Source organism: Plecotus auritus, assembly GCF_963455305.1.
Source record: "Plecotus auritus genome assembly, chromosome: 4".
NCBI lineage: Eukaryota > Metazoa > Chordata > Mammalia > Chiroptera > Vespertilionidae > Plecotus > Plecotus auritus.
The window spans coordinates 13,477,627-13,717,620 of NC_137775.1; the positions used below are offsets into that span (position 1 = coordinate 13,477,627).

At 40.9% G+C, this 239,994-nt stretch overlaps 1 protein-coding gene and 1 pseudogene across 2 annotated transcripts; one reads left to right on the top strand and one right to left on the bottom strand.

Annotated features, from left to right (window-relative positions):
* Positions 1 to 10,507: 10,507 nt before the first annotated feature.
* MAN1A1 (mannosidase alpha class 1A member 1) lies at positions 10,508 to 169,130 on the bottom strand. Its single transcript, XM_080664001.1, has 13 exons — positions 168,863 to 169,130; positions 167,785 to 168,642; positions 114,092 to 114,188; positions 113,160 to 113,275; positions 103,339 to 103,419; positions 67,359 to 67,453; positions 32,268 to 32,391; positions 30,983 to 31,076; positions 25,068 to 25,183; positions 21,638 to 21,857; positions 19,994 to 20,166; positions 13,608 to 13,723; positions 10,508 to 13,232 (listed from the first exon to the last, which is right to left on the bottom strand). The coding sequence occupies exons 2-13, from the start codon at positions 168,397 to 168,399 to the stop codon at positions 13,109 to 13,111; spliced, it is 1,971 nt and encodes a 656-aa protein (XP_080520127.1). The 5' UTR covers positions 168,400 to 168,642; positions 168,863 to 169,130; the 3' UTR covers positions 10,508 to 13,108.
* On the top strand, positions 140,917 to 141,471 carry LOC308245900 (ferritin light chain-like; annotated as a pseudogene). The gene has a single exon. The product of its transcript is annotated as a ferritin light chain-like (transcript).
* Positions 169,131 to 239,994: the final 70,864 nt, after the last annotated feature.

Here is a 239,994-nt window from a genome sequence, read left to right on the forward strand (position 1 = left end):
AAACTAATAGAGTCAGAATCTCAAAAAAAAAAAAAAAAAAAAAAAAAAAAGAAGAAGAAGCTTAAGTTCTATCCCTTGCATGATAATTTAGCTTTCATCATTTTTATGCTCCACTAAGCAGGATATAAAACTAGGCTGATGGATTTGGGTTGGCAGATAAAGGCTTAGAAAGTGCTAATATCAGTCATGTGAAAATTTGGAGTTAAAATCATTTGTGATCCAGAGCAGGTTGGCCAAGGTTTAATCATTGACATCTAAAGAGGATCGTTTTGATGGCCATGCCTTTGACAGGTTTTATGTGAGGCCTACCTGTCTTTCTATTCTCTGACAGCAAGCAAGTGCTTCATGGAACCACAAATTTCCTTCTCTCAAGCCCACTCTTTTACTGAAAGCACCTGTTAAACTTTTTTGAACTTCCATGGATGGGCAGATGTGGCTTCTCACTAGCGAGTTCAATACTGAGATATGAAGGCTCAACAATATGTCAAATATATTTGCTGTGTAGCTCAGGGGTGATGCATAGATCATTGCACTCGAGGCTCTCTGTCAGTTCTAGGATCTGGTAGTCTCGAGGATTGTTTTTTTCAATAAAGATGTCTCAAGCTAAGCAGAGGTCCTAAATGACGAGTCTAGCTATTGTCACTTTTGCCAGTAATTCACTTACTTTCTTTCATAAATGTTATTCCTCAGCTTCTACATCTCAGGGAACTACATTTCCCAGACTCCCTTGCCCTGCTTTCTGTAATCTTGACCAATGGGAGGTATTTATGGAAGATTGGAAAGTAGGAGACAGAGAAACCAGGGTATTTCTCCCATTGGTTGTGCTTTTAGTGGTGTTTCAAACAGCAGCTACATCACCTTCATGATTCTAGCTTCTGTTGAACTATTTCTCCCCTCCCGATCTCAGTTCCTGCTGGCCGGTCCTCCATTGTAGACTTAGTTCATGCTCTGGCCATTTCTGGTCTCTGGTAACATTACCTCCGCCTTGTGTCTTTCTAACTCAGGCCCCAAACGGTGGCATCCTGCAGCTGCTGATTTCTGACTTTCCATGAGAATTCACCATCCCTCTGGCTTCTCAGCTCTCCTATCACTTATGCAATTAAGTTCCTGTGTTAAATTTCTTCTTTTTGAGACAGAATGATACACCACTTGTAATAATCACAAAGACAATGACCACAAAAGAACACACACAACAACTTAGTTCACATTGTGGTGCCTGCTTCTGAGGCTTCTATCTAGGAATCTTGGCATCTTAACCATCAGGCTCACAGGGAAAGGAGGGTTTCCCTGTCTTCCCGTTGTGATGTGGGGCACACCAGCAGTTAATCAAAGGTCCCAGGGCAGTTCCTAATGTGTACTGGGGACCAGCCAAGTGACCTCTACCCAGCGGAGTCGTAGTTGGCACTTGGTCTTGGATTTCCATCTCAGGAGGAAAAATACAATCTCATTGCCAAATGGATTTCTTTTCCTGCTTCTAGCTCTTAATAGAAATATCATGGGCAAAAAAAATAATATAACATATTTGCAGGTTTGGGGAAGGAAATGCATGTCTCAGTTTTCCCTTTACAGTCTTTATTCTAAAATAGAATAAAACATTTACTTTAGAGAGTATTCATGAATCATTTTAAACAAAAACTCTTCTACAGTTAATCAATAGATAAAGACTCTTGAGAAGTCTTCGCTCCTGCCTGGACGTGCTGAAACTCCTAGTTAAAGAATGAGCTGTGTACACAAGCCAAGAATGCTTTCTGGCTTGGCAGTCTTTTCTGATCTTTGGGAGAGGTTAAAAGCCCCGATATGCAATGTGGAAATTTTGAAACGTCTCCTTAATGCAGTCCTCATTATGTGAAGGGGACCAGAAAGAAGAAAACAATCTATCCTCTACTTTTTCACAGCTGCAAAATAAATCTAAGCTCTTGTTAGAATTCATGATGTTTATTTACCTTTTAATCACGGTTTTGACATACTATATTGTTTTTATCTAGTGTTTAATGGAATCCTGCATATTGATTTATAATTGTGACAAATGTCACTTTTCGGATTTTTCAGGGACTGATTCATCGCCCTAGGAGCCTTTGTTTTTCTCCCTGTCTGCTGTGTGCTCATTTATATCAGCACCTCCCCTAGATGCCAGAGACAAGAAGATAAGGTGGAGGAGGGTGAACGTTCTAATCCGTCATTTTTGTCACCTGTAGGAATGCTTGAAGCAAAGTCCCCTGAGAAAAGGAAGCTGAACTTAAGAGAAAGAACACCACAATATAAATAATAATGGATTTGCTTTAACTCCAGAACCCTTTGTCCTGTGATTAGAGGGTTACAAAAGGGCCGCTGTCAACACAGAGGAGTTATTTTTTGCTGACATCACTGAGAGTGTCCCTTAAGTGTCTCATTGACCAGATGCCAGCCCTTGATGTGTGAGCGTGCCAGTGAGCAGTCTTCATCTATGATGGATAAAGCAAACAAACAAATAAACAAACAACTCATCACCCACAAACACAACCACCCAAACCCCAACGGCCCTGAGAGTATCTGACGTGTCTGTTGATCTTACCAACAGCGTGGAGTCCAGAAGCAATTACAATGGAGGGGTACAGCTCGGGCTCCTGGGGTTTTCCCTGAGACAGTTGATATATTATGAACATACTACAAGATGACAAGTGGCCTATTTTTGGTGAGTTTGCTTTTGCAAGTACAGTGATGAAAATTTTCTAATGACAGCTCATAATTAGGCATCTTGCAGTTAAGGTAAACACTAGATTATCCCCTAAATATAAGCTTTGCATTCCACTGTGCAGGTAGCTGCACCACTGAGTTAGCAGGGCTTGGAAGGAAAACTTAAGGTGAAAACTGTGTTTATATTTTTGGAAGGAAAGTTTGCCACTTTTTCTCCATTTCTTAACAATTTGTTCACTCTTTATCGAATGATTTCTGAGTGCCTCTTATATATAGGATAAAAGGATGCAGATGCCGTATTCCATCCTGTATTTATATGAATGAGTAAGTCATGGCACCCTCCTTTTTCTAGTCTTCAGCTCTATGAAAACAAGAAGAAAATCTTGCTCCCTGCTGAATCCCTAGGGTAGTGTCCAGAGCATTCTTGGTGCTTAATAAATATTGTGATAGAATGAATAAATGAATGGAAACACATAGTGACACCATAGTGTGCTGCATGTGAACAGAAATTTGCATAAAGTCCTTAGGAGTCCCAGAAGTGCAAGAATAAGTTGGGGGACCAGAGAGGCAGACAGGTAGGCATTTCCCAAGAAGAGGAGGAAAAGACAGGGAGGGGCATTTCAGGCAGAGTGCAGGTCAGCAGAGGGTGGCATGGCAGGGGAGAGGGGACCCTGAGCGCTTGGTTAGGCAGAACCAGGGGGCAGGACTGAAAGCCCCTCTTCAGAAGCCAAGTCTTACATTCCTGTGGAGGAGAGCAGAAGAAAAGAAAGTGTTCTTCTCACAGAATTCATTTCCCCAACGCTGTGGAAACTAAGGTTTTCTTGGGGTGGGTGGGTGGAGACAGGTTAAGTAGACTCTGAGTCAAAATCACTTCATGTATTTTTCTTTGGATGTGATTAGTTTTCAGTCACTAGAAGTGATTTTTAAACATACTAGAGGCCCGGTGCATGAAATTTGTGCACAGGGAGGGGGGTGTCCCTCAGCCCAGCCTGCACCCTCTCCAATCTGGGACCCCTCGAGGGAATGTCCGACTGCCCGTTTGGGCCCGATCCCAGTGGGATCGGGCCCAAACGGGCAGTCGAACATCCCTCTCACAATCCAGGACTGCTGGCTCCCAACTGCTCGCCTGCCTGCCTTCCTGATTGCCCCTAACTGCTTCTGCCTGCCAGCCTGATCACCCCCTAACCACTCCCCTGCCAGCCTGATTGATGCCTAACTGCTCTCCCTGCAGGCCTGGGTCCCTGCCAACTGCCCTCCCCTGCAGGCCTGGTCACCCCTAACTGCCCTCCCCTGCAGGCCTGGTCCCCCCCAACTGCTCTCCCCTGCAGGCCTGGGTCCTTCCCAACTGCCTTTTCCTGCAGGCCTTGTCGCCCCCAACTTCCCTCCTCTGCCGGCTTGGTCACTCCTAACTGCCCTCCCCTGCAGGCTTGATTGCCCCCAACTGCCCTCCCTTGCAGGCCTGGTCCCTCCCAACTGCCCTCCCCTGCTGGCCTGATCACCCACAACTGCCCTTCCTTGCAGGCCTGGTCCCTCCCAACTGCCCTCCCTTGCTGCTCATCTTGTGGTGGCCATCTTGTGTCCACATGGGGGCAGGATCTTTGACCACATAGGGGCAGCCATCTTGTGTGGAGTGATGGTCAATCTGCATATTACTCTTTATTAGATAGGATAGAGGCCTGGTGCATGGGTGGGGCCAGCTGGTTTGTCCTGAAGGGTGTCCTGGATCAGGGTGGGGGTTCCCTTGGGGTGTGAGGTGGCCTAGGCAAGGGGCCTGTGGTGGTTTGTAGGCTGGCCACGCCCCCTGGTGACCCAAGCGGAGGCCCTGGTATCTGGGATTTATTTATCTTCTACAATTGAAACTTTGTAGCCTGGAGCGGAGCCAAGCCTTCTGCTTGCTCCATGGCGGCAGTCATTTTTTGGGGGATTTATGTATCTTCTATAATTGAAACTTTGTAGCCTTAAGCAAAGGCCTGGGCTGGTCAGGGTGTGTGGAAAGCTTGGCTTCCTCCATCACCGGGGGCAACCCTAGCCTCCTGCTCTTTCCAGCTCCGTGGCTGCCGCCATTTCTGTTTGGATTTATGTATCTTCTATCATTGAAACTTTGTAGCCTTGAGTGGAGGCCTAGGCCGGCAAGGGCAGGCAGAAAGCTTGGCTTCCTCCATTGCTGGGGAAACCCAAGCCTCCCTCCTGCTCTCTGTGGCTGTAGCCATCGTGGTTGGGTTTATTTGCATATTCGCTCCTGATTGGCTGGTGGGCATGGCTGGTGGGCATGGCTTGTGGGTGAAGCGGAGTGATGGTTAATTTGCATATTACTCTTTTATTATATAGGATAAGCTGATTTTGGAAGCAATACTGGTGCTTTCAGAAATGATTCCTTCCCAATTCATAAAATTGATTTGTTGGTTTTCAAAGCTACTCTGGGATGGAAATAAAACTAAAATTTAAATGGAGCTCTTAACGTGCAGTCATTGTTTTATTTTCACTGGACTATTTTTTTTTTTATAGTTTATTGATATTTTTACAGAGAGGAAAGGAGAGGGATAGAGAGCTAGAAACATCGATGGGAGAGAAACATCAATCAGCTGCCTCCTGCACACCTCCCACTGGGGATGTGCCCACAACCAAGGTATGTGCCCTTGACCAGAATCGAACCCGGGACCCTTCAGTCTGCAAGCCGACACTCTATCCACTGAGCCAAACCGGTTAGGGCTCACTGGACTATTTCAATAGATCAATGACAAAATCGATAATAGTTTTCTTACCAGTGCAACAATCAGGCAGGTTGATCCTTATTTCTTCTACAAATGCGAAAGGAAAACCTGTTCTTCAGAAAAAGAAAAAAAAAAAAAGTGAAAACGTCTTCCATTAGTGTACAATACAGGTGTGAAGACAGACTATTTCTGTCTTCTCATGTCAGAAAGCGAGTGCTAAACTCTGACCTTGGAAGATGAGCCAGAGCATGTTTGCAGCAGTCTGCCTGAAGGACGGCATCCAAACCCCGGCGGCCGTTGGAACCAGCACGTGAAATAATCACACACGTGTTGTCATAGCAAAACATGCTGGCAGCTTGCCAACATGGAGCGGCGAGGCTTCTTTTCCAGGATGTAAGAGCTGCAATCAGGGCCTGGAATTCAGGGTTGAAGGCGCGATCCTGCCAGGTGGAAAGCTAAGAACGTTCAACTACATGAGCAATTTTAATCCTCCGGGAGTGGGTATTATTGGCCCCACTTCACAGATGAGGAAACTTAAGGTTTGAAGTCCTATAATTCAGGTGTGGTGGTCCCTAGTCCATGGATGGGAAACTGGTTTGGGTACTGCTGGTTCCTGCTCCAGGTTCCCACAACAGACATCGTTCAGGGCAGAGCCAGTGGCTGCCCCTGGACTAATCACTCCTCTCTATTTACAGATGAGGAAACTGAGATGTGAAGACTTGAGCGCTTGTTCCGAATCACACAGGACGTTCAAAACAGAGATAAGTTTGGAACTCAGTTGTCTTGATTCCTAGTGAAGTGTGCTTACCATCATATAAATCCAAATATATATAGATTCTTATCAAAGTATAGGTCCAAATGCATCTATACTTTCTACCCCTTCTATACTGCACCAAGTAGAGACTAGAGGGCCTTAATCCTATCTAATAAAGACAGAATATGCAAATTGACGCGACAAGGTGAGAGGCAGAAGGTGGCTCCCGGCCAGAGCGAAGGCGGTGCCGGCAGCCAGGGGAAGGAAGGCCTATTCTTGCACGAATCTTCGTGCATCGGGCCTCTAGTTTATTATAATGGCAGTATTTAAAATGTATATAATTTTGCAGCACCTGGCTGAGACTAAATCACAAAATTACCCATTTGGGAAATAGCAAGCCGAACGTGTGGCTGGCTGTGAACTGTACTCAGGGTTTATTTAATTGGTGAGGTGGAAGTGTTGTACTGAATGGCAGAATGGTGATGGCGTTTTCCACACAGAAGGGAGACCTAGCTCGTCCTGCTGGTATTGACTCAGTGGAGTCACAACAAGCAAGGGGCCATGTCTGTGACGTGGGACCCACAGCACTGTGCCTAGTTAGAGAAGCTGACATTGTGGCCTCCCATCCCAGTTCTAGGAGATGATTCTAAGCCTGTTTCTACTTTCCACCAAGTACTCCAAGACAGTCAGAAAGTCAAGAACAAACTTCCCAAGATTTTGCGAATTAGGGTCATTTACTTCTTTCCCCTAAGAAAATTAAAAGCAAAGCAAAACAAAATACTCTCAGGTGCCAGTCATTTTGAAAAAATATGATTTGAAAAGCTGTGCATGTTGAGGCCTTGTTTGTAAAATTATGAATTAATATGGGCTTGTAGCCTAAGGCCAAAACATCCCAGTCTGTGGAAAAGTTTTTAAAAACACTATATATCTATTACTGCTTTCTAAGCTTTCATGGTAATTTGCATGCACTGGGGAATTACATGAATCTGTGACACAAATTTACGTTAATTTATTCAGTAACTAAGGCATGTTTTAAGGAGATTCAAAGTGATCATAATAATGGCAAGCCAACAAATCTCTGACAATTGCATCACAATGAATGCAAAAACACAGGGGACAGGGGATGGAAATGAAGGTGCTTTTCAAAGGTCATTTCCAAGAATATCTTCGATATTTACACGACACATGGCCTACCTAGGAATTCTCATGTAGTCTGTGCAAGTGACAATCTCGTCAAAATTCAACAAGAACAGAAGAAGCAATTTGAGAATTGACTTTAAAAGCAGCTACTGGGAGAATAAAGCAAATGAAACAGTCACTGAATAAAAAGAGGGACGATTGAAGTTAATACTTTTGAGTTTGCTCAATAAGAAAGAATTATGTTTAAAAATCCAATGTGAATCTGTTTCTAAAAGATTTAGATGATATGGCTTATTGCTCAGAAACACTTTTGTAAAAGAATGAATCCACGTTTCCAACGTGATCCAAATTATGTTTCAAGTTGTCGTTGTGCTTAAACCTGGAAGTAGAAACAAAAATACAGAAAAAAAAGGTACATGGGCTTGTCATCACTCGCTAATTAATTCATTATTTCTTCTTCTATCCTGGGACTTCCACCCCCTATAACTTAAAATTGTGGTTCTCCACTTTAGTATTCCAGGGCCCCACCATAATTTTGATTTGCTAAATTTGGGGTATGCTCTGGAATGTGCATTTTAACAAGACTTACCAGAGCTTCTGATGTAGATAAACTGGAGCCCACACCTTGAGAAATATGGCCTTAGGTCAGTTTCCAAGGGTGAACTCTCAATTTACACCTTTATTTTAGAGTGGTTGGATAGAACATGCGCTCCCGTATGTTGTTTTTAACTTTTATCAGCATAAATCTTACCAAATCACTGTGCCTGGCAGGACAAAAAACAGTTCCTGACCTTGGGAAGATCCCATGTCCTTATGTTTAAAATAAGAGTTGGACTGAATGCCGTCTAGACTCCTATGCAGTTCTAATACTTTATATGCATATCTGATGCTTGGCAGATACTTCTTGAATATCATGACTCATGTGCTGGCCAGTGTGAATGGAATAAACCGGGAAAAACAGAAATCAGTCTCTGGGCCATTAAATCAAAATTAAATAAGATTCCTTTCCCCACCCTCACATTTCAGCCACAACCTAGTGAGTTGGACTGGCGATTTAGATATATGAATTTTACACTTAAATGAAAAAAGATTTCTCTTGTTTTCTTAAAAATTTAAGGAATTCTCTGCATGTAATTATCAGAATTGGATGTATTGATTGCCAGGCTGCCATTTCTGTGTGGATGGTTGATGATTAGTATAAATAAAAATTATGTTTAGAAACTTTTTAATAATTTGGTCACCAACAGAGTAAACATAACCAGTATCCTTTATGTTGCAAGTAATTGAATTCAGAAGGTTCTCATTTGACTAGCTCTATTTTAAATGAAAAACCAATTCTTTTGCTTGATGTTGTAGAAAGCATTTTTTTTTAAAATATATGACACAGGACTGTGAAATTAAGTCAGAAAACAATACAGTGTAGTAGGCTATTTTTGAATAGTAACACTGAAAACACTCTATATTGGAGAAATCACGACTTACATTTTTTTTGGTAGGTGTTTTACATAGGGCCATATGTGATAAAAAGTGATTTTTAAAAATCTGTTTTTTTGAGTTAATTTCAGTCACAACCACAATTTACTCTATATTTCCTTAAAACTACTATAAGTAGCAATGAAAGAAATTGCCCCTTCTTATAATTATCTATTTAAGACAGCATGTTATGCAATACTGGCATGTTATATTTTTTAACATGTTCAGATTAAAAGACATTTGCAAATAGCTGTAGCAAACCCCATTCATTCATTCATTCATTCATACATTCAACTGTTCACCAAACATTCCTTGTGGGCTGCCAAGCGCTAGATGCTGCTTCAGGCACTGGAGATGGAGATGGGAGAGGAAGGCACCAGAAAAGGTCACTCTGTTCTCATGAGGCTTACATTTCAAGGAGTTAGAAAGACAGTAAACATACAAGGAAATGTGTATGTAACCTAACAAATGCTAAGTAGAAAATACAGTAAGACCAAGGGACACAGGGTGATGGGAAATTTTATATTGATTTGTCAAAATAGCCACTCTGGTGAGGTGCCATTGAGCAGACACCCACATGAAGTGAGGGAAGAGTTTCAGGCAGCAAGAACAAAAACTAAAATGTCTAAAACATTCTAATAAGTGGAACATGAATTTGAAAAACCCAGGCTTTTTCAAAAATATTGGAGGCGCTCCTGTAGCTTAAGTTCTCTCTTTTCTACTAAGCTTCTTTGACTATCAACCCAGGTGCTTCGGGAAGGGGAGCCCCAGGCTGGACTCGCAGGGGTGGGCAAACTTTTTTTTTTTTTTTTTTTTAAATTTTATTGATATTTTACAGAGAGGAAGGGAGAGGGACAGAGAGCTAGAAACATCGATGAGAGAGAGACATCGATCAGCTGCCTCCTGCACACTCTCCACTGGGGATGTGCCCGCAACCAAGGTACATGCCCTTGACCGGAATCGAACCCGGGACCCTTCAGTCCACAGGCCGACGCTCTATCCACTGAGCCAAACCGGTCTCGGCTGGGCAAACTTTTTGACTCGAGGGCCACAATGGGTTCTTAAACTGGACCGGGGGGCCGGAACAAAAGCATGGATGGAGTGTTTGTGTGAACTAATATAAATTCAAAGTAAAGGAACGGAGGGGAGAGCAAGAGAACCGGATAGAACAGAACAGCCGGATCCGGCCCGTGGGCCGTAGTTTGCCCACAGCTGCATTAGGGGAAAGGCCTGGGAGGTAAGGGCGGGGCTTTGGAGTACCCTGCATCATCCTACAGCCTAGGGCTGGGCAAGCAGAGGAGTCCCTGAGCCAAGTTAACTGCACTTCATAGGGATGAATCTCCCTGTGAGCCCCTGCTGTCCCAGAACCCGGTCAAGCCCCCAAAGGAGGGGCACATCAAATCCTAGTGGTCTGCTCCCTGAACAGAAGAATTTCACTTGTCATTTCACACTAAATGCTGCTTTGTTTTGTTTCAGTGATATGGTGAGGATGTATCACACCAACTCCCGACCTCCACCCTACATGCCCTGTTATTGAACATGTTAGATTCTTAATAAAGGTATTTGATTAACCAAAGGCCATGCATGCAAAATTATTTGCAAGTTAAAGTTTTTAATGGGAAATGTTTCCTTGTCAGGATACTCTGGGTGTGGTATGGAATCACTATTTGGATCTAATATTTTCATTTGCAACTCTACACACTCATCCCTACATACATATAAACTTACTTAAAAGGAGAAAAACATAACAAAGGAGGAGATATATTAAAAGGCTTTATTCACAATAGAGAAATTTTACAAATATAGTTTTTAAAAATTATGTGTCAATCTATTATGTTTCCCATAACATTTAAGATTTATATAAAGTTGGAAATGACAGGATGGATTTATGCACAAATCAAAAAAAAATCATTGTAAAGGATGGATAACACATATGAAGGAATTATGTCAAACATTGAGTCCTGAAAATCGCCACACAATTTTTATGTGTAATATTAATTGCACAAAGTATACCAAAAACACATACAGAGAATTAAGTGCTATTTTAATTATTTGCCTTTTAGGTGAGATTGCTGAAAATGAATGAAAGACAGTATCTACCTAAAGACATCAGTTATTCAAAATAATTAACACGAAACATAACTTTAATTAAATTATATCACTATAATATTAATCTCTTGCTTACATTTTTGTTGTTTTGGGACTTATGTTAAAAAAAATCCAGGTTCTAGAATTGAAAAAAACGTTATTCTTGCCATTGGCAGAACAATGTCTAGTACAATCTTTTGGCCTACTTATACCAGGATACAGAAGGTACATTATAGTGCAGGGTGTACATAAACCTGATATTAAAATCCTATATGCTGTAGAAATACATACCAGCTCTGTGCTCTTTCAAATCAAATTTAAAAGCAAAGAAAAGAAGGTAACTTAAATTGTTAGCCCAAGGATGTTTATATGAAAATTATAATCTAAATAGATATGGCCTGGTTTTTGCAATAATCTTTTATATTTTGCCTTTATGTTCGGGGACAAAAGAACTCTATCCATTCATTTCATAAGGTGAGCTGACATATGAGTGGAAGATATTCTGGGTCTCAAAACACATTAACTTGGCAATAATGATTTATTAAAGGATGTTTTTAATTTACTAATTTTATTAATTTATTCTTTGTATACCAATGTACAATATGGAAAAAAAGAGCAGGTTACACAAAGTGGTCCTTTCAGACAAAAGAAATCTTTTGAAACACTTTTAAAAGCTGAAAGAGCTAAAACAATTATGTCTAAAGAGATCCAAGAAGATAACTGTCTTAAAAAATATTAGGTTGAGCCATATGAAATTGTTGATATTGGATAGTTTTTAAACTACAAATGCAGCAACTTCATATGCTTCAGCTTAATCCATGGGGTTGTACTGATCTATTTGACCACTGTAGGCGGAGAATGCAGGTGGTTAAAGTCTTTGTACCTCAGAATATACATCACCATATTAGCTCTTTGGGTCACATATATAATATGATCCAATATGATAAGAAAACACAAGGTATCACCAAATCTATTCTTGGGAAGAAAAGCACTCATATCTCAACACAAGGCTTTGAAGAACCATATAATTATTTTGATCTGCTATCCGATTGTGGGGGATTGGAAGCATCCATTCCTACATATTCTTTCTAAGCTGGGACATCTATATTGAATTTAACCAAGACTATATTCTTATTTGACCTAAGAGTTTATTAGATTTTCCTCAATTGACCACGAATAAATACATTGTTAAAGCTTCTTTCAGAGTTAATTCTGCTTTCATGAACAGAAATGAAATAATTTACTACATTTGAGAAAGGGCCCCTTGTCAAATCTGAAAAATCTGATCCAGATGTAATGTTTTCTTTACCTCAAGGAAAAAAAAAGTTAAAGATGAAATGCAAATGAAAAATCATTTGAAATATTCATCCTCTCTTTAGAGATACCCGATTCTTCGTATGTTCAGTAAAAAGCGAAAGCTAACACACTAAGAGTGATACTATTTCCCTTTAAAAAACATAATTGAGCAATAGCAGAGACCTGCCAAACTTGCAAACTCACTTCGCTGTGTGGTGGGGAATGGAAGAAATTAACCAGCACATGATCCAGAAATGACACAGGACATTTCAAGTAAAATTTGAGAACTAATTCACAAATTAGGAAACACTAACATAATTCACCCACAGAAATATACTGTGGTTCCAATGAAATGAGGTCAACACGAGATGATCTTTTTTGGAATGGCATTCTATTTTGAATTAAATTGTAGGTAAAGTATTTTACGAGACATTCTATCAAATAATGATAGACCCGCATAAGGAGGCTGTCACAGTTATAAGATCTGTCTCTGGTGGATAGACAAACCATATTCACATGAAATTAAAAAGGAAAAAGCTTTTTTAATATTTAATTTATTATTATGGCTTTTTGCAACATGGCAAAACATTACAGCTTAAAGCAGACACTATCTCCTCATAGAGGAGGAAAGAGTTTTGCAGTCAAATCAAAACTGTAATTAAGAGGTCACTGGTATACCATTTTATTCAGTCTAATAAAAATGATACTACACCTTCATGAACTCCAGAGATAACAGATTACGTAAAGTAAGAAAATCTGTGATCTACTGACTAAATACTAAAGGATATGATAAGGAATTTTCGTCCCATTTAAGCCTATGATAAAAAACATAAAAGACTGCAAAACAATTTCAGAACTTAAAATAATCACAGACCTACTAATAAAATTCATCATGGGCCTGGATACCAGAAGAGGGACTATTAAGGTATGCAGTGATGGGAATGAGCAGAGTAAAATGTAAAAAGTCTTGTCATTATCCATTGACTTCCACTTCTTTTTCATTAGTGCAGAGTTTAGGGAGAAGATGGGCCTCAGTATTGAAGATCCAATGTTCCAGTGGAAGTAGATCGTCATCAGAAAATATTAAGTACAAATATCTAGAGGGAGAAACACGAGTATATGAAGCAGTAAAACCACAGAGCACAGCCCAAACCACATCAGTGACTCCATTCATCGGAGGGAGAACCAGGGACAACAGTCAAGTATAGCAAAACGCTGAGGGAATATACACATTAATGCAGAGTGAAGAAGCTACTCTGGGCTTTGATCCTAGAGTACCAGAACAGTGACAGCAGACCCGAGTCAGCAAACTCACACGATGACCGAAAACAAACCTGCAATCATCACCATGCGTGCAGAATGGCATTCAGAGGCAGCCATGCGTGCTAGTGTCTGAATGTGCTCATGATAAAGACAGGGACGAGGTCTGCCCAGCCCCCTCGGCCACATACTTGTAGATGGTTTTTACTCACTTTAGTGTCTCCGCCAGGAAGAAGCTCTGCTGCACATCATCGTAACTGTCATGATTGAGGTAAACATCCCTGAGGCCCGAGTAGCCCCCGCTCACCCTGCAGTGATTCTCCAGAGCCTGAATGACCAAGAAGATGGAAAAGAAATGGATGCGAGTCAGTCAACCGACTGTCACTAATTTTTATTACTAGATTGTCAAATTAAATAAAATGAGCATTCAAATTGAATTGCTAGATTGGAACAGCTTTAGTTGAAAATTAAAAAAACCCCCACAAAAACCCTATCCAATGTAAATACAAATAAAGCATGAAAAGTTAAAGGGCATATGGACAATATATCTTCTCACCTAATTGGAAACTGAGTTTTGGAATAAATTTTCAGTCACATTTACCATTTCCTACTATAATCTAGAGCAGGGTCCATCAAACTACGGACTACAGGCTAAATCCCGTCGGCTGTCTGTTTTGGTAAATAAAGGGTTACGGAGCCACAGCTATACTCACATGTTGTCTGTGGCTATTTCTTCACTATAATGACAGTTGAGTAGTTGCGTATGGCCCCCAAACCTAATTCTCTCCAGCCCTTACAGAAAACATTTGCTGACCCCTGGTCTAGAAAGATTATTCATATCAAATGGGATTATAAACCACTGGTGAAAAAAGTGTGCGGACCAAAACAGCTGCTACTCTAAGCAGAACATCTTAGTGCTTAAAAATCCATTGTGGAGTACTAGTGAGTGATACTGGTGAAAAAGATAAAAGTGGAAAATGGAAAGCAGTGAGAAAAATGTGGTTGGTATCTATTTTCTAAAACACATTTTTTCTTTTCGTTGGTCTGGGATGGAAGAAGATGGGGTGAATCCACTGGTAACTATCTAGGGAGAAAGGACCCTACATTCCTGCAGCTGTCTGGCTATAATGAGTATTTGGATAAGAGAGGGGATGGGCAGGGTTGGAAAGAAAACTTAGGTAACAACCTAACATAACTTGCCTTCTACATTGTCTGCTGTCACTAAGTTGATTAGTCTTTGTATTTTGAAATTACATTGGCTGCTTTGTTAGTTATCAGGCCTAGTCAGCTCTAAAAAAGTGATTTCCTACTCACCACATCCTATTACTCTTATTAACTATACAGTCACATCCAAATTGCCATCTGAAATCTGGTTCTAATTCATAGGATGTGGACAAAAAAAATAAACTTTAAGACTACAAAACCTAATATTTAGAATGAAATAAAGGAAATATAGAACACATTAACAAGGTAAAGTTATTCTTAGATTCTCATGTCATTTTAAATTTATTTTCCAGTTTTCTCTTATGAAACATACCCCTGCCCCTCGTTTTTTACGTGTATAATTATACTCCATTTTTCTCCCATTCAGCCAAACTAGCAAAAAAGATGGAGAACACAGGCCTTGCCATATTAGTTGAGAAAGATCGTTACTGGCTAGAAAAAGATTTTGGAGGAGAACATGGCTCTAAGAATGCAGAGCCCAGAAAAGACGGGGGAGAGAAGGGGAATCCCGTGAGCAGGGATGCAGCACTGAGGGCTCAGCTCCCCTCTGCAGATGCTGGCAATGAAGAAATTGACTTGGCACACCAGGGCTGGAGGGCAGAAGGCACAGAGCCCAGGGTCACGAGCAGAAGCACTGAATTACCAGGCTAAAGCAAATCTAACTGGCAGGCTCCATGCATAAAGAAAATGTCTCATGATTTGGTGCTTTTTAAAAGTCCCCGGGAAAATAAGATCAACTTCAAAAATAAAATGCTTTGATTATATTCTTAGTCGCCCACAATGAACCAAGAGCGCGAAAGCCTACAGAAAGGGACTTTCAGGTCCAATTATTTTTTTCCTTCCTTCCTTTTTTGATCAAAGTTCTTTTTGATAAAAAGTTAAATACCAGATAGAATGGAGTTAAAAATTGTTTGTAAAAAGAAAAAATGGAGATTCAGAAGAAATGAGTAAGTTCATTATTATGGAACATAATGAAATCTTATTTCCCGACATTTCCTAAAAAGTAATTGAACCACAAGCTTTTTCTTGGTTTTTCTCTGGAAGTTCTTTGGCGATCAGCTAATGAGAGTGTCAGGTCGCTCTCCCTCCCGTAGAAATTTCTATAAGCTCCATCATTTTTTGCTTTGGGGCTGGCAATGTCCAAAGTATTTTCTCTTTTCAGTTCATCCCAGTTGTCCTTTCTCTCCCACAGTCCTAGTGTGGAGAGCCATAGTCGTTAAGAACACAACGTAGAGTTTTAGAGGAGGGAGTCGCGTCCCAGCTCTGGACTCGCTCACTGTGGCCTCAGAGGTTCCTGGACCCAGGCAGTGTTCCTGTGGTCCACATGGGGTTGTTGTGACAATAAAACAAGATGAAGACACAGTCAGCACAGTATAGGGCCCTGTTAGAGGTACAAAGAGGCCTAGCTTCTTTTATTTTTATTTTTTAGGCTTTTGGTAAATGAATTTAAAAAATGCTAAAGATGCATTTTATTTTATTTTTTTATATATTTTATTGATTTTTTACAGAGAGGGAGAAGGAGAAAGAATTAGAAACATCGATGAGAGAGAAACATCAATCAGCTGCCTCCTGCACCTCCCCGCCCCGCCCAATGGGGATGTGCCCGCAACCAAGATACATGCCCTTGACTGGAATCAAACCTGGGACCCTTGAGTCCGCAGGCTGACGCTCTATCCATTGAGCCAAACCGGTTAGGGCTAAAGATGCATTTAAATATAAAGAAAAACCTTCATATCAAGTCTAAATTTTAAGACTTTAAATATGTAAATCTAGGGACAAGCAGCTCTCCTGGGCCCCCATAACAGGCTCTGATTTTACAGAATCTCAACAGTGGAAGGATGTGTCTATACAGCAGAGTCTGATCAGAGCATCATTTTAGTACAGTCTGTTCTTTGGATCCAGTTTTGGCACAGGGGCCACCTCAGTTTTAGTAAATGCTGACATTACTTAGTGACCTTATGTGAATGGGACTTGCTAATAGCAAAGAAAAGGACAGGAGAATGTTTACACTAACTGGAGCTCTAAACAAAAGAAGGAACACAAACCTGACCCCAAGCGACTGAACCTTTTTAGGGGGGAGAAGGTAAAAGAATAGTGGGCAGCATGAGTTAAGTCCTAAGCCGGAAAGCATCACTGTAAGAACAGAGAAGCCTTGTCTTATCTACCAGGTTAGAGAAGCAGCTGTTCAACGGAGATGACTCCAAGAGTGGACCCCAGAGAGCAACGCTAATAATCAGGCTAACTCGTTGAGTTTGGTCTGAGAACCAGGCAAAACAGACGTATCAAAGAGTCTGAAAACAGGCATCAAGCCTGGGCAGGCAGAAGCAGAAACTGGGAAGACAAATCATTCTCTGAGAGCCAAAATGTCCATGTGTAAAAGGTTAGATTCAGGGAACAAGAGAGAAATGTTTGTGCAAATAAAGAAATGATCATTCCTACATAAGGCTTATCCACAACTCTAGCCCAGTGGAGACATGATATAATCTACACATACCTACATTTATAGACATTATATAATCCATATTTACCTACACATATATGAATGTATATGTATAACTTATCATAAAAGCTTTATCAGAATATTAATTATACATGTTTAATTAGGAGGAATGTAATGTAGTTCTTCATGACATTATTGAGAAAAAACAGGTAGATGGTTTTCCTGTTAGGTCAGTTCCCTAGTGCTTGAACACCTGTGACTAATGGATTGCTTGTAACCTGTGGAGGGAGTCTCCAGTGTTATACACGGACCTCTATACCTTCCTATCTTGCCTTCAGACATGAAGAGCAGGTTTAACAAGTGTCCCACTGAAAGAAGGCTGGGAAGGGAGTGCTTGTTAGAGATAGGATAGAAGTATGGGTGAAAACAAGCACATAACAAAAGAGCTGCCTCAACCGTCGTCAATGTACTTGTTAACATCATTCGGCCATAGTTTCCATGTAAGCCAGGGGTTTTCTAAATCTATTAAAGGGACAAGTTGGACCACAGGCTGTAGGAATTAGCCCTCAGGAGAGAGGTTCCCGAGTCACAGTGCTCAGCCCTGAAAGAACACAGCTGGAGAAGGTGGCGGAAAAGGGTGAATGAGGGAGGAACAGCTGGCAGAGGGTGGGGTCTTCAGATAACTGAGGAGCTGAATTGTACAAGAGAGAGATTGTTTTTTTCAGAAGCACAGAACTGTGAATTCTGGTTTTAAAAGGAGTAACTTCCTAATACTTCTGGCCATTAAAAAATGACCTGAACCACGTTATTAGTAGCATATTCCTTTTTGCTACAAAGTCCTTGAACTGATGAGGAATAGCCATCTGGCAAAGATCGGCACAGGAGTGGAATCTGGACTAGGTGATTTTTTAAGGGCCCCTATGTTTTAGTTTGGGTTCCCCTAAAAACAGAGCATGAGTCACGGGTTGGATGCAGGAAGTTTGGGGGGAGGTGATATCAGGAAGTGGGGAGAGTGAAACAGGGAAGTGAGAGGAGCCAGGGAAACATGCTGTGTGCAACCAGGGCTCCCTCCCGCCTACTCCTCTGAGGAACCACGCAGAACCCATCTCAGAAGTATTCTTCGAAGAAGGAAGACTGGGAAAGCCACCCACCCACTCCAGTATCTCACTGGTGGGACCAGGAACTCTCCCCCACTTCCCAGACCAGGGCCAGCTGCCTGCGGAGAAACTCTGAGTCGGACCAGTCACCACCCACCGCGGCTGCAACGCCAACACAGGGGGCCGAGGGCATGCGACAGTGAACTAAGTGTTGCCTACTCTCTGATTCCTGTGCTTTAGAAGAGGCAAGAGCCCCCAGCACTCCTCTCTCCCCACTGCATCTCAAGTCCCAGCAAAAGTTACTAGGGGCAAAAACAGGAGGATCTCTGCACTGGGACACGATTAAACAATTTCTCACCATATCCTACACTAAGAGGTGGCAACAGGCAAAATTCCTAACCCCTCACATCAACCTTCTTACTTCACCAACAAACGCCCCCGAAGAACAAGCAAATCAAAGCTTCTTTTTGAGCAAGTCTCTGTCATACATTTTCCACATTTTAACATCTCCAAAATTGTCATGACACAATTTAATTGGTAGGGCTGTACTTTCTTAGTGGTACATAAAAAATGGTGTTTTAGATTTGATGAAAAACATAATTCCTGCTATTTTTAATTTAAACTGATATTTCCAAGGTGAGCACTAGCCTTAATTCCTTTTGCTGGCTTATTGAAGACCAAAATAATTCCCTATCAACAAAGCTTAGATGAAATGTAATTTAAATACATTTTTCAGAGAAAATATTTCTAAAGAAATTGAAATTACCACTGACTAACTATAATTAGAAAACTGCAAAAAAATATTTAAAAAGGCCTAAAGAATCGCTATTATTTAAAATGAGTGATGACTAGTGATAAGACACACACTAAATGAACAGGGAAATAGGCGAGATTTATCAACGGCTTCCTAAGATATTAAATTTTAGACAAAGGCAATATTCATCTTAGATTTCCTGAGAGAAGTTACTCCTAATGGACTGTTTTTAAAGACAGCGAACTTTCTAAGAAAGAGTGTGGAGAATCAGAAAGTGTAATTAAAGCCTTTGCTTGTTCTCATCCCCTGAATTCCCTCCCACTCGTTTCAGAATAAGAGCTCTTAAAGTTAGACATCATTTGATGCACACTCTGTAGGGTGCCTCTGCTGGCATCCACACACAATAGTTTAGTTTTGGAAGATGATATGCCATATTCGGCAGGAAGCAGCCCAAGAGATGACAAAGAATTAAATCAACACACTGGACAGGTGGAAAGCTTATTGACATTCAGAGAAACCTGAACTTGCAGAAAGTAGTTCTTCTACAGGTTATTTCTAAAACTAAGTAGCTAATTTACTCTAAGTAAAGGTATGTACTGTATCATCATTTCAATGCCCAAAGACTACTAGAGAACACACACACACACACACAGTGTTTCTTGAAACAGACAACAGGCAAGACGTAACTATCACCAAGTTGCCTATAACGCTTTGTGGAGTTAAGTGGTCATCACTTCTAGTCGTTGGAACTTAATTTTATAATATGCCTTTCTAGATATCTCCTTCAATCTCTCTCTCTCTCTCTCTCTCTCTCTCTCTCTCTCTCTCTATATATATATATATATATATATATATATATATATATATATATATATATATATATATATATATTAAGCAAAGCCAAAAAGCTGAAGCCAAATATGCAGGATGACCTAAATGAAAACACTCAGTCTTGAATGGAAAAAGTCTGGTCAAAGCTTTAACAATTATAGAAAAGTTGATATGCTAGATTTATCTGTACATGCTACATTTTTTTTTCTGAGACATTTATCTATATGAAACACAAGCAAATTAAAATTTTACCTCTACAGCTTCCCAGGCCCATTTCCTGTACTTTGGATCATGAGTCAGTCGCCACATGTACATGTAAGTCTCAACAACCTCTGGCCGTAGGATGTAGTATTTTTCATTTTGCCTGGTAGCAATAGCCTCAACACCACCATCGAATCTGAAAGCTTCTGGTCCCAGTTTCACAACTAAAGAGTACGGAATGGGTAACAAAGGTTATTGTCCTGAATAATGCTTAGTGTCTACAACTTAACTGAAACTAGAAAGCACTTCACAGTAGCCAAGAACAATGACAAATCACTTTAAGAAATAGTTATAAACGTCATATCTATAATATATAAAAGGCCAAGCCACCGTCCGAACAGGAGCTATGATGCGCACTGAGCACCAGGGGGCAGATGCTCAAAGCAGGAGCTGCCGAGCTGCTGTGACTTGGCAGTGGCGGTTCTCAGGTGACGCACCGGAACCAGAGAGGAGGAGCCTGATTCCGGGGTGCGACACCCGAGAACCACCCTCTCGAAATCTGGGACCCCTCGGGGGATGTCAGAGAGCGGGTTTTGGCCCCATCTGCAGACCAGGCCAAGGGACCCCACCTGTTGGAGGGACCTTGCTCACTCCACAGTCGACCTTTGAGCTGCGGTGCCACCCCAGGTGTAGCTGGCCAGGGAGGGACCGCAGGAGGTTTGCTCCAGGGTGCGCCCAGCCCATTTGCCCCATCCCACCCCGCCGGCCACTTCTAATTAATTTCCTTTCTATGTGCACAAGGCACTAGTAGTAAATAATACTCAATATACATTGTTTTTGTTAATCTTCCCGAGGATATTTTTTCCATTGATTTTTAGAGAGAGTGGAAGGGAGGAAGGAAGAGGGGCAGGGAGAAGAGCAAGAGAAAGAGAAAGATTGATATGAGAGAGACACATCAATTGGTTGCCTCCCGCCCATGCCCCAACTGGGGTGGGGGATTGAACTTGCAACCCAGGTACGTGCCCTTGACTGGGAATAGAACTCGTGACCCTTTGATTTGAGGGCCGATAATCTAATCACTGATAATCTAACACTGGCCAGGGCTATTTAATATACTTTAAAATTCAGTCATCTAAGGTAATGATTCTATATTTTCTTTCATTTAACCAACAGTTATTGAGCACCCAGTGGGTAGGTGCAAGGTCCCAGGAAATACCTTATAAGCTAGCTAGAAAATCAGTGGTGTGAATTCTAAGTCATTATGTCATGACAGGTTATTTAATCTTTGTGCTTCAAACCCTATTTTCTAAGGAGGGAGTCAAAGTCAAAATCTAATTCATAGAGACACTGGAAAGATTAATGATAATTTACAAAAGTATATTACATTCTTTAGCAGTGAGACAGAAACTCTTATCCAATGTTTATTTACCTAAAGCAAGGCCAATAAATTAGACTGGCCTAAGGTTTTATGGCCTGGATTTCCATTTCTTGGCAAACCAAGAGTAAATATTTTTATGTAGCAGAGCAGTATCTTTTAAGCTGAAAGCACACATTCCTTTAATATATTAATCATGATTATCAGGTTTCATCAGGCACAGTGTATATTCCTCTGAGGGCAACAATGACCAAGTTCCTTAATGAATGAAATAAAAGCACGTGGCAATAGACTGTAGGTGAAGAATAACATGTACTCACATGTTCGATTGTAAGATTCATGGCAGGTACGGGCAATCTCAGCTCCGAGCTGAAGGTAGTGCTGGGTCAGGCCCTCCGGAGCATCGTCTGCCCCCAGCGCAAACATGCCTCCAGCAAAGCAGGTCAGGTGGCCCATCTTGTGCTCTAGGAGGCCGCCTTTCCACTCTGCGATGTACGTCAGCCCCCGGCTAGACTTGCGGATCAAGTGAGTCTCGATTGCCTGAAAATAACACTTATTTTTAGCATTTGTAATCTCTTCTCAAATTAATACTAAAACATGTACCCCCGTCCCCCACAATTACTTCATAGAGGGACTAGGGCTATGACAGTGTCTGTACCTTTTACACTATTATCAAAAAAGAAGGGTTTTTAGGAAGCATATTTGGGAATAGTAGACATGGATAAAACTTGTGATAGGGAAGAATAAATTAAAATGAATACACAGGCAGATAAAACTTTCCCTACCTTTATTATAAGTAAACAAATGAAATCAAGATGGTAATAAATAAATAAACATACTACTGTGCTCATTTACTGTGGTTAAGCTAATTTTATTGATGACCCAGTTATTACATTAATATTTCATTCTTATTTAATGCAGCTGCACATCTTAGCTATTTACACTTCTCAGAGCACAAATTGCAATAAAGTCCTTTAAGCAGATACCTACCTGTTCATTAGCCAAGAAATTATTCTTTCTACATAGCAAGAGCAATAGTTTTTGAGCAGGGATTAGAGAAACATTATTACCCTGTTATGGATCCTGCAAAAGCACTATATTATTTTTGGCATGATTCTGACCAAATTGCTACTTTTTAATATAAAGTAGACAACGAAGTTCTAAGGCCTCCAAAGCAATGTTTGTATGGCAATTGGAAAATGTAAGTTAATACAGAGGATGGGAAAGTAACTCTAAAAAAATGTTGTGTTGCCCTGACTGGTTTGCCTCAGTGGATAGAGCGTCGGCCTGTGGAATGAAAGGTCCCAGGTTCGATTCCAGTCAAGGGCATGTACCTTGGTTGCGAGCACATCCCCAGTAGGAGGTGTGCAGGAGGCAGCTGACTGATGTTTCTCTCTCATCGATGTTTCTAACTCTCTATCCCTCTTCCTTCCTCTCTAAAAAATCAATAAAATATATTTAAAAAAATGTTGTGTGAAGTGTACAGAGGATTAATTAGGAAAAAAGAGTATTGTATATTTTGTGATTTTTATCCTTCTATATTAGAAAAAAATGAGTTTGATGAAGCCTGTAGAATTCTAATTGTCTAATACAGCATCTGCCCAGGTACTATTTGCTCCAATGGTCCTGTGAAAGGGTAAGCATCTCTCACTGTGGATTTGTAGTATGGTCTCCAGATAGCCAATTAAAAGTTCAGGGTATTTTATTATTAAAACAACCAAAGAAACCCCCCAAACCATACCACTCTTGGATTAAACATGTTCTAAAACCCACTTGCAGCTAAAACTGATGAACTATATCTCTAGCAATTCAACTGTACAGAACAATGATGTAAGGTACCCTCTCTGTGATAATAATGATCTATCTCTGTAAGTACAACTAGACAAAGAAACTTTGCCATGTCAGACATGGCTACTTGTCATGAAGTTTAAGTGTTCTAGCTGTGCTTTCTAAGTTGAAAACACAATGGATTGAAAGTGTTTTTACTATTAAGAGAAACAAGAAACACTTTGACTTCAATTGTTCTTAATGGATTTTCCTGTCAATGGTTTGTCTAAATACAATATGTTAAAAGCTGTGTGGGTATAGTTCTAGAAACTGAGGGAAAATACTTCAAAGAGTATTTTAAAGTTGCTTTTCCTGGAACAGCAGGTTTTAGGGATGAGAATAATTAAAATGTCTGCTAGGATAGTAATTAAAAAATGACATAATGGAAACCACACTGTATGGAGAGGGACTCCCTCGGTTAAAACCTAAACCCCATAGGAATGAAGAAAAAGAAACCTGGAAGAGGCCGTGTGGACCTCGCCTAGTAGGTAGGCTTCTGATGTCCATCAGGTGCCTGAATAAAGGCTGTGCTAAATGCAGGCCTGGGTCCCAGCTAAGGTGTTTTAGTTCTCATATGTCAAACAGCAGAGTTGTAGCTGCTCTATTAGGGAAGCTCCCTATTGACCTTGAGTGGGGACCAATGTGGCATTTAATCTGGTCAATCAGAGCAAAACCAGTTGCATTTATATTCAAATAAATCAATCAGTCTATCAAAACCACTTAGACCTCTTCTGAGGGAGACCAATTTTAAAACAATGACTACATTTTTGGAATTCCAAATTTCCATTTTTTTTTCTCTCTTTCCTCTACTACTCTAAATTATATAAAAAAATTACTATTCTAAATTAAAAAAAAATTCTAAGCAGTCAATTTTTTGATGGTTTCACCATAATTTTACAACATTATTTGAGATGCCTTAATAATAATTAATATCAAACAATATATGTTAGCATATAAACTACTTTTAACAATCAGAAGCATACTTGATTCTGCTACAAAATTTGTTCCTGAAAAGCTGGATACAAGTTCAGGTATTTTATATAAAATAATTTTCTTTCTTTTACTTTATTTACTTTCAAATTTTATTTTCATTTTTGACTGAGGTTTAGTTTACTCTCACACTGGCCACCTCCTAAAGACTTTGCTAAGTAGTTTCTGACTTACCTCACTAACTGCCCATAAAGAAGTATATACATGAGTATAGAAATCCTATTCACAAATAAATCCATAGTGGTGAGGTGTTGACACAAACTTTAATCTGAGTTTTTATTTCACACTCAACCTGACATTCAGTTGTCTTGTCTGTAATACAACTGTAATGCAATCTGTAACACAAGGTGAATAACATCTAAACTGTGAGGAAATAAACTAGTACTTTAGAGTATCTACCTAACACTTCTTAGCACAGTCTGCAATTCAACAAGGGTTTGTTCCCTCTCATTCCTCCTCCATTTTAAAGGACTTCTGAAAACCGTTAATATTAGGGTGACTTCAGATTTTTATTTGAGAGTACTGTCCATATATCTCTGGAGATAAGTTTATTTCAAATGTATAGGCAGGCCATTTTAACTTAGTCAATTTTCAGAATATAAATACAGGATTTTTTCCTCTCCATAATTGTAATGGACTCTAAGCACAAAAATATATTTTTTTCAGATATACAAACCTTTTCCTCTCAGATATGTAAACCTTCACCGAGGTTTGGACTATGTAAAAAACTTAACTGCCCTCTGAGAATTGCATACATCAAGTATGTTGACTATTGTTATAGTTACGTTAGCAGATAGTTTACTCTTCCTAACTGGAAATAATTTGTAACTCACTTATGTAGTATTCCATTTTTTTTTTCATTAAAGCTTGATTGAATAGGTAAGTTACAAGTCAGAGCTGAGTGGCAAAGATGATTTAAATTATTGGGTTTACCTGAACAGCATCAAAATACATCTGCTTAGCTTCCAGATCTGTCTTGTCAGACATTAACCATGCCTTTAGCAAATACTCATAAAAGCTGTCTCCGAGTCCTCCAACCGATACATGATCTGCAAGGGAGGGAAATGGATTTTAGAGTGAGTCAGCCTTTAATTCAGATAATGCAGCAAAATTACATTAGCAACGAGGATGCAAAACCCTACGTCAACTGCGACTCGGGGTTACATTTAAATTCCAACAAATCTCTTGTTTTCAGAAAGACATTCTGAAATGAGATGTGCTGTTAACTAATGCGATATACTCTAAATAATTACCAGGGTAATTTTGTAAGCAGGAAGATAAAAAATATATATAATCCCCCCTAATTCCAAAAATCTGGTTCTCTAGTAAACATACCAAATGAAAATGTTTCACAGTATATATTCTAATAAATATTTAATGGGTTAGCTCAATAATATAAACCATGGCAAAGCTATGAGTATTAGCAAATCTTTTAAAAACGTGGCTTGCAATAAAACAAGGGTCAAAAACCTTGGCGGGGGGGTAAGAAAGGATAGTGACAGGCGCTTTTCCTCCTTCCACATCATTTCTGCAATCCTCCGCTGCCATTTATTATGCCAGATCCACTACATACAGGACCAACAATCTTGCAACTTGTAGGGTAGGTATCCTCCTTAAAAATGAGAAACCTGAGCGTCACAGACGCTAAATGAGATTACAACCTTCTGATTCGTGCCATCTGATTCGACTCATACAGAGGCTGGCATGTGGACCTGCTTGCTCTTCACCAAATAACACGACATGGGTTCCTTTGCCCTTTATACTTTTATTTTTCAAGCATGTTTAGCTACAAAGACAGATGTCATCTACAGAATTCATAGAGAACACGAGCATTAAAAAGATGCACTTATTTTGGAAAATGGCATTGAGCGGCTACTCAATGAACAATTGAACAGAGCAAAAATTCTAAGTCAATCTTAATAAGGACTACATCTATTCAGGCTAGAAGGGCTATATTTGTTAAGTGGTTAAATATGGATTTTATTAGAAAAGTCCAGAATAATAGTTTTAATTTTAATGTAAAAGAGTGTTTTTACAATTGTAAAGCTGGTTCTTAAAATAGCAGTGTTTGAAGTGACCTTTACAGTTTCCTAAGTAAATCACCACAGAAACCTCTGACATTTAAAAATTAAATAGACGAAGACCTATCTCATCAATAATGAGCCCTGTTGTTACAAACATGATTGCAGGAGACAAATGCAAGCGATGCATGGTCAGGCGGTCACTGTCCGGCTCCTGTCAGCATAACAAGGCCTGAAGGAGATAATAGGAAATGATGGCCATGATCCAGACAGGTCCTCCGAGTTAAAGCGATGAGACCTGAAACCCAACAGCCAGAAGCGGTGGCTTCATTTTCTGGGCTCCCCTCCCCCGCTACTCCTTGGGTTATGATTCTATAATAGATGCAAAAAGCAATTTTGGGCATTTGGTGATTTTAAAAAAAGGAAAAAAGGATTACATAGCATTACATGTATTTTAACTATTTTTTAGTAAATACTAGTTAATTTTTTACTTTAATTTCCTGCTTATAAAATTTTCATGTTAGGAAAGAATAAAAATAAAGGCACATAGAGGAGAAACAAGAGAGAAAGCCCTTTGAGATTTTAGCATCTCACTCACTAAGCTTCCTCTGGTTTTGGATGACTGTTTGTGTTGGCAACAGGGCCCTGTGTAAATATCTTCATGGGTGGAGGAGAGAACATGCTGGATTTGGCCAGCAGGAAGGGACCGCCTATTGCTAGAAAGAACATATGTCGTATTTTTATTCCCAAATGCTCTAAAGGTAATGTGTACTATTGTTACTCAATTATTATGTTCTTCTCTAAGGGGGTAATGTATCCTTTTCTTCCCAATAGAAATAGGTCCCATAAAAGGATTCCTAGTATTTAAAGAGAGAGAAAATAGCAAAAGAACAAGACAGAAAGAATACTCAATAGCCTAATTTTTTTAATTTTGTAAGACTTCATCTGAATCTGAACTCCTCAGAGCAATCCCCCAATGATGCTAGTGGCACTATATGTATATTAGAGTTGTTATATTAATCAAAGAAGGGTGATAATTATTGCTTATTGACATGGAGCCCCACATCTGGTCTCAATAGCCACCAGATCTCTTTCTATGACTAGTGACCAGGGCCAGATGCTGCTTCTTAGTCACAACTGAAGAGCATGGGAAACTGTTCCAAGAGAATGAATAGAACCACTATTAAGAGCAGAGGCAGAGAGATAGATTGCATACAGAGTGCATGAATGTCCACAAAATTCAAGCTAAGTGAACACCTACTAGGTGCAAGATACCGTGCGTTGGGTTAACAAATATGACTAAGACCAAGTCATAGCCCTCAAAAGTTTGGATCCCTAGGTTGATGGGTAAGTATATGAATCATTAGGAAAAGGACTGTAACTGGAAAGTACCCAAAGTGTTGGGACGAGGAAGAAGAAGGGGGTGAGTAGAGGAGGAATGGGTGCTGACAAATTCTAATAGGAGTCTTGAACACGAAGGTCTCCCAGAAGAAATGGCAATCGAGCTGGGCCTTGGTAGAATTAGAAAGAAACAGAACAGGCACAAATCTGGGCACGGCCAAGCAGGCTTGATTAAAGAATAAAAACATAAGTCTTCCTTGTGGTTGGAATCCAGCATAGGGTGGAGGAGGAGAGACAGGGGACTCTTCAACCCTGTTTGTTTTTCCACCAGGAAACTGACCCATAAGCAATCCAAATATAAAGGGTTCTTTGTACCAGGAAACATGGCCAAATAGATAGTATATTTGTGACCCAGAAGGTGAAGCCAGGATGTACCAGTACAACGGACTCTTTTGTCCCTTTCCATAGTGACTCCTAAACCCTAAGTCACAGGGAAAATAAAACAGTAAACCCTCAGACTTTTCTTCAACTTTTGAACTTCCATGAGGAGGAGAACTCCAAAAACCCTGTCCTTTTAGAGAACCACATCTGGCCATTTTGTCCTTGGAAAGCTACTCCAGTTCTGCTTTATCCCAAATACTCCAGTGGCCCTCAAACTTTTTATAGTCTTAGCACTCCTTTACACTTTTTAAAAAATCCTCACCTGAAGATATTTTCCCACTGCTTTCCGATAGAGTGGGGGGAGGGGGGAGGTGATAGAAGCATCGATGTGAGAGAGATACAAAAATTAACTGCCTCCCGCTCGCACCCCTACCGGGCCAGGATAGAGCCTGCAACCAAGGTATGTGTCCTTGACCTGGAATCGAACCCACCACCCTTTGGTGTGTGGGCCGAAGCTCCAACCACTGAGCCAAACCGGCCAGGGCACCCCCTACACTTTCAAAAATGAATACGCACTCCAAAGAACTTGTTTCTGTAATATTACCAATATTTACAATATTGGAAATTAAAACAGAATTGAATATATTTTCTTTAATATATTTAAAACAATAGTAATATACCCCTTATAACAATTTTTTTCATAAAAATGTTATATTTTTACAAAAAAAGTAATTAGTGAGAAGAGTGGCACTATTTCATAGTTTTGTAAATCTCTTTGATGTTTCCTGTTCTAGAACACAGGTGGATTTTCATATCTGCTCTACATTCCACCTACACTATATGTTGTCCTGGCTGAAACAGATGAAGAAAACCCATCTCACAGTTATACAGCTGCCAAGGGAAGAATATTTAAGTCTTTTCAGATTATTGTGGGTATTTTTCTTTGATACTATAACAAAACTTGGCAAGTGTTTTTTTTTTTTTAAAGGTTAGAGTGTTTTAAAAGTTGCAATGTAGAATTAGAAACCTTATCAATGCATTTTTGTGCTGTTGCATTAAAATCCATTGGTCTCCCTTGTGCTTTGAACGGATCTTTCACATGATTTTTGTAAAAGCATGCATCGGTCATTCGGAAAATATTGCTCACTTGAATTATGCAGATCTTCCAAATGCTGACACATTTCATTATACATTTGTTCATATCACCACCAATCTCATCAGAATAGTTTTCAAGTGTTGCTTGAAGGCAATGAGTTCATTCCTGGTGGCATATACAAGCTTCCCAAGATTCTAATTTTCATGCAGAGTTCAAATTTTATCATCGGGACAGATATTGCCAGTTTTCCTTGAAGTGGACAGGCTCATTTTCAAGCACACATCTACTAATTGCCCAACTCGGAAAAACCAGTCTGTCTTCAGTTGTTCTTTCAAGTAGAACTGGTGATGGTGAAACAGTAAGTTCAGCTCAGGTCTCAGGATCACACAAGCGCTTTTCTGTGAGGCAACCACTGTTCTTTATTAAGCAGCAGAAGTGCTTTAAGTGTACTTTGGATGTAATCGCACAGAATATTACAAAGATGGGTATTCAATGGCTGAGATTTACTAGAATCAATCATTTATTTTTGCTTCATGATGAACATTCATAAGTGAAACTGGCTTTTTCTCCCTTCTTCTTTTTTTCCAAACCCGCTGTGAAGATTTAACATGTGACGACTATTTGGAGCCTCGGCTATGGTTCTCACTTTAGTAGTTTCACTCATCAGTACTTTTGCAACCTAAGTGCAAATGTCAGCACTGTGGCAGAAAGTCTTAGTGTTATTATAAAAACACCTTTGACCTTGTGGACTCTCTGAAAGGTCTCAGGGATGCCCAGTGATTGGTGGACCACGCTGAGGTTACGTGGCAACCTTGATTATGGTTTTATGATCTCAAAAGCCAGGCCTTTCCAAGCCATTACTAACACACATAGATTTTAGCATTTTTTTCCTACTAAGTTATTCTTTAAGCAGAGTACTTCTAAAGCAGCAGTGAGGCACAGCCGTCTAAGAATATATGACATTTAAATATAATGAAACAACTCAAATTAGAGTAAATTGTAAGGCATTCGAACACACTCGGCACAGCGAGGCGTCTCACTTAGTATTCTTCACTGGCTCTCAGTTGCTGCTTCATCTACCACTGTTTTTCCAAAGCAGCTTGAGGACATTTCTCTCAACGACTCTGAATCATTACACCGCTGGTCAAAGTCTGCCAGGATCTCAAGTGAGGACTTCTGGCACAATACTTTCTCCTACCCTAAAGAGAACTCTACTGGCAAGAAACCTTTACCTGCTGGCTTAAAATTAAGCAGAAAAAATACGCCGTTTGCTCTTTCAATTTCCCAACCCTTAAAGACTCAGGCTCCTCTCTCATCTTGTAGTCAGGCAGAAAGGAACTGTTATGAAGTAGAATGATCTAGTTACTCTATAGAAAATCCTGATGACGGTCATTAAAACAAAGGAACAATTCCCCCGCCCCCGCACCCACACGTCTAGTTTGTTCCAGGCTAACATTCCCCCACTACCCTGACTAGATCTTCCCTTTGTGATCAATAGCTTTAAATGTGCTTATATGTCCTCATGCTCACAGTTCCGCATAGAAAAGTAAAACACTCTAGTTTCCAAGTAACACAGTCTGTCTAGTGACAGAAGCCTATTTATTAAAGGAACCAGGTCTTCTTTCTCCTTTTCTAAACAATCTCCCCAAATACTGTGCTTTATTCTGCTTTTTCTCTCTGTTACCAGGACAGTGCTGGGTACCATAAAGAGCTAAAACAATGCTGATCTTTTTTTCATTGTTGTTAATCCTCACTCAAGGATACTCTTTCCATTCTTTTTAGAGAGAGTGGAGGGGAGGGAGAGGAAGTGAGGGAGAGAGAGACATCAGTATGAGGGACACGTCAATTGGTTTCCTCCTGCACGCTCCCCAACCAGGCAGAGATGTAACCTGCAACCCAGGTATGGCCCTTGACCAGGAAACGAACCTGAGACCCTTCTTTGCGTGGGCCAACACTCTAACCACTGAGACACACCCACCAGGGCAAACAATGATAATCTTTTGACTTACATTGACCCCACTGTCCACTACTGGGATTCAGATAGTTAGGATAGAGGCCTTGTGGTTTAACCAGTTTGTTCAGTACTGTTCGGATATTCATTACCTACAACAGAAAATAAAATGTTACTAGGAAAATCCAAAAAACAATTTTGGTGTCATTCTTCTCTCTTTCTTGATGATAGTTTTCCATATTAGAAAGAAAAAGTTGATTTAAATGATGCAGGATTAGAACAGTTAGTTGCTACCAGCTTACAAAAATAATAGGCAGCAATGAACACAGTCACTCTGATCGGCTGTAGTTTCACCCATCAGTACTTTTGCAACCTAAGTGCAAATGTCAGCACTGTGGCAGAAAGTGGTATGCCAGATGCCGTCCAAGGAACCAGTGATATTTCAGTGGATAAGCAAAGTCCATTCGGGGGGATGAGAAAGACATCGCATAAAGAAACATCCTATCTGCAATGCGAGGACTATAACCCGTGGTGACAAGTGCTATGGAAAACACACAGGATGGTAATAGGACAGAAGGCTGTGGAGCGGTGAGGCTGTTACTCAGGGTGGGCTGGGGAGGCTGATGGAAGAGTATTTGAGCAGACACTTTAAGAAACGAAGGAGCAAGCCATGCAGAAATTGGAGGAAGAGTGACCTGGGCAAAGGGAGGAGCAAGAACAAAAGCCGTGAAAAGAGACTCGGTTGGGAGGACAGGAAGCAAATGGGAGACGCAGCCTTGCAGGCCACGAGGGCTGATGTTATGCTGGGGGTTATAAGTGAAGATGTGTGTGTGTAATGGGGTGACTGGGGTGCCAGAGAGCGAGTGGCTGTAAGGTGGAACAGAGAAGTGAGGTGAAAGCTAAGGGCAGCATGGTGGGGTGAAAATGGATTTATTCAAATATCGATGTTTGTTTCTTAAAAATTAGAAATTAATTCAATAGCTATTTTGCATTCATATAACACTTTGAGTTTAAAAAGTATTTCATATACTTGGTTCACATAGTCCATACAACTTTATATATTTTTAGATATGAAAAAAAGTTCGGAGAAAGTGACGTGACTGAGGTGTAGGGAATCAGCCTTGGAAGCCAGGTGATCACACGCTGAGCTGGAGTCATGCCATGGAAAGACGGTGAGCTCACAGTTGGTTAAAGGAAAGGCGCATGTAACAAAACTTCACAAAGGGCTGCTGTATTAAATTTGGTTGTTCTCTTCCACATCCAATATTATCAAACCTCTCAGCAGAGGACACTGTTTCTCACAAGCGATGCTTTGCAATGCAAGGTGTCGTGGAGAATCTCACCTTTTCAGCAAAGATGGGGTCTCCTGATAATTGGCTCAAGTGCATAAATTCCAAATGCAGGGTCCCAAATTCGGCCAGAATGCTGCTGCCTCCCGAGGCCCAGGGCCAGTTCCTTCCAATCCCACTAAAGAGGAGAATAGATGGAAGAGGTATGGGTCAGACTAATTCCATTTTTTCCACCGGCTCTACACAGTAGAAGTGAAAGGGACAGCTTTTGAATAATGGCTCCTTAGCTCATAGTCCACTCTGGATATTTGAAAGCCTTGTTGTCTTTGACTGGGTACCAGTCTCAGGCTTTCACTTCTATTCTATTTCCCAAATTGAAAATCAGTGTTGACTTAAGTCACAGAGAAATTGCTATGTGCTTGCTGGTGGTGATGAACAGATAAATACTTTGGAAGGTACATGTGTCATATAAAGATGTATACCCATTCCAAGTAGAATATTAAACAAAATCATACCAAAACATCCCCACAGTGTCCCAAATCCGACCTACAGCACTTCAGTATTTTAATTAATTTCAGCCTGAGATTCCATGGACTGCTATAGACATTCACATGATATACAGTTTTTTCTTGGGTATTGGATAAATTTCAAAGATTCATTAGTAATCCACTGACACCAGACCCTCTCCAAACCTTCCATTTACTTCCTTTCTTATGTTTCTCTTCACACTATTTTAACTATGTCCTAAGTACATTTTCTAAGGATTTACTCATTCCCTGACATATTTAATCTATGCTTAAAAATGTCAGCAAATTTATGTAATTCAAATTTAAAAGGGGTCAAAGGCAGGAGCTTCAAAAATTATTGCCTCTCATCTTGGAGAAATGCTCTTTAAAAAGAGTAAGTCCTAAATATACACACACACATGCACACACACACACACACACAAAGAGGCTACTGAAACATGATCATACTCTTGGGTACAGTTTATTTCTGAAAAGCCACTTAAACTGTCAAGACATAGGTAATAATTCAAATAAAGAATAAATTCATGATTCTCCTGACCAGTCAATTCCCTTGCAGAAATCTGAAAACGCACATGTTGGTTTTAGTTCAGATGCATATTTATTAAATGCCTACTATTTGCCACGGACTATGCCTGATACTGGGTTGCAAGATGGTTATGATGAATAAATCACTCTTTTCTCAAAGACCTTATAGTATAACGGGAGAGAAAGATCTAAGCATAAATAATTCCGACTGTGGTAAGTGCCAAGGTAAATGTGTGTAGAGTTCCCCGAGCACCTAGAGCCAGGACATGAGATCCAACACAGTGAGGATCACAAAAGGCTTCTTCAAGGAGGGGACTCCTGAGTTGATTCTTGAAGGATAAATAACAAGCTGTGAGGAAAGAATGGAGAGAGGGAGAATGTGGATATGGAAACACACAGCAGAAGGGCTAGCTGGGAGCTGGAGGCAGCTGCAATACCTGTGAGTGGAGGGCAGGAAAGGCAGCAGGAGAGAAGGCTATGGGTTCCACTGAGACCACGTCTGAGTCTTGTGGGAGTCTCACTTTCCTTTCTTTCCAGGTTGGCCCCAGTTAAATATAGTTCTTGGTGTCCCCTAGATTTGCTAACCCCTCTGTCTTTTCCTTCTATTTTCCCAGCTCTGGGTGAAGCCTTCCAGCCTGCATGTCCTGCTGCAGGGCTGCCAAGGAAGGCTGAAGAAAAGGAAAGCAACGTGGACAACTGGTACTTGACTTCTAAGCTGGCCTCGCTCTTATTCCTGATTTCTTTGTAGAGCAAGATCTAGACTTTGTTCCAAAGCTTTCTTACAGTACACCTAATAAAAAGTAAGCAAAAGAGGCCCTTGCTGGTTTGGCTCAGTGGATAGAGCATCGGCCTGCAGACTGAAGGGTTCCAGGTTCGGTTCTGGTCAGGGCACATGCCCAGGTTGCAGGCTCGATCCACAGTAGGGGTTGTGCAGGAGGCAGCCAATCAATGATCTCTCTCATCATTGATGTTTCTAGCTCTCTTCCCCTCTCCCTTCCTCCCTAAAATCAATAAAAATATATTTAAAAAAAAGCAGAAGCGATCTGAAAATCAGATATTCATTTATTTTAGAAATGCCTGATATTTATTAAGTTCTGAGAACATGAGTCAGTTTTTATTTTCATGGTTGACTTACACAGAAAGAACATCTAACCATCCAGATAGCAGGAACAGCTACATTAAATTTTTATTAACATATGGCAAATGCACATAGTAATTGGTCATTAATAGGTTGTCTTGACATTATTTTTTATAGCTCAACCATTCCATCACTGACCAAAGTCAATGAGCACATTGAGCAAAATTACCAATTTCTAGGTTCTAGAGAAACTATAAAGCCAAAAGCTGCAATGTATGGCGGTGCCAGGAGGGGAGGGCAGGATGACTTCATTTTGGAGAGGGCAGAAGACAGCGTGCTGAGGAAGCCAGCCCACTCCCAGGTCTCCAGGACCGGTTCTTTCCAGTGCAGGGTAGGAGGGTGTGTGGTGGCACCCTCAGATGGAAACGTAAGCAGTACATACACGCTAAACTACGATGCAAATTACTTTTGCATCCAGACATTTGCTCCCCGCTATTAACATGGTAAGGCAAGAGAAAACCAGAGATATAATGAAAATTTTCAATATGTTTGTAAGCAAGTAAGTTTTAACAGGATTTTACCTCTAACCTCTCTCCTCCTTTGCACACATTCATATCAACAGGCAAACAGCATTCTTGTCTATCACTGTTTACTTACATGGGGGCAAGAACATTAAAGGCACTGACAGAGGATATCTCATGGTAACAGAAAGAATGCTGAGATTAGAGTGCATATATGTTATATGAAAGGATGGCTTTGGTTACCACTTTTTCAACCGACAGAATTAATGCATTTCAGCAAAATTATAAGATCAGCAGTTGCATTGGTCAAGGAAGGGTTTCAAGAAATCAGAGAAAGCATCGTTATATCTGGATATTAAATAAGGCCACTTGCCTATTCTTAGGCAAAAGTTTAAAGACTTGCAGGTTGGCCTGGGTGAGGGCATGGGCACAGACTGGGGCCATCGCAGCTAAAATGCGTGTGTGTCAGGGAAATGGTGCCGACGTGCACAGCACATGTGCAATGAGTGGGAACCAAGTTCTGGTTACTCACGGAATGAGTTCTAAGACCTTTTTTATCTTTAAATTCCACGACTCTGCTCAGGAATCTATATACTTGTATGGCTCTAATATCTAAAGTGACGTATACGGACAGTGGGCATTTGACACCAAAATGGTGGAGTTGTGACAAAGGGAAACGAATCTATAGAGTCTTGCTCCTTTGGTCTGGGGTTCAGGGTGCCCTGGGCACAGCATGATACAAAAGGTTAAGCTTTCTAGGCCTCTGGCTCAAAATGAATCTCATCTGAAGGAATAGGGGATTTAAAATGTCTTGGACTTGACTCAGTGTGGTGAATACACAATACAACATACAGATGACGTGTTATAGAGGTGTACACATGAAACCTATATAATTTTATTAAGCAATGTCACCCAATACATTCAATTAAAAATGTCTTTAACCTCAGTTCCATTATCACAGTATTTTAAAGGCAGTCCTGGTGTTCTTTAACTATTTTGTCTTTATTTTACCAACACTAATACTATTTAAAAAATACTTTAAAGATAAAGTAACAGTTTGTGTTCAGAAACTATTAGTTCCACAAGGCAGGTATGAAAGAAAAGAATATTTTATTAATATTCCAAATGGGGTTACAATGACTGCATTTTAAGCCAAAACCGTGAGTCAGCATATGGAAACGTATACACGAAAAGGCAGTTAGCATGATCTGGGGAGCTGCCAAGTGTTTGTTTTGGTTCAAGGAATCCTGGAACAGAACTTCAGACTTTTGTGTCATTCTAATTTCATTTCTTTCTGTTTCCGCCAATCTCCAGTTTTCCTATTTTAATTTGGAGTGTCATTTTAATAAGCAGTTGACACTTGAAAAACATGGGTTTGAACTGCAGGGATCCACTTATATTCAGATTTTTTTTCAATAAATACTGTAAATGTATTTTCTCTTCCTTTTGATTTCCTTATAATAACATTTTCTTTTTTTCCAGCTGACTTTAATGTAAGAATACAGTACATAATACATATAACATATAAAATGTGTTCATCAACTGTCTATGCTATCCATAGAGCTTCCAGTCAATAGTGTAGACTATTAGTAATTAAGGTTTTAGGGAGTCAAAAGTTACATGTGGATTTTGAACTACAAACGGGGTTGGCATGCCTAACCTCCACATTGTTCAAGGTCAAATATATATGTGTCAAGTTTTCATTTAATTTAAATTTCCAGGAGTCTACAAAGGTAATAGTTCTTTGAAAACAAACCACCAAAACGAAAAATAACTGATTTTGGAAACTACAATTAGAATCATATCTTCAAAAATGGAATCACTATGAATCTTTTGAAAATGTGGAATACTATTTTATTCTTTAGAGACTTCATTTGAATGTAGTTTATGAGCAGTGGCAGTATACTGCGCTCAAAAGAAGAAGGTATAATTATTTACTGACCTCCTAGCTTGATAAGCAGTGGGCATTATGTGTTCTTCCTTCTCTCTCCCGGGAATGGTTAACAGCACCAAAGAGAGGAACTGCAGTTCTAATGACACTATTCTACTCAGGGCTGAATCCCCTGGGAGAGCTGCTAACACTTTTGCCAAGGGCTTGAAATGAGTCAAACAGCCAGAGGATTGTTCTAAATTGATGGTATATATCTTCAAAATAATCTTACATTGAGGTACCTAAAGTTTTGTTATAGTTATTGCCCAGATACAATTTGTATCCTTAATAAATACATTTGGTTACTCAGTATAATGGAATACAGCAAAAAAAAAAAAAAAAAAAAAAAAAAAAAAAAAATTACAGCACTGAAACAATTCCAAAAAGCCAGAGGAATATATAAACAAAGCATTAAATAGCTGTAAAGTCTCAATTAGCTCTGACTTTCAAATTCCCTTTTCCTTGCTGCTTGCTATTCTATGTGAAATGGGAAATGGGCCAATAAAAGTTTTCTTGAGGATTAGTGCCTGAATAATGTCTGATTAGCTGAGGAGTAAACAAACTCCCTTCAAGATCATAGTATGGGATACAGCTTGCTCCCTGGGGGGCAATGGAGTTTAACAAGTTTTAGGAGAAGAAAGTCCCCCACATTCAGTGTATTATGGTGAAGCCTTACTTATATATGCAAATGGAGAGGCACACATGGATATTTATTTCAAAAGAGCAGGTAACTTAATATTATTCCTTTTGGGTTTTAGCACAAATTAGAAAAGACTAATTAGAAAGTTCATAAATGATTGCTCCATTTAACTGTATTCCCAAAGCTCGGTGACGTTGAGCGTCAGTGATTTCGTCGTCACTCATTACGAATGCCTCCTTCCTGAAAGGTTCACACAGCACCATTCTTCCCGGTTTGTGGTCTAGGACCCCACTAAGAGTTGAGCCAACAGTTCCAGGGGCTGGAGTTCTAAAACTAGTCAAGATTCTATGGTAGGCCACCCTTGGAAAATGAGCCTTAGGAGGACCACTTCCCCAGGGCTTATCCCCCGGGAAAAAGGAAAAGGGGAGTAAGGGCAGCCATTTGATTATGTTGATTCATAATCTACAGCTTATTACCGCTGAACAGCAGCATGTGGGCTAAATCTCCAAAGGATTTCCATACTTCCATTTTTTAACAAAGAGCCAAAATAACGTTTTTTAAATTAGCCATATCTTGCTTCGTATTATGGGGTTTTATGCAGGATTGAAATGGAATACTTTCATTTTAGTTTATTCTCGCTCTCAATACTGCTGCCCTTGTATTTGACTATCAAAGATTGTTTTAGTGTATTCTCACCTCAATACTGTGGGCCCTGTATCTGACTGTTGAGGACTGGAGGAGAGGCTGGGAGTTACAAAGACTGAGATGGTGAGAAGCCCTCTCTAATTCTGTAAATAATCTGCTCGTGAGGTCCAAAGATGCCACAATTCTGTTTTCTAGTTGTCCTTTGGGTTAGATCAGTGGTCAGCAAACTGCGGCTCGCGAGCCACATGCAGCTCTTTGGCCCCTTGAGTGTGGCTCTTCCACAAAATACCATGGCCTGGGCAAGTCTATTTTGAAGAAGTGGCGTTAGAAGAAGTTTAAGTTTAAAAAATTTGGCTCTCAAAAGAAATTTCAATCGTTGTACTGTTGATATTTGGCTCTGTTGACTAATGAGTTTGCCGACCACTGGGTTAGATCTCCTTGTCTACCATAATCAACAGACTGCAGTAATGGAACGTAGCTTCTGCCCAGTTATTAGGCAAACTGGGATATCCTATCAACAGTACTGATGAAAAAGCACTTCAGTGCATGTAGGCTGTGCAGGCATGCAAACACATTTACTTTACTGAACTTAAAAACAAAAAAATCATATTCTATACCTTGTTTTAAATATACACTACATTTTTTCATGAACATGCCCCATGCCAATCAATGTATATTATTATTGTTGAATGCGTAGTATCTGATTGGATAAATTCTAATTTATTTAAACATACCCCTACTAAAGGACTTTGAGTCTAATTTATTTATTTATTTTTGCCACTATAAGCAATTTAGCAATATGTGTGTGGTTTTTTTTTTAGGTAAACTTATATTCACACAAAAATATCTACATAGATACCAGCTGAAAGATGTTAGTTTAATTGTCTGAATTGATAATGGGGATGGATTTGGGAATGTATATTGGAGGCATAAATGTCCATTGTGGAGTTGTTTCTCTTTACAGTGTGGGCCTGCCAAGTTCCATTTGGTAGCCTCTAAAATTCCTGGGATATCTCAGATCAATTGCTGTAAGTGACTGCATCATATCCTTTAACACTGGGGAGGGAGGCTGTAGACAGCATTTTTATCCAGACACTTTTCTAAAAACCTCACGATAAACAGGAGCATAGTACAGTCCGTCTTCAGAAATGGTAATCCACTAATATTAATTTGCCAGACATCCCCTTCCTTTGGTTTTATATATACATTTGCTCCACTGTTGTAAGAGTTTAACACAAATCATCATTAAAAGACATTACTTAAGATTCAAGACTTTAGTGAAATTGGGCTGTTTATTCATTTCTTTGTCTCTTTCATTTGATGGGTCTATGACTCATCTTTGGATCAAACTAAATGCAATTAGCACAGACCCCGGCTTTTAATTCTCCAGATTCTGTTCTACAGTCTTTCAGGAACCAGAATGTCCAGGACCGTTCTCTCCTTCCAGTCAAAGATCCTCAGGACTGACTGGTTGATACACCCATGTAATCCTGAAGTCCAGGGCAGTGCCAACAAACAGAGGCACTTGATACATGTTTCACTTAATAAAATGAAAAAACAATAATGAAAGTGTTGTCATTGGTTTCCACCCCTAACATATGTAAATAATTTAATCTTATATTAGTGTCACCGTATAGCTCTCTTATAGTCAATTTAAGAAAAAAAGAACATCCATTCTATCCTGGCCAGCATGGCTCAGTGGTTGAGCATCGACCTATGAACCAGGAGGTCACAGTTTAATTCTGGTCAGGGAACATGCCCGGTTTGCAGGCTCGATCCCCAGTGTATGGCATGCAGGAGGCAGCTGATCAATGATTCTCTTTCATCACTGATGTTTCTATCTCTCTCTCCCTCTTCCTTCCTCTCTGAAATCAATAAAAATATATTAAAAAAAAATTCTTTCTAGGCTGATCACGTAGGCTACTATCACAAACTTGAAGTGGTCTGAAGTTGTGTTTTCTAAGAGTTATGATGAAATAAGGAAAGTAAGACAGGATAGTAAATTTTTATGAAGACTAAATTTTATTCAGTTGAAATGATTGTCTTTTTTGTCCTTCCCATTTTTGTGATGTCAGGCTTATCTTTTTCCATTAAGATGAAATAATGATAGCAGGTAATTTTTCTTTTCTGGTGTCTTTTTTTTTTTTTTTTTAAATGAGATAAAAACATTGGCAACTAAGGCTAGCCTCTCAACACCTGGGTAAACTACTTGGCCCAGGAGCTAAAACTCTGGCACCACTGACCTTAAGATGTAGCTAAAGCTATGGAGCAATTCCTAATGGAAAAGGACATCTTACTACCCATTATGCCACAACTAATGTAAGTTTCTGGCTGAAATTCTGGGGTAGGAAAGAATATTATTCAATGATTTTGTTCAACATGTTAAAAGATGAGCACTTTGTGGGTATCTTGCCAAACTCAGCAAGTAAGATTGAGGTAGTCAGTCATCCCTAATCTACTGAGTGCTTACATGTGCCAGGTACGGTGGAGTGCACCCATCAAACACTGTAGGAAACCTGCTAAGGTTCTTTTAATGGTCAAGATCGTCTGTTCTGAAATTCTGGAGCTTTGGGGCATCAATTGCAACTCAATTAAACTTTTGTTCAGGCACTCGAGTAGAGGTAAAACAATTTTTTTCTGGAGAACAATTTCTGTTTTTCCTATGGGCATTCCTCAGAGGTCTTTAGGGAAGAAATCAAGTGGGTCTAATTAACTTTTAATAAAAGAAAGTGAACTTTGTCTGACTGGTATCTGAAACACAGTGATATCACAATATGAAGTTCAGCAGATCCTCACTGTAGGTTTTTTTTTTTTCCAGATATTAAACTACTTGGGAGTAATTGGGAAAGATTCATCAACGGATGCTAAATAAATTAGTTATCATTATACTTCAGAGTAGGCTATAAATTGCAAAACCAGTAAAATAAATGCTAAATTAAGAAGCCTATAGTGGGAAAATGTTGCTAAATGCTACAAATGCTATTAACATTCCCAAATGATAAATTAACAGCAAGAAAATTCAAGAAAATAGATGATGTCTAGGTAATCAGGGCCAATAATTAGTGTGTTAAGTTGCGTTATGTAAATTCAGACAATTCTCTTAACATCTTAAGAAAGTTTGACAGTTAATTAAACCGCCTTATTATTGAAAATGCTAGCTTTTCTTCGTTTTGAGTTTTTACATAAGAAGTATCACATAAACAAAAATGTGTGCATAGCTTGTGGTTAGAACAAACAGATTCAGGATCACTGGGAACAGATGCTGGAGAATAAAGCTATCATGCTACTTCATTCTCATTTTCCTGCCTTCTGCCTACAACTTATGGTTTAGAGCCTGTGGAAGCCTGTGTTATGAAACAGTGTAGCAACTAAAGTTTCAAAGACATACAGATTCGAAAAAGCATGACAAAAGAATAAAGAGGATAATGGAGAAAAAAGAATACAGAGGAAGAACAAATTGCCGAGGAAAACTCAACAATGAAGACAGATATCCTCAACAGAACATGAGCTACTATAAGGAAAGCACTGTCTGTTCTGTTTTGGCCCGCAGTGACTCCCACATATAAAATATAGGCACTGCAAAGTGTAATCGGCCTGTAATGAGCTCTATGCTGCCTTGTGACACCTCTGTTATTTAACTTTCTACCTGCTTGAACACATCTCCCTAGCTGGAGAATACCAGTACGTCCTAAATGCAGAGGCACGATTCTGTTTCTTTTACCACCATCACCTCCTCAAATAGGTTTTTGCATAGTAGATGCCATAATTTGTTGATTGTTGCATTTATATATGGAAGCAACAAATCCCTTTCAAACATAACTATAATTCATATATATACTTTTAAATTCAGGAAATACTCTAAGCAAGTCTTATTACTTCTGGCTAAAATAGTGTATATGTATTTATGTTTTCCTTTAGCTTACATGTTTATATATTTTTAGTAATTAGTTTCTTTATATTATAGGAAAAAATCTGAAAAATGTAACTGAACTATCATCTCCTGCAAAATAAGAATAATCAAAATGGGTCGTTCACATGGTCTCAACTGTTGGTAGCCTCCTGATGCTGATATGAACATTAAAAAGTGTTTCAAAGTACGGTTGACCTTTGAGCCACAGGAGTTTGAATGGTGTGGGTCCACTTATACCTGGATTATTTTTCCAATAAATATTGTAAATGTATTTTCTCTTCCTTATGATTTTTTAAATAACTTTTTTTCTAGCTTACTTTATTGAAGAATACAGTATATAACACATACAAAATATGTGTTAATCAACTATTTACATGATTGGTAAGACTTTCGGTCAACAGTCTGTTATTAGTAGTTAAGTTTTGGGGAGTCAAAAGTTCCATGTGGATTTTCAGCTGTGTGTGGGGACAGACACCCCTCACCCCCATGTTGTTCAAGGGTCACTTGTACTAAGTAAATGGTTGGTGGAACTTTGATAGGAAAACTACCTATTTCCTAGCAGACATATTCAAAATACATGAGTGTAGACGGACATGAATAACTGTAGCTTTAAAAAATCTTTATTATGTAATGTCTGTTAGCTCTGTAAAATGAAAACATCAATGTAGTAACTTGAGACCACACAATCATTCCTATGACCTTTAAGGAAATGCTTAGATAAATAAGTGCTCACATAAAAAGTTGTAGCTTGTGGTAACTTTAATTTGCTGGAAAACATTTATAAAGCTAAAAAAATGAAAACATCAAAATAGTATTTTGAAATGACAAATAATCATCACATTCATTTTACCTTTAGGAAAAGGAAGAGAGAAAAAACCCTTCCTCCTTTGCTTCCTGCCCTGGTGGTCAGGCTCTGCGCTCAGTGGGGCAGCGCTAACTGCAGGCTCAGAGCACTGCAGGTGATGACTGCCGCTCCTTACCGGCTGAGGGCAGGACTTGGTGGTTGGTGAAGAGAACCTCAGAGAGACAGAGGAATCTGGAATTGATGGGGAGGGGATGAATTTAGGGGATGAAATTATGCCAGAGTAAGACCGGACTTGCCTCACAGGTCTGGTCGGAAATGAACTGCTGGGAAATAACGCAATGAGCTGGTAGGAGGGTTCTGGAGTTTTATGGATTGGGGCTTTCTTAGTACAAAATAAATCTCACAGCTTTGATGAGTGCCTTCTTTTTCCTTAAATGTCAACTGAAGAACAATAACCCTGTTTATGAGCTATTTCTCCCCTGATTCCAAATGAAAAATGCTCTCTTGGGCCCCATGGGCAAAAGGTACATTCTTAGAATGTAAGATTAGCTACTTCAGTGAATAGTAAAATGCCAAGGTGAAACACGGCACGGCTATCTGGTAATATGAAGGGCTAAGAAGAAAGTGAAAGAGGAGGATGTGGCTGTCTGAAGGAGAGCTTCTTTAGAGGGGCTTCTTGGAGAGATCTCATTGAAGCGGAGATCTTCAAGCTGAGGCCAGCAAGACAAAAAGGACCTGTCAGCGAAGACCTGGGGGTGGCTCCTGCCAGTGCCCTGACGTGGGCATGACTCTACGAAGCACGAAAACAGGACAGTCAGTGAAGGGACTCTCTGACAGGATCCCTGGACAGCTGATAGGGGGCTGATCACACAGGACCTGTAGGACAGAGCAAGCATTTGGATTTATTCTAAGTGCAACGGGAAGTCACACAAAGGTTTTAAATAGGAGGTGATCAGATCTGATTTCACTCTGGACACTGTGGGAAGAGATGATTATATGAGAGCAGCTCTGAAGTCAGCTAGCAAAATGGTCTCCAGGCAAAAGACAGATGGTGGTCTGGACAGGGGACAATAGTAGAGATGGACAGATGTGGAACGGTTCAGGCTATGCCTGGATGTAAGAGTTGTCAGGAAGAATTGGAATTGGGGATGAGGGAAGACAGAAATGAAAGATGATTTCTAGTTTTTTGGCTTTAGCAGCTGGGTGGTTACTGGTGCTATTTAAGAATTTGGGAAAGATTGAGGTAGGAATGGCCATGATAAAGGAAAGTATGAGTTCTGTTTTTAGTTTTTGCTCTAATAACCATAAGTAGCAATTATAAAGAAAAAACCCCAATTTAATCATTTTAATTGTCCTTTCTTAGTTTCCTATAAAGATCAATTTGTTTAATTCAAGGAACTCTTTTGTGCAATGGCTTTTCTAAAATAATTTTTAAAATCTAAAAACATGCATAAGGCAAAAAATTGAAAACATACAAAAGATTATGTCATGGAAAGGAATTGCCTCATATTCCAGACTAGAGGCCCGGTGCACGAAATTCACACATGGGGGTGTGTCCCTAAGCCCAGCCTGCACCCTCTCCAATCTGGGACCCCTCGAGGGATGTCCAACTGCCTGTTTAGGCCCGATCCCGGTAGGCTTGATCGCCCCCAACTGCCCTCCCTTGCAGGCCTGGTCCCTCCCAACTGCCCTCCCCTGCTGGCCATCTTGTGGCGGCCATCTTGTGACCACATGGGGGCAGCCATCTTGTGTGTTGGAGTGATGGTCAATTTGCATATTACTCTTTTATTAGATAGGATTCCATTATTATTTCTCAGAGTAAAAACAATAATTAACTGATATCTCTTCCAAAATTTCTTAGTGCATGATCATTAGACAAAATTAAAACAACCACCACAAATGAAAGAATACTATACATATTGTTTTATACTGTGTTTCATGAAAACTTAAAATATCTTGGTGCTCTACCTCATTACAGCTGGCTAGTATGCCTGTGTGTGTGTGTGTGTGTGTGTGTGTGTGTGTTTGGGGGGGGGGTGCAGTGACTTATTCAATCATTTTTCTTTTGTCTCAAGTTCTGCTATTATAAACAACGTTACAAATTCTTGGGTAGATCTCCTGGATAAAATCCTGCAAGTGGAATTCCAGGTTATAAATATGTATTTAAATTTAATAAACACCACCTGATCACCTTCTAAAGAGTTTGCCCCAAGGCATACTTCCTCTAAGTATGCATAAGAATGTTCTTGCTCCTAACTCTGGGCATTTGTAAAGTGTTTAAAACTTGGTGAATCTGTTAGGTGGAAAAAAAACAACCAAACACATCTTAAAGCTATTTTAATTTGCATTTCTTTAAATATGAGCTTCTGATATTCAGTGCCAATGCACATCTTTTTTTGAGAAGTACATGTTTGTGAATTTGTCTAATTGATGTATTGGTGTTACTGCTTCCCCCAGTACTATTATTTTTATACTTTAGAAAATTATACAAGTAATGCATACTCATGAGTGAAACAATGTAAAATGAATCGAGAAAAGCTAATATTGTATTCCTACCCCCTTGTACTTTCTCCACTTGCCAATTCCAGTTAAACAATACTATCCACCCAGGTGCATACACAAACATATAGATATACACTGAGTGGCCAGATTATTATGATCTCTGAATACATAATAATCTGGCCACTCAGTGTATATCCTATATAATAAAAGGCTAATGTGCAAATTGTCCCCTTGACCAGGAGTTTGACCAGCAGGCAGGCCGGCCAACCGCCCATGTCCCCTCCCCATGGCCAGGCTGGCTGGATCCACCCATGCACGAATTCATGCACCGGACCTCTGAGATATATATATATATATATATATATATATATATATATACACACACACACACACACACACACACACACACACACACACACACACTGAGTGGCCATATTATTATGCATTCAGAGATCATAATAATCTGGCCACTCAGTGTATATATTTAATATTTGCTCTTTTCAATGAAATGGGATTGTATTATATACCTTACTTTGCAAGGTACCTGTCTCAATTAGTAGCTAATCACCGACACTAGGATAATCATTTTTAACAGCTATAATATAAATATTATTACATAAAATGGATAATCAGATTATACTAAACCAATCCTCTATTGATAGATCTGTTCTAATTTTTAAATATAACAATCAATCCACATTAACCATCCATATTCACAGTAATGCTGTTAGCAAGATATATTTATACATTAAGAAAACTTGCCTTTTAGCCATTATGTGCTTTGCAATTTCCTCCTAAAGTTTATGCATGCAGAGAATTTTCAGGTGTGACGTTGGGCAAGTCCCTAAACTCTCTAAGGCAGCAATCTCTTGATCTTTAAAACAAAGTAACACCTGCAAAACCCACTTTGTAGGAGGTTAGCATGATCAAATGGGATAATACATATGAAAGTGCTTTGAAACTATAAAGAGTTTAGTCCAGAAAAGTATTTTTATCTTTTGCATTAGCAACTGACATTTAGCTAACCAAAAGAAATCTGTTTTCAGGTTTTTTTTTCTTCAATTTTAGAGATGTCTATTCAAAAATAAATTCACCAAATGTTCCCTTGGAGATAGAAATTATAACATAAGCAATAATGAAATAAAGTAAGGCATTCCCAAGATTTTGAAATGTAACAAATTGTTACTGTTAGCTAACTTTCTTAAAGCAGTTTAATTGCTGTACAACTACCAAATATGTAGCACTTGAAGAGATCTTTCCTGTCTTGCAAGTCTTTCAGAAAAATTAAGTTAAAAAATATTTCCAGTTGTAACAGAGAGCTGTAGAGACTGATGACATATATGTGAGTTACTCAGGTAAGGTACGAAAATCCTGTCTGGTGATCCCTCACCATCACCATCAGGTGAGAAATGGGGGTCTGTTTTGGACAGGTGCAGTATATTCTTCCTGCAGGGTGGCTAAATAATCAATTACAAGTCCTTGGTGAATCATCACTTAAAAATCCATCTACTTCTGAATATCCATATGCACAGGAAACTAGTTAAGATTATTCTCTTAAAACATCCTCTGCTAGAGGAGTACTTTATCTTTTTTTTTTTTTTTTAATCACAACATCCATTTTCAGAATGATTTCCAAATCTTTCTTAGGCCCGAACTTGCTCATTATGCCAACTACTTTACCATAGACAATATGTAATGTTTGTAAAGGACGTTATGATTTCTAGAGCTGCTGATCCAATCAACTAAACCAATGGGTTAAACCAACTGACGGTGTAAAGCTTAATTATAAAGGGTAAATATTTGATAACTCAGGAATTTATATTATTGGCCAGTCTGAAGAGACTATGGTCTAAAATAATTTTTGAAATTAACCTAATTTTTAAATCTAATTAAAATTACCTTCATATAATGTCTTGTTTGTAAGTAAATGGTTTAAATTTCATTCTCATTAGAGTTACCTGCAAATAAATGAAGGAGTGTAACCATTGTCGAAATTAATAGTCCTTCATAGACTTACTGGTAATCCACACTTTAAAAATAGCCAATGGTTGCCTCCTTTAAATGAAGGCATGACAGGTAGGAGGTTCTTTAAATAATTCAATTAATCTTCACAACCACCATGTAGTTGTGAAGATTTGCCAAAGGAAACTGTGACTCAGCAAAGTTAAGGCTTGCCTACGACCTTCAGCGAGGTGGCAGGGACTGCATATAGTTTCAACAATGTGTGCTCTACTCTTCACGTACACTGACAACGATGAATACATATCCACCCATTTTACATCAATAGTAGCTGACTAAACACTACTAAAACCACATCTTATTTCATTTCTAAAATATTCAGACACATTTAAAAAACTTCATTAATAAAAATTTCAATGACACAAAGTAAAGCAGAAGTTCAATAAATTATATCTCAATAAAGTAGTTTTTTAAAAGAGGGGAGGAAATAAACATAAAACATATTCTAAAATAGCTTTTGTTTTCTAAAGTGGAATATAAATATTTTCTATGTATTCTTAGTACTGAAAGGAAAGCATAATAATTAAAGTAAATTAAAGCTCCTACTCATTCCACTATTTTGCTTATGCAACCATATTTCAATGTGACTCTTGTTAATGTAAGCATAATATGTGCACACAGTTTATAAAAAAGGAACAAATCAGGAATAATTTTTTACTTTATAAAAACCAATAAAATAATTTTTTAGCCAAATGAAACTCATAATAAATTTAGAGTTATGTGCCTTGAAGAGAAGTGAGTAATCCTAGAGAATTAATGACAACTGGCACTGACAATTGTTACAACCATTCTGCAGGGATGTTTGGCAAAATATATCAAAAGTATGAATAATATTCATGCTCACTAATATAATAATTCAATTTCTGAAAACTTACCCTAAAGAAACAATTATAATTTTATCTTCAAGTGCAAGTAATTATATTATATCCTCAAGTATAAACCATAGAGTACCATTTATACCAGTTGAAAAACTGAAGAGTTTGGATATCTAACAAGGGAAAGCATAAAAATTATTGCCTGTTTAGAAGATCTAATAGTAGACAGCCATTAAAGATCATGTTGTAAGAAAAGTTTAATAACACAAAGAAGTCTTTATAACACCTCTCCTTTCCACTGATTTTTTAGAGAGAGTAAAAGGGAGGAAGAAACACAGATATGAGAGAGACATATACGTATATCGGTGGCCTTTCGCACATGCCCCGATCGGGGCTGGGGATCGAGCCTGCAGCTGAGGTGTGTACCCTTGACCCTTCAGTACATGAGCTGATGCTTTAAATGCTGATGCTCTAACCGGCTAGGGCATAATACATTTTTTTTTTTAAATTTAGGGATTGCTGGCTTCCAGTAATGGTAAAGGGGACTGGTTGGCAAATAGTCCAGTAAGTAACAATTATAAAATCTGTAGTGTGTGTGTGTGTATGTGTGTGTGTATAGATTTTTAAAACCCAATAAACTGTTATTTAAAAACACTGGAAAGTGACCAAAAGCAAGCATAAACTAAGTGCTAACCACTGACAGGGAGCAACTGCAGCGAGTTAGAATTCGAGTTAGTGCTTTTTTTTTCCGAATTTCACAAAATTGTAGTCTTACTTTCCACAAGAGTTAAAGGTTGGCAGAACAACTGAAAATCTAGGGTTGAGGGAAAATTCTGAAAATGAGTGAGCCATGGAAGGGGCAGGACCAAATATCTGAGTATAATCCCTGTCCCCAATCCCGGGGCACCACTTGATAAGACATCAGTGGATTGCCCGGAAGACAGCTGACAAAAACCAGAGGAACATTTCTCTCTGCCAGACAGAACGGCACTAGATGAGATCTGAGTTTGCTGCTTTGTCTGACTCAGGTACTCCTGAATCCATGACGGACTCAGGAGACAGCAAGCTAAAGCCTTACTGATTTCATGTGCCAGACGACAGAGCCTGGTGCTGGCCTGCCACAAACTTTGCCCAGATCCTGACTGGATGCTACAGAGCACAGGTATATGGAAGGTCCCCAGGAGGTCAGGTTAAAAACAACCACAGCTGGAAACTGAAAACTGAACAGAAGTCTCAGCCGTAGTGCACTGCAGAGGAGACAGCGTGTATGGTTCAAGTCCAAGAGAGTTAGGTACTGGCTACACAACAACAAAATAATTCTCAGATGCATGTTACACATCGAGAGTTCCCAAATATATTGGTGATCCAGTAAACCAGGCAGAAGCTCCACCATCTCTTCTGACTTAGCCTATGAAGTCACAACAGTGTCACCTCTGCCCATACCCTGTTGGTTGACGAGCCGCTAAGGCTGGCCTAAATTCAAGGGGTGAGAACATAGACCTCCATCTCTCCACAGGAGCAATGGCATGCTTTCCTATGTCAGGAAAGCTTTTCCTCTCTTACTTTCCGTTCTCTTGGCTCTTCCCCCTGTGGGTCCTGGGGCCCTCCGGAGAGCGCTGAAAACATTGCTAGGCGCTGCACGGTGCTCCAGGCTAGGAATGAAGGCAGTCACAGTGGCAGTGCCAGTGTTTGTTTGTTTGTTGCTTCCTGTTTTATATCTGACATACGAGCAAAAGTTTTTAATGAAACTTTAAAAATACACATATACTTGGAACTCCTACGTAGACTACAGAGAATTGTAACGTATAAGGCATTAATGTATTAGTTTGTCTGGTGCCGATAGCTTATACATTCTTGCTTTCCATCTCCTACCCTTTACAGACTTTTCCTTCAGAATCAACATAATAATAAATATATTTTATAGCACTTCTTTAGTTTGAAAAGAGACCTAGTCTTTAGAAAAACTTTAAAAGCAAATTTATTATTTTTATAGATTATTCTATAGAGTTTATATATACTTACTCTATAAATTCTATAAATTCCAGTTTTTGAAACTTCTTCTTTAAATTTAAATATAAAATCACCATTCTCTTGGTCATAGGCCCCAGAAATACAGATTAGCCAATTTTGTCATTTGAACCCTTTGAATTTAGTTAAAATTTTGCATTCGAGCATCAAATATGTTGTTCATTTTAAACCATCATTCTTCCAGTACAGACTGACACCCTTGTTCATATTTTTGGCTTACCAAATCAATATTAAAAATTAATGTCTTCAAGCACGTTCTGACCTACTGCATATTAAAACCAATAACTCATCTAAGAAAAGCTCTTGATCTAATTAAAAACCTTTGCAGGCATACTTCCTCACTTGGCCCACTTTAAAGTGGAAAAACTTAATTCTTAAAGAAGAATGTGCCATGAGACTATTTAGTGTTATAATATTTAAATCTGGTTAAAACTAATTTAGAACTTCCACTGAAACCAATTTAAAAAAATATTCTCAAGAGTAATCTAAAAGGATCAAAATCCACATAATATAATGAGACAATATGCCCATTATGAATCGCTAAATGATAAGACACTTGCCTGGGCTTGATAAGGTAAGTGACACTTAGATACGTATTGTTTATGGCAGCAGCCTTTGAAGCTGAACGCAAGATTCTTAATTAGAGTGCAGGAAGGAACTATCAAAGCTGCTATTTCTAAATTTTTTTTAATCTAAAAGTAAGAAAAACACATTTCATTAAATTAAATATTCAGATAGACCCAGTTCCCTCCCTTGGTGCATATGTGAAAGGTTTTATATAAAAGATACCCAGAGGTTCTTGTAGAGATTACAACACAATGAGGAGAGGTTGGCAGTGGGACTCGCACTGTTCTACAGCTGTCAGAGATTTTTGATGCACAGTCACCCCTCGATATCTGTGGGGGATTGGTTCCAGGACCCCCTCTCAAACACCAAAATCCAGGGATGTTCAAATCCTTTATATAAAACTAGAGGCTTGGTCATGAAAATTCATGCACTGGGGGGGGGGGGGGTGTCGTCAGCCTGTCCTGCCCCCTCTCACAGTCCGGGAGCCCTCAGTGGCGGGAGGCAACCCGGCCATCAGGGGAAGGCGATGCCCCATCACACCTCTGCTTCTGCCACTGTCAGCAGTGCAAGCCTTGGCTGGCCCTGGTTACCTGTGCCTCAGGCAGCCCTGCATGGCTGGGCAGCTGCTATCCAAGGCTTGCCTGGTCCCCCGCAACTGCTCTCCCTTGCAGGCCTGGTGACCCCTAACTGTCCCCCCTTGCAGGCCTGGTCACCCCTAACTGCCCTCCCCTGTTAGCCTGGTCACCCACAACTGCCCTCCCCTGTTGGCCTGGTCACCCACAACTGCCCTCCCCTGTTGGCCTGGTTGCCCACACTGCCCTCCCCTGCTGGCCATCCTGAGGCAGCCATCTTGTGTCCACATGGAGGCGGCCATTTTGTGTGTTGGAGTGGTGGCCAATTTGCATATTACCTCTTTATTAGATAGGACTAGAGGCCCGATGCACAAATTTGTGCAAGAGTAGGCCTTCCTTCCCCCGGCTGCCGGCACCGGCTTCCCTCTGGCACCCAGGACCTGGGCTTCCCGCCGGCCACTTGCAGGCCCCGGGGACCCAGGCTTCCCTTGCAGCCCTGGCCTCATCCAGAAAAACGTCTCGTCTAATTAGCATATTACGCTTTTATTATTATAGATTTCAATTTTATTTTTGAGTGTTTTAAAATGAACATGACATTAGAATAGTGGTACATGTATATGTAATTTGTGAATAAGAATACATGGTTTGGAGTAAATGTTTAAAAATATTTCACTGATAAGACAGCAAAAAAGTTTAAAAACCAATGGCTTATTCTTATGTTCCTGATATAATTGTGGGTGCAAATTCCATCATGCAACTAGCTATAGTAATTGCATGTACATAAATGGCTAGAAGTGCTATATTTATACAGTGTTAAATTAATTTTTTTCCTGTTAAATTCAAGAACCACAAATTTTAAATACCTCATCATTAATGAAATTGCCACAATTTTAGTCCTTATTTTAGGGTATTCCAATCATTTAAAAATAACCCTTCTTCAGCTGGGCAGTTTTATTGTGTTCTTCCCTTTGTTGTCCCAGATGATGCCAATTACAATTACTATGAGGACTCCATGGTACTTCCCCTGTTTGAGGAAGACTGTGTGTTACAAACTGAACACATGGGAGGCTTGCTAGAATTACAGATGTGTATACATATTACACACACACACACACACACACACACACACACACACACACTCTTTACTTGAAAGTCCATTCTTCCTCGTTAAGGTCTAACTTAAACATAGATTGTATGGATGCCTACCATGATTTCAGGATCTTGAAATCCCACAGTGATCTACTCTTCTAGATATAAAAGATCCCAATTTCTCAAATTTCTAGGTTTTTGTCATGAACATTATTCCTGTAAAATTGATACTATTAATCCCATTTAAAAATTAAAAAACGCAAGTTTTAAAAAATGAGGCTGTGTGACCACATTATTTTTAATAGTTATACTTATATTCAGTAAAACACAGGATCTTAAACACAGATGTATTTTGAGAACTATATATATTTGTCACAGTGGATGCAGGACGACATTCCTGTTCTTTTGGCTGCCATTTCCTTAAACACTTGCAATCAGCAAAGTTATAGGAATTGGCACTGCCAGATATTAAAACAAAATGGCCCATTTGTAATTCATAATTCATTTGTTTTCCAAAGTCTATTTGCAGAGTGCCAAGTAGGTATAAAAGGGCACTGTGCCGAGAGCTCTCTGGGGCAGGGAGAGTGGGATAGACACTGCATAGCTCTTGGAGGAGAGGGCATCCACCCAAGGGCACCAGCGCAGGAAAGCAGAGATGAGAAAACACAGGAAGGTGCAGTGGTTTTGTCCAGGACACAGAAGATCTCATAAAGTCATATGGTTTAAGGGCTAAGCAAGGAGATTCACTGACTTCTGAAATAAAGGTAAGACACATTTAAAAAGAAAGAGCCCGGCCAGCGAGGCTCAGTGGTTGAGCATTGACCTATGAACCCGTAAGTTGTGGTTCAATTCCAGGTCAGGGCACATGCCCAGGTTGCGGGTTTGATCCCCCAGTGTGGGGTGTGCAGGAGACAGCTGATCAATGATTTTCTCTCATCATTGATGTTTCTATCTCTTTCTCCTTCTCCCTTCCTTTCTGAAATCAACGAAAATACATTAAAACACACATACACACACACACACACACACACACACACAGAAATCCAAGCTATTTGCACAATGTGCTCACATATCACGATAGCAATGAATGATATCCATCTTAAAATGACGTAACTTTTATTGCACTTCAAGGGGATAGAACAGATTTATGCTTAAATTTTGGAAAACTGCTCACTGATAAAGCCATTATAGTAATTGCACTGTGTCTGTTTATTAATTTGTCACAATTAAGTCAATAACAGCTTTACTAATGTCCTATTACTTGATTAGTTTTGAAAGTGATTATCTTAAGAACTCGACTTAATTGGAAGCCTCTGGATTTACAAGGTACATTAAACTCTCAGTAGCATCTTAAGATTATTCAACATGCAGGTCAATTACCAGTAATCACTGTTTTGTATAAATGTTCCATAAAAAACTATAGCATGACATGACAAAGGGGGAAAGTGAGATCTAATTAATAATGCTAAACTCCAACGGCCATGCCTAGGATAAGAGGGCAACTTGGGCATTCATACTGTCTTCCTGAAACTGGGTCTATTACTAAGAGTCAAGTAAAAAAAAGCTAGCAACTGTCCCCTTTTCGGAGGAAGATCATTTGTCATGATGGCTAAATCACCAAACTGCTCTGCCTGTACTCATGCCCAGCTGCACATTAATTTCCAGATTAATAATTACAATTAATTCTGACGATTGCTCCATCAGTTTTCTTTTTCTAGTTAATAAAAGAGACGGCAATGAATCCTTGTTCATCCCATTTTTCAAAACACATCAACAGCAGCGGTGACTGCAGAAGCAGGAATCATGGAGTGGTTAATGCCTCCATTGAGATTGTGAGGCGTTTAAAAATTATTGGCCGTAGTTTATGCTGATCTTCCAATTCCCACTCAAAGATTCAATGCAGTTGGTTTAATATTTACAATGAGTAACAATGATAAGGGCTGAGAAAGTGACTTGACACCAAGCTGATTTTTAAACACCTAAACACATATTCGAACAATGTCATAAATCTTTAAACTAACTTTATTAATTAGATATTTTAAAGGCTTGCCCCACACTAACACCCCAAGTCTGGTCTTGAGAACAATCACAGGGACATTGATTGCTGTTTCATTAAAAACTTAGGGTAGCAAGCTCCTTGAACAGGTTGCTCCACTGCTGACCTGTAAAGACGGTGTATGAATTATGTGCTGTGACTTGTACCTGATCTAAATTCTGTACACAGAACACATTTCAAATCACCAAGGCTGATTTGCCACCTATTGTGTGAATAATGTGAGCAAAGCTGAATCTGTAAAACACTGGTTCTGTGCATTTGAAAACCTTGAGATGAAAGCCACTTTGAGTTTGCTGCATCCAAATGACTATAATTGTCCTTTAGCAAAATTTTCCTGGTGAGTCGACTGCTTAAACCATGGTTAACGGCTTGATGTGGGGGAAGTAGAGGTTGTAGCTATAAATCCAGTCCCATGGGGTTTTGTACCAAGGCTCTCTAAGTACCAAAAACTGAAGAGTGAGAAAGGCCCCTTAGCAGACTTCCACAAGTCCCTTTTTAAGGGATGCAAGCAATCCTCTTCAGGTAGATTGTCTCTAAACTGGCTACAGATTACCTTTGATAAATTTCTGCACCAGGGTTACTCATATGCTGCAATTTAGCCTTAAAATGCAGGACGTTATGGAAGTATAGAACAATAACTTTTTCCCCCCAATATCTAATATACGGTTGGGTAAAATATTTACTCCATTCACACTTCAGTTTTCTGCCAGTGCCCCACCAGCAGCACAGCGGAAGTGGTCTGTGGCAGATGGGAATTCCTGGAGAAAGAGGGAAGGGTGGTATGGAGAAATAATCCAGGGCTTAAAGAGAGACTGAAAGCCCCATTTACCTGGCATTACCTTCCATTATGACTGGATGAGTGGGAAGAAAGGGAACAGTCTAGGCACCCTTTGGCCCTTCCAAGTCCCTCTGCCTCCCAATGCATGACGAAGAAATAGCAAAGCAACCTTTGCTCAGAAATGTTTGTCCCTTAAGTCTCATAGAGGAGGACTGTACACAACAAGTTCCATTTACCTAAGTGCTACCATCCTTCTTGTCCACTTGCCATTATAAATAAATGCCTTTGATTTGGTCAAGTGACTGCATGCCTGGCAGAGACAGAGCAGTTGGGGCTTGGTGGAAGGGTTAAAAGATCCAGAAGAAGCCGAGGTCCCGTCCTTTGGTGGGAGGGTAATGCTGCCTCTTGTCTTTGCCCAGGAATGCCCTCAGGTACAGGGCCAGGTCACCGGGTGCTCATTATAAAATCACTTTGCCTGAAGCCACCAGAATGGCTTTATGAAAATGACTCTCCTTTTTAATAGTTACCCGGAAGTCCTTAAATAAAAATGCAATTTTTTCCTCCCCCTATATTAAAATGGCACAAAGTTTGCTTTCTAGTTCTACTGGATAAAATGATAATAATAATAATTAATGATGATGATGGTGATGCAAGGGGGAAAAAAGACATAAACTCTTTTTGGGTAGTCAGTGGCTGGAATGAGCTACATTCCATAAGAAGCAACATACTGCTTAGATTGAAGTGAAAATACTGGGTAACAAGTAAATGAGTGAAAGAAACAACAACCCTCGCCCTTTCCATGGATGTCTGTAGCTGGCTGCCTCACTAAGCAGCTGGTTTAAGAATCTGAACGGCTCCGATGGCTGGCTCCGTCATTTCTTGTATTATGATAGTTCTCAAAGTGACCAGCAGCAGCAGCCTCTCCATCAACTAGGATCTGGTTTGAGATGCAAATTATGGAGCCTGGCCCAAAACCCTATGAATCCAAAACGCTGAGGGTGGGCAATATGCGTTTTCACAAGCCCTCCAGACAATTCTCATACACTCTGAAGTTTGAGAACCACTGTTCTGTTAAAGCTGGGCATTATCAAACCAATTTTCTAATATTCCATATTTCAGTAAGTTCACAATCAGTGGGCAGGGAAAAGTTTCCAAAGTTAACGGAGAGGAGAAATGAAACTATCCTCCGGATATAAATTCTAGACATAAAGCAGTGATTCTCAACCCCAGCTGAATATTGGAAATGCCCAAGGAGGCTTATAAAAATGTCAGGAACTAACTCAAAACCAATAGAAACAGATTGTGGGGAGGGAGGCAGCAATGATATATGTGCTTTTTAATGCCCTAGTTATTCTAAAGCACTGGGAAGGTGGAGCATCACTGACACAGTGAGTAACCATAGCAGTCAGACCCTTGATAGAAGTAGCTCAGCCTAGGAACGAGGAAATAGAATGTGAAGGTTTACAGCAGTGGTTCCCAGTGGGGGGCATACGCCCCACAGGGGGGCAATTTGATTTTTAAGCGAGGGGGGGGGGCAATTTGAGAATGAGTTATCAACAGTGAATTTTTTACTTTTCTTACGGTTCTAGGGGCCTCATATACAGTATATAAATATATGTTGTGACATATTTATGCATTTCAGTTCTCTATTATATGTTTTGAAACTTAATTTGCTATTTTTCCATATCACTTATTATTATTACTAGAGGCCCGGTGCATGAAATTCATGCATGGGGGTGTGTGTCCCTCAGCCCAGCCAGCACCCTCTCCAATCTGGGACCCCTCTAGGGATGTCCAACTGCCGGTTAGGCCCGATCCCAGTAGGATCGGGTCTAAATGGGCAGTCAGAGATTCCTCTCACAATCCAGGACTACTGGCTCCCAAATGCACGCTTGCCTGCCTTCCTGATTGCCCCTAACCGCTTCTGCCTGCCAGCCTGATCACCCCCTAACCACTCCTCTGCCAGCCTGATTGATGCCTAAATGCCCTCCCCTGTAGGCCTGGTCACCCCTAACTGCCCTCCCCTGCAGGCCTGGTCCCTCCCAACAGCCCTCCACTGCAGGCCTGTTCCCCCCCAATTGCTCTCCCCTGCAGGCCTGGGTCCCCCCAACTGCCCTTCCCTGCAGGCCCGGTCACCCTCAACTTCCCTCCTCTGCCAGCCTGGTCACCCCTAACTGCCCTCCCTGCAGGCTTGATCGCCCCCAACTGCCTTCCCTTGCAGGCCTGGTCCCTCTCAACTGCCCTCCTTTGCTGGCCATCTTGTGGTGGCTATCTTGTGTCCACATGGGGGCAGGATCTTTGACCACATAGGGGCAGCCATCTTGTGTTGGAGTGATGGTCAATTTGCATATTACTCTTTTATTAGAAAGGATAGAGGCCTGGTACATGGGTGGAGGCCAGCTGGTTTGCCCTGAAGGGTGTCCTGGATAAGGGTGGGGGCTCCCTTGGGGCATGGGGTGGCCTGGGCGAGGGGCCTGTGGTGGTGTGCAGGCCGGCCACGCCCCCTGGTGATCCAAGCGGAGGCCCTGGTAACTGGGATTTATTTATCTTCTATAATTGAAACTTTGTAGCCTTGAGTGGAGGCGTGGGCTGGCTAGAGTGAGCGCGAAGCTTGGCTTCCTCCATCGCCGGGGAAACCCAAGCCTCCTGTTCGCTCTGTGGCTGCAGCAATTTTTGTTGGGATTTATTTATCTTCTATAATTGAAACGTCGTAACCTTGAGCGGAGGCCTGGGCTGGCCAGGGTGTGCAGGAAGTTTGGCTTCCTCCATTGCCAGGGAAACCCAAGCCTCCTCCTCACTCCGTGGCTGCAGCCATTTTTGTTGGGATTTATTTATCTTCTATAATTGAAACTTTGTAGCCTTGAGCAGAGGCCTGGGCTGGCCACGGTGTGTGGAAAGCTTGGCTTCCTCCATTACCGGGGAAACCCAAGCCTCCTGTTTGCTCCATGGCCACAGCCATCTGATTGGGTTAATTTGCATACTCACTCCTGATAGGATGGTGGGCATGGTTTGTGGGTGTAACAGAGGTACGGTCAATTTGCATATTACTCTTTTATTAGATAGGATTTTAAAAACAATTTCTTAGTGATTTCTTCCTCAATACTTAAACTGTCATTTTGTTCTTTTCTTTTTCTTTTTCATGGATGCCATGTTCTTCAAAAGCTTGTTTAGAGCAAGTTAATGGCCTTTTAGGCTTCCTCCATGTGAATACGAGTTCAGTTTTTGAATAATAAGAATTATATGTCACAGGGGGCATTAGGATTTTAGAGATGCTTAGGTGGGGCATGGCCACAAAAGGTTGGGAACCACTGGTTTTCAGCAAGGATGCATACACTTTTTCAGAGACTGTCTGTACCATGTTCATTACTAGCTAGCATGTGGGACTTGGAAAAATATTACATTTTATTGCCTTACACTCTTCTTAAATCTTATGGATTAAATAGTTCTTACTTCGAGAGGAGATAATTCAACAATAAATATAATTCTGGAGAGGAAATTGTTTTGACTCTATAGATGAATCCCAAAATAACTTAAAACATAAGAAATGTTTGAGCATGGAGTCACAATTATCCCACATGGACTACATGGAAACATTCTCTCCATCTTTCCAGCTATTTCTGCCAATATTCTCTTCTGTCCTGGCCTGAGAAAATGGGACTTGAGCTTGAGAATGGATTAGAAGCACTGAGTGGCTTAAAAACTGAAGACTACCATAAAAGGCATCAGAACCAAGTTAAGTTTTAGCTATGCTATTTTATTGTAAGCCATCTTTCCTAATAATAGAGAAACATGTAAATTGACTGTACCTCTGGTATGCCCACAGCCAATCAGAGTGAGTATGCAAATTAACCCAACAAAGATGGCAGTTAATTTGCATACATACCTGGGTCCTGGGAACCTCCTTGGCACCCAGGTCACTCCCAGCTGGCCATCCAGCGGAGGCTTTAGGCTTGGAGGGCGGGGGTGCCCGCTTCCCTATCCTACAGCCCGGGGCGGAGGCTGTAGGCTTGGGAAGGGGCCGAGCCTGCGATCAGAGGGAAGGGGGGAAATTCAATGGAAACATCCTCAGGTGATGAGAAAAAGAAAAAGAAAGAAAGAAATGTCATATCCTATGAAAGGCACATCTTGAAAATGCCTAAAGAAAGTTGTAATTTTTTCATGGTGAAGGGACTGGAGTCTGTGTTGATGAAAATACCTTGGTGGCTGTGGTGACTGGCAGTGGCTGCAGCAGTGGGGTGATGGGGCTGGTGCCTTCCCTTGATCAGCCCGGTGGCCTCCCGCAAAGAGAGGCCAGACTGCGGTTTAGGTCTGCTCCCAACATTGAGTGGGCCTAAGCCATCAGTAGGACATCCCCTGAGGGCTCCCAGTATGTGAGAGGGGGCAGGCTGGGCTGAGGAACCCCTCCCCAGTGCACGAATTTCGTGCACCGGACCCCTAGTATTTCATAATAACACTTCAGAACAAGACCATGAACTAATAATTACAATTTACATTTACTTCATGGCATTTGCAGTGATTAATCTTCTAGATGTTAATTCATTAGATTTCCACTAAAGTTTTATGAGATCATCAGGACAGATACTATTATTATTGTTATTTTAATTTTACCTATGAGAAGACAAACTCAATTATGTGAATTATCCAAGGCTAAGAGCTAAAGTGACAATATTAATAAATGGAAGCTTTAACAAGGGTAATAATATTCTAATGTCTAATATTAACAACTGTGCTTATCAGAATTAAAACCTAAAGTGTGGTTATTACTGTTTCCAGAAGAGTTTAAATGGCCAAATGAATTAAAGTAGATAAAAGAGGGTAACCCAATATAATAAAATAACCAATCAGAAAAATAAAACCATAAAACCAGTTAGCTTAAAGTTCTTGGTAAGTCTGTAAGCTCTTTTTAACTTTTCTAGAGTTTGTAGAACTTTGAATTTAACAGACCCATAGCACATGTAAGATCTGGCTCTGATTTCCTGCTCAGGGTATACCACTGCTACAGAATACTTCTTAGGGTAACTAAGGGCTATTTTACCTCTTAGAATATTAGCAAGTCATTAAAAAACTTGGATCTGCTCATACTCAGGAAATTTGCTTCTTGACATTTTTTACATTATTCTTATGATGTAAGAATCTGAAATCAGCTACTTTAAAAAATGGTTGGCAAATTTAATGATCCAGAAATTTATATTTCAACTGTCTAGTAAAAACACAAGAAGATATGTTATAAATCTTTTGAAAATATTTAACCTAATCAGATTGTCTTTCAGAGTTTGTGTCTACTTAATATTTAAGCATTTTACAACACGAAAGTACTAAGAAACCCAATAAAGGGGCTTGTGCCTTTTGTCACAATATATATAGTACATGCTTCACAAGGGATAATCTTTCACTATTAGAAAACATTAAGTTATGTACTATTCTTAATTAAGGCCCCATTTCAGTTAAAGTAAAGCAATTTGCAATTTAATTATCATAATACAAACTGCAGTGTAATTAATGACAGAGTATGCATTTGCATTGGATAATGAGAGTAGTCAGTAATAAAACTTCACACAGCAGGAAATAAACACAGGTGACAGAGTTGTACCGCATTCATCACCTTGCTGACTAATGAGAGCCAGAATGCAGATCAGTCATTCCCCAGACATTCCTTGATACGTGCAATAAACGCACATGTGCAGACAGTTCTAACCTAATATAACCACCAGGAAAGTGTCAGTTCAGAACAACCCACAAAGACAAACAAGTGATAAAATGGTACATAGCTAAAACGAACTCATTTATCAAGAAAGACAGAATAATTATTAGGAATGCCCAGAAGGTATGCCCTGTGATAGAAATGAATAATGGGAACAGTACCTATATTATTTGAAATTAAGCACACATTTTAGAAAACTTAAAATATAAAAAGTTTACTCTACCTGGGCTTGAATTATATGTACACACACACACACACACACACACCAACACTCACACACACACACATATATATATATGTATTTATATATGAAAATGGTGAAATACTTGATTTTACAAACTACAAAAGTGATTTTTCTTCTTTAGGTTGGAAGAAAAAATGAATATGGCCTCTTGCTAATCGTAACAAGATCAGACATCAAATTTTGACGTTTACACATTAGAGAAATTGAGTTCTACCCAAATCTAATCTGTTAAAAAGGCAATGGTTTTCGTTTAGCAGAGGTGTTATGTAAGTTATGCATTGTCATTCTACTGTTGTGCTGGTGAAGCAAGCACTTTCGCCCAATCAGGTGCTGCATATACCACCATGGTGTTTGTTCTGTTCGTTTGATCAATTACCACCTGCTATTAAATCACAATTCCGACTAATTTACAACTTAATACACAGCTCTTGAATTTGTTACAGATGTAGCAGAAGAGATCATTATAAAATACTTTTCTTTCTGAACAGATTTTGGGACAGAGTTCCTAATGTAGAATATGAGTAAATTATTTAGGTTCTCTGCTATTCTCAGTTTGCACAAGTACTGAAATCCAGTTTGGCTTATTGGTGTTTTGGCTCCAAATTGCATAAACCTCCCCAACTCAAAATACTGCTTGTTTTAAATTCAATTCAGTGAGATCGTATTATCTCTCCTTGGCACAGACTATCTTACATTTGTCAATTACACGAGTTGTCAATTACATGAGTGAATGTATAATATAGCATATAAAATATATATATAGTGCGTAAAGAATCATGCTGTAAATACCCAGAGGGAGAGACCATGTCTGTTTTCTTTTTTAATGAAGTGAGGTGAAGAGGGCAATCTACCCAGGACCTGGCATAAAACCTTCATCAGAGCAGGTTCTCAAATACATGCTTATTTATTCATTTTTTTTTTTTTTACCAAGAAAAGGTAAAGAAACCAATTATCTTTAGGCAATAACCTGAATGCTCGAGAGATGTGAATAGATAATACCAACAGGTTCACATTTTTGTGAACAGACAGTTGCTGGCAAAGAGCAGCATCCATAACTATTTTCAGAATTGAGAGGGAAGAGCCGGATTATATTATAGATGGCATACTCTGTGCCTCTCCCATCATAATTATTATCAAGAGTTTCAAAGCCAGTCAACAGTGAACGCACAGCTACTCTAAACAGCATCTTCCAGCACTTTTTCCCTCTTGGGCATCCTTCTACAGACACTCCCTTTTCCTGGGAGAGTAATTAAGAAAATGTGCTTGTGCCAGACATATTTTTTCTTCTCTTTTTTGAGCCTTCTACTGGTGACAGCCTTCAAAAACCTAGCAAAGAAGCTCCATGGCAGCTGTCCCTATCCCCGGGCCCAAACTGTAAACATACACAGATTCAGATAAAACAGCATATATGTCTAGGTTGACATCAACAGTGTATCCCTAAATGTAATTATTGCAGGTAAATAGGAAATGTTTTCTTCCAAATCAGGTTCACAGCTGGAAGGAGAGGGGACTCGATGAGTGGATTTGGTTGGACAAAGGGATTGGAGGAATTTAATGAAATGATATTACTAATAATTTTGCCAAGGCTTATTGTGTAAATTTGGGCAAGTCACTGCTATTTAGTAAATGGAATTGAGAGTGGATAAAACATATAATAAAAAATTCATACAGGATGCCAGGAAGAAATTAAAGGTTTGCCTATCAGCTGTCAAACAGTCACCTGATTTCCTCTAGTTTCACTTGAAAACATTAGATAACACATAAATGAAATGGCACATTATTTTTCACTGCATCCAATTTTTCTATAATCTTTGAAATTAAATAATAACATCCATATAAAACACTGTAAATGCAAAGTAAGGTGTTAAGAAAAACTTGAATGTCCCATTTAATGAATTTTCAAGAAGCACAGATAGGAAAGATCGTAGAAGATTCAGTATTTAATAGTTTCTAGAAGTATTCCTTTATGTACCAAAAAATATCTCCACTGTACACTGAGGACAGATTTCCTAAGGAAAAATGCTCCTGCTGTTAGAAATAAACACTAAGTAAAGTATGCTTTAAAATAATCCAATTTCTTATGCTTATTTCAAGAGAGGCTAGAACTAATTAAAGGGTATCAACACCTTACAATAATTGACTGACTTTTTGCAAAGATGTGGGCCCACATGTCTCTCTCTTAGCTTTAGTACCCTTTTGTCTAATTTCATTACCTTCCAGGAAGCAACAGGAACTAGTTCTGTGAAATCCTAGGGTAGAGGGTTGGCGTGATCACTCACTCCAGTCTTTTAAACCCGGGTCCTTGGGTCATAAGTGGGCTCGTATGGCACGGTTTGCTTTTGGAAACTGTAAAAACATGTGTACGCAGGAATAGGCGATTTATGAGGAGAGGGCCCTGTTTCATCGGAATTTCAAAGTGGCCTGTGAACCTGGAAATTTTCACAAAAGAACAAATGAAGTGGCCTAACTTCCAGTTTACAAATAAGCCTGGAGAGCGGAAATGATTGCTCTGAAGACGAACCTACAGCACCTATAAAATACCTAGAACCAGGTCTCCTGATAACCAATTAGCTCAGTGTACTGTGCTGCCCCTATCATTTTCCCCAGAGCTACTGGGTAGGGGAAACTGTGTTAAATGTGCACAGTGTTTTTATAACCAGATCTTATTTCAGGGAATACAGTAGTTTCTAGGTCAGAATACTGTCTATAAATCCGAAGGCTGAAGATGTGGAAGGTAATAGAGATGGTCCGCATGAGTAAAAAAAAAACCTCTAACAAATGCCATGCTGCCTCTAAGCCAAGCTCATTGCCACGGCCTTGAGACCTGTGGCAGCATATGCTTTGGTGTTCAAGATCACAGAGAAAGCCTAGGCCCCTTAAAAGGGAACATAGATCCTGAGATATCACATATACTAGGGCAGTGGTCGGCAAACCGCGGCTCGCGAGCCACATGCGGCTCTTTGGCCCCTTGCGTGTGGCTCTTCCACAAAATACCACGGCCTGGGTGAGTCTATTTTGAAGAAGTGGCGTTACAAGAAGTTTAAGTTTAAAAAATTTGGCTCTCAAAAGAAATTTCAATCGTTGTACTGTTGATATTTGGCTCTGTTGACTAATGAGTTGGCCGACCACAGCACTAGAGAACGACCTCAGTTATTAACATGGGCCAGCTGTGTGGTCTCTTCCCATTTCACTGCCTCAGCATCACTGCCCCTGGACCCCCCTCCCCCGACAATTATAGACATAATCATTTCAAGGCATACATATATAACACACAAATGAAAATACTGCATGACATTTAACTGATGATTTTTCATAATTAATTTTAGGAAAGGAAGTCATAAAGTAAATAATGAAGAAGAAATCTCTATTAACCCTGCCAAACCACCCTGTACAGTTTCTTGGCATTTATAAAACAAGAAAGCTGTTTAATTAATGCCTATATATCATGTGTGCATAAACATCTAAGTACATTTTCTAGTTCTACCATTTATAAATAGCATGATGTCAGGCAAATGACTTAATCTGTCTGTGACTCGAGTTTCTTGTTATTAAAATGGAGATAACATCAGTACGGACATTATTGGATTGTTGTGAGCATTAAATGTGGTAGCATGTACAAAATGTCTGTCTATAACAAAGCTTCATATTTTATGATTTTACTAGAAGCCCGGTGCACAAAATTCGTGCATGGTGGGGGGGTGTCCCTCAGGCCAGCCTGCACCCGCTCCAATCTGGGACCCCTCGAGGGATGTCTGACTGCCCGTTTAGCCCCAAGCCCTGTAGGAGATCGGGCCTAAACGGGCAGTCGGACATCCCTCTGGACAATCCAGGACTGCTGGCTCCCACCTGCATGCTTGCCTGCCTTCCTGATTGCCCCTAACCGCTTCTGCCTGACAGCCTGATCACCCCCTAACCACTCCCCTGCCAGCCTGATTGATGCCTAACTGCTCCCCTGCCAGCCTGTTTGCCCCTAACTGCCCTCCCCTGCAGGCCTGGTCACCCCTAACTGCCCTCCCCTGCAGGCCTGATCCCCCCCAACTGCTCTCCCCTGCAGGCCTGATCCCCCCAACTGCTCTCCCCTGCAGGCCTGGGTCCCCCCCAACTGCCCTTCCCTGCAGGTCTGGTCGCCCCCAACTTCCTTCCTCTGCCAGCCTGGTCACCCCTAACTGCCCCCCCGCTGCAGGCTTGATCGCCCCCAACTGCCCTCCCTTGCAGGCCTGGTCCCTCCCAACTGACCTCCCCTGCTGGCCATCTTGTGGTGGCCATCTTGTGTCCACATACGGGCAGCCATCTTGTGTGTTGGAGTGACAGTCAATTTGCATATTAATCTTTTATTAGGAAAGAGGCCTGGTGCACGGGTGGGGGCCGGCTGGTTTGCCCTGAAAGGCGTCCGGATCAGGGTGGGGGTTGCCTTGGGGTGTGGGGCAGCCTGGGTGAGGGCATGTGGTGGTTTGCAGGCCGGCCATGCCCCCCAGCGACCCAAGCGGAGGCCCTGGTATCTGGGATTTATTTATCTTTTACAATTGAAACTTTGTAGCCTGGAGCGGAGCCAAGCCTCCTGCTTGCTCCATGGCTGTACCCATTTTTGTTGGGATTTATTTATCTTCTATAATTAAAACTTTGTAGCCTTGAGTGGAGCCAAGCCTCCTGCTCTCTCCGTGGCTGCTGCCATTTTTGTTGGGTGTGTGTAAAGCTTGGCTTTCTCCATCGCTGGGGGCAACTCAAGCCTCCTGTTCTCTCCAGCTCCGTGGCTGCCGCCATTTTTGTTGGGATTTATTTATATTCTATAATTGAAACTTTGCAGCCTTGAGTGGAGGCCTGGGCCCACCAGGGTGTGTGGAAAGCTTGGCTTCCTCCATTGCTGGGGAAACCCAAGCCTCCTGCTTGCTCTGTGGCTGCAGCCATCTTGGTTGGGATTAATTTGCATACTCTCTCTTGATTGCCTGGTGGGCGTGGCTTGTGGGTGTAGCAGAGTGATGATTAATTTGCATATTACTCTTTTATTAGATAGGATAAACAGTTCTCATCATCATTATCACTACCATTATTATCATTACCAAGAGGCACATATGCAATTAATTACTTATGGGGAAGAAGGAGTTAAGAAGAAAGCTTAAGATAAAATTCTTAACAAAATGCACAAGCTATCATGAAAATTCAAGCTATTCCCTGGGAGAATATCAGACAGTCTTCAGCCCAGGTTTTTCTTGGGGCCACATTCCCATGGACTTGTCACACCAGTGTTCTCCACCCAAGTGGGATGCGCAGGTTGGTTTGATCTTAGTCAATGCAGCGGTTCCCCTCTGTTGGAAGCTGCCCATTGCCTTCACTAGCAGAAAGAGGTGGACAAGGAGTCCGGAAGGCTGGTCAACCTTGAGGTTCTGGCAAGGGTCAGAGCCATGCACCCACTGTCTAGCTGAGACAATGGTAGCTGAAGCAACTTCCACCTTTTAATCTTATGTAAATCCTTGCTGATGGGCTATCACGGAGCTATTACTGGAATTGCCTGCCTAAGGGCTATGGGTGTACCCCAGACCTCAATAAAAAGGATGGCAAGGCCAGAGCAAAGTGTAGTCCTCTCTTGGGCTTCCGCCTGGCCCCCAATTCCCAAATTAATATTTTCTTGTCTAGTCTCTTTCATTTGTGTGCAGCCTCCTCCAGAGCCCAAACCCTGAACCTGAACCCTGAACCACTCGGGACGTGGAGGGGGACAATCCAACTGGTGCCCAACATGGGATAATCACAACTGGCGCCCAATGTGGGGCATTTGTAACTGGCACCCACTGTCACACCCCTCCCTCCTGTACCTGTGGGTGGGGCAGCCTCAGGTGCTCCCAGTCTGGTTGCATGGAAGATCTGATTAGTCCAAGTGTCCTACCTCTGAAACGTTTTCATGACAATTTTAAAGATAATGGGATGCTCTTGGAATTTATGGAGACAGTTTTTCGGATGCAATGTCACCATGAGAATGAAAACCTCAAATCATGTCTGGCTTGGATGACTCTGTTGGGGTCATGCTATCCCATGACAAGGACCCATCTAAGGCCACGGAACACTGAAAAATTAGTAACTTCCAACACACGGACAGATGCCAAGACTCCCAATGGTGGAAGAGGCTGACATCATACAAGTAATTATCCACCCAGTGTCTATTTCAACTTAAAATATGTTGTCAAAAAATGAAGAGTTTTACCTTTTTATATTCAGCAATGCCCAGGGTATTCCAGAGGGAGTATGAAATGCAGGTAGCAATTTTACCCCAAGTTCCACTGCTTTCTCTCGAAATATCTGAAAAGTTAAACAGTCAAGTAAGCTTCGGTTGTAAGCAAAACAAAATGTACTATATTGCTATTTCTTATCTAGCACTTTTCTACTTTGAAATTTTCTATATATGAAAAATTTAAAATTTTTTCAAATTAAAAGAATTCCCAAATAAATATAATTATCTAGGAAAGTAAGAATGGTACAAGGAAAGCAAGAATGGTACAAGGGCCATGGTGCTGTAGGGCATTTATTCCAATTTTGGTTGCACATTAGAATCACATGGGTAGCTTTAAATAATACAGATGTCTGGGTTGCACTCCTGAGATTCTAATTTCTGTGGTTTGGGGCTTCCAGATCAGAATAGTTTAAAGCATCACAGGTGATGTCAGGTGATTCCAATGTGCAAGCCAGGGGGAGAACCACTGTTATTGGTGGATAAGTCTTGGACTAAAAATCAGGATATCTAGTCCTTTTCTCTCATCACTTATTTATGATGTCACAGTGAAAGAAGACCAGGGGGATGGAGGTAGTAAAGTACTGGGGTCTTTTTGCATCTACTAAGGGGCTGTGCATAAATGAATGAAAAAACTAGAGAAGAAATATGAATTTGGAAGGCATTTTGGGGGGTCAGACAGATACTTAGTTCTAGTGACTAACCTCTCCAAAATCTCCAGACCCCTGGCTTTTTATTTCCACATTTTGTCCTACAGCAGTGGTCGGCAAACCGCGGCTCCTAAGCCACATGCGGCTATTTGGCCCCTTGAGTGTGGCTCTTCCACAAAATACCACGTGCGGGTGTGCATGTACAGTGCAATTGAAACTTCATGGCCCATGCACAGAAGTCGGTTTTCGGCCTGGGCGAGTCTATTTTGAAGAAGTGGCGTTAGAACACTCAAGGGGCCAAAGAGCTGCTTGTGGCTCTCGAGTGGAGGTTTGCTGACCACTGCCCTACAGCAAAGCAGATATACATATCAAAGGTAAGGTTTGGTGAACAATAAATTATTATCAGGTTGGGAGAACTGCCCTCAGCTGTTCCAGCAGCAGGTAATAACATGCAAATTTTCAGCCCTGCTGAAAGAGTCCATTCAACCTTTTGAGGACTTCTCGCATTTATTATGACCTGCTGGACTTAGCCTCCAGCAGTAAAGGTTAAAGGGGACCAAATATATGGTGACGGAAGATGATTTGACTTTGAGTGGTGGGAACACAATGCAATATACAGATGATGTATCATAGAAATGTACACTTGAAACCTATGTGATCTTATTAACCAATGTCACTCCAATAAAATTAATAAAAAAAATAAAAATAACACCCACAAAAAATAAAGTTGTAAAAAGACATATTATTATAAGTAATCGATATGGCCTCTTAGCCCTTGACAGTTTTAACTTCCTCTAATGGTAAGTGTAAGTGATTTGAAAGATACAAAATTAAATTAGGTACAGATTCTGCCCAGGATTTAGTAAAGAAGATAACAGATGCAAAATACGTATCTAGAACACAGATAAACGGGAGCTGGAGATAAAATTGTCTACGAGTTCAGGGAAGTTCAGAAGGCTGAGTGGTGGAGAGGCACTTCCGTAAAGGTTGTATGCAGCATGTATGAGGGGTTAATAATGCTAGAGCCTGGGGTGAGGCTGGGAAGCGGAGGGGGCATCTCTGAAGGCATCGGCCTAAACCCAGGCGGCGGTGCGTGGGGACCTGCAGGAGGAACGGAGCAGGCCGGTAGAGGGGAATGCTGCTAAATAAGGTCAGGCACACACAGACAGCGTTGGCCTAAACTACGGAAGGTCATAAATGAAAGGCTAGGAATTTTAGTCTGTTAAAATGGAAAAATATTGACAGTTTTTGAGCAGCCAATGCACTTGAGAAAATCATGCTTTAGGAAGGTTAATTGGTTGACATCCATTCGTAGTTCTGGTCCGAAGACAAGCACAGAGTTAATTTACTCGTTGGAGGAAGGACGGCTCCAGCTGTGGCAGCAAGCAGGTGCCTTACCCCTTCTCCTTGTCACATGGTGTGCCTGAGCACGGGAGGCTGGGAACTAAACATTTTCCTTTTGCCTCTCCTTCAAACAAGGGAGCTGCGAGGAAGGCTGGGGGAGCCCTGAAAAGCAAAGACCTCTCCCAACCAATGGGAAAGCATTAATGAAAGCACTGTCAGAGCAGTCAGTATGGCCCAGCCAGCATGGCTCAGGGTTGAGCATCGGCCTGTGAACCAGGAGGTCACGGTTAGATTCCCGGCCAGGGCATATGCCTGATTTGCAGGCTCAGTCCCCAGCGGGGGGCGTGCAGGAGGCAGCCGACCAGTGATTCTCTCTCATCACTGGTGTTTCTATCTCTCTCTCTCTCTGTCCCTTCCTCTCTGAAATCAATAAAAATATATATTTAAGCAAAAAATAATAAAGCAGTCAGTGTGGCTTCTCCAGAGGATGGGTTCCAGTCCACAGTGCCTGTTCCCAAGACCTGAGTCTCCCCACACAGAAACCTGGGCACGTACGTGAGCTCCCACACTGAAGACTACCCCGTAATACCAATGTTGGCGCTATTTCTGAGATCCTACTCTCATTTAGTAATGGAAATTAAGAAAGTAGTGTGTTTAAATGTAAAACTCTGATTGACAATCAATTTAGATAAAGTAATATTCCTGGAGTCCAGGCATTTGTAGTATATAGAAATAGCTAAAAAATAAATAAATAAATAAATAAAATAGAGGTACCATGTTTCTCCCTCCCCACCCCCAATTTATTATAACTTTCTTTAAAGTGGACAATTTCCTGTTCTAACAACTAACAGTGCATGGAAAGAGAGGAGAGAAAAAAAAAGACCAAAAGGTATATTCTTCCTCCTTTCTCTGCTTTACCCTAGAGAATTCCAAGTTCTCTTCTGCTGTATGGGATTATCCAATTACTGCTCAGCCATCTCTTGACTTTCTAGTTTCAACCCAATTTCTTAAAACTGTAAATTAACTCTTTTTCAAGAAACTTACAAGAGATAAAAGTCAAACTATGTAGTTAAAACACCATCGTTAATAGTATAATCTTATGGCATGTGAGTTACGGGTTCAGGCTTTAAAAACATTCTTCAAATTGGGGAACCTTGGACAAACTGCTTAATCTCCCTGTACCTAAATTTCCTCATTTTAAAATGGGAATAACAATAGCATTTACTATTTTAAAGGCTGTGGAAAGAAATGAACACATTATTACATTTAAAGATCTTAGAATACATAGCACCTACTCTAAAAGGTTAGTTGTAGTTTTCATAGTGATGATAATAATGGTATTTCCCCAAGAACTTTCCTTATTTAACTGCTTGAAATTCTTTCTGGTCTTGGCCTTTACCGAGCTGCTGTTTTAGTACCTTCTACTCAGGTTCTGTGTGTGTGTGCTCCCTCCCCCAATAAACACACTCTTAATCATAAGCATTCATTCTCAGGAACTAAGCACTCAGTTCTTATCACCTGTTTGAATTCCTAAATTCAACTTCCCATTTTAGCTTTAGTTCTGTACTTCTATTTGTGTGCTCATGTCACAGTTTGGGTGTCTTGTTATCTCCTAACACTTAACATGTCCAAGATGAAATCAATCATTTAATGTCCCAGGCAAACTTCCCTAGTTCCATCACTGACATTGACTCTGAGTCCCTGGGGCTTGAGAGCATGGTCATTTTGACTTTAGATTTATTGTTCTTCAGTCCCTGAAATGTCTCATATATAGCTCATTCCCTTTCCATGATATGAGCATAATCCATATTTTCATTGCTGGGTACAATGAAATGGCATGATGAAAAAGAAGGTCCTCCAATCAAGTCTACCATTTTCTCTTTTTAGTATCCAATGTTCTTGTTCAAGAAACCATACTGATTCCCTCTGTTGTCTCAAATATCAGGTCAAAACTGGTCTACTGACCTTTCAATGACCTCTATCAATCTATTATCTTCTGTTCTCTCAAAGACCAGTCTGGCTCTAGCTTGAGTATCATGGTCTCAAGCACTCACTCAAGTTCAGTCCATTCTATTATCTGTTTTTTAATGTTCCCCAGCTTTATCTTTATTGAGATATAATTGATATATAACATTGTGTACAACATGATTTTATATATATAGAAATGATGACCACAATAAGGTTATTTAACACCTCTATCTTTGTTTTTATTGGTGATGCCACCTTACCACCTTAAGTATATTTATTTACATAATTTTCTCATCCTGAAACACCCTTTTCTGTCTCCTTCTGGCCCATACAATTTAACCCGTTATTAAGGCCAAGGCAAGGCCAAGATTTTTTCCTTCTGTGAACACCTACATTGGTATCACACAATGCAGCATTTGATTCTAGAAAGCAAGTTATATTCCTTCTTTTATCCCCAAGTAATTTTCTTTCTAAAAGTAGAGAAAAAACCCTCAATTTCTTCCTTCTTTCCTACTATACTAGTTAGTACATAGCCACCTCGGATTAGGTCATGTGGTTTTTAAATGTATTGATAGCACAGTATTTCTGTGAGTAGCATGGGGCAAGATATTTCTATTCTCAGTTAACAGGAAACAATGGCACTTCCTGTCTCAAGGGTTTTGTCTTCTGGCTGCAAAGCTCTTTCTCTCCACTTTCCTGTTCCGTTCCTAACTTCAGTGACCCCTTCAAATATCCCTTTCTAAGAGAGGTCTTTTTCAACAACTCCCCATAAAGTTGGCCATTCTCGCTTATTGTTTGTCACTTCATCTTTTTAATTTCCATTTCATAATGGAAGCCTCCAAAGCATGGACTTTGCCTTATTGGGTGGTGGTGGTGGTGGTGTGTGTAGCATCTAGCAAAGTAACTGGTGCTCAATAATAAATGTTCATTTAATAAATAGACATATTTGGGGCACTATGATGAGAAACCACTGATATTCCAGTGTTTGGGAATCACTCCATCCCATTCCACTGGTTTCTACTATCTGCATATAATTCTGTCAAGTATTCCGGAGTCTTGAGCACAATTACAAAAGAGTTTTGGATTCTAACATTAAGCTAGTGATGCTTTCAATGAAATCATATGTGAGCCGGAATCAGTTCCAATTCTTCATGTTTGATTTACCTTCTCTCGAGATATGAAGAGAGGTTACTTGGAGGAGGAATCTAGATTCTCAAAGAGAACATCTTTCTAGCTAACATGGCCAGAAGGTAATAAAATTCCAGACTAGCTTACCAAGTTAATATTATTAAAAGAATAAAGGAGAAATGTCACAAATCATTCTAAAGGGCAGTTAAATTTTAACTAGCACATCTTGGATAATGTGCTGGAAAGCAAATGGTCACAAGAAGTACACTAAATGGTACTTCAGCACTCCTTCAAATGGGCAGGCATGATGGACAGAGCACTGAGCCCCAGCCAGCATGTGGGTGCTGGGACTGGCTCTCTCAATGGGAGGCCTGCAACAGTCACTTAACTTTTCTGGTTCTGTTTCCCCAGTAAAATGGGAGAGCAGGGCTCATAATCTCTACTTTTGATTTAAGACTGAAAAAAACCCCTAGTATTCAGAAGTCATAAAGCTAGTACTGAAATGAGACTGGCAAAAGAGCAAAATTATGCCCATGTTTTATGAAGATTAAGTGCTAACTTGCCACCAGATTCTTCGTCAGTCTTGATTTCCAGGGTTTGTTGGTACTTATATTTGGTGAAGAGGATTTTACAAAGTTAAAAGAACAAGATGAAAAATGATAGTAAATAAAATGCAATCCATGTCGACAATAGATGTTTTCTATTTTTTTAAAAATGGCCATTAAAATTAAATAGGGTATTTGCACAATTCACCAATCAGTTTGAGATGGGCAAACATTTTATGATTCAACAAGAATCTTCAGAAAAATTCTGCATAAGAGAGATTCTTATTTCACTCACAGTAAAAATAAAAACTAATATATGCTGAAAGAAGGGTGGTAAAATATTATGAAACAGCTTATAAAATAATCTTTAAAGCATGCAACTCACAAATAGGTTTAGATAAAAACATTTATGGTCTAAAGTTAAGAATTTCAAAATAACTATACCCAAACTGTATCTTTTCAATTACACTTAAGTAAAACCAGCACAGTCTTTGACCAATGTTTAAAAAACTTCAGATTTCAGTCTGTCAAATAAAAACATTTATCTTTTTACTTCACCCTTACAAATAGGATTAGACAAGGCTGTAAAACAAGATGTCTGGCTTTCCTTGCTTTACTAGTTTGCAGATCCCTGAAGAACTGTACAATATATTTACATGCCAGAGCAAAGAGTTAAGGAAGAAGAAGTGAAGAAGAACAGTCAGTGCTGGAAAGAACCAGTTTCAGTTCATGCATGCTTCGGTTTAAATGCACAATCAATATCAAAACCTGTCTTCAAATGCGCTTGCTGAAAACTTCACTGCTAAAAGATCAAACACTGATTTTCCCCAGTAATAAAAGCAGAGTTTACCTATTACTCATTTTTGCTACAAAAAGCTCTCAGTGCAAGATGCCAGAGAAATGATAAATATCTGGCTGAACAATAACGGAAATAACCCATATATTGTTAGCTGAGTCGATCAACACACATAATATGAACCAAATTTAATCATTCAATCAACTTACTGAGCTACTCTGGCTTTTTGGTTTAGAGTGGGACCTCTAAAGGTTAAATATTCAAGTGAAGACATATAAAATAATTAATACAGTAGCAATTTACAGCTCGAAGAGACAGCCAAGGTCAACTATTCCCCTAATCTTGGTTTACAGTTGAGGAAACTAAGGTTCAGAGAGGCCCTCTTCTTGTTCAGTGCTTTCACGGGGGATGCTATGATGGTAGCTACTGCCATGTGGGTGCTGGGTCCACGCCGCCTCGGATACCTGCAACTCCTTTGATGCAGAGGGACGCCCCCGGTGAGTCCCTTGTATGGGTATGTGTGCACATCTTCACTCTGCTGCCTATTTTTCATCTTTGCATTTTCACTCTAATTAATTAAAATCCCAAACTGAAATTTTAAAAATTAAAAGACTTATTTGTTTTATTTCTCAAATTGCATTATGAACTTCACTTTTTTCAAGTTTATAGGTTTTAATTACATGAACACTTTTGTCAATTGTTTTGTTTTTCTTCCCTGTGATTCAGTACAATTCAGCCTTTAGCTTTTAGGCAATTAGATGAAGAGAGTGTCCTTCACTTTCCTGAAAAATTAAAGCACTAAGATCTCCTCAACTTGTGTATTCAAAACATAAAGGATATGCACGATGCACACTAACCTGCCAGTAACCTTGAGTCGAAACTTAAGAAGAAACAAAATATATATATAAAAAAAGAAAAGAAGAAACAATATAATTGTACCTTCGACTTGAGTTTTAATGTATGAAAGCACAAAGCTTAAAGGCAAGAACACTTCTTATACTTTATAAATCTAGATGCAGAATGCACTAGTGAATAGGCATTTTATTTAATTATTTATTTATTTTTAAAATATATTTTTATTGATTTCAGAGAGGAAGGGAGAGGGAGGGAGAGAATAGAAAATATCAGTGATGAGAGAGAATCATTGATTGGCTGTTTCCTGCATGCCCCCCTACTGGAGATTGAGCCCACAACCCGGGCATATGCCCTTGACCGGAATCAAACCCAGGACCCTTCAATCTGCAGGCCAATGCTCTGTCCACTGAGCCAAACCGGCTAGGGCGTGAATAGGTATTTTAGACTTAACTATCTTTATAAAAGACTAGAGGCCCAGCACGTGATTGAAATCACACAAGGAGGCACCCCGCGGGGGGCTGGGACCCGCGACTGACTCGCACAGCGCCGGCCGCTGTGGGAGTCCGGCCGGACCGGTGCCATGAAAGGCCAGGACCCGTGCCTGACTCTCAGCATCCCCCGGCCCCCTTACCTGTGTCCGCTCCGGGCTGCCCGAGCCACTGCGCTGGCTCAGGCAGGCCCCCCGCCTCTGTCTCCATCTCCACTCCGGGCCTCTCCTGTGGGCGCAACCTCCTCCTGTCTGGTCGTGACCCGTTACGGAGTCCTGGCCTAATTTGCATATTACCTCTTTATATGTATAGATATTTATTTTCATAAAAAAGTTAATAGCAAGTTAATTTTTTTAAAGTTTGCTTTTATGCTATCCCCCACTCACAATGAATAAATGTCGATAAATGAACACTCATTTTTTTTCTCTGAGGGCTCTGATTTCATTCCTTGGTTCTGAGTTGGCAAGATTTTCTAAAGTTAAGAGAGCAAGATGAAAAATGAAGAGGAAACTGGGGAAATTTTCAGGCTGTTGTTCAAGGTAGACATCACCAGTATCCAGGTATGCAGAAACCAATACTACCTACACCTGGAAATTGTTTGTGTTTTCCCTGAGCAGAAGCTAGGGTCAAGGTGGTAACAGACACACTGAACAGGGAGTCAGGAGGCCCAAGTTCAAGTGCGGGCTTGCTGCTCACTAGTTCTGCACCATGAAGATGGGTAACTTCACTTCTGATTGGTTATGGAACTTTCCTGAGAGATAAGGGGCAAAGATACATAAATGACAACACCAAGAAATTATACTGGCTGTCTGACAGAGGAAATAGCTTGAGAAATAATTAGGGTCCTTCAAGAAAGTGTCTCCCAAAGAAAAACGTTTGTTGTAGAGATAAATGGTGCAGAGTGGGGAGCTGGGAAAAGTAATATAGTATGATGATAGAAAATTCTATGTCCCTCTTCTAACATGCATTCCATATGGAAGCTAAAAGTGCACAGAAAAGGAAAGGCTATTTGGCTCCTGTGCTTAGAATTAGTCTGAGGTGTTCCCCACATTGTGTTATCATAGATGCTTTAACACCAGTAAATAACAGCAAAGCAGTCCAAACCATCACAGAATGCTTAAAAATGAGTTGTTGAGTTGCTCATTTTATCTCAATTTATGTTTAAAAAATGGGCAAGTTACCAACATGATGTTCTGAAAAATATGCAGTATATTGTTAATAACATTTAACATTAGATAAGTATGCCAATTAGTTGAACCCACATTTCATACCAAAAAGAAAACATTTAAAAATAAACCATGCCTGCTAAAGACACAGGAATTATGAAAGCATGTACCCTATCTAGCTATGACTTCTAACATAATTTGTGAAACCTATCACATAGAGCTTGTTAATATGTGACATCACAGCGTTAAAATAGGGAGTGTTCTGTTTATTATTACACTTGCAGGTAAACAGCACAAACCATTTGGAATATACAAAATTTGGACTTGGGAAACCTTTGTTCATCAGAAAGATAAGAAGAAGAAAGCAACAGCCTCATCTATGCAAGTGTATTATGATTCCCGGGCATTTTTGGGTTATGAATCATTCTATGTTAGTGAATTGTCTCAGATCCCTAATCTCACTGCTAAAGAGCATTAAAATGTTTATAGTTTAACCTTTTCCTTTGCAATGATTTCAAAAACTTGTTAAGTTCTTTTGATTTAGTGACATGTACGGGCATCCTGTCTTGGTGACTCAGCACCAGCATCACACGCAGACCAGGAGTTGGGGCCCCGTCATCAGCTGCCTGGGCTGTGTTATCTTGAACATTCACTTCACCCGCTTTGTGCCTCAGTTTCTAGGTATATGAATAGGGAATCATTCCCCCAAATCACAGGGTATTTAAATGTGATTAAAGGCACAAGTGCTTTTTAAAGAGCTATCACAATAGCTATCATCTTCATTGTTCTTTGCTACAAGATAGTGGTTTCCTCAGGAATAACTGAAAGATGTTAGCATTTTTGTCCATACAAATGGACCGAAAGCTGCTGAGCTTTTTCATGTCTGCATTCCGCGGTCCTGCTCTTTCTTCCGGTGATTTGCTATCAGCTGATTACAGCGAAGGTGACTCACTATGGCTCTCCTTCTACGTTGGAGTAATTTTGTAAACAGTTGTCTGTACCTGGGCCTGAAGTTTCTATCTTTTGGGAAGGGAATAAACTTCAGGAAATGTGCCCTTTTTGTGTCAGGTGACATAACTTGAACTATGAACTCTCTAAGTATGAAAAAGCAGTGAATTAGTATATTATTTAGCAGTAAGAGTTCACAGATTTACAAAATAAACTAAGTGGCCATACCTACATAGTTTCTTTTTTGAAAAAAAAAAAGGCAACATGTAAATTAATCTTTTTGTTATTGTTGGTCAAGTCAATGGAGACCTATCTGGTTGTGCATCTAATACCATTAAACCCATGGGTTTGTTTTTGTTAATGTTGCTGTGAATCCTCACCCGAGGATATTTTTCCATTGATTTTTAGGGAGAGTGAAAGGGAGGGGGAGAGACAAAGAGAAACGTTAGTGTGAGAGAGCCACAATGATTGGTTGCCTCCAGTACGTGCCCCAGGGGATCAAGTCTGCAATGAGGTCCAGAATCCTTCAGTCTGCAGGCTGATGCTCTATCCACTGAGCCAAACGGGCTAGGGCAAACTGGTGGTTTTTGATTTCTGCATAAAATCTTTTATTATATATTAGAGGCCTGGTGCATGAAATTCGTGCACTTGGCAGGGGAGGGGGGATCCCTCAGCCCAGCCTGGGCCCCCTTGCAGTCCTGGAGCCTTCGGCAGATGTCTGACTGATGGCTTAGGCCCGGGGGAAGGCTCCCGCCACCGCTGCTCCACTCACCAGCCGTGAACCTGGCTGAGTGGTGCTCCCCCTGTGGGAGTGCACTGACCACCAGGGGGCAGCTCCTGAGTTGAGCGTCTGCCCCCTGGTGGTCAGTGCTCATCATAGCAACTGGTCATTCCACCATTCGGTAGATTTGCACATTAGCCTTTTATTATATAGGATTACACTGATTCCTCTAAGTACCTCTGGGCAAAGAGTTCAAAATTTTATGTCAGCTGATGGGTGAACATTTTAAATTATTAAGTGGTGATGCTGCTGGACAGAAAATTAGGGAGCAGTGCAATTGTTCTCATGTTTGTTCCCCTTGGCAAGCTGACTGACCTCTCTTAGCCTCAGTTTCTTTATCTACAAAACGAAGAAAAATGTCTTTGCACCTTAGAATTCAGAGAAGTTCTCTTTTTCCTGTTCTTTTTTCCCACACCCAAATTAAAATTTTCTCATTACTCAATGAATATATTCTCATTATTAAAAAACCATAAAATTGTCAAATAAAAATTATAGGACATCATTAATCCTAACATACTATTGTTAACATCTTAAGCATCTATCCTTTTAAATAGTATTGACTCCATGTTTTTTAGAAAAATGGTATCATTCCATATGTACTATGTTGTAATGTTTTAAAACCATCCCAGCAACTGAATCTATATTAAATACAACACTCTATGTCAGAGCTTAGCAAAGACTTTCTGTAAAGGACTACAATGTAGCCAGTCCCTTATTATTTGACTCTTGGGTTTCTACTGTTTTGATATTACAGACAGCAGTGGTATGAACATCCCTGTGCATATTTATTTGTACACATGACTTTCTTCAGGGTAAATGTTTGTAAGTGAAATTTCTGGTCAGAGGGCATTCATTAATTCATTGACTCATTCACTAACTATAGTTGCAGGATCAAAGCAGCCACGACAAAATGTAAATGAATGTGTGTTGGTACTTTGCCAATCCCTGGATTGTTACCATGATTAAAAGCATCTTAAATATTTTTCATTTAAATTAAGAAATTTTAAAATATTTTCATATATACTATTTCATGACAACTCTACATCTGTTTTTAGTAGATCAGTTATATTCTTACAGCACCACAAATAATTCAATGAAACAATGCCTTATATTAATAGCAATCACCATCAGAATACCAAAATGTCACATAACTCAATACTTTTCTATCAGAAGAGTTTTGAAAATGTAAAATTGAAATAATTATAGAGGCATTTTCTCTTTAAAATACAAACAAATATTAACCAACAGGACATATAACATCTTGTCCATTGTGGCCACTCTTGCACTATCTGAACGCTTTTTTAAAGTTATTACACACACACACACGCACACACACACACACTTCAACATAATTTAAACTTTCTAAATTATAAACTTTTACAAAGGAACTTCTTTTATCATTCTGACCTTTTAAAAATGTCATTTCACTTACTCAACAAATATTTATTGAGTGCCTATGTCCTACATGCCAAGTTGCAAGAGGCACTTGGAATATGTAAGTAAACAAGACGGCTGTGGTCAATGACTCATAATAATACTTGTTTTTGAAGTGGAACAGTGGAGAAACATCCACAGAGTAGTATTTTATGATACACAGGAAAGGATGAAGTAATAACTTCCATTTCTCCTCCAAAAAAAAACCCCGCAAAAAGAGAAGATGGATAAAATATGGTTGTGAGTGCTGCACGATGTCACCAGGCAAATCCTCGCCATCACAACGCCTGGTCATGTAAAAGTGGCCACAGCATCACAGATACGGAGAAAGGAGACTGTGTAAAACTGCAGAGAAAGTTATCATTTGGGTGTATTTGAAGATGGTAAATTCAGCTTCAGAGAAAGCAGGCTTCCCCCAATATGATCTATGCACATCAGGTATACATCTTTTCTTCTGTGACTGGTGGATATCTTATCATTCAGGTGGGAATCACCTTTAGTAGCTGAGAAACTGATCTATTAGATCTGCTCAAAAGAACAAGCTGTAAGAGAAAGACCCAGATAGCAGCACTGTGCGTTTAAAAAAAAAGTGAAACTCATGGACAGAGGAAGACAAATCTATATAATAAAAGCCTGATAAGCTAAGTGTCCAGTCTACCATTCAACCAATTAAAATGTAATATGCTAATGATATGCTAAGGCTGCTCAACTGCTCACTATGATGTGCACTGACCACCAGGGGGCAGATGCTCTGACTGGTAGGTTAGCTTGCTGCTGAGGTCCGGCAGATGGGGACTGAGTGAGACAGGCAAGACACGCCCTGGAGCCCTCCCAAGCTCCCTTCTCGGCCAGCCAATCTCCCGCGTCCCTCCCCGGCCCCGATCATGCACCAGTAGGGTCCCTCCGCCTGGCGTACATCCTCTTGCAATCCAGGACCCCTCGGGGGATGTTGGAGAGCTGGTTTCAGCCCGATCCCGCAGGCCAGGCTGAGGGACCCCACTGGTGCATGAATTCATGCACCGGGCCTCTAGTACTATACCAGGTGTCCTCAAACTACGGCCCGCGGGCTACATGCGGCCCGCCAAGGACATTTATCCGGCCCGCCGGGTGCCGCTGCCTGTCCTGCTTAGCAGCCGACTTGTCCCGGGCCTGCAGTGCGCATAGGAATTTGTTCATAGTTTTTTTTTTTAACTATAGTCTGGCCCTCCAATGGTCTGAGGGACAGTGAACTGGCCCCCTGTTTAAAAAGTTTGAGGACCCCTGCTATATACTATCACATATGTGGAATCTAAAAAAGCTGAACTCATAGAAACAGAGTAGAACGGTGGCTGCCAGGGTCTGAGGTGGGGTAGAGGTGGGGGAAATGAGATGTTGATCAAAGGGTACAAACTTCCAGTTATAAGATGAATAAGTTCTGATGATCTAATGTACAGCAAGCATGGTGGCTATAGTTAACAATACTGTATCACATACTTGAAAGATGCTAAGAGAGATCTTACATGGTCTCACCACAAAATAGAAATAGTAATTATGTGAGGTGATGGAGGTGTTAACTAATGCCACTGTGGTTATTAACCATAAGTGTATCAAAGCACCACCTATTGTATATCTTATAAGTTAATTATATCTCAATAAACCTGAAAAAAAAAGTAAGAGTCCAAGTTCTGAGGCAAAGCACAGTGGGGGAAACATGGCAGTGCAGGATAAAAGGGAGGTAAACACACAAGAGTCCACACTGGCATCCACCATCCATTTGAGGGCCAGGCAGCAGACCCACAGATCAAAGAAATGGACTCAAGTTCTTCTAACACTAAGTAAAAGGCAATGCACTAGGTAAAAATTTGAGATGAAGACTGAAAATTTCCTCTGTTAACAAAATAGAATGAGAATGGGGTATTGTTCCCTTGCCCCTAATTTTAGTCACTACAAGATAGAGCTGTTGAAGACAAATAACTGAGAACCATGAGAAAAAGCAACTACCTTTTTTTTAAAGGGCCTGTTATAAGAAAATAAATTCTGGCCAAGTCCAACATGGATCTCAGACTTTGAGGAAATAAGATTTCAAAAAACCTTTAAAATCTTCATTACGTATTAATGATAGAAATTTGTGTCACAGATTCTTCAGGGATTATGAGAGGGCTCTTCTATTTGCTTTATTGAACTGGAGTTTTCCATAATGTAAATGCAACACCAAATAGCTTGTGCTGCATTGGAGACAATGCGTGTCAGATGTTAGGGAAGGAGAATGTTATGATTCCCAATAGAGGAAACGTTTTCCTCAGTTCTTGACTTAGTACATTAGGGTACGGTTTCCTAAACAATGGTGATCGCCAAATCTGGATGTCTATTTTTTTAGTTTATTTTTAAAAACATGAACCCTGTTGATTTCAAGACGTGGGTTTCATGATATTAGACAGCGGTTCTCAAAGTGTGGGTCTCATACCAGCAGCAGCAGCAGCAGCAGCAGCAGCAGCAATGGGAACGTGTGAGAAATGTAAATGATCAGGCCCTTACCCAGAGCTGCAGAATCAGAAACCCTGAGAGTGGGAGCCACGGGTCTGTTTTAGCAAGCCTTCCTGGGGATTCTGACCTACTCCAAAGTTTGAGAAGCACTAAACTTCTCAGAAGGTGGACTCAGGTAATTCAAAGAATGGGAGCTAAGTGGGTGGGAAACAATACTTTAATCAAAATACAGTACTTATATATTACAATAGGCATTATACTGTTCCTGCAGTGAATCAAGCAAAAGTCTGTAATAATCTTTAAAGTTAGCAAACAGCACAAGAGGTAGAAAGCCACTGATGCTGAATTTGCAGTTTAACAGCCAGCTCTCCATTTGCTGTGTGCCTGATATTTAAGAGCAAATTGGACAGCCAATTCCTAAATGAATGGCAGTCATGACTGCATAATTTCAGCCTTCTGTGCTTGCCACTGTGGCTCTGGAGCTTATTTTACTGTTAAGTCATGTCTCTAAGTCACTTAATAGTGTTAGAATGGAAAGATACGGTCAGATTTATGAGGCCAAGAACAAACCTCCTGTGAGTACTTCAGACCACATTGAGAATTTAATTATTAGTTCACAACACAGTATTTATTAGTCTTGCCTCTCTTCATACAGACTCTGTTACAAATCAGCACACAATAGTATTTAATTTTAAAGGATCATTTACATGTAAAGTAACTCTTGTGTTTTTATCTGTGGTAGTTCACAGATAAAATAATCCTTCCTGTTTTAGCATAGGACTAATCATACAAGGTTTAAAACATTAAAGAAAAAAATAAAACAACTTTTTTCAACAGTGAGAACTCTGCTAATACTGTACATTTGGAATAATGAAATGGACAACATTTAAAAAATGAGACATGGCTTATATTAATAGCGTCAAGAAGATTTATATACAACTTCGTTAAGACTGAATCGTACAATGTCTGGTATTTTGGTTGTCTAAAGCTTGTTCTCCGGTAGATTCATCAAGAAAAGCTCCTGGAAACAATATTCCCTAAGTTCTTACATGCTGGTAATAGTTTGCCCGTTTCCTTTATACCTGAAAGTTGGTTTTGCTGGATATAAAAATCCTTGTTTCTCATTCTTGCTACCGCTGTCACAATTCCCCTTGGGTTTGTCATTAAAATGGGAAATGGGTTTATAGTGGACAGCACTCCACATTCAAGTTTTGGGTAAGGAAGGAGTTAAGACGGTGGCTACTCCATCAGTAAAGAATCCGTGCAGGTTCCCAATTGTTCTGTGTCTACAGCAGTTTATTGTTTGTTTGTTTTTCAGTACTTCTCTACTTCTTAACATCCCTCTTCCACGGTTTTACTAGGGGATCAACTTTCCTACTTCTTTTTTTTTTTTAATTTTAATTTAATTTAATTTAATTTAATTTTTTTAAATAAATCTTTATTCATATTACAATTATTTCTCCTTTTTCCCCCCATAGCTCCCCTCCACCCAGTTCCCACCCCACCTTCTGCCCTTACCTCCCCCCCACTGTCCTCATCCATAGGTGTATGATTTTTGTCCAGTCACTTCATGAACCCCCCCATACCCCTTTCCCCCTGAGAATTATCAGTCCACTCCCTTTCTATGCCCCTGATTCTATTATATTCACCAGATTATTCTGTTCCTCAGGTTTTTAATTCACTTGATTTTTAGGTTCACTTGTTGATAGATATGTATTTGTTGTTCATAATTTTTCTCTTTACTTTTTTCTTCTTCCTCTTCTTTAAGAATACCTTTCAGCATTTCATATAATACTGGTTTGGTGGTGATGAACTCCTTTAGCTTTTTCTTATCTGTGAAGCTCTTTATCTTCCCTTCAATTCTGAATGATAGCTTTGCTGGGTAGAGTAATCTTGGTTGTAGGTTCTTGCTATTCATCACATTGAAAATTTCTTGCCACTCCCATCTGGCCTGCATAGTTTCTGTTGAGAAATCAGCTGACAGTCGTATGGGTGCTCCCTTGTAGGTAATTAACTGTTTTTCTCTTGCTGCTTTTAATATTCTCTCTTTGTCTTTTGCTCTTGGCATTTTAATTATAATGTGTCTTGGTGTGGTCCTCTTTGGATTCCTTTTGTTTGGGGTTCTGTGCGCTTCCTGGACTTGTAATTCTATTTCTTTCACCAGGTGGGGGAAGTTTTCGGTCATTATTTCTTCAAATATGTTTTCAGTATCTTGCTCTCTCTCTTCTTCTGGCACCCCCATAATTCTGATGTTGGTACGCTTGAAGTTGTCCCAGAGTCTTCTTACACTATCTTCAACTTTTTGGATTTTTTTTTTTCTTTTTGCTTTTTCGGTTGAGTGTTTTTTGCTTCTTTGTGTTTCAATTCTTTGACTTGATTTTTGTGTTCCTCTTGTCTGTTTTTGGGTCTCTGTATAATATTTTTTATTTCAGTCAGTGTATGTTTAATTTCTAGTTGGTCCTTTTTCATATCTTCGAGGGTCTCGTTATATTTATCAGCCTTTTCTAGGATATTCTTAAAAAGCCTTATAACCGTGGTTTTGAATTCTATATCCAGTCGTTTGTTTTCCTCCATTTCTTTCGTTTGTGATCTGATTCTTTGACGCCGCATTTTCACTGCTTCCCTGAGTTGGTTTTCCTACTTCTTTTTCATTCCCAGGTATTTACTTATCTGGATGACTTAAGCATGGTAAAGCATGAAGCACAATTCTATATTTCACCAGAAGGAGTCATTGTATTTATGCCCCAAAGTGAGTTAAGAAGTTTTGAGTTATGGGAAGAAAACTTCTCTCACCACACTCTTCCTCCAATTTGTAACATTGCGTGCACTTGATAATCAGTGTATCACAGTTTGAGAATACTGGATTTAGAGGTTGTTTAAAAGATATTTATCTCACATACTTATTTTCAATTAAAGAAAAAAAAATCTGAAAGTGACAAAATGACTTGCTCAAAGTAATGCAGTGAGTCAGCGACCTAACAGGGTCTGAGAAGCCAGGAGTGCAGATTCTAAGAGCAGTCCTCTTTCATTCAGTAAGAGTTTATGTTCATTAGGTTGATGTCTCTAATACGATGAATAGTTCAAGTAGCCCCCTATTTACAAAGGTTTTACCTGTAGGCTCAAAATTAGACCATTTCCCTTAGAAGCACAATTGTAAGTAATAAGAGCCTCAGATCATTACAGGAAAGTTTATTCCAATGATAGGATCTTGGACAAGTAGCTAATATCCCATAACCGGAGTAGGGTAAGGAGGGAGTTAAATGAAACAAGACACTGTTGGCTTTTTACCACATCTAGAGATTCCTTCAAACATTTTTTTAAAATTGCATTTCAAAAATATAGAAATTTCTAATACCTGTATACCCATAACCAAGATCTATCAATTCATATCATGAAGTCATATCATCAAATTTGCTTTGAGTTTTAAAAAATAAAGTGAAATAGTATAGTTTCTAATTACTTTGAGTTTCCACCACAAAGTGAATCTGTATTTTGATTTGAGAAGCCTCAAGAGTGTCTGGTAGACTATATGCTTTCCTTACACAGTTACCTCCTTGATCTCTCCAAGTTTTCTTTCTCCCTGGCTCATCACTGAACAGCTTTTCTCTTACTTTCTTTTTCCTCAAGCAAGCATGCCTGGCTTGTGAAGTTCCGTAAAGGATATTTACTGCTGTAACAACAGAAAAAGGTTCTCTGCTATGTCTTCCCTAATACCTTCTTTTAATTAGAGGAAAGGCAGCATCACACATTGTGCCAAGTGCCTCAGTATTCCCGGATTTCCTTCTGTTAGTAATAATCATAAATTCTACTGAATCTATACGCTCATCACAAATAATTCTACTCTTTTGCCTTTTAAATGGTTGAGAATAGAAAATACAAAGAAATTTCCAATGCACATATTCTTTTTAAAATATGAAATGCTGTGCGTACTAATTTATATGACAGTTTGGATTGATTTGTGTGTGTTTAACAAAAGAAATATTGTTTGTATAATTAGTTTGTCCTTTAAAACTGCACTTGATAATACAAACACTAAGTAGTTGGATCTGAGACTGTGCAAGGATTTAGGACCAATCTCTTTACTTAAGCTTTGTTTCAATTCCATTTCCACGTGAACTGAGGACATTATTAACATCTAGTACAATGGTCGGCAAACTCATTAGTCAACAGAGTGGCAAACTGCGGCTCGCGACCACTGATCTAGTAGATGCTGCTGTAAATAAACTACCATCTGAAATGCCCATCTATAAATTGGCTGTAAAAAAGGAAATTCAATTATTACTGAATAAAGGTCATTTTCATTATGAAGAAATGTCAGGGTGGAGGCGGGGGGGGGGGGGGAGGAGATGATTTTCAAGACTTTACACCTAGATTCCTGTAAGAAAAGTTTAAAAAATTTAAATCTAAAGAAAAGCTAGAACTGAATCCTGAGTAAGTCTAGGGGCAAAAGTTTGGTAATGACTTTTTTCTATGTGTATTGCAATTTTCCCTTGATATTTTTCTGATCATATGATATTACTGGTTCACTATGAAAAATCTGATAAATATAGAAAACCAAAAAGACAGGGGGAAAGGATCAAAGTAAATACAATTTATGTTTAGAAAACAGTTTCTATGCAATTATTCTCTATGTTTTCCATAGCTAAAATGGGAAGCAAATAAAATTTATATTTAGGAATAGTTTCCTATGTAATTATTCTCTATGTTTTCCATAGCTTAAGTTATATTATACATGAACATTTGTATCTTGCTTAATTTATGACATCAATACTTGTCCATGCCACTATATAAATGAGTAAGCATGAAATGTAATGGTTGCACTATATGCCATTATGTGGGCGCTCCATGATCTGCTCCACCATTCTCTCCTGCTGGATATTTGCGATGTCTCCTCTTATTTACTGAATCTATAAGATATATCCATTAACTTCTTTAGGTATAATGTGATTACATTTTTGTTTCTTTTTTTTTTTTTTTTAAATATATCCTATTGATTTCTACAGAGAGGAAGGGAGAGGAGTAGAGAGTTAGAAACATTGATGAGAAACATCCATCAGCTGCCTCCTGAACACCCCCTACTGGGAATGTGCCTGCAACCAAGGTACATGCCCTTGACCGGAATCGAATCTGGGACCCTTCAGTCCGCAGGCTGACGCTCTATCCACTGAGCCAAACCAGTTAGGGCTCGATTATTTCTTTTTAATAGATTCCCTAATGTAGTATAACTGGAGCTAAATAATTAACTTTATTAGGATCTTATATACATAGTACTTTTCAGACTACTTGTATCAAATTACACTCCCTTCAGCAATGTCTGAGTAAATTTTTGCCCTACTCTCACCAAATTGGCTATTCACATGGTTATTAGTCTTTGCTAACTTGATAGAAAAAAAAGGGGAGAGAGAGGAGTCAAAGTGTTGGTATTTTGAGTATTTATAAAGAGAGTAAATGATTATTCTCTTTGAACATTGGGGGTGGGGGTGCACTGAATGGATAAAACTAGTGGGATCTGTAACACACGGCAGAGGTGAAATGAGTTTGGCAATACAGTACTTGAAAGTATGGGAACTGTCCATTTACCTGAGGACTAATTAAACTCCATTATTTGAGGTGACATCCTGAAATTCCAAAATGGGACAGAGCCCTAGGAAAACCTCATGGCCGCATGCTAGGTCACGGGGTCAAACCTTGGTGGAACTTTAGGCACCCTGGTTTTGGGTCTTGTTTTTTGACAGCAATTAATGATTGAGGAAAAACATACCATAAAATGTTGGCTCATTTCAAAGGTTAAAGACTGATAAGTAGGTATTTTAATAATTTTTTACAATTACTTTTATGATCTATGACAATAAATCTGAGTTATCTTTCCTCTTTTTTGTCTAAATAAATATAATATAAAAAGCAAATAGGCAACTGGATTCCAAATTTTTTTTTTCCAGTTAGGCAAAATTTATTAAAGTGCTATCCACATATGGTAGATTTACAAGCTATTTCTAAGAGCTTTTTGAAATTCTCTAATTACATAAAAGCATTCCAATTGTATTGGTAAACCTTCACGATTTATGTCTGTTAATAAAGCCAAACAATTTTAGTTTCATTGAAGTAACAGGGTACTATCATTTTCCTTCATATTTCTTTTTCAGAAAATATGATTCTAAATTTAAAATACTATCCTTTTTTTCTAAATTGTGTACATCTACATCAGTATTCTCAATTACCATTGTCTTCAATATGCCTTACTTACAAAGAAGTTGAATGTATACCTTAATCATTGAAGTGTTACACCACAACATAGATATGATTTTATCAACATTTTGAACTGTACCAGATACTAACTCAGAAAAAAATAGAAATGAATGTTAAAATCACATGGATTTTATATATATATTACAAGATTTTTGCTACATGTACTCACTGAACAATGAGAAACATTTTATTCTACTGATGAATAGTGTGAGGGAATGAACGATAAAAACATGGAGAAGAAAAATGAGAATGCTTACAACTTAAAGAATTATTTGGGAAAATTCAAGGACAACTTTGTCTCTATTTTGAAAAAAAAAGACACGAATGCAATAAATAAATAATTTAAAGTACAACTTGAATAAAAAGCTGCTACAAACCCACAAGTGTTATGAACATATTGGTTTCGTTTTCATACATTAATTATTCTTTGTTGCTAGAAGTGGAAGATTTCATGGGTTACAGAGATTGTTGCTAGCTTACTACATGAGGTTTAGATATTGAGCTAATGAGCAAGTAGAAAAGAAAGATTGTGGTTCTAATCCTGGTAACTTTCATTTTGGGCATAACACGTGGGCAGGATCACTCAGCGGGCAGAAAAGGGTCTGATAGCAGTTCGGTGGCTTCCCATGTGTGTCAGGAATCAGCTGCACAGAGCTTCGGTGTATCCACAACAGGAAGATGATGCAACTTCGCAGCCCAGCACCGATACTGTACACCTGGCACACAGTAAACCCTCAAAAAACGGCCCTATTACCTACCATCACCCCTACTGCCCTCGTCCTCCTCCCTCTCTTCTTCATCCCAAAGGAAAGACAATCTACTCAGAACTCTCAGGTGCCTATGGTTAGAATGCTATTTGTCCAAATCTTCAATGGTGTCATTCAGACCCTGACTCCCATTTAAGAGTCCTCCGCATCTCCCTACCCCTTCCTCCATCACTCTCTATCACATGAGTATACTGTATTTTCTTCACAGCACTTATCGCTATTTGAAATTGTCCTGTGAACTTAGCATTTTACCTCATTTTGTGAGAGAGGGGACTTTGTCTAATTTATCACTGAATCCTCCAGAGACAAGAACACAGTCTGGCACATAATAGATGCTCAAAATAATCACAGATGGCACATAATATGTGCTGAATAAAGGGTTGAATCATAAGCAACTATACATGTTAATAATGGATGACAGACCTTTAAGATCCAAGATAACTAATTCTTCAGAATGAAACTCTGGATTAGTATAATTGTAAGCCTAGCCATAAAGCATTAGATAGCATTAGCTAGTCATAAAGATTAGACAGCGGAAACACACAGATGCTATAGTTGTTATCTGAGTTAACCGTTAAGCCTAAGTCAAACAGTAAGTGTACATAACCTGACTAGAGGACGCTCATGAGATCATGAGAGAGGACTACAGTAAGAAGCCACTATTTAATAATTATTATACCAAGTCATATGTAAGAACTGAAACACAGCAGTCAGTAATGATCTATAAATTAGAGCAGTTATCCCAATTATTATATCAGAAACTTTAAAAAATCTGTTAATACTGAACAAATAAATACATTAAACAAGCAGGACTTATAACATGAAGGTGACAACCTCTTCTGCTTCTCTGGTCTAACCCTAACCTACTTAATGGCAAAAACGAAAAACAAAACAAAACAAGTGTTTAGAATAAAGAGCTGAAAAAATTCTTGTATCTTATGCCTATACTATTAAACCTCGCGAATTCCCTCATTTTTAGAGGGAATTCTAGAATTAATCACTATTTGTACTGCTTCAGAGGAATTGGATACTTCAAATTAAAACAAAGATCAGTTATTAAGTTACAAACAAACATCACCCTCAAGGCTTGGGTGTTATCATCAATGTAAAAGCATTTTCAGCTAACTTATAAAATAAGCTGTTTGCTTTTTAATGCAGAATTAATGGTGGCATATCAGCAGAGCTTGCTTGGAGAAACACTTCATAATGGCGCAGAAATATGTTTAGTTACTAGAATGGTTAACCCTAAAATTTGTCAATGAACTATTTTCTAAAATGTTTTAAAGAAAAATACTTTACCCCTAAGCCAGTTTGGCTCAGTGGATAGAGCGTTGGCCTGCGGACTGAAAGGTCCCGGGTTCAATTCTAGTCAAGGGCACATGCCCGGGTTGCAGGCTTGATCCCCAGTAGGGGGCATGCAGGAGGCAGCTGATCAATGATTCTCTCTCATCACTGATATTTCTATCTCTCTCTTCCTCTCAGAAATCAATAAAAATATATTTTAAAAAAAGAAAAAAGAAAATTTTAAAAAAATACATACAGTATAAATCTACATCATAAAAAGTTAACAAGAAAGCTTGTAAATGAAATCTTTAGAGGACTTACTTTACAAGGCACCTGCTATACAATGAATGTTTGTGTCCCCCCACCTCCCACCCCTCATTCACATGTTAACTCCTAATCCTCAATGTTATGATATTTGGGGTAGGTTCTTTGGAGGTGATTAGGTCATGAGGTGGAGGCCTCACGAATGGAATTAGTGCCTTAAAAAGAGACCCCAGAGCACTCCCTCACCCCTTCTGCCACACCGAGAAGATGGCCATCTGTGAACTAGAAAGTGGGTTCTCACCAGACACTGAGTCTTCCGGCACATTGACCTTGGACTGCTCAGACTCCAGAACATTGAGAAGTAAATGTTGGCTTTTTATAATCCATCCAGTCTATGGTATTCTGTTACAGCAGTCCGAATGGACTAAGACAGTACCTAATTCCTAAACTTTAAAAATTTTAACCAAGCATATATTTATAAATCAAATGAGCTATACTAGGTAAGATTTAATTTTTAAAGTGAATCCAAAACAAATTCATATTTCATCTCACCAGGATCAAACTTACTACATTTATTTACGTAAGTTTCATCTAGTTATAGTTTAAAAGAAACAGCTCTGCATAGGTATATTAGTTGCATTAAATCCAACTAACTAGCTATTATGCATTTTGTTTCCATTTCTAATGCCAACTCTCATCATCTGAACTAATTTCTTAAGGCGGTAGAGCTGTGAAAGTGTGTCCAACAATCTTCTATTTAAATTTCATGAAGCATAAATACTTTCTATTTTTTGTTTAAGCAGCAACCTTCGTTGAATACATATTTTCATACAGATTGATAATATTATATAAACAATGATTATATCTTAGCAAATTAAAAATAGGTTCACTGACATTATTTTTTTAAAGACCAACTTTTACATTATATTTTTCCAATTAAAATGTATTTCATATTCAGCCATGCTGATAGATTCTGATAAAATCCCTCTTTATGCTATCCTGAATTATGAAATCACTCAAAACATCCTCATTTTTAAAATGTCTTATCCCTACACCCCTTATATAGCCTTACCTTCTAGTCAACTGCTAAAATAACTGCTACTACTCCTATTCTACTTCAAGTAGGCCCCAGGCAATTTAACTAGTGCATTTTCTCTCTGATCATCACTCAACTGCTTTTTGTTCATACTATCATTTTGTTCATATACTCATTTTGGATTTCATGGTCTATAATTTCAATAAAACGTTTGCTAAAGGCTAATCCACGCCTTCCTTTGTCACACCTGGCTGGCAAAAAACAATTAAAACCAAACAAACACCTTCCATATGCTTGTATCTGAGCTGCTGAGCTCCTAGAGAGAGAAATACCGTATACCTGGGAGGACGGATGTCACCAACCTAGACGACGGCCAGGAACTCTACCGTGTTTCTCTAGCCAATCCTCTCTAGAATGACAATTTTAAATTCTGCACACTCATTTCCAAAGTTTGTTTTCTCCCTGAGTCTCAGCAGACAGATATCCTATCTTTTCTTTCTTTGTGTGGTTAACAGGCCACGAGATGGTAAGTGTCTCATATTTTTTGACACCCAATCTAATTAGTTGCTGACATGCATCCCCATCTTGCCTCCATTCTCTCAGACTGCAATGGGAGAAGGACCTCTCTGTCCCTAAAGCCATCTGACCTCTGAATTCCACCCTCCCCCACCTTCTTAAAGACCGTCTCCTCTTCAATCACGCACAACTTGGATTCTGTGCTGTTACTCTACCTAAAGCACTCTCAGTAAAGTCCTCTGTGACCGCCATACTGCTACATCCCAGAGACACGTTTCAGTCCTTATACAGCTGGCCCTGCAGCAGCCTTTGACACAAGTGAACACTTGCTTATTTTTCAAAATACCGTTTTCCCTTGTCTTCTGTGATAATCACATTCTACTGGTTTTCCTCCTATTTCTGGGACCACCACTTCTAATCTCCTTTTCTAGCTCTTTCATCTCGTGAGTGCTTAGATGTTAAATCCTCTTTTCTCAGTCTACACAACCTCTGGGCAGCTTCATTCCCTTCAATTATCATTCAGCTCCTGAGTTCAGGCCCATGGCCTACATCTACTTTAAGATCCCTGATGTCTAGCTGCTACTTGGTATCTTGAGCCAGAATGCCCACATTTGAAGCCCACCTCTGCCACCTCCATGCCCTTGTTAACTCTCTGTGCTGCTTCTTTCTCTATAAAACGAGGATAGAAACAGTATCTACTCCTACTTTATTTTTTAAATTTTTACTTAATTTTATTTTTTGTTAATCCTCACCTGAGAATATTTTCCATTGACTTTTTTAGAGAGACTGGAAGAAAGGGGGAGAGACAGAGAGAGAGAAACATCAATGTGAGAGAGACACATTGATTGGTCGCCTCCTGCATGCATCCCCGACTGGGCTGGGGGATAGAGCTTGCAACTGAGGTACGTGCCCTTGACCAGAATGGAACCTGCAATCCTTCAGTCTGCAGGACTATGCTCTATCCACTGAGTTAAACCAGCTAGGGCTCTCCTACTTTATAGGGCTGTGTTGAAATCTAATGAATTAATATATTTGTTCGTTATTTCTGCAGCACCAGTGCAGTGCCTCGAAGCATCTGCTGATTCACTAAATAAATGTACTTACCAGATGGTAAATTATAACAATTCTGAGGAATTTTCTACTAGCCCTATTAAATATGAAATTCCTTGTTATAGGCACCTCATGGTGCCCTTCTAAAGGACATCACAATTTGAAAGAAAAAGAATTACATGGGAATATTCCTGGAAAAATACAACTTCTGTTTAAAATACACACAAATTCTAGTATTATAAGTCCACATCAATATGATTCAGACAATAGAAACGATATGAAGTATTGGTTTTAACAGACATTGTGAATTATTAAATGATTTAATATTACTCTAAATACAAGCATATTACCTCACTAGAGGCCAGGTGCACAAACTTCATGCACGGGGGTGTGTGTCCCTCAGCCCAGCCTGCACCCTCTCCAATCTGGGACCCCTTGAGGGATGTCCGACTGCCTGTTTAGGCCCGATCCTACCAGGATCGGGCCTAAACAGGCAGTCGGACATCCCTCTCACAATCCAGGACAGCTGGCTCCCAACTGCTTGCCTGTCTTCCTTCCTGATTGCCCCTAACCGCCTCTGCCTGCCAGCCTGATCACCCCCTAACCACTCCCCTGCCAGCCTGATTGATGCCTAACTGCTCCCCTGCCAGCCTGTTTGCCCCTAACTGCCCTCCCCTGAAGGCCTGGGTGCCCCTCAATTGCCCTTCCCTGCAGGCCCCGTTTCCCCCAACTTTCCTCCTCTGCTGGCCTGGTCACCCCTAACTGCCCTCCCCTGCAGGCTTGATCGCCCCCAACTGCCCTCCCTTGCAGGCCTGGTCCCTCCCAACTGCCCTCCCCTGCTGGCCATCTTGTGGCGGCCATCTTGTGTCCACATAGGGGCAGCCACCTTTGATCACATGGGGGCAGCCATCTTGTGTGTTGGAGTGATGGTCAATTGGCATATTACTCTTTTATTAGATAGGATAGAGGCCTGGTGCACGGGTGGGGGCCAGCTGGTTTGTCCTGAAGGGTGTCCTGGATCAGGGTCGGGGTTCCCTTGGGGCGTGGGGTGGCCTGGGTGAGGGGCCTGTGGTGGTTTGCAGAATGGCCACACCCCCCGGCGACCCAAGAGGAGGCCCTGGTATCTGGGATTTATTTATCTTCTATAATTGAACTTTGTAGCCTTGAGTGGAGCCAAGCCTCCTGCTTGCTCTGTGGCCGCAGCCATTTTTGTTGGGATTTATTTATCTTCTATAATTGAAACTTTGTAGCCTTGAGTGGAAGCCAGGGCCGGCCAGGGTGTGCGGGAAGTTTGGCTCCCTCCATTGCTGGGAAACCCAAGCCTCCTGCTTGCTCTGTGGCAGCAGCCATCTTGGTTGGGTTAATTTGCATACTTGCTCCTGATTGGCTGGTGGGCATGGCTTGTGGGTGTAGCGGAGGTATGGTCAATTTGCATATTACTCTTTATTATTAGATTATTCGATCTCTTTCATTAGGCTTTTATAAAATGGGAAGTGCCTGGCCTAGGGAACACTTAAATAAAAGGAGAAAGTGGTTGAAGGAAAAGCACCAGGTCCTCAATGTCCGGTCAACATAGGAGCTGCTGCCAAAGAGCAATGATTAGCCCAGGGGTGGGCAAACTTTTTGACTCGAGGGCCACAATGGGTTCTTAAACTGGACCGGAGGGCCGGAACAAAAGCATGGATGGAGTGTTTGTGTGAACTAATATAAATTCAAAGTAAAGGAGTGGAGGGGAGAGCAAGAGAACCGGATAGAACAGCCGGATCCGGCCCGCGGGCCGTAGTTTACCCACGGCTGGATTAGCCCCTACACCAGACAACTGCAGTGGTGTGACAGGCATCCCTTTTTTATAGGGTCGTTTATGTCTGTTTTTCAACTTTTTACTGTTTGACATTTGGAAAGTTAGGGGAGAAGCCTAGAGTAGAAGGTATTTCTTGGAGAAGCAGAAGTTTGTAGACAAGTCCTGGAGCAATAGCTTTTTACTTGCGAAGTTAGTAAAGATGCGTATTCCTAGCCCAAAGCAAGACTCTCCTCTTATTTCCTTGCTTGCAAAGGCTGGAAGTTTTTTTCCTAGTTGTTGCAGACTGATTCCAGTTTGGGGACCCTTGCAGGAGTCCCTCTGCTCTCACGAATTCCTATCTTCTGCTACTCCTTGTTTAAGTGGCCACTCTGTGGCAGGCATTCACACTGTTCACTAATGGTCTTTCCTGGGCTTATGGTGCTAATGCTGCATCCTCTTCCCCAGTTAAGGTGGCCACGTGACTTGCTCTGGCCATTGAGATGCGAGCTTTCAGATAGCTGCAATAAAAGCCAGTGTGTGATTTTCCAGATTTTCTTTTGCCACTTCCCTTCCCCTAACCCTCTAAGTCCCGCCTTGGCAAAATGACCCAGATGGTAGCTTGCTCCATCAATCTGGGCTCTGGAGGGAGGATGATGAGAAACATAGCCGTGAGGAAACCATATAGTGGGGAGAGCAGAACAAGCAGTGTACAGAGCATACTGTCTTACACGACTGAGATTTTGAGGTTGTTACTTCATCACAAGTTAGATCTATTCTTATTGATGTGAATTTGTAGTCTGCCTATTGTGGGTAAGATACCATGCTAAACTAAACAGGTTACAAACGTCTGATTAAGAAACAGGTTATTATTATTTTTTTTACTTTCTCTTTCCTTTATGTCTACCATGTCGATCAATTGGATGAGAAGCTAGACCAGCTTCTGCCATTTATCCATTAGCATAAATAAGTTTGGGAGCTGAAATTATTAGCAAACTGTAGAAAAGCTTTCATGAGGTAAAGTTCTTACAGCTGATAAAACTTGTGTTCTTTTGAAGACAATTAAAATACAGAATATGTAAAATAGAGAGAGAGACATATAGCAAAACTGAGTTAAGGAGTAAGTATGATTTCTATGATTTACTCTGGGACAAAAAAATGTTAATAATTTCATTTTATTTCAATGTATATTACTTTAGAAGCACTTCCATATGCTGTAGATCCCTTTTAAAGCACAAATAAACTTCAAATCATAATAAAATATTCAATATGCAACAGTTGTAACTCATGAAAACATGGTAATTTAATTACACGTATAAGCAAAATTACTGTTCTCTATTATCATGTTTTACTAAAGTAAACCTTTTAAACAAAAATATTAGGTATTACTTATATCATATTCTTTCTTTCATTAAAATTCAATAATGAATGCTAAATAGTAGGGTAATAAAGTCTACATAAGGATCAAAACCTTTAAAAAACTATAAGGATAAACACATTAGTACACAATAACATAAGGAAACAATAATTACCACTTTATGGATATGATTAACATTGTTCCTTTCCAGAAAATTACATAAATATGTCAACAAATACAGTTTCAGCTGGATAGCTTCCACAAATTAAAGCAAACATATGCCCTCTCATACTTACCTTTTCTAATTTCTTCTTAGGTTTAAAACTTCAGAAAATGTTCTAACTAAATGTCAATTCTACTCAAAGGGTCCACAATAAATGGTCTACCATATTTAGTAATGGTTGAAATTTAGATATGATCTCTAGTTCACTAGTTTTCAAAACCCTTCCTCTTTAGAGAACCAGCATGTACAGAACAGATAAACAGGAAGCTGTTCTATGGGTCTGGGGGATGTGGCGGGGAGGAGAGGGTGGAGTTGTAGGAGCTTATATGGGAGGTTCGAGATTGGGCATATTTTCAGTCCACTTATTACATTCTTTCCCTCCCAACAATCTCAAGCCTTCGGGGCCAGTTGCTTCTTTATGTTACCAATGTACAGATTTTACTTTTAAAAATTATTGGAAGAATTTTTTATTGGAGTTTATAGAAAACCTAATAGAGGGTAGTCAACAAACACTAAATATTTTTCTAGGGCTAGGCACACAGTGCTAAGCAAAGGGATATAATAACAGCAGAAACTTCATCCTTATTTTTCAGTTGTACAAATTCTACTGGGAAAAGGGGGGTAAGGGCATAGAAGAGTCACAGATCCATAAACAACAAAGTGTAACAGCAGCATGAGCAGAGAGTGCAGGGAAGTGCCTGACCCCTCCAGGTAGGAGGAGTGGGAGGTGGCCTGAGCAGTGCAATCAGGGAGGGCTTCGTAGAGGGGCAATATCTAGGTTGGGGGGAAGTGGAAGGAACAGGGTGTAGGCAGAGGCAAAGCACACCTAGGTGCCTAGGGTATTTTTTTTTGGGGGGGGGGGGGGCGGGCAGCCCATTGTAGTTAGAGAGGAAAGTGCCTGAGGGGAGTAATGGAGGAAACAGTAGGCTGAGTCAGATTTATAAAGATTTTATAGGCCAAATCGAAAAGTCGACTTTTAAGGCCTAAGGAGCAGGGGAGGTTTAGAGAAGGGCTGCTGTGTGACACACGATCTTGTCTTTATTTAGGGTTGAAGTGGAGAACTGGCTGAAGAAGTCAGATGCTGAAACTATGGAAGGCCCGTTCAGACGGACATCTCGAAGTCTGTTTTCTGCCTACTTATTGTCCTGCCAGACCCAAAACAACACAGACAAACCAAATCGCAAATCTTTCTTCTTACAGGTCGGTTCAAGTTTCCCAGTTTGGGTGTATGGGAGTTACACCTCCTCTCCAAAGGAGAAGCTCCACAGGGCAGGGGGCGAGGAGCTCTTATCCCCAGGTATATCTCAGGCAAAAACAGTGCCCAGCGTGTGGTGGGAGTGCAATCAACACCGAGTGAAGAGATACGTGACTTCTCGCAGGTTGTGGCTGTTTTTTGTGTGCCTCACTGCCCTATCTGGCCAGCACCATTTCAACACTCCTCTTCGCTCAAGCTGTTGGGCCGAAAACACAGACCAGTGAGCGTCTTTCTGCTGGGAGCGCCACTCAAATGTGCCCTTTGCAAATGCCTCCACTGCTCAACAGGTGAATAATGTGGGTCTTCCTGTTACCAAGTTCTTCCCCAGAAAAATATTCTCAGGAAGAATGTTAACGAGGAGGGAAAAAGTGCTTTATAAGCCCAGCCATTTTCTCATTTTACAATCTACTTAGGTCCTGATGTTTATTATGTCCCTTTTTTCTAATTAATAAAATATAGGTTTCGTTATTCATACAGTAATTTTTTCATAATGTAGATATTTAGAGTTATGTATTTAGAACAAAGTACAACTTTGTCTGCTTTCCTCATAATTTAAAGTGATGCTTATACATGAGTTGCTTGTTAGGTAGTCTATTTTAATATTGTAAGAATAGATCAATCTAGAGACAAATGGTAGAGGAGGGGCGGGGTTAGAGAGCAACCAAGGACTTGTATGCATGCGTATTAGCATAACCAAAGGACACAGACACTGGGGCGGTGGGGGCTTGCCTGGGCTGGGAAGGGATGGGGGAGGGGGTCAATTGGGGAAAAAGGAGACATATGTAAAACTTTAGACAATAAAAAAATATATTGTACAGGGGTGGACAAAAGCAGGCTTACAATTGTATGTGAAAGACAGAGTTAATAAAGCTTTTGTAATAATCATAACTTACTTTTGCCCACCCCTGTATATTCGTTCTCCGTTTTTGGCTCCCAAACATTTATTCTCTCCACCCTTCTAATAGGGCATCAATTTGCTGTTCAGGAATTAGTCATACTTCCTTATCCCTGGTCTTCACAGGATATGAAATCGAATTCTCTGGAAGACTGCTTCTATCACACCCTCTGTTTCATTCCCCAAGATCCCCAAGGAACCACATGTAAGGAAACTGCCAATTGACCTCTTTCTCCTGCAACTTTGTTTTTTTGACAAGAGTATAAAAAATAGTGCATGTTTATTAACTCTAGGATGTCCCAGAGTGATGGTCAAGCCAGAGAGATGCTCTATGGCAACTTGAGACTATTAGTTCCAACCTGTCCTTCAGCCTTCTCTCTGATTCTGTGGTGTCACTACGTCCTATAAAATTCACTTTCTGCTCCACATAGCCATTGGTTTCTGTGGTAATACAGATAATAATATGTGGGATATTCATACACACCATTTTCTACACGTATCATCTTCTCTTACAATGTCTTGTTTTGCATTTGCCCATTTTCAATATCATTTTTGCTTCGGTTGCTCTTTTTATTTTTTAATATATTTTTATTGATTTCAGAGAGGAAGGGAGAGAGAGACAGAAACATCAATGATGAGAAAGAAACATTGATCAGCTGCCTCCTGTACGCCCCCCACTGGGGATCAAGCCTGCAACTTGGGCCTGTGCCCTGACCGGGAATTGAACCATGACCTCTTGGTTCATACGTCGACGCCACCACTTGAGCTACACTGGCCAGGCTGCTACGGTTACCCTTATTCTACAATGCTGTTTTCCAAAATTTGTTCTGGGAAGTAATATTTGTAACTCAGTATTAGAAGACGTTACATTAAAAAAGGAGGGGGGATTATAGTTAAATAAGTATGGAAAACACAGAGATTAATACATTTTAATTCGTTTGTTTTTCTGTGCATTGTGAATTTCTAAGAAAGATTACAGGACGTAGCTTTTTCTGACTTATTTTTAGCATGTATACAGGCAGGTTGGTCCTGCCATATCTTAAGAAATCAGTGGTGTGTAGAACATATTCCAGATGCTGCTATTTACTGTCTCCAATGAGGACTTACAATTCCCTTGAGCTCATAAGAGAGCAATCCTATTTATTTTACTTATCTTTCATACTGATCATTCCTACTTAGTATTCATCTGATCTCTATCCTGTCTGTTTGTAGTGCTTCTGTTGTTTGCATTTCTTATACAGACTTTGAAAATTTTGTGGCTTGACTTTTTCCCCCAGTAGTATTATAGGATATTTTAACTGAGCTAGGGTGTTTAAAGTTTCTGAATATGTCCTTGAAATAAAAGTTTATTATAGGTACTTAATGTTCCTATTGTTCTTATGATAGGTTTAGAGTTTCATTGGCATTCCTGATTATTGTTCAGTGTTTCTAATTGTAAGCACATAACACAAATCAGTGGTACTTCCTCTTCTATTTTTGCAATATAAATTCAGGAATTTTGAGTTTATAACAATGGGGGCCTATATACTTCTGATGATGATTTATAAGATGCTCTCAAAATACTCCTGAACCTCAGTGATGAAATCAGAATGTTAAATTATGGTAATTTAGTAGCTCCTCTATGAGATAATTTAGGAAGATAGATTTTCTGAGATTATCTTAGCAAATACCTTGATCTACATAAAAGTGTGTGGTATAGAACTTTATAAACAATCTGAAATCAACTTATTTATAATTTGGGCATGTTGGTGTTCTTTTTATTAAATGAATGCTCAAGACCATCCAGTGTGGCTCAATGGTTGAGCCTTAACCCATGAACTAGGAGGTCACGGTTCAATTCCTGGTCAAGGCACATGCCTGGGTTGTGGACTCGATTCCCAGTGTGGAGTGTGCAGGAGGCAGCCAATCAATGATTTTCTCTCATTGATGTTTCTATCTCTCTCTCCCTTTCTCTCTCTGAAATAAATAAAAACATTTTAAAAAAATGAATGCTTAATATATCCTTTTAATATGGAGATATATACCTCAAGCATAGGCTTGGGGTAAAATAATTTTTCATAATCACATTCCTAATAGACACTTTTCCTGAGTGCATTGGTCAATGAGAGGCAATTGTCAGTGATGAGGTAACTGGGAGGAAGAAGCAGGAAGTGATGTTGAAAGGGTCTAGAACTAGACACTTTTCACTGGGCAATCCCACGTTAGAAAATAAAAATTGATTGATGGATTATAGCTACATTATTCAAAATTCAAGAATACTGAAAACAACCCAACTGTCAAATGTTTTTGGAATAGTTAGGCAAAACTATGCTAAGAAGATAAATTCTTATTAACTAAAATCAAAATGGCCCTAGCTGGTTTGGCTCAGTGGATAGAGCATCCACCTGGGGGCTGAAGGGTCCCAGGTTCAATTCCGGTCAAGGGCACATGCCCGGGTTGTGGGCTTGGTGGAGCCGATCAATGATTTTCTCTCTTCATTGATGTTTCTATCTCTCTCTCCCCCTTCCTCTTTGAAATCAATAAAAATATTTTTTAAAAATTAAAATGTATGCCATAGAAATGAAAAAGTATGTAAGGAAGAAAATACCTTGCATAACTTTTTATAATAAAATTAAAATACAGAAAATCTAGATCTAATAAAAAACAATGTATGCACAGGAATAAGGACTAAACAAGTAATAATTTTCAATGGATGTATTCTTTGTAGTTCTTTGTTTATTACTAAGTTTAGCTAACTTAGCTAACTATAGAATTTTTAAAAATACCTTTAAGGTCATAGGCAAATGACTTTATCTATAAGTGAACTATGGTATCTGTGGGTATTACATTTACATAAGTATGTAAATACTTAAAGGTCTATAATATGCATATATATATAAAAATACATATGTGTATAAAATTAAAACATTGTTACGAGTGAAAAAGGTATCCTAATTAAACATGATGCCTATTTAGTAGAAATACATTTATTTGTTTCTCTTTGTACACCTAATTTTTCTATTTGAGCTCAGATATATTTCAGCTCACCTCCACATAAATGATGAAGATAGTTAAAACTAAGGTCACCCTAAGTATGCCATGTGAAAAACAATGAGAACACCCTGGCATTAGATACTCAAAGACAAGTATTCTAAAAGCAGAAATCTGTTAACTAAAATAAAATTGGGTAATTTTAAGTATGACTTTAAAAGCATGGATTCCCTGACTTAATGCTCAGAAGAGTCTAAACCCACGGTCCGCAAACTGCAGCTAGCGAGCCACATGCGGCTCTTTGGCCCCTTGAGTGTGGCTCTTCCACAAAATACCACAGCCTGGGCAAGTCTATTTTGAAGAAGTGGCGTTAGAAGAAGTTTAAGTTTAAAAAATTTGGCTCTCAAAAGAAATTTCAATCGTTGTACTGTTGATATTTGGCTCTGTTGACTAATGAGTTTGCCGACCACTGGTCTAAACCAAACTGGATAAGTAAAATTATTTGGGGCTGGCAAAAGAGAAAAGGCATAGCATACCAGGGGGTCTCTTTACCCTGGCTGAGAAGATAACAAAAGTCCATAATGAAGAATAGACTTTGAGATGTAAGCAGGACAAAGAGAGAGAACTCATGGACATGGACAACAGTGTGGTGATGGCTGGGGTGGGGCAGGTGGAGGTGGAAGAGGACACAGAGGGGATAAATGATGATGGCAAAAATAAAGGATGTAAAAAGGACAAATAGGGGAATACAGAAGCCATCTGTATAACTTTGAAAAGCTCTATGGTGGAATAAAATCTAAAGAGAGAAAATGTTAAGATTGTGCGGGCTGTTTTATTATGGCTAAGAATCTGAGAGATAGGACAATGTTAAAGCAGTTTTTCTTGTTAAACATTTATTGCTCTGCTTAATCTGTTTGAAGGAGCATAAAAATACATGAAATACTACCCCAGGTAAGATCCACTCTTCCTCCAGCTAGAACGTTGAGGCCAACACAAATCTGACTGACATGCAATTGAAATACATGACTGCTTTTCCTTGACCTGAGCTCTTAACAGTCAACATCACAGGTGAGGTCCAAGTTCAAAGGCTTTCAAGAAAATCTGTGTTCTTTATCAGAATGATACAAAAAAATCCTTTTTTAATCTATCAACAAAATGCAGCTAAAAAAAACCTCCTGCTTTACACCGAGCTGCAGATACGGAATTAACTCACCCAGGAAGAGCGAGCTCCAAAGCACTTCGTGCAGGGCCACTGGCCTGCAGGACCCTCCCTGGAAAGCTGAGCATCTCACGCTCCCCCTCAATTTCTTAAATACGGCACTTTTTATATCTTACTTGCTAAGCTTTCTTCATTTTAAAAAGTTTTTATTAAGCTGACATTAAACAAATGTTAAAATAACTTTTAAAGAAAAAAAATTCACCCACAAGCCTGCCACTGCACTAAACCTCTTTATTTTGTCCACAGACACATATAATTTGTAGTGATAATCGCACTATATGTAACATAATGGAGCCAGGCTTTGTAAAGGCATTGCGTACCATTTCCTGACAACACATTCAGTCAAACTTTCCCAGTGTGCTCATTTAAATGAGTACATATTATGTAAAATTCAGTGTATGCTAGAGGTCCATAAGAATAAGAATATTCAGTGGATACACCCTAAGTATATACTCCCCAAAGCATATTTTATCCTAAAAATGTAACTTTAAGACACTTTGTAATTCCCATCTGTGTGCCACTTTTCATTACCTCTTCTCCAGACAGATAGTAGGCTGAGAGTAGTCCACCAACAAAGCGTATATTAACTTCAAAAACAGAAACTTCAGCATTCTGTAGAAACAAAATAAAGGAGGTGCATACATAAACAACAGTATACAATTGAGAAAAACATTGTGAGAAATGCACTAAATCTTTTGAATTTTATTCAAATCATATATGCTTGCCCAGAGAGATCTATATATATAAAAACCTAAGGGACCGTTATGACCGAACAATCAGAATGACCGGTCCACCAGCCGCTATGACACACACTGATCACCAGGGGGCAGATGCTCAATGCAGGAGCTTCCCCCTGGTGGTCAGTGCACTTCCACAGCCAACCTCCTATGGCCCCTCCCCCCAGCCAGACAACCTTCTGTGGCCTCTCCTCCCCCTCACCCCCCCCCCAGCCAACCAGCCAACCTTCTGCGGTCCCCCCCCACAGCTGGCCGGCTAATCTCCTGGGGTCCCTTCCCCAGGCCAACTGGCCCCCAATAGACCTCGATTACCAACCAGGCTGAGAGACCCAACCCATGCACAAATTCATGCACCGAGACTTTAGTTTATATATAACTAGAGGCCCAGTGCACGAAATTCATGCACAGGGGGAGGAGTGTCCCTCAGGCCAGCCTGCACCCTCTCCAATCTGGGATCCCTCGAGGGCAGTCGGATATCCTTCTCACAATCCAGGACTGCTGGCTCCCAACTGTTAGCCTGCCTGCCTGCCTTCCTAATTGCCCCTAACCACTTCTGCCTGCCAGCCTGATCACCCCTAACCACTCCCTTGACAGCCTGATTGATGCCTAACTGCTCTCCTGACAGCCTGTTTGCCCCTAACTGCCCTCCCCTGCAGGCCTGGTCACCCCTAACTGCCCTCCCCTGCAGGCCTGGTCCCCCCAACTGCGCTTCCCTGCAGGCCCGGTCGCCCCCAACTTCCCTCCTCTGCTGGCCTGGTTACCCCTAACTGCCCTCCCCTGCAGGCTTGATCGCCCCCAACTGCCCTCCCTTGCAGACCTGGTCCCTCCCAACTGCCCTCCTCTGCTGGCCTGATTGCCCACAACTGCCTGCTCTTGCAGGCCTGGTCCCTCCCAACTACCCTCCCCTGCTGGCCATCTTGTGGTGGCCATCTTGTGTCCACATGGCGGCAGCCATCTTGTGTGTTCGAGTGATGGTCAATTTGCACATTACTCTTTTATTAGATAGGATAGAAGAAATCCTCTCAAAATACATAGATAGAATAATTGTGACTCAAAATCTCAATTATAAAAATACTAGAGGCCCGGTGCACAAAATTTGTGCACTTGAGCGGGGAGCCTTCAGCCCGGCCTGCGCCTTCTCGCAGTCCGGGAGCCCTCAGGGGATTCTGACTGCCCGCTACCGCATCTGTGTTCACCAGCCGTGAGCCCGGCTTCTGGATGAGCAGTGCTCCCGCTATGGGAGCACACTGACCATCATGGGGCAACTCCTGTGTTGAGCGTCTGCCCTCTGGTGGTCAGTGCACATCACAACAACCGGCTGTTCCACCGTTTGGTTGATCTGCATATTAGCCTTTTATTATATAGGCTTTATGATATATTATTTCCTCCCTCTATTCAACAGCATTTACAATGCTCAGTGTTCTCTATTTGTGCAGATGCACTAGGGCCAGGGCATTCTGTTGTTCTATTCTGTGTTCTCTTTTATTCATTTGCTTTTTCTTCCTGCAAGGCCATTTGGACTCACACTTTGGCTGGCAATTCACCATTATTCTAGTATCCTTCTCTCATCATGTTAAAGTAGCACAGCGAGAATGCAAATCAGATTTTAAGCTGGGGGACCTGGGTCTAGTGCTGCTTCCCAACTGTCTGCCTGCAGCCTGGAAGGGTCAGCCTCTGAGAAGAAATTTCATCTTTGCATGAAGGAGATGATAATCATAGGTATGATGTATGCTGCTGAAATTGCTCTTGTTTATATCAATTATAGCTTGTTCTTCTTCTTATTATTTACACTATGCCAGATTCTGTGCTAATCTCTTTACATGGACTATGTCTTTTAAGCCTTACACCAGCCCTCTGAAATAACTGCTATTTTTATGTCCATTTTACAAAGGGAGATACTGAGATTTATAATGGTTACTCTGACTCTCAGGTCAGACAACTAATAAGTAGTTGAATCAGGATTTGAACTCGAGTACTAAATTCTTGGTCCAGGGCTCTGCTAGCAATATCACCTAACATGATAATGCACCAAGTCTCTTTATTAATAGTCATATCATTGTGGCAACAGTCATTATTGCCAATACTTTCATTATTTTATGATATCTGACTACTAAATGGATTTGTCTTACATTCTGTTACTAGATAATTTGATAAAACTAACCTACAATAGATGCATGATACACTTTAAGCTTTAATTAGCTTCTTTTTATATTCTCTTGGCCTACTCAGTAATTGTTCACTTCTGCCTAACATCAAACCATTTACAGATAATCATGGGGGAGAAGAGCAAATTATACTATATGGCATAAATATCTGGCAGATAAACTTAGTCAAAATCATCTGAGATTTTATTTCCTTTCACAAACATTTATTAACCAACTTCTATGTTCTAAGAATACGGCAATGAAGACTGACAGGTCCTCAAACTCATGGAGTCTGAATTATAGTGGGAAGAAACAGTTCCAGAGGAAAAAAGGAGATATATTTTCATTTAATTCCCAAATGATCTCTGAAAAGGTATAAAGATCTAACAATTAAAGCTAAGTAACTGTTTAAGTTAAAATTTTTTTTCCAAAAAATTTCTTGCAAAAAGATTATGAAAACTACTCAGGAGAAAGAATTATTGGGCCAGAGTTAAGCAAAAATATCATAAAACAATCTGTGATGAGTTGTTTAGCTGTATTTCATAATTTGTAACATATGTCTAATATAACTTGATTAAAAGCACCCTGTATAGGTGCAATTTATCCATGGTGTATGACTCTGAGTGAATTTATGTAAATATTCATAAAAGTTTTAGTATTCCACAAAATTATTGATAAGAAAAAGGGAATCCATTCATTTGTTTTGGGTCACACAGGTGTATTTTGTATGTCTAAGGGTCATAATCTATATATATAAAAGCCTAAGCGACTATTTGACTGGTAGCTATGATGCACACTGACCACCAGGGGGCAGATGCTCAATGCATAGGCATGGAAACATGGAACAGACTAATGAATCTCAGAGGGAAGGGGGGAAGGGGGGAGGGCGGGAAGAGATTAACCAAAGATCTTATATGCATACTAGAGGCTCGGTGCATGGATTTGTGCACCAGTGGGGTCCCTTGGCCTGGCCTGCGCCCTCTCGTAATCCGAGACCCCTCGGGGGATGTCGGGCTGCTGGTGTCTAATAATAAAATCTAATGACTCTAAATCCTCAAATTGTATCACCCTCAATTTGTAATTGTGTTCTTCAGTTTTAAACCTGAAAACAGTCCTCCATGTTTCTGCCTATTGAAGCTTGTTAAGGTGATTTCTATATTCTTACTCTGGTTATTGGTTCATTAGACATGTCTTCTCTCTTCCTCCTATAAAAATTTTAGATAATTAGGACCTTTATAGAGACATCTGATAAGAATTACTGCAAGGTAGAGGACTGAGCCATTTCCAACACGACCAGAAATATATCTTAACCTACGTATCAATCACCTATTGGTTACAGTTGTTCAACTAGTTATTGGTCCAGCCATGTATTCTAGAACTCTATTTATCCTGCTCTACATGTAAGATGCACCGAAGTAACCTTGCAAAGTGCCATGCTCAATCAAAGTCAATAGCTTCGTCTTTTGAATTTCATGGATCTAACAGTCTAGTGAGCCTGTGTAAGAAGCAAATCTGGCTGCATGAACCCATGCCCTTCCCAGTGATTGCTCTGTCCTTGTCTTTACAAATCTGGCTCAGGAAGGTCACATCACCATTAGTAGCTCTCAACCGTCATCATATCTTCCTCCTTTTGAAAACCTGAATTACATTTGAATTCCCAACATATAATTTTTCTCCTTTCTTTTTTCTCAAAGTGAAATATGAATTATTTAGAAACCTTAATTTCCACTTTCTGGGCTACCCTACATTTTAGGTCAGAAGACTGAAATTTTGACACATCACTCTTTACAGATCCTCAGGTGAAAAGGACCAAGAAGATAACGATTCGCCCACTGCAACCAATTGGTTGACCATACTGTTGAGCGGACTATAGAAATACTACCTTAGTCTCAGAAAGACCTGGGATTGAAGACTGGTTTGGAAGCTAGCTGAAACGTGAGATCCTAGGCAAGTAACTTACTCTCTCTGAGTCTTGGTTTTCTCATTTGCACAAGGAACAGAGCGCTCTTTACAAGGCACTATGAGTCCGTGAGTGTGAGGTACTGTGCACAATGCCTGGCACAGGTCAAGCACTCAATAGTGAGCTGCTGCCATTATGACTGTACAGCAGCTCAGCCTAAATGACCTTCCACAGAAATTGCTGGAAAAATCGGAAACTCCAAAATCATAATGTTCTAAATTCTAGAATGCAAACTGATACATCTCTGACGCTCAGGGGAGTCATATTTCTCAAAGGCTAAAAAAAACAAACACACCCTCTTTTGAAATATAGAATTCTGACCAAACTTCCTTTTGGGCTTGATATAATTTATATGACATCTGGATTTCCAAAAGTAAATTTCTACAATCTGAAGTTTTTAGGCCAGTGGTCGGCAAACTGTGGCTCGCGAGCCACATGCGGCTCTTTGGCCCCTTGAGTGTGGCTCTTCCACAAGATACCACGGCCTGGGCGAGTCTATTTTGAAGAAGTGGCGTTAGAAGAAGTTTAAGTTTAAAAAATTTGGCTCTCATAAGAAATTTGGCTCTGTTGACTAATGAGTTTGCCGACCACTGTTTTAGGCCATTTTTATAAGCTTCTAATTCCATTTTCCATTAAAATAATCTTATTAAATTTAAATAAATATGTACCTCCTGTTAATATTCAGGCAGTGTCTTTTAAGATGTTCTAAATTTTTTCCAGTGATCACCCTAATGACAGAAGAGGAGCCGGGGCAGAGAAGGACAGAATGCGAACGGAGGGCAAACCCTAACCAGCCTGTGACACGAAAGTCTTGTGTGACTTATCCTAACAAGGAAGGTGAACTTTGCCATCTCTTTCATCCCTGTCTGCTTTCCAGGAACCTGCCCTATGTATTCCATGGCCTTTAGCACACATCATATGTGAGTTTCAGCTTGAGATGTGCATCCTGTCTTCTGTTTAAATTGCTAATATCACAGCTGATGAGCAAGGGGAAGGTGGACATTTTTGGCTAAAGACATAGTCACACAAAAAATCAGGATGAGAGTCACTGCTCTTTCGTTTTGACTTTCCTCTACCAACAGCCTTTGAATCAAAGAGCACACTTAACCAGATTCATATAGACATTTAATAAAATAAATGGCATAACTCAGTTTACACCTAAAAACAAGAGTTGAGTCTTAGAAACCACAATAAAATGAGGCCTCAGTACTAATCTCTCAGATTGTCTTGGGTGTCTTAGATTGATGATTTCCACCTTAAGTGGTTATCCCTTTCCCTGTTATTTCTGTCCTTTGATTTACTCTACATCTATGAAACCGACAAAGCTTTCTAAAATGAAAAAAGAATTTAAGTCAATAATCATTTTGCGTATCTCCCTCCCCCAATCCTTAACATTATGCCGCATTTCTCTACTGGGAAAGGCTTTCTGCAAATCAACTGACCATGAGCTCACGAGCATGAAGAACCTGAGCTGGGCAAGAGGGAAAGTGACTATTTCAAAACAAGTGCAGGAAAGACCAACTTCCTCCCGCTAGACAAGGTAGCTTTTAAACAACTCAGAGAAATTCGTTAGGTTGTGCTTTTTATAACCAATTTCCCTATAAAATGATCTCTTTTAATAGATCTCAATAAGTGATGTAACTGGTTTGACCATTATACTAACACATTTAGGCCTGAGAACAATCCAGCCAGTTTCCTTTTGTTTGAGGAACTATAGAGGCAAAAGTTTCCCTATAGGACAGATATATTGCTGCTTTGCACTTTCAAGCCTTATAATTATCTAGAATCAAACTTGTACCAGAATTCTCCGTAGTTATTATCTCATGATTCCACACAGCTTGACATCTAATTGATTACATTAAATTGAAAAAGAACTTTTATTTTCAAAAATATGTTAATTTACTTTTAGTGTTCAATACTAATTCTGAGAGACGTTTTTCCAAGATAATTATCTGTCTCTCTCTTTTTAAAGGGGAATAATTCTTAGAGAGTACTCATTTGCTAGCTATTCTTCCAAACTCCCTGTCAACTTTCTACTCAATGAACTATAAGCCTGGATTTCACAGCCTGTTCCCATATGTAAGATGCAAGCAGGCTGCCCGACTATAAACCAATGCAATAACTATGTTTAATAACAACTGCTCGACTACCATCCACTATTAACTCTGTGCAATAATAACTGTCCCACTACAATCCAATGCAGCAACTGCGTTTAATAATAAGTTTCCACTACTAACATGTATTATAACTACGCTTTACCTTACTGAAAAACATGGTAGAAACAACATGAGACTCTTCAAAGCCACTAATTAAAGACAGGTAACTACCTATAAGCCTTGCCGATGTTTAGGCTTAGTATACACCTTTATTTATAAATGGTACATTTGAGGATTAAGAATATGTATAAAACTCCTTTAACAGATTAGGTTGCAATATTAAACAGTGTAACTTAGTGAAACATATGTCCTAGCGGCTTTTAATTTCATATTTAAGTTACCCAATAAACCCTTTAAAATGAACAGAGTGTTAAGTTCACAAAGACAGACAAATTACCATCTTTTCTATGTTAATAGGTTGGTTTTACCAGATAGGTCCAGAAGGGCCTCAAGTAGCAGTCCAATCCATCATTAATAATGGTCAGAGAACTGCTCAATATCCTCTTAAAGCCAAAACCATCCCTCTAGGCAAGCACTGATTAGCATTCAGATGGGAAATACTGAAAACCCCACTCAACAGGACAGTAAACTTAGTTATGTGCGCCCCTCCCCACTGGGATGTAACGCGGCTCTAAGACAGACTACCCACAGAGCCATACTGAGGCAAAACTCACTTCTTTCGGCTGTATGGCCTGGAGCTCTGGACCCAAGCCAAGTACTCAACAGGCATCTGAGAAAATCCAAAATCACTTCTTGAGGTCAATTTACATTCTTCGGATAGCAAGCCCTACAACTTATTTCCCTGTAAAGCAGGTTGGCACTCAGACTAGATAAGAGAACAGTTTGGAACTTTAAAAAATAAAATCACGTTTGCCACAAGTATCTCTGTTATCTAAAACATATGGTTTCATTACAATCAAAAGTACAATCCAGGTGTGTGCTGAAGATCACTGTCTCAGTGTGTTGCCAGTTAAGTGTCTGGAGCAAGCTAATCATCTTTCCGTTGTCATTCTCAACACCTGGCCTCTCATACCGAGATATTACTTTACCTCAATGCAGAACAAAGCTTCTTAAGGATAATGTTAATGTCGCTTTGGCTTTTTCTAAGAGTTTACATAAGACATGGTTAGCTGGAGAAAATGTCTAGTCTATAAAATTCATTACTGAAGATGATTTTCAATATTTCTCATGTAAGGACCTAGGTAATCAATACTTCTTGAAAGTGACCGTATAGAACAGGAAGTTCAGTACTGGATTTAGAAATGCCCAAATCCGAAACTCTTGATCATTCCTTATGTTAATGATCTTCCTGTAACAGGAGCCACCACAAGTCCATTCTGGAAGTAGGTTAGGTAAAAACAAGTAGATGAACTGCACTTGAACTCCAGGTCATTTCAAGCATATTAAAAACGACAGCCACCCTTGCACCCTGATAAGTCGCCTTTCAGAGGAGTCTGTCAGGAAGTAGGACAACATAGCTTGGCTTCTCATTCATTTAATTAATATTCATTGGATTCCTATGGAACAATGCATTTAATGAGCACTGTGCTACTACGATTACATACCTAACCTTGGAGGACTCAAATTCTGTCGGTCTATATATTTCTCAACTCTTGGCATTTCCTCTCCAATAGAAACAGGGTCACTGAGTTAGGCAGACCTTGTTCAAACCACAGCTCTTGCTGCATGATTGGGGCAGATTAAGCAAGCACCTCTTCATCTATAAAAATAGGGAAAACGTCATTTCCCTGTATGGTTCCCACAAAGACTAAATGAGATAGCCTACGAATCACCTGGTATGTCTCGTACCCTTTAAGAAGTAGTCTCAGATCTAAGCAGCTCCACAGACACCAGACCTGACTACAAAGCCTACTTGGAAAGCCCTTGCTCCTTCCAAGTCCAAGTTCTCAGGGAGCAGTAGAAGTGTCCCCCATTCTTAATTCTGAACCTTTTCCCTCAGTGTACATGGGTTTGTTAAGAATAATAGTACATATGCAAATTCTGAAAAATATTTAAAATATATATTGACACAATTTTATAGCTGAGGTTACCCAGTCAACAAATTTCAAAGCCTTCTTTACTAGAAAGTGGGTGCAGCGCTGCTGGATACTGCCGGGAGTTTAGCTAAGCTACTCCATGGAATTACTGCTCTGCAGCCATTTTGAGCAGTCAAGTGACCTGTGGGTGCCTTCCCTGAACTCAGCCTCTCTCAGCCCCTCACACAAGTGCATGCCCCAGATAACAGCTGGGGAGTTACAAGCAAATGCAAGTTCCTAATATGACTCCCCAGACAGCCCTTGTGATAAGATTCCCCAGCCTCCCAGGGCCTTCCCCTAGTGTGCCCCTTAGAAAAAACACCAGGAGAACTTATCAAAACCCCGCTATTTTTGGTTTGAATGGACCCATCTGGCCTTAGCCTGGGAACTCCTAAGCACTCTACCCAGCCTAATAAAGGCATGTACGGGGTTCCTGTCTTTCAGTCTGTCTGAACTCGGCTTTGACGGTGCTGTGTGGCCCCTGGGGGCAAGCCCTGTACTTCATCAGGATGTGTGAGTAATAAACTTCTCTATTTCAGTTTCTCTGGTGGGCTTTTGTTAAACTGCAGCGCCCAATCTGGCACCCTGTGCTCCCTTCACATATGTTAAACATACAAAGCGCTAAAGTATGAGCGTTAGATCGCACAGCTGTGGTGACTCACAGCTGTGACGTGGTTAGTTGGCTGTGTGGTCTGGTGAAAGCTCTGAGGCTCAGATTTCTAATCTGTAAAGGTGTGAAAACCATTCCTAACTCACAGGGTAGATGTAGGACTTGAATAAGAATACTTGGCACATGTAGGTCTCGATAAATATTCATTTCTTTTTTTAAAATATTTTTTATTGTTTAAAGTATTACATATATTAGTACATATATCTCCTTTTTTCCCCCCCATTGACCTTCCCCCAGCCTCCCCTACCCCCTGTCACATGCCCTCATCCCACCCCCCCAGTGTCTTGTGTCCGTTGGTATGCTTATATGCATGTATATAAGTCCTTTGGTTGATCTATTTCCCTCCCTCCCCAACACTCCCCAGCCTTCCCGCTGTAATTTGACAGTCTGTTCGATGCTTCACTGCCTCTGTATCTTTGATAAATATTAATTTCTATTTTCTTTTAAATTGCCCCCCAAAAAACAAAAAACGAACAAAGACACATATTTGTGTAATAAGGGAAGACAAGTTAAGAATATAGTATGATACTACTTAGAAGTTGCATTATTTGTTTCTGCTAGGGTACAACACAATAATCTTCCCAATGCCAGAATTTATCCCTATTAACTGAGATTTAAGAACTGAATTGGCAACTTTTGTTTAACTTACCACATTAAAATCTAGATTTTCTTCAACCCATGATTTTGCCTCTTCAAATTCATCTTTCATTCCCATAATAAAAAGTGTGTCCAGGGCATCTACTATTGTTGCTCCTTTGATACTACCTGAAAATATCAGAAAAATTTTTATTCAATCAATTAATTTTGACAGATACTACATGAAAATTGACCAGACCTTGGAAAGGGAGAGGGTAATACTGAATTTATTAATGAACAGTAATAATGAACACAGTCTAAAATTCTTTCAGTGAAGGAAAATTAAAAAACTGCACAAAAGGCAAGCAATTATCACAGGCTATGGATGGATACGCTAATCTTTAGTTTCTTCTGAGTTGTAGAAAATGAATCTCTTAGAAATTTCATTTGTCATTGCATTCTCTAGAGAGAAAAAAGTTGACCTAAAAAATAGGAGCAATGCGTTCATTTTAATGTGATTATATCAAAGTACACCTGTGTAAAACTGTTTAAGTAGAATGAGCTCTAAAATTGTTTAGTGATAGCTCTAAGAAACCATTACTCTAAAATGGAATTTGACTCCCTCTTTGAAGGAGTCAAATGTCCTGTGTATTCCTTCTCTCCCCTCCCTCCCACCCATCTACCTAGTAGCTAAGGAAGCAGACCAACTGCTCCTCTGCTGGGTTTCACCTTGGGATCTAGAAATCATGAAGCTGCGCCCATACCCATTAGAGGAGAACCTCCGGAAGGTTTCAGTGTTTTTTAAGGTATGCAGGTGGTTCTACTATGCATGGGTGCTCTGTCTGAAGGATGGTCCTTGCAGATAACTCCATCAGGTGTGCAAGTTTCCTAGCAACGTGGTCGGAAGGATCACACAAACATCTCCACCACCCACAAGTTCAGCCAATTAGGAGAAGTTACTGTCACTGAATTGTGACAAGTGACAAAAACGTATATTCTACTCACCAAACAAACTGCTCGAATGGCCTTCTTTTGATACAGGTTTCAGTTCATTTAATCCCCAGGCATATTGTTTATAGTTATACCAAGCATGTTTCATCATCTGAGAAAAGAAATGAAAATGGGATTATAATTTGAAATGTTTTTGCTACAGAATAGATCATATGTTAAAGGCCTAAAGGTTAAAATATTAAAACTCACTGCTTAGTTTAAAAGGTGATTAATTAAAACTGTGACAATGATATGAATAAGCTAGAACACCCCTTTATGTTTACAAATGGAGATTTTTCTTTTTTTGAATCCATTTTATTCTACTTAAGATATACATCATTTTCAAAAGACAGTTTCCAGCAAGCGAAATTTAGCTTATCCTTAAAAGGATAAACCATTCTTACATTTATCTATTTCATTCTCATGACAGATTAAATCTAAAAAGACTCTATATTTAAAATTCATACTTTTGTACAAGATTCTCTGTACTTTCAATCTCAAGGTATAATACAAACATTCAAGACAAATATTCAAGGTTATCATTTGAACACTTTGATTTATCTTGACCAAATCTATACAGACGTATTTTTAAATATCTGCAAGAAATGAAAAAAATAAAGCTCTATGGTTATATCTTTTTTTTTTTAAATATACTTTATTGATTTTTTACAGAGAGGAAGGAAGAGTGATAGATAGTCAGAAACATCGATGAGAGAGAAACATCGATCAGCTGCCTCTTGCACACCTCCTACTGGGGATGTGCCCGCAACCAAGTTACATGCCCTTGACCAGAATCGAACCTGGGACCTTTCAGTCCGCAGGCTGACGCTCTTCCACTGAGCCAAACCGGTTTTGGCTCTATGGTTATATCTTGATTTTGGAAAACTTCAGCTTATTTTAATATAACCAGTCTTTAATAGTATACATATATGTGTATCCCTATGTAACAGAAGACTGATCCTGTCCTGTGTATTCCCAATCTTGACTCCCTGTACCAGGAATGTTTTCAAGTCCAAAACTCTTTGTCACCATTAGTTGCATAAGTCTTTTCTTTTATTATTTTTAACAAAATTAATTTATCTATATATAATGAAAACCAAATTAATTTCTCCTGGCTCATAGACAAAGTTTTGATCTACTGTATGAGACATTAACTCTAATAGAAAGTGAATAATTTTCAAGGAAAGGAATTGTTCTAAAAGCTTGTCAAAATGGCTGTATAACTATTGTATAATACTTGTATAAATTTTTTTAATGACTCAAAGAATTTATATATAATTATGTTTACATACATTTTTTAAAAAGGGGGACTCCCCCTCTTATAGAACTTATTCATGTCACTACTCCCAATCTGTTAGCAACAATAATTAAAATATGGACACACTCTGAAAATGTTATAATATGGCTTCATATTTAAAATTTCTTTAAAAAGCATCACAAAGTTATAAATACTATATAAGGGCTATTTATCACTAAATATCTTCAGTGAAATCAACTCAATTTTATGAATAAGAAAGTCTTCAGATGTCCCTGAAAATGATAATTAATATTTTTCTTTAACCAATATGTACATTATCTTCCTATCTCACGATAATTGCTACTAATAATGGCTACCAGAATTTGTAATCCCTTTGTTCATTGCAGCATTATTTACAATAGCCAAGATATGAAAACAACCCAAGTGTCCATTGACAAATGATTGTATAAAGAAGGTGTGGTAAATATATACAATGGAATAACATCCAGCCATAAAAGATTAAATACTGTCGTTTGCAACCACCTGGATGGATCTCTTGAGGGTATTAGGCCAGCTGAAATAAGTCAGACAGAAAAGGACAAAACCATATGATTTCTCCTGGATGGTGTGGTTCAGTGGTTGACCCATGCACCCAAGAGGTCGCTGATTCCATTCCCCAGGCAGAGCACATGCCCAGGTTGTGGACTTGATCCCCGGTGTGTGCCACGAAGGAGGCAGCTAATTGATGTTTCTCTCTCATCGATGTTTCTCTCTCTCTCTCTCTCTCTCTCTCTCTCTCTCTCTCTCTCTCCCTCCCTCCCTCCCTCCCTTCCTTTCTCTCTAATAAACAAAAACAAGCAAACAAAAAACGTATGATTTAATTCATATGTGGGATATAAAACTAAAAGTACCAAATGAACAAACACATATACACAGACAACAGAATGGTGGTTACCAGAGGGAAAGTACCAAATGAACAAACACATATACACAGACAACAGAATGGTGGTTACCAGAGGGAAAGTACCAAATGAACAAACACATATACACAGACAACAGAATGGTGGTTACCAGAGGGAAGGGAGGTAGGGGAGCACGTGGTGGGTAAAAGGGGTCCAGTGTATGCTAATGGAAGCAAACTAGACTTCGGGTGGTGAGCATGCAGACACTGAATTGTAATGTTGTACACCTAAAATTTATATAATGTTATTACCCAATGTTACCCCAATAAATTTAATTTAAAAAATCTGTACTGTCTGCTGAGAACTCTGCGAAATGCTCTACATTCAATATTGTATTCAATTCTCATTATAATCCTGTGAAATGTGTTGTATTACATTATTTGGTAGAGGAAGAAACTGAGGCTTGGAAGTTAAATGTAAACAACTTTACTCGAAGTCATGGCATTTTCCCACAGCTGAGCAGCCAGGGTTCATCCAGTTCGGCCTGACTCCAAAGCCCATGGTGTTTGTTACCCAACACAACGCATCACTTTCCTTTAATGAGTCAGCACCAGGCTCTTCCTTTGATGTACCAGACTTATCTTCCAACGATCAATAAAATGCATATAAAGCAGTGTTTTTAAGATTTTCTCCTTATAAATTCATTTTATTGGGAAGTATAATAGATTTAAGGGTAAAATGACCTGACTTATAATCCCAGTAACATCACTGCTTAGTCACATAATCATGGATGAGTCACAGTCTTTGTGAGATTCTTTTTACTAGGAAAACTGGGATCATAAACCCTCACAAGGTGTATATGTAATGATTATGTGAACATGGTCTGTGTGATTGCACCTAGCACACTGCTTGGCACATGGTGAGTAATCACCTGTTTAGTGAATTTTAAATCTATGCTGAAACCAGTTAAACCACATCACGGAAACAGAAATCAATGAGCCTCTGGAAAGGCTAGGTATATGAAATCCACAAAAACACCTCAAGATTACATCTGAGTTTGATTTGGTTCTCCTATTAAATGTGTAACATTTGGCAAACTTTCCATTCCTGCAAATTTCCAAAAATACTTTATAAATTCAAAAGCTTTTAGAATACATGTGACCCAAGAACAGAAAAACCCGTCACGATGATTTGTTTCAGCTCCAGGACTGAAGGGAAGCTAGCGCTATATACTATTAATGACTCCAAGAGAGCATAAAGCTCTCCCATAGAAGACTGTGGCTCTGTCACAAATGATCATTTATACAATGTGCTACTTGAGTTTCCTCTGTAGTATATATTAACTTTTCTTATCTTTCCCCCCAAGGGAAAAGTTGACACTAATTGCTTAGCTTCCTACATTTCCAAAGCTTCTGTCACATGTTTCTCAAAATGGGTTCCTCATCCCGTGGGATTCTATGAGTTAAAGTTAGAAACAAAAATGAAAATAAGGTGGTCAAATGCCCTGAATGGAGCATCAAGAGCGGTTTCTTCAGGAATCTAGTGATTGGTAACCTTTGCAGATGGTTTACCATGTGAAAGCCAAGACATCACACGTGTGTGTGTGTGTGTGTGTGTGTGTGTGTGTGTGTGTGTGTGTGTGTGAGAGAGAGAGAGAGAGAGAGAGAGAGAGAGAGAGAGAGGGTCATATATATGTAAAAACAACTTTGTAACTCAGGTTTATGACTTGTACAAATATCTGAAAACATCAAAATGCTACTAGCTTTTAATTTTACAGTTTTAAGCTGCTAACCAGCTAGGGACCATGGGGACACAGGCATTTAATCTCCCCAGACTCAGTGTGCTTGTGAGCTGACAGGACAAGAAGGTCACTCCTAAAATTCAACTACCAACTAAGGATAGGATGAATCCCCCCGCTCTGCACAGGCTCCTTCATTTTGTTTTGCAGTCTTTCACCAATTTAATTTGGGTTATATAACTTGACACCCTAAGTAGAAGAATTAAAATAGGCCTACACTTGATGCTGATTGGGACTTCAAATGCAATACTGAAATCCTCATGAAAAAAGATAAATTGAAAGCAAGCCAATTTTTCCCCCTGAGTATTTATATTTGCATTGGTGAAAGTAATGGTATGAATGGAAACAAATAAAACAAAATGATAAAATATTTCATAATAGCAATCCATTATTTTTACTGAGAGAAGCTGGAATTAAGGCATAAAATATTTTTTAAAAACAGCATTACTTCCCTTTGACTCTGTGCTTATATAAGATTCTTTGATTGGCATTTTCTTCTCATTTGGCATCAGGGCTGAATAATTAGGTAATGCCATTTATTGAGGGTCAGCTATAATATAAATAATAAGATGCTAAAGTACTAGAAGGGAAGTGCACATTAATCTATCATGCTTATAATCTAACTAGAGGCCCGGTGCATGAAATTTGTACATGGGGGCGGGGTGGGGGGTGTGGGGGGTGTCCCTTAGCCCAGCCTGTACCCTCTCCAATCTGATATCCCTCTCACAATACAGGACTGCTGGCTCCCAACCGCTTGCCTGCCTGCCTGCCTGATTGCCCCTAACCGCTTCTGCCTGCCAACCTGATCACCTCCTAACCACTCTCCTGCCAACCTGATCGACGCCTAACTGCTCCCCTGCCAGCCCAATTGCACCTAACTGCCCTCCCCTCCCACCTGGTCACCCCTAACTGCCCTCCCCTGCCAGCTTGGTCACCCCTAACGGTCCTTCCTTGCCAGCCTGGTCACCCCCAACTGCCCTCCCCTGCAGGCCTGTGCCGGAGGCCAATCATTCTACCGCTGATGGAAGGATGTGGACAGGAAACTGGGAAGGCTGGTCAACAACCTTAATTGTTTTGATCACTCACTGTTTAGTTGAAACATTGTTAGCTGAAGCAGCCTCCACCTCTGTTTCTCCTATGTAAATTTCTGTTATTGGAATTTCCTGCCTAAAGGTTATGGGCGTATCCCATAGTCTCAATAAAAGGGATTGCAAGGCCAGAGCAAAGGGTAGTCCTTCCACTAGAGTTGGGCTCCCGCCTGGCCCCCAATATTCCAAATTAATACTTTTCCGAGTCTCTTTTCATTTGTGTGCGGCCTTCTCCAGAACCCGAACCCTGAACCGGAACCCTGAACCACGCGGGACGTGAAAGGGGTTCCCACATCTGGCGCCTGAACTCGGGACTTCTGGAGGAGATGATATTTTTCGCCTAAGAGCGAAGGAAAGGAAAAAATTCACCTAGAAAAAGGTGAGGGAGGTTCACCGCACGCAAAGCCCACGGACTAGCTGCAGAGTCGCGATCTGTAAGTAGGGTGGGAACTTCTTTTTCAGCCAGGCTAATGGGGAAGAATTAGGTTATACAATAATGTGGTTTCTTATTCAAATTAAAATCTTAATTGGTATTTGGAATTTAAAATCTGTAGTAAGAAATGAAACTCCACTGCTGAAACCACCTCTGGTGTGGAGAAATTCAAAAGTGGCAGGAGAGGGCAAGGCTATCCGCTCTCCTGCAATGAGATTACTTAAGGTTTCTTTTAAAAATTATAAAAGAACTCGCAGGGAAATGCAAATCTTGGCCAAATTGGGTGCTAGTTATTACTTCGGAAAGCGAAAAAAAAAAAAAAAAAAAAAGAAAAAAATTTAAGATCTGTCTATCTTTTAAGCATGAAAGGAAATTTGGCCAGATCTGTTGCTGAAACTTCCCCCGGAGTAATACAGGAAATTTGTTCTCTCTTATTAAAGGAAATATTTTTGAAATTTAACCGATTGATACTTAAAATCGCATGGAAAGCTTTATCAAATAAAAATTAATAACTATATTTTACTTTTAGATGTTATAAAGGTTTTTGCCTTTAAAGTAGGGGACTATCACTACTTGCTCCTGGGAGAGGTGCAGAGAATGTACAGTTTAAATTTGAATTGCCATTGGCTTAGAGCAAAGAATATCCTTACATGGTATTTTTCCTCATATTAGCCATTTTTCCTTTTTCCAGCTAATGACTTAAAGCTTTTACAAATTCATGATGCATCGGGGATTTCTGTGCTCATGTAAAGTGAAAGGGCCAGTTTAAAAAACGAGTGCGCATAGTTTTTGAGCTGGGCTTGACACTTTTCTGTGTACAGAATAAAAACCCTAGAGATGTTTAGCTTTAAAGATGGCAAAGATGAACCAGGAGACAAAGCTAGTTTACCAAGGCATTTTAAGCAGCCCCTTTTTTGAAATTCCCGCCCTAAGGCAAATAACCAGCAGGAAGTAGATAACAAGTTTGCATATGAATGGCTGATGCAAAAACTAGTAAATCATATATGGATATAAATATTTGTTTGATGGTTGTTAAAATTTCAAGGCCTTAACAGAGATGATTCTTGTAAAACTCCAAGGGCCCAGAGTGATACAAGAAAATTATTCTCTCTTCTTAAAGGAAATCCTTTTAAAACAGATCTAATATACTTGAAAATTGCATGGTATTATTCTACAATGTCATTATAATTTTTGATATTTTACAACAGCATATTGAACAATTAATCCAAACAAACTTAAAAATCTAAATTTTTTTTTATGTATGGCAGCAATTTAAAAGGACATGAAAGGATTTAATCCCTTCCACTGTGTGGAAAGCCTCACTGGGAAGGCACTTGAGCATCCTATATTGGCCTTGCTTGCCTTATTTGCAAAGAGGGACCCTCTCCTTACAATCCAATTGCCCATAGCTGTTGCTTGAGTTTTCAGTTCATGCTGAAGTTGAAGCCTCATGGTGGCTGGCACCATGGATCTGTCTCTCGCACAATGGCGTGAGCTGGGCCCTCTCTGGAGAAGAAACCTGGGTTCCCCGAGATATGTGATCAGTGCCGGGACCCTGCCAGCAGGCGAGAGGATCCCAAGGCAAGTGCTGGGCATGGAGGCCATAGGGGCATAGGCTACAAGGAGACAGAACTGAACTTCACATCACCCTGCTTGGCCCCGGAGGATGGCTGGTTAGTCAATGACGGGTAAGACTCCTCAAGGGAGGGGCAACCTAAGACAGGCACAGTCGCAGGGGGCCATCAGGAGAGAACTTGGGGATCAACAGAGGTGGGGCACAGTCCCTCACCCCCCCAGCCTTGCAGGGGCTTGAATCCTCGCCCCTTCTGAGGGACGTCTCCTGCCCCCATGACTGCTTTGCGCTTCCCATGCCCAGCTCACATTGGGACCCAGGTAACAGAGCCCAGCTCAGATTGAGATCCAGCTACAAACAAGAGACTTGGCCCAGCTCATATTGAGACCCAAGCAACAGAGAAGTGGCTAATGGTGACTGCCCTATATCTAAATCTAACCTAAATCTAGGAGTGCTCAGGGCTTTCTCAAGGATGCATATAATTCTTTCCATTAATTTTTACAGAGTAAACTAAAATTGTTGTTAAAGTATTAAATTTGACAGAAAATTTAATTGTACAAGAGGCTGTTCCTAAAGTATTAACTAAAATTTATAAAAAAAAAAAAAATTTCCAAAAGCCTCCATTAATCAAAAAAAGGGGGGATAGTGTAGTGGAAAAATAGCATGTAAGGAAAAATATTCTTTAAGTAAATTACATCTAGAAAATTTTTACTTAAAAAAATTTTCATTTTCATTTGTAATGCTAACAGCAAGACACCAATGAAAAACATACATTGTGTCAAAATAGGCCAAAGGAAAATCGTCTGGAAAAAATAAAAAGGATCCCAAGTAAAATTTATAGAAAAGATTCCTTTATTAACTTTTGGTCGAGAGTATGTTTGTATATTTTCAGAAAACAACTCCAAGACCATGTGGATTCCTGCAACAGAGAGGAATTGACAGTAATCCTCCAGCCATGAAGACAAAGAGGAGAAACAGTCTAGAGATGGAAGACGCTGATGACACCTTGCCATGCTAGCAGTCAGCAGCTGTGCGACGCAGCAGGTTGCCCAGGACCAAACCAGAGAGGGTCAGACCTGCCTTACCACCATTTGTTCACCATCCAGATGTCATTGCTGACATGTACATATAAAGAACTGTTGGACATTGAAACTGGAACTCAGCACTGTTGGACATTGAAATTGGGACTCAAACATTTTTGTTCTTATGTGTTTATTTCTGGTCTACAGATGTAAGATTTTTTTTTAAGGAAAGAAACGGGGGAGATGCCGGAGGCCAATCATTCTACCGCTGATGGAAGGATGTGGACAGGAAACTGGGAAGGCTGGTCAACAACCTTAATTGTTTTGATCACTCACTGTTTAGTTGAAACATTGTTAGCTGAAGCAGCCTCCACCTCTGTTTCTCCTATGTAAATTTCTGTTATTGGAATTTCCTGCCTAAAGGTTATGGGCGTATCCCATAGTCTCAATAAAAGGGATTGCAAGGCCAGAGCAAAGGGTAGTCCTCCCACTAGAGGTGGGCTCCTGCCTGGCCCCCCAATATTTCCAAATTAATACTTTTCTAGTCTCTCTCTTCATTTGTGTGCGGCCTTCTCCAGAAACCGGACCCTGAGTGGGCCCTGAACCACGCGGGACGTGACAGGGGTTCCCACAGGCCTGGTCCCCCCCAACTGCCCTTCCCTGTTGGCCTGGTAGCCCCCAACTGCCCTCCCCTACAGGCCTGGGTCCCCCCAAACTGTCCTCCCCTTCAGGCCTGGTCACCCCCAATTGCCCTCCTCTGTTGGCCTGGTCACTCCTAACTGCCCTCCCCTGTTGGCCATCTTGTGGCAGCCATCTTGTGTCCACTTGGGGCAACCATCTTTGACCACATGGGAGAGGCCATCTTGTGTGTTGGAGTGATTGTCAATTTGCATATTACTCTTTTATTAGATAGGATAGACAATGTATGGAAGCTTAACCTCTTCTTCCTACATACTCATAAATGTTTATATATATGACAAGAAGAAAACTAATTAAATGTTGTGCATAGCTCTACTGTTGTACCTAACAGTTTGTTTTCAATGTTATGACCTGACCTAATCAAGGACATGCAAAGCCATGAATAAATAAAAACATACTTAAATTTCTCTAGGTATGTGTTGATTTCTGAAGTTACATTTTTGTTGCTGGAAACTAAACTTAGCAAATATTTTTACCTACTGATGCTTTACCCATATGATCTTAAGTTGTTCATAAAAGACACATTAAAAATCTTTTTAAAAATCTCACCATTTTTGCCAGACAGGTCACCACATGACTCATCAATTCCACTCCTGGGTATTTGTCCAAAGAAAATGAAAGCACTAGTTTGAAGAGATATATGTATCTTCATGTTCATTGCAGCACTATTTACAATAGCCAAGATACAACCTAAGTGTCCATTGATAGACAATGGATAAAGATGATGTGATATTACACAGTAATAAAAAATAAAATCTTGCCATTTATTACAACATGAATGGACTTAAAGGGTATTATGTTAAATGAAATAAGTCAACCAGACAAAGACAAATACGGTATAGTTTCATTTATATGTGGAATCTAAAAACACACACAAATGAACAAATCAAATAAAAACAGAGAGACCAAAGAGATGGTTGCCAGAGGGATGGGTGAAAAGGTGAAGGGGAATATAGTCAATAATATTGTGATAAGTTTGCAAGGAGACAGATGATTACTACTAGACACTCAGATGATTACATTATAAGGTATAAAAATGAATCAATTTTACACCTGAAACCAGTATTAAGTAATATAATATTGTATACCAACTATACAAAATTTTTAAATGAAAGTTAAAAAAAAATTTCAACTTAAACTCACACAACTTTTGACTTTTGCGGCTACATGTTCAAGTTTCATTTACAGCCCCTTTCTGTCGGGTCTTACACAAAATTTCCATAGTTTATACAGAGTGATCGGGGTCCCTGGCCCCAGCTGACTGATGCAGGGCCTGGTACCTGACCCAAAGGCAGACGACTGAGAGCTGGCCATGAGATCTGCAGGTGAGGCACTCAGGTGTGAAGCTCCCTCCCATGCATGGACCAATCTAACCATCTACCCTACATATGGGAGTGTAACTGGGAGATATTCACAGAGAATCCAGAGGCCAAAGTGATGTAGAAGCAGATAACTAGAAATACACCAAGAGAAAAAGCCATCAAAGGAGCCATGGGCAACTGAAAGCATGAGGAGAAACCATGAGACAAAAGGCAAGGAGAAAACAGTAAGAGGAGGCTGGGAGGCAGACACGGGGAATCACGTTAGGTCAGCAGAGCTGCTGTGGACGACAACGCTGTTTGCGGTCTGAATGTTGATGAATTATCTCAGCTCCACTCCATGAAACATGGCTCTTTGCTGCTGAGACTGTTTACTTTCTTCCCCGTGGGTCCTTATAGAGAAATCCTGTCACTGACTGAGGAGGAATGAAGAAGAGCAGGACATAGGCGTAGGCAGCTGACAAACTGGGTTCTTATCTGAGCTCTCAAATCACTGACCCTAAGTGAGACAATTAATCTCTCTGAGTCCACTTTCAGCTCCCATAGAATGTAAATAATCAAAAATACCAGGCTCATTGGTTACTATGATGATTAAATAAAATAATGCATGTAAAGTGCTTACACATTTCATTGTAAGTGCTTGATAAATAATATGCATTATGATTATTTTTATTAAAAACTCAAGCATGTCTCTGATTTTTGCAATGTGAAAGAGCTTCCTACTTTTTCCTGCTAACATACAGGATAAACAAGAGGGGCTCATCTATACAAAATCAGACAAACTATATAGTACATAACAACTTTTTATAAATATATGCAACTATTTGGTATCCAAAGGTGGAGGGAGAAAGAATGAAGACTCTCCAGATGTAAGACAGGATGGCGCAACGTTGGTTCTGAAAGTTTACATATTGGCTTTCTCAAAAGCTTGGCTGTGCCAGGTATGCTTGCGTAGGGGCTTTGCCTGATGGATTTGGGGACCAATCTAGGCGGCGGGGGGCGGGTGGGGGGAGCGGAGACAGGACAAGGAGAGATGCCCATGAGGGTAAGTCATATACAACAGACTACATTGGGTGGTGCTTGGACAGGGCAGCAGGAGAGGAGAAGTCCCTCCCAGCATGAGGCTGCCCAGAGGATTAAGGGGAAGAGCCATCATCCAGAAAGGGAAAGGCAAGAACACTCCCAGAGAGAGCGGGCTGACATGTATAAGTGATGTCACTTGCAGGTATGGTGGACAGTCTCTGGGTCAGAAGACTCTAAAGGACAGTAGCAGCTTGAAGTCCTATAACCACAAGGCCCTATCTTATCAAGGGCCAGCAAATGCTGGGCATGGTTTCTCGGGGAATGAAAAACAGGCAGGCACTACATGGCTAAAGATCTGCTTGTTTGGGCTACTTTAAAAATAATTGGATGTGTGAAAATTTGAATTTGATGCCAGCTAGATTTGGAACTAACAAGTCTCAGCCTGCAGTGATGACATGAGCAACTCAGAGGTCCAAGGCCAAAGGCCATCTTTGGTTCATTTATGTAACTGCTTGTCTTTTGACACTAAAGAGAAGGTCTTCAGTCTAGTGACACATTCCTGCTGTTCTAAAGGACATGAAGGGCTGTGCCTGGGTTCAGGGAGGTCTAAGGTGGCAGGTCAATCAACCTCACCGGTTGTTGAAGTGGAAATTGATGGCCTTTGCTCTCAAAATTATACTCACAGTTAATGCTTTGGAAAAAACAACTAATTTTAAAAGCCTGAGAGTAGTGTTCAGCAAACTTTGCCTGAAATTACTTGATTGTCAGATGAAAGTAACTTCTGGAACTTTCAAATAAGACTTCAACACAGAACACTTTTAGTATCATTGTACCAACTTTTTAAAAATCTTTAGTGGAACTAGCAAATGGAGAAGGAAAGAAAAAAAAAAGTAAATTGAGGGAATCAACTCAAAGCTTACTTTAACCCTCACTTTCCATTGGAAAAGAATTTCTGGATATGTGAATATCAGACAACAGTTTAGCCACCACTTCTCTGATGCTCTCCCACTCCCACATTTCCCTGTGGAAATGAAGACTGAGAGGACCAGTAGGAATACTGGGCCAGGGAGAGACCTGGTGCTGAGGACAGTTGTCACATGTGCTGAGGCCGGTCACAGGTCTGACCTCTCAAACCCTTAGTTTTTTCATCTTTAAAAAACAATAATTGATGCTAACAAGCACACCACTGTGGTACATGATGTTAATAGTGGGGGTGGGTGGGGATGTGTGGGGACAAAGATATATGGGAATTCTCTATACTTCCCACTCAAGTTTGCTTTGATCCTAAAACTGGTCTAAAAAATAAAGTCTATATAAAGAAAAGAATAACACCTTCCTCACAGCATGGTCTGGAGATCACATCTGATGATGCCTGTGTCTGGTAGAAGAGGTCCAAGGAGTGCACCTGGCTTTCCTCCAGGCCACCTCCTCATTGTCCCCCCAGGTCACAGGACTTCGAGAGATAAGGGAGAACAGCCAGAAGAAAGAGGACATGTACCTACACTCAGATTGGGCAGGGCAATTCAGGGAGAAGTCAACAAACAAGATAGGAGAGGCAAGAGGCCAAATTCACCTAGAGGTGACAGAATGCAGAGCTTGGTGAGACACTGCATTCGCAGGCCTGGAGTCTATCAGAATTACATGTTTAGCACCCTCTCACTTGAAGACATCAAGATGCCACCTAAGATAGTCCCGGGAATGATCTCCACTTGACATAGTTTCAGTCCAGTTACCTTATCTGTCTTCACACGGAGAAAAATACCCCCAGCCACGACAGTTTCCAACTTTACCCCATATCAGATTAAAACATTGATGTGCCTTGATCAAGCTATGTCATCCAAACACTGACATACATTAATTCTTTCTCTCTTTCTCCAAGGTGGCCAACGTGTTCTGTTTCCAAGATTCTTTTTCCCAATGTTGTGATGACATTTACCACTTACTGAGTTCTTTACCACTCAATAAGTGGTAAATGGTTGCAGGGTACGAATTATAAATGATAAAATAGGGTGCCAGATTTAGGAAATAAAAAGACTGCATGGGACATACTTATCTATAATAATAAAAGCATAATATGCTAATTAGACCAGACAGCCGAACGACCTTCCAGACGTCATTCTGGACGAAGCCGTGGCGGCGGGGGCCAAGGCAGAGGCAATTAGGGGCGATCAGGCAGGCAGGCGAGTGGTTAGGGGTGATCAGGCAGGCAGGCGAGTGGTTAGGGATGATCAGGCAGGTAGGTGAATGGTTATGGGCAATCAGGCAGGCAGGCAGAGTGGTTAGGAGCCAGTGGTCCCAGATTGCGAGAGGGATGTCCAACTGCTGGTTTAGGCCCAATCAACCAGCAGTCAGACATCCCCTGAGGGGTCCTGGAATGTGAGAAAAGTGCAGGCTGGGCTGAGGGACCGCCCCCAGCACGATTTTCAGAATTTCATGCACCAGGCCTCTAGTACTAAAATAAAAGCATTTCTGTTTATCTGACACACAAAGTTAACAGAGTCCTGCATTTGGCCCGGCAACCCCAGGATAGAGGGATAGAACACATTCAATCCCTGGTTCTGCAACCAGGGCCGGCTCTCTGGCTTGTGCCCTGCTTTGATTTGGGCTAGAAAGAGGGGCTGAATAACTCAAAGACCACACAGAAATAGAATGACCAGGTCTAGGGCAACTGGAAATGACAGGGAATTTGGCAAAAATGAAGGCCCTGACTAAAGTCATTTTTGAAAAAGGCTATGAAAAAAAACACAAGCTTGTTTTCAACGGGTCTAGAAAAAAATAATATGCTAGCTAAAGATAAAATGCATATCTGTGAGCCACAGACAGCCCACAGACCAGCAGTCTGTACTGCAACCCCTGGTTTACAGGCACGTGTCTAGACTGACCGCTCTGTGTTTAGGCCTCTGGGCATGCCGCTCCCCTCCAGCCTGCTGGCCACGGCTCAGCCAGCAGCGCCCGGACTTGTGGCACAGGCTGCCTTCAGTGCCCGCTGCTGGCCTGCCCTGGCCCCACCGTCGGTGCTCTCTCTCTGCCAAAAATCAATGAGGTCCTGGAGACTTGAGATACAGGAAGCATTATGCACACCCTTCTCAGTAATTCTGGATGAGTGGTAGTTTCACACTTCAGAAAGCATGTAGAACTCTACATGCTCTGCTCTGCAAATGCAACCACAGGAGCTGCAAAGGAGAAAGTAATTTCACTGTCAGACACCTACCACCAGGCACTGTGAGGGGAACTCGAAAAAAAACTTATCACACACTGAATCCGTGTCCCATCCTTCCACGGTATCACTACCCCACCTTACAGACGAGGAAGCGGAGGCCCAACATAGGGCAGAGGAAGAGCAAGGCTGTGGACGGGAGGCTCCCTTTCTAATTCCTTCCACTCCATCCCTTGGAGAGCTCTGACAGTTCTGCTGCTGGAGAATCCTGAACACAGTCAGCTGCAGCCTCAGAGCTCACCTGCTGCTCCATGCACAGAAGGCAGCCCTACCTGGGGTCCAAGGAGACAGACTAAGCCTGACACCAAGCAGCACACACCACATGGCGCGTGTGAGCCGGCTCAAGGAAAGAACCCGGAGGCACCTCCTCTCCCTCCCCGACTCCCATCCTTTAACTCTCATGACCTTGCTTCCCCTCTGCCTCAGCTCTGCCCAGCTCTGTCCCCAGCTCCTCTCCTCCTGACCCTAGAGTCTACTTGGGCAGAGACGATGGCTCTGCTCCCCTCTGTCCTCCCTGCCACTGGAAGTAGAGAGAACCACGACTCCCTCCTTCACAAGCAGCTTCTGACTGCACCAGCACCTGCTCTCTTCAGCTGTGACATCTTCTGAGCCTTATCATCATCACCGGAGCTACTGTTGGCCAGCTTTTCATTCCTCTTATCTCTGTGTGGACAATTGGTTTGTTACTAAGTTCTGGAGGCTGCCTCTTAATCACTGAGTGGATATATACGTGCGCTTGTCTTCTTCAGGTTCAGATGTCCTGAATTCTCCCACATACAATTTCAGAATATATGGATTTTTTCAGAGAGCAGGATATATATATATATATATAAATAATGACATATATATATATGTGTGTGTGTGTGTGTGTGTGTGTATATATATATATATATATATATATATATATATAATGCTATTATATGAACCTTGATGGGCCACTGAGCATTAACTCCCCAGTGAATGAAGAGTGGCTAGCAGCACCCTCCCTTTAGAAAAAGAGTCAGAATGCCCGATAAAGCCAGTTTAAAAAAATAAAATGAGAATTCTAGTTAATTGCTACTTGTAGAGGACAGGTTGTCCTGTTTCTAAGAAGTACCTTTCCTAAGAAAAAGGCAGTTTTTCTAGGTCTAGCTCAGGGAACTGGATCATATGCTATTTAATTGTTCTCTTGCTTTGTGATCAAATTCTGACATTATTTTAGAAAACTTCTGTACTGGTACCAAATGCAGGAGGGTACAGGGCAAAAAGCAAGCAAACACATACAATGAAAATCCCAAGCCGTGAGACAACCCCAGAACTAAAGGAAATGTGGTACGTGTCCATGAAATATTCTAAAGGATAGTAATTTAGCATCTCAAAAGTCAGAGGTTAGACAAAGGCTGGTTCTTGTGTGAATGTCTAGTAACATCCCTTTTTTGGAAAGAAGCACTATTGCTAAGAAGGATCTATCACTTGTTATTTCCTCATCAAAACGATCTGGCCTAAGCTTCTTTCTCAATAGCCTTGTTATAAATCAATAAACCTGGGCCAAAACTGACACTTCATTTGCCAATAAAGAAGGAGCAGGAAGTAAAAAAAAAAAAAAAAAAAAAAAAAAGACACACCAAAAACCATCTGTCCGGTGGTTAATGACTGTGGTCTCCTTACACAAAGGTGTCACTCGAGTACAAAAGTTCAGCGTTAGGGTTTTTGGTCTTTTTTTTTTTTTTTACTGATTTTTAATGGACCTAAAACTGCACTCTTTAGATTACCCCTGCGAAGATCTCTGTGGTCAGTGGGAGGCCAGCAGATCTTCCTTACTAGTCCCCAGGCAAAGACTCCACAGGGCTTTTCCAAACCTGGGACACAGCAGCAGCTACGATCTTTCCAGCCATCAAGAGAAAATGGTATCCCCCAGTTGGGATACAAGGGGCCCCCTTTATTCTGAAAAGGACTTGTAAAAAATTACCCCATAGAAAACACATATTATCCTCATGGATATAACTACCTCATCTCAAAAGATGTTTTTGTGTTTTTTTTTGTTTTCGTATTTGTAATTAAAAGGCAAGTCCAAGCCTCCTTTCCCCCATGCATGTTATTCTACAGCTTCATATTTTCACTGCATTTATCTTTTGTGCAATACTGACACATGATTTTTTTAGAACTGAAACGTGCTCTTTTTTGCTTATAGCTACATCAAGTTCATAAAGACTAATAACTATTTGTTCTTTAATATTCTCTTTCAAAACTTTACACACTATGAAGTTAGAACGTAACTAATGTTAAATGAAAAAGAATTCGTTTGAATTTTATAAAAATGAGGAAGAGCCAGCAGAAGTTTTACCTTTTTAAATTCTCTTTTCTTCGCGCTTTCTCTCCCTCTCTTTTATTATTTTTATTTATTTATTTTTTTTAGCAAACCAACGAGAGCCCCAGAGAGTTGAGTCCTGTTCTGCTTCAGTTATCAAGAGCATCACAGGGTACAAGTGTTTCTTTCCTTTTTTTTTTTTTTTTGTGTGTATGTTCTTTAAATAGACTCAATTTTTAGAGCAGCTTTAAGTTCAAAGCAAAACTGATTTTTGAATGAAGTACAAAGCTTTCCCACTCACGCACCGCTGGAACACAGCACAACCTCGCCCACGATCAACATCACATACCAGGGAGGTACTGTGTTATCATGGACCTCCGTGGCGCGTCATTATCTTATCACCCAAAGTCCATAGTTTCTATCACAGCTCACTCTCGTTGTTTTACATACCGTGGGTTTTGACCAATGTGTAATGACTTGTGTTCAGCACTATGATATCACACAGAATAATTCCACTTCCCTAAAAATCCTCTGTGCTCTCCCTCTCTACCCCCCACTCTCTCCTGACAACCACTGATCTTTTGACTGTCTTCATAGTTTTGCCCTGTCCAGATGCCATAGCATTGAAAACACAGTACGCAGCCCTTTCAGATCGTTTTTTTTCACTTAGTAAACATAAACTTAACGTTCTTCCATGTCTAAATTTTCAGGACTTGATAGTTAATTTTTTTTTTTAGATTACATAACATTTGATTGCCTGGATGAATCACAGTTGATTTAACCATTCACCTTCTGAGAGAGATCTTGGTGGCTTCCAAGTTTTGGCAATTATGAAAAAAGCTGTTATCAAACAGAGTTACAGGGCGCAGGTGTTTCCTTTACAACGTAAAACCAGAAATTACTATTCTCTTAACTAAATGATTATGAGTAATTTTGTAAGTTATTACGATGTGAAGGCAGAATTCATAAAAATATATATTAACTATAAAATGTCACAGGGAAATGGTTGTTTTTTTCTTTTAATTCTTATTGTTGAAAGTATGACATATGTCCTCCTTTTTCCCCACTGACCCCTTCTAGTTTTTTCAAACTTCTAAAATAATCAGGATGCCCATTGTCATTCCAGAATCCATGATTTTATAAGATTTTCTGCAAGTAATCCTTTTGTATACTGCAGGTAACAGTTTTAGACATTATTATTTGGTCATAGGAATAATAAAAATATTGTATAAAAAGGTGGTGGTCTTTTAAAATTTACTCATGGAGTGTAGTCCTTACATATCCTATATAATAAAAGGCTAATATGCAAATCGACGAAACTGTGGAACTACTGGTTGCTATGACACACACTGACCACCAGGGGGAAAGATGCTCAATGCAGGAGCTGCCCTCTGGTGGTCAGTGCACTTCCACATGGGGAGCGCCCTTCAGCCAGAAGCAGGGCTCATGGCTGGTGAGCCTCTCCCACCTCCATGGCAGCGCTAAGGATGTCCGACTGCTGGCTGCTCTCAGACTGCAAGAGGGCGCAGGCCGGGCTGAAGGACCTCCCCCCTTCCCCCCAAGCACACAAATGTCATGCACTGGGCCTCTAGTACTGAATAACAAAAATGCTAGATCCTAAGTATAATCTTGGAGTAGCAATTAGTGATACTATAAGATTTAAAATCCCTGATTGGAAAAAATAAAATAAAATCCATGATTGGTATATCACAAAAGGATACTTAATTATAATTCTTAAAAATGGAAAGAGCCAGCATGTATGGAACACTTATGTGTCAGGAAATATGTAAAACAGTTACACATTCTTTTAGTCCCTTAAGAACCCTGCTAGGAAACCAGTCTCCCCATCGAGACTCCCTTGCACAGATGAGAAAATCAAAAAGTTACATGATCTTCCTCGGGTCAGATCTCGAGCATATGGGTGGAGGCTGGCTCTGAGGCCTAAAACCTGCTGTCTTCTACACTGTCCTGAGCTAAACATGTGACCCCTGCAATCCGGGGAAGTTGACTTCCAAATAAACTGTTAACCCGTGTGTTATTGTTACACATCTCTGTATGTTTCCTATATTTTTAAACCTTGCTGATACAAAGAGAAACATTAAATATATTGGTAGATTAAGGGACTGAAATGAAAATGAGAATATCTCTTGCTTCTAGTGCCCTGCAGGATAAAGATATCTTATGTAGGTTGAAAAAGATTTTTGCTTTACATAAAGTTTAATATCTAAAAGTTCCTTCCCTTGAAAGATATTTGTTCATTTCTATTTGGGTATCCTATAGTGTTAGCTCATAACCTTTATTGTTGGTTTTATAGATGGAATTTTATCACCAACACAACACATTAATAATTTTGTTTTCTGGCTATTGGAAAAAGATATATTGCTCAATATGACTTTAAATGTCAGTAACACTCTATAAACTACCCCTAAAATAGCAACATCAGATTTCTTGCTAAACAACTGTAAAAAAAGAAAAAAGTACAGATATATTTACTTTCTAATGGTCTTTCTACTACAGTTTCACATAAAGTACTACTATATTACTAAGGTCATTACTAAAGGAGAAAAACACTTATCTTGTACTATATCTTGTACTATATTTTTAAGGTAAGCATTAACATCTAATAAGCTTATATCATTACCACCTATAAACTAATATTTCCTATGAATTGAAGATCATCTGAGATGTTCTATAAGTGATGGCAAATATTTCCTGGGTCTGAAAATGTATTCCTCTAACCATTCTGTTAGACCTATAAAATATGATAAATCCTGAATTATTTTTCGAACGGTGGAAAAAGATAATCATCATTCACTCTCCTGTTGCTGGATGGCAAGTGCCTGGCATTAAATGTATGTGAAGCTCAGTGACCTGTTAAAGCAGACTGCTTTATTAGTATTAGCTTTGGGTACAATGAGTTCCAATTTGGTTCAGCTATTTTACAGCTTACAAATCAGGCACAGACTTTCATAAATTTAAGAATAAAAAGAAAAGATGCCAACTTTATCAGCAGAGGTCAAATTATTTTACTATTCAAAAAGACTACACAAAGTTGCAAAACAATTATAAAAATGGGGAAAAATGAATATGTAGCCTACATATGGCAGATACTACAGATTGATTCATCCCACACCCAAATCTCCTTCTCCCTTGCTTGTCCCTGCAACAGAAGCTGCCAAAGCCAAATGTGTGCTTCGTAAGCCTGTCTATGGTTAGAGGTGGCTCTGTGACAGGGTTCAGGCCAATGAAACACTTGCCGAGGTTGGCCGGCTGCCCTGCTTTCCCTCTCCCTCCTGCCTTGAGTGAAGGTGATGCAGGCAGGTGTGCTGTCACAGTGGCTGTTCCGCTCCCATAAATGAGTGTAAACCCAGGAGAACGTCAGAGGCCTCACCTGATGGAGGAGGGGGCGACCACCTGTCTCCAGCTGTGTTTTAGGTACAAACTAAGGTTGTCGCGTTACTTAACTCATCAGCTACCAACCAATACCGTATTGAACATTTGAGTAGCTCTCTTTAGTGGTGGTGGTTGTTGTTGTTTAAATGAGTGATCATATCAAAATTGGACTTACACCATATTCCCAATTTGGGGAAATAGGAAGCTTTTCTTCTGTATTATTTCTTTTCATAATATTATTTGGTAGCTGAAACTGCTCTAAAGGTTTGATCAGAAGAGTTGTATAATAACAAATGCTATGATTTATCCATGAATTTACGGTAGCAGAGTCCTCTGTTCAAGCTTTCTATGACTGACGTAATGCAGGAGTCGGGGGGTAGGGCACAGAAGGTTAAAAAGAGAAGATGCATGTAGTCAGGGTTCCTTGGTTTACTTATTAAGCAGTAACTTCGGGGAACAATGAGTTGTTTTCCTCCACTTTGCTTGAAAAAAGTAGAATATTTGTTCCAAATGGGATAAGGTATCAAGTAAATATTATCAAAGAGATTAGGTTATAGTTTAATCAATATTGAATCTTAAATATTAAGGCATCTTCTATAATATAATTTATCCACCATGCTGATAAAAACTGATATCCTAATACTTTAACCTCAATTCTTTTTAAAAAAAAATTTTATTGATTTGAGAGAGAGAGGAAGGGAGAAGCAGAGAGAGATAGAAACATTGATGAGAGAGAAACATCAATATTGATCAGCTGCCTCCTGCATGCCCCCAACCCGGGCATGAGCCCCTATGGCAGTGGTTCTCAACTTTTCTAATGCCGTGACCCTTTAATACAGTTCCTCATGTTGTGGTGACCCCCAACCATAAAATTATTTTCGTTGCTACTTCATAACTGTAATTTTGCTACTGTTATGAATCGTAATGTAAATATCTGTGTTTTCCGATCGTCTTAGGCGACCCTGCTAGCGGTTCTCAACCTGTGGGTCGCAGCCCACAGGTTGAGAACCGCTGCTATAGAACCTAAGACCATCGGAAAACACAGATATTTACATTATGATTCATAACAGTAGCAAAATTACAGTTATGAAGTAGCAATGAAAATAATTTTATGGTTGGGGGTCACCACAACATGGGGAACTGTATTAAAGGGTCGCGGCATTAAAAAGGTTGATAACCACTGCCCTATTGGGAACTGAACCCAGTGACCTCTTGGTGTGTGGGTCGATGCTCAACCACTGAGCCACACTGGCTGTGCTTGTCTCAATTCTTGTTAACCTTAGTAATTAGCCTAAGCTATCTGAAAAAGACCCTGGTTAATATATGCACACCTAAGTTCATTGCAGCATTATTTACAATAGCCAAGCTATGGAAGCAACCCAAGTGCCCATCAATAGGTAAGTGGATAAAAAAGCAGTAGTACAGAAAAAGGAACCCTCGTGCACTGCTGGTGGGAATGCAGACTGGTGCAGCCACTGTGGAAAACAGTATGGTTTCCTCAAAAAAATTAAAAATGGAACTCCCATTTGACGCTGTAATCCCACTTCTAAGAATATATCCCAAGAAATCAGAAACAACAATCAGAAATTGTTCATAGCAGCACAATTCACCATAGCTAAGATTTGGAAACAGCCTAAGTGCCCATCAGCAGATGAGTGGATTAGAAACTGTGGTACATCTACACAAAGGAATACTATGCTGCTATAAAAAAGAAGGAACTCTTACCATTTGCAACAGCATGGATGGACCTGGAGAGTATTATGCTAAGTAAAATAAGCCAGACAGAGAAAGATAAATATCACATGATCTCACTCATTTGTGGAATATAATGAACAACATAAACTGATGAACAAAAATAGAACCAGAGTCATAGAAGCATGGAACAGACAGTCCAACCTAAGAGGGAGAAAGGCAGGAGGGGGGTGAGGGGGTAAGAGATCAACCAAAGGACTTGTATACATGCATATGAGCATAACCAATCCAATGGACACAGACAGTAGGAGGGTGAGGGCATGTGTTGGGGGTGGGAGCAGCTGGGAGAGGTAAAAGGGGGAAAAAGGAGACATATGTAATACTTTAAACAATAAAGAATTTAAATTAAAAAAAAAAGGAATATCACCACCCTTCGGAGGGGGGAGAGTAGTAGTACATATATACAATGGAATACTACTTGGCCATAAAAAAGAATGAAATCTTGCCTGGCCAGTGTTGTTCAGTGGCTGAGCACTGACCTATGAACCAGGAGGTCACAGTTCAATTCCAGTTCAGGGCACATGCCTGGGTTGCGGCCTCAATCCCCAGTGTGGGGCATGCAGGAGGCAGCCGATCAATGATTCTCTCTCATCATTGATGTTTCTGTTTCTCTCTCCCTCTCCCTTTCTCTCTGATATCAATAAAATACATTAAAAAAAAAGAATGAAATCTTACCATTTGCAATAGCATGGAGGACCTAGAGGGTATTATGCTAAGTGTAATAAATCAGCCAGAGAAAGAAAAATACCATATGATTTCACTTATATGTGGATTCTAAAGAACAATATACCAGTAAATGAACAAACAAAACAGAAACAGATTCATAGAAATAGAGAACAGAGTACTGATTGTCATTGAAGAGGGGGATCTGGGGGGCTGGGTGAAAAAGGGATTAAGAAGCACAGATTGGTAGTTACAAAATAATCATGGGGATGTAAACTACAGCATAGAAAATATATTCAATAATATTGTAATAACTATGTATGGTGCCAGATGGGAAATATCAGGGAGAACACTTTGTAAAGTATAGGACTGTCTAACTGCTATGCTGTACACCTAAAACTAATACAAAATAATATTAAATGTAAACTGTAATTGAAAAAAAATTGAAAAAAAATGTAAAAAAAGGCTCTAGTTAAAAAAAAATATAGCTAGTATTTTTACTAAACACTACTTTGGTTTAAAACTAACAACCCTAGTTGAAATGTTTACATTTTATCTAATTTTACAGAGCATCTTAGCTGAGTTACAATTCCTTTTTCTCAAATGTAAAAATTTTCTCCATCAATATTAAAGAATATAACCTTTTCCACCTTTGTTTTTACCAAATCTTGCTTAAAATAAGTCAGTATACTTGTGATCTTCAACGATCAATTTCCTTACAGACCAACTCTCTTATATTGTGTATTTTCTTCTCACTGTTTGAACAATATTAGAATTCCACATCTTTCCTTTCTGGAAACCAGACTGTTGTTCCAAATAGAGTGGGGTATGACCTTCTTCCACTGACAACAAATATCTTCCCAGTACTGAATATAAAATACTGTCCTTGGCTTAGGACTCACTAACTTGATTTAAAATATCCTTGTTTAAAATGCTTCTCTGAACCAGAAGAAGGTTTTGCCTTTTCCCAGGGTGCTCTGTCGGGATTTATGAGGGATCTGTCCATTCTTCTTGCTTTCTTAGCCCCATCTTGGAAGGACACCCTCCCAGCAGCTAACTAGTCACCTCTGAACTACACTGGCAAAGACCCAAGGTCCTGACTGACATCTAACAGACCACACCCATGGCCTGCACGTGTTGACGCTGGGCAATGGTGAGGATGTGCAGTTGCCTCAGGCCTCCATCACACTGGCTGGCTCCTGCAAAATAGGCCGTCGCCGAAGGACGTAGGGCAAACCTTTGTCAGCCAGGCAGACAGCACATCCCAGAACAGACTCAGCTGGGCAGTAGGGTGCAACTGCTCAGCTGTCCTGCTGGACTCTGGACCCAACTCCCAACTCCATTCCCACCTGTTCCTCTGTGCCAGGCTGAGCTGTTCATTCCTTTCACAAACATCTGCACACCTATAGCTCCATGGCCAATAGCACATTCAGATCCCGCGCACAGAAGGGCTAACCTGTGCACAGCTGTACGTCTATGTGAAAGGCTTATCAGCCTTACTAAGTGCTGCAATTCTCGTTCCACTTGTGCTTTTTCTTCTCAACCGACTTGGACCTCTGGGTACTGGGCTCTGCTCACTCATGGCTACTATGATATGCCATCCTGGTAGTCTTAAAACTCAGATTCACATCTCAACACAATTCTCAGAAGTACTGATTGCCATCTCTTGTAAAAGAACTGCCTCCCTAGCATGAGCTCTATCTAGCCACTGGCTGAGGCCATCACAATAAAATGCCATTACACACACTTACAAGTGCATACACTTCCGCCAGGCAAGAAGCACAGTCTTGCGATGTTTGCGACTGAGTTAATCATGCTTACAAAATTTCTTTCTGTGTCACAATACACATAAATACTGAGTCATTGTCATTCCAGGTCCTCCTTGATGGAAAAATGGAAGCATTTCCCAGGTCTCCCTGGTAAAGCTGTTAAGTGTTTTTACCAAATGTCTTCAGCACAAGGTTCTAAATCAGGGGTCCTCAAACTTTTTAAACAGGGGGCCAGTTCACTGTCCCTCAGACCGTTGGAGGGCCGGACTATAGTTTTAAAAAAACAAACTATGAACAAATTCCTATGTGCACTGTGAACCCGGGATGAGTTGGCTGCTAAGCAGGACAGGCAGCGGCACCCGGCAGGCCGGATAAATGTCCTTGGCGGGCCGCATGTGGCCCACGGGCCATAGTTTGAGGACCCCTGCATGAAGGAGCAAAATAAGATTTGGGTAGCAGTCATTTCAAAATTGAAAGAAGGCCTTTACTAGTTTTCAACTGCTACGTATCTTGGCCTTTGATGTAGTGCTCAAGGATGCAACCAAAGCACCTTAGTAAGGTGGCTACATACAAACAAGGTTCTCAATTCAAACAGCCCAAGGTCACAGCAAAGCAGCTGGACTTGGTCCAAACCCTGGAGATGCCAATTACTCTTAAAGCTAATCCTTCCCAATCATGAAGTCTGTGAAGAAGTAGTTACCACTGTTCCAACACTTCCAGAGCGTGTCACAAAAACCCACTTGTGAAACTGTACACCAAAAATGCAAGCTGCTTTTCCAAGTTTCTAGCCCTGATGACCAAGTAAGGCAGATAGGGTTTCTACCGAAAACGTTGGTTTGTTCCTTTTAAATGAAGTGCCTGGGTGTTTCTCTTTGTATCTGGAGATTCAAAGTTGTAACATCATGACTCAAAAAGATCAAAGTGGATGCCAGCCCCACTCCAATCAATACTTTCTTTTTGATGATATTTATATTTGCCAAGAATTTGTTAAACACAATAAGAAAAATGTATTTCCATTATAATATGATCACAATAATATATTTTACCAATATTTAGTAACTGTACCATATAATCAATTATTAAATACTAGAGGCCTGGTGCACGAATTCGTGCATGGGTGGGTCCCTTGGCCTGGCCTGCAATTGGGGCCAATCGTGGTGGGGGACGGCCTGCTGGGGAAAGAAGCCATGGGAGGTTGGCCCCAGCAGCAAGCTAACCAATGGCGGATTCCACGAGGAATGGGGCTCCCTCCTCCCTCCTGTATGGGTCTGGGGTGCAGGTGAACCAGATTTGGGGCTGTCAGGGCCCCAGCAGCAAGGTCTGGGTCAGTGTGCGTCATGGCTACCAGCCAGTCGTCCGGTCGTTCTGGTTGTAAAGGTCGCTTAGGCTTTTACATATATAGATTTTTAAGCCCCTAATTGGTGCCCTGCATGTCCAGAATCCCTTAACCCTGTGGTTGGCAAACTGTGGCTCGCGAGCCACATGCGGCTCTTTGGCCCCTTGAGTGTGGCTCTTCCACAAAATACCACGGCCTGGGCGAGTCTATTTGGAAGAAGGGGCATTAGAAGAAGTTTAAGTTAAAAAAATTTGGCTCTCAAAAGAAATTTCAATTGTTGTACTGTTGATATTTGGCTCTGTTGACTAATGAGTTTGCCGACCACTGTCTTAACCCATGGCAATTTACAACTGTAGGTTGTGTTGTTTTGCGTCCTGTGTGGGTCTCAGTTTCTCCAGGTAGATAAGAGACTGGAAGGTGTGGGGATGCACCCAGACTCTTCCCTTTTGCTCCCAGAATGTCCGTCTAAGCAGCCTCTGTGCCCAGTGGTAATTCGGGTGCTGATGACTAACTGACCAAATCATCAAAGGATCAAATTCTAAAAACTGAGAATAGATCAAGATAGCCTCGGATAGCGAGAAAGACAATTCAAACTGAGGCGGAGGTGACGGGTGCATGGCAGGGAGAAAGGAGTAGTTAAAGATATTCTAAATCATGAGCTATGGATAAGAATGGGATGGGAAGGAGTGAAGACAGCAAACACACCCGCCTTATGTAACATCAGAAATAAAAATGACACTGGTAAAAACTGTGCAGGCCTTTCCAATTCTAAAGAGGTGCCTGCAATGGGGAATTAACGTGACTATCACAGTGTTTCGATACAGGCAGTAACACCAACTCCCCAAAGTCAAGTAATTTCTTTCCTATGATCTTCAGAAGAATGCTCACTGTATTAAGAAAATTAGAAATTCCATTCATTTTTCACACAAAAATTAGAGTATGTCTAACACCTAATTGTGTATTCTAGAGGTTAAGCATATATTTATGAAATCTGTTAGATATGGTAAAAAAAAACACAGAGTAAAAGGTGTTTTTTTTTAACAATGGGAAATGTTTTTTCTTTTCATTTGATGATAGAACTCAGAGCCTCGTGGTTATCAGGCATGAATATCCTCACTGTTAAAGTCACTGAGAAGGCAGTGCCCACGGAGGTCCCGATCTGTCTCTTGCATCAACAGTGTTTGGACAGAACAGGCCCAGGGATGCCCCTTCTTCCAGCCTCTGGCCACTCTCCTGCATCTGATCCAGTCACCACCTTCAGAACCACCTCCTAGACCAGCCAACACACCGGGTTTTTTTTCTACCTTAAGTCCTTATTGCCGAACAACCATGAGCTCCCAAATTCGTCAGAATTATTCCACTGCGGGGGAGGCTGCGGACAACACCCTGGCCAGACTGCATCTGTGGCCTCCCACACCCACCTCTCTCTGGGCTTCTATTCCACCGTGATGATGTGGCTCTGGAGGGCGTGGGCCGCTCCTTCCATGAGTTGGCGGAGAAGCCAAGGGCGCTGAGCGTCTCTTAAGCTGCCAAACCAAAACCAGCACGGTGGCCGCATTCTCTCCAGGACGAGCTGAAGCCTCCCCAAGAGGAGTGGGCAAAACTCAGGGCGCTGTGGAAGCCACCCCAGCCTTGGAGAGAGACCTGAACCAGGCCCTGGTGGAGCTGCAGGCCCGGAGTTCCACCCACGCAGACCCTCAGCTCTGGGACTTCCTGGACCTAGAGAACCACTTCCGGGTGAGGAGGTGAAACTCATCAAGAAGATGGGCTACACCTGACTCACCTCCGCAGGCTGCCGGCCCCCAGGCTGGGCTGGGCGAGTATCTCTTCGAAAAGCTCACCCTCAAGCACAACCAGGAGCCTGTGGAGCCCAGAGGCCTTTGAGGGGCCCCTCTGCATCCCCCTGGTGTCTGGCTTTTGCCTGAACCTCTCTCCGAAATCACTGGCCATTCTTTTAACCACCCTGAAGCCCTCTCCCATGCATTGGACCAAATGAAACAATAAAGCTTTTTGCAGAAAAAAAAAAAAAAAAGGCACTAAGGAAAGGAAACATGAATATCTTATTTGCGAATATAGTTACTAAAACCATTAAAAGCCATTGGTTGAAAAGTGTTTCTCAGCCTCAGCACTACTGACATTCTGGGTGGATAATTCTTTTTTTCTTTTTTTTTAAAATATATTTTTATTGATCTCAGAGAGGAAGGGAGAGGTAGAGAGAGAAACATCAATGATGAGAGAGAATCATTGATTGGCTGCCTCTTGCACGCCCCCTACTGGGGATTGAGCCTGCAACCCGGGCATGTGCCCTTGACCGGAATCGAACCCAGGACTCTTCAGTCTGCAGGCTGACGCTCTGTCCACTGAGCCAAACCAGCTAGGGCTGGGTGGGTGGATAATTCTTTGTCGTAGAGTGCTGGCCTGCAAGATATTTAGCAGAATCCCTGGCCTTTGCCCATTAGATGCCTGCGGCATACACCCTGGGATGTGACAGCCAATATCTCCAGACATTGCCAAATGTCCCCTGGGGGATACAATAAACCCAGTTAAGAACCAAGGGTTAAAAGAAACTGTTTTATTAGAATAATGATCCTAACACTTGCATAGCACTGTGTACTGGACACAATCAATTTGAACCTCAATAACAACTCTGAGGAGTCAGGCTTATTTTAACTCCCATTTACAGATGAGGAGACTGTGGTACAGAGAGGTTAAGTAACTTGCCCACTGGACACATACGTGGCTAAGGAAAGCCAAACCCAAAGAGTATGGCTTCAGAGTTGGGCTCCTAACTTCAACACTACACCTGCTATGAGAGGGGGAGAATAAGCACAAATCAAAATTGTTTTTCACTCGAGATTTTTAGTAGTCCTATAACATTGGGCACCTTACGTATACCTCTACTGAGTTCAGATTATTCACCTGCAAAATAGGAACAATAATGAGATTAAAATAAGATACTTTTTTCAAGGGCATTTAGTAAGGCCTCAGCAAAAGCTCTACGAATAAAGAGTATTCATATTTATCTACTAGTGGCCTGGTGCACGAATTCGAGCACACTGAAAGGAAATTGATTAGAAGAAATATTTTAATATCGCTATTCGCCCTTTCTCTATAATAGAAGTGTCAATCAAATTCACAATCGACAATGACAGATCGAAACACACACGTGAGATTGGCACCAGCAAGAGCTTTATATGTATCATGCATGCACGAGTCAACTTAGCCTTTTATATATATAGAATAAACATGCTTAATTAGACCTACTTTCTGATGTAGCTAAACTTTTTCCAGCCCAGTGAAGCACCCCAACTTCTCTTTCAGGTAATTGTCAGCAACACAGCAGTAAATATCAACATGAAGCAGATTATTATTGTAGATCATGCAGAAAGAACAAAGGGTGAAATATTTAACTGCAGCAGTGTTTGACTATATTCTGTGCAGTGAGAAAACCTGAAGTCATTTTCAAGGTCCACTATTTCTTACTTCTTTTCAGTTGGGTCAAGTTTCTAAGCTTTCTAAATCTCTGTTTTCCAGCTAATGAAAAGAAAATAGGGTTCCACCAAGTCTCCTATCTACCTACTCCAGGACTTCTGTGAGGATCAATGAGATGAGGCATGGGAAAATGCTTCACAGACATTTGGTTAAAGTGTGAAATGTTTCTATAAAGCAAGTCATGTTCCTGGGCTGAAGAAACTGCAAGGAGGCTAGTTGCTAGGGAGAGGAAACCAGGTGTTGCTACGTGACGTCATTACCCTGAGCCCACAGCGACCATTTCTGGGCTGGGTTGGGCTGTGGGCCGCATTTTGCACCTTTGCACCATGGGGTCTCAGCAGTGTGAGCTGTGATTTGGTGGGCTGTCGCTTCAGGGTGGTGGTGGGACCTGTGTCCCACTTGGGGGAAGCCGAGTGTTGCTTTGTGGGCGCCAGGTCTGTGGTGCTGTTTCTCTGTGCGTGTCACAGCAGCTCCTGCCCCCTCGTGGTCAGTGCGTGTCATAGCGGCCGGTTGGACAGTCAGACACTTAGCATATTAGCCTTTTATATATTGAGATATTCTCTACATGTTAATACATTTTTGGTTTCTATTCCCTGTTTACCTGCATATAGTAATTATAGTTGCTTATACAAAGAAATTACTATAAAATCTGGCTCCTTTTGGTGTGAGTTACCCCTACTAGTCATCTGTGGCACAAAATACCTCCTGGGAAAGAGTCTGGCTGGTCACACAAACCACCCCAACAGGCCTCACAATTCTCAACAGCTGTTGAGTAGCTCTTGGAGGCCAGGGGCTGCACCTGGCTTCACACACTGCATCACACACGTCGTATCCACAGGTGCTAAGCATTGCTCGCCCCACCCTCCCACCCCCACCAAAGATGTCCACTCCCCAATCCCTGGACCTGAGAATATGTTCACTTACATGGCAAAAAGAGAGTTTGCAGATGTAATGAAAATGTCATGAAAGTTGCACGAGGATAATTAAAGTGACCTTAAAATACAGAGAGGTATGCCTGGACTACCCAGGTGGCCCCAATCTAGTCACCCAGGCTCTTCAAAGCAGAGACTGCAGTTTATCTGGAGGCAGACGAGGTTCAGCCGAAGGGAGACCAGGGGTCCAGCTGCGCAGTGCTGCCTGAGGGGTTGTCGGTGTGAAAAAGCAGGGCGGTGGGAATGCCAGTGTACGCAGCCTGGGAGTGGAGAGGCTCCTGGCTGACAGCCAGGAAGGAGACGGGACCCCAGCCCTTGTAGTTGCAAGGAACTAAATCCTGCCAGCAACCTGAAAGGACCTCTAAGTGGATTCTCCTCCGGAGCCTCCAGGTAAGAAGCCAGGCCTGTTGATACCTTGATTTTGGTTTTATGAGACTCGATACAGAGAAACCACACAAGCCCACTTAGACTCTGACCTACAGAACTGGGGACTTTAACTTGTTCTATGCTGCTGTTTTCATGATCATTTGTTACAGTGGCGACAGGAAACTAACTCAGCTCACAATATTCCTGAGACAAGGAAGCACTACAGACACTCAGCCATGGCTATGCTGGGAATTACCAAGTGGCAGATGGGGTTTAGAAACTGGCCTTTCAACCCCCAGACTATTTTCCTAAATAATTAACATGTGCATCAGAGGGGAAGTAAATAGTTTTGCATCCATTCACTCGATGGCTCCCATCAGCCACTGAAAGGTAGGCATTATCATCCCTCCTCCAGATGAGAGAGGCATGTGTACTTACACAAGGTTGGGCTCTTCCTAAGTGACAAAGCCACAAGTTCTTTCCTCTCGCTGCCTTTGGATGTGCTGCCTTTAACAGTAAAAATGTAATAAATATATTATAGAGGATTAAACAAAGCAAGACATGCAAGTCCAGAGAGGCAAATGCTTTTCCGCTGAAGGGGGACAGAAACAAGTAAGAATTGATGCAACTGATGAGATTTTGAGTCTTGATGGACAGGTAGGATTTCAAAAGATGAATGTTAAGACCTGCTTCTGTTGCAAATTTGAAATCAAATTTTGTGTGTGTTTGTGTGTGTTGTAATTGGTCACCATTGAAGTAAAAGTGTTTGGACTTCATCCCACTGTGAAGCAGCAGCAATACGGCTGGTTGTTAAATAGTGAACATCTCAGGGCAGGTGTGTTCGGTTCTTGAACGGATATTTTGCAGATGTGTTTGTATCACAGTTAATGGAACAATATGAAAATGCTAATGCTGGTGAACTGTCATTTCAAGAGGGCAGAACTTCCTATAGGGACTATATACCAGAACCCAACACAGAAACTTCCAGTAATTTAAATGCAGCTGGTGCAGCAGAGATAGTGGGGGGCTGCTGTGCAGCCAGGCAACCCTCTCCTCTCCAATGCTCAGGAGGCGCTGTGCCGTGGCTACACCGGTACAAAAAATCAATACTCCTTCCCTTGGCCATAGCTAATTAGACACCTAACTACAGCTGGGTCAGATTCTCCATTCTGGGAATTTGGAATTGAGTCTCTGAGATGCTTTTTAAAAGAACCTCTATTAGTAGTTAAACTCATTAGCTACGTAAACGAGAGGGCTCATTTGTAAGGAGTTTGTTTGCAGAGGAGAGAACAGAGCAGGTATGTCTATAGACAAACGATGAACTAGCTCAGAATAAGAAACTGGAGAAACGGCAGTCCTGGTTCCAGGTGCCTTCCAGGCACTGTGAGGTCGTTCTGTACTTCTTGACCTGGATCCATGAGACACGCCCCTCTTATCTTTATAAGAAATATTCCTCCCCAATTTCTTTAGCCCAAGTTGAGTGGATTTGCATTCTCAAAAACCAGTGATCCTTGCATCACATTCTCAAAAGTAGCACTTGGGACCACGTATCTTCTCTCTGTTCCAAACTTGGGGGAAAAAACCCAAGACGAGGTCAATCTACTCGTCTGCCTTCTCCACATGTATCCTAGTGGCTGAATCGTGCTAAAGAAAAAAAATCAAACAAATGAGCAGGGGGAACCGTCACCACCCATGGCTGCCAGCCCCCACTGTGTGCTCAGCCGGGTCCAGCAGGCCGCCAGTTTCTCTCCTCAATCTTCCTGTTGCCCGTCATCTTGCAGCTACCGCCCCATCTGGCCAGTTGCGCCCACTGTGGCCTTCTGCAAAGAGCTGTCTCTGTACCTCCTCCCCTCTACTGCAATGTGGTTTCGTCCAGAGAGGACATTAAACCTACCCCAGTGGGAGGCACCTTCTACCTGCTTGTTACCAGATCCACAGGCCAGTTCTCATTCCTTCTCTTGCCTTTCAGCAGCATTTGACAGTGCTGAGACTCACTCCTTAAAATGTTAAATATCCCCAAATGCTCCCGGGTGCCACGCTCTGCGAATTACTCGCTGTGCTCCTGATGGCTCCCTGTCCGTGCTCCTGATGGCTCTCTGTCCGCTGTCTCTTACTCTGCACACCCCTTAATTGCCGATGCTGCTCAGGTTGTGGCCCGGACTCTTTTAATAGGACACCATCTCTGAGGGAGCTGGTTCACTTCCATGGCTTGACGGTCTTCAGACTGGTGTCTTCAGCTGAGGCCTCTCTTTGCAGTGCTCCTGTGTATTTCCAACTGCCTACAGGAGAGCCTCTCCTCTTGGGCACTTTTCTCATCGGAAGCCAAACACCTCAAACAAAATCCGTCATACCTTTCCACTCCCCTCTTTCACCTGGGTACCCACCTTCACCAACCCCTTGCACAAACCAAGAACCTAAGCACTGTCTTTGACTCCATTTCCTCCTCCTCATTCCATGTAAGTGCTCACAAGGTTCTGTGAATGTTATTTTTTTTAATACCTTTTTATCGGTTTCAGAGAGAGAGAGGGAGAGAGAGAATCACTGATTGACTGCCTCCTACACACCCCACACTGGGGATCGAGACGGCAACCCGGGCATATGCCCTGACCAGGAATCGAGCTGTGACCACAGACGCTCGACCACAGAGCCACGCTGCCTGGCCTGTAAATGTTATTTTGTAAATATTTCAAGGACCTTTCTTTTTTTTTTTTTAAATATATTTTATTGATTTTTTACAGAGAGGAAGAGAGAGGGATAGAGAGCTAGAAACATAGATGAGAGAGAAACATCGATCAGCTGCCTCCTGCACACCTCCCAATGGGGATGTGCCCGCAACCAAGGTACATGCCCTTGACCGGAATCGAACCCGGGACCCCTCAGTCCGCAGGCCGACGCTCCATCCACTGAGCCAAACCGGTTTCAGCACAAGGACCTTTCTTAATCCCCATGATACCTTTCTGCATTTAGGTCATCATCACTTCTCACCTGAATTACTGCAGAGTCTTTTAACCTGTGTCCCTGACTCCAGTCTTATCCCAAAAAATGCAAATTTGATACCTGGCTCCCAGTGATCACAAGATAAAGCCTAAATACCTTGTCAGAGCCATTCTCTGCTTTACTTCTCTAGCCCATTTCTTAGCGCTCTTCTCACCCGCACTTCCCTGGCTTGGTTTTTCAGCTTCTCCCAGTCTCACACAGGCCATTTATTTCTGCACCCGTCTTCATCCTGCCCTTCAACTGGCTAACTGCCACTCCTACTGTACCCCTGGGCAATCTGCTTGACCCTTCAGGCCTCTTCGGGTTCCTCTAACACTTTACTACTTTTTGAAAGAGTTCCTAAACCCCCAAATCTGGGCTAACAATCCCCATCGCGCTCTTCCACTGCATCCTGCACTTCCCCTACTAAAGCAATCACCCCACTGACTTAAAAAAATTATCTATTTATTTTTATTGTGGGAAGACTGGTTAATAACATTTCAGGTACGCAACATTATAATTCGATATCTGTATACTCTATTGTGTGCTCACCACCAAAAGTCTAGTTTCCGTTTTGTTAGCATATATTTGACTCCCTTTACCCATTTTGCTCAACCCACCCCCTTTTCCCTCTGGTAACCACCATTCTGTTGTCTGTATCTATGAGTTTTTTTTGTTTTGTGTGTTCATTACCTTTTTGTTTTATATTCTACATTTTGCAACAATACGGATGGATCTTGAGGGTATACGGGAAATAAGTCAGATAGAAAAGGACACAAACCATATGACTTCCCACTGGCTTTTCACTCCTTGTCTCTTAGGATTCTGGATTGGCAGTTGTTACTGTTATCCCTCCAGTGCCACAGGGTGGTGCCCCTAAATATTTCTAGAAGGACTATTGGAAATGTTTCTTAATTTGATTTACTAAAGGAAAATAATACTAAGATTATGTTTTTAAACATCTGAATATGAATGATTAATGTATTTCCCATTTGCGTATACATTAGAAAGAGTAATCGCTTAGGACCAGTTCAATATGCATTTGTTGTCACATCACGTAGAAAACATGCGTGTCTCGTCAGTAACAGTGTATTATTTTGACTCACAGAATATCTCTTTTGGTAATATACCTCATTATGAATTTAAAACTCACATTTCGTTTATGCTACTATGGTCATCCTTTATGAAATGTCTCACTTAATAATTAAATAATTGCAAGATTATTTCCTCTAAAATTTAGGAGTTATATTGGCCCAAAGACTAGAGGGAGGAAAGGAAGCAAATTTAGGGTTTCTTTTAGAGACTCTTTTCTTTCTCTTCATTTTGATTTAAACAACTTTCTAGAACTCCCCCCAATCACTTTCATGAATGCTTAAAGCATTATTTTAGATAATTATATACACACACATAATCATGTATATATTTTGTCTATACATAGCATTAAGGTGTATACACATTTATTAACACACAATGATAAAAATGAACTTACTGTTGAACACAATATCACTCTTAAGAGAAGCTTTTCCAAAGAAACTAATTATGGGTTTTACTTTCAGAGTTAAGTTTAAAAAACATCCAGTATGTTGTTTGCCACAAGCTGAGGTGGAAATAGTGTCAACACTCAAGCCTCCATTTCCCTCCTATTTCTCAGGCAAAGAAGTAACTCAGACAGGAGTCCCATTCTTTAAGTAAGGTGGGTGAGAGCCTCAAGAGGGCCAGGCAGGGGGCTGGTGGGAGCTCAGGGGTGTCCACCGGGAGTGGGAGCAGGGGGAGGAAGAGGTGTGCCCAAGGTCAAAGCCCAGGGGAGGCACCCAGAAGCTCTGTACCCTTAGACAATTTGCTTGATCCTCCTGGCCTCAAGCAAATGGGGAAAATAACACTGAATTCATAGTGTTGTTCTGAAAATTAAATGAGATTATGTATATAAAGTTGTTAGCATAGTGTCTGACAAGAAGTTAAACACGCAGCAAATGGTATGCTGTAATTATTTTCACACTCTCATCCCTCTAGAATTAAAACTGTAAAGGAGAAAAAAAAATCTGTGCAAAGATGAAAGTGCAAACATCTAGTTCTTGGTTGCTTTAATTATACTTAGATCAATCTTAAGGAGACTATTCTCCGAACAAGAAGAATAACACACATTCTATTGGGAGAAATGCGGGAGCATATTTTAGAGCATAACTAAGCTGCATTTTTTATTAAATGTGTGGTCTTAACTGACCGCCTCTATTTTAAACCTAAAGAAAAAGAAAAAATTATCAGGCGTTGTTATTGTTGTTATCAGTAACCAAATATACCTGCAAACGAATAGCTGAGGTTTAAGAGTCAATTAAGGAATAAAAATCTTCTCTAGCTAGTTTGGCTCAATGGATAGAGCCTTGGCCCGAGAACTGAAGGGTCCCGGGTTCGATTCCCTGTCAAGGTCATGTACCTCAATTGCAGGCTCGATCCCCTGGTCAGGTATGTACAGGAGGCAACCAATCGATGTGTCTCTCTCATATCGATGTTTCTCTTTCTCTCCCTCTCCCTCTCCCTTCAACTCTCTAAAAATCAATGAAAAAAATATCCTCAGGTGAGGATTAAAAAAAAAAAAAAATCTTAAGGCAAAAATTCCGTTTAAAAAAGAAATATCTAACTTAAGGTCTTGTTATATAAAGATGGAAAACCCCGGGGTGCGTTATATACACAGACACTCTTTCATGCCCATCAGTTGTTCTGTGCCTCTGGGGTGGTGAAAACCGGATACCCCAGGGTGAGGAACAGGGGCCGTGATCTCGCGGAGAGGTGGAGGAACAACCTTCCCGCCCATCAGTTTGGATTACCACCTCAGATCAGCCCCTGAAAGTGCGATCTGTGACATCTCCATGTTTTGGGAAACCTTGGGGACACTATGGTGATGAATGAGATTTCAGATCAATCAAAGGCATTTCCTTCCTGAGACAGCTTTTGAGCAATCCCACTGAGAACCAAAGGCCTGCAAATACAGTAACCAATCATGTAACTGGACAGCCCTCTCTCTCAGGAACTCTAAAGCGCAGCGGCCAGTGCCCAGCGGTCAGGGAAAAGGTGATCTGTCAGTGCCAACGTCTAGAATTCACCTCTCAAGGTTCCTGGAAGCAAGAGGGCTGCTCAGTCCCTGCTAACCAGTCACCCCTTGATCACCAAGTAATCTGACATGTGTGATATATAATCCCACTTCTGCTGCTCTTCTCTCTCCCTTTGTGTCCTTACCATCACCTCTCTGAGAGAAAAAGCAAGCAAGCGGATGGAAGACAATGAGCAGAAACGGGCAGAAAAGTATGGCAGAAAAAGACCGCTAATTAAGCCAAATACTTGATTACCTCTGGCATATCTATAATAACAAAAGCGTAATATGCTAATTAGACTGGAGTCCTTCCGGACGACCTTCCAGACAAAGCCGGGGCAGCAAGGGAATCCCGGGTCCCGGGTGCCAGAGGGAAGCTGGTGCTGGCAGCTGGGGGAAGGAAGGCCTATTCTTGCATGAATTTCATGCATCAGGCCTCTAGTATGATTATAAAATCCTAACCCTCACTTACCACATCAAAGTTAAAGTAGAGGGTTTAGGTCAAAACTTTGACTTCTCAGGAATACAAACATCCAGAGTAGTTTTCCTAATGAGGAATCTATAACAGGTTAACTCAGACCTGGTAGTATAGTTTGTCAAACTTTCCCCTAGTCCCCAACAACTGAGATTTCTAAATTCTTGTGGCTTTACCTTATGAAAATCTAGCGTGTAATTCTCTAGATCACAGGTGGGTGGAGAACTACAACCACAGAAGCAAATACAGGGCTTCCAGGCCTGGTCTAATGGCACTGCATTAAAGATGCGCTAAGAAAGGCAGAGGTGAGCAGAACAGAACCTTCCTTCCCCACTCCCCGGAGGACAGCTGTTTTTAAAACTCTGCACTTCAGTTCATCTTGGAATATATATCTTAGAATAGGATTCTTTCTGGTTATAAAATTACAATTGTCTATTTGTGTTCAATCAATCTTAGAAACATTTCACAAGGCATGGGAAATACAAACATCCTTTGATTTGTACTTTTCTCATTTTCCTTACTACCAATGGCAAGCAGGTTTAAAATTCTAATATTGAAACAATAGATGGGGTGGGGCTTAAAAAAGGGGAGGGGGAGCTAGAAAAAAATAAAACAAAAAACAAAAAAAGGAGATGAAAATATACGGGTAGCCAGGAGAGAATATCTTTACCTCTCTCTATTAATCAGTTTTTATTAAATAAATCCCACAGTGAAATCTAACAGGAAACAACTTAAAAGTTCAAAATGACATCATAGATCAAAGGCTTTCTAATATTTCAGGCTGAATCATAACAACGTGTCAGCTCTTACGTTAAGACTAAATTCAGTCAAAATGTTCTTCAGAAAGTCTTTAAGAATATAATGTTGCGATAAAAAGAAGTAAACTAAGAACATTCGTTGGTGTTCTGTTTCCAAATCTAATCCTCCAGGCATAAATTACAAAGTTAATAAAGAGCAGATTAAAACCAACCAAGGACAAATTATTAACTCCGTTTTCCATTTCACTCTTCGATTCTTGTTTTAAATGCATTAGGAATCTCTGCTCCCAGCGTGGTTAAAGCTGCAGCTCTAATATTCAACGGATCTTCTCACAAAGGGTGCACTTCCTAAATGAAAGCACCATATGCCTAATTATTGAGCTATATTTACACCCGTAGCTATCTCTGAATGAAACATCTCAGCTTTTGCACTCACACATATTTCTTTCTTTGCCCCTAAAGTATTCTTCCAGATTTCATTTTTCTGTCCCCAGGCCAGGAAACCACATGTAACTGGACACTGGTTTTCCAAAGGATGAGCATCACTTCTATGAGATAACAATTGAAACAAGGCAAAAGAATGCTTACTTTCCTGCCACAGGAAGCAGGGATTTGGGCAACAACAAAGGAAGGTGGCAGCAGCGATACAAACTGTTGTTTAACACAGCAATACTGCAGCCAAAACTTCCTTTCCTTTCCTGGAAATGACTTCTTGAATCCAATTACTTATGAACAACCCCTTTTCTTAAGAAAAGCCCAAGCTATCATTTCAATCAACCCCTAAGAAGTTGCTAAGAAATAAATACTGTTTATTGGATATGCTACATGCCAGGCGTTGTGCTGAGTCACATATATTTTCTACTTTAATTCTTACAACAACTCTGCAAAAGAATTATTAGCTCCATTTCCCAGATGTGGAAAGGGAGTCTCAGAAGGGTTCCCCTCTGCCACAATTCTAATCTGACTACAATTTTGGTGACACCCTTGAACTGTATCTAAGTTTGGTTATATTTAAGACAAATTGCCTTCCACTTTACATTCTGGGCCATGAACCTATGAGATATTTTCAAGGAAAAGGTGTCTCCACACTTAGAGGGTCTGCTTGGAAGATAATCCTAATATATAAAAACCCTGGGTCATAACAACCAGTAACAACCAGAGGCTGACCGATCGGAAGTCAGTGCTGGCCCCGCCCCCAAGCAAGCGTTAAGGGGCAATCAGGCAGGCAGACCAGCAGTTAGAGGTGATCAGGTAGGCAGGCCAGCGGTTAAGGGTGATCAAGTAGGCAGGCAAGTGGTTAGGGGAGATCAGGTAGGCAGACAGCCCCTTGCCGGGCTGGTCCCATCCCCAAGCAAGCGGTTAGGGGCAATCAGGCAGGCAGGCAGAGTGGTTAGGGGTGATCAGGTAGGCAGACCAGTGGTTAGGGGCGATCAGGTAGGCAGTCAGCCCCTCGCAGGGCTGGCCCCGCCCCCCAGCAAAGAAAGAGGGAGGCCCAGGCTAGCCAAGCCATTGCACCCCAGCCTGTCGCCTGCAGAGGGAGGCCACCCGTGGCAGGGGAGGGGGGGCAGCGCTGCACAGATGGCAAGCAGTGGCAGCAGCGGGGGTGGGGCCAGCTGCCTGCAGCCCGGGGGGAGGAAAGCCCCGATAGGCCCTGATCTCAGGCCAGGCCTAGGGACCCTACCTGAGGGGTCCCGGATTGTGAGAGGGTGCAGGCCGGGCTGAGGGACCCCCCCAGCCCCACCCCTGAGTGCACGGATTTTCATGAATCGGGCCTCTAGTATAATATATAAAATTAGCCACACACAGGCCAAATACAAATAATAAATGCCAGGGGAATTTGTCGAAAAGAGAGATCAGTAAAGGTTGGGAATGTGAGAGAAAACTTCATGAAGGACATGGATTTTGACCAGGTGAGAAGACACTCCATTTGAGAGGAATAAAGCAAGGCAAAGCTGTAAATTTGGTGTGTTTTGAAGACAGTGACTATGCAAGTTAGATGAAGCAAAGTCCCTTCTAACTTAAGAGATAGGACTCACCGGGCTGGCATGAACATAGACCTGTGAACCAATAAGTCACAGTTTGATTCCTGGTCAAGACACATGCCGGGGTTTCAGGCTCAATCCTCAGTGTGGGGCGTGCAGGAGACAGCCAATCAATGATTCTCTCTCATCATTGATGTTTTTTCTCTCTCTCCTTCTCCCTTCTTCTCAGAAATCAATAAAAAATATTTTTAAAACAGAGAGAGAGAGAGAGAGAGATAAGACTCAAGGAGCAAACCAAGGCAGATCTGTAGATTAGGAATGTCAGCCTAAGCATGTGGAACTTCATTCCAGAGTAACACTTTTCAAACTTGAGTCACCGGTCCAGCAGTGTCCGCATCACCCCGAGAGCATGTTAAAAATGCAAACTCTGTGACCCACTCACACCTACTGAACCGGACCGTTTGGGGGCAGAGCCCAGCAATCTGTCAGTAAACATACCCTCCAGGTGAGTCTTTGAGTAGCTAACTCCATAGGAAAAGAGGGACCACTAAAACCTCTGAGCTGGGCAACAGGAGAGAAGTGATATCTTAAGAAGGTTATTCTAACAGAGATCTGCAGAATGCATTTGAAAAGGGACCATTTGAAAATTCATAAAATTCATAGTGTGTACCATGCAAATATTTATTTGAGAGTGCACTTTTCAGGAGATACAATATTAAATTAGGAAACAGAATTCTTTCTCCAAATATACCTTCTTACAGAGAACATTTTTATTAAGTTCTGATTTCTCTTATGGAAAATAACACCTAACCTATGACTTTTCATTTCAGTATAGTATGGTTAGCATTACTTATGAAAACACCATTGTCCCTCAAAAGTTTTTCACTAGGATAGGAAAAACACACACCTTTAATTAGGTGTATCATATATAAAATTGAAATCTAAAACTAAAATAAAAACGGTTCTTATTAAATGTAGTCCAATGTCTAGATGATAATGGACAGACATAAATGAGAACTTTACCTACATTAAAATCAGCAGTGCTCTCTTATCCACAGTGGATCCGTTCCAAAACCCTCAGCGGATGCCTGAAACCACAGATAATACCAAACCCTATATATACTATGTGTTTTCCTACACATCCATACCTATAATAAAGTTGGATTTATAAATCAGCCACAGCAAGATTACCAACAACTAATAATAAAATATAACAATATGCTGCAACAAAAGTTATGTGAATGTGCTCTCTCAAAATACCCTGCTGTACTGTACTCATCCTTCTTGTGAGGACGTGAGAGGATACCATTCCTATGTGACAGATGAGGAGAGGTGAATGGCATGGAGGTTGTGACATAGCGTTAGGCTTTCACTGACCTTCCGATAAGGGTTACTTGCACACAAGCACCGGCATACGGGAAAAGTCGAGCTGATAACCAGGGTGGTTTCCACATGACTAACCGGCAGGGAGCTCGTACAGCATGGAGAAGCTGGACAAAGGGAAGATTCACACCCCACACAGGACAGCGGAGATTTCATCTCGCTGCTCAGAAGCACACACGATTTAATATGTCTGAATTGTTCATTTCTGAAAATGTCCATTTGTTATTTTCAGACGATGCTTGGCCATTGGTAACTGAAACCGCAGAAAGCAAAACCATGGCTAAGGGTGGACTACTAGACCCGAAAAACAAAACGCTGGGTGTAAAAATAGAGCAGGCTAACTCTGAAATGAAACAGAACTTTTACGTTCAAGGAAGTGTGGACCTTCGGGGGAATCGCACCAGTATCTACATTTACTTCAGCTACATTACAGCTGCTCAAGAGGTATTTTATGAGCCACCTTCACAGCCAGTTTACAAGTCATGTAAGAAAACAAATACAGTTTTTCATTTTATAAATCATTCCGAAAGCAACTTTAAAACTGGAAAAGGTGTTTCCTACATGGATATATTCTTTATTCACTCACTAGATGCAGTTCTGAGTCACTTTTGACTGTTATCAAAAGTCAAGTCTCATAAACCAAAGACCTTACATACTTATATACATAGCCCATGGACATGGGCAATAGGGTAGTGAAAACCTGAGGGGTGGGTAGGGGCTGGGAGGATGGGGGGAGGGGGAAAAAGGGAGATGTTTGTAATATTATCGACAATAAAAAGTACATTTTAAAATGAAAACAAAACAACAAAAGTCAAGTGCCCCCTCAGAAGACAATGGCTTGCAGGCCATGAGGATGGTGGAAGGGGCTCTAAAGATGGTTGGATTCTACTTATGCATTATGTGATTATATAAAGGTGGGAGCTGTCACACTTAACCTCTGCACATGTTTGCTTTAAAAAGCACACTCATTCAGCAAATATTTACTGGGTCATATCATGGGCAAGGCTCAGGGCTAGCCGACGGGTGGATAGATAAGGAGAAAGCTTTCTCCTGCTCAGCATGGTGGCTCTGGGGTGCATTCAGGGCTAGGAAGACCCAATGTCCCGGAGAGTCTGTACTCCTGGAGGCAGAAAAAACAGAAGCACTTCTAAGCTATGCTACCATTGTATCTTATTACTGATAGAACACCTCATTAATCAGACTTTTTATTCACCCTAACTGCTAAAGCAGCTTTCAATAGTAGTTAATGAATCATCTTCATTTTTTATGCTCCTCATATTGACCAACCCCCACTTTTTTTTTTTTTTTTCTTAAGCTACTGAATTCTTCATCACACACTAAGCGAAGTAACCCCTAGGAGGATTAAGTAATGAAGACTAACCACAACGCTTAATAGGAGTGAATGTGCCCGACGTATTAACACATGCCAATTATAAAACACGCTTTTGAACTACATAAAATTCCTTTTAGACTTATTAAGAATGCCTTATAAAATTGCTGACTCGGGCTAATAACTCCTGAAAACACAATATGAACTGTTTGAGGCATTTCTAACTATGCGTTGAAAACCTGTAGTTGCCATTTTATATACCACTTTGACTACAAAAGTAACACATCTTAGAGAACAGCGTCCTAAATATTCTAAATTATCTCAAACCACACTTTATAAAAATAATGTAATATGTCAATTGTTATTCACCATGTTCATGTAGTCTCAAAGCCAAATTTAAACAGTTCTGACATTAAGCAGACTTTTATGAACTAACCAAGGTCAGACTACAAATGCATTTTGAAATATGTACCTCTTTGCCATCTTAACAAAGCAGGTCTAAAACCACGTTATTAGGAGGAATTAGCAAAAAGTAAAATAAAAAATAACAAGCCCAAACTTCATAAACAAATCATGCTTGTCTTTTATTCTAAAATAAACACCTTAGATAAAAAGTACCGTTATCCTATTTGAAAAACTAACGGCTTCTAACATACGATTGGCCTGCCCCTTCACACATAAAGATGTATACAGCTACTGTTATGAATTCTTATGATTTCCTTTTGGTTAATTTTCTCTTTAAAAATTTAACTTTCTAAGACTTGCCAATTTTCTGGTATCACTAAAATCACTTCTGAAATTCTATTTGGACAACTTTTGGTCTTCAACTATAATCTTAAAATAACAGAAAAATCATTCTGATGAATTCTAAAAAGAGAAAGACCCTCCCTCATCCCTCCTGCAGACCTCCAGAGATGCCGTACCTTCCTTAAATATCCGATGCAAAACCCCAGCTATTACTTGACCATGGAGATAAGCCAGCGGAAGCTTAGCTGGTGTGTTTCTAGTAGTCCTCCCTTATCTGTGGTTTCAGTTACTCAAGGACAACTGCAGTTCAAAAACATTAAATGGAAAATTCCTGAAATAAACAATTTATAAGTTTTAAATTGTGTGCCATTCTGAGTAGTGTGATAAAATGACAAAACGCCTAACCTGCACTAACCCTGGTGTGAATCCTCCACTTGTCCAGGGTATCTAGGTTGTATACGCCCCCGGACCCACTGTTAGTCACTTAGTAGCCCCCTGGGTTCTTAGATCAACTGTTGCTGTATGGCAGCGCTTGTGTTCAAGAAACCCTTGTATTATGTAACGAGAGCCCGGTGCACAAAATTCATGCACGGAGAGGGTCCCTAGGCCTGGCCGGCGATCAGGGCTGTTTGGGGCCTTCCAGCTGCCGGCTGCGGCCTCCCTTCTCTGGTTGCTGGCCGGGGCCTTCCTTCGTTCCGCACCGCCCCCAGGTGGTCAGCGCACGTCATAGCGCGCGATAGAACTCCTGGTGGAACTCCCGTGGGGACACTTTATGCATTAGCCTTATATATATATAGATAGATAGATAATGGCCCCAAAGCACAAAAGTAGTGATGCTGGCAATGCGAATATGCCAAAGAGAACCAGTGCTTCAAGTTAAAAAGGTATGTATGTCTAGGAAAAAGCATAGTATACATAGAGTTTGGTACTATCCACAGTTTCAGGTAGCCATTGGGGATTTTGAGCGTATCCCAATAAATAGGAGGCTGTGCTCCTATCAATAAAGACTACTTTTTATCTTAGGTCCCAACTCAGACAAGAGCAAATTTTTTTAAATTAATTTTTATTGATTTCAGAGAAGAAGGGAGAGAGAGAGATATATACATCAATGATGAGAGAGAATCATTGATCCGCTGCCTCCTGCATGCCCCACACTGGGGATGGAACCTGCAACCAGTCATGTGCCCTGACGGGAATCGAACCATGACCTCCTGGCTCATAGGCTGACGCTCAACCACTGAGCCACAGTGGCCAGGTTTGTAAGTTTTTGAAAATAAAATGCTCTCTATTGCTTTTCAGGACTTTGCCTCCTTCGAGAGTCCATATCCCTTAAGACAGGTTAGAGCCATATTCTCTGATATTCCACCCAATAGGCCTCCAAGCTCTGCCTTCTTTCCAATCCTGCTCCTTTAAAAACTTCCTTATGGTATACAATTCACAATGAGGAAATGTGGTTAGTTAACCAACACAAGAGAAAATGTTGCTCAAAGGCAAGTTAAATATGCAAGATACTGTTCTATCACCTATGAAAGTAATAAAGACTCAATAGGCTACATTCATTATATTATAGGAGGAAGTATAAATTGTTTTTGGAAAGTAATTCCTCAAAATACACGATGATCCTTTGACCCATTCATTTCCCCTTTTAGGAATTTAAAGGGAAGTGCTATTTATGGATGTGCTGGCAATGAAAAATGAGGCGAAAACTTAATGGACAAAGGTGTTTATCTCAGCAATTTTTATAAAAACAAAAAAACTGTAAATAATCTAATTGTTCAGGACCAAGGGAATGGTTAAAACAAAACTAGGATGCTTTTTTCATATATTATACTATCGTACAATGACACATTAAAAGAAAATGAAAATAACATATATATATATACACACACATATATAGTATATTGTGTGTGTGTGTGGCTGGAACTGTAGAAAGAAATAACTTATATGTTGGGGTGGGTTGTACTGTTGACACCACTTGTGACTGAGTGACAGACTGAAGGATTTTTTTTTTTCTTTTTCCTACTCTTGTGTACTTTTAAAAGGTTCTTTCCTAAGCAAGCATTCATTCATAATGAAATACCACAATGAAAGATGCTTACTTCTTCTACAAACATATTCTCACCCTCGCTAACACAAATCTCAAAGTATAACAATTTTTGCTGGACCACTTTAGTGATGTACTTCTAACAGCAGCCTTTAAGAAGCAATACATCAATGAAAGGGAGGCCCTGATGGTGGAATTTCTGGGAATGAGATTTTGAGACTGGGCACACACTCCTGTGCTGCCTTACTCATTCCACAGGCCTGTCCTTCTGCCTTATGCCCTGACAAACAGACACTGCGAGGAAACGCCCACCCCTTTTAGTAGTTCCTGCACGTAATCTTATTAAAGAGGAACTAGGGTCAGACAGCCACGCCCCAAGAAGCATCAGCTCAGGAAAGCTGGACGCGGCCACCAGCAGTGTGGGCCAGGAGCCCTGGGCTTCTATGTTTTGACTCTCTAGTCCCTTAGAGGAACCAAGTGTTCTTCACAGGACTGTGAAAAGGCCACCAGTGAAGAAGGATTTGGCAGATACGGAGATTTCAGCAACAGCTCATGTCTCTGGATGGCGTGAGTTCATGTCCCAAATACCGTCATTCACAGCCTGGGTACATCCATTATTGCCACACCCTTTCCTATAAACGACTGGCCTAGGCAAACGGGCATCCCCGCCAGTGTCGCAACAGAGACTGTCTCAGTGCTGCTCTTAAACTTCTTGCAGAACTTGGTGTCCTTCATCAGGTGTCCCGCCCCCCACTTCCAGGCCTCCTCTCACTCTGAAAACTGGAGGCAGGATAATCTATGGGAGACCCACATATACACACGTGGAAAACTGCAACTGGAAGTCCGTATAATGTGGCCCGAGTGTCTCCGGATGAAAGGCTGTGGATAAGAGTGATCAAAAAGCAGTGGAGAAAATCAGGGACTGCGCCTTTGCTAAGTTTACGAGCCAGTGGACTGACAGAAAAAAGGAAGTGAGGGAGGCAATTCAGTTACAAATGTCAAGCCACTACAAAGGATACCTACCTGCGCCTTTTAATTTTATTATCTCTGTTCTGAAGTATCTGCAGGCCTGCTGCGTTCTGAAGTACCCAAAGCAAACTGCCAGAACATCCCAGACACAAAAGAGGGCTTTGCCCCTTAAATGCTCTTAAACCTTAATCTCATTAGGTTTTCTTTCAAGCACCTACTGATATCAGAAGTCTTTATCAGGACTCAGTGGGGGTGGGGCAGAGCTGCTGCATTCAGAGCAAAGGAATTAGCCAGTATTGCTTTCTCAGGATGTACCTTCCCCAGCAAAGATGTCTCATCTCCCCTTAGGATGGTCTCAGAGAGCTCTGGTGCTCGCCTACCACTCAGGCCTGAGCAAGAGGTGGAGTCAAGCCATTAGAGTTGAGATAGCACAGGCTGAGCGAGGCCTGGGCACTGAGAGGCAGTTCCCATCTCTATCCCGAGTGCACGGTTTCTCATCTATAAGATGGGTACTGGGCTTCAGGCTCTGCGAGGTCCTCCTGGACCTGAATCCCTAGTCAAGCTAAACTCAAAGCTCTCAAAAAAGGCCCCAGATCATTGAGTTATAAAGTACAACTGCTGTATATGAATTTTGACTATCAAGTGACAGACTGAGCTCTGATTCTAGAATTGATCATAATTATATAAATGTTTGCCAAGTCTAACATAATTTTCTTCTCTCTTCTTAAAAACATTCCTCCAAAGGAAAAACAGATGAAAATGCACTTGACTCCATCACTTTCTCTATGTTGGGGAACGATTTCCATGCTTAAGGAGATAACTCAGTAACTGTGATTACTCTCAGAAGATGGTACTTCAGTAACAAGCACATTAGACTGCGAGGAAGAGACAAATCAATTGTTTACCACATATTTTGAAGTACACAAGCTGAAGAAGCATATGCTTTTAAAGATACCTAAAGTCTTTTAAAATGTGGCAGAAACCTGAAAAAATCAGAGTCGACAGCACCACAATAAAAGTATAGCTGTCTGGAAAGATCATTGTGATCCCTTTAAGCATCAAACTTCTTTAAAGTTGTTTTTGATAATTTTTTGAAACTTAATTACCCACATCCCTGGTTTAACAAACAGCATATGAAACAACATAATCTTGGCTTAACAGCTTTAGGCAATAACTAAAACAGTAATAATAGCAAGTATCATTTATTATGCACTCACTACATGCCTGATACCAGATTCTAAGTGTTTTGTGTGAAGGGTCACATTTAAGCCTTCTGATCCAACAAAAATGGGTGCTATTATTATCCCCCCTTTACAAATGAGAAAATGAAGCTCTGAAAGATTAAAAAAAAACCAAAAACTTATTTAAGGTCACAAACCTTGTCAATGAAAGAGGCCCAACTCAGACCCAGGGCATGCATCTGACTTCCAAACCAGCCCTGCCTACCACCACGTTGCTACAAATGGATGGCGCAGGGAAAGGTGAGGGCATCGGAGAATCTCAGGACCTACCTGGGTGAAGAGAGCTGTGTGCTCCTAGAATGAGGAATCTATAGATTGCTGTAATTTTGAATGTCTGACTACTTTTTAAAAAATGTAGTCCTTCAGGTTAGCTATCAGTTCTTCTGTTACACATAGCGCAATGTCAAAAGAATATGTACCAAGATGTGGTGCACACACACACTGGAATGTTACTCAGTTATAAAAAAAAAGAAGAAAATCTTCCTATCTGTGACAACATGGATGGGCCTAGACGTTACTATGTTAACTGAAATCAGAGGAGGACAAATACGGAATGAGTTCACTTACCTGTAGAAGATAAAAATACAAAGGAACAAACAAGACAGAACCAGCTCACAGAGAGAGAACCAACAGAAATGCTGCCGGATGGGAGGAGAGGTGAGGAGATGGGTGAAAAAGGGGAGGACAGTTGGGAAGTATGAACTGCAACTTACAGAACAAGTCCTGGGGATGTGAGGTACCACATAGAGAATACAGTCAATACTATTGTAATAACTATGAATGGTGACAGGTGGGTACTAGACTTATCATGGTGACCACTTTGTTAGGTTTATAAATGTCTAATCGCTGTGCTGCACACCGGGAACTAATACAATAGTGTATGTCCACTATAATAAAAATTAATTTAAAAATAAAAGAGTATATACATTTATAGTTTGAAAGAGCCCCATGCTGTCACAGCCTTCTTCTCTAGGCTATCCCTCCTATCTGCTTTTCCCCCTCCCATTTTCCTCCCTCATGTCTCCTTGGAAAGAATACCCAGTTGGATGATTAGATATGCTATGCTTCCTGCAGAGATATTTATAAATAGGAAAAAAATGCCTATCAAACGTTCACTGGGCAGTCTAGAAAGATGAAATCTTCTAAATCATGCCAGTAGTAAGATTTAAAAAAAAAAATTACTGTAGGTAACATAACAAGAATATGAGGTCAATTTGGTATTTCTGAAGAATTACATGGTATGCGCTTTGTACTTTGCGTTAGGGTCAGCAAATAATGAACACTTCTCTGGCATTTTACTTAGGATGCGATCCATGATAGGATAGTGAGCAACACTCACCAAGGATGGGGCGTCCATTCTCAACTCAATTCTACACTAACTGGCAACATGACTTCCAGAACAACCTTTGTGCATCAGTGGCCACTACTGTAAAATGAACAGCTGAGCTATCTCTAAGGTCTCATCCAGATACAATACTTCATGATTTAGAGCATATGTTTACTTTTAAAAATCAGAGCTATAATTTTTAGGGCATATTGTTGGTAACAGAAAAATCAATTTGCAGAGTTTGTGTAAAGGACCTTTAAACAGATTTAGGAATGAAGGGTTGTGGGTGGGGGGTCTTAGAGGTAGTTCAATTACTTAATACTGAGCAAGCCACTAGGCTAAGAAGAGTCAAGACTTCAGTCTCCCCAAAGAAAGAATTTCTTCCTTAAGCTATCAAACACTGGTTTCTCCTTTATCATTTTTGTCTGCTTATGAGAAAGGCATTTCATAGTATCTCTAGAGCTCACAGAATGGCTGCTTCTATTTTGACCAATCAAAACTGATCTTTGACAAACACAGACATTTCTATGGTTGTATAGGTTATAAAGAACTTAAAAGGCCACAGATTCTCTACTGGCCTATGGGGTAGAAGCAGGCTCCAGGGCAGTTTTGGTCTGCCCATGTACAGGCATACCTCATTTTATTGCATTTTGCTTTATTACACTTCACAGATGTTGCCTTTTTTTTTTTTTTTTACAAACTGAAAGCAAGACCCTCCACCAGCAAAAAGATTACAACTCACTTTATTGCCAATCTCATTTTACTGCAGTGAGTGCTCTGGAACTTAACCAGTGACACCTCTGAGGTATGCATTTGTAAACTCAGTCCTCATCATTCACACAGACCTGTGGGTATTCCCTCCCTCTGACCTTGAGGCACATCTTTTAAACTCACTCAAATAAAGAATTTGTACTACCATAAATTATGAAATAGTTTAATACAAATATATGAGATTCTCCACTGAATTCCCACAAATTCAGATCTCATAAAAGGCATTCTTTACACATGTGAAATACTAGGATACATTTCTCCAGATGGTTTCGTTTAGTAGCTCACATAAGAAATGCAGATGCAGTAACTCAAAAATGCAATTACCTCTTTTCACACCCTTAACTAGATTCTAAGTCCTAAATACAGCTCCTTTATGTGAATCTTAAGTTACCTGATAAGAGGAAGACAGAATACTCGTCTCAAACAGATTACCAATTGTTTACAGAAAAATTAAGCTGAACATAATTGATTATCCATTAACAATCTTTTCTTGTTTTCCTATATTAATGTCCAATAATCAGTGTCTACTCCGGTGCTTACACTGTTGAAATCCAAATTTATTCATCTGCTTGTTAGGGAGCAAGCCCTTCCCAAACACTCCATGATGTACCTGTTCTGGGAACGGTCCTATGAGTGGGGAAATTTGCACTTGTCCATATTCAATGTGTGTGTTTCAGAGCAGGGAGAGCAAAACAGGCAAGGTAACAACACGAGGGTATTTAATAAGCTCCTTCAGAGTCAGGTCTTCAAAGTGTGGCTTTTATTATTTTGCACAAATCGTTTTCCACACCAGAACTACCCATACAAGTAAATTGGAAAGTTAAGTTTCAAAATAAAAGTTTGTTTTAATCTGCCAAGGTAGATTATTCCTGCGTCTGATCTTTTTAATAAAAGGGTTAACTGTTAATCGTTAACATAAATTATAGATTCAAGAACAACCTAAAGCTAGTGTAAGGTATAAAAATATATTTTAGCTATCAGTCATCAATATGAAAATGTTCCCCAACTTATAATTATATACATAGGTCTGTAATATAAAAAACTAGAGCTTGTTTAGAAGCCAATAGTAACCCCACCGCTGATAGGACCTGATGCCTTACCTGATAGACCCCAAACTGGCCAATCGGCCCCAACCCCCACCCCATTTAGGTTGGTGGGAACTCCCCCCCAAAAAATCATCCGAATTTTTTGAAAAATTGACAAATTTTCTAACTTCTGTGCTTCATTATTCTAATACTGCTTTTAAAGCTAAGGACAACTTGAGTACAATTTTTAAAAGATCAAACTCATGAAAATATATGCTATATATGTCTTATAAATTTCAGGGAAATTCCAGAGTTAATTTATTTACAAACTTACCATGGGGGTGTGTATGTGTGTGTGTCTCAATTTCAATTTTAAAGTTTCACACCAAGATTGAACATCCATCAAATAAGTACTGGAAAGCAGATAATACCTTTCTGTGAAGTGCACTAGGCAATATCCTATGTGAAATTACAGGCTGTCTTCTCTGGGCACAAATGTGTTAAAAATTTACCACAGTACCAGTAACACAACCGTGTTGGCAATACAAAAATAGTATTGGCTGTCTTTAAACCAAATAAAAGTTTGGCTCAGAAATTATAGTCTACGCTCCCCAAATATTAGACTTGCCTATATATCTTTTAATTTTACTATAAAACTATTAGTACATTTAGGTGCAATAGAGAACCTAAGTATGTAAAGAGAACTATAAAATATAGGAACGATCAAGATCAAAACCAAGGCAAAGATCCATTGGTTTAAGACAAGCAGTCCATAGTGGTACCTGGAACGGAATCTAAATGTGTAAAGTTAAAAGTCCAGTGCCCTCTTCACAATGGGCAACCGCTCTTTTCTCTCTAAAACTGAACATTTACAGCCCAGTTTTAGACTAACATGAGTTACTTTTTTATTTTTATTTACAAAGGAACACATCTGCCTGAACTAATCTGATGAAAAACCATAATCCATTTCTTCTTTAGACTTTGACTAAATACTGAAGCTAATTATGCTGGCTTTTTTTTTTTTTTTTTGGATTCTCACAACATGGAATATAAAGAACACATTTCGTTCCACCACTTTATGCAAGACTGGGCAATTTCAAAACATCTAGGTGCTAACATATTAGCATCACACGGACACGGAAGACTGGATTTACATATCAAAGACCCACTATCCGACACCTGGGCAAAGGTAAGAGTCAGTGCTGATAACACATCTGCCTTTTTGGAAAGATGTGTATCCAAGACTCGGCTTTGCCTGTCGCCTTGGATTCAGCTGACAATAATTAAAGAAATGCCCATGTGCCTTCCCAGGCACGGTCTACAGCAACCTAAATTCCCTTTACATGGTTAATTAAGACCTTTTGATTTAGAGACACAGATAGCATTAACCTAATAGGGACAGATATGCATGCTGCTAATAGGACTGCTACTGTCCCACTGCTTCTGCTCTAAATGCACTTTGAATCACTATTGGTCAGTACCAATAGCTTTTTAACATCCATACATCTTTAGTATTTAAAGTAATTTCCTTGGACAACAATGAGCTGCCCTAACTGGCAGCTCATAGGAAATTAGAAGCACGAGACATGTCAATTACAATGTTTCAAACTTAAGAAAAATATAAGCAGATACAGATTTAGGGTTAATTTACCTATGGGTTTTGGTGGGATATTTTTAAGGAGGCTGGGGATGAAGAGGGGAGGGAGATGGCTGGTGAGAAGTAGAGCTTTTTGCACCTTCCTAGTTCTGTAGCCCTGATAGATTTTCATGGGGAAGGGAAACTGCTGGACACAAGTTGTCAGGGGGAGTGAGTAAAAAGCCATTTCTGCAAGTCTAGGGGGCTTCTATGCCTGAGGAAGGGTCTCCAAGCAGAAAAGCTGACGGGCTGTGGAAGGAAGCTATCTGCACAGGAGGGATGAAGGCATGCTACCTAGGGAGACTAAGAGGGACTCAAATCCACTTTAACTTGCTCAAGCACAGCTTAACCAAAGTCATCCGGTCTCATAGTAAAGTCACAAATCCTATGACAATCGAGCGTATTCCATTCTGTAGCCACTCAAGCTAAATACCAATTCACCTCCTCAAAATTCTCTTTACTGTCTGAAAATGGGAGGACCAAAAAGCTTTCTCTCCTGATTACCTATCCAATGTCAAAACACCAAATGTATAGTCAGAGACTGAAATTTTTAAAAATGACCAAAACATGACTTCCATTCATAATGTGTTTCAGCAATCTGAATCAAGATGTGAGATGAAATGTTTTTAATATGGTTCCAATATCTCTTGGACCGTGTCAAAATCCTGACAGGTATAATTTCACACGGGAGACTAGCTGTGGAAAGAGGCATGTCCACATGCCTGGCCACAGGTGACACAGGTGACAGGGAGGAAGTCCAGGTTTTAAGTCCTGACTCCATCAATATCAGGCTCTGGGCCCTTCAACTTCCATCTCTAAAATTATTTTAAGGTCCCCTTCAGCTTTACGCCAGTCATGAACTAGCCACATGTTACAAGTTCTAAATGAAAATAATGAGAAAGAAATTATGAAAGACTTAATCGAAGTCCATGTTTGTCCTAGATTAAGTCTGTCATCATTGTGCCGCCGTAGAGGCAAACCTGTTGCATCACATGAAATACTTCTTTTTCTGACTACACCAGAAATGCAAGAGGCAGTAGGTTTGGCTTTTTCAATTTTTCATTTTTTAAGTTAAACACAGTGTGCTCCCTCCCCCCCACACCCAATGGTAGCAAGTTCTCAAGTTTCACCTTGATAGTCTGAAAATACACACACACAGGATGCCACCTGGCAAACTGGGGCCACATGCCTGAACGCTGGGGTGTGCTGGCTTGCTGTTAGAGTCTTTTTATCATGTGTGATTGATGCTTAGTGTTTACATTGGCTTCATTTCAAAGCCACGTCCAAGTCTTACTGGGGCTGTTTGGGACCTTCACTGCCACTGTTCTCAGAGGCAATTAGCAGTATCAGCCAATGGAAGAATGAGGTTTTGCACACCGCTTGCCCATGTATTTAATGCCTCCTTCGTGTGGCCTACGCTCACCGGAGCATGCAAGTTAGAAGCAACGGAATTCAACCTCGGATAGTAACTGGCCACATCTATTACACTACTGAAAAAGGGGGAAATGAAAGAGTCTTGGGCACCACACCTGCTGGAGGTAGTAAACCTCTATGCCCCCCGACACTGTAATATTACAGTATTAATAGTTTCAAAGGTTTGTCGTTTCTCCCTGAAAAACACGGCGGGTGGGGAGGCATTTCTAGCACCGTGCACTCACCTCTTTGATCTTTGCCCTCTTCTCTCTGATGGTGGCATCGGCCGGCTCCCGGTCCACTGTCCCGATGGGCGGCACGAAACGCACGGGGGGCAGCCCCCTGTACACCGCCTTGTCACGCAGCTGGTCCTGGGCCACCTTCTCCTTCTCTAGCAGGATGTCTCTTTGGATCTCCTCGGGCAGCTTCTGCAGCGTCTCCTTGGCTTCCCTGAGAGCCCGCTCGTGGTTTTCGCGGATCCTGGCCAAGTTGTCCTCCAGGGCGGCGGCGGGGTCCCCGGGTGCGCCCTCCTCGCCGCGCCGGGCTCGCCCTTCGGCCCCGTCCTCGGCGCGCGCCCCGGGCCCGGGCTTGTGGTCGGCGGGCGACTGCAGGGCGGGGCTGGAGTGGAACAGGACCCCGCTGAGCAGCTTGGAGGAGTCGGGCAGGAAGAAGATCGCTCCGAAGCAGAGCGTGATGAAGGCGCTGAACACCAGGAGCAGCACGAACTTCTCCGTCAGGCGGAAGGCGGAGGGGCCCGACCCCTTCCTGCCGCCGCCTCCGCTGAGCCCCCCGCCCAGGCCGCCGCCCAGGCCGCCGCCCGCGGGGCTGCTGAAGAGAGGCAACAGGCCCCCCACCGGCATCGCTCCCACCGCGGCCGCCGGGCTGCCCGCTGTCCAGTGGCCCTGCGCCCCGCCGCTCAGCAGCCAAACTTCGCCGCCGCCCGGCGTCAGCGGCTGCGGGGCTGGGTCCTGCGCATCCAGGCCGCCCAAACCCCTGGGCTGGGCTGCAGGTACCCCCCGGGCAAACAACTCCCCTCCGGGTCTTCTTCCTGGGGTGGCTCCTTGGGCGAACAAGCAAGCGCGACAGACAGCTGGCTGCAGCCCCTGCGGGAGAGAAGCAGTAAAACGTAGTAATTACTAGGATGATGATAAAGTTTCCAGCGGGTCCCCGCCCTCCGACGGCCGTGGGAGCCTCCGGGACAGCTCCCCAGGCGCGGAATCGCGAGTCGGGCTCAGGGCGCCGCCCTCCAACTCCAGTCACTGGACTTGGGGTGAAGTTTTCGGGTCCCGGGGGCGTGGGGAGGGCGAGGTGTCCCGTGCACACCTGGAGCAGGGTCGCGTGCGGGCACCTCCTGGAGAGGGTAGCGCCCCTGGGGGCAGGAAAGGCGCCGCGTGGGTGGGGAACTCGTCAATTTCGCTCCCTCCCCATCGTGGACCGGGACTAGCTGCCTCTGCTTCCCAGGCGGCGGCTGAGCTTGCAGCCCGGCAGCCCGCAGCCCCGATCGCCGCTCCGCTAGCTCGTGCGCCGACCCGCGGGCGACTGGGAGCGCGCAGTGCTGCACGCTGCCCTCCTCCGCGGCCCCGCCAGCACTACCACCACTGCCGGGCTCCCGGGCGGTCGGAAACGGGGGCGGGGACGCGACCGGAGAGTGATGGCGCGGCCGGGCCAATCGCGCGCCGCTCAGGGTCCCTCGGGGGCGGGGCGGAGGCGGGGAGGGGGCCGGGCGGGGTAGGGAGTTTACGGGAAGCGCTGCCTCGCGGGGGCCCGGCCGGGGGGCGGGGAGGTCCCGGGCCCCCGAGGCGCGCGGCCGGCGGGAGCGGCGGTGGGGAGGGAGCTCTGACCCACGGCGGAGGCCCGTGGCGCGAGGCGGCGGGCGGGGCTCGGGGAGTGCATCCTGCGCTGGCCTCGGGCCCGGGTGATGGTGGTTCCCGAGTCGTCCGAGAGGTTCCTGGGCTGACGCGGGACCTCCCGGTCGCACCTCGGCCCCGTGCAGAATCCAGTGGGGCTCGCCCCGAGGGGGTGCCGGCAAGGGCAGGGTCTCCAAGGGAATCCCGGACACGGGGTCCTTTGGAAGCGCGTCTTTTCCACAAATACCCTCTTTTTACCCAAGGCAGGGATTCCGCCGATGCCCCGTAGCAATGAATCCAAAAGTCCCTAGGTGAGGAGCTGTGGTCGGAGAGCCTGTGAGCAGCCTGGTCTACCATCGTTAGCGGCTCAGGGTGCTGTGGTTGCTTAGGATTCTTTCCATGCATCCTCTCCCCCTTAAAAAAAAAAAAAAAAAAGTATGTGTTTCTCCCACCCACTCCCACTTTGAAATGCATTTACCTCATAGAAGTTGTCACATTTTCCATTTAAAGAAGACAGTTTTCTGTTGCCAGAGCTTCAAGTAATAAATTTGAACACTGTGTTGAAATTAAGTCTTGGATTTGACTACTTCCATGGAAGTAAGGACTTGGTCCAAAAGAGATTGTTTTCAAGATAGTATTATTTTCCAAAATATGTTCGTAGTTCCCCCGTTGCTCTGCAAATAAAGGGTTATCAGAGAGGAAAAAGTTGACTGATTTCTGAAAGCTAGTTCTCATCCTACCTCTCACCCTTCTCTGGAACGTGATTTGAGCTCTGTTTCTGCTTGTTGTCTTAAAACAAAGCAAACAGCTGGCCCCTTTCAGGAAAATGCCCACAATACAATGGTTAGACTATGAGAAAATATAAAAGTAAATAAAAAATTATTATTACACTTTTAATTTAAGTATTCATTTTAACCATCATTATTTGTTGTATATTTGCTTTGTGTGAAATGAGTCATACATCCAAAGTTTCTGTTGATGGGAAATTTATTGTCTGATAAAACCAACTTTATGGCTTGATTATTTTGATAACTGCTATGAAATTCTATGCCCAGAAGAGTGCAGCATATCCAAGCAAGGTGACAAACTTTAGGAGGATTGAAAAGAAAATAATGATTTATTTTTTTAAATGATGGATAGATTGAAAAGTTTGAATCCTTGTGAAATAATGTTGTTTTCAAGATCAGCCTTAAAATTGAGTTACCTCATTGATAGATAGATAACAGGTAGGGTTAATTACCCTAAAAATCAATCTCTTCCAGAATGATTTATTATTTTAACTATTTGTTTTAAGATTGGAATTATTTCTTATAGCCACAAAAAACATTTAGATACTTTGGTTTATAATTAATATTACTAAGTATTATAATACTTTTTTGTTTTATTATTTTATTTTCAATATATTTTTATTGTAGACAGTGTTACAGATGTTTCCCATTCCCCGCACCCCTACCCACTGCCCCCAGGTCTTCACCACCTATTGTCTGTGTCCATGGGCTGTGCATATAAATATGTAAGTTCTTTGGTTTATCTCTCCTCATCCCCAGACCCCCACATCAAGATATGTCAGTCTGTTCCACGCCTAAGATCTACTTTTGGGTGTGTCTTAAAATGGCAATGAGAGGTTACAAACCTAATTTTATTTCTGGCACTCTTTAATTGTAATATCAAACCAGTTTGGACATTTAAACCATCACCTATATTTGAAACATTAAAGATGATTTTCCCCCTAAAAACTTTACATTTGCCCTGGCCAGTGTGGCTGGGTTGGTTAGAATATCCCATGCACCCAGGGGCTGGTATTCTGCTGGAGGCAGCCCATAGATGTGTCTCTCTCACATTGATGTCTCTCTCTCTCTCCCTCTGCGCCCCCCCCCCCCCCCGCTCTAGAATCAATAGGGAAAGGGGGGGGAGCAAAGCCCCTTAAATTTGATTTCTCTATGTTGTGTTTAAATATTTTAAAGTGACTGCTCTGTTTATTTCTATTCATCTTCATGAAGCTTATTTCAAGATTGCTTTCTTTTTACCTATATTTCTTACAAACCGAGACTTATTATGAGTATAGCCTGGCTTTAAGACTTTGTTAAACACGAAGTTAGCATTGGTGGTTGATTATGGCATATGTATTGAAGGGTGCCCATCTGTGTTAAGTAGGATGAAAAATATGTGGGAGTGCTTGTATTTGTGTTACATGCAGTTAAAAAAATTCACAGAGGTAAGACTTGCCAACTAAATTAACCATATAAAACCCTTTAACCATACAAAGTGCTATGTATTCATGGTAAGGGAGGAGTACAGAAAGGTCGATAAATAAAAATGTGTATTTTGAAGCAAAATATGACATTTTACCCTGATTTCAATACCATAAGCACTTCACATTCTACAGTTAAAAAAATAGTGCTTTATGTCCTGAGATAGAGCAAAAATAAAGCTGACTGATTCTGGTCGCAAATAATAAAAACTTGACTATTATCTGTAAATTCAGTATTTCCCCCACCATATCTCCTTGAAGATCTGTCGTGATTTTTGTGAATACATGATTGTGATGAAGTTAGTGTTTTCTCATTATGAGTAGTCTAACGTAAACTTAGCAACCCTAGTCATTTTGTGTGGTTTTTCTGTTTAAATGCTTGCTGTGTTTTCTTATTTGACCAGCCAGTCCTGAAGTATGACTCCTTTGTATCTTTGGCAAGTTTACTTGCAAACTTAATTCTTACTTTTTCCTTTTCCAATTATTTTTAGCTCTGTATCATTCCTTGACAATTTGTAAGTTTTTGAGTTCAAGATAAAATCTTTAGAATCAAGGAACCTTTAAAAATCTGACTTTAGTTAGAAATATCCCCCCAAAATATAAAGAAATCCCTAATTTGTTTGGCTGCTTAGATTTCTCTGATTTTAAAATTACATTTAACAGAGTATATTTAACTTTTACATGAACGTGCATAAAATTAAATATAGTAGTAATTATAAACAGGGTTACAGATGGAAAAATGTTAATATTTTTATAAAAACTGGTGAATGAATATTTTTAGGAACATAAGTTCTCAAACATTAAAGTGCAAAATTATTTCTTATTAAGAATTTTCTAGAAGGTACTAGGTGGAAGTTTATGGGAGAATCCTTTTGAGAATCTCTCTTATTTAATTTAAAAATAAAAAGTAATCTAATAAAAGTAACACATTTAACACATATGTGTAATAATTAACTACTGAAATTCTCTAGCAAGTTAGATTTCTCTTCAAGTCTTCCTATAGTTGATTTTCTAATTGTCTTCAAATTCCGTTCCAGGTCAGAATAGGTTATTGCTTTTATTTTTAAAACACCAAAATGTAACATGCAAAAAATAGTTCATTTTGAATACTAATCTTGACATTTCAGTACTTTAATGGGCAACTCTGAATGTTATATGAAGTTTATTAAGATGGGAATTAACCAAAGTTTGAAAATAAACTATCAATAGTATTTGTGGTCATATGAGGGGTTACAGTCAGATCTCTGATTCTCTACCCCACCTCTTGATTTACTTTGGAACTGCCTAGGTAGCATATTATTGTTTTAGAACGCCAATCTGTGTGTGTGTGTGTGTGTGTGTGTGTGTGTGTGTGTGTCTGTTTTGCAGGGAGTGGGGGCTGAGTAAGAGGCTGAATTAATCAGCCCCCTCTGTCTCTGCTTGAAAGATCTGTTTTTGTTTTGAACATTCATTTCATATATATGGGCAGTCCCCAACCTAAAAACAGTGTGTCTCACAAAGTATTTATGCATCGGCTCTTTGGAACTTTGAGGGCATTCTCTCCATAGAAATAAAGTTGTAAATGGTGCTTTGGGCGACTAGTCTGCTCTACAAAGATCTAAGACCTTAGGGAAGAATAAAATGTTGGCAAAAATACTGTCGAAATGCAACTAATCAAAGTAGCATTAAGTTAGAAAGTGTTTTATTTATCTCACATGTCAGAGCCTGAGGACAAACTGATTTATTTGGTTGAAGAGTAGATATAATGGTTGTTTCAGAAAGATTCCAAACTAACTTTCAAGGTCAGACGTTTTTAGGTATAGGTTTCCCGCCCTAAGTATAGTTTTCTTTTGGTTTCAAGTATGTCACTAGTCCTACCCTTATAGTGCTTTTGTTTTGTTTTGTTTTTATTTGGTTAGAAAAGGGACTGAAAGCAATAAGCCCAGAGAGAGGTTTTCCTGAGGTGACTGGGCAAGGGTTTGCCCCAAAGAGTAATTTATTATAGAGGACATGCATGTCCTTGGCTGTGTCACCATGGGTCATAAGTCACCTATCTTCTGTATCTCTCATTCTTCATCTGTAACATTGCTGTGGCTCTCAGATTAAATGATATAAGTAATGTCTCTGGCATAATGGGCATTCAAGAAATGTAACCCAATTTCTCCCCTCTCCTAAAAAGGGAATTAATGTCAGAGTCATGAAATAACAGTGACTATGGGATCCTTACAAGACAAAGAAACATAAAAGGGTGGCAGGGAAGAAATTTTGCATTATGTGGTTCTTCCTATGGTTTTCACTTTTCAAAGTCTGGCCTCTGTTTACATAATATGCCCTGGAGAAGGAGCGATGGTGGTGGTGGGGGGGGAGGGGAGGGGGGGCAGCCCCAGGTTTGAGAGGGAAAGTATCCTCAAGTGTTTCTCTATTTTTTTAAAATATGTTTTTATTAACTTCAGAGAAAGGGAGAGGGAGAGAGAGATAGAAACATCAATGATGAGAGAGAATCATTGATTGGCTGCCTCCTGCACGCTGCACACTGGGGATGGAGCCTGAAACCTGGGCATGTGCCCTGACCGGGAATCAAACCGTGACCTCCTAGTTCATAGGTCAGTGCTCAGCCACTGAGCCATGCTGGTTGGGCTTTCTACTATATAAAAAACCAACAATTTACCAACTAACCAACTTCACAGCCTTGAGAAGATGTGAATGTTGGCAAATTTTCAAAGCGAAAAGGAGACTACCAAAGGTTCAGGGCAGAAAGGCTGGGCAGAGCATGCCAACAACTACCTTCAGGAACCCTGTGTCTAAAACGTTTGAAGGAGTAAGAGATCAACCAAAGGACTTGTATGCATGCACATAAGCAAAACCAATGGACACAGACAGTAGGGGGATGAGAACATGTGCTGGGGGGTGGGAGTGGCCGGGGAGAGGTCAATGGGGGAAAAAGGAGACGTATGTAATACTTTAATCAATAAAGAATTTAAATTAAAATGTTTGAACTTTAGGACTTGAGGAGGATATACTATTTCAACTGAGTTGGAAACTAAAGGGAACACTTTCTTTCTATGGCCAGAGGCAGATGCAATGTTTTTCTTTAGCTTTTAATTCACTAGATGCATTTTTTTTTTTAAAAAAAATATTTTTCCTTTAAAAATATTTTTTTCTCTCCATTCTCTGTCCCATAAAAGATCATATGCTTTTCCAGAAAAAAAAAAAAAAAACAAAAACAAAAAATCACAAAACAAGCTTAGAAAAAGAAAAATTCTGATACATTATTCTGCCCAATTGAATTTTTTTTTTTTTTTTTTTTTAGGAAATAAAATGAAATGAAACCACATGTTCTTAGTCCTATTTTGGACAAACTATCTGCAACTATGACACGACAGCACTTTGCTTCCCAATTTCATTGCAAAATAAATGTGCTGTTTGCACGACATGTTCAGTCTTTCCTATTGTCCTTCAGGGCAGAACTTTGTGGTAGCTCTGGGTCTGTAAATGGATAGGAAGTCACTTGTGATTCCTTGTCCAGTGACCTTGTTTTTCAAGTTCAGGAAGAGCATTCTCTTGCAATGTATAGATTCATTTAGGAGCCAAGGTAAAAGCCGATATGTGTGGCCGATAGTGCCCGAACAAACAGCTACTGAATGTGTGATTAGTAGTCCATTCTTTTTTGATATAATTAAGACAGGTCAGACTGTGGGGATGAGACGGACATACTGAAATGAACATAGGAAAGAGAAGGAAAGAATTCCAAATCAGTGACCCATATATCTATTAGACTTAATGGTCTGGAACTGGCAAGGTCTCATATAGGGTTTCTGCAAATAACTGTGCTTGAGATGTGTTGAGTTTGAGATACTTAATCTGGCTCTTAGATTATAAACAGTTTGGAACATCCACTGAGATTATTAGATTCTCCGGTTTCTCCCAAATAGTAAGTGGGTGTACTGCATTCTACAACTATGATATATCATCTGTTGAACAGTAACCAACAAGGAATGAAACTGTCAAGTTCCTAGCAGTGCCATCAATTTACATTCTTAATATAAAAACCCACATGTATCCTTATCAAGAAATTAATTTCTATTCTTAAAAGTAAGTAGCCATTATAAAGATTTTAGTTTGCTTAAGTAACCCTATAGCTAATTTCTTTTGCCCCTTAGGTGTTCATAGGGCAGAATAAATTAGTATAAGAAGAAAGTTAGTAACTTTGTGAAACTTTTCAATTAACCAATAGGCTGTCTATACTGTTCAAATAAACATTATCTCTGGATTTACTTCCTTCTCCCATGTGTCACCATTAACAAGTTTGTTGTGGTAACTAATATCTCTCTTTTTTAAATTAACCTTGAAGATAAATGGGGCTGGGTAATGCTTTTGCTAAACCTCTCCACGTCCCCATTTTTAAACATAGTAATAAATGGGAAATGACAGAGGTTTTATCATGGATTTCCTCTTTCTAATCACTACAGTTTTCTGTTTATGCTGACCATCTATTTCTCGACTTTCACTTGATGCCAAATCATTAAACTGTGGTAACTTTTTCTTTTACTGCAGAGACAAGTTTTGATAAAAATTGGGGGGAAAGGCACATGAAGAAAAAAGACACCAACCATTTCCACCACATAGAAATAATCACATTTAATATACTTTTATATTTTCCTTGTCATGAAAAAACATACGCATAAAGACAAAAAATTTTAAACCCATACATGGAAACCTTCTAAACAATCAGGAGCAATTTCTTTTTCAAACCATGAGCATTGGGCATGTAGAGAGAATATAGTAAGTCGTCAAAGAGGATTTCTTAGCGTGAGCTCTTCTTTGGACATGCCTCTTAGGGTCCCATTATACAACCCTGCTTGGTTGACTAGAAGAGGAAGCTACTCTCCAGTTTTGATTACGGTTTGCTTTCCCCTTTGTCTTGAAGTTTTTAGTTCAATGTAAAATGTGTAGTTTTTGTTGTTGTTTTGCCTTGTTTGCCTTTCCCCTCATATGCTATATACAGTTAGAAGAAACTGGCTCATTAATTCGTTCCATCTCTCAAAATAGATTTGGTCCTTGTTCATTTCTCCCTTCAGTGTTCCTGGTCTTTCCAAAAGATAAAGATTTAGTTCTGGGCACTGCCCTACAACAGCCTTACAGGACACTTGAGCCACCAGTCTTTAAGTGAGAACAGAGTCCTTTGTCGTGGCATAAGTGCCTCGCTGTTTATGTATTACCTGTAGCAAAATAAATCGGAAATGCAAAGGTAGAATTGCAGCAGTTTTCAGACCTAGTTCATAAAAAAACTGAACACGATGGAAACAATGTATTGAAATTAGGACATAAAGTAAAAGGAACCCATATTATTTTCTATTTAATCTCATTTCCTTCATTTAGTGCATGAAGAAGTGATTATATAAACTGTTTGTTTTTTTTAAAGTGTGTGTGTGTGTGTGTATCTCAAAGATGTTTTGCCCAAAACTTCATTTCTAGTTCCTAAAGTTATCTCAACCGTCTTCTTAAAAATTTTTTTTTTCACCTGCCCTTCACCTCAAACCTGCATTGATTCTGTGGTTCATAATTTTAACAAATGTTTTGCCAATATACTAAGCCTTTTGTCCCTGTGTCTTCTTGTCACACTTCTCTGGCAAAACCTCAATTTTGGGGAACACAGACATGTCCTTTTTTAGTGCCTGCCTTCCGGCAGCCAGATCTTGGTAGAAAAAGTACAGTGTGACAGATTGATTCCACCAGGACTCATATCCAACCTCAAATGGGCCTTGACTCTGCCCAGCAAGCCTCCTGTGTCTGTTTGGTCAATTTACTTTCCCACCCTGCACAGCAATTTCCTTCCTCCCTTCCCTCTGCTTTCTCCAGCCCAGTAATTCTCAACCAGGGGCAATTTTGATCTTCTCCCCGTTCTCCAGCCCCCAGGGGACATTTGGCAATGTCTGAAGATGGTTTTGATTATCACACCTGCTGAAGATGGGAATTGCTGCTGACATCTAGTAGGCAAAGGCCAAGTGTGCAGTTCAACATCCTACAAGGCACAGGACGGTCTCACGCAATATAGAATTATCTGGTCTAATAGGTCAGTAGTGGAGAGATCCAGGAACGGACTCTAGCACCTTTGTGCTCAGCAGATGCCTTTCTTCCTGTAAGAGAAAATAGCAGCAAACTGTTGGGAACACTTCATCTTTTCTATTTCAAACACAAACTACATATCTCTACACAGGGCCTCCCTTCCATCTTACTACAATAGAGGGGCTAGTCCCTTCTCTGGCTGAGGCTAACCTCACCACCTGTGCTTTGGACTGCAAAGCCTCTTACTTTCTCCATAACATTAGACCTCATTAAAAATATATTTAGTGTTTTCAAATTAATATTTCTGGTCTAGATCTCTTAGAGTTTTAGATCTGTATATCCAGTTACCTGCTTCTTTTTTTCTTATTTTTCTTTCTTCCTCCCTCCTCCTCCACCTCCTTGTTCTTCTTTGTAGGTCTCAAAACATTTCAATCTCAACATATCTCTAATGGGCATCTGCCTCATTTCTTAGACCTTCCTCCTTCCAACATTTCCCTTCCAGTTTGGGGGAGACTCCACAGTTCTGATGAGAGGAAGTCTCCTACCTTCTACTACTAAATCTAAAAGAGCCTGGTCCTCATTCTTCCTGACATCAAGGCATCCAGTTCATACACATGATCAAGCTTTTCCAATCACTTCTTTGCCTTTTGAGTAACTGAAAGGCAAAGATGTGTTCAGCACTCATTCCAAGGTTGGATGGCAATAATGGTATTCTGCTGCTGTATTTCAGTGTTCTGGCCAGATTGTTGCTTCTAAAAGATGTTTATGGTCCTCTGTGGTTCTAAGACCTGTGCGGTGACCTCAGTTCTTATCTATTTTCCAAACCTGAGCAGTCAGGAAAGTAGGGATTGCTTCTGAGGACAAGGGTCCTTTCCTATACCCTCATCCAAATTCTTTGGTACCACTCTTTCACAATAAACTCTTATTTTCATGTAAGACCTGGCTAGATTGACACTGAAATGTGGCAACCCAGAAAGAATTCATGCTGGAAATGGGAAAACTCTGTTTTTGGCTTTGGTTTTGCTAGAGATTAAAGGGTCTATTAGCCTAATCATTGAAAGTTCTTAGGTTTTAATTCATACTATAGATCAAAAATTAAGGTATTTGAATTTAATAATTTCTTTCTTTAAGATTTCTAATGCTATCAAATATACCAACTTCCACCCATGGTCACTGAATTGGGTGAATCAGTGGGGGTGACAACATCGTCCCTTAGATCTTTTAGGCACTTGAGTTCAGGTAGCCAAGGATGATAACTTAATTACCCTTTGGCTATGGTACACCATGAACTTCCAGATTATCATTATATAATACTAGAGGCCTGGTACAAGAAATTCATGCATGGAGTGGGGGAGGGTCCCTCAGCCCAGCCTGCACCCTCTTGCAGTCCAGGACTGCTGGCTCCTAACTGCTCATCTGCCTGCCCACCTGATCGCACCTAACCGCTTGCCTGCCTGCCTGATTGCCCCTAACCACCTCTGCCTCAACGCCCGTGGTTTCATCCGGAAGGACATCTGGAATGATGTCTGGAAGGTCATTAGGCTGTCTGGTCTAATTAGCATATTATGCTTTTATTATTATAGATTAAGGAAATATCATTATATAATATTTTGTGGCTCTCTGTAAAACCCTACTTCCTTATTCCAGTATCTTTTATTAGTTAAGATGCTTTTGATTGCAAATAACAGAAAGCAATACTCATCTCCTCCAGCCAAAAATAAAAGAGGAGGGGGGATTTATTAGAAAGGTAAGGTTCATGAAATCAACATGTGACTCATTCCTTTAAATGAGGTGGTTATGCTGCTAGGGGGAACTAGAATTATTTGCAGACTTGTACCCAGAGTTAGGACCCAGAAAGCCCCAGGTCACCAATTATAAAAGTGAAACCTGAGAGGAGAGGGCTTAGACATCAGAAGATTTTAGGATTTTATCAATTTACATCAGCAGTCATTTGGAGAACACATGAAGAATAGAATTTTAGGGTATGTGACCAAATGTGGAGAAACATAACTTTAGATTAGACTGAATGTACTGATATGAATTCACATCGAGATTCCTGATGCCAGGTGATGGTAAGAAGCTGGACTGGTTAACACTTACAAATGAAGTTGAGATGTCAGAAATGTTTAGAATGATAATGTAGAGAAATAATGTAGAATAATGTGGAGAAAATATTGGGAGATTGGAGTGACTGGATTTGACCATCCAATAAGTGTATTCCTCCAGCGGGCCCAGGAGACATTCCATTCACTTGGGTTTTGAGACACCCATTGTGATTGAAGCTCTGGCATACTGCAAAAAAAGGTGTAATAACTGTTCTCTGGAGGCTGTGGGAGAAACTGAAATAGAAATGGGTTTCCTAATTTCAGTAGGAACTGTGAGTCCCTAAGGCTATAGAAGGTAGATAGGTCACACACCACTAGAGGAATGGTAGCAGGGTATGAAACAGGCTGACTGTGTCAGTGACTAATTTGATTGTGGATCCTTGAGCTTGAAATAGAGGAACAGTCCATTAAGGTCATTTTATTACTCTAGCCAAAAACTACAGGACTGATGAAGAATTCCTTCTCTACACTCCATACTAGAGTATAATATATGTAGCTTATTAGTGGTGGTCAACTCTAAAATTTATCCTTTAGGCCAGTGGTCGGCAAACTACGGCTCGCGAGCCACATGCGGCTCGCAAGCTGCGGTTTGCCGCTCTGTTGACTAATGAGTTTGCCGACCACTGCTTTAGGCTATAGAATATATATTACAATGAAGCTAGAGGAGGAAGGGACATTACCTGGACTTTTGAGGATATAGAGTAACTGATGAGATTTGAGATTGTTTTCATTTGGAAAAGGAGTGCATTTTTGTGGTACAAGTAATATATGCACTATGTTAGGAGGAAAAATTTGGGGGGAAGCATAATTTTGGAAAGAAATATACAAGTGAATGTTAGTCTGCCAAAGGTATGGACTGTGGTTTACTTTTTTTTTCATTTTATTTCAGTCCACCATTTAACGACATTCCTATTTGGTGCATTCCTCAGCGAATATTGTCTTGGAAAGGAAAAGTGCCCCACCTCCTACATTGACATTGAAGGTGTCAGTTCTTGTCTTCCCCTGCTCTTGGAAGACAAGGTTTGGGCATACAACCTAGCCAATTAGACACTGCATCTCAGGACTGTAAATGTGAAATTAGAGCACGTAAATGACGATAGGATGAGGATTCATCTTTGGTATAGTGGCATGATTCTTGCAGAGTCAGAGGTATTCTGGCCCCATGATCTGTGTCAAAAGACTTCTTATGCCCCCTCTTCTTGGATGTCTAGACCTGCTGTGGCTTCTGCCTGCTTTCCAGGCCTCGGGTTTCAGCATACTTTGATTTGGTGAGCTCTTGATAGCATTTCTCCTCTTCATGCACTAGTTAGAGTTCATTAATATTACTTGCACATGCTATTTGTATCCTAATGGAAACAGAATTTAAATGCTAATGCTCTTTTCTCCATAATCCTGGTCCTGTTCTAATATCTCCTGTCTCAATGAATGGCACCGTTATTTATTGAGTTGAACAAGCCAAAAGCCCAAGGCACATCCTTGACAATCCCTCACTCTCAATCCCACATCTAATCCATCACAAAGTTTTATTGATTTTTTTCCCTTCCTAAATATCCCTTGACTCTATCCACTTCTCTCCAGCTCTACCAACATCAACATTGACACCCTAGTCTGAGCCTCCATGATATCTTATCTGGACTACAACAACCTACTTGGTCTACCCATACTTTTCCACCTCCTCTAATCTATTCTTTCCTAAATGTAAAATTTAATACTGTTACACACAGCCCCACTAGCCTGTTAAATTCTCTCTCTTTCAGTCACCTGGGAAATTGCTTTACTGCTTCCTACCGCCTGGCCTCTGCATATGCTGTTCCCTCTCTCTGCAGTTCCCTTCTTCCCCCATTACCCTTCACGTAGTTAACTCCTAATCATCCTTCACATCTTCTGTCATAGATCATTTCTTCATGATTGCTGTCTGATGCTGTCTGTGCAGACTGCTAACAAAATACCACCAACTGGGCATTTTAAATACAGACATTTATTCCTCACAGGTCTGGCGCCTGGGAAGTCCAAGTTCAAGATGCTGGCTGATTTATTTCCTGGTGAGAGTTCCCCTGGCTTTCAGACAGCTGACTTTTTATTGTGTCCTCACATGGCCTTTCTGTGGTGCATGGGCAGGGGGTGGGGCAGGAGGGTGGATTGCTCCCTCTTTTTATAAGACCACCCCACCCTTGCATCCTCATTTAACATTAGCTACCCCCTAAAGACCTTATTTCTAAATAGAGTTACATTGGGGTTAGGGCTTCAACAGACAAATTTGTATGAACACAATCCATTCTGCCCCCGGTTTTCCAGAACTCATGTCCTTAATGCATGCAAAACACTCATTCCATCGCAACAGCCCCAGAGTCTTAACTCATTCCAGCATGAACTGGCAAGGCTAAAGTCTGAAGCCTCACCTAAATATCATTGAATTCAGATAAGGATGAGACTGGAGATGTGACTCACCCTGAGGCAAAAGTCCTCTCCAGTCCTGAACCTGTGAAACCAGGCAAATTATGTGCATCCAAATACGATGGTGGGACAGGTGTGGGGTAGACATTCTCATTCCAAAGAGAGACATAGGGAGAGGAAAGAAGGGATGATGAATCCCAATCAAGTCCCAAACCTTACAGGGCAAATTCTGTTAGATTTTGACGCTTAGGAATAATCCTCTGTGGTTTGATGCCCTACCTTCCAGACCCTAGGCAGGGGTCACATCCTCTGGGCTCTGTCAGGCAGCACCGTCTGCCCTTCTGATACTAGGGATGATCTCTGAATCACCTTTGGGGTCGTTCTTCCCTTTTCTTGAAGGATAAAGCATGTTCACAGCCAAACGCTCTATGGACCCATCCTCTAGAACGCAAGGACTCTTACAGCCTTCTTTCCTCTGCCTCACTTTCTCAGCCCCCTTTGGTTAAACTGGCAGTATCTCTGCTGATATAGGTAATCCCATCCCTAGTCCTGGCTTCTGCTGAAATGGCTGATTAAATCCACGAGTCCTACCCAGGATCTCTTTACCAAATGGTTGTTCAGCCACACCATTAGTATTCAGAACAAGTTTCTCTCTCTTTCCCTCTCTCCCCCCCTCCCCTGCCCCAGCTTACAATGTTCCAAATCTCCAAGTTCTGGTTCTTTTACGTTAACAGTTATTTCTTTAGCCCTAGCAGATTTGGCTCAGTGGATAGAGCATCGGCCTGTGGAATGTAGAGTCCTGGGTTTGATTCCTGTCGAGGGCACATACCTCGGTTGCCGGCTCCCAGCCCTGGTTCGGGGGCATGCGGGAGGCAACCAATCGATGTGTCTTTCTCACGTCAGTGTTTTTCTCTGTCTCTCCCTCTCCCTTCCACTCTCTCTAAAAATCAATGGACAAATATCCTCCGGTGAGGATTTTAAAAAATTTTTTTCTTTAATCCATCTCTCATCTCTCATTATCTTACTAAAGCAATAAAAAGGACCCAATACTTTTTAGAAATCTTCTTTGCTTGTGTATAATTTTATTGCTCAAAAGTTGTACCTTCCACAAAATAATATAACACAATTCAGCCCAGTTCTTTGCCACTTTATAAGAAGGATTACTTTTCTTCTAATTTCCAAAGACCTGTTCTTCATTTTTGTCTAAGGCCTCAGCAAGTCTGAGTGGGGTAAGGCTTGAAAATTTGCATTTTTAACTTTGAGAATCATCGCTAAAGGCTATGAACATGCTTCTTAAACTTTAAGGTCTACGTGACTCCCTGGCCATCTTGTTAAATGTGGATTCAGATTCTGTAGGTCCGGGTGAGGCTCGGGGTTTGGCAGTTCAAACAAATTTTCAGGTGAGCAGCAAATTGTTTCTGGGTCAGTTGCATCTCCTGGCCTGGAAGTTCGTTAGAAATGCAACATTTCCAACCTTCTAAATCTGAATCTGCACTTAACAATGCATTTTGCCATGGTTCGTGTTGGTTACTGTTTAAGAAGCACTGTTCTAATTGCTTTGTGTCATTAGGGAATTTAGGGAAACTGCCATGGAGAAGAGAGTAGGCTTGACTCACAGAAAACTTGTGGATAGAGAACTTACCCATGGCAGATGGTGTTTAGCTGGACAGTCCATTCACTTTTAATACTTTTACAGTTTATAAGCCACTTCAAAAATGTTACATATTTTTTTATCTTGGCAGAAACATTGTCATATAGGTAGAGCAAGTATTCCCCTTTCTATTTTATAGTTGAGAAACTAAAAATTAGTATAGTTACATCATTTATTTAAGGTCATGCAGCTAATACATGACAGGTCTTTAGCTTGAACTGAGTTCGGTGTTCTTTTTCATTAAATCATACTTCCAAATTCTTCTATCTATTAAAAAAAAGCTGATTTGGAAATTGTATTCCCAGAGAGGGGATTGGTCTTTCCAATCCAATTGTTTCACATGATTTGTCAGACTGCCCCTTCCAATTCACAAAAAAAAAAAAAAAAAAAAAAATAGCCTTCGCCATGCTCTTCTAAGATGTTCTTCCCTGTATGTTTTACCGTTTGACAGCTGGGCCATGGCCCAAAGTCAGGAAAGAAAGAGAGCTCTGCACAGCCAAGGTGGAAACAAAAAGATCAAAGTGCTAAAGCTTATGCAGTTTACCCAGAGGTAAATAGTCTCTTAGGTAGAAAAGCTTCTGGAACGCTCCCCAGGGTGGAAAGGTCTGGAACTGGTCCTAGAAATATGGACATTTTTGTCATCCTTCCTCCTCTACCCCCCACCCCTACCCACAGAATCTATAGCATATAAAAAGCAGCATTTGAAGAAGAAGAGTTCTGGTCACAGACAGATACAATGAGGTAAAAAACAAAACACAAACACACACACACACACACACACACACACACACACACACACACACACACACACCATACAGTCTTGGCTCTTTTGTAACAGAAAAGAGGGAGTAGTCAAAGAAGAGGAGGAGGAGGAGGAGGAGGAGGAGGAGGGGGAGGAGGAGGAGGAGGAGGGAGAGAACTCAGAAAGCTCAGTAATATACAGTTCTATGGAGGAGGAGGAGGAGGAGCAGGAGGAGGGGGCGGAGGGGGAGGAGGAAGAGAAGGAGGAGGAGGAGGGGGAGGAGAAAGAGAAGGAGGAGGAGGAGGAGGAGGAGGAGGAGGAGGAGGAAGAGGGAGAGAACTCAGAAAGCTCAGTAATATACAGTTCTATGCTCCATAGTAGATCATGCAGTCATCATTGCTCTACACTAGAGTGGAATTTCATTTTAAAATAAAGATCATTGTACATCATCCAAGAAAAGGTTAAGTTATATTTAGAGTGCTTTGTTTAAGAAAGCAATAAAATATGCAATGCAATTCAGAAAGATTCCCATAAAGAGATTTAAGTGAGCAAATCTTCAATGTTTCAGAGTGACGCATCCTCTAAGGACTCCTGATAGTGAGATTTATTATACTTCTTTCTTTGGTCTCCCTTCCTATTGTAGTGGTTTAGAGTATGGGAAAGACATTTGCATTTCACTTACTAAATTCAGCTATATGTATGCAGGACAAAAAAAAAAAGAAAAAAGAAAAGAAGAGGAATTAAAAAGGATGCAGCCATTCCACTCAGTGAGCACATGTTTTGGCCTGAGCTTGGGACGGAAGACACATCTTTGCTGCCACTTCGGTCTCAGTTACGCTCAGGGCTCTGGCGATGCCAGCCTCTTGCTTTGTGACTCCAGTGTTTGAAGGCACTTAGTTTCGTGCCCCGTTACCAAATGAATATTTTATCTGTTGAACTGAGAAAACTTAAACTCCTCAAATGCTGGAGTAAAAAGAAGGAGTGGATTATACTGGTTGTGTTTGTTTCCAGTGTTTAGTGTCAAATAATAAAAAAAAAAGAACACTCATTTGGACTTAGTAAGGAGAGACTTTATTTGAAAGCGTTCTGCAAGGTGGGGGAAGGACAAGCACCTGAAGAGTGAGATAGGAAGGTTGGTTTTTCCTTGTACAGAAAGGAAGAAATAAGGCTGGAAAGAGCTAGGTGGAGAGAAGTAGGATGAGAGAGTGGCACAATCTGCTAGGAGTTCAGAGAAGGGTTCACCCTGAGACCAGCCTGTTTGAGGAGGGTTGTGAGCTGGCTCAGGCTGAGGAGGAGCCCGAGGTCAGGAACCTTGGGCAAGGAGAGACGCTGAACCAAAACGTGGTTAAGAAGCATTTGGGCCAGGCTGGTGTGGCTCAGTGGTTGAGCATCGACCTATGAAACAGGAGGTCACGGTTTGATTCTCAGTCATGCCTGGGTTGCAGGCTCGATCCCCAGGAGGCAGCTATCAATGATTCTCTCTCATCACTGATGTTTCTCTCTCTCTCTTTCCCTCTCCCTTCCTCTCTCTGAAATAAATAAAAATTAAAAAAAAGAAGCATTTGGTTCATATTGATCAGTGGGCTGAGCAGTTCAGCTAATCATTTTTGAAGCAAAGAGTGGGAATTTGGAGGGTCTGTGTCTCGTCTTATCAGGGGAACTGGGGAGACATCCCTAATTCTTATCTAAGTCCTATAGGAAAGGCTTGTTCTTCACGTGAGTCATTTCCTGGAACACAAAGGGTGTGTATGTGTGTGTGTGTGTGGCTTGGGGGGAGGAGGGCGGGGATGGTAGGGGGAGGGAGAGAGAATGGGCTTGTTAACAATGGCTGTTTTCTAGGAGTACAGGGCGCAATTAAAGTTCCATGTTGTCAATAGCATGTAAATATTACTACATATACTTGGGGGTAATTTAAGAAGTTTCCAAAGGTAATTAAAAAACAACAACTATTGCTTATGATGTTGACTACAATTATTATATGTACCTATGTCAGTTAGACATTCCAGTCCCTATTATTTCAAAATCTCTAAAGGAATGAAATCATATATATGTAGATAAAATATGAAGTCATGTTGTTTCTTCAAAGAAGGCTTTCTTAACCCAGATCAATTTTAGTTTAGGGGCCTGTTACTTGCTTTTGTTTCTCCTTCTTAATACTCATCACATTTGCACATCCTATCTAATAAAAGAGTAATATGCAAATTGACCGTACCTCCGTTACACCCACAAGCCACGCCCACAAGCCAGTCAGGAGTGAATATGCAAATAAACCCAACCAAGATGGCTGTGGCCACAGAGCGCAGGAGGGAGGCTTGGGTTTCTCTGGCAATGGAGGAAGCCAAGCTTTCCGCACACCCTGGAGGGGCCAGGCCTCCACTCCAGGCTACAAAGTTTCTATTATAGAAGATAAATAAATCCCAGATAACAGGGCCTCCACTTGGGTTGCCAGGGGGCGTGGCCAGCCTGCAAACCACCATAGGCCCCTCACCCAGGCCACCCTACGCCTCAAGGGAACCCCCAACCTGATCCGGAACACCCTTCAGGGCAAACCAGCTGGCCCCCACCCATGCACCAGGCCTCTATCCTATCTAATAAAAGAGTAATATGCAGATTGACCATCACTCCAACACACAAGATTGCTGCCCCCATGTGGTCAAAGATCCTGCCCCCATGTAGACACAAGATGGCCACTACAAGATGGCCAGCAGGGGAGGGTAGTTAGAAGGGACCTAGCCTGCAAGGGAGGGCAGTTGGTGGCGATCAAGCCTGCAAGGGAGGGCAATTAGGGGTGACCAGGCCGGCAGAGGAGGGAAGTTGGGGGTGACCGGGCCTGCAGGGAAGAGCAGTTGGGGGGGACCCAGGCCTGCAGGGAAGGGCAGTTAGGGGCAAACAGGCTGGCAGGGGAGCAGTTAGGCATCAATCAGGCTGGCAGGGGAGTGGTTAGGGGGTGATCAGGCTGGCAGGCAGAAGTGGTTAGGGGCAATCAGGAAGGCAGGCAGGCGAGCAGTTGGGAGCCAGCAGTCCTGGATTGTGAGAGGGATGTCCGACTGCCCGTTTAGGCCCGATCCCAGTAGGATCTCACCTAAATGGGCAGTCGGACATCCCTCAAGGGGTTCCAGATTAGAGAGGGTGTAGGCTGGGCTCAGGGCCCCCCTCCCCCATGCACAAATTTCGTGCACCGGGCCTCTAGTATGCTTAATATTTCTCTTTCATAATAGATGTATGCTCAATGGGGACAGGGACTCTGCCTGCGTTGTTTGCCACTATGTTCCAGCACCTGGTCTATAATAGATGCTCAATATATACTTGTTGGATGAATGAAAGATGTTTCTATTGTTCTCTTACTGTAGAATAAACTGACGAAATCATAAAATTATTGTTGTTTCTAAAAAAGTTGCTCTATTCTATGTCTTCCATTGTATATTGTTTTGGCTGGTCATTCCTTATAATTTAGGTTTGTAAAAACTGGAAGGAGTGTTTTCAGAATCATTTTACAATATTCTGCATAAGAAAGATAAGTCCATGTACATGTAATGCCAGCACTTACTATTTGACAAATCTAATATTTCTTAATGCTTATTATATGATAAGTGCTTTATATAAACTATTTTTAATCTTGAAAATAATTTTATCATTAGATTGTGGATTATAAAAGGATGGTTTTAGACAATTTATATATAAAGACTATAATAGTCAAAATATTAACTTCTATTGTAATCATGAATATTCCTGGAGTATAGATAAAAACTGGATTCCAATACAAACTTGGTATCTTTATTTCTTGCAGTTATTCTACATAATACTCTAAAATATATAAATTATGAAACATGGTGTGGTAAAAGGAATTTGGGAAATAATTCTTGCTTACAGAGCTCCACCCCAAATTTAACAGTTTATAATGATTTCTTCTTTGGTTATAAGTGTGGATTTTTTTGTGGGTGAAAAAATACAAAATGAAAATTGTTTGCATTAGATAGAATTTAATATAGCATAAATTCACCTCTATGAGCCACAGAAAATGATGACTAAAAATGGTGTAAGCCAAATACATATATAAATTAGGGACTAACAATATGATTCTGAATAAGATTCCTTTGTCCAAGCAGGGGACCCACAGTACGGAAACGGAAACGATGAAGGGAGATGCCATGTACAGAGGGCCTTGGTGCTGGGTTCTTTGGCCAGGTTCAGGAGTCCAGGCTTCTGGTCATCCCCTAATTCCTAGTTAGTTGAGTGGATAAAATAATTGGACAAGCCATTCAGAGAGGGACTTTATGCACTTCCAAATTTCTTGGACTCTAAAAGCTGTTTGTACTACTTAAATTATGATGGTGGGAGTAGGAGTGGGGAGGCAGAGCCTAACTTCTTTAAGGAAGTTTAGCACTTCCTCCTCCTCTCCCACCCTCCTTCCTAATGCCTTTGCATGCTCAGGAAATTAAGCATGCAAAGGCATTAGGAAGAAAAAGCCTTTTTGTCCCTTGTTCTTTATCCTCTATTGCCCTGAGGTGGAACTTTAATTAGAGCTGTGAAATTAAAAACTAGTGTATTTAGATTAATAGGAAAGAAATCGCAAATTCAAGATTGCCAAATTTGTGTATTATTCTTGAATTTTTTCCAGAATCCTCTGGATCTTCTTTTCCAGAATTTGTTTGATAATAATGACTATCGGAATTAATGCTGGCCATTATTCAGAAGCAGTTTTCCTTCTAAGCCATTTCTATATGCCAGCCACCACTGCTCTAGGCACTGGAGAACTGTTCTAGGCACTGGAGACACATGGGTGAACAAAACAAAGTGTTGTCTTCAGGGAGCTTAATTCTAATGATGAAAACAAGACATACAATTTATAATAATAAAAGCATAATATGCTAATTAGATCGGACAACCGAATGACCTTCCACCACGCTATGACACCCACTGGTGCCAGGCCAGCCAAGAAAGATGCGATGCGATTGTTCAGGGCCTGGCCATTGCCCCATGATCGCCCTGCAGAGGGAGGCCCAGGCCACCGACTGGCAGGCTGTGGTGGGTGGGCAGGGCCTCCCTCTGCAGGGCCCCATCAATTGCCCCAAAGAGGGAGGCCGGCCGAGGCGACAGCACTGTGGCATGTGGGCAGGGCCTCCCTCTGCGGGGTGATCCATCAAGGAGCTCCGGCCTGGTGGGTGGGGCCTACCTCTTTGGGGTGATCGATTTCAGGGCTCCGGGACTATGAGAGGGCACAGGCTGGGCTGAGAGACCCCCCCTCCCCCCAATGCACAAATTTTGTGCACTGGGCCTCTAATGTACTATAAAACATAAGCGACCATGAAAATAACCAAGCAAAGTGTTATCCATTTTCTAAAGACTGGAATTTTTCAGACTGTGTTATATGACCAAATAAAACAAAGCTAGAAAATTCTAATAAAAAATTATCTGTCAAAAAATTCTGTACCCCAGAAATTAAAAAAACACACACACCACCATATTTCTAAATAACTCATCTATCAAAGACAAAATCAGCGGAAAAATAGAAAGTATATAAAACTGAATGATAACAAATGCACTCTCTTTCAAAATTTATGGGAAGTAGCTAAGGTGTTAAAAGAGGAAAATACATAGCCTTAAAAACTTTTATTAAAAAGGCATCCAAAATGACCCCAGTTTTTGTGGCAAAGCATTTATAAAGATGGCCTTGCCATGAACTAAAGTGGAGAGAAAATAGTGAAAAGGGTTACAGAGGGAAACGGGGTGTCGGCTCCTGCTGCTGGGACTCCCTAACAATCTCCTCTTCTGCCAGGTGGAGCTCCTGAGACAGGGACAGGCAGTCTGGGAGGCCAAGCGGCCTAGAGGGACTATCCCCTCTACTCCGAAATATTAAGCAGGAAAATGAGGAGAATGGAATGGTGTCTGGTGTCTGGTGTTTTGTGTCCTGGGGACCTGCAAGTTTTGTGAGTTTCTGGAAACAAACCATTACACAATGAACTGGAAGAGGAGAGAGCCCCCCACACATGCCTCTGATGAGCTTACTTCTTATCTTATCTAAAACAAAAAAATGGATAGGGGAACGCTATGCAGATTTATTCACTGCATACCTCAATGTGTTCGTTTTAGTCTACCTTCTTATTGCTCTTATACTAATGCATGTCTTTTTATCAGTAGTAAACTTGGTCCATACAATACAGGATCAATTTGGGAATTTCCTCCTTCATAGGAAAAACAAAAATGAAGACATATTTGTGGAATGAGGGTTTTAGTGAGTTTTAGTTTAGGTTAGGAAATTTTAGACATAAAGTCTTCAAATATAAAATGCTTTCTTTATCTTTCACAACACATTTAGTAAACCTATTTGCTTTGCTTTCTCTAGTTTGTCTTCCCTGAAAATTGGGTAAACATTTTAGTGTGCCAACTGGTTGTTTGGTAAGCTTGCTAAAGACTTGACTGGCAGCTTGAGGTTTTCTAACTTATGTTATTTGTTCTTGTTTAAGACACGAAAGAGACAAGGCCTGCTACTTTTCCCCTGTAGAAAGGACAAATGCAATAGAAAGAGAACAGTTTCTCAAATAAACTACTTGCACAATAAGATTTCTGAAACACATCAACAAAACACAAAGTCTGAGCCATATTTTTGTTGGGGTCCATAAATTTGAAGCTGGGCTGGAAATAAAACTTTCTGCTTCCCAAGCCGGGCTTTGAAGAAAGATTCTTTAAAAAAAATATATTCTTTAAATATATATATTTAGAGAGAGAAGAGGGGAGAGGGATAGAGAGATAGAAACATTGATGAGAGAGAAACATTGATCTGCTGCTTCCTGCACGCCCCCTACCAGGGATCCAGCCTGCAACCCAAGCATGTGCCCTGACCAGGAAGCCAACCAGTGACCTTTTGGTTCATGGGTCGTTGCTCTACCACTGAACCACACTGGCTGAGCAAGAATATGCTTTAAGCTAAACTTCCAGTGGTGACCTTTGTTCCCTGGGCCTGTAAAGGCATAGGACAAAAGCCTTTTCCATGCTCTAAGCCAGGGTGGGGAGTGTCCATATAAGGCTCTAGAAATCATTTGCTCTGGCCCTGCTAAGGCATTAGGGGTGAGCCAAATACAGCAGGCTAATTTTTAAGTTGATAATTTTGCATGGCCTGTGAATGATGTGTTAAATATCCAAATGGCCCTTGGCAGACCAAAGGTTCCCCACCCCTGCTCTAGGCCATCTAAAGTTGTAGGGTCATCAATTATAAATGGAAAAATAGGATGACCAAGATGGAGAGAATAATTGACCTATGCATCTCCTCCAGTTCTCCTGTTCCTTTCTGCCGTGTTGCATTGGCTAGGGTCATTCCTGGGCCTTTGCACAGAATTGACATAATGTGTAAAAGAGGAAAGCAGAAGTTTTGTCTGATTTAACTTGGAAAGATCATAAAATTTCTTCAGGATAAAAAAAAAATGACTAGATTCAGGAAAGGAAGAAAGGAAGGAGGAGAAAGAAGAGATTCAACAAGGGCTAGTTTTGAGGGGAAATGTTCTGGGGATTTTGCTAGAGGAGGGAGCAGGGACTCTCAGTTTTGAAAAGTCAGCTGCTTCTCCCTCCAAGGGGCCTGCCTGGTACTGTAGCTGTGAAAACGGAAGCAATCAGAATAGGCATCTCTTTGCCTGGAAACTTGGAAGAACATAATTCATACATTATTTACTTTAATCTTAATAATTTCAAAGGTTATTTCCATTTTATTGATGAGGAGACAGAAGTTCAGAAAAATTACATGACTTGACCTTGTCTTGTGAAACCCCAAATACTTGTTTCTAATGGAATACTTGTTCCCAATGAATAATATAGTAAGGTAGAGTTTTGAAGCCTATATTCAAGTAGAATAACATGAGATTTTTAAATATTGTAATTCCCTATTATGTCCACACTAGAGGCCCGGTGCATGAAATTCGTGCATGGGGGAGGGTGTCCCTCAGCCCAGCCTGCACCCTCTCCAATCTGGGACCCCTCGAGGGATGTCCGACTGTCCATTTAGGCATGATCCCACTGGGATCGGCATTCGGACATCCCTCTCACAATCCAGGACTGCTGGCTCCCAACTGCTCGCCTGCCTGCCTTCCTGATTGCCCCTAACCGCTTCTGCCTGCCGGCCTGATCACCCCCTAACCACTCCCCTGCCAGTCTGATTGATGCCTAACTGCTCCCCTGCCAGCCTGTTTGCCCCTTGCTGCCCTTCCCTGCAGGCCTGGTCACCCCTAACTGCCCTCACCTGCAAGCCTGGTCCCCCCCAACTGCTCTCCCCTGCAGGCCTGTGTCCCCCCCTAACTGCCCTTCCCTGTAGGCCCGGTCACCCCCAACTTCCCTCCTCTGCCGGCCTGGTCACCCCTAACTGCCCTCCCCTGCAGGCTTGATTGCCCCAACTGCCCTCCCTTGCAGACCTGGTCCCTCCCAACTGCTCTCCCCTGCTGGCCATCTTGTGGTGGCCATCTTGTGTCCACATGGGGGCAGTCATCTTGTGTGTTGGAGTGATTGTCAATCTGCATGTTACTCTTTTATTAGATAGGTTAGAGGCCTGGTGCATGGGTGGGGGCCAGCTGGTTTGCCCTGAAGGGTATCCCGGATCAGGGTGGGGGTTCCTTTGGGGTGTGGGGTGGCCTGGGCGAGGGGCCTGTGGTAGTTTGCAGGCCAGCCACGCCCCCAGGCGACCCAAGCGGAGGCCTTGGTATCTGGGATTTATTTATCTTCTACAATTGAAACTTTGTAGCTTGGAGTGGAGCCAAGCCTTCTGCTTGCTCTGTGGTGGCAGCCATTTCTGTTGGGATTTATTTATCTTCTATAATTGAAACTTTGTAGCCTTAAGTGGAGGCCAAGGCAGGCCAGGGCTGCAGAAGCTTGGCTTCCTCCATCGCCAGGGGCAACCCTAGCCTCCTGCTCTCTCCAGCTCTATGGCTGCCGCCATTTTTGTTGGGATTTATTTATCTTCTATAATTGAAACTTTGTACCCTGGAGTGGGGGCCTGGGTTGGCCAGGGTGTGCGGAAAGCTTGGCTTCCTCCATTGCCGGAGAAACCCAAGCCTCCCTCCTGCTCTCTGAGGCTGCAGCCATCTTGGTTGGGTTAATTTGCATACTCACTCCTGATTGGCTTGTGGGCGTGGCTTGTGGGCGTGGCTTGTAGGTGTAACAGATAGATGGTTAATTTGCATATTACTCTTTTATTAGATAGGATTTCAATGTAACCTTAATGCTTTATTCTCTCTATCTACCACTCCCACTCTTTTTGTCTTATTGACTTATATTACATACAGGCTATTTCAACCATTTACTATTTATGCCATTATTTTAAAGACTTGCCTTGGTAAACCCAAATCAGAATGTTTTATTTTAACACAGTTTGCAGAGTGAAGTAATCTAGAAATTTTCAATCAGAACTATACCTGGTTTGAGTTAATTAACGGTGTAGCAGCAATATATTTGCAACTTGTGACCTGGAAAACTTAATTCCCCAATTAGGAACTAAGAGTATGATACAGTCTGTAGGGTCCATTTGGTTTAATTTGTCCATTTATAATTCTTGAGGGCTTTTATTCTTTTAAATTCAGGACATTAGAAAACAAAAAATTTACTTGAGAATTCATTGCAATGTGTACAACAAAAAATGTCTTATTTATACTACTATCTTCTCAAGATAAGGCAGATTTTTATCTATCTATCTATCATCTATCTATCTATCTATCTATCTATCTATCTATCATCTACCTACCTACCTGTCTGTGTGTCTATCACCTATCAATTAATCATCAATTAATCTATCTATCACCTCTCTCTCTCCCTCTCTCTCTCTCTCTCTCTCTCTCTCTCTCTCTCTCTCTCTCTCTCTCTCTCTTCCTAGGACTAAAGGCCAATTCTGAGTTCTGGCCAGGGCCCTCTTTGTATTCCTCTGATTCTCACCTACTCACCATTGATAGAGAATTTTAGTTTTTCTACTGGTTTTTCCTTCATGATTGGTTTGAATAATGACTTGCTAACTTGCCTCAGTAAATTCTCTACTGCCAGTGCTGCTGCTTTCTGTTCAGAGCACTGGGCTCTGTGTTGCAATCCCTGTGCTGGGCTTGGTGTCCCTCATGCTCATTTTGTTCTGAGTTATGTAATAATCTGAGTACACACATTTTCTGTGGCCTCCCGAGCTCAGAAAGCAAATCTGAAGCCCCCACGGGTCAATTGCAGGACACAACCATTTTAGCTCAGACTCTTCTGTTGTGTTCTAATCAGACCTCTGTGTCCAGTAAGAGGACTCTCTTCTTATCCTGGAGAGAGGGCCACGACTCTGTGCCTGAGTTTTGAATGGGGAGGAAATGCCTCTAGGCAGAATGCCTCCAGACAGATAGTCTTGAGGAAGCACAGACATCCTGGTTCGAAGTCATTTTCTGCTCTGTCCCTTTCCACATGTGGTTTAGAGGACTTAAACCATGTTGGGGCTCATGGCTAGGACTATGTACAGCTGGAGAAAAAGCTCATACCATATTGTTCTTTAAATCCTGTCTCTCTTTACACTTCATAATGGCCTCATGGATGAGAAAGAACTGCAGAAGAGCTATCAAAGAGAAAAATGGAAATAAGCAGATTTACATGAAATTGGGCTATTGACATTTGGCTCTTTCTTGAATTTTCCAAAAAACAGGAATTAAAATGGCATGCTTCCATTCTAGAAGAAGGCCCTCAGGCCTCATTCCTCAAGGATTTCTGAGAAAGAGAAACCATTTTGGACTATTTCTTCTGGATTAGTGCCTGTTTTGGGCCCAGTGGAGGTAGGTTCTCTGACTCTCTAAGGGTTCTGGAGACAACTCTGGCTGCCTGGGGCAGTGCTTCTAAACTCCCCGTAGGTCTGGCTTCATGGCATGTGGCCTATGCAGTCACTTAGGGGCCCGCATTAGAAGGGCCTCATGCTTGGTTTAACACTATGCTGTCATCATGTTGAAATTATTATTTTTGAACAAAAGGCCCACATTTTCATTTTGCTGGGCTCCACAAATAATATAGCCAGTCCTGCTTCCCAGACCATTTGCCTCAGAATCACCGGGTATATGCAAATAAGTCAGATTTCTATTATATCAGATATGCTAAGACCCCTGAATCAGCCTTTTAACAAATAACCAATGAATTCTTTCACAAAGTTTGCAAAGCCAGAGAACCACTGGCATAGAAATTCGAGATATCATATTCTTGGGCAGCTTTGCTTGTTAAAAGACTTAAAACAGAATTCCTGGCTGTAATATCAAGTAGGGGGAAAAAGAAGCATCCATAATTTAAAATATTTTATGTAAAATATATTAGGCAGTTTTGTGTTATCACCAAGATAAATATTTGAAAATGTGCCTAAAATATTAATTTAAGAATCCTCATGGTCTTCATTCATTCTGGCATATTTATTTATTTTATTTTTATTCGTCTCCCATTAAGTCAGATCAATGCATCCCATAACTGTTAACTAATTAGACCTGCTAAAGGGGGGTAATACTATTCTGCAAGCAGTTTCAGTTTCCTCCAAATCCCTCAACATCCTGACAAATCAGAAAAGATGGAGTCCTCATACCTCCTGTAGATTTTTGAGAAGTGTTAGTTCAAGCATGTCAAACTCAAAGACTAACAGGGCCAAATAAACAAGGTTTAAGTTTATGTGGGCTGCAAAAAAACAAAAGCTTCAGTTTTCATAGAAACGTAGGTTTATTTTGATAGAGACACGCTGAATACAAAGGGCTGAAATAAATGAGTAATCATTAGCATAAAACAATAGAACATTTAAATAAAAGTTAATATTTTTCTTGAACATTAACTTACCAGACACTGAATAACTGCACAAATTAATAAGTGTAACACAAATAAACCTATTTTTCTTGTTCTCCGAAAGCAAAATATTTCCTATTGCATACACCAAATGAGTCAGTACAAGACTAATGACGTGGCCATCAGCTGCTAAAATATTCGCTGCTAGTATTAGTGGAGAGAAATGGTGTGCCTGCGCATAAGTCAGGTCAGGGAAATGAATGCAACACAATTATAGTACTCAGTCATTAGCGAACATTGTGGTTTGTTATTAATAATTACGTGTAACAGGATATTGTAAAAATTAAGTTATGAAACTTTTATTGGAACGTTTCTTACATACCCTTATATTGGCTGGACCGCAAAAATATTCGTTGTGGGCCGCATGCAGCCCACGGGCTGCGAGTTTGACATGCTTGTGTTAGCTGATAATCTTGTAGGTGAATATATTTAGTTTTTAAAAAAATGTATTTTATTGATTTTTACAGAGAGGAAGAGAGATAGAGAATTAGAAACACTGATGAGAGAGAAACATTGATCAGCTGCCTCCTGCATGCACCTCGACTAGGGATCAAGCCTGCAACCAAGGTATATGCCCTTGACCAGAATCGAACCCAGGACCCTTCAGACCACAGGCTGATGCTCTATCCGCTGAGCAAACTGGTCAGGGCTATATTTAGTTTTGATTCTAAACTAATTCCAAGACTGAAACAGCCTCAGCCTCCCAGACGACTTTATGAACAGATGTTAACCTGACTCTGGAAGCAAGGCCCTGGATCGAGGGACTGGGGACTGTTGTCTTCTTGTGGATCTTTCTTTGGGCTGTGAACTTGAAGATAATTAGTATCAGTTGTGTTAAGATTGTAGCATTAAATACTGAATCTAGGCTAACTAATTATAGAGCCATTAGAAGGAAACAGCTTTTTATTACTGTGTGCAGAACACAATTTTAACCAGTCCTCTGTTGATGAAGAAATCTACCTGCCTGGTCGGCATGGCTCAGAGGTTGAGCATTGACCTATGAACCAAGAGGTCATGGTTCGATTCCCAGTCAGGCACATGCCTGGGTTGCAGGCTCCATACCCAGTAGGGGGTGTGCAGGAGGCAGCTGAACAATGATTCTCTCTCATCATTGATGTTCCTATCTCTCTCTCTCCCTCTCCCAAATCAATAAAACTATATTAAAGCCATAGCTGGTTTGGCTCAGTGGATAGAGTGTCAGCCTGTGGACTGAAGGGTCCCAGGTTCGATTCTGGTCAAGGGCACATGCCTGGGTTGCAGGTTCAATTCCCAGTAGGGGGGGCGGGTGAAGAAGGCAACTGATCAATGATTCTCTCTCATCATTGATGTTTCCATTTCTCTCTCCCTCTCCCTTCCTCTCTGAAATCAATAAAAATATATTTACAAAATATATATATATTTAAAAAAAAAAGAAGTCTATCTGACATTAGAAAGCCCTTGACTCATCTACTACACCAGTGTCTGGTCTGGGCATAAAGTTTCATTCTTTCTAACCACATTGAGCTCAATCTGTAGATACAGAATGTTTTCCTAACCTGTGTTTTTAGAGACTTGATGGTCAATACATTGTTTTGACTGATTTTCTGTGCATTTAAAAAATAATATTTATTATATTTTTTCCCTTCTTATGAAAATAAAAAAAAATTCATGGTAGAAAGTTTGGGAAGAAATGTTTATTCTTGGACAAATGTTTTGATGCCTTTTGAAATTTCATTTTACTGAATCTATTTTACTTATTAATTAGAGCTATTTATAATATACTAGAGGCCCAGTGCACAAAATTTGTGCACTCGGGAAAGGGGTCCCTCAGCCCAGCCTGCACCCCCTCGCAGTCTGGGAGCCCTTGGGGGATGTCCGACTGATGGCTTAGGCCCGGCAGTTGGACATCTTTTGTGCTGCCACGGAGGCAGGAGAGGCTCCCGCCACCGCCACTGCACTTGCCAGCCATGAGCCTGACTTCTGGCTGAGCGGCAGTCCCCCTGTGGGAGTGCACTGACCACCAGGGGGCAGCTCCTGTGTTGAGCGGATCGGGCTGAAACTGGCTCTCTGACATCCCCTGAGGGGTCCCAGATTGTGAGAGGGCACAGGCCACACCGAGGGACCCCACTGATGCACAATCGAGGGACACAGGAGGTTGGCCAGCTAGGGAGGGACCACGGGAGGGCTCCAGGGTGTGTCCTGCCTGTCTCGCTCAGTCCTGATTGGCCAGACCCCAGCAGCAAGCTAACTACTGGTTGGAGCGTCTGCCCTCTGGTGGTCAGTGCACGTCATAGTGACTGGTCGACCGGTCGACTGTCTGCCCCCTGGTGGTCAGTGCATGTCATAGCAAGTGGTTGAGCAGCATTAGCATATTATTAGCATATTACACTTTGATTGGTTGAATGGATGACTGGATGACCGGGCACTTAGCATATTAACTTTTATTATATAGAATAGGGTGGGACAAAAGTAGGTTTACAATTGTTTGTATGAAAAAATAAGACATTAATAAATAATAATACAAGAATAAACAATGTGTTTCACATACTCACAACCGCTAGCCTACTTTTGCCCCATCCTGTATAGCTGTTATCTTTGATTCAAATATATGAATAAAAATTTTGGAATTTAATTAGGGATACTATTAATTTAGACATTTATTGTTTTCCCCTCATTGTATGTGTTTAGGTTTAAAATGAAAACCTTTCAGGATGGAATTTATTATTTTTTAAATAAACTATTTTTAGCCTGAACTTTCTCGTGATATTTGGTAAGTTCTTTAGAGAAGAATGAGAAAATATCTATGCAGAAGTCAGGTCCTAAAGACAAAGGGTATGAATGACTTCCCGGGAGCCTGTTCTCCTCTTGATTCGTCTGTCTCCGAACTCTGGGAGGAGGCAGCCTCTCAGTGCTGCTGCTGTAACCAGCACTATGATGCCAGCCGCATCGGAACCTTTCCCAGAGCAGCATCCGGGCATCTGCTCTGCCAGGAGGAAAGGCCAGAGAAACAAATGGAACTGCACTAATTGCCTTGATTGCTAAAGCGATCAAACAACTGGGCCAGGGCCTTAAACAATTCAAACAAACACAACCTCATGAACATCTGGGATATTCTTTTGGTTTTTGATGTTGCCCAGTTACATAGTGAACATGGTTTGTGTGCACAGTTACTCATAATTTTGTTGGGCCCTTTCTCTACAAAAGATCTGTCTGGTTATTAAAGAATAAATACAATGTTGTGTATTTTGTAAACAGGTGTTAGTAGGCTATACTTATCCTAATATATAAAAACCCAGGGTCCATAACATCCAAAATGACTGAAGGCTTGACCTATTGGAAGTCAGTGCTGGGTTGCCATGGTGACCCAGCACTGACTGCCGCTGCTGCAGGCACCCTGACCCAGCACTGACTGCCGAGGAGCCTGCAGATCAGGCCCGAACAGGGGCCTGGAGAGAGAAGCAGGGTCTGATCTGTAGCCTCTGTAGCAGCTATTGATCAGCCCTTGCCTCTCTCTTTCGCTCTGGGCCTGGCCAGCAGTTGCACCTCTCTTTCTCTTGGGCCTCCGCTGGGGCTGCTGATCAGCCCTGCCTCTCTGATCAGGCCCGTTGATAGGCCCAGAGATGCTGACTGGTATAGAAACTGACCAATTAGAACCAAATCTGGGTGAAGTGTGAGGAGCCAATGGCTGCCTAGGAGGTGGAGCTTTTGACGCTGACTGGCATAGAAACCGACCAATCAGAACCTAATCTGGGTGAACTGTGAAGGCAGAACCTAAGGTGGGGGCTGAGGAGGGGTTTTAAGGGCAACAGCTGTTTGGTGTAAGGTGTAAGAAAGCAGTTCAATTTTTTAATGACTGGTTTGGCAGTATAATGCATATGGCTGGCTACCAGTCCAGATATAGGGATTATGTATTTTTGTCTGCCAAGAGCATCTCCTCCTGCTGAAAAAGGCTCCCCCCCATTTAAGTAATCCTATCCTATATAATCTATTTATACTAATAAAAGGGTAATATGCTAATTAGACCGGGTCAACTGGCCATCTTCCGGACGTCCGACTTTCTTCCAGACAAAGCCATGGTGGTGGGGGCCGAGGCAGAGAGGGCACTTAGGGTAAGATCAGGCTGGCAGGGGAGTGCCATTGGGGGCAAGATCAGGCCGGCAGGGCAGGGCCGTTGGGGGTGATCAGGCAGGCAGGCAGAGGCAGTTAGGGGTGATCAGGCAGGCAGGCAGAGGCAGTTAGGGGCAATAAGGCAGGCAGGCAGAGAGGTTAGGGGAAATCAGGCAGGCAGGCAGAGGGGTTGCAGCAATCAGGCAGGCAGGCAGAGGCACTTAGGGGTGATCAGGAAGGCAGGCAGGTGAGTGGTTAGGAGCCAGCAGTCCCAGATTGCCAGAGGGATGTCTGACCGCTGGTTTAGGCCTGATCCCACAGGGGTTGGGCCTAAACCAGCAGTCAGACATTTCACAAGGAGTCCCCGATTGGAGAGGGTGCAGGCTGGGCTGAGGGAACCCCCCTCCCCTGCACGAATTTTGTGCACCAGGCCACTAGTTTGGTTATAAAAAGTTAAACTCTAGTCAGATCTCAGAGATACTTGTGTATCTAGGTTCATAGTGGTAGTATGATAGCCCCGGGGTGGAAGCCACTTAAATGTCCATCAAGGCATGAATGGATAAAGATGTGCTGAATGCATATAACCAACTGTTTTCAGCCTTAAACAGAAGAACGTGTTGTCACATATTACAACATGGGTGAACCTTAAGGACTTTATGCTAAGTGAAATAAGCCAGTCACAAAAAGACAGATAATGCAGGATCCCACTGACATGAGATCGCTAGTCAAACTCAAAGAAAGAGTAGAATGGAGTTGCCAGCGGTTCGGGGTGGGGGGAGAAAGGGGAAGTTGTTGTTTAGTGGGTACAGAATTTCAGTTTTATAAGATGAAAAAGTTATAGAGATCTGTTGCACAACAATTTGAATGTACTTAACACTACTGAACTCTACACTTAAAAATGGTACATTTTTGATGCAATTGAACACATAAAAATTAGAAAGTAACAGTATATGATGGCCAATTAGCTCAATTAGTTAGAGCAGCCCAGCTGGCATGGCTCAGTGGCTGAGTGTTGACCTATGAACCAGGAGGTCACAGTTCGATTCCCAGTCAGGGCACATGCCTGGGTAGCGGGCTTGATCCCCAGTATGGGGCGTGCAGGAGGCAGCCGATCAATGATTCTCTCTCATCACTGATGTTTCTATCTCTCTCTTCCTCTCCCTTCCTCTCTGAAATCAATAAAAATATATAAAAAAACACAAACAAACAACAACAAAGAACTAGTTAGAGCAGACAATAGGTTTAAGCCTAACCTTAAACTTTATTTTAATAAAAAACTGAATAGTAATGGTCTTTCTTTGAACCAGTTAACTTTCCCTCTGTTGTGTGTTCTGATACTACATGAGTTAGCTTGGCCAGCTATTTTCTGAATGTTTGCCCAGTGTTCCATGGCATTGCTACCAGGCAGAAAGTTTAAATGGTATGCCTTTACAACAGCTTTAGAAACATAAAGGAGAGCACATTTGATACATACTTTACAGTTAGTGTTATAAAACAAACCCAAAGCACAATGCCTTGATCTTCTGAAATGTAAAGGTTGGGAAGAGAAAACACACAAATAAACTCCCATCCCCTTTTGGTTTTTGCTTTAAAGTTTTTAAAATTATTGCTTTGACAATACATAAAGTATCTTACATTTATAAATAATGAAAGCTAGGGAGTAAAAAGGGAATTTTAATTGAAATTAACTATGATGTTGAAACTCTGCATTAGTATTTAAAGGTAAAGTTCATCAACCGATTGCCCATTTTACAATTACAAATGTATTTCCTATTATCAGGCACTGCGCTAGAATTAGATTATATGTGTAGGCTTTCTGTTCACCAATTTAGTACAATTCTTGCAAACACTAGGAAGAGGCCCTGGGTTAAATGTTTAAAAATTTTTGCCAATGACTAATCCTTGACCGTTTCAAAATGAAAAGCCTGATGTGGTCCAGTTACAGAAGTGCTTTGGAGGGTGGAACCAAATTCCAGATGATATATCTAACAGCAGTCCTTACTTGGCACAGCTGAATGATTTTGTACCAGCACTAATCTGATTGACTGATCTTTTGTCATTCTCAGTAGCTATTTGTCCTTTATAGGAATGAAACAGATTATAAAAAATATATATTGAGCAAATTTATTACTTTGAGAAATGTCCAGCTCAATCTTTGTAGGCCACATAAATTTACAGTGCATTGCATTTACATTCTCAATGAATGATTGGGAGACTTCCACCAAAGTTTTCGCTCAGATTTAGATCATTGCTTTTGGCTTAGAAATGTGACTCCATAGGAACTCAACTATTTACCATACATGAAATGCAGGTTTTTTTGTTTTTTAAATCTCACTCATCTAGCATATTTCAATCACCTCAATTATGTATCACCAATCTGTAATCTAAGCTAAGCTACTGCTGTGTCTAAACCATGTCATTTATTTTTATTCTTCCCTTGCAGATAATAAAAAATGCAATTAAAGTGGAATTTTAAAAAATGACAGGATAATAGAAAAAGATTACAAGTGAAGGTTTATTAGGACATAGCCCTCTTTAATGATTTAGCAATATTATGGTTACTGAGAGGTATTTTCTTCATGCAAAAACTAAAGTTACACAGTTTTCCTCTTAAAATAGTATTAGGCCTGTCTTGCAACACTAGTATTAGAAAGGAATTCCACTGACTTGGAAAAATTTAGAATTTATGGTAAATGTGAACATAAGGTAAATATATTGGGACAATAGTTTTTATGGCTGTTGCAATTTGCCAGGTGGAAAGCACGTTGCTGATTGTGTATAATATCCTTAGAGTGCTGGTGCCACTTATTGGCAGAAAACAACAAAATTAAGAAAAAAAGTTAAGGGAGTGAAAAATGTAGTTTTTAAGTCTTTCATTTTGACTAAAGTTTTTAATTGTGAAATTATTAGTTTTTCTAGTAGGCTATTTACCAATAAGCAAAGGAGCCCATCCTTAATACATAAGCTATTTCAGACCTTTAACGTTCTTCCACAGGCATAATCCGCTTCCCCATACCTCTCAGCAGGTGATTTTACTTCCTGAACCACAGAAGTCTGTCAGGAGGCAATTTCCTTAGCTTCCTATTTCTTTTTTAAAAAAATATATCTTTATTGATTTCAGAGAAGAAGGGAGAGGAAGAGAGAGATAGAAACATCAATGATGAGAGAGAATTATTACTTAGCTGTCTCCTGCATGCCTCACACTGGGGATGGAGCCTGCAACCTGGGCATGTGCCCTGACGAGGAATCAACCATGACCTCCTGGTTCATAGGTCGATGCTCAACCACTGAGCCATGCCAGCCGGGCTACTTTCTGTTTCTTTCTCCACCCGCTTCTACTAAGATAGCACTCTCTAGACCAGGATGTAACTTACTCCTTCCGTTTTAGAGGAATTATTTTTTCTACTGTCAGAAATTTAATCTCCATCTGTTCAGCTGATACCACTCCTTTTTGTGTAGTTGTGATTCTCCCCTTTCTCCTATATCTTTGTCCTCTGAAGATTTCCTCCTGAGCCTATGAACCCACTGAAGTCTCCGTCAAACAAAGGAAAAACAAACACATTCACAAAACCACACTCCCACAACCCTCCCTGACTCTCCAGCGTCTCTATCTACTAGGTTATTTTTTAATTCATTTATAGCTGAAATTCTCCTCAGAAGACACTTGTCTCTAAGACCTCTTCATCTCTTTTTTGTACCTGAATTCACTCCTATCACTTAATTAAAATTTCTCTTTCCGTATCATCAGGGTCCTTGTTGCTAAATGCATCTCTCCTCAGTGTTCAGTATCACTCTACATTTTGTCTATGGAACATTTTGCCCTTCATTATACTAATCTTTCATTGTTTTCAGGATATCGTTTCATTTCCTAGCTTCCTTTACCTTTCCTTAAACCTTGGTACTCCCTAGCAGAACATGCTCAGGCCTTTTCAATCCTTGGTCCACATACTTTCTATGCAAGGTCTTTTTACTTTGCTGGCTTCAGTTATGACCTACATGCTGATGAACCTCAGGCCGACATCGCAACCCAGATTTCTCTCCTGAACTCTGCCCTTGACCGTGTCACAGGCACCTCAAAGGAACTTGGTTAAACTGTTATCTCTACTGAATCTGGTTTTCTTTTGTGTGCTCTCTTGTTCAATGGACCAGCAGATAGCCTTATCCAAACTTTGTACATAGTCTAGGTTTCAACTTTTTCCTTCATATCATGTCTAACTAGTGGCAGAGTTTTATCAATTTTATATCTTTAATATCTTCAGAATTCTTTCCCTTCACTTGTCACTGGCTTGTTCACTTGACCATTGTTATTTTTAAATAATAGTCACCATACTACTCTTTCTAAATCCAGCCCTGATCTAATAAAATCCATTCTTCACCTTAAAATATAGTAATATTTTTAAAAATTTAATAAATCTTTATTGTTCAGATTATTACAATTGTTTCTCCTTTTCTCCCCCATAGCTCCCCTCCACCTGGTTCCCACCCCACCTTCTGCCCTTACCTCCCCCCCGCCACACTGTCCTCATCCATAGATGTACGATTTTTGTCCAGTCTCTTCCTGCACCCCCTATACCCTTTTCCCCTGACATTTATCAGTCCACTCCCTTTCTATGCCCCTAATTCTATTATTTTCACCAGTTCATTTTGTTCCTCAGATTTTTCATTCACTTGATTTTTAGGTTCACTTGTTGATAGATATGTATTTGTTGTTCATAATTTTTATCTTTACTTTTTTCTTCTTCCTCTTCTTAAAGAATACCTTTCAGCATTTCATATAATACTGGTTTGGTGGTGATGAACTCCTTTAGCTTTTTTCTTATCTGTAAAGCTCTTTATCTGACCTTCCATTCTGAATGATAACTTTGCTGGGTAGAGTAATCTTGGTTGTAGGTTCTTGCTTTTTATCACTTTGAATATTTCTTGCCACTCCCTTCTGGCCTGCATAGTTTCTGTTGAGAAATCAGCTGACAATCCTATGGGTGCTCCCTTGCAGGTAATTAACTGTTTTTCTCTTGCTGCTTTTAATATTCTCTCTTTGTCTTTTGCCCTTGGCATTTTTATTATGATGTGTCTTGGTGTGGTCCTCTTTGGATTCCTCTTGTTTGGGGTTCTGTGCGCTTCCTGGACTTGTAAGTCTATTTCTTTCACCAGGTAGGGGAAGTTTTCAGTCATTATTTCTTCAAATAGGTTTTCAGTATCTTGCTCTCTCTTCTTCTGGCACCCCCATAATTCTGATGTTGGTATGCTTGAAGTTGTCCCAGAGGCTTCTTACACTATCTTCAACTTTTTGGATTCTTTTTTCTTTTTGCTTTTCCAGTTGAGTGTTTTTTGCTTCTTTGTATTTCAAATCTTTGACTTGATTCTTGCATTCCTCTAGTCTGCTGTTGGGTCTCTGTATAATATTTTTTATTTTAGTCAGTGTATGTTTAATTTCTAGTTGGTCTTTTTCATATCCTCGAGGGTCCCGCTAAATTTATCGGCCTTTTCTAGGATATTCTTGAAAAGCCTTATAACCATGGTTTTGAATTCAAAATATAGTAATTTTTTTTAACACATGAATCAGGTCATATCATTCTCAGTTTAACATCTTTAATGTCTTCAAAAATAAAGAAGGTCTTTAATTTGGCACCTTTCTGACTCTCTAAACTCTTCTCTTACTACTCTGCCATTTATTTCTTGCTGTCTTTACTCAAATCATAATAAATCTTCCTCTGTTTGGGAAGGGCCAAGACTTCTGTCTATGTATCTTTGCAAATCCTATTACGGCTGTTTGGTACATCTTTCTATCCCTTTCATACCCATGTATCCTTCAGAAATCAGCTCCTCAAAATAAATTTCTCAGTGGTTCAGTCATCTGTTCTGAGAGCTCATTTAAAATCCTGTGCTTAGCTCCCAGAACTTTTTCATTTATATTGAAATTATTTTCCTCTTCAAACTCCTGGAGGTCAGGGGACCTTTATCTCTGATTTCTCAGTATCTGGAAACACAGTAACTGATAGAGAGTTGGTACTCAATAAATGGAAAAAGAATGGATGAAAATGGAAAGAGAATTAAGTGTTTTCTTGGAGCCAAATAACTCTGAGAATCTGTTCTAGCTTACACTGAGATTTGAGAGAGCCACTCAATTTCATTATCTAGAAAACAGAATAAATCGTGATGATGATTTCTCATTTTCTTTCTGAAAGGTCTTGACAATAGAATTTCCTAAGTATAGCATTTTATGTCCAAGATATACTTTAGAAATTAAGGCTGTGTCTACTAGCCACACATATTTCAAATAAATATATGTGTGTCAACACCATTAAATATAAAGATGCAAGATCCGGTGATAATAACATATGAAGCAATCTTGCTTATTAATCTATTTTCAGTGGTATAATGTACATAAAAGTTGATTCATTGTAATGTACCTTTTCCTAAGATATTCTTTCAGAAAAATTAGAATTCCCCTGGCTTTATTGTAATCTGCAATATTTTTAAAATATTACTGTCATATGAGTTCACTATTAACAAAGAACAAACTAAGCATCTTTGTAGCTATATAGTTTTAAAAGCCAAAGGAAGAACATACTTTCTTAGAATATATTTTCTGAAATTCTTTACTAAGTTTATCAACCACAAATGAGTTTCAATTGCCATTTTAATGTTGTCTCTAGCCTGTGAAATGTAATGGTTGAAAAGTAAACCAATTCTGTCACCCACATGTTTTGTCTATTTAATCTTAGACAATGGGGTTGACTTTTGCCTCTCTTACCTGGAATTGTGTATAAATCAATGAATAATTTTGATCTTCTTCAATTGTTAGGGGTCTAGAAACATATTTCTGGGTGCTGCAGTTGTATTCAGTCATGTATCTGTTCTTTAGACATTATCAGACTTCTGTGAATGGCAAAAAAACTTATAATTTAAACTAATTTTGAAAAACAGATAAACTGATATATTAATGATGTTTTAATCTAAAAAATATTCAAAAGTAAACAGTAACAAAATATAAATAGCAACCAAAACATGCATAAATCCTTCTAAAATCCATCACCCAACTATTCCTCTTGCTTCTGAGAATTTTCATCTGTAACCTTGTCCTACCTGATCATGCAGGAATCTATCCTTGTATCAATTCCCTTTCATCAAGAATTGTGTGTGCATGTGTATATCATATAGAAAAAATACAACACATAATAATACAAGAATAAACTCTGTGTTTTGTGTGTTCACAGTGGAAATTTAATTTCGCCATACCCTGTTCTCATTCTCACTCTCCCAGGTCCTCCCACCTCTGTTTTCCCTCCTCCATCCACTGCACTTCCAAGATTTATCTTCTGTAAGCCAGTTTGGAAAGACATCCTCTCCTTATTTTGGGTGTAATGCTGTGTTAGAAAGTTGCCTAAGTACCATTGCCTTTTGACCCAATGTTTAAAAGAGATTTTAGTGCAACCATCTGTGAAACCACTCGAGATGGGTGTAGAAACAATCCATCTTGCCTTTTGTCTCTGTTTTATGACTTGTGATTCAAAATGCAAGCTACCAATAAATTTATCTACCAATAAATTCTTAAACAGAGGTACCTACATCTTACTTGAAAGTTGGGCTATACAGTTAGTGTTTGAGGCAAAAGCAGAATTACTCTGGAAAATCTTTTAAATTTTTCATACAAAATTGTTTACATGGCCTTGAGGGTATAGTTCTCTACAGCAATTCTTTGAGAACCACTGAGGAAGACTAAAGGAAGGAGCAGAGGGAAAAAACATAAGCAGGTGTGTCTGACTTTTCTCCTTCAAGGTAATCTTTACATCACCAGTGGTAAACAGGGTGGAGGATTCTGAAATATTCCAGCTTATCTATCCAGTAATCCACTCTGTATTAAGACTGTAAAGACTTAATAACTTTACAATCTTAAAATGGTTAGATTTTTGGTGGTGAGGGTTAAATGAGATAATAAACGTGTGTGTACCTAGCTCAGGCTTTGGCATATAGTAAATGCTCAGAAAATGTTTGCTGGATTCAAGGCTAACTCTTGCTTGGTCACATTATCATTTACACTGTTCTTTGAAAATAGGCCGCCTGTTTCCTGTTTTTCCAAGTTGCCTTTCCTCTTTGGACGGCTGTCATTTTATGGGCATTGCTTTCATTACCCATGTGACCAAAGTGAGGAGTCACAGCTTCCTCAAGGGTTAGCCTGTCAGGGGTGTGTGTGTGTGTGTGTGTGTGTGTGTGTGTGTGTGTGTGACTGAGATGAGGTTCTACGGGACTCCCAGCCCCACCCACACTCCCCTGTACATTTCTCTTCCGGCCCATCATCCTCCATTACCTTCACTCTTGCTCCATGCTCTAAAATTCCTCTTTCTTGGGTAGCAAACTCACCAACATTTGTAGCCTTTTTCTCTGACTCCTTTCTCTTGTTCCTTTTCTTGCCTGACAGCTAGCTGGATACTCTCCACCAGGATTTTGTTTTTATTTGATCTGTTTGTTTGTTTCATGTTCCATGTTCTTCAAGGCCAGAAGTGGGCGGGTGTCCTTGCTTCCCAATGTGGCCTTCAGAGCACTATTCCTTCTTACTAACGCTCTGCTCCTTTGCGGCTAATCCTTTTCTCCTCATCTAAAAATATCAGTTAACATTTATTGAACACTGCTCCTGAGCCAGGCAGTATGCTAATCACTTTGCACAGACTGTTTCACTGAACACACACAATAACTCCATAAGACAGAAACTGTCATTGCCATATCATTATTAGCTTTACAGAGGCTAAGAAACGTGTTCACACCTGTATACATGGATATGAGTGTCAAAATATTCATTGTGAGGTATAAAAATATGTAAAGTGCTCAGTAAATACCATACAAGTGTTTGCTGATACTTTTGTTGTCCCAGGGTGCCTTGTGTGAAGTGGAAGAGCGGGGATCAAACCCTGGCAGTCTGACTCTAGAGCACACATTCTTAATCATTATGCATGGCCAGGTGACATTCTACTGACCATCCTAACCCAGTAATAGTATCCCTGGCTCACAGCTTTTGAAGCCAATTCACTTCAGTTCTCTATGCTTTTTCATAGTGTATGTGGTCATTCTCCATAGTGCATTGTCATTCTCCACTCACTCTTATTTCCTTTGTCTCCTCTGCTAAAACTCCTTCTACCTTCTTCACATTACCTCTGCCACCCACTGCACAACACACCCTGCATCGTTCACTACCTCTGAAGTCACTCACTCATATCTCACTATGTCACCACAGCCACTGCCACTTTGGTACCTCCTCACTGAGACACCCATTATTACCATAATTATCACCACAATTTCATTATCTATCAACTATCTTCCACTTGTCTTTTTGCCCAGCTTAGATTTTATGGTTCAAATCATCATCATGTCCTTATAGAGAATCCAAATTCCCTTATTCACTTCTCTGCCTCTCACACCCAACTGGAGAACTTTAATGCTGGTTGAGCCCAGCTACCTACCTTCTTTGTACCTACATCTGAACAATTGTGGATAGTTGGAGAAAAATCAATAACAAGGCTGCTTGATTTTTTCATTAGATAAATTAATCATCATATTTAAGTGTCTTAAGTAGGCACTTGGCACCATACAACAGAATAGTGTTTCCCTAGAAAACTTAACCACTCTCAAGATAATTATTTTATACTTTCTTCCCTCCCCTCCCCTCTTGTACACCTTCCCTTAGCACTCACTCTCACTGATGACCTTGTATTTTATGTCATTTAAGAAAATAGGGGGCCCTGCCGATGTGGCTCAGTGGTTGAGCATTGAACCATGCACTAAGATGCCAATTGCTGGGTAGGGCACATGCCTGGGTTGTGGGCTTGATCTCCAGTGCAGGGGCATGCAGGAGACAGCCATCGATGTTTCTCTCGCATTAATGTTTCTGTCTCTCTCCCTCTCCCCTTCTCTCTAAAATCAATAAAAACATATTTAAAAAAAGAAAATAGATGTAATGAAATGGAAAACCCTTCCACTTCCCATTCTCAGACTTATGAAACCAGCCCAGCATTAGTCTCTTCCTTTCCTCTCTTCCTGTTAATACAGAGGAAGTGTCGCTTTTCTTGTCCAAGACCAGCCTCGGCATGTGTTCTGGCCTGATTCTCTGCTGGTTTTGTAAGAACTCTCCTTCTTCTCTTTTCTGCACGTCTGACTCTGCCTCTCAGCAATGTTCCGGGATGGAACTTTCCTGCGGTTGCTCATATCCGTTCAATTTCTAGGAAGCTTAGCTCTCAAGTGGACCGTTGTCTGCAATCCTGCCTCCACTTCCTTACCCCACTTTACTGTATCTTTACCTCATCGTCCTACTCATACTTGGCATCTAAACCACTTCTCTAAGGAAACTGCTTTTTTAGGGTCAGTGAATTCCGTGCGGTCAAATGCAATGGATGCTATCTTATCTCAGTTGATTCACTCCCAGGATGACTCCCTTTTTCATTCAGATTGCATCTCTAGAGAGACCTTCTCTGATGACTCCAGCTGAAATAGTCCCTCCCTTCCCCCCATAACGGAGCCATTACATCATTCTGCTTTATTTTCCTCATGGCACTTATCTGAATTTATCTGGTGCATTTATTTGTTCATTTGTTGACTGTGTATCTCCTGCCCCCACCTAGAACAGTGCCTGGCACATCACAGATACTCAATAGGATTTCTTGAGTGACAGACACAATGCTATATTTAGAATCTTCTCTCTCCTCCAACAACAAAGCTTTTGTTAACTGGATGAAGTTTGTCAGTCTGACTCTGTCTCCTGTTAGTATAGCTATCTAATCCCTCGGTCAAGGAGACTTCCTGGTGGGCTGCCCTCATTCTTGGAAAGGTCTGAGTCCCACCTAGGACCAGCCTCATTTTGGGTATATGCTTCCTATTGCTCTTCTCCCCCTTTTTTTTTCCCACCCCTCCATGCCATTCTGGCTACACATTTCTAGTCTTTTCTTTTTCAATATGATCCTCAGTTTTAAAATCTCTTTCGTAAACACTAATTACAGGTTACTGTGTTGTTGGTGACTGGTGGCATCTCTGAGCCAGTTTGGGAATGGCTCAATCTTACACTTGCTCTATAGGTCTAGAAAATTTACCTGTTTGGGGCCAGCTGGCTAAGTTTGAGATCTTGTCTCCAGTTTTCTGAAATCTTAAGTGTCTGGGTCACAGTTATTTGCAGACTTGACTTTTGTCATCTAGCTACTAAACAATAGTGGTCACCTAGTGAAGCTTACTGATAGTGAAAAGGAGGATAAGTATTCCTACCAGAATCTCAACCTTTATGTTTTTCTAGGGTGGGTTCGGCTAGTCTAGTCTGACAGGACAGATTAGCAACAGTGCCAAAAAGAATATCCAAACTTAAAAAATCACCACTGCCAGCCAATCGTTATTCTCTATTCTCCTATTGTTAAACAAACATGAAAACAAAACAAAGCCCAAGAAGGTCTTGTTGAGAAACATTTTGAATTCTAATTTTATTACATGTTTTCCTTAAGTGCTCATAAATTCCTTTAAATCCCGATTTAATGGTAATAAAAAATATTGCCACATCCACATAGGCATACACATCTGTTAGAGACCTGAACTCAGTATGGGTGTATGTTAGAAACCAAACACTCAAAAAGACCCAGAGGGGTAGGCAAATGCCACTGGCTCTGCAATTTCAGCCCCCACTCTGACCATGCCCAAAATAGGCACCACGTGTTGGGCGATCATTTAACTTACCACCCAAACTTGGGTGCTATTAATTATGCTGGGATAACATGAGTAAACTGGGCTGTCCTAAGAAAATGGGCACATACTAGTATAGTCATTCCAACCGTAAGTTCTTATGATAACTGTGGACGGGTCCAGTCTCCTGCAAACCAAACAGAGGCTCTGGCACCTGCAGCTCTAAGTCATCACCACCCGTGGTCCCCAAGCTTAAAGGTGTATAGAAGGCATCATTAGTCATGAAATAGGGACTTATTTAATTGTCAGAAGGGCATTTTGCTATTCTCACAAGTTTGTGATAACACAGGCCATATCCTTTATGGTGTTTTCTACCTCACCTCTCCCAAAATAAAGCAGGCCCTTGGTAAATTACTTTAAGAGGTTACTGAGAGAGAGGTGTGGGTGAACTAACTTCCCCTTTCCAGCTCAAACACTGTTTAATTCAACCGTAGTCTGCTATGGCAAGTAGAATCAAGTCCTTTGTAGAGGGCGTGTTACTTGTAATGCAGTTTCTAGCAGAAGAAAATTATAAATGTGTGTGTGTATTAGGCATGGAATTGGTGGGTGGAAAAACAGAATAGGAAAGAACTGAGATTGGAATTAGAGCTAAATTTTTCTTCATTCCCCCTTAAACTGTGAAAAATGTGCATGTACATATATATATATAATTTATACACAAAAATACATATTTATATGAAATACATAACAAATGCGTTTCTTAGAAGAAGGTTATTAGATAGATGCCAAAAATAAACCGATAATTAATTTGATAATGCTTATATTCCAGTAAGATTCTGAAAGGCCAGGATGCAGGGTGCTTTGTCTCCTTCACGGTGAGCAGATCCTGGTTATTATCTCTTAATTGAGGCCCCAAGACTGGCACTCGGGCAGGGCACCAGCACTGTCCTTCTGACTGGCTTTAAGCTGTAAGCAAGCAGTCAACCATGAGAAAAAAACCCATGAATACTGGGACTATGAGGCATGTCTGAAAGTAAAGGAACTCTTTTCCTTGCTGGCTCATGGACTTGATCTCCGCATTTCACATACGCCTTATGAAGTCCTGGATTCCATCGATGGGTTTGCCTTGGAACGTTATTAACTCCACCTTCCTTTTACTGGCAGCCTCCTGCTGAGCTGAGTTTGAGTCTCTCCAGTGAGAGCAAACTCGTTACCTCCCATTGGGCAGCTGTGACTGTTAAAAGGTGTCTTCCTTTAATTAAACTGGGTTCTGTCATCCCAGCTGACCAACCGTTCTTGTTTGCCCAGCAATGTCCTGAATTTAAGAAAATATTTCTCATTTTGCGGTACCCCTCATGCCCGGCAAGCCAGGACAGCTGGCCACTCTGTCTTTTATTTTCATGTCTTGGTCCTGTTCACCTATTCTCTAGCCTGGGCTAGGCAAAGAAGTGCTATATTTTTTCTTCCAAACAGTATCTATTTGACACATTTAAGGTACATTCCTCTCGCTCCAAAAATTCTTAGCTGACATAGTTTTCGATTATTTTCCACTTGTTCTGCTCACACGGTGCTGCCCTTTGTTGGGGAAGGAGCTTTCCTTTCCTATCCGTATGTTTCCACACAGGAGGGGACTATTCCTGCTCTGTGGGGGAGAGGGTGGGTGTGAACACTTCTCTTCCGTCTCCACCACTTTTTCTCTTAATCCTTGCTTGTCCTTCAGAATCAAATCAGGGGTCACATTCTCTAGAAATCTCTCCTAACCTCATCTTCCTCCATTATCAGTCAGGCTCATTTTTGATGTTCCTATTGGAATCTAAATTAGAACTCATTGGTGAATGGATGGCCATTTCAACTCTCCACTGAGATGGCTCAAAAGATCTTTGGGTGGGATAGGAAATTTTTTTTTATAGAAAGCCCCTCTACATTCATTTATAAAAACAAATGAATTATCAATGTCTCAAAGCTCTCTACTATACGTAGAATGTGGTTGATATATGTTGGAATATTTTCAAAGGAGGAGTTGCCAATTATCTGTCAGTCATAGAGAGTTTTTAGTAGTTTGCTCAAGAAACATCTGGTTTGGCAAAAGAGCTTCCCACTGAAACTACTAAGGTCCTAAGTATCCACAGGAATGATTTGTTAGATGGAATTATTAAGTATAAACAAATTGAACCAGGGAATAGCTGTCAAAAATAATGATTTTTACTTTCAGAATTATTGGTCATAACCTATTCTTTTAAACAATCATTAGATAGCTAAGCCAACTAATTGTCTATTGCTGCTGTTAGTTCATGACTATAAAACAATGTCATCAATGTATGGGAGGGAGATTTTTCTTTCTCTAGCTGGAGAATCTGTTTTCAAATCATCCTAAGGGAATGTTATTTCATTATAATATGTTTTTTAAAGTTTAAATTATGGCTTGATCTGTTAGGAAGCTTTCTACAAACCCCAAGTCTGGTGGTGGTGCTGATAAGAAGGTTCTGTGTAAGCACTGCCAGCTTGGGAACATTGGCTTACCCTACAATTGCTTCTGGTCTGCAGAGTTAAAGGACAAGGACAGTCAAAAATCTTTTCGTGCCCAAATGACTGCTTATGTGAACAATACTGTGTTGTGTTTTTCTCTTGACAAACGTTTTCACAAGATGATTAGAAAGGGAAGGCTAAAGATTATAAAGTGCTCATGCTCTGTTAGCCTAAACATTAGAACTGAATAAATCGTTAGGGTTACATGGAGTGTCTAACAACAAATGTGGCTGCAGTTCTGCATTAGTCAAGATGTGTGTATTTTTACAAACGAGATAAATACTATTTCACACTCAGCCAGACAATATGACCCTAGACTTAATAAAGACCAAAACATAAGTTTTCGAGGATTGGAAGCCATCAGTGAGAATGAAGAAATCTACATATCAATATTAAACATTGGTAATAAAAAAGAGAAAAGTAAGTCTCCTTGGTGCAAGATGGGATCTGGACTGCTGTTGGCTTTATCAGATTCACGCCACAGATGTATTTGTCCCCAATTATACCTAAATGTTTAATGTTTAATTAAATTAATAAATGCCCCCAAAGGTGTCAAAGAATAATTTATTTATGAAAGTATTATCAAAGAATATTTAATGAAAAAATAAAATATGTAAGTGAAAAAACTTAAAAGCATGTGTAGTATGATCTTAAATTTAAAACAATGTACAGGTATGCCTATAAAAACACTGAAGAATTTTTCACAAAGATATTGAATTTGTTTTTTTATTTTGAAGAGTTAAAGTGTGGGCAAATGACCCAAACCATTGGACCATCTTTCAAAATCCACCCTAAGAGGTATGGTGGGCAGATCCAAGCAAACCTGTGCCTTAGACCACCAAGGATGGGTGTATAAACAAACGTTCTCAGAGTCTTCTCTCCTGTGTGGTATCGGTTTCTGGTTTGGGCTATTTTTAATGAGGAGTTTTCTACAGGAGCTGACACAGCTGATTCTAGAAGAAAGGCCTGGGGGAGACAGCCCCCTCTCCTACACTGATCCTGGCAGAGCATGGTACCCTGTGGATAATCAGCCCGCACAGAGCAGTTCTCAACTGTACTGCGATTGTTATCTGTATGCCCCACTGTCCAGCTGGGGTCATTATTTCTCTGTGGGTGTATGTCTGGGGGAGCACAGGCTCTGGCTCCTGCATGGAAGGCCCCATGCAGACACGTGTGCCCTTCCCACGGACTAAGGGCGTTGGGATTGGTTTGGGACGATGAAGTCATTTTGCATCCTTGTTGCTGTCTCTGTCCACTAGGGACTGTGGGCACAAGGAGGGAAGTGTGGGCCTGCCCGCTCCCGAAGCCTCTCTGAGCAAGTGTGTTTGTGCTTGTGGGTGAGCTCATGGGTATGAAGAAGATGCAGGTGGTTTGGTCTATGGGGTCGGAGGGCTTGAGCAGTGTGGGTGGACATGGCCCACCGTGATCCTATTTAAAAGGGGATCGAGCCCTAGCTGGTTTGGCTCAGTGGATAGAGCTCCGGCCTGCAGACCAAAGGGTCCTGGTTTCGATTCTGGTCAAGGGCATGTACCTTGGTGGCAAGCTCCTCCCCGGCCCAGGCCGTGGTTGGGGATGTGCAGGAGGCAACCAATTGATGTGTTTCTCTCACATCGATGTTTCTCTGTCTTTCCCTCTCTCTTCCACTCTCCCTAAAAATCAGTGGAAAAATATCCTCGGGTGAGGATTAACAACAACAACAACAACAACAACAACAACAACAAAAAGGGATAGTTTTTTGTTTCTGATGTTCTGATGGTTGGGGCAGATGTTGGGCTCAACTGAGCTTTTTTTTTTTTTTCTCCCAGAAATCAGGCAGCCTGGGGAGCAGAGCTGGCTCAGGGCTGAGTGAAGGGGTGAGGCTGTGTGTGTGTGTGTGTGTGTGTGTGTGTTTGTGTGTGTGTATGTGTGTGTGTTTGTGTGTGTGTATGTGTGTGTATGTGTATGTGTGTGTGTTTGTGTGTGTGTGTTTGTGTGTGTGTATGTGTATGTGTGTATGTGTATGTGTGTGTATGTGTGTGTATGTGTGTGTGTATGTGTGTGTGTTTGTGTGTGTGTATGTATATGTGTGTATGTGTATGTGTGTGTATGTGTGTGTGTATGTGTGTGTATGTGTGTGTATGTGTGTGTATGTGTGTATATGTGTGTGTATGTGTGTATGTATGTGTGTATGTGTGTATGTGTGTATATGTGTGTGTGTATGTGTGTGTGTATGTGTGTGTATGTGTGTGTGTGTGTGTGTGTGTAAGTCCAGCTTCTATTGTGAGAACCCCTTGCTAACTGGCCTTAAGTGGGAAATCCACCAGGGACTGCAGCCCAGCATCCTTTCAGATACTCATGAGGAGAAAAACTTGTGAAGAACACAGCAGCCGGCAGAGAGTTCCTCGGCTCTGTGATCGATCAGACCTGGCTGAAAGCCGTCCCTTCTGCACAGTATTTATGGCACTTTAGGCTGCGGCCTTGAAGCTTCGCCTCATGTCAGCTATCCATAGAGGAGCTGACTTTTATAAGAACAACAAGAAATGTAATCTTGAGCTGAGGGTTTCCTTTTTGTCCTTTAAGATTTCTCAAAAAGACCGAAGAAGGTTAAACAGTTGCAAAATGACCAAACACCAAGAGGCACAATACTGTTTAGAGTAAATAAAGGAGTTTTTATGAAAACACCATGATGCATGTACAGTGGGTTCTGCATGAATCAAATTGTGTGCTTTCAACACATAATTGATACTCTTAGGGCGGATGATGGCTGTTCTCCCATCAGTATCTCGAGTGGACTAGAACCAGCCTGTCAGAGATAATGACTGAATCGAAAGAAATGACACCAGCCCAGTAGTGCAAAGAATCCACATTAAAATACCAGCACACACTCAAGTTTGGGAATTATTTATAACCTTGAAATTCAAAAGGAATTGCCAGGGTGCACATATGAGCACACACAGATGATTTATCTTGGCATCTAATGAAATCTTGGCTCTTCACAGGTTTAGGAAAACAGTAATTCTTAGGTGGCATTGTGTGTCTCTGTTAGGAAGATTGTGATGATTTGCCTGGTTTTGGAAATAGTCCGAATAAATAGTATGAATTAAAAAAAAAGAGAACAATTCATAAATAAAGACCCTCTTTTCCCCTTATTGTGAATCCTTAAGGGACCAGGTAGAAACATCCTTCTCTTTTTCTTAGCAGATATTTTTTAAAGGTAACTATTTCAGAAAGGAAAACGGATACCGTCTATTGATAGAGTGTGTTGCAGATGAATCTTTCTTTCTGAGTTTACAGTTCCTGTGGAAAGAAATGCAAAATTCTTTTAGCTACTGAAAAGCATTGGAGTGTGATGGCAGAGCTTCAGTAATGTCCTGTTTTCAGTCAGGGAGGGGGTTCCCTATGTCCCTGGTGTACCACGGCAAGAACAAATGTCCAGATATGCCCATGACATTGGGCTGTCTTTCTCCAAATGTTTTTGTCCTACTGTCAGTGGCGTGAAGGGAAAAAAACACACCCCTGTAACTCATAAAAATCACATTTCTCCATTTCATTTCAAGTACAAGTTTTGTTCCAGAGACACATTTAAAGTGGAGAATAGGACAAAATATGTTTTATGTTCCCATTCATCTTTAAAATAGCCTCACAACACTGTGAACTTGAGACCGGACAATTACTTGGCACATAACCCATGCAGACACCAACCTTGACAGAATTAAAGGGAACCTTCCTCCAAGGGTGAGGTGTTCTTGAACGACTCACCAGAAGCTTTAGGCACAAACGCACTCTCTTTCTACACCTCGGGTGTGCCAGCCTTCTCGCCTGCCCGTTTTCATGTGTTATAAATGGTTTTGTTTGTTTCCTGTTTCCTGTTTTATTTCCACATTATCCCTTTCCTGTGACTCACATCAGTTAGGCAGATATGGGAATGTTCCACATATGTGTATTTCAGGTCCCTTCAGAGCATTTTTCTTTTCTTCTTCTTTTTTTAGAGGATGCTTATTTGACATTAACAATAACCTACATAATTCTCCAAATGTCATAAACCCTATAGAAAAAGAGCCCTTATTTAGCTTACTTTTCTGCTCTTGCTGAACAAAACACATTCCCTGAGCATGAATTACTGACATGAAGAACAGCATTTATTCCAGTCCAGTGCTGGGCCTTATTTTATGCTCAGGTAAATAGAATTAACGGCTTGCCTACTTGGGGAGACTGTTAGTAGCTATTGTGAATCCTTAAGGGACCAAGTAGAAACATCCAAACATCCTTCTCAATACACACACACACACACACACACACACACACACACACACCCCTCGTGCTCTCATTATGATGTCAGCATGTGAAGAACTGGGAGTCTGATTCTAAAAATGTCCTGAGAAGCATGATACCCATTTTTCAAAACTTTTTTTAAAAATATATTTTATTGATTTTCCACAGAGAGGAAGGGAGAGGGATAGAGAGCTAGAAACATCGATGAGAGAGAAACATCCATCAGCTGCCTCCTGCACACCCCCCACTGGGGATGTACCAGCAACCAAGGCACATGCCCCCGACCGGAATTCCGGGACCCTTCAGTCCACAGGCCGATGCTCCATCCACTGAGCCAAACCGGCCAGGGGCATGATGCTCTTTAATGGCTCCCCACAACCTCCTACCTAAGAAAGCACATGGATTCTCACACCCTTTTCCTGTAGCATTGTGTCAGGGGACATTTTTAGGGCTCAGTCTCCTGAACTCACTCTCTTGGTCTTGTCCTCATTCTTTCGGACTGACTTCCAGCTTCAGATCCCATTTTCCCATCTAGCCTTGGTCACAACGCTTTAGAGCTCCCCTTACTCTCCAGCAAGTCTATATGTGATATTGTGATTTATAGTAAGAAATACATATTTGGTCTTCATCCCATTTCTGGCACAAAGCTCCTAAAACTCCTGGAATTTCCTAAGTGTACAGGGTGCCTTTTGTTATGTAAATGAAGTGACTTTAGGAAAGCCTTAGGTAACCTAAGAATGGACGCTGGTTGCCAGTGGAACCTACCAGATGATTAGGGGGTTGGAATTTTCAATACCTCCCCAACCCCCCAAGAAGGCGAGAGGGCCTAGAGAGTGAGTTCAATCACCAATGGCCTGTTATTCAACCATATCTTCATAAAGAAGTTTCCATGAAAAACCCAAAGGATGAGGTTCAGAGAGCTTCCAGGTTGGTGCTCCAGTGGAGATGCAGGGGGAGGGAGGCTCTTGGAGGGAGGGGGCGGGATCTCTGCACCCTCTCCCCACATTTTGCCCTCTGCATTTTCCCTCTGGTTGTTCCTGAGTTATATTCTTTTATAACAAACTGGTAATCTGGTAATAAGTAAATGTTTCTCTAAGTCCTATGAGGCAATGAATAAAACTCTAGCAAATTAATCAAATCCAAGGAAGGTGTTGTGGGACCCCTGATCTATAGCTGGTAGGTTAGAAGCATAGGTGACAATCTGGATTTGCAATTGACATCTGAAGTGGAGGGCACTCTTGTAGGACCGAATCCTTAACCTGTGGGATCTGATGCTCTCCAGGTAGATAGTATCAGAATTGAGTTGAATTGTAGGACACACAAATGGTATCCAAGAATTGCTTGGTGGTGTGGGAAAGCCCCCACATTGGAGTTGGTGTCAGAATCATACCCTATCTAGGATAATTGCTCCCCTTTGATCACATGTCCTGCACTCATGGTTAACCTTCACCTTTGCTTAGCATCAGAGTTCATTTCTATTTGTTCTTTATCCAGTAGCTTATCAACTGCCCACTCCCATAACCAGCCACAGCCCCAAGGGTTAAAGCTAAGGGAAAGGGAGTTGGTAGGAAAACAAAATGCTTTTTCTCTTCTCTCCTTTGTTCCATTCATGGTCCTGAGCATCAGTATGCTACATGTAGAATTCTAGCATTTTGTAGGTACCTGGAAACAAAGAGATTTATAGAGAGGAGCCCTGGACACAAAGAGATTTATAGAGAGGAGCTCTCTCATTCATTTACTCAGGACCCATTTTAAGTCCTATTTTTTTACTCTATAAAGAACACTTCAAAATGATTTCCATGCATTTAGCTTTTATTGTCACCTACTCAAATGCAGCTTTATGGCTTGTGTGTCTCGGTGCCAATTTGTGAGAAAAGACTGAACCAAGGTGCTACTCCCATTTTTGCCTTTCATGACCTTTCCTTGTGCTTAGCTTTCTCAACAGCAGGGACATGGCCACCAGATCATCGTTTCCAAAGCAAGCCAACAGCAGGCAGGAGCCTCAGGAAAGCTTGTCCATCCATGGCAACACTTAGCCTTTGCCAGGCCTCCTGGTGGCTTACTCTGTGCCCACCATCTCTGCTGAGGGACAGAGAGAGGTGGAGGTCAGGAGCAGGCAAACCAGCACAGAAAGTGCTCAGTGTTCTAACAAACGTGGGTTCAAAGAGTCACAACATTTTAAAGTTATAGACAATTGGATATTAGGACTCTTTTGCTGCAAAAATTACCAAATGAAAACATCTTACTCTGTAGTGTTGGAGAACCAGAAATCTTTTTAACCTATTGGGCAGACTTCAGCATAAGTGATAATAGTGAGACCATTACTCTGATGGGAATTGTAGCTTGGAATTGGAGAACTGTTAAATTATTATACAGTTCAGATAGGTATTGAATCTATGCATTTTTGTAGCACAATTTTTTTTTTTTTAAAAAAGCCCATTACATTATTGCTGTTCAAAAGGCTCCCACTAGTAACAATTTTAAGCCAAGGGAAAAATATATTTAATAGTGCCATTTAAAGTTTCAGATTAATTTTGTTTAGGAAAAAACTTTCAAACAAGTAATTACTTGTTTGAAGTGTCTAGTTGATTTATACTTCTATAAAATGTAGGTTCGATATTTTTGCCATAGCATCTTTGCCGTAGACAACTTTGTCACAAGTATTTTTGCCACATTTTTACCGCATAACTAATTGCTCTAAGGCAATTTTGTTGTAAAAAAAAAATTCCTGGTAGACTGTTGGGTTTTCTTTTCTTTGGTCAGTTTTATTTCTCCATTGACAAGTCAACCGCATTCAGCACACTTAATGTATTGAAGATAGACGTCAAGTTTGGTTTCATTTCTTCATTGATGAAGTACTCACAGTTACTTCCATTTTTGTTTTATACATAAATCTTAGCTAGCTCTCCCTCCTATTGGTCTATAGAGTGCAGTGGACATGGTGATGGTCTTCAACTCATTAGCATTTCTTCCAGATGAGGGTGATTTGCCTCAAGAGTTGGTTTCTTATTTTGAAACACACTCACTGGGAGGAGAAAGACCGGCCAGGGCCATCTTTGAAGGTGCAGAGTTGAACCCACATTTCCCATAGAATGGAGGTAAGTGCTTCGGTACAATCCACCATGTGAGATCAGTTATTTGTACAGTGTTGCCATGAACCTTCACACATTATTTTGAAAAAGTCTTTTTAATTTTGTTACTCATTTTTCACGTTTAATTATGTCCTTTTAAATGTCCCTCTTTCTTTTGTCATAATCATATATATTTTTTTATGGCAAAGTTGCCTATAGCCAGTTAGTTATGTGGCATAAATGCTTGTGGCAAAGATGTTTATGGCAAAGATGCTACAGTAAAAGCACCAAAACTCTTTCTCTCATCTCTGTTATTAGGAGTTGTTTAGTGGTATTGAAACTTCAAGAGGTTTATGAATTGATGTAACTCTGACAGAGGACAAACCCTTGCCAGAGGGTTGACTCAGTACTGGAGGATAATCTACTTTTTGGTGTTGAAATCAGTTCCAATCACCATGTGCCATGCCAATGCTGGTTTATTTTTAAAAAGTTGAAAACACTGGTATTGGATTGGTTCACTACTCATTTCTTGAGCTGTTACTATATACCAGTGGCTGTGCTAGGCCCCAGGGAGAGAGTGGTGAACAAACATGAGATTCTGCTCTCCTGAATCTGTAAAACAGCACAACTAGACAAATCGAACCAGGATCAAAATAAACCCTACTGGCTTGCTCAAGCTATTTTTGTATGGGCTTTATTTATTTATTTATATTTTAAATATATTTTTATTGATTTCAGACAGGGAAAGGGAGAGAGAGATAGAAACATTAATGGTGAGATAGAATCATTGATCTGCTGCTTCCTGCATGCCCCACACAGAGCCTGCAACCTGGGCATGTGCCCTGACTGGGAATCAAACTGTGACCTCCTGGTTCATAGGTCAACGCTCAACCACTGAGGCACACTTGATATATATATATATATATTTTTCAATAAACTCTTTGCTCCACACTTAAATGTTGGCTTCCACCATTTGGAAAGCACATCCTGTTTGATGTTTTGCACACTCCCTTCCAGGCATTTGGAGTCTTTGCACACCTCTCCAGTTTTGTTCTCCCTTTGACTTATGCCTTTCCCATTGCTTGGTCTTCAGATAACAACTGCTTTCACTGCCTAGGCCATGGCGGTTATAGAGGTCTCCTTGATGGTGTGACCACATGGGGATGGCTCTGTGATCACAGTCAACTGGGAAGTGCTGGGGATCTGTTTCCATTTCTGTGATCTCAAGTGGGGAATTAGATGGAAACATGTTGGGGGCCTGCAGCTAAAACCTCATCATGACAGATTTTCAAATGAGACAATGATGACAAAACACTGGAAGAAGAACATCTGAGGGTATTTGACTTGCCATCCTGACAGTTTCATTTCTTAGAAGTGAAAAGAGGAACTGCTGCTCTGGACCTAATTCGGATGAAAAGGGAAGATAAATTGCTGAAGTGGAAGTGACTGGTATGCTATATACACTGAGTGGCCAGATTATTATGATCTCTGAACGCATAATAATCTGGCCACTTAGTGTATATCTTATGTAATAAAAGGCTAATATGCAAATTGCCCCCTCAATCAGGAGTTCGACCAGCAGGCAGGCCGGCCAACTGCCCATGTCTCCTCCCCCTGGCCAGGCTGGCCGGACCCCACCCATGCAACGAATTCATGCACTGGGCCTCTAATATATATATATATATATATATATATATATATATATATATATACACATACACACACACACACACACACACACACTGAGTGGCCATATTATTATGCGTTCAGAGATCATAATAATCTGGCCACTCAGTGTATAATAGCCAGGGGGAAGAACCCTAACTTCTAGGGAGAGGCAGATTTCTCAAAACCCATAATCCCCAAACCTGAGATTCTAGAAAGGACCCAAGAGGCACAAGGGGCTATTGAAAGAAAAGAAAATCTGACAGTCCTGTAAGAAATAGTTTTTATTCTTATGATTGATAAAATTAAAAATCCTAAAGAAATCAGGAGGTCTCAGGAATGAGTGCATATTTCACAAGGATGTGCCCCGAGCATCACCACTTGCAGAGTTTTGATCCCATTCTTGGAATCTGGAGTGAGTGCAGAGAATAAGCAGTTGTTTTTATCACAGTCTTGTCTCTCCTCCACACCCCCCTGCCCCGCCCCTGTAATTTCTTCTTGGAGTTTCTCTTCTTAGATTTTAACCTACACTTTCATGGCTTATTCTTCTCCCTCCAGATCCTGCTGTGCTCCTAATCCTGTACTCTCACCTCCCTGCTTTCTTTTTCCCTTTCTCCACCCTCCCTCCCCACTATGATGGCCAAGGAGCTTCTACAAAAAGACTACCCCCATTTGGAATTGGGGGAAAAAACACAAAATATTTAACCTCCACCATCCCCAGCCCCCATTTTTTTTTCCATATTAGTAGCAGAATGAAAATCAGAAGATACATTCAAGAGTGAATTCATTTAACAAAGTACAGAGGGATTAGAGGCTCTCTAAGTAGCATCTTCTCAAGTGTTTGTTTATAGATCATTAAATACTTAACTTTGTAGGAAACTAAAAGCTGAAATGTTCCAAACCACTGCTGATTAAATAGCAATCTGGAATTAAGATAAGGCAAATCTAAAATTAAAATGACAACGAATTTGAAATGTGCATGTTATCAGATAAGAAGCCAAAATACTTGACTGCCTGGTTCAACAGGAGACATCTGGCCAGTCCAGGGCTTGTTTATTTTGTTACTAAAACCTGATGCTCAAAACGTGTGTCCTTCTGATATCTGTTGTGCTGCTTGTATTCCTTGGTCCTCCCTAGGGCAGGGGACACCTGCTCTGTTCTCAGTCTAGGTCCCTACCTGCTCTCTTTTGGCCCAGACACAAAACATTGAGGAGGGGCTCATTGCCGAGAATGAATATTCCTGAAGTGGATAAAAATGCAGTAATATGATCAGCAAGTCTTGTTGCAGAAGACCAAAGAAAAACCAAGCAACGCTTTTAAAGAAGAGGAGGGACACTGTTTAATACACTGGTGGACTCAGGGAGCAGCTTTCCAAATCTGAGTGCAGAAACATGCATGGGGCTTCTTTTTATATCTCCCTGTGGTCTTTGTCCTGCAAATATGGATTATGTTTCCAGTCCTTTTCATGGGCCTTGCAAGAATGTCCCCAGGTTTGGGGGTCTCCGGGCCACATCTGATGGTCTGGTCTGGCGCCAGCATTAATAACCCTCCCTCCAGGGCAGTGCACTGTTCACAGTAACAGGTTCTGCGAGACTGGTATCTGGGAAGGAGGTAGTGACTTAATTATAGGTTATCAAGAATGTACACTGAGCTTGCTGGCATGGATTCAGATCACTAGCCCCCAAATATCAGGGTTACATTGGAATTAGCCCTTTTTAGCCTTCTCAGTCTAAACATTGTCATGATAAAAATGCTCAAGATGATAGAAAAAGACATTGGAAACTATATTTTGAACTAAAGAATCAGGACGAGGTAAAGGCTTGATGGAGTAGGGATGGGTGATATAAGGCTAAGTGACCCAGAGAACAAAACTACTCAACTTTGATTTCACCTCTGTCTTTCCTATCAAGGAGAATGATCTTCAGAATGAAAATGGCAGAACAAACATAGTTAAAAATTAATAGAAACCCCAGATAAGTAATAGTGAGAAAACACTTAACTGCTGACACGTATTCAAGGCTCAGGTAAACTGTATTCTAGCAGAATTGAAGTGCTTACTGTTGTGGTAATTTTGTAGGATTTATGAAGAGAGGTATCCAAAGTCTGGAATGGGTAAATATTCTAATTATGAATAAGGGAAAAGGTGGATTTCAAGCACTAAAGACTGGTAAATTTGAAGTTAAGATCTAGAAGAAATGATGACTTTGACCAACAGTGTGTATTTAGAAAGTAATTCATTTCCTTTTTCCTATGAGAGTTTTTAAATTTCTTTTTATAAAAGTTACTAGATCACATGACATAATTCACTTTGTTGATTCATGCATTCACTAAATACACACATTATTAAGTGCTTAACTGGCTCTGAGGCCAGGTATGGGAGAACAGAGAGAGTCAGACCATGACTCTGACCTCAAGAGCTCCTGGTCTATTTGGGAATTGAGAAGGAGAAACAGCTCTGAGGTGCACAATGAGTGTGGCCTTTGGATTGTGTTGACTTTGAGGTGCCCTGGGTCTTCTGAGTTGGGAAATGTAGTTGTCATTTGGAGATGCCTGGAGCTGCAGAGAGCTCCTGTCTGGGAATGTGGATAGGTGGTAGGTAAAGCTGTGGTCACTTGAGAGAAAATAAAAGCTAATCATGGAGAACAGTAGTTGGGGGAGGAGCCAGTTAAAGAGACTGAGACAGAATTAGCAGGAAGGTAGGAGCAGCATCATGAAGGGTGGCTATATAAAAACCAAGGGAAGTGAGAATCTCACAAACAAGACAGATTAACAAAATGAGACCCGCAGAGCCCACTACCTTCAGAATGTGATCATGGATGATCTTAGCAAGGCAGTATAGTGGAGTGTTGAGGACAGATGCCAATTGTGGCAACCAAATGAGTGATGAGATGTAAGAAAGTGAAGACAGAGATTTTATGGGCTTGGCTATGAAGGTTAGAGTAGGACATTGGGTAGAGGGAAGGATTTTTATTGTTTTAAATAATAATAGAGATTTAGGCATTTTTTAATAGATTAAGCAAACATTGCTTCCATTTATTGAATAGTTGAGTGAGTGCTTTACCTACATTATCTCATTTCATCTTCATGACCATTCACAGGGATGGGTATTATCATTCCCAGTTATAGATTAAAATATTGAGGCTCAGAGATAGTAAGCCATGTGACCTCAGTACACAGACAGGAAGGGAGACAGGAAGGGAGACAGCAGGGATCCAAACTCAAATTTCCCTTGCTGTAATGCTCTGTTTTTATTCAATAAGCTGATCAATGATTCTCAGACTTTAGGGTACACGAGACTCACCTGGAGGTGTGATTAAAACACAGATTGCTGGGCTCTATCTAGCCCCCCAATTTTTGATTCAGTGGGTCTGGAATGGGGCCTGAGAATGTGCATGTCTAACCAGTTCCCAGGTAGGGCTGATGCTACTGGTCCAAGGGCCACTTGTCAGAACCACTGGAATTTGTTAGAAATGCAAATTCTTCGGCTCCAGCAATCTGTGATTTAATAACCCTTCCAGGAGATTCTGATGCATGTGAAAAGTTTGAGAATCACCGTGCTAGGCTAAGGAAGAATCTGGTGAAAAGGACGAGATGGAAAACAAAGAGGGAAAAGACCTAGGGGAGATTCGAGGTGCTGGGATTCCTGGCTCAGGTGTAGGGAGAAGACCTTGGCAGAAAGAGTGACTGTGACTTTGAGGTGGGAGGAGGTGGCATGTGTGCAGAGGTAGCTAACTGCATGAAAAGGGAGTAGAGGATGGAAACTCGAGGGCAGAGCTATGACTTTCAGTGGTTTGAGCTTTTAGCAAGACATTTGACAGTCCTCTCTCTTTTTTTAAAATATATTTTTATTGATTTCAGAGCAAAAGGAAGTGGGAGAGAGAGAGAGACAGAAACATCAGTGATGAGAGAGAATCATTGGTCAGCTGCCTCCTGCATGCCCCACATTGGAGATTGAGCCTGCAACCTGGGCATGTGCCCTGACCAGGAATCAAACCTGACCTCCTAGTTCATAGGTCAATGCTCAACCACTGAGCCACGTCTAATGGGCTCAGTTCTGCCATCTTTAAACTTAGGGCTGTGCATCATTCATTCATTCATTCACTCACAAACACTGATTGCTCTGTGCCGGGAATAGCTACACGCTTGTCCTAGGGCAGGAACAGCCTCAGCTGTCACCTCCCTGCACATGGAGCCCCTCCTCACTCACACACCCAACAGAATGCAGCTCTCGGTTTTGCTGTGTGACCTTGGGCAAGTGTTGACCCTCTCTGAGCCTTCTTGGTTTTCCTTCTCTGGGCTCCCTCCACCCATGGCCAGACATGTTTGCTTCTCCATCAGCCCCCAGGGAATCCTGTTTCCAGCAGCAGCAGTGTCCCCCACCCCCATCTGTGGATGCTTTCCAGGTCCCCAGAGAGGCCAGGCCCGGCTTGAGGCCCCAAATTCAGACTGCTGTTCTTCCCCTGCAGCTGGCCAGGCAGCCAGAGCCCGGCCATGGCGGGGCAGCCACATGCCCTCCCACCGCCAGCCTGCCATTCTCTGGACCCCTCTTCCTGGCAGTTTGTGGAGAGAGACCCTGCTGGGTGTGCTGGTGGAGGTGCTCCCAAGCCGGGCCTGTGTCCCAGGCTCTGGCCCAAGGCCGGTGGCTGGGTGGAGGTGCTGCTTCTTCCCTCCATCCTCTTTTGATGCTCTTGCTGGAAGGCGAAGAAATGGGGCTCACTGAGAGTATCTTAACTGGCTCTGAAGCTGGCTGTCTCCTAGAGGAAGTTTTTAGGTATGTGCCACAGGGCTCTATCAAACTTTTAATAAACTAGCAGCAAAGCATGAAAAGCCCACTCTTCTAATCTGAGGTTGACACGAAGCTGAGAGCAACGACTAATTACTTGGATGACAGTGTCAAGATTCAACAAGATACTGACAAGCTGGACTGATGAGCCACAAGAAACAAGATCAGATTTAATAGGTATAACTATAACCTCCTGCACTTAAATTTCAAAGCACATCAACCTCACCAGCAGAGGGGACATATCCAGAACCTCAGGACATGACTCAGGCAGCTCAGTGTTGTATTATTCTTAGGGCTGCAGGGCTCACCTCTTAAATCCTGGTTCCATAACAAAATTGTCACCTTGTTCCTTACGCCAAATTCCTTCCTTATAATTCATCTCTGGTGACACAGCCCTCTCTGGATTTGTCTTCGTGCCTATGCTGCTGCCTTGGTTTTTCTGTCTCTAAGTTTCTCTGAAATTGGGGTCGGCTTCACCCTGGCAAATCCTCCCTGGGCTGAGCCCCCAGATTCCAGCACCCGATGCCTGATGTTTCTGATACTCAGTTCTTTTCCCAAGTCTTGATGTGTTTCCTGTTTGTCAAGCATCATGGGTGTTGTTTATCAGACCTACCTGGGGTCCAATTCTCCTTTTTTACTTTTTAAAATCCTTATCTGAGGATATGTTTGTTTTTTATTAGTTGGAGAGAGAGAGAGAGAGAGAGAGAGAGAGAGAGAGAGAGAGAGAGAGAGAGAGAGAGAGAGAAACATGGATCGATTAGCTTCTGTAAGTGCCCTGACTGGGGATTGAACCCACAACTTATCTATGTGCCCTGACTGGGAATCAAACCTGAAACCTTTTGTGTACAAGACAAAGCTCCAATCAACTAAGCCACCCCGCCAGGACTGTGGTCCTATTCTTGATTGACAGTATTTCTGATGTCACCTGCTTGTCTGATGCCACTTCCTGCCATTTTCTGCTGCTGGGTGCACCCCAATACCTGCAGGGAAATAAGCAACTGTAGAGATTTTTTAAAATGAAGTTTTATTTTGAAGGAGTACAAGTTTTAGTTTTAATTTATGCATAATAGTGTACAAAAATAAAATTCTGCACTCACATTGCACTATAAAATGTATGAAGTGCTTTCATGTACTTTTTTCATTTAAATCTGATCATATTCTTGTAGATTAGAAGGTATTGTACTCTTCATTTTACAGTTGAGGAAATTGAAGTTCAGAATGGTGGAAACATTGCTTAGAGCCACACAGCTTCTAATGGGCAGGCCTGGGACCAAACCCAGGCCTTCTATGCCAGCTACCCCTTGCCAACTGCACCTGTTTATCAACTCGTAATGAAAACTCGAGTTTTCTCCCAATAATTTTTTTAAAAAAGACACATATTGGTATATTGTCAAGAATACAATGGTTCCAGTGTATTAAAGAGGAAAAAAAAAACAGCAAGGATTTGAGAAGAAAATATTAAGCATAATATATTAGTTTTTTTTTCTCATTATTAAACACATCAGCAACTAAATCACCACTCAAGCTCTCTAGGTAATTTAAACAGATAATTGTCTTAATGAAACATAATGCATCTTAGTTCAGTGTTGAGATATCATTGCTATTTCTTCCTGGCTCCCTGTCTGAGCCCTCATTAGTTCATGCTCGGATTTGGCTGGTGCACCTGGGCCCATTCTCTTTCCAGCTGTGGTTCATCCTGCACCACAGTGAGGGGGGTCTTTCTGAATTGTTGCTTTTCTTATTGCTACACAGCCAATCAACTATCTTTATTGGCCTCCTCTTGCCTGAAACATCAAGTTTAAACTATATGCATGGCACATGGCTTTCAGTGTCATTCCTAATCTGACCACATTCTACCTGGCAAACCTATTCCTGAAGACACACCAGTCTCCTCTCTGGTTGATTCATGCCCGTTACTTCTCACGCTCCCTGAACTCCCAGATCCAATTGACCTCTTCGCACATTTTTCATATCTACCATGGATTGTGCCCTGTGCCCGGCTCTGCATGCTTAAGTGAATAATAGTATGGCACTCGATTTAGCTAGAGAAAGCACTTGCTATACAAAAAAATCACCATAGTGGGAAGCAAGGTTCTTAGCATGAGCTGAGAAAACATTTTTTGGGGGGAAGGAGCACAGACTGGGAGATTAAAACAAACTTAAATAAAGACATCTGACAAAGAACAGGATATTGTTTGAAATTTATGAAAATGGTGACATTATAGAGATTATGGAGTCTCTTAATTTTAGGAAGGGGCAGGAAAGGTCAATTATTTTAAATGAGAAATACAGTGTGTGGGGAGAACGTGGAATTTGGTGTTAAAATCTCATCTCTAACATTTATCAATTTGCTAACTTGGGTCAATTATTGGCCCTCCCAAGCCTCATTTCTCTTATTTCTAGAGTAGAGATAATGGTAGTTGAGAGGGCGAATGAATGAAGTGAATTACATAAGGTTATACAATAATTACCACATAGTTTGGGCTTAATAAAGGGAGCCCAAAAAGACATGTTAGTTTGAGATGAGGTTATAGTGTTTGTCTGGGAACCCAGATCCTGAGCACCCTAACCCTGCCTTTGTTTTTAAGAAATACCCGTGCTAAATAAACAGTCCAGGAAGTCCATGCATAAGGCCATTCACTGACCTCAAACCCAATGTGCAGGCCTTCCTTGGTGAGTCCTAAGTCCTTCCTCTAAGACATTGAAGAGATTAGAGAATGAGGCATTTGTCTTAATATAGGCGAATTTGTCACCTTCTAAAGACAGTGTCCATTTCATGTCCAGCATACCCCTGCTTGGGTCAGTGTGATGTGTAAGAGCAGGGGAGTGTGTCTCTCCTGGCCTGGTCTAGAGAGCAGCTAGCTTCTGCATGTCACACTCATGCTAACTTCTTCCCACAGACTCAAATTGTATAGTTTTTCTCTGAATTCAAGGGAGAAAGAAGTCACAACTTAGGGACAAAAATTTTAGAAAGCAGGACTTCCAAAAGTCTCATGTGGAATCTATTTTGGGGAGTCTTTGACTTAAAAATAATCTCAGGCAATGGATGTGTAAAGAACAATTTAAAACAAACTTTGGTGCCCCTCCCTCCTTTTTTTTTTTAAGGGAAGAAAAAGTATAAATTTTAAATTACTCCATTCTTTTGTTTAAAAATGAAAGTAGAACATACTATTTTGTTTAATACATAAAAGCAATTAAAATGTATATTATGGCCTTTTGAGGAAGAATGAAAGGAATGAGAGAGGAAAAATGAGGGAAAATGAGGGAGGGGAAAAGGGCAAGAAGGATATGATTTTCCATCTGGAGAGATGCATGGAAAGAGGGAGACAAAATTAGTGAGAGAAGAGGAAGAAGGCATAGGGAGAAAAAAGTGAAAGGAAAGACCAGAATGTTCTTCTGCTTATCCCATCTTCTGCAGGTCACACTCCAGCCTCAGAGTGTGGCTTGCCTGTAGTCAGGGTCCGGTTCAGAACACACTTTTAGACGTGTGCAGAAACTGTCAGCCTTTGCTTTCCCTGTCCACAGGCCTGGAGGACGCTGTCAGCTCTTCCTGGCCCATCCCCCCTCGCTATCTTGTCCCATCCACTCCCTATACAGTGCACCCCAACTCCTGGCCTAGCGCCTGGAAAGAGGCCTCCTGCTCCAAGTAACAGACTCAGGGCACAGCAGCCAGAGGAGAAAGGTGCTGTTGGGGTGTCAATACCACCAAGTGCACTCTGGGAAACAGACAATTGGATTTGATGAACTTTCTTTAGGCATATTAGGAGATATCCAGTTGATGCTTAATTTCAGGAAATGTGCTATACAGCTGATGAAATTCAGATGGGCTTGATTTGGTCATGGGCCAGGGAGGGGTTCCACACCCTGACAAACAACAGAGATAGTTCATCTGCTTTACACCTGAGCAATGTAAGGTCCTCTGCTGAGGCTGACAAGTCAATTACTGGCCATGCCAAGGAGAGAACCAGGTCTCTGCACTCCCTGTTCAGTACTCTTTCTTCTATCTCGTGCTGCCTCCTGATAGGGGCAAAGACTGTGTCTTACATGTTTTCATTTTATTTATTCATCTATTGATTATGTATTGACCACAAAATATGGGCACTCTTGTGCTAGCCGGGTGGCTCAGTTGGTTGGAGCCTTATCCCTACACCAAAAGGTTGTGGGTTCTATTCCCAATCAGAGCACATACCTAGGTTGCCAGTTCCATCCTGGGTTGGGGCGTGTATGGGAGGCAACTGATAGGTATTTCTCTCTCACATCCATGTTTCTCTCTCTCTCTCTCTCTCTCTCTCTCTCTCTCTCTCTCTCTCTCTCTCTCTCTCTCCCTCTCTAACAGTCAATAAAAACGTATCCTCAGGTGAGGATTAAAAAAATATGGGCACTCTTCTAGATACTAAACAGAGGGAAAATATATTTTCCTAGCGTGTGTGTGTGTGTGTGTGTGTGTGTATTGGGAAGGGTGGTAGGAGTGATAAAAAGCACACAACACACACACAAAAACACATTTTTAAAATGTTATGCGGAGGCATCTAAGCCCTATGTGCAGATGCCTACACAGAGAAGATGCTCAGATGATTGTTTGTTATTATTTGTTGATTTAAGTTCTCTACCCAAAGTCCCAAGGAAACTTCAAGATCCTTTTTAACTCCGGGAAGCTATATTCTACTGCTCCAGGCGTATTTCCTTCATGCATTACTGTGGTTTCTTGAGAACGACCTTCTTTAAAGCAATATTTATATTACATCTTAAAAATGTACCACTGGCATTTTAAAGTCCAAAGACAGATGTAGTCTCCTTGGACCCACCCATTATATCAACAATGATCATATCCTCAATCTGGAAATCTTCATACTGCACACATGCTTGGTAAAATAATATTCTTAATATGATTGCAATTTAATTAGAAACATTCTGAATCATATGTTTATAGTCATTGCACTTAATTTTAGTTTTTTTTATAGTAGTGAAATATTCTCTGACATGTTATGTTTTATATCTTAGTCATTCTTAACAAACTTTGTTTATGCTGGTGTCTTGCTAATGGAATACACAATATTTCAGCTTTCTTAATGCCACTTCTAACAAAATTGTCAGTTAACCTACTTATACTTGTATTAGCACACTTCACATTTTTAAATTTTAGAACAGAGTTATATTAGTATCTCTAATAGATTTTAAAAGAGCTCCAGTTTAACCTACTAAAGGCTGTCAAAATTACTTGGACAAGGAGCTTATTATATTTCTTATGTAGATAAATCATGAGACACCCACCAGGAATGCTAGAGACACATGATTGCAAATGCTTAAATTAAAATTGTATATCAAGCTAATTTCTGATTACCTGGATGCTTGCCAGCTTTTAGATAGTATTACATTTAATAGAGTTTAAGGTGTTCGAAAAACCATTCTATTCTACAGGCTGTAAGCATCATGAGAACAAGGACTAAGTCATTAATATTTGTCAGTGTGACTTTAAAACATGACTTAACCTCTTTGTGTCTCAATTTCCTAATCTTTAGAATTAGGATAACATAGTATGTACTTCAGTCATTGGTGAAGACTAAGTGACATAAATACGTAGTAGAAGATAACTCTGGCACTTGGCACAGGCTCTTTACTGGCCTATCTGCTCTTATGCTCAATGACAGGAATACAGGAGGTGCCTAATAAATGTTGTGAGTATAGACAGTGACAGACCTAGAAGGAAGCACCTACAGAGATCCTCCACAGAAGATGGCTTACACACACATTTACAAATGTACTGTGTTCCTTTGTCCTAACATAGCAGATACACTTTTTTCCTATCCACCATCTGGTTTTCAGACCCTAGGTGGTTACGGGGCAGATTCAGGAAAATTTTACAAACTAACCTTGTGATCTCTTAACCACTCTCAGGGCAAAAGTGTCAAGGAGGTAAAGTCTAATGGCTCCCCGCCCATCTGCTGGTCTAGTATCCCGCTAGCTCATTCAGTGTATCCATAAGTCACTGCTAGAGTGTTAGCAGGCTGGGACTGAAATAAAAATTGCTAGTATTTATTGAGTATACATAATGTGCCAGGCACGATATTGTATATGCATACAAGTTCTTTGGTTGATCTCTTCCCATCCCACCCCCCTGGTTTTTGAGGTATAATGGTATGTTCTTTAAAGAAAACTCTTAATTTCTATTAGAGGTAAACTGTAGTGATTATGAATAAAGTCCTATGATATTGGTAAGGTACTTGCAAATGGTTCAGTAGAACAAATATATATACACATATAAATATATACTTCTGTATGTGGATACACACAGATAAAGCAAACATAGTAACATGTTAAAAATGTTAACCGTTATCGAATTTAGCCAGTAAGAATACTTATGATCAATATAACAATTTTTAAACTTTTCTGTATGTTTAAAAAATTTATCAGTAAATTTTTGGGAAAAGTCCTAAAGCTCATTTAGTTGGTGTTGAGCTGCATGTAGTTCGTGGGCCTGGAGTCCTGTACAACGGCTAGACTGAGCCAGAACGATGTGCAATGCTGTCGTTGTGTCCTCCGCACCTTGCCAGCTCATTTGACATTCCCTGGAGTCAAGAGGCAAGGCCCAGGCAGCCACTGGGGGCGTCTCACCTGGCCACCTATCCCTTTTCCCTTCCTTTTCTCCGTGGGTGTGGCCTTCTTTTCCACTGGCCCCTCCTCATGATCCCTGGTGGTTCAACTCCATTGTTTTGGAACCAGGAAAAGAGAAACAAGGAAATCAAATAAATATATCACACCAAGACACTGGAGGAGACTGTAATTGAGCAAAATGAAAACAATTCCTCTGTAGCCAGCACCACAGCAAGAGCTGAGTTCCGCGCCACATGCAAAACGCTGTGTAAATATTTTCCAATTGCCTTGTTAAAGAGGAGAAGAAACCCAGGCTGCATCATACAGTGTGCAGATGTATGAGATCAGAAGAATGAAAAGTGCAAAAGGTCAGATCATCTTTCTGCAAAGGAGAGACTATCCGTATTACTTACAAAGGGCAGAATGAGGATTACACAGGCTGGGGCGACAGATCCTAGCAGGCAGCCTCTGAAAAGTTAATGGAGCACCGCCAGGTACAAGCAGATGAAATCTTAGCCACCTGTGAAAGGAGAAAAGCGGGAAGGCTTCAGGACTGATACTCTGCCTGTACTATCATGGCTAGAGGTCCTCCCAGCAACTATGAGACTGTTTATTAATCCTAATTTCCCTTACGTACACTGTTGAGAAGCACCAATAAAAAAGTTTTCCAACAATAACATTTTGCTGTCCATCCATCATCAGTTTAAAAAGTTTCAAGGTGGACTCTGGAGCCAGAATGCCTGGGTTTATGATTCAGGCTCCACTGCATTTTTATTAATGTTGTGACCTTGGGCAAGTCATTTGCCTATCTGTCTCTGCATTTCCTTATTTACAAAATGAGGATGTTGTTAGTGTGTATTTCATGAGCTGGCTTTCAGTGTTGCTTTGGTTAATATGTGTAACATGCAGTCTGGCACAGATTAAGTGTCATCACTTGTAGACTACTATGATGGCGATTGTGATGATGATGATGATGATGATGATGAGAAACAGAAGGAGGAGGAAGAGCAGCAGAAGCAGGAGGGGCAGCAGGAGGAGGAGGCTTTCATAGGCATTATCTTCAACACATTTTTCTTACCTATTTCTTTTTTTGAAACCATCACTTCAGCCTCTGACCCCAAATCTAGAAGTCACTGTTCACTTCCTATTTTCTCTAAGATTTCTAGAACTCAATTAGGTGACAAATTATATTGATTTGACCTTCTTATGTTTATCATATCTCTTAACTCATTTCATTATCAATGCTTTCACTCTACGTTTGCTTCTTACCTAAAAAAATTGACAATGATTTCTTGGTCTTTCAGCCCCACTAGACCCCTCCCTTCCAGTAGGTCTTCATAATGCTATTAGCTTGGGCAATGTCAAAACATACTCAAAACCTTTTAGAGGCTGCTCATTGCCTGTCAACTAAGCATGAAGTCCTTAATTCAGCACTTGGAGACTTGGGAAATTCTGACCCCCATTGTTAGACTTAGTTCCTTTTATTTATTTATATATACTAAGTGCTCTATTCAAACTCGATTTCTTGCAGTTACCTGAACTGCTGCTCTCAGTTTCAGATTGTGCTACTTTTAGCTATATGGTCCTGAGCAAGTAATAAGAGTTTATGTTTCCTCTTTTGTAAAATGCAAAGAATAGACTCCTGATTGCAATGAAGATTACAGGAGTACACCCAGGTAAGGGACCAAGCACAGTGCCTAACGTAGAGTGAGTACTCAGTAAATGCCAGTCATCATGATGATGATGAATGCTATTGTTCATGCTGTTCTTTTACATCAACTTTCCTCACCCTGTTTCCTTTGACAAAACACCAGCTATCCTTCAAGTCATTTTTAAAAATTATGTTTTTATTGATTTCAGAGAGAGGAAGGGAGAGGGAGGGAGAATCATCAATCGGAGCATGCCCCCTATTGAGGATCGAGCCTGCAACCTGGCAGGGATCGAACTGTGACCTCCTGGTTCATGGGACAACGTTCAATCACTGAGCTATACTGGCTGGGCTGTCCTTTAAGTCTTTAAGTCTTTTTTTCAAATCATGCCCATTTATAAACTCTTTTCTTACTCCCTTCAACCAATTATCTTCTCTTCCTCCTCCGAACCCTCAGGTGCTCCTCTTTCTTTTGGAACTTATATTTCTTCATGTCCTATAATTGTTTTTGTACTTTGTAAACCTTTTTCTACTACCATCCACACTCAAAAACTACAACAAAAATTCTACAGACAATTAACCGCTTGAAGGTAAGGACTACTGCTTTACTTAACTTTGTGTCCCCTGCAATTTTCAACATGATCACGTGGAAGATCCTTAAATGCCCATTTAATGTAAGTTTAATTGATAAATTAATTATTAAGCTTAACTAAGTTCAGTTTGCTTGATTACCTGTCATAACTCCCAGAAATCCTAAATTTTGAGATGACAGCCATAGAATTAGGTGTGACTACTTCCTAAAGCCCCTGGGTCCCACAGGGGACTACTTAATAAGAAAGCCTAGCCTTAGGAGAACCATAAAATTGTATCTAAAATTCTTTGGAAAAAGTTTCATATTTTATATTTCTCTGTTAAGTGATAAAGGTAAAAATAATCAACATGAGAAATCAGAACTTTGTTGATACTCCTTTACACATATTGGGTGTAATTGAATGCACTATAATTTTTTCAATGTTTAAGCTCTGAATTTCTTAGTCTGATCCTATTTTTTTCCTCTTTTCCAGCAAGAAACGTTGCTTAAGCTTACTTTCCCCCCTCCTTTATTCTTCTGCACCCACTTGCTTTACAGTTGGTGTGTGATGGTGGTGGAAATGTTGGCTTCCAACCTCAGACATTCCCCAGGTGAAATCTGAAATTGGTCCTCCATACACAGAGGGCAAGGAGAACCCCAAGGAAAGCAGACCACTCCAGATTGGCAGGTGGCAGTTTTAACAAGCAAGAAACTTACACACCAGGCTTGCCTTGGGCACCAAAGTGAGTAGATAGATCCCGCACCTGCGGGCCAGAATCTTAAAAGGTTATTTAGAGGCATGAACTGGATTCAGCGGCATATACCAGCCACGTGGCCTCGACAACACCTTACTTTCTCAAGGCTGTGCTATTAAAAATGGTTCCTACTGTGGGAACGGTGGACAGAAGGTACATACCAGGGACAGGGGAGGGGGGCCGTTGAGGAGTCCACAATAGCTCTAGGGTCAAACGGAGGTCATGCTCTCTGGACGACCTTCTCCAAAACCCCACCCCTTGTGGGCGCCTCTCAATTGTGCACCCCCCCTTCTCCACAATGTGCTGTGGATGGTCAGCAAGGGGTTTCGTTAGCATGGAGGCCACTCATTTGGCAGCTCTCTGGCTGCCTCCGGGGCCGCCGATACCACAGCGACAGTGCAGGCCCCTGCACGAGGAAACAAGGTTCAGATGATGAATCGCAAAATAAGGAACACGTTTTTCCAATGAGAGCCCCATGATCCGAACTCCTGGTTTATCAAGGCCCTGAGGCTGGGGAGGTTGGAGGATGAGGGGTGGTGTGTTAGAGGAGTCGTCAAGAGGAGCTGAGGGCTGGTGGACCCGTGAGCTGGACCCAGGCAGTCGGAGGCCCGTCACCCTGAATGTACCTCTGACCTGCGTTGCACAGCGGCAGCTGTTGCTTTTTCCCCAGGACACAGCCTTGAGAGAGTCATGTGCTGTTGAGACGTCTGGACGGTACACGGGACTGCGCCCAGTTAATGCCTCTACATAAACTTTCAAGACTGTGCCAGGCGGATGCGCAGATCGACTCGGCTTGCAGCTCCCAGAACAAGCCTGGCATGGAAGTCCCCTTGCTTGTGAGAGATGCCACCTCCCCAGGTGGCGTGACCTGCCTTTCCCCAGCCTCTCCCGCCCTTGTGAGCCGGACCAGCTGAGAAGCAACAGGGAAGTGTCAGGAATGAAGAGCATCCCTTCTCATGGGAAGAGTCTCTGACGACCCTCTCCGCTGCTGCTCCCTCTGAGGCAGCCACCTGCACCCTGAAAGGTTTGAGCTGCAGGAAGCAGCTGGTTCCAGACTTCAGGTGAAAAGCCCGAGCAGAAACGGAGTCTCTGAGTGAGCCCTTAAGCTCAGACGCGGAGTTCCCTGGAGCAAACCAGACCCCTTGGGCAAGGTTTTGAAACGCCAAAAGGTAAGGTAATGGAGCACGTATTTGTTTTCAGATTTATGTTTTTAAGGACATTCTTTTATAGATTGTATATCTAAGAAGCCATGCCCCATACGCTGGTAAGTGAGGGCAAATTGGGCTCAGCCTCAGGAAGTTAGTGCAGATTCAAGGGCTGGTGATGAGAAAGTCTTCATTGAGGACCCGGGCATTGCTTATGCAGCGCCCGCTGCGAAAAGGCCAGGTCACCGCACGCCTTACCTGCGTCGACTACAGATCCGTGATTGAAAACGTCTGACTTCCACAGGTAATGGGATCTCTTTACAGATATCCTTCTCACGTATTTCCTTTGCAGACAGCCAAATGCCAGGCTGCTAACAGATGAATTGTTTGTACTTTAAAAGTTTACTGTTTCGGTTAGGACATTCTTGATGGCATTTTATATTCTCTTTGCAGCACAGGCAGCTGATTCATGCTGTATTCTGAAGGTTATGAGTCTCCATGTGATGTTAAAAAGTGTATGTCTGTACCATTAAAGAAGGAGTGTATAAAATGCAGTGTTGCTCGGTGGAAGTATATGAACCAGAAGTATTTCATTTTATGCCATGGCTCCAGCTATGTTTGTAGCTTTTGAGCACTGGTAGTTCTTCTAGTTCCGTTCGCTTTTGGAGTTATAGCTGTCTCCTCTGTTGAAAAACATAGAGCACGGTTGTTACCAGATGAGCTCTTTATACTTATTATATGTGCTTTCAGTTCACCTTACAGATGGCACCATTTGCTGAATTACTGTTATGTATAAGATTTTTCACTAGGCGCTGAGAGGGCTACCAAAATGATTCAGGTATAGTTAGTTCCTGCTCTTTAGGAACTTGTAAGTACACCC

Bases quoted from the DNA above. Each gene is read 5' to 3' on its own strand.
- MAN1A1 (XM_080664001.1), bottom strand. From the start codon at position 168,399: ATGCCGGTGGGGGGCCTGTTGCCTCTCTTCAGCAGCCCCGCGGGCGGC. The intron at 114,189-167,784 runs GTGAGTGCACGG...TTCTTTTCTCAG, and splicing joins AGAGGGCAAAGATCAAAGAG to ATGATGAAACATGCTTGGTA. The intron at 67,454-103,338 runs GTAATGAAAAGT...TTAACTTTTCAG, and splicing joins ACTATCTGTCTGGAGAAGAG to ATATTTCGAGAGAAAGCAGT.